Raw genomic sequence first — 243,793 nt, 5'->3', positions numbered from 1 at the left:
CTGAGTACAGACACTGACACCCAAAACTGGTTTTATTTGTGGGCTAATTCACTGTCAGGACCCAGGACACCCCTCTGGTTGTCCTGAGCAGCCCAGACCCCTGCCAGGGGTCTCAGATACCCTGGCACAGAGCTCAGAATTGCCTGTGGTTTTGATTATGACCCATGGAGCAAGTTACCAACCTTACATGAAGATCTGCAAGCCATGACAAATTAAGTAGAATGATACTGAATTTATCACAAGGTGAAAAAGTAGATTTTGGGGTTTTTAGAATGGGGATTTAGGCAACAAAATGAAGGAATCTGGGCACATCCAGCCTTTCTCCTTCTTCTTCTTGGCCTCCATCTTCTGCTGTGATGTTGGCACTTTTAGATTGGTTTAGAGTAGAAGCTCACTGTCAAACATAGGTGATAGGTATTGGAAAGTTATTGTAAATATTGTACAGGTAGTTTTTAGTATAAAGACATAACACTGCCCTGGGGGCAGGCAGAGTGCCTGGAACTGTCCTGCTGGATGGACCTCAGCTGGACAGGAGAAAAAATTTTATAGATAAGGAACCATAAACGACCTTGAGACTGAGAAACGAAGAGCTCTGACTCTTTTTTTCAAAGTGCCAGGCTGGGAAAAGAGACTTTCCAACTTTTCTCGGGGTCACTCTGACCAGCTGGAGATCCCAACAATTCATCAGCCATGGCAGCAGCTCTGGCCATGGCACAGCTCATGTGTGTGGAACCTGCTCCTGCAGGCAGAAGCACCTCGTGCCACCAGAGGCAAGAGCCAGGGGCTCAGACACAACACCTGGAATAATCTCCTGCCCTGCACAGAGCCCCAGTGCAGCCAAGAGATGAAATCACAGGCTCAGGTATTATTCAACGCCGCTATCGCAACCTGAGCCGCGATTGCAGCTTCTGGGAAAGCGCTCCCACTTCTCCCACCCAGCCAACTTCCAGGCACTTGGAGGCACTCTGTCACAGAAGAGAAAATTTTATACTATTTTTATTTTATATTAGTCCTTTGTAGAAACAAAAATCTGGAAGCAGGTGCCAGAACACAGTCCTTTTAATTATAACCAAATTGTTGAGATGTTTTACGTCCTCTGCTGCAAGGCTGGACCTCACTGTGGTGTCCTGGTTCTCCTGGAGTCCACCTCATCAAAACATTCCTTGTGGGCTTTGCCTTAAGCATCTGTTTATGTGTTCTGCTGAGCCCAAGCCCTGCAAGGCAACTGCTCCTTTTCTTGATGATGGTGGCAGTTTCAGTGCTTTTAAAAAGACACTTAAGTGGCCCCATAATTGTTTGAAATTTGAAAATCCCAAATTCACTTCTAACAGAGATGTAGCTGGAAGCACAGGAGGACGGCCCTGATGGCCACCAATTTATCTTAATTCTCCAAATTCAAGCCAACTGCTCTCAGGATTATTCCACTGAGGAGGTGATATTGATGAAACTCAGCCAAATATGAGGGCAAAATCCCTTTTTTCAATTAGATTTTTTTTTTAACATCTCCAAAGCAGAGTTCCACCATGCGACAGCATCTTGAATTAATTGAGCCATGGGCGATCCTGGCTCTTTTTTGTGTACTATGAAATGTAGGAAACACAGATGCTGCCTGTTTAAACTGTCAAACAAGTTTCCTGATGGTAGCTCTCGTGTCTGCTACAGACTTGTTCCTTTAAGAAATGTTGTGGATGCAAAGTCGGAACATGTGTGCAAAATATTCCAAGCTACAAACATCAGAATCATCAGAAACTTGGTGAAGGTTTGTAACCCTAACAGCTTCAGATTTTACCATTTTCTGTTTCAAGCACAACCACACTTAACTGTGAAAAACCTCCTCACCCAAAACTTGCACAGAACTGCAGGCAGCTAAGCAAATGGTTGGCACATAAAAAGCTCTCCATTTTTCTTAGCTCAATTCAACAAAAACAATACTGCAGGTAATTTATGGCCCTCCTTACCTCTACAATCCTTGAAAAACAGGAGGATTAACTCGGTGAGAGCGTTGTGAAATCTCAGGTAATGTATCTAAAGGCCAGATACCATCTCTCCACACACATCTCCATAGGTGGAATTGCTGAGCAGTGTGCCAAGCATGGATCCTGACACACCAAAGGGAGCAGGGCAGGTGTGCAGCAGGAAAAGGGACAAAGCCACAGGTGAAATCCCTCAGAAAAGGGTGAAATCATGAGAGATGTGGTTATTTTACCAAGCCTGTGATGTCAGAGGTAACACAATTAAGACAAACTTTTATTGACCTTATAAATTTATGTTCCCCTCTATTTCAACATTTTTTTGGAGGACAAGTGTTTACAGCTTGGCTATAGGACGTGGCTGTGTCTCGATCCAGAGGATTTTTATTTCCAGTAAAAACAAGATGTATAGACAATTATTAGCTGTATTTTTAGTACCACCAGAAGGTTCAGGAGATTGTAAACCTGATTTTACTTACTATAAAATACAATAATGAACGTTGGTACAGAGAGGTTTGGGAAGAATCCCAGATGTTGGCTGGAAGAGGAGCTGGGGAACCGCTTTCTTCTTATGTCAAACTTCTTATTAAATATCCAACTATTAATGTCAGAATTGAACTTTTTATTAAATACCCAGCTATTTCTACACATCACCAGTGACTGCAGGGCTTCCAATGAGGATGAACTGCTGGCTTTTAAAGCCACAATGTCACTTCTGCTTGATGCAGAGTAATAAAAAATGAACATGCTCAGTGGAGCCCATTCATGAGGAGCCTGGTGAAGGCCAGATCTGGGTGAATTTGGCTTCCCTGACCTCACTTTTGGGAAAAGTGGAGTCACTTCTAAAGGCCTCAACAAATACAGAAGGGGAGGAAACCACTCCCACTCAGCAGCCTGGATTTTAATCTCTTACCTGGCACAGGGTGACACTCGGGGAGAGGGGCTCAGCGATGTTGGGAAGTTCAAAACACTTTGGAGAACCAGCAAATTACAAACCGAGGTGCCCATGGGGAGAGCCATGACACTGAGAAGCTGCAGCTCCGAGGCATTTTTGGATCCATGTACAGAGTGCTGCTCGTGGGGCTCAATCAATCAATCACAGCCCTCCTGCTGCTTGCCTGTGCTTTGTGCCACAATCAATAGATTGTCCCCTGTAAATGTCACCGTGCTCCTGCTCTGCCAGGGCACTCTGCAAGGCAAGGAGCAGCACACAGCCCCGGGCTGAACGTGCTCCTGAGCTCCTGGCACCGAGCAGTGTCTGCCTTCCCAAGGGCTCTGAAGAACTGGGAGATGTGCACAAGAAAAACTGAGGGCACGACAGCAGAGAGGAAACACAAAGGGAGTGTGGATGGAGAAGCAGCTGCTTAAAAGCATCAGAATCTTCAGGCACACAAAGTGCATTCCTCTCTGCATCTGGGAGGTGTATTTTGACAACTCCTTTGGACTGATTTGGTTTTCTAAAGAGAGTTCTGTCTTTTCAGGAATGTCCATTTTTAATTTTAGCAAATCTCATCTTTCTATTTAATTGTTCTAATGTTCTAATTTTTCTATTTAATTGTTCTGCTTTTCCTCCACAGTGTAAACACTAACTATTTTTATTTTACAATACAAGGCAACCAAAGAAAAATATAGATTTAATGTATTAAAATCTGGCCAAAAGAAGATGCAGAAGCCCCAGTACTGCACTGGATTCCTGGAATATCTCCATCCCATTAAACTGGATGAACACAGGATGAAAACTTCATGGACACAGGAGGTTTGAGGGGATCACCTGGGCTGATTTGAGGTGAGGGGTCTCAGGAATGATCCAAGGCCAGGCTGGATTGAGCAGCCTGGTCTCATGGCAGATGTCCTTGCCCAGGAAAAGCAGTTTTACATTCCCTTTAGCACAGGCAGCTCAGGAAGGAGAATGGGACACATCTGGGATTTTATGGACTGCAAAAATGTCAGGGATGAGGACAATCTCAATTTCAGGACACACAGAGCAGCTGCTGCAGCCAGGCCTCCTCCAGGTTTCTGGGTGCTACAATAACGTATTTGGATGAAAAATAATAATTAATTTAAAATTGGGAGCCTTGCTTTTTCAGCTGATGTGTCTTTGCTTTCACCTTGAGCAACAGAGACAAATTTAGTCACAAAACAAATGGATTGCAGTGCCCTTCATGCAATCAGGTGTTGCAGTCTCCTGAGCTCTGATTTCACTATTAGAAATCTTATTTTGACATCACTGAACTCCCTGCAGAGGTGAGAAGGAAATCCTGCTATCAAAATAAGGTTAAGAATGAAAGAGGAATATGGATGGAGCACAAAAATAATGCACATTAGACATTGTGAATGCTCCAGCTGCACATGGTTTGGGTGGAACATGGAAATAAACAGCACCAAAAGCATTTGGGGACAGGTAAATCTGCAATTGACCCCTCTGTAATTGTCCTATGGATCTTGCTTTCAGTAATTTACTGGTAGTAGAACATATCTAACAAATTCAGCATTAAAAATAGAGATTATTTGTCTTGAAACAGCTTTTAATCCCAATTTTTAATATTTTTATGCTTCATTTAACTAAAACAGCACTGAACTTCATCAATCCCACCTGACAATTTTTATTTTTTTCCTGATAGACCTCAATTAAAAGCAGAGTAAAAAACTGAACTCAGAGTGAGATGTTAATAGGAGAGACTCAGAAAATTTGGATACTCAGACAAGAACTTTCATGCTGCAATGACCTGCACAGGCTGGAAATGCCATCTGGTGGTTGCAGGTTCAGAGCAGCTAAGGAGAGAAAAATTCTGTTTGCTGGGACAGTGAGGGCTGTATCTCCACCATATTTTACTGAAGTGTGGTAAATAAACAGCAAAGAGGGATCTGTGTTAAACAGAAAAAAATCAGTCAGAATAGTGATTGTAATTTTGAAAAACTTCAACCTTTATTTGCCAATGTAAAACACTGAAGTAATTATTGTTTCAATTACTGGAGCAGCTGGCACTAGACAAAAAAAGTGGATCAGTGGGACAATATTTAAGAAAGGTCAATAAATTATCTTGAAACCACAAATTTTGGAAAGGTAATTGGGATTTGTTAGCTTAGAGAAAACACAGCAGGGTGAGCTGGCACCGTCCCCAGGAAGGTTTGGTGCTGCTGCAAAGAGGAAACCCCAGGGGTGGCTCTGCAAGGAGAGCACCAACCAGAGCAGGGTCACTGCAACCTAAGGATGAAAATTAGATAGAGGATGTTAAAACCTGCAGCATTTCAGTATTTGCTGCACGGAATCAGTCCCAGGAGCTGTGTGAGAGATGAATGCTCACAGTGAGGGATCCTCTCGGGGTGGTGGATGCATCCTTGCCGTGCTCCAGCCTGCAGCAGACAGGGGAGAAGCAACAAACATTTCCTGCAAGTCCCATCCACCCCCATTCCCTGCTCCTGTTCAGACATGGAGTGAGAACTCCAACAAAATTCATGTGATTTCATCCCTTAACTCAAGCAACAAACACTTCTTGAAAGGCCCATCCAGCCCCATTCCCTGCTCCTGTGCAGACATGGAGTGAGAACTCCAACAAAATTCATGTTGGTGATTTCATCCCTTAACTCAAGCTTGCTGCCACAAATGCAGTGCATTTATTCATTTATTTTCCTGTTCCACAATGCACCATTGATTCTTCCTGGACAATGACAATCAGATGTCACAGACAAAGGGAAATGAATGAAATCTGACACATTTATTTAAGCCTGCAGCGGACTAAATTATAAATAAATCCCGCTTTTTCTGCAGCACAAAGGTTGCAGACTGACTGTCCCTGTGGACCCTGCTCTCTTCTCACTGCTTAACAGACTTTCCAACACTTTCTTTTGTCCTGATAGCAATCTCTCAGCAGGGCTTTTGGCAGACACATGTATTATGTGTCAAAACTGAAGTGGAAATAACTGATGGGAAGTACAAAAATCTGATGGGAATAGTTCTAATAAGGAAATGAATAAACATCAAAACAGTAAAACATAACCAGAAAAAATCCAGCCAGAAAGCTTCTGAGCTGCTACTTGTCTGAGATCAGCAGCAAGGGCATTTTCAGAGTTCAGATTGTTCTGTATTAGTACAGAGAGCATTAATGTATGCTGAACTCAGGCTTACATGTTAATTTAATTCATTTCCATTCTTATTTTAATGCTGTTAGAAAACAAAGCTCTCACTTCGAGATGAACTTTAACTGTACTACAAAATGTATATAGTAGATTAATTTCTAGAACACTTTTAGAAATCCACTGACCACAATTAGCTACATTTAGGATGAGTTACTATTGTACATCTGCTCTTGCTATCCATCATTGTGACTAACTTAAAAAAACTGAAATCATTTGGAAAATGCAAAGGTAATTCAGCATTTTACACTCAGTGTGACTGAAGGTGCAGCTCTATAAATATATTGGTAGAAGATGTGGCTACAAAATGCTTTGGGAAATGTTGGTGATTCCCTGAAAAGTGAAGATTTCTGCCCTGAAAATTGCCTCCACCCTTCCATATGCAGAGAGACATTAAGGCTTGGGTGGAGAGTCTGATCAGGACAGCACAAAATCCTGTCTGGGGGATTATCTGGGAGAACCAGGATGAGAAGGAACTCAGAAACATTGGCTGATCAGGCTGGAGCTTCAGAGTGATCACCTGGCAAAGAAATCCACAGAATCTGGAAAAGGTTGATGGATGTGGAGCCCACAGGAACGATGGAACAGAAAAAGTCCCACCAACATTTCAAGCCAGGCTGGTGCTGGGCTGTGAGAAAAGCCTCCTTCAGGAATCCAGAATTAGCTGGAATTCTGCCTCATGCAGTCACAAATGATGCAATGTTTGTAATATTAATGTTAATGTCTAGTTATCTTTATGCACACAACCCAAATTTCTGTGTTGCTGGTTTGACTCCATAATTCAGGGACAGGTTTTTGTTCAACCAAGCTGAACTCAAATAAATAGCTGGTCCTCTCTAGTCTCCATTTGTGAAAAGTCTATTTTATTTTATTTTATTTTATTCTACTCAGAAAAGAAGCATCAATTATATTTCATGCAATCCCTTCATTAATCTGGCTGGCTGGAACTGAAACTTCATTCCAACACAGGTCATGTGTTTTGGACATGATTTTAAACTTGCAAGTTCTCTCTTCTAAAGGCTGCAACCCTTTGATGGATTCTTTGATTTTGCTGTTCACTGGACACTTGGTCAATCTCCAGGATAATGAAATTCCTACAAACTAATGCAGAAATCACATTCAGAGCTATTATTTCTTATAATAATTCACAGAGACTGGAAATAACTTTATTTTCTACATTTGCAAGTCAAACAGGCCTGCTAAAAAGCAATTACAAACTCAACATGCAGGTTTTGAATTTACTGACACGTGTTGATACTGGACATGTGTAAGCTTCCCATTTCTTTCCAACTAAAACAAAAAATGCCATTTTTTAGCACTGGTCACAATTCTGCATTTTCTTATCACCATTTTATGCTTGTTTATCAACAGATGACAGAACAAGGCAACCTTACACTGGAGATGGACTCTCACAAACCAGCTACAGACAAAAAAAAACTTTTACAAAATATTCTGTGCTAAGTTAAATATCTCTAAATTCAGTAATTGTCAATTACAATATATTAAATAATATTGTAATAGTGGTGAATTTTCAGCTCCACTGAAGTCACAGGCAAAATTTACAGAACTTCATCCTCAGCCTCTGTCTCCCTTCCAAAAACAGGGATAGAGGCATCAGTCCTCAAAAATACTGCCCCAGCTTCCTTCTAAAATAACACTAAAGTGAGTCAGATCTCAGCAAACCACAGGAGATGAACTCAGTTTGGAGTTAATCTCGGTGCTGCCTGGTTTTGCTTTTTAATATGAATCCATATTTGAGTAGAGCAGGAGCCCAGTGTGCCGTGGTGCTGCAGTGCCAGGGGGTCAGAAGGTGACAGCACCATTTCAGACTCACAGAAATGCTCATTTACCCCCAGTGCCCACACCAAGGACAACCTCAAGCTGTGCTCAGGTTTTAGGTTGATACTTCTCTCCCCTTCCTTTAACTGCAGTCCTTACAAGCTCCCCAAGAGAAACAGCATCAGAAAAAAGTCTAATCCAAGGCATATCAGTGACAAATATGGGCACAAAGAGATGGAACCCTCAGTGGGGACACTAAGTCTGCTCCCTTGAAACTGAACAGAAACTTTAACTTCTCCAGGAGCCCATCATTAAATGGCTTTGATAACCTTTAAGATTTTGCAATTCATAGTGAAACTCCTCAGTGCCTGTTAACTGGTTTTGTATCACATAAAAAGGTTTTCTCATTTATTTTGGTTGCAAGCCATATGGGCATCACCACTTTCCAGCACACTGTGTAGGCAGAAAGTGTTACACTGTTTAACAGAGTGGTAAAAGCATTTTCTCCACAGAAAGGAATTCTTCATAATGATCTTCATGAGGATTATTCAGTGCTTCTCCCCATGGCAGGAGGCTGAGGTAAGGCATGGACAAACCAGAAGGAACAGTGCAAAGAAACCTCTCAGTACCAGGCCACAGATAAACACACACCAGATTTGATGCTGACGTGAATGACCATTCTGGAAGCAGATCAATACTGCACAGCCCAATTAATAAAACAGAAAATGACTTTTTAAAGTTGCTATTGAAGCTGGACTATCAATAATATTGCAATATACACTAATTTCATATCAAACAGATATGAAAAACAAAGTTAAACCTGCATTGCACTTGATTCCCCAGTTCTTACATCTGCTCCACATAAAAATTAATGATTAATAATAGTGGCCAAGTGTTTAAAATCAAATCAATGAATCCATGAATGACAGGAGACGTAACCCTCACAGGGTAAAACTGAATTTGTTTCCTTTCTGGGGGAAAACCACCCACACATCCTTGAATAAGAATCTTTGTTCAAAGGCTAACAGGAAACTCCAAGTGGATTCAAGGTAAATACCAGCCCCTGTTATCCAAGAAGATAAGAAGCACAAATGCATTGGTAATGTTACAATGTTGTAATACATTACTGAATTATACAACAGTGTTATTTCCCCAAATTCCTCCAACTTATATGACTTAATGGGGACACAGACAACGCTCATATATGAGATAATAAAGTGCTTTCATAAAGGATCACAACTTCCTGTGTTTCCAACAGAAGTATTTACTAAAATGTTATTAAAAGTGTTAACCCATGAGCTGCTGCACCAGAAACAAAACAGTCAGTAAAAAAGCTGGAATATGGTATTTAATTCCTGTACAATTCTACAGAAAAAAAAGCACCTGCAACAAAACCCAGCAGTGGTACCTTATGTCTTGTTTTTGTTAGCATAGTTCTGAAATGTGCACTGAGAGCTGCAGGATAACCCTCCCGAGCTCTATTTCACATCAGCCACGTGCATTGAAATACCCACTCTTGTTAGACAAAGGATAAGGCTTATACCAAAAACCACTGTGCCACTTGGCTGCATATCTTTGGTATATTTATAGTGCAACTGTTCTGCTTCTTCTCTGAAGGGAAAAGTTTTCCAAAGCACTGCATCCCCTGCCACGAACTCCTACACTCACTGGGACCTCTGACACTGACTTACTGCTTTAAACAAATGAAGAATGTGCAGTGAAAATAATTCCTTCCTGTTTTTTAAACATACTGCTGAAATAAAATGGTATCATGCTGGAAAGTAATAGCACATTTCAGTCCTCTTGCAAGATTTTAGGAGCATACAAATGTGAGCACAAATTTCACAGCAATTTTTAACAACAGATACCCAAGGTGCTATTTGAAAACATCTGTAACTTAATGATTCTTGATCTAGATTTAGTCAACCTTCATCTCTACAAAAAAAACAAAAAAAAAGACACCTGTTTTTCATTTTGCTTAGATACTTAGAATTATTCATAATGCATAGAAAGGCTAGAACTACTTAATTAAAATATACCGCAAGCGTGTTTTTCTAAACTTATATTGCTAAAGCCTTGCTGTAAGATTTACTGGAGCTGGCCTTTACACACAGCACCATGTATTGACACAAGCCTGGCTATATACCTGTGTTTCAGCCTGTCTGAGTGGGCACACCAGCACACGACTATGGTACACATCACCCAGGGGCAGTGCAATGAAATGTGGGGCCATTGAAATGCCATCTCGTGGGGCTTCAGCTCCTGAACAGCAGCATTCTCTCTGAGCAGGTCTGTCCCACCAGGCTGGCATATTGCTGGACACTGGCCTCATCACTGGGCCCCTTCCTCCTCTTCTTGTACACGCTGTAAGGCATCACGGTTCTCTTGTGCAGCACCCTCACCCTGCCCAGCTCCTTCAGGCGACCTTCATCGACTGCAGAGGCAACCAGAACACAAAAAATGTTATTTACAGCACCTTAATTTATGCCCCTAACTTCAATATGCATAATGAGAGCTGCATGAAGGAAGAGAAGTCATCTGCAGATAGATGGAAGCTGAGCTGAGCTGCAGAGAGTTCTTGGATCGTGGCTGGCACCAGACCCAGCCTGCAAAGGAACTGTGGCCGCAGGGTGTGGAGAGGCAAATCCTGCATCACACATTTCTCATGGTGATGGATGGCACTTCTGAAAACACCTCTACTGCTGTATTTAAAAATTCACATTCATTTAGTGCTCCTGGAGCCGAAGTCAAACTCCATCTGGGAAAATCTCAAACAGAACTGACCAGGGGAGACTTGTCATTACAGAACCCACCTGCAAGACCCACCACACCAGCTGGGACAAAGGTACTAAAACCAGCAGGAAACCTCAGGCTGCTTCCTTGGGTAAGCATCAGGCAATAAACCACATTCCCAGGTGAAGCTCCCTGCCCTCCAGCCCCAATCAGCTTTTCCCTCAGTTATACTGGTTGTGAGTTACATTTTAGGGGTTACATGTCCTCACCTAAGTCTGATCCCTGAGCTCTGTGGATCAACAGGGTGAGCAGTGCAAGCACTCCCTGGGTGGGTACAACACAATTCCTCTTCAAAGATACACACACCAAAGTTAAATCTTTTTATTTCCTTCACATACAGACCCCTTGTGCCTTAATTTATGCAGAATCATACACATAAGAGTGTCACTGGACAAGTTAGGCTTCCTTATTTTCATGAATCCCATTGATACTCCTACTGCTGAACAATACTATATAGCTGCTGTGTGTCAGAAAATTTTGCACTACAGTGCTAGAAAACTCTCTTTAAAGAAACTCAGAGAACATGCCACGCATCTAAAGGCCACTGCAGGATAAATTAGTAAAATTATTACAAAATAATAGGAAAAGAAATCTTGGACTTTTCTGAACTTTAGGTTCAAAAAGTCACCAAGAAGAGTCAACCTAGAATTAAAACATCAGTTTGAGAATCAGTTTAAGCATCTCCAGTAATAACAGAGATGCTTACTGGAATGTCAGTATTTTGCAACATGAACTATGCAAAGACTTCCTTTTGGACCTTCTTTCTGCTTTTATGTTTTAAAGGAGGCCATGAAACTCTTTTCTGTGCAAGACACTCTGAAGAACCTGCCCCTGTTCATCCACAGAAATGGTCTGTAAACTTTTTTCCTGCTGATTGCCTGAATTTAGTATGTGAAACTTAATGAAGGCTGCTTTACCAAGTTTGGAATGACTTCATTACTTTTATCTGTGTTTTGATTCCTGACATGAAAGCACAATGTGTTTCTTAAGACTTAACTGGGAAAACATGGTTTGAAGGAAGAAAATCTGAGTAGCACTTGCTAAGATTGTGCTCCCCACTAATTATTGTTGGCAATTGCTTTAGATAAACACCAAGTCAAAAACACTTTATGGCTTTCTCTCCCTCTTTGAAATCCATCAGGTTTTTGATGTGTGGCCAACACCTCCCTGATATCCCAATGGGTTGGTTGGTTGGTTTTACCACCAGCCCTTCTGCCTCTTCTGTTACATCCTCCTTGCTGAGAGTTCACCAAGGAAAAAATATGCAAGTTTAGCTTCTGGAGGTGACACAAGTGTAAAGGTATTTTAACTTCTTCAACTGGAAAGTTTCTATTTACTGCAGCTCTAGACTGACTCCCAGTCTGTGCCCTGGGATGGACTGAGGCCAAGCTGAGCCCTCACAGCTCTGTGCCAAAAGCACTTTAGAGCTGGTCCATACTCACTGATTTCAAATGCTCCCAAAGCCTGATACTGTGGGTGAGTTCATCTCCTGGCTTGCAGTGCTGCTGGCCCCACATTTGATTTCTTTGAGAGACCAAAGCTACTGTACCTTGGTTTTACTTCCTGCCTCAGCTAAACTCTGTTCTTGCTCAGCATTTGTGCCCTTCCTCCACTTTTACTCCTTGCAATGAAAAATAACATTCCAAATTTCTACAATGATTATCTGTTCTTCCATTGACTCCCCTCAAAATCAAAGCTTTAATAACAAAAATAACCTTCTGTAAAAGTACTTAATGTATGTAACTTAAACTCCATCTGTAAAAGAAACCTTTTACTGAGATGTTAAGTAAAATAATCTCAAGTACACAGTTAAGCTTTTAGATATGGCAAATAGGAACTTGTGTCACCATTATAACAAATCTGAAAGTCAGAACTCAGCCACCTTTCAGTTGCTGCTGGAGGCAACATCATGGGAATTCAGGAAACTATTCCCTTTAAACACAATTTAAATATAAGCAGAATAAATTTAAAGTAATTTAATGGAAAATAAAAGCAGATTGGGCTCTGGCACACTTTAACAAAGAAATTACTCTCCCAATAAGAAAAATTAAGTATCTGCTCCTGCTGAGTGGCACATGGTAAAATCTGCTTTCTATTCAAAATTATGCCAATTGAACTCAAGCAGGCCTTCCCTGTGTGGCTGATGCTGGGATACAGCAGCAATTACAACTCAAAATGAGACCAAATGCTTTATTGTAAAAAGCTCCTTGCTGAAAATAAGAAAAAAAACCCCATCCCTTTAAACTTTAGTGAAGAAATTTTATTTAGTGACTTACATTTCCCTGACTGATCAGATAGTGGAACAGTATATTAGAGCAATTTTAGTCATTTCTGTAATTACTGAATACAGTACTGTTACCACTAAAAAGTTTTTTAAAAGTGCTTATTTTTCCTCCTCACACTTTCTCATTTTTCACTCTCTGAGCTGTTGATTTATTATAGTCTACGGAAGAGACACTGTCATTTGACACAAAAAATACACAAGGTTTCATCCCTTAATTCAGTTACATCTATCAGTATGGTCTGGATGCTAGATAAACAAAATACAGAGCAATCAATTATGTAGACTGAAAGTTCCTGTAAATTTAAGGAACTGGGCAACTGCAGCTGCTATCTGAAAATAGAAATATTATCCTGTAAGTCTCAGAGTTAAAAACACAGGTGAATTCTTAGTGAATTAATTACCTGTCACTTCTTTCTTTTCTCCTCTATACTCCTAAAGCAGCAAATTACTTATGCTGCAGTTGCCTATTGAAATTTGAATATAGGAGAGATTTCACTTCTAATTCAACCTTGCCTCTGTGACCCCATAAAGACTGCAGAGAGGTGTTAAAATGTTCTGCTCCCAGCCCCAAACCACTGCTAAATGGAATCCACACATGGAGGATTTCCTCTCTGAGAACACAAAGGGTATCAGGCACCGAATGCCAGCAGAGAACAAAGCAGGGAGCAGGAGTGACCCAGAGCCTCCCGTGCCATGGGGTGTCTGGGCAGGCTCTGGGCTGAGCCCCTGACCCAGCTCACACACCCACCCTCACCTAAAGGTAAAATGGTTAAAAAAATTTGCTTTCTATTCAAGAAGGGAATTTGCTTTCTATTCTAAAGGGCAGCCTCAGCCTGCACTCACCCAAAAAGGCTCCCACACTCCAGGGATGAGGAGGAACATGAGCAGCAGGAAGCCAAACAAACTCCTGTACAGTCCTGTCCTTATTTCTCTGCACAACCCAAATCAACTTCCCCTTAAACTGCAAGCTCCCTCCCAAGCCAAAACATCATTTTCAAATGCTGATAAGCATTCCTGCTGAAACAACCAGCATGAAATAAGGAGGAATGATTTCACCTTTTTTATTCACAGCAATAGAAAGCTGGACAGCAGTGTACTCTTTAAAGAAATCCAGAATTTCATGGTCTTTTCCTTACAGCTCAGGGGTGGATTAGCATTTTTCTAATGTTATTTGGGGAAGCCCACATCCAAATATTTTTATTCTTCACACGCATTAAGCTTTATTATTACTCCCTAATAGAAGCTGAAGTGAAAACCAGCTCCATCTGCTCAGAAATCTGGGTAAGCACGTGCAAAGCTGGACAAGGGAGACTCGGAGTGCAGAGTGAGCTCTGCAGGAGCCTGAGAGCCAACACCACGCTGAAATAAGGGTGATGGCTCAAAGTTTCTGCAGAAATTATTACTAAAACAGCTTTTTGGTGGTGGCTGAGCTGGGCCAAGCTGGTTTTGATCAACAGTGATGTGGAAGGGCAGCCTGAGCTGCAGCATCCTGTGCTGCTCCTCTTTAGAGCCTTCCTCCCCTTGGACAGACTCCTCACAAAAATGACATTGTTTAATTTCTCTGGGGTATCATCTAGAGATGGAAGCAATCTAACTTTCCTTTAAAGTGCTTCTTTTCCACTTACAGGAAACCAAATTAAGAAATAATTAAAAGTAAAGTGACAAATGTATTGACTTTCCCATTTTCTAAATAGGAGAAAGGACAACTGCCAACTTCCAAGCAACCCACATTAGTCAGAGGAAAATATTTCCTATATCTTCTGTACAGAATGGACTCAGAATTAGCAAGAAGCCTAACTGAAGACTGGTAACACAAGAAATGTGGTACTCCTGCTAAACTCTGAAATTATTTTGCTTCTAATTTTAATTTTCTTTAAATGCTCCTTCAACTCCTTAGAATCATGAAAGTATTTGGCCATCATCATTTTGTAATTCTGCATCCATACTACACAGAGAACCTGGATTTTTTTTCCTCCAACACAGCAGGATAAAATAGTTAAAGAAAGAAAGGAAAAGGCAAAAAACCAACCTAATTCAAAAATTAAAATATTAAAATCTGTGTCATTAACTGAAACCGGTGATTCACTTTAAAAGTAGACAATGAAGGCAACTCACACTGTAAATTAAATTTCCATTTTGCTTAAAAATGGAATCTCAAAAGAATTATTTTACCTCTAGGCATGAAATCCACAGAACAAAAAGTCTGAAGATAAACACTTGACGACTGCTGCATTTTCAGCCCATGGATGTGCTGGGGTTTTGATTTTGTTTCATGTTGCTTGTGGTTTTTAATTTTCAATTTTGAAGCACTTAGGATTTGCATAGTTTTTAAAGATGAACATTTTTACAATCAAAGAAAAAAAAAATTAAATTTACAGGGAGATTAAAAGTTCCATGATACTCCAGCTTTCAAACTAGGTGTAAAAATGGCAAAAAGAAGCACCATCCCTTGCTGGTTACACTATGGTGATGTTAATTTATATGAGGAACACTAAAGCCTTGTTGAATTTTTTTTGAAAGAAAAGCTACATCTGGTTTACATGACCTTGTCACAGTTAATGATCAATGATTTTAAAACAAAGAAACTGCAAAAGGAAGAAACACATTAACTTTTCAAATTTTATGACTGAAACATAGGAGATATTAATTACTGGAAATCAAAAATTATTCTACCACAATCAGAAGCCAAATCTTTCTGACCTTTGAATTTAAGCTCAGTTCTTACCCAATTTAAAGCATAATTTCTTTTGTTCAACAGCAAAGTATAGGATGTCATCCTCAAAACCAAAAAGGCCAATCAGCAATACACATTAATAGTCATATTTATATAAAACAGTGAGCTGAAATGTGCTTTTTCTCATATTGCTTCTTTCAAGCTATACTCATACATTAAGGAATATTAAAGACCCCTATGCCTTGGGGTACAAAAATACTAACTCAAACCAAAATAAGAGTACAGTTAAAATGAAGCATAAACAACAACACACAAAAAAAATCCACTGAAAAGAATTCTTAATTAAAACCAGAAAGCACAAGTCACAAAGGAAGTACAGTAAAATGCTCAGGATATTCTCAATCAGCCAAATCTTTGCAGTTATTCTAACAAAAAATAGGAACTTTTGAGAGCACTGATCAAAAAGAACAAGTTTGTAAAGTGTGGCAGGCCCTGGCACAGGTGCCCAGAGCAGCTGTGGCTGCCCCTGGATCCCTGGCAGTGCCCAAGGCCAGGCTGGACATTGGGGTTTGGAGCACCTGGGACAGTGGGAGGTGTCCCTGCCACGGCAGAAGGTGGCACTGGATGGCATTTAATGTCCCTTCCAACCCAGACCATTCCATGACACCATTTTTCTATGAAAAGCCAGTACAAAAGACAAAAGTTAGAGATAATGCTTTAAGGAGTTACAGCTCCAAAATGGGAAGAAAACAGGGAAAAAATCTGAAGGAGCAAGAGACTTAAATACTATTTATTAAAATATCTGAACTGCATAGAAGTGAACGTGGCAGAAAGCAGCCAGAGGATTTTTCAAAAAGAAGGGCGGAGTCCTCATTAACACTGACATGTGAGGAGGAAAAAAACCAGAGACAAGAGTCAAGCTGAGAATTACAAACGCAAACATTGCCATGAAATAGGAAAAATTGAAGCAATTGGCAGTAGCTTATCAGCTAAATAAATCAAATTACAGCAATCAATTTGCTGGCTAAATTAATTAAAACATGGAATCAATTAGGTTCCACGTGAGGAGCTGGGATGATGTCACCAGAGCAGGGAGTGAACGAGGATCCTTCCAGAAGGTCTGACCCTGGCACAGGTTTCCCTGTGGATGCTGGAGTGTGGCTCAGCACATGCCTGCGGTGTCCCTTCCATGGCTGCTCTGTGCCTGAGCCTAATTACAGCTGCTAACTTTTATCACATTTGGAAACCAGTCCCACACGCTCATTGTCCTCAGCACGAAATAAATCTGCACGACTGCTCTGCCTGTCCCGCGTTATTGAACTTTTAATTTCTGCTCTTGTGCTCCTAACACCTTCTGCATATGGAAAATGATTCCTACAGGATTTGGCAGTCCTTGCCCTTCCCCGCATTCTCCTGAATCGTCACCAAAAAAAAAAAATAGTTAAAGCAGAATTATTCTGCTGGAAAATCAAATACCACAATGTTCAAAAGGTGTAAGAGTATCTTGAGCATAAATCCATCTAAGAATCATCTCTTCAACACGAAGAGAAGTGAAGTATGCCAAGATATCTTTATTTTTCAAGGAAAGCCCTCCAAAAAACAAAATAAAAAATCCAAAATACATCCATTTGTTTCACAATCTCTGTGATGGTCATCGTGGATTAACACATTTTTGAGAATTTCGCAGTCCAAGCCAAAGGTTTCATGCACCACACCAGAAGTCAGACAATTGTGCTGCTCAAAGGGCACTGGTTTAGTCTGTACATATATGTTAAAAGCAGATATATTCAAAATATCAATCAATCCAAACTTTTAAATCACAAATATTTATTAAAGTTTGCATTTTCTAACCCACACATCAATTCACGTCATGGCAGCTGCTTAGGACCCACAAATTAAGAGAATAACATTTCCTTTGTATTACAGAAGCACTGCATATGAGGCTAAATCCCCATGCCAGTCACTTCAATTTTATCCAAACACAGTAAAAAGTGAGGGGGAAATGTGTCTGGCTACACCTTATTGGCATTATCTTCATTGTTTAAACATCCAGTACACTCAAGGATCACACTGGATTTAGAAAGATGCATTCTGATGGCTCAAAGTGCTCATGAACTTAATTAGAAACAGAGAGAACCTTTTAATGTCTGTTCTAGGGAAGCTGCTAGAAAGAACTGTCTTTTTTCCTGCAGAATGCAATTTCTTTTTCTTACAGAATTCAAATTTATTACCTATAGCTCTGATAATAGTGGAAAGTTACTTCTTTAGAAGACCTGAGTTCGTGATCCATCAGAGTTTATTTAAACTGTTTCCCAACTCTCTGAAGTACACAACACTATCTTAAAAAAAATAAATTATAAGCAGCAGTTGTTGAAGAGCAAAGCAGCAATTTCTCCCAAATCAGATGATTGCAGAGCTCTGAACAATTGGTTTAATGTTTTCCATCTGTGACAGTTTTTGCGACCACATTTTCATCATGTCGAGAAGTTCAGTGCATTTATCCTTGTAAACATTAATCTGCATCACACCACCCTTATAAACATTAACACATCCTGGCCTTTGCATTAATCCCTCTGCCTACACCCAAATCCCTCTGCCTACATCCATCCTGCAGAGATTCAGCCCTTTGCCAGGGGCCTGAACTCTGAGACGTGACCAAATGGCAACCACAGGACACAAATATGTGATCGTGGCTTTTCTGTTCAAAGCAGGAGGGGAACAACACCACTATCACACCAACATACTAGATTTTTAACATATATTGTAAAATTAAACAGTCTCTGTACTGGACGGGAAAAAAAAATCAATAAAATACTTGTGTTCAAATACACAATAAGTATAAAACCTGTTTGAAATACTCTTTGGTCACAAAGTGCACTAAAAATTGTACAGTAAATGTTTTAAAAACACAACACTAGAAATTATAGTTATTGAAACACTTGTGACAAATTATTTTTCTAGTGGAAGCTTTATGCACAAAAACATACATTTAAAATAAAAAGTTTTGTATAACGGCACATGCCTGTAGATTTCTGGTTTTATTTAAGTTTTATTTACTAGAACTAATAACACTCAGTTGCTTGAAAGAAGCACTAAGATACATAATGCAATCACTACTAAGAGGATCCAGAAGTTGTTAAGTACTGGGATTTTTATTTGTATTTTACTACTGTACTATTTTACTTTTTGCATTTTACTTTGCATTTCACTATTTTGCATTTTACTATGAGCGGGATAGATAAATATACATATAAAGATGTATTTCTAAAAAAACAGCTTTTTCAGCTAAAAGCTTTAAAAATCTGGTAAAAACATGTAATAAATGTTACAAGATTAATACAGAGAAAGACTGGAAATCTGAAGTAATTTTCTTAGTTCAATAACTCAGAAATGAATGATCTGCTATGAACTCAGGAGGTATTACATGGAATGGGCTTTTTATAGTGACCCTTGTGAGTGTGAAGTGAGGATTTTCTGACCTCTCCACAGCTTCGTGTGGTGTTCCAGGACGCAGTGTTGGCTTGGGTTTAAGTTTTGTTTTATTCTCATGGTTAAGGCTTGCATGTGGACACAAGGCAATTTCAAAGGCTTCTGGGATGTCAACATCTGTCCTTTGTGCAGCCCCAGCCTGAGCGCTGGAAAGCACAGAACAGACAAATCCTCTCCTCTGGATCCCACTGCCCATCATCCCTTTGGCTCACACCCGCTGGGCACAGCCTAAAGCCTGAGCTCTGCTAAGGATTTCCACTCTGCTGGAAGCAAAAACGTCCTCAGTGCTGTGAGGAGGTGGCAGATGCAAAGCCTGGTCTGCAGCAAGGAGTGGGAGGTGATTGCTGAATCTTCTGGCTTTGTAATCTCTTTAAACCTCTTTAGATGGTGTATCCAAATAACAGCCTCCCTTCACACCTCTACAAGTATCTAGTAACATGCTCAAGTTTGAACCCTACCGCCACTTATTTCTTGCTCTTGTCAAGCCCTTCTCACTGTTCTACCTGCATGAACCACTGCAAAATTCCTCCCATCCTCTATCCATGTCTCTGCCAGCTCCCACACCCTGATCACACCAGAGATCCTAATTTTCAAAGCTTCCCCCACTCTGCTTCACTCCATCTTCATCCCCAGCACCTGCAGGCAGTAATCCGCCTGCAGTTCCACCTCTGACTACAGGATCCTATTCCAGACAAATTTATGTTTTCAAGGAAACTGCTATGTGTCTCTTAATTTCTTCTACTGCAAAAGATTTCTCCATAAGCTCTGAAAGACAACAAAGAAACTTCCTTAGATCCCTCTCTTAGAAACTTTCCTTCACTGTGATGTTTACAAAAGTTCAGTTCAGTCTAATACTATTTAGTCTATTAATAGACTATAATTAAGTCTACTATAAAACTGACCAGGAAACCCAGAAGTGTCTCTCTCTGCCTTTATCCCACCCTTCTGCATCCATCATGGTTTGTGTTAACCATACCCTCTGCAGCAAAGAGTGTCTTGTCTCCAAGAACACATAAAGGCAGAGGAGCCTGTGTTATGCATTTGTTATGTGCAAAGTTTTTTTTTTTCTAATGTGCTGAAGAAAATACTTTCATTTTAATTAATGTATTCCATTCGGTGCCATTTTGATTTCACTCTATTATTAGACCTGCAGGAAGTTGAACAGATGTGTATTAGCTTAGCCAATTTATCAACTTCAGCAAACAAAATGGTTAAGACAGAACAAGCACTGAAGTCCTTTTGAAGTGCAGCTCTCAAAGCTCTGCTCACAGTGTTTCTGCAGACACAGGAAGGTGGGAAGCAGCTTCCACCACTGGGATTGCTGTGGGCCATGCCTAAAAATTTGGATAAAGCTTTTTCACCTGGGTAACAGCCCCGTGTTCACCCTGGCTTCACCAAGTACAGCCCACATTATGTGACACAGTCATGTAACTATGAAGGCTTCAAGACACCACTCTCAGAGTGAGATTGTATCTGCCCTCATCTGAAGTTGCTTTTTAAACATCTTGACAGTCCAGCACTGATGGGAAAAAAGATTTGAAGTTTCCCACTAATTTAATTACTATCCCAAAAGTAGATATTTTACTCCATGGAGATATTTTTTGCTCCCAGGAGCAACAAACTGAAAATCTCAACAGATATTAGAGAGAGAACATGACACTGAGTTAGTCTAGAAAATGGAAAGGACAAAAATATTGCCGGGATACCAAATAAATGATTTCTAGATCTTTCCACAGAGCTCTTATTTCATGGGCCCAGCTGGTAGGGAAGACACCAATGAGGTAAAACCCTGAGGAGCAGTTTTGGGAGGAACTCAATGGGTGTGGCAGGCAGACCATGGCCAGGAATATTTCAGCAAATGCTATCATGTGAATGACTTCTGCTCATCAGTTTGATTTGTTATCAAAGTCACTGACAGCAGAGCAAGCTTTTAATTAATTCTTCTTTCTTTAGCCTATCTCCATCTGCACTTTGGCTATTAAATGAAGTTCAGCACTATCTCAATTTCCAGATTGCATCAGTATCCAAACCCTCCATTAGTGCACCACCTTACCAACTACTCACTTAGTCCTAAATAAATGCCTGGCTACTGGTTATTAATATCAGAATCTTCATTAATCTCTCTCACTTATAAGATGATGTCAGGTCTTCTAAATTTTTCAAAGTGAATAGAACAAAAATGAAGAATCTGTTCCAAGGCATGAATTATACAAATTGATACTTTCTTATGCTTTAAAATAAAAAGCCACTTTTCATGAGTATCTTTTTATTTTTATTCCAGAAAAGTAAAAGCAGATCTTATTTAGGAAGGAGCTCTGCAATGTGTATGGATACTCAAAAATCCTTTTTATATTACAGAGGCTTGAAAGATCAAAACACGTAAGACACTCTACTGCATGTGCAATTGGTAAATTTATGATGTAAATTGTAATGATTTTTTTTTTAAAGGAGAGAAAACATATTCAAAAATTCATGAAAATGATGAACACATTAATTATGTCTCATACAAATTACTGTGAGACAACATTTCCCAACTTTTCTGCCATTACAGACAGCAAGAGAAGATGGCCATTGCCAGTGACACCTTCACTGCCCCAGGCAGCAATGAAAGTCACACCATTTCTCCCAGTTGTTTACTGGCTCTGGTTATTGCACTGGGTTTCAGGGCTGGAAGTCCCACTCCTGATAAACCATGGCCCACTTAACAAACACAATTACAGCCAGTGCCACAGAAAGCTGATTCAAGGGGAATAAAGCACACGACCATTTGTATTGCTCTTTCTAAAATTCACTGTAACTTCATTAAACTGGTATTAGTGACTGCTGGAGAGAGTAAAGAACGAGGATTTCACTGGTGAGAAATGGCTTCCTCTGAGCAGCAACCCAAACCCCCAAAGCCCACGAGCTCCCAGCAGGCCCAGAGCATCTCAACGTGCTGCTATGTTTTAATTTCCTTAAACCACAGGACACAAGTCCCAGCTCCAGCAGTGTCTGCAGTGAGATATTCTGGGCTGATAATGATGCAGGGCTTTGTTTCCTGTGGTTTCCAAACGCCTGCTATGCCACAGGGATTTCACACCATGCACAAGATGCTGCCCCTCTGCTAGCACAGGGTTATAAACACTTTCACAGGCACCAGTTCAGCACTCTCTCCTTTCTGAACACCAAAAGTGTCCCAAACACCACTGGCCTCCAAAATCATTCCCTTCTTCCACCTAATTTTGTAATTTTTTTTTTCCAATTTCCCCTCACCAATCTAACAATGATGGATTTATTAGAATCCAGCTATTGCAGTTATTATCATCATTATTATTATTATTATTATTACTATTATTATTATTATTATTAATGTTTCCATTGAGCAACCAAGTAACAGGCAGAGGTTGAGGAAAAGCAAGGAACTCAACAGCAATTCCAGAACTTCACAGTCCTGCTTAAGCATTCATTTCAAATTCCTTTAATTTATCTACATTCTGCCTTTTGAGCAGTTAACTGCCATGGGAATCCTACTAAACTACAGTAAAAAGTAAAAGGATCAAACGGTAAAAAAAAAAAGTAAAAAGAGTAAAAACATGTAAAAAAAAGGAAGTAGCTGCTGAAGAATGCTGAGACTCAGGTAAATCTGTGTTTGGTGTCTAGAAACAAACCACAGTGCTTTTAACCTGAATAATGCCACACATCTCTGAAAAATATCACAGCCACACTCAATTGTTACTCATAGGAGAAAGAAAACTTCAAAAAGAGGACATTCAACAAGTTGCAATTAATAACAGAAGGTAAGTTATTCTCTTTCCCCCAAGCACCACACCAAGCATGGTCTAACACAGCTCCCTTGGGGCCTGCCATTGGCCCAGAGATCAGTAACTAAAACAAATTAATGTATTTTTTCTCATTCGATTGCCTTGTTTTCCAGTGGCATCACTGTACTGTGCTCTGGTCAGCAACAATTTCAACCAGTCAGGGCTGGTAAATAATTAAGTACCTGTTTTACACAATGTGTAAAAACTATATCACATTACATCATGATGTTTAAGGTACTTCTGCTGTTTACTGTGTTCTTCATATCCACATTAATTAAACTGAATGTTTAATTGATTGTGAAACTAAATCTGCCACTCTGTTTCTTTACAAAAGCACCTTTAAGCCTCTCCAGTCTTTCCACTTCCCTGTATTGATCCCAATTTAATTCCTTTATGCATTCATGCAACAGGAATGTAAGTGAGGAACAATTATTTTATTGGTTTGTTCATGTCCAGAATAACAAATACAATTTGAAAATAATCTGAAAGGCAGCAATATGTGTTAATTTTGAACTACTTATAGCCTACAGGACAAAATATACTTAAAATGTGCATTGCTTAAAAGATAAATGTTTGCTGCAGGAGCTGTGAATTGCACACTTTTTATCCTTTACAGGTGAGATTCCCATGCTGTTTCAGCAGCAGATGATTCTGATTTATGAGAAGCAGACAGAAAAATCAGAGTTATTTCATTTTTGCAGCCTCACCTGCTTTTCCATCCTGGTTGAAGCGGGAGTACTTGGAGTGCTCGAGCAGGGGCAGGCATTGCTCAATGGGTGTCCACACGTAGGTCTCAGGGCACAGCAGGTCAGAGGGCCTGTACTGACCCTGCCAAGGGGGAAAAAATGGAAAAGAAGAAACCAAAAAGAGAGCAGTCATATCAGCTGCACGAGAACTTTGGCTACAACCCGATTTTCCAAAGAGCAAGAATAGTTTTTAACCTAATCTACAGCAAATGAGTGTTCAGTGAAATCGCAGGCTTTAGTCATTTCAGCACCATCTCAGGAGCACAAACTCAACCTTGGCACGTGATGAAAATGTAAAATTAACAAAACACACTTCCATGATATCCAAGATGAACTAGCAAAGTTTTGGCTTTGCTTACTGGAACTCTGTGTTTAAGTTATTCTCTGGAGCTCTGCTGAGCTGGGGCCAGCATTAAAAATCTCAGCACCTCCACAAGCAGCTCATCTCAAGTGTTGGTAATTCTAGCAAATAATGGAGACCAAAAAGAAAAAAAATCCAATAGAAAAACCCCACTGAACAGTAAGCAGGACTCTGTTTTTATTACATTAGTGATGGAGCATTTATTTCATTGCTGATTAAATAGTAACACTTTAATTCACAGAGCTTTTCCTGGATTAGCTTACAGGTAATGATTAGTGAAATTCGACTATTTTTTAGTTGATTTATTAAGAAGATATTCTTTACAGACATTCCCAGAAACTAAACAGCCTTAATTATTTTCCCTCCAGCTACACAGAAAATCACCACCTCAGCAATAATAACCTCCCCTAATCAGATCTTCATTTGATTTAAAATAAGATTATTCAGTGGCCTATAACTTAAGTCAAAATTCTATCTTTGAGGCATTACTCATGCAATCCAAACACTCTCAACATTCACAGCCATATGGTGGCAACAGAAAATTAATTTTTCACTTGTAAACTCATTACATATCTCAGCTTGAAAAACAGCCATACAGTAAAGAGAATGAAAAGGTTTAAATATATAAATTAAAAATTATAAGACTGGGCATTATCTGAAGTCATTCTGCAGTTGATGCTATTAAGAGTTCTTCATATCAATTACATTAAATGGATAATTAAGATTATAATCTTGAGATGATGTTGATTTAAAAGAAAGCCTTCCATGAAGCTGAGCAAGGTTTGGAAAGGGACAACACAAATTTCCTGTGGCTGCAGCCTGGGGGTGAAGACATTGCTTTAGGGACACTCCTAGGCAGGAACACCCAATTCTGGGGAATCAGAACCGCCAGAAATCCCCAGACCTTTTGATACTCTTACTGCTCAACTCTTCATGATGCTTAAATAAAAATTAACTTTTTAAAAATATTTCCCACCAACAGTAAACCGTTAAGTAGGAAATACAAGAATTATCTGTGATAAAAAGTCTTGCACTGTCTGTGCAAAAAAAGATAAAAATAACCAAGCTTCATGCAGAGCCATGTCAAATACCTGAGGTAGATATCTAAAAAGGTCTGTCTGACTGATTATCTCATTTGCAAAACATCCAGGACTGACTTGTAACTACTACTGTTGGTTTTGTTGGGGTAATTTTTAATTAAAGGCAAATTTTTATATTAAATTAAAACAATATTCCTCCAATTCCATTCAGAAACTTAAACCTCAAGGCCCAGAAAATCCTCTAAAGCCAGAGAATGGAAGTGACATTTTTAAATAAACCACTTTGAAATGTTATGCTCTCTAAACAGAAATAGTTGAAAGCTGTGTGAAGGTAGTGCTTAAAGAACTTTTAATCATCATTACCCAGATGAAACAGTTTAAGAACTTGGGGAAAAAATATGCCTTTTCAGTCATATTTTTAAAAAATTAGAACATAATTACTTGTTGATTTAAAGACATTTTCTCAACTGGCCAAGAAGGCAGAAATAGCCAAGGAACTGTCTTTCAGAGCTGTTGCTTGAACACAGAAAACACAAGTGGCAAATTAATCTTTCCTAGTAGCATGAATTTAACTCATGGCTCTAAGAAAAGACAGCCCAGGCACTCAGTTTCCCTTGAAGATCCTGCTCCCACATCTTCAAATTTATCACATTTGTGAATCCCACACATGAAAGTCACTGTGCAGCCCTGTTCCAAATTTCCCACTTCCTTCTGTAGTATTACAGAATTCTAAAATTAACTGCATTGCAGCATTACTGGTTTGGTTATAATTTTGAAAAACCCTTCTTTAGCACTGAGCAGCACAGTAACAGGAAAAATTGATTATCCAACCTATCATTGTCGATTCAATATTTATTTTGGGCATCAAAACACCATAATTTGCAAAGGGAATAAATAGTTTTGAGGTGACTTCCTTTAGATATTTTCTAACACTAAAATTTAGGAGCTTGTTAATGAAGTTCCCTGGATGCACCGGCGGCTGTGGGGATGACACATCAGTGACCCAGGACACGCAGTGGAACCAGAGGCAAAAGTGAAAGAAGCCCTTGGTTCTCTCTGATATCCTCCCTCCCCAGAAGTGTTTCCAAACACACCAGCAGAAGAAGAGAGCTCTCCTGTAAAGGTGTTTTATTTCCTCTGCTGCTCAAACCCACATCCCATGAGTCACCCCCAGAGGAAGGGGAGCCCAGGACGTGCCCAGGTGAGTTCCCAATGAACAGTGTTTGCTCTGTGTCTGTATTGAGGGAATTAAAAAGGGAACCCACAGGACTTCATTACATCAAATAAAATTATTTCTAAGGGCTTCTGCCTCCCCCCACCCTTTCCACAAGGGCTTACTCTCAATTTACTCTTTTACTAGGAGTATAAGGACTTACTCTCAATTTACTTACTTTCTTCAGAATACTTAAAACCTTGTATTTACTTATATTTAAAACCAATACATTTATTTATTTGAAAATAAACCACTTCACACAAATCCACTTCCTACCTTTTCCTCTCTCCCTTTATTCCTGGACTGCAAAACCACCCAAACCTGAGAACCCACACAGATTCTGCCTCATGTACATGAGCATCTGTACTTCAAGAAAAATGTTCCAATTTCATTACTCATTCTAAAATGATTACATCATCTAAATAATTTGCCTCTGAGCATACTATTCATATTCCTTCTTATTCTTAATATTGATTTGCAGCATACACCCAACATAAATCCAAAATAGAAAGGGGATCTCCTGAAAGGAAGTGCTGCAAAGGGATTTATCACACTAGAACTTAATCACATTTGCAAAACTGATTTTGAAAATCATTTCTCTTTGGCTTCAGATTAAATCAGCATCAATTTCAGAAGTGATTCTCTCTATGGTAAGAGTTCACAACTGAAAACATTTTGCTTTCTTTTATCTCATTATATACAAGCTCATTCACAGCAGAACTGTTTAAGTTGTCCAGACCATCTTGGGAATATTTAACTACAAGACTTTCAACAAGAAGTTTCCTCTTACAGACCATCCCCAAGCACTTGTCTCAGTTTCCAGTTTCTCCAACCCAATACTACCTGCAGATGAAATGAACTCTGTCAATACAAAACAACTGCACATATAATTTCTCTCTCTGCTTCTACATTTTGCCAAGAAATATCCAAGACACAAAATTAGCTTTTTTGAAATATTTTTGGAATTAAAATCCCCTGGTCTAGAGGAAGGTGATGGGAGTGGATGATCTCCAAGGTCCTTTTCAATCCAAACCATTCTGGGCTATCTCCATCAGACTGAAGGGAATTAAATTCTTTACAGCACTATGAGGTGAGGTATTCCATACCTTTAACCATCCTTGTTAACCCGTCCTTTCCCCAGTTTTGCTTTTTTTTTTCCTTTGAAAAAGGGCAAAGAGCCACAGGGGAAAACCTTTTAAATTGAATTGCTCAAGGAGCATAACAACCCAATGTATAACAAAGGTATAAATTAGATTAAAGGTACAAATTAGATTAAAGCCACAAAAAGATTAGGTAAATATACAAAAAGATAAATATCTAACTAATCTATCAAATGGTTTGGCTAAAAAGCAATTCTGAAAATTAGTATGGCTAAGAAATTCCTGAACACACAGTTCCTTCAAGTTAACTCATTCCAACATAAATGAGACTGGTTTTTAGTAAAAAATACCTGCAAGATGTTTTATTGTCACTAGTATTTGTAGCATTTTTCTTCCAATATAATATAGAGAACCTTCAAGGTGCTTTCCCTTATACAATTAGCCATGCTGCATTTTAATTGGAAGCTTCTGGAAATAAATTTTACAGAAAGACTGCCAAGCCTAAATTAATACTTCACACCATGATGGTTTTTGTTTTACAGTTTTCAAATTACAATCAGCCAGAACTTCTCTGAACTTTTGTTCCACAGGAAGGGCAAAGGTTTTAATGAGCCTTTAGTCTGGAGATTACTCCTTAAATATTTTGCAAAATCTGAGGGATTTGGTAAGCAGTTGAGATGAAAAACACCAGCAGAGTTTGTTTTTGTAGTCTAAGTAAAACTTAAAATGTAAAACTACCAAGAAAGACAACAGTCTCAAAAATGAAGGTCAAGCACCAGTAGCACTGAGAAAACAAAACAGGAAGGTTAAACTCACATTTAATTCTTTTACCAGGTACAGTTTACAGCTGTATTCTATTTTTCCACAATAAAGCTATTGATCTTTTATTAAAAGTGAATTAAGACTCCATTTCCAGCCAGCTGCCTAAGAAGAACTGCTCTGGCTACACAAACAAAGCAACCCCAAATGACCAACAGCAACCCTTTAGTGCTGCCCACCATGGGTTATGGAATTCAGCTTTTCCCTGAAAACCAAACCCCATGGCAGAGTGCTGCACAGCCCCCTGCTCCCTGATTTCCTTCCACAACCAGAAATGGAGTTTCTGGATGCCCAGGAGAGCCCTTGGCTGGTAACCTGACCTGCTGTGCTCTCCCAGCCTGGACAAAAGCTGCACATCCCAACCCCTCTGTGCTTCCAGCCTCTCTCACATGGCATCCAGCTGGGTGAGCCCCAAAAGACTTGAGAAAAACAACAAAATCCTCCCCCTTGCCCCAAAACTACCCCCACAAATTCACTCCTCATAATCACCGTTTTAAACATCTTTTTAAAACAAACAAAAACCCCATAAGCAATAGGCACAGAATGAGGCAAGCAGTTCTGTTTATCCAGGAGAGATGGCTGGAGACTTCACCTTTATCATCAAAAAGTATTCAGCCTACAAGAAAATCTACCCCAAAAAGGAGTTACATCATTGGGTAACTGAATTAACAAGTTGGATCTCACCAGGCTGCCTGAAACTGCAGGGCCAGCATCAAACAAGCAGATTTTGTCCAAGCTGCAAACTTTGAAATAATTATGGACTGCACATTTTTAGGATCCCAGAGCTGCATTCCTGAGAGCTTAGCCACCTTTCTGTTTCATTAAAGAATAATGTGTTGTAATCCCTAAAAGATGTTATGAATAATAGCCAGAATTTATTTTGCAGCTCACAGAACTCAAGTGCCAGTCCTTGCTCTTCAGAAAGATGTGTTCATTCTCATTTAGTTACATCATCACAAAATCTGTGTAATGGGAATTTTACCGGCAGCCAGGGAGCTGTAAGGTGCTTCCCAAAGCACCTCAAACATGGAAACTCCATGTTTGAACAAACACCCAACCTTCTCATACATTCTTTGGAATATAAAATTCCAATGTAAACCTCCAAATTCCTGTAAGTGAGATGCAAATAAAATTTGATGTTGTATTTCCAAAAGAAATATGGAATCACAGAATGGTTTGGGCTGGAAAGGACCTTTAAAGCCATCTACTTCAAATATTTATCTAGATCCATTAATTACATCATTATTACTTTTAATTGTCTTTCTATATGTTCCTCAGTGATGTTTAAACTGTCCAAAGCAAATCTGTAAATAATTTGCCAACTTGCACCTCTTTTTTATTTATTTCCCAAGTCCATGTAATGCATTAAGAGTAGTAACTGATGATAAACCCAAAGTGAAAATAATTCTGACATTTGTTTCTACATGTCAAACAAAATAACTTCCTACAATTATTGACTATATATTCATAGTTGGCTGTACTTCACAAAACATTTAAAAAATTAGCTTTTCAGAAGGTTTTCATAGTGTCCCCCAGGTAAACAGAATGTTTCAGGTAAGTGTAAAACAGATTAAGATAATGAGTGAAAGTCAAAAAGGCAGGAAGCCAAGTTTCACATTCAGTATCCTACAATTACCATGTAATTATTTGGCTATTAACTACTTACATGTTCTTAACCCACCACAAAAGTGGAATTAAATTAAGTTTATCTTAAATTTCATTGAGATTGAAGGTAAATCTCAGCACTCTATTTGCCTAAGGTGCTCTGCAAAGAAGTACTTTTAAAGAAATGCTCCCCCTTCCAACAAAACACCTTCAGAAACTTTTAGTGTTTCTTTGTTTTCCCAACATGAACTACTCCTGAGTTGTTTGGATTTTGCTATCTTCACAGCTTAGTGTACACTCCAAATAGCTGCTTTCCCCTTGTCCTTTCCTAGAAATTATCTGAAATATTGAACATTTTAAGCTTGTTTTTTATAGTGGGAAACAGCCAGCAGGTGTCTGAAAAGGCTCATGGGCTGCCAGAGAAAAAACTGCTTTCCGCTGAGGCAAAAAGGGAACACTTGGGAAAGGTTCTGATGTTTTTTTTCCTTTTTCCCCTTTAGTCTCCAAGTCTGTGAAGCTCTTCTTCCTCCTTTTTTATGCCAATATTATCTTTCCCTGCGCTCACTGAGGAGAACAGGTCAAGGGGGCTCCCAGCTACAACCTGCAGCACACCAATATTCAAACACTCCATCCACAGCATCCAAGGAGCCAACAAAGTGCTGCCTGAGATGAACCACAGCCATGCCCACACTCCAGCAGCTCTCCCCTCTAACACCAGTGGATTAATCAATGAGATAATTCTGGTCTCAAGCTGTAAAGTGAGCAGTAATTAGCGTGGTTGAGAGCTTTAGAGGGCTGCTGCATCATCTCTGCCTTATCAGCTTGGGATGCAACTGGCCAGAGCTGGAGATAAGACACAGCTCTGGGCATCCTCTCACAGCCACTTTCCAGCCCTGCTCTCTCCTCCAAGACTTCTTGCTAAGAGTTTGTCCTTTGTCATTGATAAAGAGCAGTAAAGTGAGAGTTTTGTCTTTGTTCTAAGCAACTAAAGCCACTCTCTTAAAAGTCACAGCATCAAAGCCACTGGGTCTGGAATAAATGTAGTGATAAGGCTTGCACTTAAGAGGAAAAAATTCTTTATGTTCAGGAATTACAACATAAAAATTTGATGACTGTATATATTTACATGAATACTTATGAAAATTTAATTTAAAGATTTGTAGTTGTCAATCTTTTATATTCCTGTTCTTTGCACTTAGGGATTTACTCAAACCTGTGGGTGTCCAGAGACAGTGACATTCCTTAACTCAGACACAGGACATTAAATATCTGTGCCTCCTCCCACTCCATTCCTCTTGCTCTCAGTAAGAAAGACGGATAGATATATTCACACAAATTTTACATTTGTGATTCTTAAGACTTCACTAGCAGTCACAATTCAGATTAAACCCATCAGGCTGAATTTGCCCTGGAGATGGTGTTTCACACTGCAGAGCCAACAGTACAAACATCACAAAATGGTCCCTTCAAGACCAATAAAGTGCATTATTTACCAAGGGTTCCTGACCTTTGATGGCAGCAACAGCAAATTTGTGGATTCTGGGTTGCCCTAGGATTACTGTTTATGCAAAGCTGAAATAATAATACCCAAATCACAGATAAGTTTGAAGACAACTCTTGAAAATGAGAAACAAAGATAAATACAAGTATGAAGCTTACATAAAGTTAGGGCCACTTTAAAAGCATATTTTCTAAATTATTGTACATCACCAAACTATGATAAGTCTATTTTGCACTATTTACATTTCCCAAAGTTCCTTTCTTTTTTCCCCGTTTTTATCTCCTAATCTGTGCTGTACACAATGCAATGGCATTTTATTAAAACAGACTATTGAAACAAAGTTGAGTTTTCAATGTTGTTGCATAAACTTTTCTTTTTTTGTGTACATCAAACACAAAAAAAGTTGCATACTTCTGGTACTTACAGAAAAATTCTACTGGATGGAATTCCAGAGACTGCCACCAGAATATTAAGAACATTAGAATATCAAGAATATTATTAAGAATGTGAAAATTTTCCATAACTTTAAATATTGCCATGTTATCTCTCTCATGCATTAATATTTAGTACCAGTGACACTAAACTGGCAGAACAGTAACATCCACATGAGACTGAGATTCCAAGGAATGTTTCTAATTCAAGGTGGATTTGTGCACATTTAGAGATTGAGATTCCCTATGAACTCCAAAGGTTCATAACATTTTACAGGAAAAAATGTGTGCTCAAAACATTTTACAGGAAAAATGACTTTGTGACTGTAAATAAAAGTCATAAATAAAATATATGAAAGCAGTTAACATTTACTGGAAATTGCAATCTAAAATTCACTTGGGAATAAGATAATTAACGACAGTACCACACAGACTGTTCTGGAGCTGGAAGTCAGAATCTGTCTTATCTGTAGAGAGGCTACTCAAGAATGCTAAAAAAAGCAGCACAGTTTGAGAAACTTCAGTGGAAAACAGTAATAAAGAAGAATTAAGCTTGTACATTTGAAGGCTATTAGCTTCCTTGAATTTTAGCCAACTTTTTCAACAACTTGATATTCTTAAAGAATATTACAGAAAAAATGTAATATTAATTGCCTTTTTACTACAAAAAAAAATCAAAGTGTTTGAGGGAATAAAAATCCTATGATTACTGAAATGGACCTTGTTTACTTTGAATCTGGAGCAGACATTCTTAAGGAGACCCTAGCATTAAACTTGGAAAGGGAGATTAAAAAGAACTATGACAAAAAGATAAAATCCAAGTGGGGGCCTCAAGAAGAATGCTTCATTAGAGACACACCAACTCTGTTGACTCAGGTCTATCTCAAAAGGAGTTTATTTTGGCAGCTGGAAGGAGCAAAAGAATAAAAAAAAACCCAAAAAAATAACCAGAAAAAGCAATGATTGCTTCAATCATGTGGATCCCATATCCTTCTCTTGAAGGGCTGCCATAAAGTGACAATATTCCTTGAGTTCATTAAATTAAATGTATGAAATTAAGTGTTAAAGTTTGTTTTCTTATATTTAATATAAGGTGAAATAATCACAGGAAAAATATGCACAACCTAATGTGTCATACCCATGCTTTACCCTTAAAGGCACAGAATTGTCACCCTGATATCAAATAGCTTTAAACATTCATTAATTCATTAAACATTCATCATTAATACCTCACTAGCTGGAGTCACATCTGCAAGAACAGCTTTCATCTGTAGTTTATGGACATTTGCCACAGGAAAACTAAATTAATTCCCTGTCAAAGTGGCTTCTGCTATGTAGTTATCAAAGTAAAAACACCACACGCCACGTTTACTTAATACAAAACATAAATAAACAAAATTAAATTTAGAGAATTTAAATGAAAGTGAGCATGTTTTAATTTTTTTTTTCTGTACAACTATGCATCAGGAAGCAGAAAATGAAAATTCAACAGAATTAGAATACCAGCATGATAGAAATGGGTGCGAGGGGTGCACAATCTTTTATTTTTGTTTGTAGAAACACTGGCTATGGTTATGAGGTGCCAAACAGCGAACCAAGGTAAATTAGTTTCTTATTCTTCTTTGAAAAATGACAAGAAATTATTTTGTGACATAAAACTCACTTCAACCCCAACCTGACTTTCCTCACCCTTTTAAGCAACAATTCTAAAGGACAATACAAGAGGAAAGCAGGTATATTCTATCTATTATAGAATATAGCTATATTATATCTGTTGTTATTATTATCAGCTCTATTATATCTATTATATCTACAATATCTATCTATTATTTTTCAGGTATCTATCAAGTCTCCATTTACTCAATTTACTCATGCACAACTCCTGCATTGCTTTTGCAATTTCATTCCCAGCTCCTGGATAAAACTGTCCAGGACTATGCACCAACAGGGCACATGGAAACCTGCTCTTCCTACCCAGTTTCTCTGCATTTTTGACCTTTTTGACTCTTCTCTGCCTTCATGTCTGCCTCCAGAGATGTTGTGTTCTGTGCTTACTTCCCAGCTCTTTTTCCCCAGCGTCCATCAGTGTGTCCAAGCTTTCCCCATCTTCCCCAGTGTCTCTCCAATGACTCTGCAGGGAGTTTTGCCTTGGAGCCCCAAACCTTCCAAAACTCAACCCTTTATCCCACTCAGAGCCCCTTTTCCAGCTCAGCCCTAGGGATCAGCTCTCCCACACCACTGGGACACCACTCCTGTCCTGGACTTCCCCAAAGTCCTGCTTCAGCCTCCAACAGGGCTTTAAAAGAACCCAGCCAAAAGAGAACTTGCCAAAAATCCATCCAGACTCTGAGGGCAAGCAAATCAGGCCTTCCCAAGGAAGTCTGGGTGAGGGTAGCTTTATACTGAATAAATAATTTCATGCTTCTCAAATGCCCAGCTACCGGCTCAGCCTGTGGAATATTTCAAGACATAATAAATAACAGACTAATTGACAGCTTTGCAAATTGTGAAACACTGATATTCACAAGTTGAAATATACTCCTAATTAAGAATTCAGATGCATGATGTTGGCTTTAGATTAAGATTTGCTATGTGGGGTTTTAAAACTTTACACAATTAGATCATGGTGAAAAACAAGGTCACTTTAAAATTTGTCAGTCTAGTTTTTTTTCATTTCTAGCTGTTTTCATACATCTAAGAACAAAAAATAATATTCTGAAGCCAGTAATTCAGAACAGTATGAGATTTTTAACTTCAAGGTTTTCTACCAATTCATGGTACACTAGACAAGTCTTTTTAAGCCCAGCAATGAAAAATTGAGTAAAAACCAAGTAATTTATCTTTAGTCATTCAACACTGAAATGCACACAGCCTGTCTCTGAAGAAACAACCTCAAAATCAGTGGCATATACAGGAAAATACATACTAACAGTAACTTTAGGATAGGAGAAAAAGAGCAAAATTGTAGGACAAAGGGAGACAACAGCACAGAAAAGTTCATTAGTGAAACTTTCACTTCTGCAGGATCCTGACTAAATAATATTGTGAAATTCATGGTAATATATCCCCAATGCACATACAAACATGTTATTCAGACTAAAAAGCTGAAGGAGGAAAATGGGCAATGATAAATCTGTCTTTCAGTGTCTACAATTTTTATTACAAGGATAGAGTAATGCATCTCTGCCAAAAAATCTAAACCCACTTGTCTCCCTTACATCTGCAGATTAAAAACTGAATAAATAAATACAGAGGCTCACTTTACCAGTGTTCCAAGCATGTGTTAGAACTTAAACCTTAACAGCAACCAAAGCAACAGCTATCTGCACAAAAGATCAATGAGTATCTGCAGAAAAATTCCAGACCATCAAAACACGTGCGCTTTAAAAGAAGTTTCTCCTATTGTCCCTAAAAATGTTTATTTTCATAGTAGGTTTTCATTCATGAAACAAGCACTCTAATTTTAGGTCCGTGTTGTTTGTGGAGGGTTTGTTAAACAAGCCTGCTTTGTTTGCTGGGAGAGGGGAATTTGTAAACAGAGCCTCTGTGTTCTCCCAGAGCCCCTCCTCAGCAGGAGAGCATCCCACCACCTTGGGACCATCCTGGCACGTGCAGCTCCAGCCACAGTGCTCAGCTGAAGCCATCCCTGCACCAGGTCAGAACAAAAACCCTGGGCTGCAACACCATGACAGTTCTGGCACCCCAGAAGGGATGGCTGGTGGTGTCCCAGCCTGGAAAATAGGGAGTGAAGTGGGGCCACATCCACCTCCAGCCCAACCAGCTGTGAGAGGCAACAGCCCCCAAAATCCACACTGCCACCACAGCCCCCACCAGCTGCCATCATCCTGCAGTCACAGAGCCAAGGAATGGCTTGGCTTGGAAGAGACCTCAGAGCTCAGCTCATGCCATCCCACCGCCATGGGCAGGAACACCTTCCACTATCCCAAAACCTTGTCCAACCTGGCCTGGAACACCCAGGGATGGGGCAGCCACAGCTTCTCTGGGCAATCCCACAGTAAAGAATTTCTTCCCAATATCCCATCTCTCCCTGCCATCTGTCAGTGGGAAGCCATTCCCCCTGGTGCTGTCACTCCAGCATCCCTGTCCCAAGTCCCACTTCAGCTCTCCTGGAGCCCCTTCAGGCACTGGAAGAGGCTCTGAGGTGTCCCCAGAGCCCTAGACATATTTGCTTCTTCTTCTCTTTCTCCTTCTCTTTCTCCTTCTTCTTCTCTTCTCTTTCTCCTTCTTCTTCTCTTCTCTTTCTCCTTCTTCTCTTCTCTTTCTCCTTCTTCTTCTCTTCTCTTTCCTCTTCTCTTCTCTCTTCTCTTTCCTCTTCTCTTCTCTCTTCTCTTTCCTCTCTTCTCTTCTCTTCTCTTCTCTTCTCTTCTCTTCTCTTCTCTTCTCTTCTCTTCTCTTCTCTTCTCTTCTCTTCTCTTCTCTTCTCTTCTCTTCTCTTCTCTTCTCTTCTCTTCTCTTCTCTTCTCTTCTCTTCTCTTCTCTTCTCTCTTCTCTCTTCTCTCTTCTCTCTTCTCTCTTCTCTCTTCTCCTCCAAACTGAAAACCAGGCTGTAGCTACATTAATTGTCAGAAAAAATACTGAACTGAGAGAGCTCCAGGGCTTCAATGCATTCGTTCCCTCTGAGATCATGCTAGATATAAGAAGCTGATGAAAGAATCCAAGAATAGGGACACTAAACAAATGGAGGGATAAGACACAAAACATGGCTAGATGGAGATGTACTGAATTTTTGTTAAGCTGTTTTGCAGGAAATAAAAACTGCCTGAGGACATAATACAGTAAAAATAATTGTATCCTTTCAACATGTTCTTTTTGACATGGACTTGTTTTCAAACCCCTCCTTTTGTTATTAAACTCTGTCTCCATAATTATAAACAAAACATAAAACTTGTAATCCTAGAATTCTTGTCAAGTAAGTTCATTTTTATCACACAAGCTGAACAAAATGAAATTATATGGGAGGTTTTGCAGCAGTCACTCCTTGTGCAGCTTTGCATCCATTAAGGTTGTGGCCCTGTAAAAGTGCCCAACACTTCTCTCAGCTGGGCAGAACACGTTCCCCATTATGCCTCCATCTGAATTACTGCCATTTAAGGTACACAAATGTCTCCTTGCATGTTTAGGAAAACAGACTGTTTAACATTATGTATCCCCCAAAGTCTTTGAGCTGAAACATCAACACTTCAGTTTTCTCTTAATTCCAGATGTTTGAAACCTTTGCTTTATAAACACCTGAAAACTTTGCTTTATAAACACCTTCACGTTAAAAAACAAGTTTGGAGGCAAATGGGCTGGAATTAGCAACTATACTATAGGCTGTGTAAGTCCTGATCATTCCAAAACTTGGTAATTCAAGGGTGTATTAAACATCCACCAATACAGGATTAGGGGAGTATTAAGTTAGAACTGTACTTACAGAGGTCCAGCACTTTTTTGCCATTCTACAGTTTACAATCCCTGCTTTTCAGAGTTAAAAATAACTCAGAATTGCCCAGGCAATCACCCTGCTTTATTTTAAAATCAATAAGCTGCACCCTGTACTCACGTGCATGCATATCTGGAAAGAAGAAAGCAGCTTCATGCACTTCCCTGCACTTTTAACACACTTCTAAAATAGACAGCAAAGTGCTATAAACACTCGTATGCTTAGCATACATTAGGCCAATATTTGTTGGCATAATATAAGTTTAAACGATTAAAACTTTAATCAGTTTGAGTCAAGAAAGTTGAATGGAGATCTGCACATCTAAAGGACAGCAGCCAAAAACGGTCCTAAATATTTCTGCCTCAAAACATACTGTAACATCTCTCCACCTTCCTCCCTTTTCCCTGAATGGAAGATAGTTAAAAGCAATGAACAAGCCACACAATGCCAACTGGTAAAGACTAAAATGGAAAGAACATAAGAAAAAAATCAGTGAATAAATCATGGATACACTGCCCATGCTATCACTAAGCACCCCTTGAGAACACTAGCCCTAATAGCTTAAATAAATAAATAGAATCAATAACCAGGGGAACAAAAAGCTCATCTTGTCTTCTGTCCATTCACAGAACAACAGTGCATTTGTGTTGGGACAAAGATGGATTTTGGGTGCTATGTACTTTTGCTCCACAGACCCATTCTTCTTCAATTAATGAACAATGGAGTAATTTTCACAGCCTTTTTTGTCATCCCATCTCAGTGTTATTTGTGAAAACGTTTTCATTCTGAACAAGGCAAGGGGAGGAAGCAAACCGTATCTGTTAAAAAGGATGATCTACTCCCCTGAAACCTTTCTAGTAAGAATCCCCAAATTATCCAACACATCTAACACAGCAAATAATTGCTCTGAACAGTTTCAGCCATTCCTTTCAGAACAGTTCTACTCTTCAGCTGAGAATAACTAGTAATAAATAAAGATTTTGGCAGTGGTTAATTCCCATAGGACAAGCAGAAACCTCGGGGCAGTGTCTGAAAACACCAAGGAGGACTTTGAGGTTGTTGATTTTTGTTTATTTGTTGGGTTTCTTTTTAATTTGCACTGGAAAAGGCAACAACTCGTCAAGCTCCCAGGTCTCCACAATAAGGCAACCTTTGAAAGCCTCTGGGAACTGATTTTATTAGAATGAGAAAAAACTTTAAAGAAGCTGTAACAAAAATATTTCACTTCTCCACTGACCCTCCTGCTTGGGCCCTGCTCTGTGCAGCCTCTTGGAGCCCTCAAGGATTTTTGGGGAAACTCAGAACCACCCAAGAGCCTGCTAAACCAACTCCACAAACTTCACAAACTTCAACTACTGTCTCTAATACCAATTAAAGAAAATGCAAGTTTGTTTTTAAATTATTTGCATCTAAGTAACAGTGGTGGCTACCACAGGATGACATGAAATAATCTGCTCCCCTACCAGGGATATGCTGGTGTTGTGAAAACACAATTAATTACCATCATCTGCAACCCAGTACTATCATAGCCTTTCTCTAGGTTTTAGTCTTCATTTTTTTACTTTGAGCTGTCACTTCAGGTATTTACTGTAATACTATAAATAATAATTTACTACTATAAGGGAGATACAATTCATCCAACAGATCTCCATAAGCAGTGGAAGGAAAAACCATAAAACCCTATATGCCCTGTCAACTCATTTAGTGCAATATTCTCTCCTGAAAGAAACAGTCAAGTTTTAACACAGACTTAGCTAAAGCACAATGGACAGCAGAGAAATTCAACAGCACAAACAGATTTTCTTTCACAGTCACGTAGTCACGAACCCTGACACTAAAAATAACCCAGCCCATATCCCAATTTAGTCCATTCTGAAAACTTTGTATTTGCACAATTCCCTTTTCTTCTCCTCCTTTCCACCTTTTCTCCTTGCCTCCAAAGGTTGCTATCATCCTCAGCACAATGAAGGCAGTAACTCATATTATATAAACAAATGCTACGAGCTGACCTCAGCACCTGAGGGACTAATTTTAGCCACCATTCTCTAGGACAAAAATACATTGGTTGATGAAAATCTTCTAGGCTGCGTAAAAAAATTACAAACAGCTTAAAAAATGAGAGCTGGGGAAGAAATTGAGGGGTATTTTTGGTGGATGGTTGATTGGGATTTTTAGAGAAGACTAGGAAGAGACATGTTGGGAGCCATCAGGTTTAAAACTAAGGGTGTTGCATAAAACCCTGTAAAATTAACTACAAAAACAACAAATAAATAATAATCTTGTTCTTTAGGAAAAAAAGCTTAGGTGAGACATTAAGAAAAAGAATTTCAGTGCGATAACCACTAAAGAACAAGAATAGATTAGAACATGTTATATATTATTATATATGTTTTACGTATTATATATGTTATATATTGTTATATACTCACACCAAGGCAGAGATGTGCAGGAGTGTATCAAGGGAGGCCCTTGGCTCACATCCTACAGGTTTTAAAAGTTAACACAAATATAACTCAACCTGTATTGCAGTAAAGGGATGGACTACACAATCCATGATTCCACTTTTCCCTCCTGCCTCCACATCATTCACCTCTATAGAATTCTGGGACTTCAATTCCCATCCAAGTCCTGATGCTGTACTTTTTACAAACTAGGCTGTGTTTAACATCAGGGTTGAGGATAAATAATAGAACCTCATTAATATACCCTGTTCATTAATTATACTCTTACTTGTAGACTCCATACAGTCAGCAGCTAAACAAACTCAGAGAAAGAAAATAATCATTTATAATAATGAATTGTCATCTAGATTACATGCAACACTTCAGAGGAGTGTACTGTGATACCTCTGTAAAATTAATAAGGTCTTAGTTAAACCAGGCCTCATTAAAGTATCTCCCATTAAACCTTTCCTGGAAAATTGGAGAGAAAACATCTCTTGTGTAGATTAACTGGCTTGTCAGCCAGCTCCTACTGTAAAGGCCACAAGTGAAATATGGCAGAGCCAGGAAAAGCAGGAGCTCCAGGCTTTCAAACCAAATAAATTCCACTTGACAATATTGCCTAATTAGAGCTAAGATAATCAGCAAAACAGCAAAAATAAGAGCAGCTGGATTTGGAGTTAAATGAGAGATCCAACACTCCAAGTGCTGCCATCTTCAATAAATGTGGTGCACAGATAAAATTAACCAGTTTCAAGGACTCATACTTTGGTGGCAGATTGACTTTTCTGTAGGGCACGAGAACTTAAATATTTGGTCCAACATCTGAGCTGGCCTGGCTGTGAACAGCTTTACACAGGGACTGTGTCAGGAAAGTGAAGAGAATTATCTCCATAAATATGTTTTCACCTTTTTCATCACAGCACTGCACAGTGTCCATCACTGAATATTGAAATTACCTCGCTTTTGGGAATTCTCACAAAGAGACAATTACAAAGACAAAATTCAGAATACAGGGTGTTAAATAGTGTTTGAGGACCATCCAAAATTATTAAATCAACAAAACCGAAGCTGATGAAGCAGCACTACATCAATTCATTTGCCTGATAGAAACCTTAAAAATACTCTTAATTCCATGCATTCTTACAGCTACTAGCAAGGACTAATGGGTTTGTAGAATTATAATTGGCAAATTCTGAAATGGGAATGTTGACCTCATTTCTCACATGAAGGAAAAAACAGAAGACATATAAATTGTAAAATATATTATTCTCCTTTAAAAAAAAAAAAAAAAAAAAAAGACCAAAAAACAAAAAACCAAAAGCACAAGAAAGCCACCCAAACAAAACCCCCAGCTCTTTTGTCTCAGCCTTTCACAATTTACAGTTCTCACTTTAGCTGCCAGTGGTTGCTATGGAGTCCCCAAATGAGCCTTCAACTAAGATTTAGTGTAAGTCAGAAATGAGCAGGGAATTTATGACTGTGCTGAGTCATGAATTAGACATGATGAATTTCCACCAGCTACCATCATTCAGAGGATGGTTTGTCTCAGGTTTATTAACGTGATCCTGAATAAATCTTCTTAGCAGCTCCCTTTGACAGAGACAGGGAAGTTACCACTAGTAAATCTGAAAACATCCACAAGCACAGAACTGACCAACAATTTAGCTGTGCCTCTTACTCCTGGGTTTTTAAGGCAGGATTTTAGCTCACTTAAATTTTACACAAATCAGCAAAATCACATTTACTAAGAAAAAAATTATAGTGAAGTTGTCCCAAATTAACAAAATTCCTGTAACAAGTAAAAGGTGTAGAGCACATCCCTGCTGTGCAAATGTAGGTAGTTAATGCCACATAAATCACATTTCTATGTTTATTCTTCACAACATTTGAACTGGGAATCCTGAACATACAGAATATGGTTGGGTTTTTTCTGGACCACATGAAAATAACTTGATCCAAACCAAGTTTATTTTCTCAAGGTGCAATAATGAGAAAGAGACTTGTTGATGTCAGAGGTCAGCTGAGACCTACGGAACAAACATCATCTGCCCTGATAAAGCCTAGAAATAATAGTAAAACACAAATATCCATATTCCTTTCACTTCATTTCTGCTACAAACTTCATCGTAAGCTCCAGAAACAAATAAAAAGAAACATGGATTTCTAACACTAGGAATATAAACATTTCTAAGATTAGAAAAATAAATCCCCAGGGACATGGTCAATTCTCTCCCAAGGGAGTTCAGACTGACAAAAAAAGTAAAAAAATAAAGACAAAAGGCAAGCTGGGGTCTGTGTCTGTTTCTAGAAGAAAAATGGAATTGCAGAAAAATGCCGTGTAAAATTCAGCACAGCCTCAACACCTGGACTGAGGAACAACTGTAATAATTTACCAATTATGCACAGTAAAAAACAACAGCTTAGGAAAAAAAATAAAGAAGCAATTGAATAATTGCATTCATTATCTTTACCTGCTATGAAAACATGGAAATATACACAGACACTGATATTCTGCTTTACATAATTACATTTTCAGTAGAAATCCCCTGTCAGCATTCACTTATGGCTGTTGCTATCCAGAATGGAGAATCTCTTTATTCCTGCTTGCTGATGCTAATAATAATGTGGTTTTCACAACCTCTCTACAAGTGTCTTGAAGAAAAAAACAAACCTCAAACACTTTGTAAGAAGCTGTTAAAAGTAAAGGAGAAAAGATTTTAAATATTCATCACTAGCATGACATCAATAACTAAAGAACTAATAATTTTTCACCCATGGTGTTTTTATTCTGTCCCACATTCTCACAGTTGTTTATTTCAACATGTTAAGTTCCATTTATTTGGTGCAGGCTTTCAGACAAGGAAAGGTGAAAGGAAAATGCTTTTATGGAAGGAAGAAATAAAAAGAAAAATGATTTTAAGGGACTCTGCAATCCTGAAAAGAGCACCTGCCTTCTGACATCCAAAAACCAGACATTCCTCCTAGTCAAACATATGTGATAAAATACAAGTAGAGAGATAAGGACTTTTTGCAGCAGATAAACCTTGAATGAACATTAATGCAGCTTGATTTTCACATTTAACACATGTACATCAAGTCAATCATGCAAAATCCTTCTGGAAGCTCTGGTCACTCTAAAAGACTTTTCTCAAAACCCCTTTGGGTTTTAATGCCCAAACTGCAGCAGAATTCAGGAGTCTCTCTTCAGGCACTGACCCAGCCCATCAGAAGGAGCAGCTGGGTAAGGCCAGAGCTCTGAAGAAATCAATGTTCAGTTTTAGCTGCTGATGTAGAGGAGGATCCCAGGCAAGTCCAGGGAGAAAACAGAAGGAAGAAGGCAGGAGGAGGATAAAAATGATGTTAATAAGACACAAAAGCAGGAATTACCTCCTCACTTGTGCAGCTTATGATTCTCAGCACTTTACTACTGTATCTTTTTGTCTTTATTATTTGCTGTTTGTTTTTAATGATCCTGCCAAAAAAAGCCCAAAACCACTGTGTTGCCAAAACTTTTATTGCTTTCTTAAATAATGGTTTTACAATGCAGGTACTTCACTTCTTTATTATCAAATGGTGCTGCAAGCAACAACTTGGCACTCTATAACAAGCACTGACTCTTCAGCATATGTAGTTGACTCTTTATGACCTGTTTACATAAAAAAGTTGTTTTGTGCTAATTGCAATGCAGATTTATTCCTACAAACTTACAAAATTAATCCTGGAAAAGCCACTAGTTTCAGGGCAACTCCAGTCCTCCAAACTACTCCAAGCTAATAATATTTTTCCCATTTTAAGGTAAATAGTAAGACCAATGAGAAAAGGAGACTAAAAAGAATAAAATAATAAAGAATAAAAAAGAACAATAAAGATGATAATAAGAATAAAAAGATGACACATGAAGGTATGAAAGGACCAACTCTTTTTGTGTGGAACTAATGACATTTAGCAAAGCTTTTTGCTGGTCAGTGGCAGAACCATAACAAGCATGTGCTTACACCCCCCAAAATCCCAGAGGATCACATTAAATCTCCTTCCCTCACAATTTCACTTCACGCAGCAAATCTGAGCTTACTGAAAACATTAACTAAATTTCACAGTGAGACACGGTGAAAGAGTCTGGGCAGGGGAAGATGAGCCAGGCTCCTGTGGATCTCGTGGATGTGGACATGCAGGACACCCCTGGATGCATTTCACTGCTGCACGAGGAGTGATGCTGAAATTCCTGAAAGCAGCCAAAGAAATTGGCTCTCAAGTGCCATAAAATTCCAGGGGCACCACTCACAACCACAATCAGTCTGAGGTATTTAGTTTAAGAATGATTAATCACAGTTGAATCAGCCTTTTGTTTCTTTTCTGACATTTCAGAGCCCTTTCTAGTATTCCATCTATCTGAAGTCTGGCCATGACTTGATACCAAAGGAGACTGTTTGAAATAATTCCATTTACTTTGGCCTGCATACAAGTCTGGATAAAGGTTTCTGTCAAAACACCTCTTCACATCATAGAATGGCCTTAAAATGGCACACAGAAATAACAGAGCACAAAGACATTAAATCTGCTGTGCACTTCCAAGTGCTCTGAGAGTTATTTACCAGCACCAGGGGAAGCACATCCTTGACCCAAACAAGGAATGATCCTTGCTCCAACTTTCTATCTTTATATTTTTCCACATTATTAACAGACAGAAATGGTCAGGTGTAAGTGTTCAGCAAATTGCTATCAATGTTCACTACTCTGAAATTGTATCATCCAAAAGTAATGATATCTTTAAAGAGAAAAGGCACTACATTCACAAGATCTATGCATATCCCAACACTGAGAAAGCCTCACAAAACCCAGAACTAAGGAAACTCACATAGAAAATGCCACCAAATCCTTCCCAGCACAAGAACTTAGAGGAGAAAGGGATTTAAGGTCAACTGAGGCCAAATGGCTAATGCAAGGCAGCAAACACACTTATTATTTATACCAGAAACCTCAAAATCTATCCAATGTCACCCACCATGAGACTCAAAATCAGTGCGAAAGGACTGCAATGGAAAGAACAGAAAGGACCTTAAAGAGTTCAGAAGTGATTGGAAAATGTGAATTTAGTAACATAGAGCCACAGAGTGGCATTTTTTACTTGAAGGATGCAGCATAAAACAGACAGAATATTAATCCAGGAAGAAAAATCCCAGGTCCTCTCAAGCATTTCTCTGACATGGCTGTTTGCTAAAGGTGCTTCTTTTATTTGTGTAATTCCATAAATATGCTTGCAAATTATTGGATTTAACTGAAAACATTAACAACCACACAGACAGGACTTAAACACATGAGAAGCAACCCTGAGACCAACCTCATTTTCAAGTAAAATACTTTATGCTTAAAACTTCATCACACACTCCAAAATGCATTAGGAAAAAGACTTTGCATCTTATGACTCTTGGAAAATTTTCCAGGAGCCTATTTTCCAATGTGAGAACCACCACATCTAACAGAGCCTGAGAAGGTTTCCCACAAGGTTGTGAATTTCTTCAGAGAACCATTTAAATCTTGTATTACCCTAACCTACACAGAAAAAATGGAACAAAGCCATTGCTTAAGGTTTTTCACTGGATTTTTCCATATTAACATAATAGGACTACAGGAATCTTTTTGTCTCAATTTAATGTAGATTTTATTTTACTAGTTTGTAAATATTAACCCATACATGGGAACAAATCAGAGAGGGGCTGGGAACTAAGAGATATCCTAATTTTGCAATGGAATCCCTTCCCCTATCTTAAAAGAAATTTCACAGGGAATCCACTGTTCCAAAATCACATTGCAATCAATGCTGGCTGCTGGGGAACAAAAGGAATGGGAACAGTGAGTCAAAAGGGAGCTTTATTTTAAAAACCTCTGCAATTATGTCTGATCCATGGGTTAGTTGATACTCTAACCATTCATCTTCCTGCCTGAGAATCCAGAATTCTCCAGCTCTGTCTCTGTGCCAGAGGAACCCCAGCTCTGGGATCTGATTCCAGGACTTTCAGGCCGCATATCTTCCACTGGATTACACCAAATTCGTACACCAAATTGTACCAGTTGTGGGAAGAGAACCCTGCAGAGGAAATGGTCACACACTGACCCCAATAATACCCCCCAAATCTTTGCCTTCACTGTAAATATTTTCTGTGATCACGTAAGACACCTCTCATACAGAGAATTGTTCCTGTGGTCAGCCTCCCTTTCTGAAGGTCCCAAAACAAAGAATTTGCAAATAAAATTACAAGAAAAAGGCTAGAAACCCAAGTGGATGGCTTTCCAGCTCCTTCTCTTTACCTGACACCAGTTTCACATCAGTCACCCACAGCCTGTCACTCCTCCACAGCAGCATCATTAAGGGAAGGGAGCCTCTAACTTCTCTATTAAACTGCAATAAAGCCAAGTCTTTAATGTTAAATGCCTCCAAGTCAGCCAGGCATTACTGAAATTACTTAATCTGCAAAGTCAGAACTTCCCCACCCTACCTCACCACTCCCAATCACTTGCAGGAGCAGCAGCATTATCCAGATGCATTTCAGAGCTTAGCCTGATAATTTGGTTCTGGTGTTCTGTTTCAGTGAGGGAAAAGTGGAACTACAGAATTAATGTCAACCTGATTTTCAATTTCATTACTTTTGTCTACTTCTCAAACAAATGCATTCAGGAAAGGAAATATAAACTAGAACAAAGGCCCTTGCAATTCATTTATTGGATTACTGCTGTCCCAGCAGAGAGCATTTTGTGTGTTCTAATCACACAGGTACAGGCTTTTCTTCTTATCCTCCCCAGTCCCTGCTCCAGCTTTAATTACCCAACACATTGACTTGTCTAGGTTTCTGGAAGACTAAAATGTATATTCTACCAAATCACAGTCATATCAAATAGTCATTAATTCTAAGCAGGGGAAGAAAAGGAGCTTTTGTGAAGGAAACAAAAAGTAAAATACTCCCACTACAATTTAATCAATTTCCATTATTTAAGAATGAAATCTAGAAGCATTGTGGGAGTGTTGCATTCTTGACGCAATCATTTTCAAATTGCAGCACAGGCTCCACAAAACGTTGTAATAAATAATACAAATGTAGAGTGGTTCCTTTAATGTAGTGCCTGATGTATGAGCTTCATTTAATCCACATACACAAAGTTCATTTTTTTAGCACAGCATTATAAGCAGCTGAACCCAAAAGTTTCTTAACCATGATATCTTTCAGAAATGGAATTTTTGGGTTTTTTTTGCTATTATTGCCACATTTGTTTTTTAAGTGCCCTGGTAAATAACATCCACTCATTTTACAAGTCTTGTACCATGCAGGTTGTAAAAGAGACAAGGGATGTTAAATTGCAGTTTCTCAACATAAACAAATCACCCCAAACTTCTAAATAACCCCAAAGAGCAGATAAAGTAATCAAAACCTTTGTTTCAAGCTGTGTGACAGCCTTTAAGATTATTCAGATGAGAGAGGGCAGATTTTTCCAACTCACCCATCTTCTTCCATCAAACTTAATATTCTTTTTGTTTGGCCAGCAGATGGACATAAAAATTCAAATTGGCCAAGGGGACACACACACACACAAACACATAATCTACCAAAACAAGAGGGATTTCTTATTTTCAGAAAACAATCCTCATGGTCACCAGTAGTGCAGGCCATAATCAAGCTGAAATTCCTTCAAAACCATCACTTTAATGAGCCCCATAGTTTTTGGCCATTTGAAAACACTGCAGATTTTTAGCATATTTTGAGAGGGGGAAAAAAGGAAATGAAAACACTTTGCCTCTTTCTCTAGATTTTGTGAACTTTTTATCTTTCCAGATTATTAACAGATAAAAATGGTTATGTGTAAGTGTTCAGCAATTGCCATCAATGTTCATTACTCTGAAATTAATATCCAAAAGCAATGATGCATTTAAAGAGAAAAGCTACCACATTCACAAGATCTAAAACCACAAGAGAGACATTCTTAGGCACTGAGATCTGAACAAAGGTGAAGCCACCAGGGGTTACAAGGCAGCCAGAGTGGTTTCTGTAAATGTTCTTGGGTTTTCCTGATCCTCTCCTCAAAATGTGCTCTGCCTCAGAATCTCTGCTCACCAAACTTCTCACTGGTTTCATGGGGAGAGCCTCTAACAAAAAATAAAAAGCAAAACCCAGCCAAGCCCAAGAAAACATCTTATCACTGCCTGGAGTCACTAAGCAACAGGTACAAATATGCCAGCCTCAAAAAGGGAGAATTTTAGTGTATGAAAGGGACACTGTAAACATGAGATAGCCAGGTAACCAAATGACAGACATTATCTGACAGCCTTGAAAACCTCTCTTAAGCCAAGATGTAATAAATAGCACATGCAACTAAATTGGGAAAAAAAATCCCTAAGCCAAGTTAAATAATAACCAGCATTTCAAATTTAACCATATAAAGTCTACATTAAAATGCAAAGTGATAATTACAAAATATTACAATACTATGAACACTGTCAAAAGCTTTGAATAACAGCACACAAAGGAAATAAGTGAAAACACACTTTACCTTGTATCTCATTTTGGGGCATGAATGAATGTAGAAACCCATATAATAAAAACAGAGATCAGGAGCTTTTACACAAAGCTGTCTGGTAAAAGCGATTTCCCTGGGAGGGGAAAGAAAAGACTAATTACATTTGAATACAATTCTTAAAGGCATTTTACCTCTTCATATTGAAATATTTTACAGCTGTCTCTTAATCTAGGACTTATAAAAGTACTAGACTTCTATAAAATTAGCAGCATAAACTCCAAACTAATGTTTCTAAAAATCCCAAACATAATAAACTGAAAATCATTACTTGGAAACCTAACAAACAAATCATCAAAATGCCCAACACCATGTCAGGCTTAAAAATACTTTCATTTTTATGTTTTAGTCAGCCAACTGTCTGATTTGATATCTAAATAGAAATTACTAAGACCCTCTGTTTAATGTTTCCTATCAATATTTGTGTACATTGGAATTCTACAGAAACCTACTGGTATTCTGGAATTCTACTGGTTAACAAGGCTCAGGAAAACATCAGGGTATTTTTGAAAAATAAGCTTCAATAAGTCTCTTGTTTGTTCTATCATTTATGCTCCAGCAATTTGCATGTAAAAACATCCATCTTTATGCAACAAAAGGTATTTTCACCCATCCCATGTTTGTTAGTATGATTTTCTCATTTATCCTGAGAGAAAAATATCACTGTATTCCAAAAAAAGTTTGGTTTTTGTTTTACTGGCACAAGGAAAGCACTGTTACCACAAAGACTCAGCCAGTGCTTCCTCTATAAATGATCATTTTTGCAGCATTTCTATCTGTGCAGATCACTCCTGTAACAAACTGGATAAAAAAAGGATGCTGGTTTTACTTTGTGTCAAAGGGATAAGAAGATGTCCCTGCTCACTGCAGGGGAGCTGGAATAGATGATCTTTAAAAGCTCTCTTCCAACACAAACTATTCTCTGATCCAAGACATGAGTACATTCACATAGGAAGCATCTACAAACACTGGAGGCAATTTATCCCTTAAAATTAAATTACTGTAACTCAGTATTTCGTGGTTTTTTTTCCTGTGGCAAGACTGGCATTTCCAAGCAGTTTCTTCTCCCCTTGCTCTCTACTTACACGCCTACATATTTCCAATGATGCTCAAATCCCATCCTTTCTACAACTCAGCAGCAACAATTCTCAGAGTGCCATGAAGTGGAAGTGACAGCAATGCAGTCCAACCTCCTTGGAGTAAAATTGGCAACAGCTTTGAAGGTATCAGATTCCTTTGCAGCTTCCTAAGTCCTCCCTAACTCAACCTTTTTCTTCCCCTTTTTGAAAGAAGAATGAGGTTGGCTCCCTCCAGGACTGTTGGGAACTCATTTTTATTGCCTTAAATGCTGCAGAATTTACAAGCTGCTTTTTCACAAGCTGAGCCATGCACTCATGGTGCAGCTACAAACCTTTAAATTTATGATGTAAAAAATTTTAAATCATTTAAAGAATTCGTAAGCATGGATTATGTCAGTCTATTATTACATAAAGTAATGTGATATTACAAAGACTAAAAAATAATTCTTAGGAGGACTTAGTATTTTATATGTTCATCTTGCAAGGAAAATATTATTCTAATTTCAAGTATCTGATATTTGTAATGGAATAGTTCTAAAAATCTAAACCATTAAGATAAAAAAGATCAATTCTAAGTTATAGGAGTTCCAATGTTTTTCCACATTTGTTAATTCTGATTAATTCTATAAAATTACCAGATCCTAATCAAAATCTAATCAAATTCAGATTAGACCTTTGAGATATTAAATTGCATGTGGTTTATTAATTATAGAAAAGGTTTATGAACTAATTGTGGTAAGAAGGTTCCTGAAAGTGCTGTTTGTGCTTCACGCAGCTCAAGGTATGCAATTTACCCACCCTGCAGAGTGACCCTGAGCAAGAGAGAGAAGGAGCCCTTGGAGAAAGGGGAAAGCTGGATCTCCCAATTCCAGGGCTCCTTTTGCACCTGACATTGTGCAGTGCACAAATCCCCACAGGTGAAAATATTCATGCTAGAGCTTCTCACACTCAGACTTGTACACAGACATGTCTGGCACGAGGCTCAAACCCAGCTGCTCATGAGAACACCACATTTGTCTGTGGCCAACTTCTTTCATATAAACACAGAAGCAAAAAAGGTAAGGAAAAAATAGAGTTACACAAGTATTTCCACTAATTTAGGGTGGATATTTTTCACTTATAGTAACAATGGAATCATAAAATTGCCCGTGGAAGAAAAGCAGTAACTTGCAATTTCACATACAAGTTTTGTTCACAGTGAAAAGCAATACCCACAATTCCTACTGTTTTACAAGACCATGCTGGATAGTTAATTTAAGGCTTTAAAATTCATAGGATTACTCTCTCCATCAGGCTTTCTGAAGAGAAAGATAATGAGATTAACATACCTGAAAAATATACATAGTGCTAGTACAGCAGGAGAGCACTAATTCAGTAGACAATACTTTTTAGGTACTCTGTTATTTATGATCTCAATGTGCATAAAACTATAAAGGTGATTAATTTCATTTGGTAACTGGGCTTAGAAAAAGGTCAAAGGAAAAAAAAGGGCTTTTCCTGCTGAAACCAAGCAATATTAAATTATTTTCAGTGGCAATAAAAATGAGGCATTTCGTTTCTGTGTGTTTTCTTAACCTGTAAAAGTATTTAGCTAACTAGAAGGATACATCCCTAGTCAAGGATGACAATTAAAAATTTACCTGGAAGGCAACCAACCCCACAACTACTTTGCTAAAGGTAGTGTTACTAGTATATATTCAGACTAAAAATAAAACTCCAAGTTTAGAAACAAGTATTAATTCCATCCAGATAAGGAAAACGCTCTCTTACCGTAATGCAGAGTAGACTCCCAAAGATAAGAAAGAGAAGTCTGGGTCGTAGTACAGATAGACTGAGGACACACAGTAGGGCAGGATATCAATGACACCAACAGCAATGATCTTCCCATCCAGCCAGTACTGCTGGTGGAAGGAGCCATAGCCACACTCTGGTCCGTCTGGGGCATGCTCTGCCTAAGAACAAGAGAGGGACTAACTTAGTATGAAAACAATCCTAAAGAGAATTTCAACACCTAAGTAAATACTGTAAAAACTTTTGCTGGCCACCTGTATTTAGAAAAAAAAAGGCATTTGAAAAGCAGGGAAAGCAATGTTATTAGTGGAACTTTTGTGCCCTTTGCTGTTGTCACAGTGGGTATAACCCATATATAACACATCCCAACATGAATCTGAAATAGCCTCTGCCATCCAGCACTTATGGTACTGACAGGACAAACCAACATGATTTTTCAAGTTATTAATGAATGATTACATGCAAACCTGGTGCTTCCAACATTCCCTGTCACAGCAAGGACCTCCAGGTTCTCTCCTCCATGTCCCCAAGCACTGGAAACACTTTCAGCATAGAAATTTATTTCCTCAGAGCGGCAATTGAATTTATTTCAGATGACCATTTATCAAAAAACCTGAGCAGCCCACTCTTTATGAGATGTTTACTCTCTATAACAAAACACCTTTCATCCAAGAACCTGAAACTGTGTGGGAACAAAATCTGCGGAACCTCTTCTTTGTCAGCCCACATCAGCACAAATCCTGCAGGAGCACCAAGGGATTGCTATTGTTGTGTGCTGTGGTTTTGGATGTGCACTCAAGTTTGACTCTGGATGGGGTAAAGCACCTCGAGCCAGAAACTGATGCTTGAAGTTAAGAAGAAAATGATCTCCCTAATTTAAACTGTATTACACAAGCAACTCTGGCATGCCATTTTCTCCCACGTCGAGTTTACTTTAATCCTGAATTCCACTGTGCTCAACTTAATTATGCATCTAGTCATGTTTTTCACTGCATTGCCAGGTCTTCAGAAAGCTGCTTCTCACTCAATAAATCTGACAATATTGCCTGCTATTTCCAACTGTTTTGCATTACATCAGCAGAAGGTGGGTTTAATCAAGTATTTTGATACAGTAGCCCTGATTGAAGAGATGATAGGCAGGAGAAGTTACTCTAATTGGTACCACATGTGTCAAAAGAAATCAATCACGTGACCAAAAATCATTTCAACTGCTTTACCCAACCAGCAAGCCCCAAAATAAAGGTCATATAACAATATGTTTGAATTTTTATATAGTTATATACCACCAAACTAAGTGTGGAGCTACAACTACTCTAAAAGTGAAATGATGAAAACATTCGAGAGCTCCATCTGCAGTGTGTGAGAACATTAAATCCAGATATAGCACATTAAACTCAGCTTTTCTTGTTCAGGTAAAGCCCACTTATCCAGCAGTTATGGTTTCAGTCAGTAGCATCAGCTTTTCAGCAGAGCCAAATGAAATCACATGGTCAGTGGTAACATTTTCAGGCAAAAGATGTTCTCTAAGGATTTCTCAGCACAGGTTAAGTTCCCTTCTCAGAGTGCAGTCAGTGACAGAAAAATGAAACATCTCAAAGCCACAGGGAGATGTAGCTGGTAATAGAACACAGACTTGCTTAAGTAAGCTTCAGTTAAAACAGATTTTCTTTCTGAGTCAAAAATTCATCATATAGGATTTAATGAATGCTAAAGAAGATAGTCTAAGCCACCATGGAAAAGATTTTCACTAAAGCAAGCTCTTCTGAACTTAAATAAATGTCTGTGTCTGACCTCAAAGCTCCAAAGAGCAGCACATGGATTTGGTCACTGGACCTCTGCAAACTGAGCATTAACATCAGTTAAAACTTTTGCTAAAGCACAATCTGCAGTTATTTCACTAATGCAATTACAGTGAAATGTCAGGAACATAAGAGAGTCTATGTTCTGGAACAAACATAATGAGCACAGCACTGATTTCAGGCAAAACAGACAGGGATCTCTGTTACATTAAGCAAATAACATTTTTAAAAGAGTAAGGTTTCCCTCCACCTTCAAAAATTCTCATACAATGTAATCCTTTGTAATGCTTGTCAGTATTCCATTTGCTCCCATTCCTCAATGAATACTTGGCTCCTTTAACTCGATTTCCTGTGCACTATCCAGGCAATTTGACCTGAACCAGGTCTAGAATAGGAACCATTTTCCTGCAGCAGGCTTCAGGATTTCACACCACTGACATCTCCACTGGGACTGTGTCTGTCGAGGGGGATGGAAAATACACCAGTGACATCAGGGGAGCAAGCCCCACCAGAAAGGGCTTATCTTATCTACCCAAAATTATACACCAGCCCTGGAATCAATCCAGAAGGATCAAAGTATTTAAAATTAACAGTTTATAGTCTTACTTCAATATAATGAATTATCAGAATCTGATGATATTGAAAAAATCCAGGACAAAATGGAAGCCACAATTTTCTCTCCAATGTTTACACTGTCATGCAGAAAAAAATACAACTTATTCCATGTTCATTCTACCTGTCTTCATATCCTGCTAGCTAATGATCCCATGAACACATTTGATTGCTCACATTTTATAACCCATTATTAAAATTTAAATATTTAACAGAACTGTCATTATATATTGCCCAATTAGTACTTCAGTGTAGTAACTGCTCATAATTGAACTTCAATGATGGTGAGAGCACTAGAATTTCCTCAAAGCACATTGGTAATTCTTTTATTTTAATATTAACAGGTATTTTGCTTATTATAATAATTACAAAAATTTCTATATTATAATTACCAAAAATGTGTCCTGCCTGTACAATGCATGATTATTTTTCTCTGGGAGGTTCATGAAATTTCTCAATAAATTAATGAAATTTCTTGTTTTCTACTTTTCCATTTTACCTTCTGCTGTGGGAAGAGGAAGATATTAAATTTATGCTATCAAAGAAAAAAAAAAAAAAAGCCAGGAAACCCTTGAGTTCTCTGCTCCAGTGGAAATTATTTGCCAAATAAGCAAAGTGATTAATTCCAGCAGTTCCTTTCCCAATGGCACACACAGAAACCTGCCATATGGTGGATTTCTATGTCTTGGTTAGCAACACATTTCCTTTCCAGAGCTCTGTCCTACTTCCATTAGGGATTGGTAGGGCACTCCTTACAGAGCCACATTCTGTGCCTGACTAGAAAAGTCTAGAATTTGAGCTACACTGCATCAAATTTGAGTCAAAAATCATTTCATAACAAGATGATCCTGGGAATTACAGGCTTGTAATGCTCCCACTTATTAGTTCTCCTGAAAATTAAAACATATCAATAAACAAAACAATGCAAATCAGAGGCTGATGTGCTTTTTGAAGAGGAAGGACTGAGATTCACAAACATCTTTCAGTTCTTCAGAATCCAAAAGCATCTCAGCATGGTTAATGAGAACAAATGATCATTTGCATAACAGAAACCAGATCACTTTCCATCCTGCTGGATCTATCACATTCTCCAGTGAGGACTGAATGATGCTGCAGCAAACCAAGATGAGGATTTTGAAGTATTCAGGATGGTTAAAAAAGAACTGAATGTAAATAGCTGCAGAAAGATCCTGTAATACTGAGTGATCAAAAAGGCAGAGGAGATACCAAATGTTCATAAACCCATCCATATGCTGGAAAACATATTGCTATAGGCACACCCAAAACAATGGGCATAAATCAGCAGCTTTCTCAAAGAGAAGATTTTGACAACAGTTTTAGAAAATTGTCAGTTTAATGCTTAACATCAGTAAAGATGAAAAATAAAAAATCCAAGCAGCAATTAGAGAATAAAACAAAACTATCCCTGAACTGCCTAACACCATGGTCCATCCAAGGGTTGAGGCTCCTTCCAGCTGCTATTTCAGGACAAGATGGAGCAATTGGGCAGGACAAACACTGAGATGACCATCAGTGATGCTGACACAACTGGTCCCTGACATCCCCCTCGCTCACTGAGCACCAAAATCAAGGTGAATCACCCTGAACAGTCTGGATTTCCCCTGGAACTTTCTCCCAGGAATCCCCCACCTTGGCAATAGCAGAGTCCCAGCCCACTGAGTCCTGCAGGCTGTTCCCCTGTGCTGAACCATGACCACCATTCCACATCTGCCTGTGGGAACTGCTAAAATGCAGTGAAAATGGTTAAATGCAGCCTCCAAAATCAAAGGATAAAGTAAAAAACACCACAAACAGTTCACTTTACATTATGCTGTTTACTGCTAGAAAACTGCCTCGTTTTCTGCTACTTCATACTGTATCTTTTCTTTAAAGCATTCATTTTTTCTGCCAGAGCCTGTAGCCAAAACAGAAACTAAACTGGATAATAAAATGAGGAAATAAAAAAGACAGGAAGAGTTTGGGTGTTCATACTATTTGCAGCTAACGATAACATTAAAAACTCCAAAAATTACAAATTGAAAACATGTAAGGTTTAAATTTTATTTTAAATTATTTTTGTTGAAAAGAGTAAACAGACTACACACTGCTAGATTTGCTTGTGGCAACTGTTTCAGAATAAAGAATTTCAAGAATCCCTTGGCCTCTGATACATAACCCCTTTTATTTAACTTCATCTAATTGAAGACATCTGTAGTGGTGCCACACAAAATTTAATTCAAGCTTGGAAATGTCAATAAAAAGTGTCTGTAAGAAACAATATGGGTATAAAGCTGGCAGGGTAGTGTGCATCAACATGTACGTAGCCATACAAAATTAAGAATATAATGGCAGTCTGGTGCACGAGTTGACGAGGTGATAAAAGCCCTTTTCCTATAAAGTCTAATGAGCTCTATTACTCTTCAGCTTTCAGGAATGCAAAGGCCAGTGGGCTCAGCAGAGAAAAGCAACAAACTCTGCACACATGGATTCACTCAAAGTGCGACAGATCAAATTACCAGTGTAATTACTAGAACCTGACAATTTCATTGCAGTCACGCTGTCCTGAGCTCTTTGAGACTAACAAGAGAGACACTGCAAGAATTCCATGGCAGTTTGCTCACTTGAAATGAAGGAACAGCATCTCTCCTCAACTTCTACCTCAGATTATAGTCAAATACAAGTTTAGCAAGTTATTTAGTAATTCATTCTTTTCTTCTATAGAAATAAATCAAAAACCATGAAAGACACAGCCTTTTGTGCTTCAATTTTTAAATGCAGTGCTGTGAAATTCAGTGGGAGCTTATTACCCAGCAAAGGAGACCTTTGGAAACACAGCAGAACCTTCCTTACCAGACAGGAATTCTGTGCCAGCCACCACCACCACCTCTAACCATGGCAGGCTGTCTGCAGACAACACAGAGGACACTAATACATTCATTAAACAAAATAAATGAAATACATTCATTTCCAAACTCCCATCCTGAGTGAACACATACCTCCAGAGGGGAATCACAGAGGAATCGTGTGAACTGCACCCAGGTGGGTTCAGCAGTGCCCAAGAACATGCAAAGCACAGAAAGAAAGAAAACCATCAGCAATGCATTAGGATACGTTAATATTTAAATATACTCTTTCAAATACATATATTTGAAAAGCATCATCAGACTTTGTTTATGGAAATTTCATTTAAACCCTTAAACTCTCACATTCTGTTTAGAAGTACAAATAGACATAATAATTAACTATGCAAAGTACTTTATTTTCTATAAAACAGGAGATGGTTTTGTCCCCCAGTAATACAGGTCTGTTTCTGTGTCCTTTATTTTAAATTACACATTAATCTCCTCTGGGACTCATTGCAAGAGGGAGTCTTTTCCCACTGTTCCACTGATACCTCCCCTATCACCAAAGCGTGGGGCCCTCATACCTCTCAACAGAAATTAATTAATTTACGCTCAAAATTAAAAGCAAGCTAATTTTAATTTTAAAGAAGAGGAAGGGCAAAGAAAAGAAAGAAAATCAACCTCCTGAAAGTGCAAGCATTTCAAACCTGGATTTTTGCCTCAATACAAAATGATGTGCTGCTGATAATTACCCAAAAAGGCAATGTTTTAATGATCTGGAGCTCGTCCAAGATTCTTAGAGTAATAAAATACAAAACTTAGTCACTTACTATCATTTACTTATTTGATACAAACACTTCCTTATTGGTGGAGTCCACATTAAAGAGGTTACAGAGTTCTGGTATGTATTTAACTCCAAACATTCCCTTGTTAAATAACTGCTTTAATACACAGTTTAATCCCCCATCTTGTAATGGCTGGGTGATTTAATAAATCAGCAGTTCCCACACTGCAAATAATAGTAAATAGGAATTTTTAATTAAGATTTAGATAAAAAGAATACATATGGACACCTTCAAAAACCTGACTTTGTCAAGATTTTGTTGTCAAGAATTCCATTAAGTTCTGAGATTATTGCTGCCTCATCTTGCTGATCTATGGATTGATGGGAAACCTCTGGACACAGAAATTATGGAAGAACACTGAATTTCTATATTGTGATGGTGAAGGCAGGGGACTGTACATTTCCTATTTCAGATCTAGTCACTATCACTCTAAATTACTCAGAGTTTGGAAGAACAAATTACTGTGGTATCTTAATTAAATTGTAGAATTATTTTGGTTTGGTGGATCAGGGGAAAAACACCAATAATATTTAAAGAAAAAAAATATAATTAAATTTTTGAATTATTGAGTTATTTTCCTGAAGTAAAAATACAGTTACAAATTCCTACACTATGAGTGCATCCATCCCTACAGCCAGTGGTTTTAGAAAGTGCAGGTTTCAAAAAAAATAAACCATGTGTAATTAATTTTCATGTCAGAAGACCCCCAATAGTTCTGAAACTGTAACTTTAGCTGTAGAGTGCAAACTAAACCCTGTGGTGAGAAATCTGAGCCCACAACACTTCTCAAATGGTTTTATCAATTCTCCAGGCCCTGCTGCCCAGTCCCTTGGCTCTGAGGGTGAACTTTTGAAGTTTAATAACTTCTGCTGTTACAGCTGCTGGAAAAAAACCTCTGAACTGCACCTGAATTTGTATCACAACATTAAGGGAAAAAAAACCCAAGTCTTGTTATAAATTATTTCACCTGATGATACCTGGTGAAGTTCAGAGGTTAGATAATTTTAATTTTCTTAAATTAATCTAGACATTTATGTAAAAAATAAAACATTAGATTCAGCTTCTAAATTAACAAACTCATCTAACACTGCAAGATTATTATGAACACAATTAAAATTTATTCAATAAAGCATGAAGGAAATACAGCCAAAAGCTGATGTTGTATGTAAAATAACTCAAAGTGTCACACAAACACAATTCAAATTCCTTTCACAAAGCCACCCTTTTCTAATTTTAATTTCCAACTGATTTACATAACTTTTAAAAGCTTTATAATATATAAGAAGTCCACATCATTTTTACTTTGGTGCAAGCTAATTACAGCTGCCAGAAGGAATCAACTCAACAACAGAGAGTAAGTTTAAACATAATTATTAAAACTAAGAAGAAACACATCAGTGAGAATGAAATCAAAGGGAGGAAAAAAAGCAGAAAAACAAAAAGCAGGTTGGGTTCAGCCCAAAGTTTCTTGCTGGAGTAGAGCAGGAGCTTTAAAAAGAGGCAATAAAGCAGAGTGTTAACACCTGCTCCCTTTACACAGGGGGAGGAGATTCAGGAGCTCAACTGGAATGGGTTTCACCTGGCAGCTCAGGATTTCTGCAGGGAAATGCTCCTGATGTCACAGGAGGACAGCACGTCCTCCTCAGGAACCTCCCAGGTGCCAGCAGCAGGAGCTGCACAATCATCTGAGATATTCCACAAAAAGCATTCATTTATCATCCCCCCTTTGACAGAACTAAGGGTTTGCTCATATCTGCAATTCACTGCCAAGGAAAGCTGAGTATTTGCCATTTTTTTGGGATACAGAAGGATAAGCAATGAATACGGGATGTGGGCCTTCCTTCTTTATGTTTTTAAAATCCAATTTCTGAATAGGATTAAAATAAACCAATGTTATTTTTTGGTCACTTTTTTTTTTTGCTTTGTTTTTCACAGAGGTCCAAGGCTCATAAGAAACTAAAAAATAAAGATGGCAAGTCATAAAACCTGCAAATCCAGTGCATCACTTCTGTGCTGCCATATTTTAATTGAAATAAACTTCCTTACCCAAAACAGATCAGAATCAGTCTTAACCATAAAGTTGCGCAGTAAAAAAGTAAAAATAAATCAGTGTTTCAGTAAGGCAAGGAGCAGCTGCTAACAACCCTCTCCCACAGAAAAGAAAACAACAAACCAAACAATAAAAACAAAGTCACTAGGAAAATACAATGAAATTGAGATGAAAAATGAAGTAAATTCTTTAACTTTCTGTAGAAATCAGGAAAATAGGACAAAATGTAGCATTTTCACTGGAAAAGATGGTGCAAACCACCCTTGAACCAGACAATAAATTAGAGTTCAGCAGAGGAATCAAAGACTTTTCCCAGGGCTGGCTCTATTTAGCATTTACAGCACCTGCTTACAAAAATACAGACATGCAGAAACAACCGAGTTTCAGAGATATTCACAGACCTAAAGGTGAAGAAAGAGCCTTCAAAAGTAGCAAGAAGGATTTAAAGTTTACAATGGAATGAGGGATTTAAAGTTTAAATGCATGTCTCAAAAGTAGTTTTCAATGCAAGGATGGGACCAATGAAATATTGTACATTTATTTCAGTTCCAATTCCTTTATGTAGTGATAAAAGTCACTATGGCTTTCTTGCTCAGAAAAAAACCTCCTCTCATATACTGAAGGTTTATCAGAATTATAGTAAAGATTATTTAATTTTATATGGATTCACTGAGAAAACTCATTGGCAAAATGAAGAATATAAACTGAGATGCAGAAAGTATCTGAACTGAAATGATATGACCGTGGACAAGTTATTTAATTGTCTGGATGTCTGAATCATTTTGCTTTTATAGATATTTCATGATAAAATCCATGAATCCACAGCACTGCAGTCACAAGGGCCACACAAATAAAAAGAAGAAATTGGGCTGATATAGAAATACTCATTCAAAGTCCTGAAGTCAGAGCTACCAGGATGTGAAATCCAAGTTCACTGCAGTGAGGTGTTCTGCCATGGCTTCCAGGAGCTGAATAAAAATGTACAGAAGGCTAAAAATAACCACAAAGGCTATTGATTTTTCAGCATTTTCTCACTGGAATATAAGAGAGGAAAGTAGGTTAGGGAGACCTAAAAGTTTCCAACTGGCTGCTGATACCAGGTTGGAGCTGATCAGAACGTGCTCCTTGGCATTTCTCAGTTTTTTCTATTGGTTCAAGTGGATTCCTGGGAAGCAATTTAGAAAAAAAAAATAAAGGGGGAGGGTGAAAGGAAAACCCCACTCTACGTATTTCAGTAATTTTTTGCACCTTTTCAAACAGTGTATCTTTTGTGTGTCCTGAAATTCTTTTCTTCCAAGACAAATATTTAGCTAAGCACAAAGCAAAGAGAGAGTCCAGCTACTTTCACAGAGGGAACAGACAGATACTGTTTTTCTACAAGTTTGTCATTATGAAACCCTTGTGAAAAGTTAAATAAAACGTTTGCTTCAGGAGCAATAGCAATAAACTGTTCACTCCTGCTCTCTCTGGAAACTACTGTAGAATTTTTATGATCTTTTATGGAAATGTTTTCTAGCTTGTGTAGCTGCCACATAAGCTTGTTTCACTTCAGCTGGGTTTCCTAAAGACAAAGACTCTAAAAAGACTTGGGGTCAGAAATGTGATGCCTCTGATGAGATGATACTTCATTAAGAACTGCTAAAGACACCTCTGTTCTATCCAAATTAGCCATTGATTATTGCATTGGGATCAAAAATTTCCTCCTTGGCATGAAAAGACTAAAAAATGTTTTGGCTGTATTGTTTCATGTAAAATCTTTGATCCAGATCTCCACCATTCCACACCTATAATTTCATTTATCACATATCTTCATTTAAAACACAAGAGATTCAGGTGGCAAAATGTTCTGAAATACCTATCTGAAATGACCTAAATGTTCTGAAATACCTATCTGAAATGATCTAAATGTTCAGAAATACCTATCTGAAATGACCTAAATGTTCTGAAATACCTATCTGAAATGATCTAAATGTTCAGAAATACCTATCTGAAATGATCTAAATGTTCTGAAATACCTATCTGAAATGATCTAAATGTTCTGAAATACCTATCTCCAGGTATTTTATAAATCATCCTGAAGCTGGATCACAGCATCTTCCAGGTGATTTGTATTCTGCACGGCCCTCCCTGCATTTCTTACCCAGAAACAGGATTTTTGGTGCTGAGCAAAGTTAAAACATTTGCAGGTAAGGACTGCTCTTAGCACAGCACAGACAAGCCATTACACAGCTTCCATAAATCCAGTGGAATTGGATCACCCAAAGAGCCAAATCTTGGGATTATATAAGACACAAATCCATTTTTCTTATTCTCAGATCATCCTTCCATATATTAATCTACACATTTTCTCGTAGAAATATAACCAAAGGCTATTAAAAGTTTCTCAATTTTAAAAACAGACCCCAAATCCATATTTACCTATTTCTCTGTGCATGGATTATTACAACAAAATTGTATTAGCATTTACTATTTTTCTTATGAACAATGAAAAAAAAAAAAAAGGTGGACAAACCCTCACCCACATAATTTTTTTCCATAATTATTTTACTCTTGATATGCTGATCAGCTCTATAATTTATGCTCCAGCTTATCTTTCACTGATGCCACAGGGTCCCAAGGTTATTTCAATATAAGGATGCTCAGCCTCTCATCTCTCTGCTCATTAGAGGTCTCCATTTCTCAGTTTTTCTAAGCTTTCATGATTTCAATTTCTTTTCCTTACAGCTTGACCCATTTCACAAAATAAATATAACCAGCCAGGAAATAACCCAAACAAATAAATCCTTGCAATTGATTACATTTGTGGGGGGTTTGTATGTTACAGACACAGCTCCTCATGCTAAGCGTGATTGTATCTTCCACTGCTTTAAAAACAACCCAACAAACAAGAAAACAACAAAACAAAACAAAATAAAACAAAACAACAGGACAAAGCCATTGAAAATAAAAAAGAAAAATATAGCTCTGTTATAGTGGGAATGGGACCATCATTTTGAACCTGAGATAAAGAGCCACATCAAGCATTTTCATAAAGGGACAGAAGAAATGCAAAGAATGGGGCAAACACTAATCCAGATTGTTTCAACGGCTTCCAAAAATGAGCAGCTCAGAACCTGGCTAATTCAAGAGCAGCCTTAGATAAACTTCTCCAATAGGCAGGGATTCCTAATTTCCATTATTTTATCTGAACTCCTTCATTGCTATTTATACTTTAACTTCACAATCTGTTCAGGCTCCCCCTAATTCATCTCATTTTCTCCAACAACTATAATAAAAATACATATATTCCTCAAACAGTGGATGCTCATGCATTTACACAGTAGCTGAATAAAGTTTTGTGCTCCCACAGAGGAAAAGTGAAAAATCAATTTTTCCTCAGCCCTTTTTAAGAGCAAGGACTATAAAGAAACCTCCAGTATGAAAATTGCCTGCTATGTTTTTCCTCAGGACACCAATTCCATACAATACAAACATGCTGACAGAAACATTCTTCAGTGCCAACAAGTTTGTGTAACATCAGGAGTTGACTCCACTCCAAAGCACAGACACAGCCAGGTCAGTTTTGAAGCTGAATTCCTGCAGCAAGTGATCAAAAGTTCCTGAGAGGGGTGAGAGGATTTCCAGGGTAAATTCATCTTGTACCAGACCAACTAAGAAGAAAATGGCATAATGAATATTTTAAAAGACTATGCAGAAAATAGTTGTGGCTTCTATGCCAAGATAAAAACCAATTTGAATTTTTTTTTTCTCTTGTAAGCTAAATCGGTTTTAATTCCAGGAGCAAGGGAATATTTTAAACTGCTCCTAGAATATTAACCTATTTGGCAGAGAGACACTCTATTTCTACCTTACCCAATCCTCTCCTTGCCAGTGAAAGAGGAACAGATTTTGGTGATGCTTCCATGAAAGCAAAGTTTCATCACAAGTCTGGAACTTGGGAAAAGTTAATTTCACAAGTTTCCACCTTGCTTTTTATTAGAACAAACAGAAGTCACTGCCTCACTCAGGAATCAGTACTGCATCACCACAGTGTGCTGCAGGATTCTCCCCAGCAAAATCTCCAATTATTTTAATGAACACACTGTAATTAGTGCTGTGCAGTCTTCAGCAGGGAAGCAGAAGAAGGAAAGGAGGAAAAGGCAAAATTTCAAGAGATTCAGCATCATGAAGGGCACCAAAACACCAATTATCACTGGCTCAAACTGGCATTAACCAGAGTGCCCACAAGTTCAATTCCACAATTCCCTGCCCTGACAATCCTCTACTCTCCCTTCTGACTTAAACTCCTGATGGAAAGCTGAATTTACATTACTGAGGTGCAAAAAGGCCTTCTCCACACTCACTGTGCAATAACCACCTTCCTTGTTCAAATATTTTTTGTTACTATTTGTGAACATTTTTATAGTTTTTCCCATTAGTGTTATTCTCAAATAACCACCAAAACTCTAAATTGCTTCTCAGAATTGCTTTTTAATATAATAAGGTTAATATTAAACTAGCCTAGCAACAGATAGTGTATTGTAATGCCAACAATCTAAGAATATATTCCCAAAAGAAGTTGTTAATAATCCCATAACAATCTTTGTATGATTCTGAATTTAAATATAGGCAGGTTTCTAAATATGAAGTGTTAATATAAAACTAAAGACTCTTTCTAAACTAGAAACTTTCCAAACACAAAAGTGTGCAGCACTCTCCCTAACAAAAAACCCCAACAACCTCACAGAGTATTTTGCACAAATTAAAAGTGAAAAAATCCTGGATATTTGCCAGTTTAAAGCACAAAGCAGACTTCTTACTATCCTGATAAAAGGTCCTGTGTATAGGAGAGAATTTTATTCCCTTTGCTTAAAAAACTCCTTGGTTCCATAATGTCTGTAGGATATATTAAAAAGTCTGAAAAAGAGGAAGCAGAAAAAGTTTTGAGGTCTTACAAGCAGCATTTTCTACCCTTCCTCTCAGTAATCTGGATCAGTTTTACCCTACTTGGTACCTTAGAAGTGACTCAGATAACTCTTCCCACACAAATTTAATATTAAAAAAAGGATTCTAAACTACATGAAAACACATTTTTGTGTAAAACATTCTTCAGTTTACTTCCTGCAGAGATCAAATACAAAATGCTGACTGAAGGGAGAGTGTTAATTCCTAACTGTGAATAAAAAAACCTTCTTGGCCAGGCAGTCTCATGGACACAAAATATGATTTACCAAGGCTGAAAAAGAACCTAAATTCAAACCCATCAGCATCAGACCAAGTTTTTACATTCAGCAGATGCTTCAGAGAAGGTTTTTATGTTTCCCTTGGAATTTTCTAAGCCTGCACAAACATGAGGCCAAAGAGAGGAGATAAAAGCAAAGCAGGGAAACCCCTATGGTAAGTAATAAGGAAAAAGAGGATAAAAATCTGTTAAACTATTAGCAGTGAACAGAAATCCATCTCCTTCCAACAGCAGTTCCCAGGACAGCCTTTACACCTTCAGGTGGTGGAAACCTGACAGTCCCTAACACATCTTTCCATGCTGAAATGCTTCCACCATAGCAGAAAATTCAAGTCTCTAATCTGCCCAGGTAATGCTGGGTACAAATCCAGTAAATAGCTCAGTCTCTCTTGGCATGCCTCCAACTTTTACATTTTTATAATTAAACCCACTTAGGCCAGCAATTATAAAAAGGGTAGAGACTACTACTTACTGTTATGAGAGCTATTATTTTACTAAACAAAGTGAAATGGATTTTATGGCTTTTCAGAGCAGCATTACAGACATCTCACAAAAAAATAAAACCCAGCTCTCCTTACACTCTTGAACTAAAGCCAAAAATTATGATGTGGTTTTACAATTCTACCTGGAAAGCAGCCCCAGTTTACAAGGTTTCACTTCTGCAGATAGTTCACTCTCAGGAACAGAAAATCCTGACTAGCTGACCAATAATAAAGCTGCACATCTGCAGTAGATAGAAGAGAGAGATCTGAGGTAGCATTTTCATTAATTCTGCCAATGAGGAGGTTGTGCCACCTGCCAGAGAAATGGAGAACTGCTGCTTGTTCAGAACCCCACGAGTATTTTTAATTATTTTTCAATTATTAGATTAGGATTATCCTCTGTAAAAACCCTTTTAGGAGCAGGGCTTATCCATATGCAACATATTCTCATCAAGCCTCAAATGATCAACTGGTGAGACATTTTTGCACTATTCCTACTGTATAGGTCAGTTCCAGCTGAGCAGTGTGCTTAGCAATGCAATGGAAATAAAACTGAGATTTTTAAAACCTTCACTTGCTAAATTAAGCGAGAACACAAAAAATTAGGAAGAAACATAAAAAAGGTACCAAAGAACTTTAAAGCAGGAGATGATTTTGCCATCAAAAACCCCTCAGGAATGGCAATTTCAATGATTTAATATTTAGACCAGCATTTCCCAGCATCTAGGTGTGCATTTGAAGAAGCTGTTGGCAGAAAGGTGCATGCAGTGAACTGTACCTCGTTCTCCCCACAGTCAGAAGGTGTGTCCTTGTGTACAGACATCTGATACTTGGCAAATAAAGTGGCAGATTGGTTGAAGGATGATTTGAACTGGGGGTCCTCAAAGGAGACAGGTACTAACCTCACCTTCAGAGCAAGGGAAATAGAAGCATTCTGTTTTGAGTGCATGGCATCACATAATCTGCTTCTGAAGGTCAGGCTAGTGAAAGATCTCCTCCTATGCACTTCAAAGCCTCTGAAGTCAGTTTTCTACCTTAAAAATAATAAGACAACTCCCTTATTTTTACTGATATCTAACAATCAACAACAAATTTTAATTTTATTGTACAGTCTCAAGGACTTCTTAAAATGTTTTGTTTTTAATGGCACATCACTCATTGATTGCCCTGGTTCAACAATTACTTGCTCTTGCTACTCAGACTGTTTCTCCAAACTCATGATATATTTTTTTTTTCCTTCTAGAATAGAGATGTAACACATCTGACAGTTCACTTTTATACTCCACCTGTTCATTGCAGGAAGCAGCAACAAATTATAAATTCAGATGGAGTGCACAGGTTACTTTTTAAAGGCTTAAACTGAAACTGAGGAGAATTATTTCACTCTGGTGAACCTTAAACCAACAATTTGTGTGTGTGACAAACTTTTGCTCACATGTTGGCCCTGATCATTGTATCCTTCTTATGGAAACACTCAAACCAAAGCCAAGGAGAGCAGTTACCAGGCTGAGTGTCCAGCTGGATTTAGTTCTTATGGGATTTGTATTTTTAAGGCCCATCTCTATCTCCAAGAGCCTCACCCTCTCCATTTCTTACCCAACAGCATCCAGAACTTCTCTGCCTGCAACTAAAACCAAATATCTGTGGCACTCACAGAGAGGTATCAAGAGTTTGCACTTTCAGGATGTTGATTTTATTGGATACAGTATTTTACAAGCTCCTGGAATATACAATGGATATAAAATCCACATTTGTTTCTCCTAGAAACAGGACACGTGAAATGGAGGGGAAGCTTTGCATAGAATTAAATTTGGTCTCCTGACCTGATTTATGGATGGTTTATCAGGTGGGTCCTTGTGAATGACCATCTGGTAACGTTTATAGACCTGGTAAGACTCCTGAAATGTGGCTTTGAACTGTGAACTTGGTGGAGATGATCTCACCACCCTCACCTTCAGAAGAAGTTAAACACATTTATTATTAAAATATCATGCAATGACTGTACATTTATACATAACATAAACATCACAACAGAGAGAAATTTCACCCTCCTGCACAAGGGCCATCACAAATTAATTACTATTAGCCAAGAGTCTTCTAATTCTCCAGCTCAATTCATGCTACTGAAGGTTTTTAAATTGATAACACAGGTTTTCAAACTGCAAATTAACTAAAATGCCTAGAGAAGAACTACACAATTTTCAGGAAATAATACCAACAAATGGTATGCAGATCATCATTTTAAAGAGATTTTCTGTGCTACTTAAAATATTCTCTCATAGTCTCACACTACACTGAAAAATACCTGAAAGGCTTGGAAGACTCAAATCTCTGCTCTTCACCCAAAATCCATGTTTTTATGGCAATAATCCCAAGGGGATTTCCAGGTACTTTTGAAATTGAAAAAGGAAGATGAAGTAGTGTTTCTATATTCAATTATGAGTTAACCCCAACAAGGAGTTACCAGTCCTCATACCATCACCATTAAACACGCAAAAATAATTTTAAAAATAATCTATAAATTAAACATTCTTCTTAGTAAAAATGATTGCTCCCTAAGCAAAATAATGCTACAACACGGGCAGCAGTGCATGTCTTTTCAAAAATATTTAAGGTCATATTAATTTGCAAAACTATGTAGTTTTCAGAATGGTTCTATTTTCACAAAGAGCAAATGTCTTTTAATACTTCATCTTCTAAAAAGATGCTCAGACAAAGCCATCATGCTTCTGTTAAAGAACTCCTCAGGAAATGTGGAGTTAGGGAGACAAATCAATTTTGTGGCTTCTAGTCAGCAAATATTTTCATCTCCATTAGCATCATTGAAAATGATCAAGAAAACATTCAGTCAGCTTTCCAGCTTATGGAAAAAATAGCAGGAAAAATGGTTTTATAATTAACAAATGTTATAAAGTCCAAAAGTCTTCCAGATTACTGTCTCATAGATGTAGTGACAACCAGTGCATTAAGCAAACTTTTTTATTCTCATTTTTGCAGCTTTCAAAGACATCAGCACACACCAATGATGTGTGTAAAAAGCAACTACCTTGTTATCTGATTAATTTAATGAAGTTACTGCTTTTTGTCAAATTTCATTAGCTTAGGTAGTTTAAGTATTTATATACTGCAGACCTAAATAGTGAATTTCTCTCATTATTTAACACTTGGTTAATACAAAGTTTTTCATTTTCAAATCACTCTGTATGAAATTAATTTGCAAGTTATTTTAATAACTGAACTGCTAGAACATGGTAGTACAAGAGCACCCTCCTGTGGTTAAAAAGAGTGCAGCTGCACCATGAGTGTGTAGTTTATATAAATACATATATATACATACATATATATATATACACACTCCTATGATGCATATCTATCTATATCTATATATAAGTATCTATATATATTTATATATATATCTATCCGTACCTACATCTATATATATCTATATATATATAAATAAATATACATCATTCAGTACCACATATATTTCAAGACTTAAGCCAGAACTACTTCATAAAGCCATAAATACAGACTTAAGCTTTTCAAAAACTCCTTAACTGGACCTTTCCTTCATCCGCCTCCAATAACAGTGAACAAGAGATTACCTCTAATTTGTGTCGTGCATCATCAGGTAGAGGGACAAAAACAAAGTCTTCAATGTTTTTAGGCTGGTTTGTTTTAGATTTAGAGTTTTGCAAGAGGAAAGTTTGATCTCCTTGAAGTTGAGAGCCTTCTGCTGTGCCCATCTGGTTCTGCAGGAGCTTCTGGAGTTTTCTCTCTTTCCTGATGTCCTTTGCTTTCCGACACGGGGGCTTGCTCAGATCAGCCCCTTTCCCTATGAGGGCACAGGCAGAGTTAAACACCACACCTGATAACAAACAGCTCTCACCTCATCAATGGAAGGAAATGGTTAAAATCACCATTTACTGCAGCCTGGGCTCTGAACTCAGCATGGCCTTTCACATTTACAACCACCAACACCTGATGCAACACGAACACAGTGATTCTCCCACAGCTTCTTACTGCAGCACTAATCTGGAGTCACCTTGACCACTTCACCCCAAAGCCAAGGGTGTGCTCAAAAACTTGAAATACAACCACAAAATCACAGAGAATTGGTCTTCTGCATTCAAAGCCCGTGTGATTGTGTGTGTGTGGCTACAGCACAGACTCCTGTGAAGACACACACCCCAAAATAAAGCCCAGAATCCATAGGCAGGGTGTAGAAATGCTGCCAATGCTATTATGGTCATGTAATGGAAAAGGCCACAAATTTGCATATTTGCTTAAAACTATCTTCAGATTGTCTGTTTTAATCGATAAATTCACTTTTTGCACTTTAACAGATGAGTCATTTATAGAATTCAATCTGTGGAGTGGTATTTGCTGAAAGGAGAAGTCAAACCCATGCACTGTTTCCCACCTTGATCCATTTGTTCCTTACTAATACAAGAACTGTGAGTTGTAAAGCAACACAGATCCAAAGGCATGAGGGAATTGCAGACACTGTGTGACCTGTCCTCAGGCAAACAAGTCAGAGGAAGAGTTTATTTAAAACTCCCATGATGTATTTGAAGAATGAGTACTTCATCTGTATCAGGATCTGTTTCATGTCTTGGATCTTCTGTAAGCTGTAACTTAGCAAGAAAAACTTCCTCAAGCAGTGACTGTGCCTACAGAGATATAAGCAAACCTTCTTTTCTATCTGAAACTGTGCAGAAACAGACCATTATTCCTAGAGGACAATGACCTGTTTTGTTTATAAAGGAATAAAAATGCAATTAAACAATCTTATTACAGACTAAGTCTACATTTTCCAAGATGAAAACTAAACATTTTTGAATCTGGAAAATTTTAAACTAAATTTGACCTGTGACACCAGCTAGCATTAAAAAAAAAAAATTAAATAAGCTTCTGATGCACTTACTGTTCACTTGTATCTTCAAAAACACCAGAAAGAAGCACACTCATGAATATTTCTGCTCTGTAAAATTAAACCTTTTTTCCCTGAAATGCACTTCAATGTTATTTATCTGCATTTATTTATTAAAGTTTGATTCAAAGCTCTTCTTAACCTAAGTGAAGACCTTACCTCACCTTTTCCAAAGCACTGGCAGGTTTTTACACTCCTATTCCTTACCCAAGTCTGCCATCTGCTGTCAAAAACCATTTCATTTCTTTTCAATACTAAGTTTACATAGGCTAAAGTTTTTAATTTATTATTTAAAACAAGAGAGCTTTGAAAATTTGCACAATAAAATTGATATGAACAATAAACTATATAAGGGTTGTAAAGGTTTGTATAAGATCAAAATACTAAATACGGTTTTAAAATTTCTGTAGTATTTCTATGCAACTCTGCTGATTCTCTGAGCAAGTATTTCTGAAAATTCTCCTTTTATTCAGATGCAAAAACTGTTTATTAAGCTGATGAAAATCAGATACAATAGGGATGAGTGGTTATTAAGGAAAAAACATTATTTCACTTCAAATCAGCAATGCTACAGAAGAAGACAGAAGTACTTTGTTCTCCTAAATACTGGCACAACATGCAACAGGTGAGTGAAATCAGGAATTATTAGGATGTCCCAACACAGGCACAAACTCTAAAGCCTCAAATTTCCAGTAGGATTTTCCCTACCATATACACCACAATGAAGGAAACTCCCTTTATTTGCTAGAACAGGGTACACAAAATGAGAAACAAGATCTGTAAGACAAGGCTGCCTCACCTGTAGCCTCTGGGCCACAAAGTGTCTGTCAGCAATTCTACCTTAAATAAATTATTCTGGTTTAAATAAATTACCCACCCACCCCTTACCATCTTTCTGCCAGAAATCACCCATGTCCCAAGAGAAGGCAGAATCATAGAATGGTTTGGGCTGAAAGAGACTTTTAAAAGGACACTTTCCACTGTCCCAGGCTGCTCCAAACCCCATCCAACATGGGGATGGGACAGCCCCAGCTGCTCTGGGCACCCCCAGCCTCATCATAAAAAGTTTCTAATCTAAATCTCCCCTCTTTAGCTTCAGATCTTAAAGATTCAGTCTTACTTAAGGTGAGGAAAAGAAGATAAATATAACTTTTTCATGTAACAAAATATAAATTACAGTATTACAAGTAAAATCCAGCACCTCTCAATTTTCATGCTGTGATTCCATAAACTGGGAGGAACGCAGGGAATAAAACAAAACAATAAAATAAAATAATTATTAACTTACTAAGCAAGATAAAAAGAAGGGAGTTCAAGAAGATGTGAAATGATGAGAGGATACTCCAATGACTAGCAGAAATTACCTGGCTTGGGTGGTGCATGAACAGCTTTAGCTGAATGTGATGGTTCTGCAGGGACTGGGGTGTCCTTGTCTGCACAGACCTGAACAGAATCTGATTCCACCTTCTGCACATTGCCCTCTTCTTTTGTTTCTCCTGAGTCCTCATCTTCATTCTCCACCCTCTCAGCCTGATCCACAGCCAAGGGAGTCAGGTCAGACTGACTGACCTGAGATTCACTTTTGTATGCAAAATCACACGTGGCCACATCCTCTATATGGGAATCCATCGGCTCTTCTGTCAAGAATTAAAACCTGCATGAGTGAATTTCTCTCTGTACAACCACAGCTCACATTTTCCACAGCTAAAATTAGTACCAAACTAACTAGTTTCCAATTTTACAAGTGTTTTCCCACAGTATTGCAACAGTCTCAACACAGAGTTTCCTTTATGATCCTGAACTATGAACATCAATTCATTTATGAGAACAGTTTTATTTCCTCCACTAAAACTGAACAGTCAAATATCTCAAACAAATAACAATCAAATAAATAACAAATAAACTATTTCAAACAAATAACAAACAAATCTAGCATACCACACATACAAAAGAGGCAGATTATAATGATTCAGAACCAATACAAGTTTCACCAGCACAAAGAATTGCTGGATTTGGTGCTGTATAAATGGAAGGTAACTGGAAAATCCCTCTCTGTTTGCTCTTCCTTTTTTGTGCCACCAGTTAGTCCTCTCCAGATTATCAGTTTCATGATAAAAGTAAAAACAGCATCTAATTCTCTGCAGCACCCAGCTAGAAAGTGAGGACATGCCCAGGAAAATGAGCTGGCCAATAGAAAAAGTAAGGAAATATTTTCTTCAATAACCCCAGCCCCCTGAACAATTTGGTTTCTGGGCTACTGAAGTGCTCAAGACCCAGCCCAGCCAGGGGTGTACACACAGAATTCAAAGCCCATTTGCCATCTGACCACTCAAGCAGGTATTGAAATCCTCCTTCCACACGTCAGCATTGGTTTTCAAACACTCACTGTTTCTTACCTTCACTCGCTACCTTTGACACATCTCCTTTGGAAATAAATTTCAACATTTTCTTCAGAACTTTCTTGTGGGACTTGGAGGCCTGAAAATGCAAAGCCCGGCACCTAAAAAAGACCAAAAAGAACATTTCTTTTGTGAAAGACTGTTTAAGGAAAAAAAAAAAAAAAAAAAAAAGGTTAAGGAACCACTTACAAAAATTACACTGTAATCTCTATTTATTTCTTAAGTTTCTCTATATTGAGTGGTCAAATGTTTTATCAACACTTTTGAGATAATGAAATTTCATTGTCTTCTATTGAATAATATCAGTCCTTAGGGCATGTTTTTATGTGTATCTCTAGAATTACTAAAATACAAATGTAAGCCTCCCTTATTTGGGCTGCTAAAGCAGTGTTTGTGGGTTACAGACAAGGTTATTTCCTTACAGGAAAATATCCCAGAGCTGCTGAAGTCCCTATGCACAAACCCAAAAGCATACATTTACTGTTCAAAGTATCATTAAAAGTAGATTAACTCCTCAAGTATGATGTATTTCAAGCAGCAAACACATATAGTGGAACATATCTGAAGTGGTCAAATCCCTTACAAAAGTGTACTTTGAGTTTCTTACCTTATTGTGTATTGAGGACAACACGTTTGATTCATGATAGGTTTGTAGACATATTTTCCACTTCTGAAAAGAGTAATAAATATGCATTGATTTTTTTGTTGCTGTTTATACTACAAAATAAATGAAGAAGCTTTTTTATAAAAATCACATCAAAACATGTCATGATGAAATATCAAAGAGCAAGTTCTTCAGTTCTTTGCTGACTGCATTGTCCTTCTAAAATCACAGAATATTTCCCTGTTTGAAAGTCATGTTACAAAAGGTAACAGAGCACTGGACAAATAGTTCAATTACTCATGGATATTTAAGTGTATCTATAGATCTAAATTTAAATGTGGATTCTAAATTTAAATGTGGATTCTAACTGTTATATCAACTGACAACATGGCTTTGTATTTTCTTTTTCAATGTACCTTCGCCATCCTCTGTCTATGAGATCCTGGTAATCTTGAACTGTCATCGAATGTGCCCACATACCTGAAATAAACAACACAGCAGCACACTTGACTGACCGTGGTTTGTCTGTAAAATACAACAAACTCTGCAGAACTGCCTGGAGCCCCTCTGCTCTGGGACAGGCTGGAGAGGAGAAGGCTCCAGGGAGAGCTCAGAACCCTGCCAGGTCCTGAAGGAGCTCCAGAGAGGGACTGGGGACAAGGGATGGAGGAACAGGACACAGGGAATGGCTTCTCACTGCCAGAGGGCAGGGTTAGATGGGATAATAGGAGGAAATTCGTGGCTGTGAGGGTGGAAACGCCCTGGCACAGGTGCCCAGAGCAGCTGTGACTGCCTCTGGATCCCTGGCAGTGCCCAAGGCCAGGTTGAACACGGGGGCTTGGAACAGCCTGGGACACTGGAAGGTGTCCCTGCCCATCGCAGGGGTGGCACTGGGTGGCTTTAAGGTCCCTTCCAATCCAAACAATTCTGTGATTCTGCGGTTATTGCAAATCTGAGTAGCTAATGGCCACTTATGCACAGGAATCTGACATATTCTTAAATATGGTAATTACTGTTTTCAATAACCACATTAAATGTAAAAACCCTAAGCCCAACACAAATCCCGGGATGCAATTAACCATTTCTCTGACCGCACCAGCGCTGAGTTCCCCTGTGCACCTCCCACTCCCCAGAAATATACAAGGAAAACAACACAGAACCGCCGCTCAGTTCTGTCACACTCATTGGGGAGCGCCGGGCCGTAGGAGCCGTTCCGATCTCCCGGCTGGATTGCCGGGAGCTGCTGCCGAGCCGCCGCCTGTCCCGGCCGCCCTCCCCGGCCCCGCAGCCGCCGCTTCCCGGCCAGCCCGGGGCGGCCTCGCTGCCAGCCCGCCCCGCCCGCACCGTGCGAGATGTTGCCGGTGTCGCTCCTGCAGTAGCCGCAGCGGTAGCCATCCTCCCCGCCGAAGAACTCGACGATGCTCGGGGAGCCGCCGCCCGCCGCCATCCCCGCCCGCCTCAGGTCAGAGCCCCGGGCCGCCCGGAAGCGGCGCCCGCCGCCATCTTTGCTGCGGGCGGCGCGCGGGCGGCGCGCACAGGAAGCGGCGCGGCCGCCATGACTCGGGCGGGCAGCGCGGCGGGGCCGGAGGAGCCCCGAGCCCGGCCCGGCCGCCATCCCCAGACCCGCTCACCCGCGGACACCTTGCCCCGCGCCGCGCCGCAGTAACCGCAGCCGTAGCCCTCCTTCCATCCCTTGTACTCCACCACGGCGGCGGGCATGGCGCCGGCGGCCCCGCAGCCCCACAGCGCCCCTGCCCGGCCGCAGCCGCCGCGCCCGGCCCGGCCCAGCCTCCCCCGCGGGCGGATCGCAGAGCGAAGAGCGCTGAGGCTCTGGCGCTCCTCCGCCGTGTCCCCCCTCACCCTCACGGCCTGAGCAGCTCCTCACCCCAAAAACACGCTCCAACAGCCCTTCCGTGGGGATGGAGTCCTGTGTACCCTCTACAGCAGGATGAAAGGGTGGGAGAGATCCTGAGCTCTTCCACAGAGCGGTTTCTGAGAAGGAACAAGACTTCCATACAACTACTTTTAATAAAATAATGTTCTGGCCCTATAGAGCTGGCCTGCCCAATGCCCAAAGTACCAAACAAATACAGGAGGAGTTTGGAATGAAGGAAGGGGGAACTGCTATCTGTAACTGCGACCGGATTTCCAAACTCAAACCTTTATTTCCAGAGTAGCAAGAACAGCAGGGCAGTATCCATTCTCCTGCAGCACCCAAAATCATACAGGATAGCAAGATTATCCCAGCAGGGATGTTTAACCATGTGAATTGCACTTGCTGCTGCTGGGGTGGGACAAGAGAGGGAAGAAGGGACAGTGTTTGCTTTTTACCTTTTTCATGAGTGACAGTAAACTTCATATGAAGTAGCAAACTGAGCCATAATACATCAATAACTCTGTCACAAGTCCAGACTTCCTCAGGTTGCCCAGAGCAGCTGTGGCTGCCCCTGGGTCCCTCAAAGTGTCCAAGGCCAGGCTGGACAGGGCTTGGAGCAGCCTGGGATAGCGGAAGGTGTCCCTGCCATGGCTGGGGTGACACTAAGTGGGATTTAAGGTCCCTTCTGACCCAACCCATTCCATGGTTTAAAACAAAGCAGCTCATATAAAGCATTGAGATGTTCCAGAAAAAAAATATATTTAATTTTACAACATATACATATAAAACAGTTGTTGGAAGAAATGTCCTGAAGTATTTTCTTTAAGGCACCTAAGGGGAAAGAAAAACAAAAAAGAGCAGGCAGTAAGATAATATGCATTAGGATCTGGAATTGACCAAACAACTGTGACAGGACTTCAGTCCAATCACTGGAAGAATTTTATGGAAGCAGAAGGGAAAGACAGCCTGGTTCCCTCTAAGTCCTTCTTCACACTACTTTATTAACAACATCAGCTGTCAGGAAGTTAAGAATCCAAACAGAAAAACTAAGCTATGATTCTTTCCAACACTGCATTCTGAGTATAAAGTTCCAAAAAATAACTCATCACTTAACTGACCATCAAACTCAAAAATAAAGGGTTTTTTCCCCAATTAATCATTGCATACATGGCTAGATGACATTTTGTTTCATGAAGAGGGCAAGAACACAGCAATTCCAGGTGTTACAATCACCCTGCTTACAGTTCTTTTGCATTTGTCACACACAGATTCCCTGAAGTTCTCCCCCGTGCATAAGGAGCTTACTGAGTTGTGCTAAAAGAACTTACTTGAACAGTTACTCTGTCTCCATTTCTTCTTCAGTGCTCTGATAAAGAGGGGTAATCATAGCTTCTGTTATCTGAAATGTTTCTATGATCTCCTGGTTAGAGATGACAGCAGTGTGTTAGTCAGCAGAGATTAACTATTTCAATTTAATTACCACCAAGCAAGTAATAAAGTTTCTGATACTAAAGCACTATTTCAAATTACTACATTTCTGCTGCACATTCTGAGTGAGGGACAAAGGAGAAGTATGTGTGCTCAAAACTACTTTTTGTCTAAGATTTATTACAAACAGTGAGGCAATTGCATGGATAACTTTGCCTCCAGTGACAAGTATTGTACATCAGGGAAGAAACAGATCCCATATTTCCCCAGGCCTTGTATAAAACAGTGAAGCCAGTGCACAGCTTCAAAGCACTTAAACTGACCAGGCTTCAGGAATCAAAGGTGGAATCACAACTCAAATTCTCAGTTTTCCTGCAGCTACAAAAATCCCTTAGATGTGTGATTGTTCTGGCATGCATAAGGTGAAGTGCAGTGTTTCTGCACACAGAACAGCTGCCCTCCCCAGCACAGCTCTCAGAGGCTTAAATAAAAAAGAACTGATCCCAAGGATGAAGTGCTGTCCATGGTACCTTCCATTCTCTCTGGTCCAGACTTATGACCACCTGGTTCCGTGCTGCAGCTGTGCTGTCCTCCTCCCCTCCCTCTCCCTCGCTGGGCTTGACAGGCTCTGATCCAAACACGGCATTTTCAGGATTTACACTTGTCAAGTCAGTTTCCACACAAAAGCTTCACAAAAATCAATCAATCAATCCTACACATTCCACCCAGTTAGTCTCTATCAGCAACCTGTGCCATGTACTGCTTGAGATATTTCCTTCAGTCTCAGATCTTAAAAACTTAGGACTAACTTTTTTCAGGAGGACCTAAATATTTCATTCCTTACAATATCCCACCAAAGTCTTAACCCACTGATATCCTGTGGGAATGAAAGCCAATCTTGTATGAAGAATGGAGAATGAATTCTTCATTCAACCTTCAATGAAGGATTTCCCTTCCAACTGTTTTGAAGCTGCAACACTTCCCAACTCTGAGACAAGAGAGTTCTTACACCCAAAGATGTCTTTGTTCAGCCAAGTGTAATAATGTTCATTTACTTATTAGCAAAAATATAACTGGAAAGGTAATAACCTTTGATTTCTATTAATGGAATTAATTTGTATGATCTTTTAAATATATTAATATTTGAAAAGATTCAATCCTTTCAGTTGCCCATAGATCTCTTCATACCTTCAATTACATCCACTGCATATCCCCAGTTAAAAATATACCTAAAAACTTTGTGAACATGTAACATGTAATGTTGTTACAATTAGAATATTTTAAAGCTGTATTTTACCTATTATTGGCAATTCATCTTCATCCAGCTTTATTTTTGCAAGACCATCCTAAACAACAGTGGGATTTAAAGTTTTATAACTTAAGAGTTTTCCAGTTAGGAGAATGTACTGAAAATTCATATTTTTACTTATTACATAATCATGAACAGGTACATATACTGATAAAGAATACCACATAAGAAAAAACTAGTTTAATACAGCACTTATGCATAAAGAAGGCAGTCCATATAGCAACAATGTGTAACTGCTGGATTATAAAAGTTATGCTTTATTAAAATAATTGTTATTCTCTAAATATACTTGAGCTAACCCTTTATAATAATGTATCTATGTAGTTTTCATTTTTTCCATAATTAATTTTATTTATGAGTCAAACTAAGCACAGTTTTGAAGTGTAAATCCCTGGATTCAAAAAGAATATAAAACCTTGCACTAACATAGTTTTCTACAGCCTCAGTAACTCTTCCATACTCTGTGAGAATTTTTCTACATGTGCAGAAAATGTGAGCCAGAATCTTTTTTGATAAACATATTGACTGCAAAAATATCACTGCTGTTTTGTTGGTAAATTGACTGCAGTGCAAAGAAATAAAGTCAGTCAACTCTGTTTCCTTTTTAATTTGATTACCAAAGTAATCAAAGATTACCAAATTTGATTACCAGTTCACTTGCAGAAAATAAATTCATATTCCTACTATTTAAATCCTAATTCTTCAATATCAAAGCCAGGAAAAAATCCCAGGTCAGTACTTCTAGGTAATTCTAGTATCTAAAGGGATATTTTAAAAAGACAACATGCCTTACCCTGGCAAGGAAGGACACATGAAACACATTTTCCACAGTCCGTGCAAACGAGTTCGGATCAATCACAAAATCAAAGAAGGAAATGGGTGTATTAGCTGGGGATGCAAAAATACCTTTGTTCAAACAACCAAATAAACAAACAGGTGGTGTACACAGAGCTGACACATGTAAATACAAACTTAAGAGAGCCAGTGCACCTTTCAAAAGCTAAAGGGATGTTTTTCAATTTAGTTATAATCCAGAATTCCCAGCTGCCTGCAGTAACAGATGTTCTACAGAGTAGATTATGTAGTGTATTATTTTCTTCCATCATTTCCCCCACACAAATCCATATATTTGACTATTTAACTACCATCTAAAAGTGGCAGAATTTAATCAGGAGAGAGGATTTACATTTACTTTGCAGTCAAACAACAGCTGATTAGTGTTCATAAAAAATACATAGTTGGTATATGTGCTTCACCAAAGATATCTACTTGCAGACTTCATCTCATTTTGTCTCTGTAGTTTTACCACTCCAAATTGTAGAAGACAGAGAACATTAATTTTCCCTAGTTAATGCTTAATTTCATCATACTTACGATCATTTTCAAAATGAGTTTGCAGTATTCTCAAGATCCTCTCTACTTCTTTTTCTGTAGCTTCTTGATGAGACTGCTCCATTTCTTTTAACTGGGAAAAAGAAACAGAGATTCACCTCAAATAACTGTTGTAGAATTACCAGAATATGCAAAGGGCTTCTTTTGAACATGTAACATAAAATTGAATTTTTCTCCCTACATGCAAACATAACAAACACACTTATGCAAACATGAGACAACTTTGAAGAGATTTAGGTTTAATTCCCATCTGACAATGCCAATCTGAAAGGCCATGGCTTGCATGTTTTGAGCCTATGTACAGGTGTATCCTCACTTTTCAATAGCTCTGAGGAGCTGGGTCACACAGTGCTACAGTCTGGCAGTTTAATGAAGATGAGCATTTAGAAGCAACCCACAAAGTCTCCAGCTCCTCTTCTTCCCAGTACAAACTGTAACAAATCCTTTCTAGCACTATTTGGATTGAGCAGGCTGCCTTTTAAAAGGCAGCAATCAACCATTTGCCTCTATATCTTGGCATTATCACAGCCAAGGCTTCCCTGTAACAACACAGATTATATTTGCAGTTTCAGATGTGAGCCTCTTGCAGTATTCCCAGACTTTTGCTTTTCTGCTGATGAATGACACAAAGAATAAGGAAACATAAAAAAGTGGTTATGTGAGCTAATTAGCTGGCTGCCATTAACCACATTTTAGTGCAAATGCCACACCCTGTTAGACACTTCTTAAAGAAAAAAGGACACCACACTAATGTAAAGAAGCTTCTTTTTTGTTTCCTTCCAGGCAACAGAACAAGTAAGCTTATAACTTGAAAATCAGTTGGTAAACCCTACTTCTGAACATGAAATTGGTCTGTAAATCTTGCTTTACTTCCTTCCACTCAATGAAATACTGCAGTCCACACAAAACAAATCAGGAAGCCTAATAATGGAGTGTGAATCCTTTAGTAGAGGCTTAGAAGGAGAGGGGCTGGTGTGTGTGTCTCCAACTCCAGCTGGATGGCTGTGGAGCCAGTGAAGGACTGTTGGCAATAACAGCCAAGGAGCACTGGTAATCACACACTGTGAGAAACAGCAGGATATAGCTGGAGAAGGAGCCATATGAAGGTAGGGCAGCACTTTTCTGGGACAAACATCCTTGTTCTGGCTCCTGGAGATAAGCACAGCACAGCACAACCACTGAGGATCTTGGATGCTCCCCTCCCCTTCAGGGTGGGATGTCACAAATCCACAGTTTATAATTACAAAACCCAAAACAAACAAAGATTTTAAAGTAATTTTTAATAAAGATAACACTTAACAAACCTGAGCAGGCATTGCCCGTTCTGCTTTCCCTCTGCTAGCTTTCTTCTGCCTCTCAATCCGCTGCTTTCGTACAGGAGGCTCAGACTTGAAGGATCCCATCCTAACCAGAACACAAAGAACACATGAAGCGCTCCAGCTGGAGAAATACCGTCCCTCTCGGCCGTCCCGGCGAGCTATCCAGCACCGCTAGCAGTAGGTGGGCACTATCCCGGTCTCCGTGGCTCGGGACAGCGCCCAAGGCAAACGCCCCGTGCTGTGACAGCAGCGCTACCTTGTGGTGGGACGCGCCTGGGCTTACGGCTACAGGCAGCAGAAAGAGAAGAGAGTGCTCTCCAGCTGTGGCCAACGCAGGTTTACTGATCCCAGGGGAAACCGACAGCCAAGAGAAAGAGCGGGAAGTTACAACAGCTTATAAGGAGGGAGGGAAACAAGGGGGGAGTCAGTCCTTGGATGAATAAGGTTTCAGAGGGGAGTGGGATACAAAGATTGACTTAGGGAGAACACTAATGGGGATGACTTGAGGGTGAGGGTGGAGCCCCAGCCCCTGAGCCAATCACTCGATGCTCCAGTTGAAGTTTCTAGAGAGTTCTAGAGAAAAGGGTGGGAGCGCTGAGTGATGGACAGGGCACTGAGGAGGGATTTGAGAAAGAATACATTAATCTCCAAGGCAACTGGGGAGGAGTTGGGATAACTGGAAGCACAAGGGAGGGAAGGAAGAACCCTTTCCTACAGACACAACACAACAAATGCACACATGCAAATCTGGTTTATGCTGCATGCTTAGGAATCTTTATACCGAGCAGTGGATCTCCTCAACAAAATGCAAAGTGATGACTGATACCTAAAGCTTCATCACATTTAGAGATTTCTGCAAAGAACCAGCCCCAAAAGTTGTTCCAGTATGTTGACAGCCTCATACCTTGTCAACACTCTGCTGGGACTTCAGTTTAACTCATTTCAAGCCAGGGCATCAAAGACAAGAATCAGCCAAGGCCATTACCTTGAGCTGCAGTACACACTACTTCCTTGAAGAAACTTACATGTAGTGAAAAGTGGGTGCTCTCCTGAAGTACTTGGGTGCTTCTTCCCCCATTTTCTGCCAGGCATGACTGGGTAAAAAATCACCTGGAACGTCCTCAGAGTCATCAGCTTCTTCCACTTCTGTGCGATTTATACCCATGAAGGTCAGCTGCAAGAGAAAAAAAGCTGCATTAAGAAATTACTTCGAGGTAAAGCAGTAGATACATTCATGGTGACACAATTGTGGTGTTTGCCTGATAAATTAGCATTTGATACCACTGCCTAGGAACTTTGACTTTCCTGAGGACACCATGAAAACAGATAAACACTCAAATTCACCCTTGTGTTTGGCAGCCAATGAAAGCCATAGGTAAACAAAACACATTTTCAGTGATGTATGAAGTAGCAGAACATTACTCATATTGCATTTCAGAGCTCAGATGTCTCACAGTTTTTAAACACCACACACTCACAGGAAGCTCAGCCCCTCAAATATCACAGACCTTATCTGGCCTATCCCTGCATCCACCACTGCACACTAACCCAGGAAAAAATTTTAATTGAACTTTATGTTTTTTATAGACTTAAGCAAACACTCATAATTCCTCGTTGAGCTGCTGTAACATAAGGAAGCATTTTCAAGGAGCAAAGAAGCCAACAGCCTGGTTAAAAGCTGTTCTGATCCAACTCTTCCCCCCAGTACAAAGAGACAAACAGTCTGAAAGCATTCAAGTCTCCCAAAGTCCCATTTCATGTCAGTGACACAGGGCCTCAAGAACTCTATCCAAAAACATAGAAACCAGTGGACATGATAAAAGAAACTACTTAGCTACTGAGAAACTACGGAAGAATGACTGAAAAAAGAGCAGAAGACTAAGAGCACAAACTGACAGAATCATAAAGGAGCAGCAGTGCGATAATGGGGGAGGTGTTTGCATTTAAAGTCAGATTTTCCCCTACTACAAGTGCTTAATAGGTAGTTTAAGACAATTAACAACAGTCATCAGAAAGTTCATCAAAGAAATTGATAGGAAGAGCATTAAATTCCACCAGAACTGCCAAGTACTGCCTGACAATCTGAGGCTTTATAGTTCTGTAACAAACAGGACAAACCTCCAGCAGAAATGTTGGCCAATTCAGAGCCTGGAACTTACCAAGTCTTCTGCAAATGCTGTTGAATCAAATGCTGACATCTCTGAGTGTAACTCATTGGCCTTCTCCTTTCCTATATTGGATGCTATGACAAGGAACTGGGCATCCAGTGCAGCCTCTCGTGCCCTGCAAACTGGCACAGAAAGGATTTTATGGTGATTAATATGAAATTATCACAAATAGAATTATCAGATTCAGCACAGGGACTATCCTGGCTTTACTGCTTTGGAAATCCTTTTATTGCAATGACCTCTAACACACATAATCCTCGTAACAATATTTATATTTATATTTTTATATTTATATTTTAAAAGGGGAAAGAATGACAAACCATGGAAAAGTAACAGATGATCTTGAACAACAAATCCATTTTTATTGACGTTTTCCACCACTGCAAGTGAAAGAACCCCTCTGCACTGCTATTTTGTATGTGTATTACTGATATACACTGTTCCAGCGAATCAAAACAAAGCAAGGAGTTATTTCTAAGAGCAAATAAACTGTAATGACATTTATTTTCTCACATCAACTTACTCAACCAATCTTCAACTTAACATTTCTATTTCAATTATATAAAAATTCTGATTAAGTATTTGGACCTCACTCTTGCCCTCTTTTGTTTGTAAGCCATCATTGCCTCGCACTTGGCCAAACACATCAATGAAAGATCACAGAATTTGTTTTACCTCCATCAAAAAGTCTATTGGCTTCTTCCAAAGCTTCTGTCAGCCTGTTGCTTTTTGAATTGAGCATGGATTCTCGATTTTCTGTGGGAAAAGACACAAAGGAAATCCTGAATTACTTAAACACAGAAGCACTGAGAAACACTGCACTTGTTTGATGCTGACTGGAGGCCAGGTGCCCACCAAAGCTTCATCACTCCTCAACTGGGCCAAGGAGAGAAAAGAGAACAAAAAGCTCATGGGTCTAGATAAGGGAGAGATCACTCAACAATTACCTCACTGGCAAAACAGGCTTGACTTGGGGAAATTAGTGGAATTTCCAAGAAAAAAACTAACCAGTCTCTAAAACTGTATGCTTGGTCACTTCTATAAACAGGCTGATCACCCAAAAACTGCACTGCAGCCTCTTGTAAAACAAGTGAACAAATTTATCAGGTATTTACTAAACAACTAATCCCACATGTTGCTGAACTTGGCAGTGCTACTGACACAACCACGGCCACATTTTTGTAAAGAAAAATGCACAACTCACTCAAATGCACATAGGAGAAGGACTCACATACCTGTCTGGAGAAATGCTAAAAACTACAGAGCATTTTTTGGAAGTCCCAAGAATATCTTTCTGATCCAGGCACATAATGATACCTGCAGTTTCAAACTAAAGCTCAGACATCACGAAAGTGAAATTAAAGGATTTCGCCGCATCTCTAAAGTTCTCCTGCACCAGCGCAGGCACCGCATGTGAGTTAATGCAGTGAATCCCTCGTAACCTCGCTATCCCAGGGGATGCAGGAGAGGGACTTTGCACAGGACAGGGGAGAACGGCCTCACGCTGGAAAACGTTTAGATACAGGGTGTATCCACAGAGTGCCCAGAGCAGGTGTAGCTGCCCCAGGATCCCTGGAAGTGTCCAAGGCCCGGCTGGACAGGGCTTGGAGCGGCCTGGGACAGCGGAAGGCGTCCCTGCCAATGCCTGAACGAGAATACCGGTAAGGTCCCTTCCAGCCAATCCATGATTTGCGATTCCCTGCTTCCTCGAGAGTCAAATTTCGATCTAAGTCCAAACCCAGAGCGTCGTTAGCCCGAGGAAGCGGAGTTGCCAGGAACGCTCCCTCGCCCAGGCGTTTCCCCTCACGCCGAGGAGCGGCCGCCAGCCCCGCAGGTCCCCCCGGCCGCCAGCCCGGACCGCCCAGCCGCAGCCCCGGCGCTGCCCCCGCCGCCTCCTTACGCTGCACGGTGGAGATGAGCTCCCGATACTGGCTGCGAATCATCCTGTTGTGCTCCCTGTCGTCGCCCTCGCCGATGTTGAGCTGCCGGAGCCTCTCGCCTGCCGCCTCCGCCTCCGCCGTGTCCTCCTGCGCGTGCGGCCGGCGCGAGCGGCGGCGGCGCAAGTCCGGCGAGGAGTCGCCGCTGCTGCCGGTGTGCGACATGGCGGCCGCGGAGCTGTCACCGCGAACCGCGGGATGCCGCCGGGGTGACGCCGGCCCGCGTGTCTGCCGGGCTTCACGCACCGAGTCGAGCCTGCGCAATTCGCTTCAGAGGGTCTTGGCGGAGGGGTCTGCGGGCGCCGCCGGTGGTCGCTGAGCCGCTGCGCTCTGATCGCGATCTTCCATCTCGGCGCTGTTTGTCGCCCCGGTTCTGCGCCGCCTGTCCCGCGGCAAACAGAGTTGGGCCTTTCTGACTCGCCGTAGGGGCGGTTACCGATGCCTCAGCGTTCCTTTGCCGTTTACTTCCTTCGCCGGAGTTCCGGTCGCTGCCGGGGGCCGGGCGCTGTGAGCGGCGGCGGGCGGTGCATGAAGCCGGGCGTGGGCGGGGCCGCCGAGGCCGCTCCGCTGCGGGCGCGGCTCCAGCGGCGCCTCGGGAGGGCGCTGCGGGCGCGGAGAACCGCGGGCCGTGAGGAGGGAGGCGGGGACAGCCCGCTCTGAGGGGAGCGGGTGAAAGCGAGAGAGAAAGGAAGCAACTTCTGAGGGGAGCGGGGGAAAGCGAGAGAGGAAGGAAGCAACTTCTGAGGGGAGCGGGGGAAAGGAGCGCTACGATTGTCCCAGCGCCTCTAATACAGGGATGGGTCCATGGAAACGCCTGCGTTAGTCGCCGAGCAGGGATCTGTGCTCAGGCAAATGAAATAAATTATAGGGTCATAGAATGGTTTGGGTTGGAAGGGACTTTAAGGACCATCTGATTAAAATCGTGGAATTATCAGGGTTGGCAGTGACCTTCAAGATTATCCAGTCCAGCTGCCTACCCGGCACTGTCGCTGTAACCCCTAAAGCACATCACCCAGCTCCTCCGGAACACCTGCAGGGATGGGGACTCCACCACCTCCCTGGGAACCTATTCCTAATGCCTGAGCACCTAAACAGTGAAAACAAATTTTTGATATCTAATCAGAATATCCCTGTCTCAGTTTAAAGCCATTTCCTCTGGTTGTCTCACTGCAGGCCCAGCAGAGACTGGTCGCACCTCGCTGCACCCTCCTGCAGGTCAGCGATGAGGACAGCGATGAAGGCCCCCGAGCATCCTTTTATTGAGCCTGAAAACTCCCAGCTGCCTCATCCATTCCTCAGAAGAGCTCTCTGGAAATTCTCCAGCACCTCCATGTCCTTTCTATAGTGAAGGGCCCAACACTGAATGTACCTCTTGAGGTATAATGCTGAGAACAGAGGGATCACCACTTTCCTGCAAATGGTCCCTGCAAAATGGAAATCATAACACTTAGCCCTTCATTGTTGATTAATACTATTATGTTGTTCTAATTATTGTGGCGGAGGTTTTAAGGTATTTTTGGGAGTATTTTTTTAAACATCTTCATAGATCAGCTTGACTCAGTATATAGACATGGATCTACTTCAGTTTGCCCAAACCAGTACTTCAGCTGGACTACAGACTGCAACTATGCACAAGCTACCTTTCAAAATATATGTTTAAAATATGTAATACTTCAGATTAATATTAATAAATTATATTTGAGCTCTTGAACCATTTTCTATTCTTTGTGTGACTTGTAGAACGCTTTCAAATTTGCATTGCAAATTCAATATGAGTAATTTGCTTTCAGATGCTGACACAGAAAGGCTCAAGAGAGGATCCAAAAAAGACCAGGGCCCACTGTACACTGCAGTACATAAACACATGGTAAAAAATATTCAGGATGCAAATACAGGCTTAGCAAATGTGAATTACAATTTTTTACTGTCTTCTCACTATGCTTAATAAGAACTCAACATTCCACAATATTGCAATACATTGCCCTGTGTTTTTGTTTTGAGTTCTGCTTCTCCAGATGAGCAGATGTGTGCTTTCCTAGCTATTACTGTGTATCTATGTCAATTGTTGCTGTCAGCAGTGAAAATAGTAAGTGAAAAAAGTGTCCTACATGCAGCTGACTGCAAGATTTTCCAGTTGCCTTTACACACAACACTATTTTTTGTCTGATGTTCATTCAGTTCTCATTCATGCATATACATAAAACCTTGTTCTCATTGAAGTCAGAAGAGACACGTAGAGGAATCCTAAAATAAACATTTCAGATGTAGCAGGAGAGTTTCATTGTGTGCAGTTTTCATCATTCCCTCTTTTGCTCCTCTCAGGGAGCAGAAATGAATGTAGAGTTTCTGGCATTTAGCAGCAGATCTCCAACCGAATTTCATGTAAAACTGTATAATTTTTATATAACATGATCATACAGATAGTGTATTTCAGCAAGCAAAGGTCAGTTTCCATTGTCACCAAATAGAGAGCAATAATGTGGTTTTTTTATGGTGCTGAGCAGTGAATTACAAGAGGGATTCACAGTGCACCTCAGCTTGGGAACTACCCAGCACAATGGTGCTCTTATCTAGAGCCCCTAAAATGTGGATCCACCACTGTTTCATTTACTATCAAATCTATTCACTTGTGCAGTTCTGGACATTGCCCTCCTGATCCGAGTATCCCTGATTTGCTAGCAGATGTTCCCAGCCATTAATGGAAAAAGATTTGTCTTTAAATGAGACCTTTTAGTCACCCCCAGGAGTGTTGCTTATGATTTTAAAGCATAAACCTTTTTGCATTTCCCTTGAATACCCCAAAATAAATGCTCCTGTTCAGGATGAAGAGATAAAGCAAGAAATTAGTTGTCTAAAAACATGGCAGCACAGGATTGAAAACATCAGAAATAAAACATCTGAGATATTTGGCATTCAGCTGCCAGCTCTGCAAGCAAACACACACAGATGAGGGAAAACTTTTAATGAGTGTAGGTAATTTTAAAAAATTGTTTTAGTAATGCAGAAGTGTGACTTAGTATACTTGGTTCTTGCAGCAGCTTTTATTTCTGTATTTACAGATAATCCTGTGGGAGGTGAAAATCTGGCACCAGATATTCCCTCAGCAGTGTGGATTAGGTTACAGCCCATCACATCACCATATACATTGTGCCAGTCTAAGGAGGTATTTTCAGAGACACATGAAAGAACAATTATTAATAGAACTATGAAAAAATATAGTCCCAGTTTGGTGAGATGTCAAGGAAAAAATCCTGTTAGGATCAAACCCTCATTGGCACCAGGAACCCTTTCTTTTTATGGACTTGGAAGGTTTCATTAAGTGAAAGATTGACACCAGGTCACCGCTACAACATGTGGAAATCATGGTGCTGGAGACCAAAATGCTGAAAACCTTCCACTTTTTCCCTACAATCAAACAGCAATGTAGAAAAATAAAATAAAATAAAATAAAATAAAATAAAATAAAATAAAATAAAATAAAATAAAATAAAATAAAATAAAATAAAATAAAATAAAATAAAATAAAATAAAATAAAATCTTTGCAAGAAGGAGTAGGAAATATATGCATACATCAGTGGTGCCTCAGAGTGGAGAATAGCCAGACTGCTGCAGCCTTGGTGGTCCATCCAGAACATGTTGAATGGGGGAATAAACAAATTAAAAGCAAATGTGGAACAATGTCAGATTTTTGCAAAAGCAGAAAGCCAATAAGTGTTATAAAGATTTGTGCACATATTTTGCATAACTGCACGGCAACTTTTTGGACATAAAAATTTTAATATGCTAATCATTTCTGTATTCACAGAAAATTCATAAATTCATTATTTCTTATAGTAATCTGTAGAAATTATCACCTCTTGGACCTTGCCAATACCATGCAAACAACTGACTTAAGCCTAAGCACTTCTGGGATAGGTTTAATCCTATCCCATCATATCTTGTGCTGGTGTGGACATATTTATATTTATGACTTTAAAGGCCTGTAATTCACAACCTATTAGGAAAGCAATGGGTTTTTCTTTCCTTTCTGGAGCAGTGTATTCCAAGGGAGGATTTATAAAAGTGCCATGTAAGTGAAAACATGCTCTGCCTACAGGACATTGCTGTGATTGGTGTGGGTTTCCCATTGCAGTGCCATTGCTTTGGGGTGTATGGCTGAGGCAGCTCTGTGCTGAGGTGGCAGGGGCTGTTTCCCTGAAAGGCTCTCACATCTCACGCTCCATCTCCAACCACCCTGTGCAAAGCAGTGCTGAGAGCTCCATCTCATCCCACCAGGGAAAGGACAAAGCTGCATTCCCTCTCTCCTGCCCACGCGGGCAAGGGAAAACTGCACACAGGCCAAGGATGAAGGATGCAACGGGGGCAGAAGACTTCTTTTTTCCTTCTCTCCATCCTGCCAGGTAATCTGCTAGCATTGCTAGGCTTTCAGTGTTTATCCTGAGCTCCACAAGGATTCCAAGGAAATAGGCAGAGCAGTGCTGCCTTGCCATGGTTTCCTTAAGGCAGCTGTCACTTTCAGCAGTGCTGTTGTTATTTACATTTGTCACATGCCAGATTGATGAATTTTCCCAACCTTTGCTTGTGAGGTCAGGTGAAAGGGACAGCCTGATACTTGGAAGTGACAGTGCTGGAGTAAAAAGCCAGAGAGTAGAATCCCAGTTACATTGGTTTAACATGGAACTTGTCTCCCTGCATTAAAAAATCCATATCCCAACAACAACAACACAGTGCCAACGTGCTGCACCCAGTGCACAGGACCTGTCCCTTGTCATTCCCATCCAGCAACTGAGAATTCCTGTGCAGAACTGATGTGTCAGAGCCCCACAGCTCCCTGGGTCAGATTCCTTACACTTCATAGCTCTCCAGCATAGTGTTCTCAAACATCAGCCAATTCACATTAATAGAACACTTTCATGTGATCCAGGGAGAAAGGGGATCCACACACCAGCCAGGAGGGAAGGAGTGCAGAAGGTTATAAAAATCAGGGACAGAGTGGTGCATTTTCATTTTTAGTCTAGAGGAAAATTGGGTAAGTAATTTTTCATTAGTTCTTTAAATTTAAAAATGTCTAGACTCAAAACAGTTTACTAATTATGTTTTAGACATTACAAAAAGGCAAAGGGAGTGTCTGACAAGTAAAAGAATTTTTTTTTCTCTCTACCAGAAAAAAAGAGTGTCTCCTTTGAGGTTCTATAGTTTCATGATCTCTTGTATAACTTGTTTTACAATCCCATACCCTATATAGTGTGTCTACAGGATGATGTCTTGTTTAGTCAGTATCTCTCTAAGACCAAGAGACTGATCATTAAATGTGCATGTCCTAAAATAGCTGTTTTAAAAACAAGTTACAACATTACAGACTGTCATAACTATTTGCAAATGCTGGAGCTGTTAAATGTGGCTCCCTTCCACTTGTTCTTCTTTTTTTGCAGAAACAGTTCTGAGGATTTGTGTCAGAAAGGATTGCTTGTTGTTTTGAAATTGCCATGTAACAACAAGAATGTGTGTTTCTCATGCAGAATTTCAGGGCTGAAATGAGCTGGCTGCTCACTAGACAGATTATGCAGATGTTTGATGATGTTCTGAAGTGGGAACTGTCTATGATGTTTTGTCTTTCATGCATAGTAAAGGTTGTTTCAGGCTGTAAAACACAACACTGAGCAGTTGTAGGTACAATATTGCCTTTGGTGACCCAAAACTTAAGAGATTTTCAGGTAGTTGAAGTCAGTTCCAGTCTTACCCACTAAGGAGAACCAATTAAATCAAAATAAGATGAGCAAAAATTTAATTTTTACTGTTTTTAACGTTGATGACATGACATTGAAATCTGTTGTCAGTGTCTAAGTCCATGGCCACTTCAGTTATTTCAGGATTTTATTACTGAACAGCAATAAATTACATTATCATAATGTTTTGGAAAATGTTTTTCAAGCTCAACAAAATGGGGTTATCTTCAGGCAAAACTAACAATCTTATTGGCAGGCAAAGGATGACAATGGCAGGCATGCTTCTATCTGTATTGTAAAGCAGATATTTCCCACAAAATCTCTCAAAATAGAGTGCTTATAGCTTGAATTTTGTCTTCATTATCCAACTATTTAAGATCAAGCTGCTAACAACTTAGGAGCAGACTATTTTCCCTTTACACAGCCCAAAAGGTGAATTAGAAACCTGCAATATACATATAGGAGTTAAAAAAAATCTGTCCCTTCATGCCAAAATGTTTTTCCTATAGATTCAAGTTTTAATTCAATGCTAATACTTAGAACCTATAAATCTTATTTTGTAAGGATTTTGGACAGGAAAAATGCTGGTAGTTGACCAGAAAAGGCAGATGGGCCTATGGATGGATGACCTTAGGCTTAGTTTTAAGTAACCTGACATCTCCATCTGCATCTGCATCACATCCAGTCATTTTCCCATCTCTAAGGCAGAGTCCTGTGACAATGACAGGCCGGGCTGTCCTGGCCTAAGGAGATCAGAGGGCACTTTGCACATGCATGAATTTCCTACGGGGTGTTTTCATCCAGCAATGTAACAATCTGTGGGAGGCAACCCAGTCTGGGCAAAAGCCACTCTGAGCTGACCTGGGTTACATTGTAGTTGGGTTTTATCTGTAAAGTTGGGGTTTTATCAGTAAAGTCCATTACAAGTGTGAAAAGAGTAACATTTTACCCTACTTCTATGGCCTAGGCTTAATGCTAAATGAATGGCTTAAGTGCAGTTAATTGGTTCCACATTTAATTGCAGAAACTAATGGTTTGAAGAGCTGCGCTGCTGACAGCCAGGATAAGAGTTGAGCCATCAGAGATTATAGTTTTTATTTTTCTTGACATAATCCTTTTCTAAGTACCAAAAATCACATAGTGAAACAAAGTTTGATTGAAGTTTTGTATGTTTTCATTAGAAGTTCTTTAATGCAGGATCCTATGAAAATACAGCAGTTGGTCAAGATCCATATAGAGAATATACAAGCCTCAGCAAGCTTGACAAAATACTGAACTATATCTTCTTGCCAAATTAAATTTGTCATTAAATGCTAGTTAGGACTTGACAGACTCATTTACTTCCCTGCTTTCCCAGCAAGCATAAGATCCAGCCAGCCCTCTTTATTCTTGGTCAAACCCAAGCTTCAGCCAGCTCTGAGTACCTGCAAATGGATTCAGATATTTATATTTATTTGCTTCATGTGTAAACAGTAGTGTGCTGCAGGGAGCTTTGTAGGACTTTAATGGGTCTGTGCATAAATAAAAGGTAAGAATGATTTATTTTATTACCTAGATGAAATCTGCTTTTCTGAGTATAAGTAATCAGAAAAGATTTGCAGCTTCATGGCAACCTGACTGGGTAAAAACAGTTTTTTTCTGCTACCAAAACATACTGTGGTTAATATAGTGCTAATGTTTTTGTTTTGATATGAACAGCTGTCATATTTTCTACAGGAATATTTTAGAAGGGAACATGAGCAGTAGAACTGTGAGTAAGAAAGCAGGATGATGAGATAATCTCCCTAGAAACAATGAAATAAACCAGAAAACTTTTTCAGTGAACCAACACTATAGATGTTTCTGCAGAGTAGATCTGAGGAATTGACAAACTGAGACAAAGGAATTCTTTGGTAAATATTATTTCAGAACATTTTGTCCCATCCCAAAATGTGTTTCCTCCAACAGACTTGTAAAAAAATACCTCTTTGGGGGAGATGCAAAAATAGGGAAGGATTTGTTCCTCAGCTCTGTTTTCTGTGATTCTGTGAAGTGTCAGCAGCACCATTTCTGTGCACTGAGGGCTCACTGTCAGATTTTCACAAGCCCTCCAAAAAAGGCAGAGAGGATCCTCCTAGATCTTCTGAAGCACCAACAATTTTTGGTGTTGACAAACTGACATCGTGAGCAACTCCTGGTTGAAGGCAGAAACACAACTGCTGCCGTAAGGGAAGGGGGGGAAAAGTACAAAGAAGCTGTTCATGAGTATCAAAGTCCCAGTTTTCACAGCACAGCTTCATAAACCTGCAGGTTTTGACCTCATCTGCCCATATTTTAATGTGTGTTTTTATTCTCCAGCACTTCAGGGGGATGTGTGTGCTCCATTATGCAAAGCTGTCAGTTCTAACAGCAGTGGGATCTGTTGCCTGTGCTTCTGTGTCTGTGTTTTATATCTACAGCATATTGACACTATTGAAAATACAGTCATTGTTAGAATCTGTTGTGCTCAGTTGCATGCTTTTTACTTTTTCTTTTTGCTGTTACTCACAGTTTCCATGCAACTTACAACTGTAAACTGAAAATTACACTTAACCACTTTCTTGATGAGAAAGACCTGATTTTAGCCACACTTTTGGAGCATTACACATTTTTATTGAACCCATATGAAAATCTCTGCATGATGCAAGGGGCAGGAGGTTTAAATTCATGGCCTAAAGTGGTTTTTTTTCAGTTTCTCTGATAGACTCTTAAATCACACAATGCTCACACCAAGGGGTGAAATGTGTCAGGAGCACTGATCATGGAAATATTCTTGAATTCTAATAAACAAGCCTTAACATTTCTTAATTGTCCTATATGCAATATTTAGTTCCTGCCTGAAGACTCACCAGCCCAAAACAAATATTTCAGTCATGGCACTATTAAACCATTTCTACTGGTAAAAAGATTTCAAGAGTTTCAGGAATTATGCTTGAGCCTTTTGCACTAATATATTGTACTCTCATATTGCATATTACATTATTACATTATAATATTTTACTCTTATATTACATATTATCATTTTGTGGCAAGTTCTATTCTTACATATGAAGTATGAAGAGTTTTTAAGAGCCCAATCTATGGGCTATCACACTTTTCAGAGAAGAATATTACTTCTTTCTAGATGCACAGGAGTTTACCAAGTAATCTTTAAGAGTTTTCTCAAACAAGGGCAAAATACTCACATTTGGGTACCTATGTGAGAAGAAACCTAAATCTTTATTCATATGAACTTTAAACTGGACAAACAATTGTAGGCCTTATTTTGTGCTCATTCCACTGGCTTGAAATATGCTTAATATCCATGTTTAGGTACTGGTGACTGGTACTTGGTTGCCTGCATGCTGTCATGGTTTCCTATTTAAAGCAGAATTTTTATATATTCAAGGTTATAATCCCTGCTTAGAAGTGCCAGTGTAGTGCATAATTATGTATAACAATGATTTTGTGAGCCTGGTCTCCAGGGAACCCTCCCCAAACCAAACCTGAGATTAAGGTACTGTAAAGCCTGCAACTGGCATATTCCTTAGTGATGATGAAATGCCAATGAAAAAATGCACCTGTAAATTAAGAGTCAACTTCTGAAACTGGATATTGTGGAAAACGAGTGGAAAATGAGAGCATGAATATAAATAGTGGAGACTCAGCTGGGAAAGGCAATAAGTTATAAGAGTTTAAATCTGTCATTAGGTGAAGCTGATTAGGTTTAGGTCTGTCAGGAGGATGAAGAGTTGTGCCATCTGTAACAACAGTGAGCAGCTTAGGTAACTTTATCTCCACCAACCATCAGGGATCACCAGGACCCCTTCCCACCAGCACAGCATTAGATCATCTTCTAAAAAAGCCACTGCCACAAAGGCAAACATCAAACCTGGTCTGGAGGGGGATAATGCAGTTCAGGCACCAGGGCATCATAAATACATGGAAGACTGGCTGTAACTGACTCCTCTCAATCTTGTTTTGCAATTCTGCTTAGTTGAATCAAAGGAATCAGGGGGAAAATAGGTTTATAATTTATGGGTTTATAGGAAAATAGGTTTATAATTTATAATTTATATATAATTATGTTTATAGCATAAACATTCATTCATTACATTAGTTTTAACCTGTTAACAGGTATGAAACTATGGTAATGTCTGGAATGAAACATTCTTATTAGTATGCAATTATTATCCTTTGGGAAAAGCACATAAATTTATTTTAGCCTTACTGTTGGGTTGTTGTTTAGTTTGGGTTTTTTTTAATTTATGGATGATGTTACTCTGCACAAAACTGTTCTTGGCTGACATTACAAATAAACCTAGGAAACATTTTGGTCCTGATTAGCCTTGAAATGTGATGGAGTCCTTTTGTGCAGGGTTAGATCATACTTAGAGAAGTCCATAACCCAGGGAATATTCCATGTAAAATAGAAAATCTTCTTTTACAACAGTCATGCCAAATCAAACCAGTAATCATCTTCATTCTGTATCATGGTTCTGAGGGCTGAACACCAGCTGTACTTTCCTGCTTAGTCCAGGATTACATATTAACAGCCTGATCACTCAACTCCCCTGTGCCTCAATTTCTGCTTTTCTCAAATGTCAGCAGCTTTCTCCTGCTTTGTGAATTGGTGAGGAACTTGCACAGTAATCCAACTAAATGCTCAGAGTACACCTAAGTGTTGTGTTTACTAAATCTGACATTTTCAAGGTGCAGAAGACTGAAGAAACTCAACAAATTTAGTTTCAAAGTAAATATTTTTCATCCAAACTCGGGACTCTTTGTAAACAACTTATGAGCACTATCTTGACTGCAATTTCAGAGGTCAGTGACTCAGTTCCCAGAGTTAGTCCTGCAAAAACCTAATACACTTGCTTGGACTAGAATATGAAATCCAACCCCTGTCTGGCCATTAGCAAGTTGTCTTGGTGTGCAGCTCTCCAGAGAGGTTTATTTTCACAGCCTGCTCTCACTACTGACAAAACACAGCATTTCTGCAGTAAGAGTATTGACAACTGCAAAATATTCAATAGCTGGGTTTTTATCTAATTTATTCTCACTCAGTGATCTAACAGCTATCATGAAATTATTAAAAACAGCCTCAGGCTACATGGCCTCTAAATGAGGATGAAGGATATAATCTGCACGAGATATCTGCATTTTTATATACGGAATATTTCATGTGTATAAATGTGTGACTGTGTGGTAGGTGGCTGTGTACCTGTGTTGTGTCAGCAGAAATAAAACCAATAAACACCCTGAGGAGAGTCCCTGAGTGCTGGAGGCTTTCCAGGAGCCCGAGGAGAGTTCTCCTCTGCTGGGATATTTGTGTGGGCACGGAGGGTGTGTGAGCACAAAGCCCAGAGAGCAGCTGCAACCTGCCAAGCCTGACATGTCAACACACACCTCAGGCCAGGAAAGGGGAGATGAAATACTGCTGCCATCCACAGCTAGGAGAGACAGTGCTGGCAGCTGGTTCAGACCCCAGAGCTGAAGCAGAACAAGCAGGAGGGAGCCCCTTCCCCCTGATCTGCCTCTCCCCTGCCTGCCCATCAGCTCTCAGAAAAACCAGTGCCTGTGGCAACTCCGCTCTGCCTTGTATTCCCACTGAGTCTCGTGAAGAAAGGGAGGAGAAAAAAGGGAATGCATGAACAGAAAGAACAGGTAAACTCAGAAGGGAAAGCAAGAAAAATAATTTGAAGGAGGAAGGACCTGAAAAGAGGCAAGACGGGGCTGGGAACACAAACCCTGAGAGGAGCCCCTGAGGGAGCTGGGGGTGCTCAGCCTGGAGAAAAGGAGACTCAGGGCTGCCCCCATCACTCTCACAGCTCCTGAAAGGTGCCTGTGCTCAGCTGGGGCTGGGCTCTGTCTGCAGCAGCACTGACACAGCCAGAGCACACAGCCTCAAGGGAAATACAGGTTGGATAGCAGGGAATAGAGTGATAAAGTTCTGGAATGGCTGCCCAGGGAGGTGGTGCAGTCCCCATCCCTGGGTGTGTTTAACAGAGCCTGGATGTGGCACTGGGGGCCAGGGTTGAGTTGGGCTGTTGGGGCTGGGTTGGACTCAATGATCTTGCAGGTCCCTTCCAACCCAGAAATTCTGTGAATTCTGTGAAAGAAATAATTCATCCTGTGATGCATTCTTCCTACATGTGCCTCTAGACATGTTAAACCAACTGATCTCCACCTTGTTTCTTCCTCTGCCTCACATAATGTGGATTTTGTCTCTCTGAGTCGTGTCCCACCATTCCCAGTGCTGAGACTGGACACCAGAGCAGGCAGACCAGTTTGAGGAGCAGAGATCAGGTTCTAAAAATCCTCCCCTCACATCAGACCTACCACTGCTACTTCCAGAATTTTGCCCCAAGTCACAGGACATGTTCTTCCAGCCTCAGCTGGGAGATTTAGGAACAGAAATTCCTCACTTTGACTGAATGACTGTTTGCATTTAGAGTGTGAAAACACATGTAAAGTTTACATTTATACAGTCATATATGTCTCAAAATACAAGTGTTGAGGAGATACTGTTTAAAAATCATAATAAGCTGTTTATAAAAGGCCAGCAGTAATCATAAGGAAATATCTTGCAGTCCTGCACAATGACAGGCACAGATTGACCAGGTCAGCCATGCAGGTCAGCCTCCCCTATAGCTCCCAAGCCCCATCAGCTGGTGCTGGTGTTCAGAACTTAAACAGGAATCAGTGTCCAGCTCTCCATAGCTGGAATGTGCATGTGGGCATGGAGAGAGAGTGCTCAGAGCTGTGTTTTGTCTGCATCCACGGCCTCCCCACTGACTGGAGTGCTGCATATGGAATCTGCTGAAATACTGCTGGTATAAATGTGGTTTGGAAAGAGAAACGTTCCAATGCTTGGATATTCTTATTTGGATCATATATATTTTATGAAAAACTTTTGGCATCACTTTAAGGACTAAGCCCTATGCAGTTCTTTTGACATCTGCAACCAGAGCAGCAGAAGGGAATGTACGTGACCTGAAAACATTTAACGCTCGATGCAGAAGAGAAAGATTTTTGAGATCCACAGATGTAGGCACTGAACACCATTTTAGGCACCCTGAGGTAGCCATGGCATCCTCATGGGACTAGCAGATAAAACACAAAATTATCTGAAACCCATGTCTTCCAGAGAGGCAGCTAGGGGATAAGCAGACTACAACAGAATCACACTTAAGGTTCCCATAATCACTTTTATTTATTATTGCTTGAAACTATACAGTATTAGGAAAGTTCTGTTAAGAGCTGAAATGATAGACTTTTTTCAGCTGGGTAAATATTACTAGATGGAAAGTAAACCAAAATTATTTAGCACCCCCATGTTTCCTCAGGAAAGGCACCTCCTGATGGAGGTTCCAATAACATTAACTCAAATTCCAGCAGGCTCTGGTAACTGGGGAGCCAGTGCTGACATCCTAGTTCTGCCACTTGGCCAGCTTTTGACCTTGGGCAAATCCATTAATCTCCAAAGAAATATGTGTCATCTTCTGCACTTCTGTGCCATAAAACAGAAACATCTGAAGGATGCAGGAGTGCCCTGAAGTGCCACATGGGGCTGATTAGAAGCAATGGAAGTATGTCACCAACTGGATTTTTCCAGGCCAGGCTGAATCAGATTTCAATCATCCTGACTGAAAATAAGCCAGAAATGGGAAGAATAATTTTTAACTTTCATAACCTGTTTTGGTACTGAGTGGCAGGAACTCAGCATCCCTGCTTCTTTTCTTTCACACTTGTACATGAGTGGGGCACATCAGCCAAGGCTGGGCTGCATCCTCTGCTGTCCTCTGAATCTCAGTCCTGCATGGGCTCAGTGATGTGATCTCCATAGGCAGTGATCTGGTTTTCTTGGGGGAAGGGCACGAAAACACAATTTCACAACTCTCCCAAAAATCCAGTTCAGCTTTCCAAGCGTTGCCAAGCGACATCACAGCTTTACAGCAGCTCCAGCTGCTGATGTTACCAAGCAACCTCCTCCCCATCAAGTTGTGCACTTGAAATCATTACTTGTTCATTAATTCTCATGGTGGGCTATGGTTTCCCCCCCAGATCTTGGTATTTCTCTTCTAGAATTTGTGAGAAAGCAAAAGACAAAGGACTGTCGTAGGTCAGTCGTTCTTGCAGATCTCGGAGATATTGTTGGAATATGCGGAAATTGGGAATGGTTTTGCACTATTACATCAAGATTGGAGAAGAGTAAAATTCTGAACACCTTCCCCTTCTTCTCTTGCCTATGGGAACAGCTGGTGTGTAATGCTCAGTGCTTCAGCAGAACTTTGCAATGTTTCATATGTAGCATCAATCATGTGAAAGTAAGGAACATAAAACATTTTTTTCTTAAATTGGCAGCATTTGTACCATAAAGTAAAATGACCTCAAACCAAATGGTCTTCTAAAAATACCTAAGGTAGCATGTCTTCAATATGCAAGAAACTAACATATCTGTGTAGTATGGTTGGTAAGTGTACCCAATACTGTATATCCTGGGATTAAATTTGATCATTCATGACAAATTATTTGGATATTACTGAAATACCAACTTATTAACCCACTACAAAGCTTACCTTTAAGTCTGAGCTGTATTCTCCCCTAGTTTAAGTCTTCCAGTCCTCCTCGGTTAAATCCTGTTTTGATCAAGAAAAGACAATCTCTCCCTGGATGAGCATGAAGAGTGGATGAGGAACCACAGGGGAAATTCCAGCCAACAACAGTAAAGCAGCTCAATGTGAGTATCCCTCCCCCACCAGTTCCATCATAAAGTCAAAGAGAATAAACAGAGACAACAGAGCACGGGGAATTCTCTCAGAGCTGGTGGTTTACACTTCAGCCTCTGCAGAGGTGGGAACAGCTTGCAGTGAAGAAGGGATAGCTGGGGTAGAAGTGAATTAGTGAATCCTAATTTAGACGTGGGAGTGGGTCAGGAGACTGACCCAAAGCTACAGTGGCAGTGCTGTCAGTCAGGGTTGTTACAGGCTCACAGGTCAGAGCACAGGGTGGCTGTGTTGGTGTCACTGCCCTCCTTCCCAGGGCTCACAGCTCTGTCACCAGCGCAGGAGCTGCCTGTGTGGCTTTGCAAACCTCACACAACTCAGCCAAACGGAGGGATTGTGCTTTGCATGCATGTTGATAAAAGCACACAATCAGAAATCATCATCTACAGATTACTGAAGGTTGTTTTCCCCCAAAGTTTCTGCCAGACAATTGTTTTGGAAGGCAGCTTCTTCACTTTCACTTTGTGGCATTTTCTGGCTTTAGCTTAGACATGGAATGGCCCCAAATGTGAGTTCAGTTTGTTTTGATGAGGAAATAATGCAGCTAGCAGAAGTGAGGATGTATTACCAGGCTTGTGTTTTCCTGAGCTCCCACAGGATCCCTGCTCTTAAATTCATGGCAGAGAGCCTAAACAAGAAAAACATTGCATAATTTGTTGTCTATAAGACAATCAATTGTGCAATGTCCCCTTCTTTGGTTTTAAGGAAGAACACACTAAAATTTTGAATTTATGAACTTCAGATTTACTGGATTCTGATCTGGGCTGGGGAGACCAGAGAATGCTGGATCACCAACTTCAAAAAAAAAAGGAAAGATTTAAAAGGCAGGGCTATTCATTCAGCCCTTCATCTTGCAACTGTGCATTCCAGCTCATAACAGGCTCTATGTTTCCAAGTCAGGAGTTTATAGATTTTATGACACCAATATTTTGTGGAACAAAAGTCAGCAGACAACACACTTGCTGCCCTATGAAGTCCTGCCCTTTAGCCATGCCAGGTATGACTTCTCCATGCTGCATTCAGCAATGCTTCCTCACACTCTTGGAGGTGCAATACACCCACGGTGCCCCATTCCTTTGGTTTGTGGCCCCAAAAAGCACCACTGGTATTTACAGAAACTCATGAATCCCTTGGAGTTGCCACTAATGAGAAGTACTCTGTGTTTGGTTACCAGCTGTGTTTCTGAGCACCCTTTGTGGAAGCATTTCTTGTTTTGTGGAAGCAGTGCTGGAATGGACAATCAGGGTTAATAATAACAATTAGCTCGCCCATAAACCAGTACTTCTTGCAACATCACATTTCAAAGGGTTTTTGTCACGTCTCCACCCTTCAGGATGATTAAATGGGAAATGATTTCACCATAACCTGAACAGGCACATCAACATTTGCTAGCAGGTATTTCTGACAGCTTTCAAGGGTAATATGAGAAAATGAAGGATGAGCTTAAACACATAAACAAACCTGGACACAAAATGCAGAATAAATTATTTTTCTTTTCCCCAATTACTAATTTTCCCTTGAAAACAACACATAACTCCAGTGTGTTATTGACACAGTTCCACTGAACCATTTTCTGCAAGAAGCAGATACCACATGCCAAGAAACGGTAGAAGTGAAATATGTTTGACACAAAATTGATGTTCTCTGGGGCTGCTTTTGTGGAAAAGTGGATTTCTGGCAGGCAGGGAGGCTCAGCAGCCTGGCAAGCAGGGGGAGGCCGGGCTCAGGAGGTGTAACTTGTTTTCCCTCTCGCCTGGGGTGGAGGCAGCTTGGTTGTTGAGCAGGTTATGAAGGTGGGTCCCGGAGAGAAAGCCTGCATTTCATGAGTCTGAGGAGAAGCAGGAGGAAAACCAGGGCAAAACTGGTGAGGTGAAGATGGAAGGAATGGTTTGAAGACAGGCTCTAAAAGCGTCAGTGAAGCCAAAGGTGCCAGATGAATCCTGGAATGTAAGTGCAACGTTCAACATCCTCTTGTTTGCTCCCTCTTGTTCAGCTCAAAAAGCCATGTCAGAAAATGACTTTGGAGTTGTTCTGCTCAAAAGTCTCTGCAGGCTGAACAGACCAATTTGAGCTGTTTCTGAGATATGTAGTGTTCAAATAATTTCAATAATGACATGTAAATTGTGAAAGATACTGCAGAAAGATGATGAATATTATCTTTTGGTTAAGCTATGTTTATTTAATGGATGGATTTTTAGCATGTTTGTAATGTTTATTTGAAAGTCTATACATATGATAAAGCACTTTTAGTTTGCAACCTAAGTAATGCTTGTGCATTGAATGATTTAGAAATAATGTATGTAAAAAGGATTACAGTAACACTGTAATCTAAAAAATGATCTTAGCACTCTGCAATGTAATTCACACTTTAATATTGTTATTGCTTGTTTCATTATTGGAAAGTCTATAATGTCTTTATTTCCTATTTACGACATTTATCTTCATTATTAAGCAGATGGTAATGTGAGAATTGTGTGAAAATTGTGAAATTTCATGCTCTAGGGAAAGAAAAGAGTGGGTAGACAATATGATACGATGTGTTAGCGGAGATTTTTGACAGCTGGCACTTCTGCTGTGCTCTTGTCATTTTCTACTTTGATTCCTGTGCATTTTAATTTAAAAACTGTAAAAAAAGTATTGTTATCTTTCAGCTCAATATTAGAGCTTTGGCCTCTATTAGCAGCTGCTGTCCTTAACAGTCAGTATGGCTGAGCTGGTGCAGAAATATTGACAGTACATTATGCACTGGAGTGAATTTACTCTAAAATAAATACGACAACATTATGACATACATTGGCTAATCTATTGAAGAACTTGAAGAGCAAAATCTGCATTTTGCACAATTGCTATATAAGACCCCACTCCAACTAACTAAAGAATTCCATGGGAATTTGGGAGATTTCATTAATTCCCCAGTTTATGTTATTACTGCAAGTGCTTGTGAGGGCACAGTCTGAATTTTCAGGTGTTTTCACATGATGTCTGTAGGGACAGAAAAAGATCTGGGAAGAGAAAAGCTCAGCAGGTCAGGGGAACAGAAATGCCACAATATTCACTCTTGAAGGATTGTGCTGGCTGTTGAGGGAAGCACATGGCTATAGTGGAGTTATTCTTTCCCTCCTGTGCATTTAAACCTTAGTCAGTGTGAGAATGCTTTATCAATACACACTTAAAATATTATAATCTTAATGTGTTGTCTTGGAACATTTCACTGGGCTGAGCTGGGAAGATTTGTGTGTGTACATTACTCCACGTTGGAGTACTTCACTTCATACTTGGGGAACAGTGATTTTGAAAATGTTATATCCAGCCTTCAGCATAGCTCAGAACTGTTTCAAAACAGTTCTAAAACTGTTTAAAACAGGAGAGGATTTGGCAGCAGTCTCAGCAGATAAAACCTCACGCTGCTAATTAATCACTGGAAGTGCAATCCTGGCCCCAGTGATTCCAACAGGAGCAAGTTCAAGCACTGCTGCATCCCCTGAAGACAATCAAGTTCAAACAGAACACAGCTTAAAACACAGCACCAAACTTCCCTCTCCACAAGCCTCCTGTGGAGAAAAATAATATTTCAAGCTTTAAAAAATGCGTTGTAGTAATAAGTAACAACATTCCTTAAAAGCTTGTATGGTTTCCTTGGGGTTCAAAGTGCAATTTCCCCTTTACAGCCTAACTTTAATGGAGTTTTTATTGACAAACACTGCAGAGCAATCCCAAATTCTTTGGGGAAAAAAACTGAAGGGACTGTAATAATGTGTAATTTTCACCTATTCAGTAATACAATAAATACAATGAATTTCAATGCATGAGCCCCCAAATAGAATGTCTAGGACAGGAATGTAAGTGAATCTCTGGTGTGGACTTTTACTATTGCGTATCCTTTAAAAAAAAATAAATCAACAATGCCTGGGGAGACACTTAACTCTAGAACTGCTCAGAGATTTTTTTGAAATTAAATAATTAGAACTGAACTAGTATAAAACCAATAGTAATTATGGTAGGCAGATCCTCTTAAGTCTAAAGGATGTGTTTAGAACACAACGTTGTAAAAGAACAATGCCTAAGAAAAGCAGGGAACAATGCCAGTGATCAGGAGAAAAAAATCTATTTACTCTTTCTCTGAGTGCTTTGATTGAAAATTCTTTGTTACAGTGATATTCAGGTTTTACACCATGGTTCTGACAATGTGAGCTGGCAGCTTGGTCAGGAATTTAAAAAAATAAAAATGGTTTGAATACAATTAAACCAGTAAGGTTTTCCTATGGGCTGTCCATTCAAAGTGACTTTGGCAAGGAAATGTCTTTCTTTGGCATGTTCAAGTGTCATGGGATAATCCAGAGTAACAAAATTGAATTTCAAGGATTGTCTTTCCAGAAGACAGCAGAGAGACATGAGGAAATAAAAGCATTAAGAGTTCTTTTCCCCCAGTTTATGACTCAGAATCATTGTAAGGCTGAATGTCAGAAAGGGCAGCTGGCTGGGTGGCTGAGCCCTTCACAATTTCCAGGGTTTTTGTTGTTTTATTTTGGTTTGGTTCTTTTTTTTTTTTTTTACAGCACATTAAGAGCTTTTTCTTTTCTTCCAGTGATCTTTCTTTAATTGCTGTGTGATCCTGGACATCAGAGTTGAGATGGGCAACGAGAACAGCAGTGCAGAGAATGAGGTGAGTGTGACTGGGCAATTGTTCCTCCTCCCTCCTAGCCTGGAGCAAACCCTTCAGAAACTGCTTCCACGGGCCACCTACCCCATATTTGTCTTCTGCTCCCCATTACACTCATATTTAAGTGTCATTAATGGTAATTGAAAGCAGCTTGGCGTGGTTTTTTCCTTTGGCAATGACAGCACTCCAAAGCATCAGGGCACGGTTTGGGCAGTGGAGTTGTTACTGACATTTAGGAGTTACTACTGGGAAAATAATCACAGCAAATATTTCCTTATATTGCCTCCCCACTCTGTGACAGTGTTCACAGGGGTCTGAGGATGAGGGAAGAGATGAGGATCTGACTCCATGTTTCAGAAGGCTGATTCATTATTTTATGATATATATTACATTAAAACTATACTAAAAGAATAGAAGAAAGATTTCATCAGAAGGCTGGCGAAGAATAGGAAAAGAAAGAAGAATAACAAAAGCTTGTGACTCGGACAGAGTCTGAGCCAGCTGACTGTGATTGGCCATTAATGAGAAACAACCACATGAGACCAATCCCAGATGCACCTGTTGCATTCTACAGCAGCAGATAATCAATGTTTACATTTTGTTCCTGAGGCCTCCCAGCTTCTTAGGAGAAAAAATCCTAAGGAAAGGATTTTTCAGAAAAGATGTCTGCGACACCACTTCACATTTAGGGAAGCTTTTACTCTCAAAAATCAACATAAAATTCAGGTCTGGGATTCACAACTGGAATCATGAACCCACAAATGACCGCTGCATCTCTTCTCTGTTTCTGTGATCTGATTGCCACCCGATTATCAGCAAATTGAATAGTGTAGGGTTTTTATGGGATGTGGGCGGTACTAAAGGAACACTAATTCTGTTATCAGGGCTGGCTCATGCCAGCACCCCATCCTGGGGCACCCCAGCATCAGGCACATCCCTGAGCACAGGGCAGGGCCCAGGGTGGCATCACAGGGCATGGCAGCCCTGGGGAGGCTGAAATGGGGTGCTGGGCCATGGGCAGGCCCTGGGGAGGCTGAAATGGGTGCTGGGCCATGGGCAGGCCCTGGGGAGGCTGAAATGGGCGCTGGGCCATGGGCAGGCCCTGGGGAGGCTGAAATGGGTGCTGGGCCGTGGGCAGGCCCTGGGGAGGCTGAAATGGGTGCTGGGCCATGGGCAGGCCCTGAGGAGGCTGAAATGGGGTGCTGGGCCATGGGCAGGCCCTGGGGAGGCTGAAATGGGTGCTGGGCCGTGGGCAGGCCCTGAGGAGGCTGAAATGGGTGCTGGGCCATGGGCAGGCCCTGGGGAGGCTGAAATGGGGTGCTGGGCCGTGGGCAGGCCCTGGGGAGGCTGAAATGGGTGCTGGGCCGTGGGCAGGCCCTGGGGAGGCTGAAATGGGTGCTGGGCCGTGGGCAGGCCCTGGGGCTGGGCAGTGCCCGTGGTGCCCTCAGAGCCCTGGCACACAGCAGCTGCTCCTGGCTCAGAAAGGACCTTGCACTGCCTGTGTCCCCATCCAGGGCTTTGCACCCGTGATCCCAGGGCGTGCTGCTAATGCATGGTGGCGTTTGGGGGTTTATTTTTAGATTTTCAGAAGGAAGGCAGTGAAATGCTCTGGCTACTGGTGTACAATTACATTAGAAATTTCCATGCTGATACAAGTTGGAATAAAAGTTGCAATTCATTAATTTCAACAATTAAAACACTGGTATAAATTTTATCCTCTCCTCCTCCTTATGTTGTGGTAGCTGCTAAAATGCATTAGGATTGATTTTGCTTCCACTTCAGGTATCAGCAGATCTGCTGCACCTTCTGCATTGCAAAGTGGAGCCTCTCAAGGCAATCACTATTACAACTATTACAAATCTTTTAATAAATCATTTTTAGAAGAAAAATCTTCCATAGTTCATGGTTATTCTTACCAAGTTTTATTGTTAGCCCAAGATTTGGTCCCAGCTTTCCTCAAGGTTTGGGAAGTGGAGAATATCTTAATTTCTATAACTAAGTAATGAGAATTTCTTCTCCATAGTGTACAGCTTGTACTCAGGAAGCTTTTGGAAGTCAAATAGATTCGTTCAGGAGTCATCCTGAGGCTGAGAAGACTTTATTTAAAAATGACTGAATTTTTCAAGAAATGTAGTAAAAAACCTCTTCTAAAAGGAAAGGAAGCTTCTGGTCTCCTTTTCAGACTGTAAAAACCAAAACAAAAGACAACCCAACCATCCAAAGCAAAACAAAATATGCTAAGAATCCAAATTATTTCAAAAACCACTATTAACAGTGAGATAACAAAAAGTAGCAACAAAACGTAAATATTTTGATTTTGAGTCAGAAATTCCCCAATGTCAATGAAGCCATCCTTATACCACCAAGCCAAGGAGCACAGCAGGCAGTGGATGATGAACCTGGTTTGCATTCAAAATGTTAGCACCATCACCATTTGAAATGGTTTCCATTCAAAATGTTGGCTGCTCCTTTTCTTCTGCATCTGCTTCTGGCTTTTGGGTTTTGTGACACTGGCTGCACATTTGCAAGGCAGATACATTTGAGTTTTCAGCAAGTTGTAAAAAAAAAAAAAAAAAATCTGGTTTCTTTTAACCTTTTTTTCTTTAGTAGCAATCAATGCTTTGGAGAAGCAGCCTGTGCTTGACCCCCTTTGCTGGCTGCCTTTCCTTCCAACCCTAACACCACTGAAATAGCTCAGCTGGGCTTGTTTTTATGCTGAGAACCAGTTGGTCTGAATTGTTTTTTATTTGTGTGTTTATCAGAGAACACCCCTGCACGGCTCATGCTCTCAGTGAGTCATTTGGAAGCCTCACACATGGTTTGCATTAAAGCTGGGAGAGCCTGTGCTAAGTTTAGAACTCATTTAATGAGTGGGAAGATCTGTGGAATAAATGTGCTACTAGGAAGACTGTAGCAGACACTTGGAGAAAAAGTAAATACCCAATCTGGCTTGTAGAGACCAGCTCTGAGGTGAATATCAGCTAAATTTAGTGGCACTGAACAAAGAAAATGCTTGGATAAAACAAGGCTGGGGCCAGCAGTATGTTTAACAGAGTGATTTCACATAAACTGATACTAACCATGCTCTGTAAAGCACAGCAAGTCCAAACTGCTGAGAGATTTTAGCATTGTGCCCTGCCCTATTGCAGTGGCACAGTTATTAGGCTTACGCTGAATTAAATATAAGCTATTTTTACGATGCATTTTCCTTGAATAGTGAAACCCCACATGAAGAGAAAGGTCTTTAAATTGATAAAGAAACATTCTGGAAGAACAGATGCTTTGACCCAGTTTGATGCTTGGGATCCAGCCTTTAGCAAGCAAAATGCAGGTGAAGTAATGGAGGTGTTCTTTAATGGGAAGTGCTGCAGTTTAGGGAACTGTAGGAGGTCTCAGCTGTTGTGCTGCCCCTCAAAAAGATCTTTCTTAACCCACCCAAAAAACCTGGGTGTCATGGAGGAATGACACTGTCTTCTTTTCCTTGACTTTTCTGGACAGCCAAATGTCCAAAAATCATCCACATGGCCTTAATAAAAGGAAAACACTCACTTTGACAGAGGCTGATGTAACTGCACTTTCTCAGCCCTGCACCTCTGGATGGTCTGGACTCAGGTGCCAGCTCATAAAGCCACACTTAGAAATGAGACCAAGCTGAGCAGGACCCACAAATCTGCTCCCTAAAATGCCAGACACAGGCAGGGACATGGTCTGTGGGATGCAGAGTGACCCCAGATGTGTCCCAGCCTCATCCATGCTGCTCCAGGGCTGTGCAGAGAGCTCAGGGACAGCTCCCAAAGTGACTGCACGTTACAGGATTATCATTGACTTCCCTGACTGTATTTGATCTTTATTTTTACTACAATGATGCCATTACCAAGGCAATTTTCCTCTTACTTTAAAGAGGTGGGTGGAGGATGTTAAAAACAGAAAGAGTTCTTTGTAACTGGAGACACGAGCATAAAATTTTGTAAAACTTGAATAGGCTGGATTTTCTAATATGGAATACTTTTAACTCAGGGTTTTAATTCTTGCCACTCAGAGTTCTGAAGAGGAGAACTGTCATATTCCACAGCCTTTCTCACGACTACAGAAAAGTAAAAGTCACCAAGTAATTTTAATGCTCTTTGAAGGTGAAAACTGCTGCTGAATTGAAGTTCCAGTAATGCATCTTCTGCCCCAGAGTTGAAGAGGGAATTTCAAAGTCAGTTAGACATAAGTTATTTCTACATATTTTGCTTTATCCTTTCTTCCTCTTGGTTTTCTGAAATAAGCAAAAAAGCAAACAAAGCTGGTTATTCCTCATCTCTATTACTGTTCATTTCTCTTTAAACATAGATCTTAATGTGTGTTTATCTTTTTGTTCCTGTTTTCTGCTGTGAAATGTGGAAGACAGGCAACACTTGCCAGAGGGGCCACAACTTCTCAGGAGTCTGGAGCTGTCTGGAGTTGTCCTGCTGTGATCCTGCTCAGATTTCTCCACTTATTTCCTAGGAACAAATCTGACTGCTGAGCATCCTGCAGCTCATATTCTGCATTATTACTTTTCCCATCTTTCAGCTGATTTCAGTCCCTCTGAACTGGTGGCTTGTGATGGTGTTCACAAGGTCTTAGGATGAGGGAAGAGATGAAGATCTGACTTCACGTTTCAGAAGGCTTGATTTATTATTTTATGACCTATAATATGTTAAAACTATACTAAAAGAAGAAAGGATTTCATCAGAAGGCTGGCTAAGAATAGCAAAAGAAAGAATGATAACAAAGGTTTGTGTCTCAGACAGAGAGTCTGAGCCAGCAGACTGTGATTGGCCATTAATTAGAAACAACCACATGAGACCAATCCCAGATGCCCCTGTTGCATTCCACAGCAGCAGATAATCAATGTTTGCATTTTGTTTTTGAGGCTTTTAAGCTTCTCAGGAGAAAAAATCCTAAGGAAAGGATTTTTGATAAAATGTGTCTGTGACAGTGGCTCTGGGTAATTGCTGTGATAATGAATCTCCCTTCAGACCCTGGTGCTGCAGGGATCAGCAGGGGATGCTCTGTCCCAGCATCAGCCCCCAATGCCACAGATGGGAGCTGGGCAAACCCCTCTGAGCTCTGGGGCTCCAACTGGGTGTTTACACACCTTTTGAACAGTGCAGTAACATCTGTGTACATCCCATTGTTCATGGTCGGCTGGGAACAAAAACTCATCCCAAATTTTCTGCGCAGAAATTTTGCCTGGAGCATTTTAATGTGATTCTCTGTTACCCTACACAGGCTCTTCTCTGGGTTTGTTGTGTCCACTGGGATTCACAATTTTTACTCCCTGAATTATGATTCTCTTTCATTTTTCCTTCCATTTCACCCAGTGCATATCAGGATGTCTCTGTCAGTTGGCTGCAGTCTGTTCCTGATGCTTACATAGTCCTGACAGACCTCCAGCCACCACTTTAATTAATTAATTCTTACTTCCAGTGGTAATTACTGCTGGTCCAATATTCCATGGTGAATAATGTCAAGTATTTCTTTGAGTTTACTCAAAAAGAACATGTTTTTCCCAGAGAATTATATGTCCTTTCATGCAAATGCAGCAAATTCTGGGACACCTCTCACTGCAATGAATAATTATTATTCACATTATTATTTACATCTTTCCTGTGAGTGAGGGAGAGAGGATGAAAGAAGAAGATTCAAAGTTGTGGCAGAGTTCTTAATTTGAAAGTATAGTGAAAAGGAGGTTGGGAGACTGGTCCTTCTCTTCTGAATTAATGGTTAAAGTTTCCTTCACAAAGCCATCATCATTTCTCATAAGACATGAATTTATGGGTAGAGATGAAAAGGAAAAATACATTATATTTATAAAGTTCCTCTGTAATTATTTACTACATTTCTCCATTTAAAAAATAGTGTGAAAATGTTGGACCTGCATTTTCCACAGCTCTGAAATGACTAGGCAGGCAAACACTGTTGGCCGGGAAGCACAACAGAGTTTGGGACTCAACCTGGAGATTATTTTCCTATAGTGCTTTATTAAATCCAACAGCACCTTCTCAAGTCATTCATTGCCAGGCTGCTGAGGACCACTCAGCAGAAAGCTGAATTAGCTAAAACTATACTGACTGAAAATTGCAAGTTAGGGGATGAAGATTTTCTTCCCAAATTCATCACCTTTATTCTCTCTCTCCCCTGCTGTATCTCATGCACCTGCCATCCTTAAGAAAATAATCCAGGCACTCCCCAAACACCAGGAAAGGGACAAAGGAAAACAACTGTGAAGATCCAAAGCTAACTCTGAATTTTCCTTTGCTTGCTGGCCACAGATCCCATCAGGCAGGTGGGAAGGTGAAATTAAGGAGAGCCACGGAGGAGTTCCACAGCCAGGCATCATTAACTTCCTGCATGTTCCTCCAACACAGCCAGGAGTCTCAGGGCGTTGAGAAGACACCCATGTTGACATTACAGAAATCTAAAGAAAACAATTTGGTGCCCTCAGTGGACTGGAAGAGTCATAAACACAAGCACTGAAGCCTGAAGGTTTGAATTGTTCCTGCTGTGGCTGAGAGGAGATTGTGTGTTCTGAGGAAAAAGCTAAATCAAGGATAAGGTGGTGACTGTGAATATATAAGCATACACACCCACCCCTACACACAGCAGTGTTTATTTTTGTGTTCTCAGCCAGAGTCATTTCAGGAGGTGTTTCTCAGCAGGAAAAACAGCCCTTTATCTCTAAGAGAAGGTCATGGGTGCTTGCAATCAAAAGCTATAAGAATTTTTCAAATACCATTGTTACCATATCACAACTTACTTTGCTTCTTGTGTTTGTGAGAAGCAAATTAAATTAAATGAGAAGCCAATGCCAATTTTTGCATTCCTGCCCCTTTGAGGGTTTTAATTAGAATAGGTATGAACTTAAAATTCTCCTCCCGTGAGAGACAAATAAACCATGCCAGAAGCAACAGCAAATTACACCATTACTGATTAAAGAAAAAATCTACTGTAATTGCAGAATCCTATACAGAGACTCCCTCGAGGATGGAGTCTGCTCTTCCTATCTGATCATGTCATAATTACACCCAACTGATGGAGCAGTCACAGTGTTTGGGGAGAAAAGCAAGAAGGGGTCAGGGCAGGCATTCCCTGCAAGCTGCTGTGCCCCAGCCACTCTCACAAAGGGGCAGCAATGCACCAAGCTGTTTGCTAAAATCACATTTAGCTCCCTTGCAAGGTGATAAAACTGAGTTTTAGTGTAATTCTTGGCTCAATGTGTTAGGTAGTAATTTGTTACTCTTCTGTGATGGCTCACTGGTTTTGCTGACCGGTGTTCACTGGTTTTAATGCAAAGCTACAGCTGTTAAAGCAATATCCACTCACTGTCTATTTATTTATTTTGGTACCACTTCTCCAAACAAGGGGGAGACAATGACTCTCCAAAGAGATGAAGTTTTAAAAAACTCTCAACTTACAGCTTGGCTACTGTTCCTGCAGAACAACAACAAAAGCCTGAAGACTGAAAAGGTGGTTTCAAAAAATCCTTTTCTGTCTTCAAAAGTTTCAAGAACCATTTAAAAACCCTGATTTCCCAAACATGTGAACAACCTCTAGCAGCAGACTTTTTGTAAAAAAAACCTGTTCAAACACCTCCCTCCCCCAACTTGTAATGGAAGACATGGAGGACAAGGAAAGGCAATTTCTGGTTTATTGACTGAGATTTGTAAAGGCTTGCTCCAGCTTCCTCTCCACGAAACCAGAGGGAGTTGGAGGGAATGAAAATTCAATGTAACCCCTCAAAGATCACTCTGAGCTCCTCAGAGCTCTGGCAGGTTCCAGCAGTGCTGGAAAAGGAAGCAATAAAGGCATTTCTTTCTGCTGTGATAACTCCAGTGCAGCAGTGCACATAATCCTTTTGGCTGCAGCGTTAATGGAGTTTTCTTCCTTTTTTTATTTTATTTTTTTTTTATTTTTTTTATTTTCGCATCCTGTTCAAAGTCATTGGGAAAATAAAGTGATCCTGTAGATATACTTTGTGTTCTTGCAGACTCCAATGTTTCTGGAAGGATTTAATGGAAATTACATTGCATATTTCGGGAGAATCACTTGTATTCATTTAAATATTGTGCTGCCAAAAAGGGGGGAAAAAGTCTGAGCTGTTTAGTTTTCCTCCTGTTGTTTGTATGTTTTCTGTGACAAAGCTGGTTGGTTTGTTGTTGGGTTTTTTTAATTAGCCTAGACTTAAAAATGCTGAGAACTTTTGTGTTCTGGTTTTTATTATAATTATTTAAGTCTTCCAGTTAAGTTACTCTTTATAATGAGAATCCTTTTACACTTGAATCAAATATAGAACAAATTTAGCTGCAAGCTTCTGTAGTCAATCACTTCAGAGGATGCATGTATTGAAACTCAAAAGTAATTTATTTAACTGCAGCAGTCTGATGGTACTTGTGAACAAAACACAGTCTTTATAATTGTTTTCACACATGTTAATTAAAAAATTAAAAAGCTTTCTTTGCAAAGCTTGTTCAGCACCTGATTTGCATAACTAGTTTAAATTTTAAAAATTTAATCAAAAAATCGAATTATGTTTTTCTGCTGTCTGGCTTAGATTCACAAAGCCTATTCTTTTGTATGATTACATGAGTACATTAAATGCAGAAAAGCAATCTGTAATGATTTTCTATATCTTGTCATATTAGTAGTTCATTTTGCATGTAAATATCTCCATTAAGATTTATTTTAGATTATGGCTAAAATACTCTTTTGAATTTCTTTTGAACATATGTGTGTGCTTTTACCTTACTAGGTATTAGAGCAGCTTTTTGATCACTCAAACATCCAACAGAAAGAAATAAAGTGTCCACAGTTCAGACTCCTCTGCTCCAACAGGGCCTGTGCTGCTAAAATTGTTTTAATACATGTTAAATTTGGTAATGAACTGCAAGAACAAGAATCAGATTTTTCTGTGGCCAAAGTCAGTCACTTAGGGGATCATTTGGAGATGAACCACAACTTCTTAAACATTAGTTCCCTGAAAGCACAAAGTTATTTAAAAAAAAAAAAAAAAAAAAAAAAAAAGTCAAAACCAATCAACCCAACAAAAAAAAAAAAAAAAACAAAACAAAACAAACACCAGTCCCCTGACCTCAAACAATCTGTGGAAAATGTTAAATGTTAAATTTAGAGAAGGAGACAAAACATGCAGCTCTTCATGTCAGGAGAGACGTGAGGTGTTCCTCCTGCCTGGCACCCAAAGCAGCTGAGAAAATCTGAGGTGGCAGCAGTAGAAAGGAGGAAAAAATGAATAATTAGTTCTCACCGCTCTTGCCAACTGCTGGAGGCATCTGGACAATTTAATAAATTGGACTAATTTCTTGGGGTTCTCTGTGTGGTTCTCCTGACCCTGCCTGCCCTGCTGGGAAAGCAAAGGAGGTCATTTCTGTCTGCAAGGGGCCTGAAAATGACTTTTTAAATTTTTAAATTTGGCTGCTGCTGTGAGGCATTTGTTTGTGGCCCAGCTCTGCATCTGGCCCACCTGTACCTCCCAAGGTGAGACATGATATAGGACTGAGCAGGAGCATGGCACTGTGGCTGCCCCACCTGGCTGGGTGGGAATTTACCCAACCACTGATTGGGGGTTTTTCCTGGTAATTCATTTAATAACACATTTTTTCATTGCTCTTTCTCTCTGCACGCTGAAATAAACTCTCCAAGCAGATTTCTCGTGCAAACAAAATCAAGGCTGCCCAAAACTCTGCGCCAAAATCAGAACAGAGCCCTGCAAGCTCACTAAACTCTATTTTTTTTTCTACCCTGGCTGAAGGAAACAAATTTCCTCATATAATTCTTGATGTTCTAGTATTTTTTTTGCCATATACTCTGGGTTTGCAGCCAACATACATACTTAGATAAATATTCTGAATGCCAGATGTCAGCACATGCTGGGTAAGTGCTTCACGACCATGAAACCAAGAGCCCTTGGTCTCTCCCAGAGGAACACGGAGAGATAAAGGAGAACAAAGCTGTGGTGAAGGGGCTCCTCCAGGGAGAGGCAGAGGATATGAGAGTTAATCAAATTTGTCTTAAGTATAAAGGCAGTATTTTTGTGTTTTCAGCGTGCCCTGACCTTCTCAGTTGCTCCTCACACTGTGCTTGTCCACTGGGTGTCTCGTTGCTGGCCCTGAGCCCCAGCAGCTCTTGGCTGAGTGGGAGCACACCGTGTTCACAGAGAGCAGGGTAATCCTCTCAACAGCAGCTCTCTGCAATTTACTGCCTGCTGCTAGAACAAAACAAGCATAAAAATGAGTGAAGAAAACCCCAAGAGATGAGATGGAATTGTGTACTGTGCTTTCAGTCTCTGGTGCTGCCCTGCAGTGGCTCTGCCATCAGTAAATACACTTATGTGGCTTTAGGTTAAGTGTGCCTTAGGCTTCTCACAGCTAGAATTGAGAATTAAAAACACTGGTTGTTTTTTTTTTTTTTTTTAATTTAAGAATTAAAACCACAGCGACTTTATGTTAAGGGTGATTTGGTGAAGCAGCTTTCCTTCTTTTTAACTCTTGCTTGATGTGCCAGAGGATTTCATAAAGGCCTTCATTCAGACTTTCTTGCTTTTCACTTGTTTCTCTCCATTGCTCCAGTTCTTTTGCTATGCTCAAAGAGCATCCTCAGCTACTGTTCAGGACAGCTTTTCCCAGTTCTTCTTCATGTTCTAAAGATACTTCTTCAAAAAAAATTCAGTAGGAAGGTGCCACTCACTAACTAATGTAAACCTGTGCTTGCCCAGGACTCTCTTCCTCCCTGCAGCAAAACCAATGATTTGCAATAAAAACAAACCAAAAAATCCACTCATGTAAGGCATATCTCCATGGATGGAGATGCCTGGTAATTATTTCCCTGTGAGAAGAGGTGATGCAGCATAGCCATAGTTGTGCAATAGCATTTCTAGCTGTCACTAGAGAAACTGCAGCATTTCCTGGCACTGTTACCAGAGAAGGGCAGCCTGGTGAAGAATCAAACCCTCTGTTTCAATTCAGAGGCATTCTGAGCTTTTGTTGAAGTGGGAGGGAAGGAATCTGGACTTGGATTCAAGTGCCATTGGCTTCATCTCTAACTTAACTCCAAATATGTTGCTGATATTATGAGTGCCCAACTTTATAGCCTTTCTTGTTTCCATTCTTTCTCATTTTAAACTAGCTCAGCAAGGAAGCATTTGCCAGGCTTGGAGGAAGAGAAGATGATACCCTCCTTGGGTCAGTAAAGGCCCTGGCTGCTTCAGAACAATTGCTGCATTCTTCTCTCCCTCTTCTTTTCCTAGTAATTATTTTTGGCCCAACCGTTTCCTTCTGTTTTTCTGCTGTTAAGAAAAAACAGTCTTTAGAACCTGCAAGTTCCATCAAAGTAGGGAAATCCACCACAGAGGTTGTCTGTCTGTGGGCATAACAACATTCCTTTGGTTCATGTATTCCCCAAAACAGCAGCAGCTGTTTAATTTGTTCTCTCTTTTCATTCCAGAACACTCCACAAGACTCAGAACTGGGCCAACCTCCTGGTAATGGCCACGATTTCAAAAGGAGCCCTGAGAAGAAGAGCACAGCAAAGCCTGGAGGTCGGGAGCCCTCAGATGCCCTCACTGCTGCTGTGTCACTGCCCGAGGAGAGCTCATCCCCATCCCCTGCAGCACCTGCAAGGTAAGACATGAAATTTCCTGCTGGGAAAAGCATTGGAGCCTGATGCTGTTGACAGCTGGAGGGGAGATCTGTCATCCTGATGGATGATGGTGATGATGATGATGATGATGCACTCCTCAAAATAACCTCACACCACCAGACTGCTCACTGAGCACCAAACTGATTTTCTTGCCTCACTGCAGAGCTGCAAACCAGGCTCCAGCTGTTGTAGTAACCCTTGACCCAACCTTTCCATGCTTTTTGCTTGCACTAATAAACTCCCATCTGAGACAGAGCAACACTGAAGAGTCTTTGTTGTAACCCTTGGTCAGCTCTGAAGGGCTCAGGCAGTTGGATCATAGTGGGTGACTTCCAATATTCCATTCTATTCTATTCCATTCCATTCTATTCTATTCTATTCTATTCTATTCTATTCTATTCTATTCTATTCTATTCTATTCTATTCCATTCCATTCCATTCCATTCCATTCCATTCTATTCCATTCCATTCCATTCCATTCCATTCCATTCCATTCTATTCTATTCTATTCTATTCTATTCTATTCTATTCTATTCTATTCTATTCTATTCCATTCCATTCCATTCCATTCCATTCTATTCTATTCCATTCCATTCCGTTCTATTCTATGCCATTCCATTCCATTCCATTCCATTCCATTCCATTCCATTCCATTCCATTCCATTCCATTCAATTCCATTCCATTCTATTCCATTCTATCCTATTCCAGTCTGTTTTAAAATTATTGATATTTACAACAGTTTCTGGCAGCTGAAGCCCTAATTTAGGTATTAAATAAGATCATCACTGACCACACTGGGGACATTTCAGGGAAATTCAGACACATGACATAATCTAAAAGGATTTATGGGAAAAAGAGCAGCTTGTTTTCTGGAAGGGACAGTTTGGCTGTGCTGTGGAGCTCTTACACAGGAGGATTTTTGCTATTAATTCTATTTATTTTGACTACCACTAGCACATCTTAATTATCTACTGAAAATAATGGAGTCTGAGCAAGACTTAAGACTGCTAAGTCAATTTACAGTGATAAAGGTATTTAGGCATGAATTTAAAGTGATGAGAGGTTGCACTTCTTTCCTAGAGATGCATGGCTTAATCACTACTGTTGAGCACCAGGTCTACACATTAAACACCTTTTTCTTGGATAAATTTCTCTTGTCTTTGAGTGCCTCTAATGAGAGAAGCCATAGATGTCATTCCCAATAGCTAGGAAAAAATCAAATTTTGGAATAATGATGTAAAATTGGACAGGGTGAGATTTTTAATGTGCATTTTGTTTGTTTGTTATTTCAGTTAACAAATACCACATGTATCCTCTAGTTTTAGCTCCTCTTGATGGTATTGTGCATAATCACTGTATTTTTTGTGAATAACCATGCTGTCCTGCTGAAGAAAACATAATTATTTGATAAATTAGGAAGCTATCTAAAAAAATGATGCATTCTGATTTGTGACAGCAAACCAGCAATTTTCTGCTATTCTGATCAGTATGCAGGTTATGGAAAAGGGGAAAAAGAGAGGAAATGATGAGTGCTGCTAAGTGCTGATACTTACAGTAGATTTATCATAACTAACATTGCTGCAAAGTGGAGTTTGTGGAGCTTCACAATATCAGACAGCATTTGTACCAGAATCCACATAGATTCTGTAAGAGTGGAAATTCTTACCTTGGGCTTGGAATATTTGTGGCTTGCCTGCAGCAAGTGCAGTCTTGCTTTTTATTATTATTATTATTTAATATTAATATAGCAACTTTTTCCTATTCTGCAGCTAATTTGCATTTTAAAAAACGTATTGTTCAAAAATGGCAGAAGGGCAGTTCTGTAGGGGCTCCTTCCCAAAATGTGAGTACCTAGAACACTTAGATTTATATTCAAGCTGGCTGGAGGAGCTTTGCACTGCAGCATGCAAAATTCTGACTCGTGGGAGATGAAATGTTACATGGATGAGTCAGCTTGAAAGGGTTCACAGGATTCTTGTTTCAGGAAATTCACTGGATGGGCGGGAGCTCAGGCAATTACTTGTCCTTCAGCCTTACTCCTGAGAGCGCTGGCACATGCCTCTTCTGGGTGTCTTTTAAGTTACATCCTTGCCAAAATAGAAACAAAGACAATGAACGGAAAGTCTTTGAAGTTGCACATTCCAGCTGTTTATTTTTAACCCGCTCCCCTGTGCTGCTTTGAGCGCATCTTTTCCACCCGGAGCGAACCCTGAGAGCCTGCAGGGCGTGCGAGCATCTCTGCGTGGAAAATTACCACGTTTCCCTTTCCTCTGGGTGCCTTCCTCCTGCCCTCCACAAATCCTCACAAGCTGCTTTTAAATGCTTGTCCTTTGCAGCTCAAAATGTCTCTGGCTCGAACTTTATCATTGTTTCAGCCCCATTTTTTCTTACCTGTTACTCACTGGTGCTGCGTGCTGAAAATAAGATCAGCAATTAATACACAGAATCAGTAATTACTGCACAATTAATCTGTGAACTTTGCACATGGAATAAAAATGGTGGAGAGCCAGGAGAGTTAGGAAGGGTCAGGCTTTGCAGTGGTGTCCATGAGAGGTGTGACCTTGCCCTTCTCCTGGTGCACAGCCTGGGGCATCCCCAGCCCTACCCCAGAGGCACTTTCTTCTTCCAGCAGGTCCAGGAAGAAGCAGATGCATCAATTTAAAAGATAACTCATCCATTTAAAAGATAACACATCAATTCAAAAGGTAACTCATCAGTTCAAAAGATAACTCATCAATTTAAAAGACAACACGTACCCAGAAACAGTTCAGGGGGTGCAGCACTCTTTGAGGATGACCCTGGCTGCCCTCCCAGCCCGAGTGCAGGACACAGATCCTGTGGGACCCACAGAGCCACTGTGGGGTGACAAAGCTGCCACACACCCTGTGGGACACTCTGTCAGTGCCCTGCTTCCTGCTGGAACTCCAGATATCTCAGATGGAGACCAGGAGCCACTCCTGGAACGGAATGGGAGGCTTGGCCCTGCTTGCTTACCTCTTTCATGTTAGAATAATTTCGTTTGGTCATACATAAAATACTGCAGGGCCTGCCTTTTATTCTGTGTATGGAACAAGGAGGTGAAAAGTGACTGGGGGTGGGGGAGAAGGGGAGGATGGCTCCCCAGAGGACTGTACAGATCATTATTCCTGCTTCCTACTTTTTCCTGAAAGCTTAGATGCACAGGGAGGGCGGGGGAGCCTGGCTGCTGTTGGCAGCCCTTCAGCGGTGATGGATTTCTCATGTGCTTGTTTACACTGAAAAGTTCAAAAAGTGAATTGTCCTACCTCTAAAACTGTCACTTGCCTTGCTTTGTTTTGTTTTTGAACGGGAATATGGCAATGAATTCCATGTTCCTCACCGAATTTCAGTACCTCTTAGGGACAGATTAAAATGCAGGATTCCTTAACTCAAGCGCTCCAGCACACTGTGTCCAAACGTAAACTCAAAATGTAGGCACTGATCCCTCATGTGTCGGTGGAAAGAGAACAGGAACATTTGGGAGGCAGCTCTCCGTGCGCTGTGGTTGCAGAGCTGGCTGTGCATTTGTTCCCCTGGGTGCTTTCTGAATTCCTGCTCAGATTCCAGCTGCTGGCAGTGCAGTCCCCCAGCTCACAGTGACACCAGCGTGGATGGGAGCCCTGTGCGACCTCTGGCACCCAGAGCCTTGGGCACTTGATGCTTTTCCCTCACAAGTGGGGCTGGGTTGGGAGCTGCCTGTCCTTTCAATAACTACTGCATGTTTTAGAATGGGAGAAGAGGAATTAGAAATGGAAATTTTGAATTATCTTCAATTTTCTGGTATCTTCATTTCTTGATATCTTCATTTCTTGTTGTTTATCCAGTACATTTATCATATCTGGGCATCTGTAAACCCCCTTTCCACACACACTCTACAATTTTCTGGTGTCTTCATTTCTTGATATCTTCATTTCTTCATTTCTTGTTGTTTATCCAGTACATTTATCATATCTGGGCATCTGTAAACCCCCTTTCCACGCACACTCCCACTCAGATAGTAAATGCTAAATGCCAGAGATTTTGTCTGGCTGCTGCTGGTTTTATCTCCTGGCCCTTTGTCTTTGCTGTGGATGGAGTTGTGACTTCAAGGGTTAATGGTTGATAGACTGGGCGTGGCTCTTAATCTGGAATTATTTATGGGGTGTGCACCAAAAGTAATGGATTTCTTATTATCCTTTATAGCTTCACACCCTAAACACAGAGCAGGCAATGTAGTAACTAGGCTTAGTAACTGGGCAGGACTCCTAATTTTTTCCAGGAAAATTCAGACTTGCCACAATATCTTCTGAGGGTGGAAGAGGTTAACTGCAGCTATAAAAAATTAATTGCTAAATTGGCAATGGGCTTCCAAACAAGCGAATTGTCAATAATTGTTTATGCAAAACAAATGTTTGAGGCATGTAAAGATTTAACTTGTTGTTATTTGATGCTGTAACTGGAAGGAAAATATTCATATGCTCAGTATGTTAGGGCCTTGAAATTGCAAATTCTTAACTTCTAAGCTGAGGGAAAAGTTCCCTTTGGTAACTCTTGAGTGCAGTGGGACACCCACATTTCAAGCTACAGATGCACCTACGTCTTGGCACGACTGCATTTTCTCTTTTTTCCACATCATCCATCACATGCAGCAATTATTCACAGCAAAATGACTTTTTCTGCCCTAAACTCTACACGAACTATGAGGAACTCAAATGTTCTTCCACACTTTGTCATTTGCATGTTTTTTTATAATTGGAATTAATTTTCTCCTTAATAATATTGAGCTAGGTCAGATTACCCACAGAAGAGACCATACTTTATTTTCCTGTGTTTAAAAATACCAACTTTTAGGGCCATAGCTTTATGTTGATTGTATTAAATGGGTTGTCTAAAAATACATGTTCCCTGAAAGTAATTGTTGATTTAATGTAGATTGGGCTTTACTCAGGGGAATTATCCTCAGCATGTGGTGTAATTTCCCAGTAGTGTTATTCCCTTTAAAAAGAGTGGGAGATAATGGGACTAGGTGTGACCTTAAGGGGTCGTCCAGTCCATCCTTCTGCCCTAAAGCAGGATCAGCTGTGCTTAAGGCATTCCCAACAGATGTTTGTCTAACCCCAGCACGCCTCGCAGACAGAAAACAAGATTGCAAATCATGAAAAGGAAGATGTAGGATATGTTCCCTGAATAGTTTTCCTTGTTAGCTCCATCAGAGGGAGAAATATAAACAGGGATGTCCCAGACAGGTCAGCCTGGGCCAATCCTGCTGAATGAAAACTCAGATTTTCAGTTCTGTTGTGTTCTGAATAAAACATTGAGCGAGCTGCAGCCGCAGGATGATGAATCTGTGCTGCTCCACTCTAACAGCGACAGCTCAACTCACTGTCACAGCCTGTGCCAGCACTCTCATTGTAATTCTCTTCAGCATACATTAATTACAAACTCGCCCCAATTCCTTCATCTGCTCCTCAGCAAAATGAACAACCTTTCAGCATTTTGGAACACCAGAAAAATTGTTTTGATTGATTCATAATGCTGAACTTAGTTGGTAGGATTGCCATCTCCCTTGAACCTGCTAAGTCACAAGTTTATTACTATAACTCTTGACAAGGTTGACACCAGTATGGCAGTTCATGGGTTTGGATATTGTCATCAAGAATATTTAACCACTCCAGACGTGTCTGGAACTGTTTCATATTTAATAGCTGCAAACAGAAGTCTAATGTAACAAAGAAGTCGTGTGTAAAAGTCTTAAGAGAAAATTGAGTCAGATGAAATTTGAAAAAAGCAAATATATGATGATGAATGCTCTATATAGTGAACATTACCAAACATTTTCATCCCAGATTTATTACTGTGCATTTACCAGCTCTGTTGACAGATGGGATTAATGATAAGGAAACAATCAGAGATTAAAGATAAATGATAAGGAGCAATTATAACTGTGGATGGTGTTTTCTGCTTCTTCCAGTGCTCAGTTTCACAGAGGGTAGAGTGGCTTTCCCTCCTCAACCCCCACCCAGTTTTATCTTCCTCCTGATCACCAGATCTCTGACAGGAGCTGGCTTCCAGGGTGAAGAACCCTGGGCACAAAACAGCTAATGAGCAATTTAGTCAGTAAGAAGATAGACCTGCAACACAGCAAAAATCCTGAATAACAATTGACTCCCACTTCTCCACCCCCTCCCCAGTTCAGTGTTGTGGTTTCTGTCCCCCCTCTTCTAATTAAGCTTCCCTGAGTGCAAAATTAATGTCAATAATAAAGTGTAGTCCTTGCTTGGGGAAAACCTCCTGGCATCTCCCTGCTATTTGCTCATGCCCTGTCATGCCCCAGCAGACACCAAATATTCTGTTGCCATCTCTGGTATTCCCATAAATTTCATATGGATAAGTGTTTTCAGTGTGCTAGGGAAAGAAATATCCCTCTGAGCAAAACCATTTTTTGAACATTTAAATAAAATGTATTGGTGCTATGAATTAAATGTTCAAATCCATGCCAAGCACTGCTGAAACTTCTTTTAACTATATATGGATTTTAAGTTGTATTTTACCTTAGATTTGAGGCTTAGCCTTAATACAGGTAATTTTCAATGGCTCTTTAAAGACCACTTTGTTTTCCACTGCAATGACTCTGAAGAAGGTTTTTAGGACCTCAGACAGACTCATATTCAGCTTTAGGTCAGCTGTCCCTAAAGAAATGGTTTGTTGGGCAGTTCTCAGAATAAGGAGGGGGCTTGGCCCCAGCTGGAAGTGAATTTTGTGCATGGCAGCACAGCCCAAGGTTCTGTGATTGCATAAACACCAACCTAATCTCTGGTCCCTACCCCAGAGCTGGTCACTGACTCACTTCTCCATCAAAGTATTTTGTGTGTAAAACTTGGGCAGAGAAGCAGAGAGAGGCTTCTCAGATTTCTGGAGATTACTGAAAATCCAGTCTATGCTTGGCTGTACAGGAGGTGTTTTAAGCATCTTTTCTAGCTCCAACCTAAAGGGGACAGGGAATTTCTGAAATGTAACCTGTCACTGCTAAGCTGTGGCAAAGCTCTGAGCCCTGGCACACACCTGGCAGTGTGTTTTCTGCGTCCTGCCCTGCTTGGGATTCATTATTTCATGTCAAGTAAACTCTGCCCCTTGCTCCTCTGTACAATCCCACATCCAGTCTGAAATAGATGTTTCTGTCCATATTCCCATGCCCAGGCATGGAAGGTGAGTGAGAGAACAAGGTTAACCTATTTCATCACCTACAAACCTCAGTGTGGAAAAAACTGACGTCCACACAGTGAAAAATACTTAAAATAACTTCTTCCTTCTTGCAGTTAGTCATCTCTGGTTCTGTTTTTTTTCTATAATATCTTTAATGGGTGGAGAAAGAGATCACACCAAGGGTTATAGCTAGGATGCACTGAAATCAAGCACTGCAATGAAATGAGCTCATCGTTTGGGTGTGGATGGTGGCACAGCAGCATCCCACACTGGGCAGGGTGAGCCTCTGACCTTTTGGTGAGAATCAACTGTGCTGATTAGTTGGAGAAAACATCCAGCAGATGGGCTCTTCTTAATCTTCTGCCACACACTCGAGTACAGCCAGATAACAGCACTTACTGTGTAGCTCTGCCAAAGCAGTCTCTTGGAAGCAGAAACAAAAAGCCTTTCTTTGAGGTGCTGTGGGTTTTCCCAGTGTTATTTTTTTTTTTTTCCTGTTTTTCCCCTGTTGCTCCTTTAGTCTGTCAGATGTGTGTCCCCTCTCCCCACACTTACCTGAGATTCTGGAGTGGTTAAAATGCATGACATGAGCACGGTGGCTCTCAGGTAACACTGGGAACCTACTTCACTGAGTAATGAGCATTTAAATCACTGTTCATCTGCTGGTTTAACTGCTGAAAGCAGATTATCAGCTCCCCAGTGCATGCACTGCATGGCTTTGAAACATCAGCGCCACAAAACGGTTTTCATTCTTTGCTTCTTATTTCTTTGCTTCTTTATTGACATGAAACAAATAAACGTTTCCATTGTTGGCAGCATCAGTAGCCACAGTGCTGAAGAGCTCTCCAGCCCAAATTCCAGCCCAAATTCCAGCCTGGGGTCTCCAGAGGGGACGGGACAGAGCACTGCCTTGCAAGAGCAAGGAGGACAAACAGACTCTGATTTCCTAAAGCACTCTGCTGCAGCAAGGGACAGCATCCTGCCTGCCACAGACTGTGCCAAAGGACCTGTCACAGGCAGCAGTGACAAACCACACACCTCATCAGGCTGCCACAGAGCACAGCCACCACCAGGCCCAGGGGAGGACAAAGAAGAGGGATCAGCACATGTGGACAATATTGCTGCCTCCTGCACCAAAACCAGCCAGAACGAGCCCAGAACGCCCCAGGAGCCCAGCCCTGCACTCCCAGCAGTGGGTTTGGGTGAATCAGGATCACCCCAGCAGGATGAGCAGCTGGGTGGCAGGAGGCAGCCACATGGCAGCACGTTTCCCTGGGGTGAAGCAGCAGGAGATTGTTTTACTGCTCAGGAGCAGCAGCAGAGAGGAGTTTGGGAAGTAGGTCAGCTGCAGGCAGCAATGCAGCAAGGTAGACAGAACACAGATGGTGGAGAGGGTCTGCTAATGGAAAAGGAAACCTTAATCCCAAATTATCCAGCAACAGGAGGCCCAGACGGTGAAAAATTTGGAGCAATTGTGAACGCCCAGGGCTTCAGTGAGATCTGTAATCTACAGATGGGGGCTGAAACAACAGCTAGAGGGAATGAGGCAAATCCAGCTCTATCTGGGAGCGAAAGGGAGCAATCAGAACCCTGTGCTTTAATGTCAGAGTTGCCTTCTAGCCCTCCCAATCTCTTCCTGGCACCAAAGCCTGAAGAGCCTTCGAGGGAATATGTGCCTGGAAATGGCTCTCAAGCTCCAGTGAGGAGTGAAGCAGTGAAAACAGCCTCTGAGAAAAACAAACCCCTTTTTCAAAGAGAGCTTCAAAAGGAGGATGAGCTTGTTAGTGCTGAGCAGTTCAGTGTGCCTTTATCATTTGAGAGACAGGAAGAAGAAAAATCAGCTGTCACAACTGAAAGCCCAAAAGAAGCCAATAGCAATGAAATTATAAAAGCTGATGATGTGTCTAGAGAAAGCACCACACTTTCTGAAACAGAAAGCATTATCAGTCCCACCAAGGAAAATTCAGTGGTAGATAAAAGATTATTACTGGAAGAATATGCATTAAGTACTTCTTTGAGCAGATCCACAGAGCTGTATCAAAAAGAAACGGGGGTGGATGTAACAGGAAGAAAAAATGGAATCAGAACAGAGGATGCACAAGTGTCAGAAATCAGTGAATTACCTGAGGGCTCAAGTGGGGCAGGAAAACAACTATTGAGCTCTGTTAGTAGCCACCACCAGGACATGGAAAATACCCACTTGGAACACAATCCTGAAAAATTCAATCTTTGTGAAAACATTTCAACAGGTGATCTGTGGGAAGAAGGTGGGGGAAAGCCTCTGAATTTGGACAGTAACTTTAAATTGCCCAAAGAGGATTCCCAGCCTCGTGAACCTGAACAACAAATGAGCAAGGAGAAAACAGCTGCCCCAGATGGCCTGGAGGACAAACTCGTGGCTTCCCCACAGCTGGCAAGGGAGGAATGCCCAGGGGGTTTTGATTGCCTTAACACTGAGGCAGAAGGCAAACCCTGGGAGCAGTCAGGCTGTGACAGGACTGAAAAGGTTTGTTTAGATGGTGCACACAGTTCACTGCTCCTACACCCTGGGAACAATCATATCAAGCAGAGTAAGCAGGATGAGTCCTGGGAAAAGGCTTTTGCTGGAGAAGCTGCGCTGGAATCTGAGCACAAAGCTGAGAGTCAAGAACAGCCCGAGAGCTCCAGCAAGTCAGGAGAAAGTGCAAAAATTCCTGAATTAAAACTCGATCTCCAGGCCTTAAATGAGTTGGCAGAGACCATGGGACAAACCAAGGAGGCCTCACAGGAAACCAAAGAACAGAACAGTCCCATCACCACGGCACCTCACAGAGATCCAGAGCAGGAACCTGCAGCTGCACACAGCAGTGATGGGGATGGAAACCAAAATGAGGGTGTTCAACAAGGGAAGCGCCAAACTGCAGGGAAAAGTTCTGTGGAGGATGAAGATTTGGCTCAGAAAAGTAAATGTAAATCGGATGTGCAAGCTCAGCTGGCTGCAGAAAGTCACAGAAATACACAGATGGCTGGTTCAGAGACCCCCAAAACTGCAGTCAGCACTTCAGGACTTACTGATCACCACGTTCACATGGAGGAAAGGGGTGACAGCCATGTCACTGCAAACAGCTGCCCCTCTGAGAGGGACACGAGCAGCTGTTCCAAGGTGCTGGAGAGCAGTGTCCCAGAGGGGCAGGAAAATGAAGGTTCTCCAGCAACTCCTCCCCAAGCAGAGCACGCAGAGCAGTCACTGTCTGCTGCTGGTGACAGAGGCTGGGGTTCAAACACAGAACTGGAGCAGCAGGAGCAGCAGGGCAGGGTGAGAGCTGCCAGCAGAGCAGGTGATCAGCAGCACAAGGGAAGGACACCACAACCCGGGCAGCCGGACCCAGACAATCACAGCAACACGCCACAAATACCTCCGGACATTTCAACCAGCCCTGAGAAACCATCTCCCGTGCCAGGCCCAGCACTGCCCCAGAGCAGCTCTGACAGCCCAAAAGAGCAGGACAAGGATGACAGCAGAGCTGAGGACGTGAGCAAACACGGGCACGACGCTGCTGGTGTGACCGCGCTTAATTTGCGAGATCGCACGGAGCAAAACAAAACCCATCTGCAGGCAGGAGAGAAGTGCTGCAGTAAGCACAACTCCAGCAAGCCCGAGCAGGGTGATAATTCTTTGATCTCAGCGAGGCAGCATGAAGCAGCATGTCAGAGAGACACGCTTTGTGAAGGACTTGAAAAGAATGAGCAGCCAGGCAGCGTGTGCAGGAGAGAGGATAATGCTGCTGAAAACTCTCTTGCAGGGACACAGGATTCAGCAAGTGCCACTAACACATCACAGGCTTTGCCAAGAGATACAGAAATAGCACATACTTCTGATAATTCTGAGAAAAATGATCCCCAAATGTCTCGTCCAGAAATGCAAAGGAAAATGCCATTAATGGCAAAAAACTTAGAAAATATTCTGACTGCTGATGGGGAAATCATCCAGAAAGATGGAAACATGGGGATGAGTTGTGAGGACAGTGCTTCTGTCCCAGAAACAAGCAATATAAAGCCTGATGCCAGTCCAGGGGCAGGTGAAGGATCTCCTTCACCATTACAGGCACACAGGGAGGACAGTCCCACTGATAACTCACATAAATCCAGCTGCATTCAAAATGCAGCAGAGCAGCCTGGTTACTGTCAAGCAGACTTTACAATTTCTGCACTCAGCCATCCCAGCCAGCAACCTGGAAATAACAAGGACAAGGGTACTGGGGTGGGATCAGTAAATAATGAGCTGAAAGTTGCAGCATCCCAAAACACCTCAGGAGGTAACTCTGATTTGCAGGGTCCCCCAGGTCCTCAGGTGTCAGCACCCTTAGGTACCTCACCCAGGGTAAGCACAGGTAAAGCAGCAAACTCAGAAAACAGCTCTGCAGGGAATATGTGTGTGAGTGAAAAAGAGTGTCCAGACCAAAGTTTTCAGGGTGATGGAGACAAAATATTTGCCCTGTCAGAGACTTTGAATGTAGGGCAGAGAACTGGAAACTTATCACACTTCAATTCTGAGCAGCTGAAGAGAGAGATCTCTGCAATTAAATCCAAAACAACAAAAAGTGAGCTAAACTTCAAAGAACAGCAAAGTGACAGTTCAGTAGAGTCTCTGTTAGCACTCCCTACTACAGAGGGGAAGCTGCTGAGCCTTTCATCATCACGAGGAGGCTGTAATGAGGAAATTGCAACCAATATCTGCGTGGATGACAAGTACGGTAAGATCTTAGAGCAACCTGGGAATTCAGAAAAAATGGAAGAGCTTTCAAAAGAGAATAATAACATAACCGGGGCAGACATCAGTGTTTCTGAGCAGTCTGCTCAGAACTCTGGAAGGGAGCATGAGGCTCTGACTTGCAGCTCTCTGGACATTGGCTCCAGCATCCCAGACTTCAGGGAGCACATCAGCCAGATTTTTAAGAAAACTGTCCACAGCACACTGAGTGCTGAATTACCCCAGCTTTTGACTGAAAACCATGCAGACTTCAAGCAGAGCCCAGTGGCCAAGGGCACAGCAGAACTCTGTGGTGCTGAGAACTTTCCAGAACCAAACAAGGCGGGTGAAGGAGCTCCCGAGGGCACCTCAGAAGCAGAGGGGCAAGAGTTGCCTTTAGCTACTGAGATTTCCTGCAAAGCTGCCCAGGGCAAATCTCTGCAACAAGAAAACACAGGGGCAGAGCTGCCACCAGCAAGTCTCCAGGACCCTAAGGAAAGCAGGCAGCCCTCTGGCTGTTCAGAAGTGGTCCCTGGCTTGGATGGCGCTCCATCTGCCGAGCGAGCCGCGGAAAATCTGCGGAAGCCAGGCAAACCCACCGAGAGCAGTGAGATGGAAAGAGAGGAGGGCGTGTGTGCTGGTGGCGTTGATCCTGAATCACTAATAAGCTTAGAGATAAAGAAGCAAGGACCAGCTTCATTTGATGGGGCAGCAGCAGCAGCAGCTGAGAACTTCCCTGCGTGTTCCGAGAGCCAGCAGCAACCCAGCGGCGCTGTTATCTCTGCAGGCGATGGGCAGGGCAGGGACGTAGAAGATGCTGCTGCCACAGAGGGAAATAACTTAATTACAGAGTGCAAGGCACAACCAGCTCCCTCTGAAGAGGATATAAGTCTTCCTGCTGCACAGTGCCAGGATCCTGAGCCAAATGAACAGGGGGAAAGTGAGTACAGTGATGCAGAGGTTGCCAAGAGCAGCTCTGACATGGCAGCTCCAACGCTCGTCCCGGGAGGATCTTACAGCCATGAAGAATTGCCAGACAGTCTCAGGGTGTCACCTGAGGAAAATCAGGAGGCAAACATTCACAGCAGTTCTGTGCATGACATTAGGTCTCAGAGTGACATGCAGTTGATACAGGATGAAGCAGTAAATAGGAAATGCTTGGAAACATCGGGAAATTCTCAAGATGCGCAGCAAGAAAAGAACGTGACCATGCACGGGTTAATAGATTACTTAAAAACTGAAGTAAGCCAGGATGATTGCTTGCAATCTGACTGTAAACTTAAGTCTGGCAGCATGACTGAGGGAGAGGTGAAAGAGAACAGTGACACAGTGTTAAGCTCAGCAAGGACAGGTAATGAAAAAAGTGGAGACATCCCTGAAACTGGTACTGCAAGGATGTTAGTCACTGCTGAGGGAAACCTAGCTATAAACACCAGCACTGAGGAGCAGGAGGCACACCTGTACAGAAATCACTCTCCAGCCCTCCCTGTGATGGAGCAGGGTGAGCATTCTGCATGTGCAGGTGATGTTGTTGCTGAAAATCAGCCAAGCAAGATGAATTCCGAGCACGAAATCTCCCTCGAGGATGCCAAAGGAAAGCTATCACCACTGGCATTAACTGAGCCTAAGAGCCTTGACCTCAGTGAACCTCAAGATATGGCTGTGGCAGGATTACCCACTGAAAGGTATTTACTTTGAATTACTACGTGAAATGCTTGGCAGGAGCCCAGGGCTGGAGAGGGCTGCAATTTTCCAGGCAGGTGCCCGTTGTCTGGGCACTTTGGGAGGGCATGTCACTCACTCTGTTCTTTACTTTATCTTAAATATATGTTGCTTCTAAATGTGGACTATGTGTGTGTGTGTGGGGGGGAAAATACCTATTTGTAAGGACAGAGAGGTCCTGAAAGCTGAGGAGCAGAGATCTGAGCTGTTCCATCTGCTGGGCCAGATTCCTGTCCTTACCTGCGTGGGTTTGCTTCCCAGTGTTCTCACCTCATCACCTGAAGTTAGGCATACAAATTGCACTTCCTAGCCTTAAGTTAGGAGAGTTTTGCCTCAGTTTTGGTGACCCAGTTAAATGAGACCTGCAGCATTCACATGGTGTAGTGCAGTGTTTAAAAACAAGCCTAAGGAGTAACCCAATTACTCACAGTTAGTTGTCTGGGCCTCCCTCTTATCCTCCTGTACAGAGTAATTGCACTGACAGTGCCTTTGATCACCGTGTTATTCAGTGTTTCTAATGACATGGAGTTGTTTCAGATGTGAATTCTTCTGAGCTGGGACTTGTTGAGCCTCGCTTTTTTGGTTTTATTTATTTTTATTTTTATTTTAAACCTAGCAGTAACTGCTTTATTAAAGTTAAGACTTTTTTTTTTTTCTTTTTTAACGAGCTTCTACCTTGCTGTTTGAATTCCTAGTTTGATGTGCAGTTAATTTAGGATAATTAGGATTTTAGAACAGGTGATTTCCCTTTATCTGAGGTTCCCTTTATCTGAGGTTCTGAGGTTCCTCTGTAACCTCAGAACTTCCTTGCACACTGTCCCTCTCTTTTCTGTATCTGAGGAAGCAGGGATGGCTGAGACAGCAGCAGAGCACAGGGAAAAGCTAAACTATATCAGACAATGCCAATGGATGGTCTGCAGAGGTGGAAACTTTCTAAGTAATCCCGAAAACATAGATGGCACTAACTGACCAATGAGAGAAAATGTCCCAGTGCCACATTCCTTCAAAGCTGAGGTGATAAAACCAGATTGTAAGTGAAAATTCCTGAAGAGGTTCAGTTGTGGTGAGAATGTGGGGGAGTTCTGCCTACTGGGATGGAGGCTGGATTTATCTAATTGTGTGAGCAGAATGTCTATTAGAAAAATATTACAAGTGTTGGAAACCAGGACAGCTACATGACTTTCTCTTGAAGGATCTGTCTATAAAATGACAAGGAAATTAGACCCTGCTCTTTCTCCCGAGGTCCTTCCTTTCCTGTTTGCTTCCCTTCACAGTGGGTAGCTTTGAAATTCCCAAACAAATTGCAGGCAGGGGCTGGCTCAGGAGCCATAAGGGACTCAGGGCAGTGCATAAGTCTGTGCATGTGTTTCATATCAGGGTGGGTACCATGCTTTAAATAAATACCTGTGGCAGGCAGGGCAGGGCTCTTGAAACAGCTGCTGACAGTTCATGGAGTAGTTGCTTAATGCTTGCATATGCTTCAGGAATTCATTATCACCTGTTTTTCCAGCGTGAGGGTTTGCATCAACAGGCAGCTGCTCGTTCTGGCCTGTGGCTGTCCAAAAGGCTGAAACACTGGGGACTCTCAGGGGGCCAGAGGAGCCTCTGCTCTGCTCAGGATCTTGTTTAGAGCAATATGCATTTATAACACAAAAAAAAAAAAAAAAGAAAAAAGAAAAAAGAAGCAGACAGCATTAGCTGAGCTGGCAGGTCTGTCTTCACCAGGTCCAACACACTGACCAATCCAGTTTTCCTCTGAGATTAGAACTGGGTTTGTTTGTATCATGAAATTTCAAGGTGTATTCCATATGCTGTGTATGTCAGCCACAAAGCCTTGAGTGCTTTGCAGTGGTTTATTGCCCTGTCATCCTCACAGAGGATAAACTACTACAGCCATGCAAAATGAGGTGCACCTTCCTAAGAGCTGGCTGTGAGGATAAGGACCTGATGTAAAGAACTCCAGGGAGAAAGATTCCTCCCCAGCTCTCAAAATAAATATCAGTAATATATATATATAAATATTATTATTTATAATAAATATAATACTTATTATTATTTATATAATAATAAATAATAATAAATATAAATAAGATATTTATTGCAGTGGTTTATTGCCCTAATAAACCACTGCAAAATAAATATTATTAATTACAAAATTATTTATTGCAACATAAACATAAATAAGATATCTATATAATAAATAATAAGATTATTATTTATAATTACAAATAAATAATAATATTATTTATATAATAACAAATAATACATACCAATAAGATATTTATTGCAGTGGTTTATTGCCCTGTTCATCCTCACAGAGGATAAACTACTACAGCCATGCAAAATGAGGTGCACCTTTCTAAGAGCTGGCTGTGAGGATAAGGACCTGATATAAAGAACTCCAGGGAGAAAGATTCCTCCCCAGCTCTCAAAATAAATATCAGTAAGAAGTAAATTATGTTTAGGAGCAGGAAATGGTTTTGAGAACCATTTAGAACCTTCTTAATGAGAAGGAGAAGGTACAGCTATGCCAGCAGCAGAAGCAGGGAAGAGTTGGATTTTGGCAAACCTGTCTATCAGCACAGAAAAAGACTAAAAACACCCAAACCTAACTTGTTTTGTTGTTTTTAACTCTCTTTACCAAGTCAATAACAGAAAACCTGTATTCCTAATGGCCACAATTTGGCATCAAAATGCCAGTACTTCTACTTATTGGGCATCCATTTGCTTCACTTTTCTGTCTGAGGTTTACTTGTTAAAGAAGATCAAGATTTGGGTTGTTTTTTGTTTTGGATTGGTTTGGTTTGGTTGGTTGGTTGGTTTTTGTTGTTGTTTTTTTCTCCTTTTGCAATTGATACTACATATGTGTAATGTAACCTACATTTGTGTAGTGTAACCCACACATCTTTCTCTTATGGAGGGAGGATGGAGGGAGTCCTTAAGTCCCTGAAATGCTCCTGTTTGCACCATGGGCTGTGACAGACGTTGGGCAGAGCACGGAATAAAATGGAAAATGATGGCAAAATTGCAGGGGTGTTTAGAGGTGGGATGGATTTTTGATAAGCTGTTGTAATTGAAGTGGCTGGCACAGGCAGGCTGCCACTGTCTGTTGGAAAAATCAGAGGGAGATTTTAGAGGGGAGGCTGTGAATCCATCCATTCCCAGATGGGCAGGTGCAGAGAGCACATTGCATGTGGGGGCTGATGTGCTGGTTTGGCAGAACTCTGGGTTTGTTCACAAGCCCCTGGGTGCTCCAGGCTCCAGAGATGCTCAGGGGCTCAGCTGGGCTGGGAGTGCAGTCAGGAAGGGCACAGGGAGCTGTGAGCACACTGCAAGCAGTGGCACCCATGCTCTGAGAGAATGCAGAGTTGTGCTGCACTGACTCCCATCAATTACCAATCAAAACAATATTTTTGTATGGGAAGGACATGGCAGTTGGAGTCAGCAAAAACATTCCTTACGTCCTCTGCATAGGTCAGACAGGATCTCTAAATTTGGTCCAGAAATACTTTTGGATTTGCTTCATTCTTTGTTCTTGCCATCAAAAATTGGCAGGTTCAGTAACTCCAAAAAGAATGTTCGCTCCTTAGTAAATATGACTTGGTCTTTTTTTTGTCTGCATGACAAATACAGTATTAAATATTTTAACAGTCGTGCTGGATGAGGTGGGGAATGTAGAACTGCTTTTCAGATCAGGCAAGTGGGTTTTGAGCACTAAGGCTTTGCTTTGTTAGCCTCTGAAAACAAGAGTTTGGAGTTAAAAGGAATCTTGTCAAAACACTGATTGTGCAGCTCTTTATTTCCTTATTTTTTAACTTCAAAATCGATTCAGGTGTGTAGCATCTCAGGCTCACAAACAAAGGAAAAAGTAGCTGGAGGGGATTGTGTAAATGAAATGCACAAAATTAACCAGGTTATTTATCTCTCCTTCTTCCTTTGTATCTAAATTCTTTCTTTTTATTTTCCTCCCTTCTTACTGTCATTGTCATCCTTAGCAGGTGCAGCTGTCAGTACAGTTGTGCCTTTGGAGATGCCTGCAGTCCTGAACTGAATTAACAGGATGGGCAGTTCTGTGGGAATTTCATCTGTGTGAAGTTTGAGACATTTAAGTTTGGTATTTTTCTATTCACAGAAGAGTAAAAATTAAGATAACTTTGCTCCTACCCAACAGACATCTCCCATTGCTTTCTAGGAAGTGAAAAATTACTTTGATTACTTTTTTCCCTCCTAATTAGATTTCCCCAGATGTATTTTTCAACCTTGCTTCTTCCAAGTAATCTGCCTATTTTCTCAAAATCATTTCTGCATCTTACAGATCCCCTGTTCTCTCTGTTCCAACACAATATCTTCTGGCTTCTTGGGAAATTGGATATATCATGGGGCTTCTTCCATGGTCCCTGTGTCTAATAGAATATGCAAAATAGGATTAGACCGAGCTTTGAACCCCGTGGAGGACATCTCTGAAAACAGAATTATAGACACAGGGATGAAGAGCTAGAACTCCATAGTTTTTGCATTAGCCTTTTCTTTCTATTTTTCCCCTCCTGTCTTTTATGTTGAGTCTTTGGTGCCTATCTTATACCGGTCCAGGTGTGTGGAAATCCACAGATGCATTGCTAAAAACAAGAGGGGATTTTTTAGTTGTTGCAATTCCTTAACATCTGGGTAACTTGGAAAAATTTCAGAAATAACTGCAGAAATGTTAACTGCTGCATTCAAAGTGGGGTTGCTCTGGATTCTAAGGTCCCTGTGAAATGCTGATTGCCACCATCCTGTGCTGTGGTGAAGGACCAGCCCCAAAATGTGAGGGCAACCTCCTTGTCCTCCTGGCTGAAATATGCTGGCACCTCCTCTTTGTTCAACTCTTCCCTTCCCCTGTTTGGTATCCACCATCCTCAGTGAAATAACCAGCTGTCCAAAAGTGCCCCAGGACTGCACAGGGTTGTTTCCAATTTAATTTCACTAATTGACTTGCTTTCCCTCCTGGTACATTCCTTTCCAGACAGCTGTGGGAGAGGCTGCAGCCTGCCCTTCAAGGGGGTAAATGCTGGCCCAAAATCTCTGCTCCACTGGAGTGATCCCAGCACAGGACTTGGCCCTGAGCCTCTGGCAGCTCAACCAGGGACAATTCTGCCCTTATATTTATATATATATGTATAAAATTCTGCCATATATTTATATAAATATGTGGTTGGGTGTGTATATAGTGCTTGTATATAATATACATAATATATAATATACAATATACATAATATACTATATACAATATAGTATATATAACATATAATATACAATGTATAATATAATATATAATATATAATATATAATATATAATATATAATATATAATATATAATATATAATATATAATATATAATATATAATATATAATGTATAATGTATAATGTATAATGTATAGTATATAGTATATATTATATAATATATAATATATATTATATAATATATAATATATATTATATAATATATAATATATATCAATATATACATAAATATACAACCACAGTTGTCCTGCTCTGCTTGAACAAGAGGGGTGTCTAGTTGTTTCCAACAGATAAAAAAATCCAATTAGGAAGACAGGCTGTGTGTAGGCAAGTAAGATTTAAGTGATTCATTGGCCTGGTGTTTCCCAGCCTCCAGCTTGTCCCTCTTGGCTTCTCTTTGTCCATGGTGCTCTGAAAAACACAGAGCATGTGCTCCATGAAACTCATCAAAATGCCTTTTAAAAATTCTTCTCCAGACTGTTTTCCCTAGCTGCTTTGGCTATTGAAACACAAACAGTGTAATCAATAAAGCCTTTTTTACTTTTTTTAAGGCACTCAAGAGCTTATGTAAAATCTTTGGAATTTGTAACCATGATAACATTGTTATGCTCTCCTAGCTGATAGAAATATCAAAGCCAGCTAAGAATAACTCTGCAGCAGACAGAGAAGATTGGATTTGTTTCCTGGAATGGAAGCAAAAGCATGAATACATTGCTCAGTTACTAACAACTATGGAAAAAAATAAATAGACACTTAAAAATTCCATTTCCCCTTCCTAACAATGTCATTAAACACTCAAAAGATAGTTTTGCTGTATATTTAAAAGTCTCCACAATTTTCCACATCTTCCGTTTGGTTTTTTTTTGAATGTTGAGATGGTACATGAAACTTATATTACATCTACCATTTTCCAAATCTTCTGGTAGAAACTCAAAAAAAAAAACTTGATTTCCTAGAGAAATTATCATGGGAATTTGTGAGGTTTTGAGTCTAGCCCAGGATTTTCTAAAAACCAGCCTTACTTAATTGGAAATTTGCAGAATGGCAGTTTCCCATCACTTTCATCCTCCAAGATGAAATGGGTTAATACTGAACTTTCCTTTAGATTAAGGTGAAAATCTGGGAACTTAAAGAGACAGCCATCCTAAAGCCTCTCTAGTACAAATTGCTGGGAAATGCACAACCTAATTTTCAGCCACCACAAATGATGGTTGTGGGCAATTTGTGTGTGGAAAGGAGTGGGAATATAAAGTTCAGGTGTTTGTTACAGACCTGGCTTGGTGTCTTTCAGTTAATTGAGTCTGTGGTTTTGCAGACTGTGAACCTCTGGTCAGGAAATGCAAACAAGCAACTCCAGAATAGTTCAGAATAAAACTTCAGTTTTATTCTAAAACTGAAGCACATTTATATGGATTTGTTGCAGAAGAGTCTCAAAACAGGCACCAAGTTTTCACAAAGAGCAATTTAAAATCACGCCTACATTTTTTTGCAAGGCCATGTAGTGATAGGCCAAGGGAGAATGGCTTTAAAATCAAAGAGGGCAAGGCTAGATTGGCTATAGGGAAGAAATTCTTCCCTGAAAGGGTGGTGAGACCCTGGAACAGATTTTCCAGAGCAGCTGTGGCTGCCCCTGGATCCCTGGCAGTGCCCAAGGCCAGGCTGGACAGGGCTGGGAGCACCTGGGACAGTGGAAGGTGTCCCTGCCATGGCAGGGGTGGCTCCTGTAAATGTCCCTTCCAGCCAAACCCATTCTGCGATTCCACAATTTACATTTTGTAAGTGTCCCCCCTGGTGTGACCCATCCTGATGCTTTCTGGACTTTTCCTTGTGGTTCCCTGTGAGCCAGGGAAGGGTTTAGACTTTGGCACAGCTGGGATGTCTCCTGCTCCCAGTCCCTCTCATCTGGTGTAGCTCTGGCCTCCAGAGAAACCTTTGCAAGGCTTTCCTTGGCAGCTCTTTGGTCTGCCCCAGCCACCCTTGCTCTGTCCTTGTCTGCTGGGAGCTTTTGTCTCTTATTTCCCTGTGATTTTCAGCTGGTTCCCTCTGTACTCCCCAGGTTCAGGTAGCCCAGGCACACCTGGGCATGCTGTTCTGGAGTTTCAGCCTTTCAGGCTCCCACCTTTAAATAGCAGAGGGCACTGGGAGACAATTGCAAATGTTTCTGTGACAAAGGTGCCTTGAAATTGCATCACTGTAGGTCAAAGGGTTTTGGCATGGCAAAAGGCTAAGGAATAAACAGGTAGAGGCATGCTGTTTGAGAAAAATGAGCATTTATTCCAAAAAGGCTGGGTTTGGTTCTGTTAGCAGGAACATGGCTTGTCTGTGGCCGTGGCTTTGTGCCAGACTGTTGCTTGCAGAGAAAATAAAAATTTATTTTAATGAATCGTCCTCTTTCCAGGCTTTCCCTCCCCCCACCAAAGGCAGTTATACCTGCAGCAGCTATTTGTGAAATGGCTTCCAGATGGCAAAAAAAAGGTTAATTTCCCCCAAAATGAGAGAGGGCCTGGATCCTTGTACCTGTATCAAAAATCACTGTAAATTTTTCCATGGCTGGTTTCCTTCTGCTTGGGAAGCAGGATATGATAGAGATGCTCTCCCCAGAAAGTTTTAACTCTGAGGCTCATCTTAATTCTTGCTGTCAGAGTGGGTGATGCTGGCTCCAATTCCTGCAGCCAAGTGAGCTCTCCCCACACCATGGGGAGTTTTCGTGGGTGTTTGTCCCATGAAAAGCCATGTCCTGCAGCCCAGATGGTGCTGGCTCTCTACGTGTCCTTCAGCATTTTAACCCTGATTTGGTGTCTGGGGATCATCTGGTATTGTCTTCTATTTCCTGTTCGGGTATCTGAATTGTTAAAAGCAGCAATGAGCATGTGGAGGGGAAATCTCTGTATTCTCCTTACTAGATGGAAAGTTCTCCTCTAACACACAATTGACCTGAACAAAAATCTGCTGCCTCTTTTTGCTTATAAAAGATCAGACAAGGGCTAGAAATAGAAACAGTTGAACTCTTTAACAAAAGAGTTAAAAATTAAAAATGGAATAATACATTTTCCCCCCAGCAGCCCAGTTCTGAATGATGCTTTGAGAATTCCACAAGGACTTATCATTACTGTGCCTTAACATTAAAAAGAGATGCACAGTCCTGCTAGAGGCTGGACTGAGCTCTGAGAAGGAAGTTTTAGTTTTGTCATCCAAGATGTGGCTGGCACCACAGCTGAGGAGTTTGGAGACATGGAGCCAGCTAGGAAACTAACTCAGCTGAACTGACTCTCTGTAACCCCAGGTTTTATCCAGTATATCTCTATTGCTTGCCAAATACCCAGTATACCAACTCTCTTGCTGTGGGAGAGATAGCATAAAGCTTATGTGTTATAAACATGATAATAATCTCTCTGGGGAGAGACAATTAATTCCTTGGGTGCTGGCAGCTCGTATATGCAATTTGGTGTATCCCTATGTAGACTTAATTACCTGTAAAGTCCTTCTTTTGTGTTGTAGTAAACCCATAGGAAAACCAAGAAATTAATAAGGGCGGGTAAATAATTAAAACTGCTCAATTTTCTTCTGGGTAAAGAAAGCTGTAAGAAAATAGGTAAAAACCTATGGAAAGAAAGAGAAATTTACAAGAAAGCAGGTAAAGGAAGTTATAAGAAGGCAGGTAAAGAAATCCATGAGAAAGAAGATACAGAAAAAGGAGATTAACCTATAAAGAAGGCAGGTAGAAAAAACTAGGAGAAAACCTGGGTGACTTTAGGAGCTGGAATCTCCTAAAATAACCCAACAATTAAGTCAGGATTAAAAATTGTTTGGTTTAGATTTTTTAAAAATGTTACTTGTTCAGCTATAAACATATAATGCTTCAGTGAAAGTTGTTAAAAGTTCTACGTCTGCATCCTGAAAACATTTTTAAAAGTTATACTTAAAGTTGGGCAAAACAACTGAAAGTTAAAAAAAAAAAAAATGCTGAACACCATCAATCAAACCAGGCTCTCCTTAAGCGACTTTTAAAGCCTTGGGAGAGAATCTAACCCAACAATTAAACCAGGATTAAAAATGGTTTGGTTTGGATTTTTAAAAATGTTACTTGCTTAGCTATAAACACATAATGCTTCAGTGAAAGTTGTTAAGAACTTTACATCTTCATCCTGAAAACATTTTTGAAAGTTCTAAAGTTGGGCAAAACTGAAACTGAAAAAAAAAAAAAATTGCCAAACACCATGAATTAAACCAGGCTCTTCTTAAGCGACTTTTAAAGCCTTAAAGCGAGCTGTGTGTGTGCGCTTTAAGCGTTACCCACACCGTAATTTAATCTCCCCACATCCCCTCCTCTCCAGCGGATGGAAACTCCGAAATTCCACCGTAAAACCGAGGAGAGAGGGGAAAAAACCCTCAATAAAAAAGAAGACAGCGCAGGTGTGAGGTGTTTAGCCGGGCTAGTCGGTGTTTGCGGCCGCTTTGTCCCGGAGCTCCGCGGCCCGGGCGGGCTGCGCGGCAGCGGGGGAGGATCCGGGACCCGGGCGCGGCAGCGCGGCCGCTCCGGCCTTTCCTCGGGGAGCCTCATGGGAGGAGCCTGCCAGCAGCTCCAGCGGCAGCTCCGGGCTCGCAGTGCTCGGCCTTTGTGGGCTCCGGGAGCAGCGCGGGCAGCGGGGCTCGGCGGTGCCCGGCCGCGATGAGGGCAGCGCGGGGCGGCGGTGGCCGTGTGAGGGGCTGCGCCGGGGGGCTGCGCTCACGGCGAGGATGACCGCGGGCAGGAGCGCTGCTGCTGGTTTCCTGGCGTTGGTAAGTACACACTTGTGAGTGGGAAAGTTACTCTTCCCTCCTCTTTTTTTTTTTTTTTTTTTTTTTTTTTTTTTTTTTTGAGGGCTTTTTTGATTTTTTTTTTTTTGCACGCTGTTTCTCCCGCGCCCACAGCGCTGCCTCCAGCTCTGGGTCAGGATTAACTCTCCTTCCCCCTCCCCAAAAAAAGCAAACCTCAGTGGTTTTGTGGCTCCTGCCCTGGTTTATGGCCGGGTTTGGGCTTTCTGCTGGAGTGAGGAGGAGACTCTGTGCGTGTTGTTTGAACTGAGGAACTTCTGCTTCAGGTTTGCTGGCTGGGAACTTTGGGGATTTGAGAACTCTGCTCCACTGACATCAGGATGTGACCGAGAGCCCTTCCCGAGCCCTTCCGAGCTCTAAAAGCTGCTCGTGGTGACGTGATGGGCTTTTTTTAATGGTTGACAGTTATTACAGCAAATATGCTTATTCATCCTGTGCAGGCGTGATTTATACTTCTGACACTTTTATGTGGCTTTCTGCTGTCCCTCTCTTACTTTGCAAAGGAAGTAGTGCTGTAACACATGTTTCAGTGCCTTTAAGTATTTGGATCTAATGTAGTTGTGTTTGTTTAATGTAGTAACTCACCCTGAGTTTTAGTGCGACTATAGTAGCGTAGAACACTAAAAAAAAAATTTGTTTTGTGGTTATAGCTAATCAAATCAGTAATCAATCTGGGTGCGCATGTTACAGAAATTAGGGTGTTTCTAAGCAAGGAGGGCTGGGTGAGGGAGGAAGTGCAGACCCCCAGGTAATGTGTGACTAAACCCCATCCCCTGCCAAGATAACTCCTCTATCTTGTCAGGGTTTCCACAAGGAGTGCCAGAAGAATGCACTTTTTGGCAGTGCCTGTGCAGGGTCCCTGACAGCTCCAGCAGAACACTGCAGTTACCTGCAGGCGCTGCCAGCTGCTGCACAGCTGGGCTGCTTTCATTCCGCAGGTGGGGATTGCCTTCAGCAAGCCTTGGGAAAATCATTTCTCCGGAACCAGCTCCTGTTTGCCTCTCTGGTGCTGTTGGGGTGGGATTGTGCTGGAAGGGAAGGGACTCTCCCGTCGCTGTGTGCGGAGCTGGGCAGCCGCGTGTCCTGTGTCCCCAGCCTGGGCGGTGGCACGTCCCTCCCTTGGGGACAGGTGTGACTCGGGGGCTGCCCCACCCTCCCTGCGAGCCCCAGGCACCGGCACCCAGACCTGTTCTGTGGATTCCTCGAGTCCTGCTCAGAGGGACACCGTGGAAATGTGGAATCGTTCCCCCAGGAGCCAGCTCTGGTCTCTCAGTGACAGTGTCTTTTTTCCCAAGTGTAGTTCTGCTGCCATGCACTGGGCATCAAACTCGTGTTCCCCCCCATGTGACAGGGGTTTTATTTGCTTTTAATTAACACATGCCAGTTCATTTCTTGGATACCTTCATTACTGTGTTTGCACAGCTCCAGCTCAGCCTGGCCCAGGCTGAGCCTAAATACAAAGTGCTGGTGTGAGTCTCTTAAAGCATAGTTTCTACTTCAGAGTATGGAATTTGAGAGATTTTTCCAAAATCTCATACTTAAATGCATAAGTAGGTCTTTTGTTGGGTTTACAAAAGGCAGTGTATTGCCCAAAACTTGAACTTTTGACTGTGAGTGCGTTTTTAGCTGGCAAAAGTAAAACCTTGGCTAAACCTATACACAGTGACCAGCAAAAGTGACCCCCAGTCTGAGCTTTTAAGCTGCTGCTGGTGCATGGACTCATTCTGTGAGGATGGATGTTCCCTTAGTTCCTTGGGAAGTAAAGCCACACTTTCCATTTTAATCTTACAGTCTCATATTTTCCCTGAAATGCTGTTGATATTTAAATGGGTTTTAAATAAGTTCATAAGTAGTAGTGGACGAGGGGAAAAAAGAGGGGTTTGTTTGTTTTTAATGCTTTGTTTGTATCTTATGCAGCAGGTCTGAGCTGTTTCCTAAACAAGTTTAGTTTTACTTAGTGATATCTGTAATGTTGTTTTCTTACATGAGAAATAACTTCTTACCTCCTTCTCTGCTGAATCATTGAAAGGAGTCCCAGTAATCATGGAAATACTTTTAAACAACAGAAACACCAAAAGGACAGAGTCACTGTAACAGGTTATTGTTGGATTTTCTAGACACCAGGGTAATTTCAGTGAATATGGTTAATGTAAGAGATAAGCTGCAAACTGAACTGTGAGAAGGTTAATATTATGAAGGAGTTAATTAAATGGATCAAGTTTTGTGTTTTAATGAATTAATTTGAAACTGATGTAGGTGCTGCTAGATCTTTTTCCTTTCCAAAGAATTGCAGTATAAGAACTTAACAGAAATAGCAAATTCTCTCAGTATTTTTCTGGGATTGATTAATACTTTTTCCTATGTATGGGTAAACTGAGGCTTAAAAATTTGACTCTTTGGCCCAAAGTATTAGAAAGCCAAGTATGAAATATGAAGGATTTTGTTTGTCAGCCTTGCTGTACCCAGTGAGAACATCTTGTGTCCTGAAGAAAACAAAACATTGGGTGATGAGAGCGCTGAGAGCTCAGTCCTGCCTCGTGGTTGTTGGTGCCATTTTCCAGAGATGTCTGGAGTAAGAGCAGGATCCACAAATCTTGCTCTTATCTCATTAAAAGCAGCCAAATGTTTGGGGCTGGGAGATAGCAGAGTTTGAAATGCTGATTGGCTTCCCTTGGAGTAAACTTGGAGCTATTGTTGAGTGTTCAAAGGGAGCCTCATCCAGCTCTCCTGATTGGAAAAACATGGACTGGGAGTAAATGCCAAGCCCTGGAGCTGCCTTCTGTCTCCAGCACCAGTATCAGAGTGTTTTATAACTCTGAAATTAGGGGTTTGAGGCTTGCATCTCAGGGGTGCCAGGAGGAGAGCAGCAAACAGACCCAGCAGAGCACCCAGCACTCACTGTCTCTGTGTCCACATGGGCCAAGTTGTGTCCCTGTGGGTATCTTAAATTTCTGCCTTGGTCTGAAGCCTTCTCACACAGAGTCAGACCTGCTGTGCTTAAGAAGAAATTAGACAGGTTTATGAAGTTATTTCTCATTCATTCATTGATATGTAATGAATACTGTGGGTCCAGCTTTGCCTGAAACTTGTTATTTGCATACCTGCCTTCTAACAGTGACTTGGAAAATCTCTTTTCAAGGCTAAGTAGAGGCCTTAAAAGTGAAATTGTGAAACTCAAGAGCCTGAGGACACTTGATGGGCAGTGTCTTTCTCTTGTGACACACTAATAACAGACTGAGCCCCGTGGTCTTGGGGCTGAATTTAGTGTGCTTGCTGCAGCTGTTGGTGAGCAACTGCTTGTTAAACTCTGAGGTATTTTCCTCTGCACACTATTTCAGTCATGCCTGTCATAAGCAGAATTTGGAGGCAGTTTTATGTCGATCCTTTTCCAGGCTGGATCCAGAACAGGAGGCAGCAGAATGCAAAACGCTCGTGGCCTTTTTATGGAGCTCAGTTCTTGCAGCGAGCTGGCCTTAGAGGCTGGTGGCTGCAGAGGGCTGGTGGCAGCCCCTGGAGAGCCAAGGGCAGTCGAGATTCCCGGGAATGTCACTTGTGGAACTCGTCTGAGCAGCTCATGGATGGCTCCATTGTTTGTGCAGCACAGAGCAGGGTGGCTTGGCAAGGAGCAGCTTCTCCATCACCTCCCCAGGCCTGAGTTTCAGGTTACTTTGTCCATGCACTATGAAAATCCCTGTCCAGGAGTTGGTTGTGCAGGAAACGTGAGTGGTGAGGAGCAAACACCTCTCCACCAGGCTGGGGCACAGCAGTTCCAGCTGCAGTTTGGGGTTGTGCTGTGTTTTTTAGGTGTTTACAGGAACAGCCTTAGAGCTCTGTGACAGCAAGAAGAAAACCTGCCCGTCTCCTCACTTCACTCATTATGTACATAAGAATAAATTGTGAGGTGCTGTTGTCAAAATTGACTTTTTGAACACTCATTTTAAGGCAAAACAGAGGGAACACCCCAGCTGCAGCTCAGCAATGAATGGAAACCTGTCCCTTTATGATAATAAGCCAGAGGACTTTAGAACCTGGAAACACCTTGGCTCAAAGGTCCCTAGAACAGGCAGAGCCCTCAGGTGTGGTTCAGAGAACCTGTGGGCAGTCAATTGCTCAGAGTTGCAATTGTTTTTCCCACATGAGCATGGTACAGAATCCTTTAGATAAAATATGGGAAGCGTGAGTACATTCAGGTGTACCTTCAGTCATTACCATAATAGCACTGACATTGTTACAGTAAAATTAACTGTTTATGTTTTTTTTTATTCAAAATTAAATTATAGTAGGAAATCATCCAGGATCTCTGGATTTGAAGTTAGGTAAGGTTGTAATCACTTAGAGTCAAAGCTGAGTTCTCTGATTTAGAGCTTTTTATTATGAGCTGGAATTGCAAATGCTGAGGGACAGTTTTGAGTTTATGCCCCTCAAATCCATCTGTGTGTGGGGTGCCATCCCTGTGTGTTCAGTGCTGTATTCACTAGGTAGTACAGGAAACAGCCTGGGCAGAAGGGGTCCAGGGCAGTGTGAAATTCCATCAGCAGTTTAAGGTCACACTTTATGGTTTACAAATAGCTTGAGAATTTTGGTGAATTTCAGGGAAAACTGATGTTTCAAGGGTTCTGGTCTCTGGGTGGTCACATGGCTGTCAGGTTGAAGTAGCAACAAAAACATTGTTTTCAGGGGGTTCCCATGGTTTGGTGTCTTGTAAAAATAAATAAAGTCTCTTTTCAGCACAGCTCCTTTCCTCTTGCTTCAGCAGTGTTTCCAGATGGGTTTGTTCAGGCCTGAGCTGCTGGTACCCCGTGGCACTCTGCTTTTCCCAGGAGTGGGACAAGGCTGGATGTCTCCCTGTGGGTGTTCCCCACAGCACCTGGACACCTTTGACTCTGTGCCCCCACCAATGAGCCCCCCTGGCTCAGGTGGGAACCAGCATTGAGCTCCTTGTATTTTATGTGGTTTCTGAGAGAGGGAATCTTGTCATTTCCCTTGTTCAAGCTGCAGCTCCATCACTCATTTGCTGTTCATAATCAGGAGCACAATGGGGTTCATTTGCTGTTGGGCTGTACTGTCTCATTGCTTCTGCAGTTGTAAGTCAGACAAAAACCCAGAAACTTCAGTCCTGTGGGAACAAAAGCAACTCAGATTAAAAATGCCAACTTCCTCTGTGTTCCCTAACACACAAGTTAGCTCATTCATGCTCAAGTCCAGGGATTCAGAGGGATAAACAGAGTAATTCTGCAATAACTCAGACATTAAAGGCTGCCTTTCTCTCTGTCTTTTCTCTCCACAGCCCTGCTGGGCCAGGTGATGATAATCAGTTGGCTTCTCCCCTGGATCCCTGTGAGCATCCCTCAGCTGTGTGTGCAGCCTCTGGCAATGCTGTCCCCGTGGGAGCTGCTGAGCTGACTGCAGCCAGGTACTGCCAGGGCTGGGCCTGGGCCAGGCAGGGGCTGCTCAGTGATAACCACATTTCTGAGGATGCACCTTTGCCCGTGGGCCCTGGTGATGGTGTGGAGCTCCCTGCTGCAGGGGACTGGAGCACCAGGAGCTCAGCACTGGCTGAGGAGCTGCTGCCACCCTCCTTGCATGGATAAAGGTCTGCTGGAGCCATTGCTGATGGGTTTGCTTGGTCTGCCTCTATCCATCAGCAGAGATCTGTACCAGAGTTTAAATCCCCTCTTGTCTAAGCCTTCCAATGAAAATTCTGTTTACCCTTCCCTGAGATTCTGTCACTTCAGCACATGGTGTCTGAAGGTGCAATATATTTCCTATATTATTTTAGGTGCTTATACTTTTTATTATTATCATTAGTACAGGGTAAATAATCCTTGGAGCATTTTCTTTGAGAAGTTCTTAAACAGCACAACATTGATTATAAAGCATTCAGATATCTCTCTTGGACTCTGGCCTTTTGGTCTGCCTTTGCTTGCCCTGAGAAGGGAAATTGTTCCTTTCTTTGTGCTGCTGGTGGTGGGGTTGTCAGGATCTTGGGGCATATAAATTTATCTGAACAATAGAGGAAGCCTTGTAGGGTGTGTGTGCCCTTCAATCACCAGGAGCTCAGTGGAGTGTAAACACACACAGTATATTTAAGCTAGCATTACATTTGTTAGTTGAAGTCACAATAACACACCATCAGAGGCTGGAGGGACCTTGTGTGGTTTGCTCAATCCACCTTAAAAGCTGGGTGACTTTGCTGTTTAGCCCATCCTGCTCTGCCACCAGTCCCCAAGCTGGTTAGTCACCAGTGCTGGCTGGGAGAGACTGTGAGAAACAAACTTTTTCCTACAGTCAGAGTAAGATGATCTAGAGAAGCTTTCAGTGGGAAGCTAATGATCTGGATTTCTTTCAGTTCTTGTAAGTTTTTACTCAAAAAAGTTGTGTTTCTTTTGTTTTTAACCAATGTAATTGGGTTACTGGTGGTTTTTTTTTGTGGATTCTGCTTTTCTTGCTAATGGGTTGTTGGCTGTAGTAGTGAGGCAGTTAGAAAAGAGTGAGCATTAATTGAGGTGGAGCTGTGAACTACTTTCTGAATGTGGAAGCATGAAAAAGGCACCAAGAGTGCCAGAAAGATTTGTATATGGTCTTTGGACTACAGTCTGGAACAGAAGATTGTGTGCTCTTGGGGTGATAATTTGCTGTTTGCAGGGAAAAAGGCACACAAGCTGTCTGTGATTAAACATTTAGGGAGAGCAGTCTCAGAGTGCTTTAATTCACTGTTTCTTGTAAATCTCATGAGTTCCCTCTCTTTGCATTCTCACACCAATCTGGAATTTCGCATTAATCATATCATACCTTTCCTTTTGATCTCCTCCACAGCTTGTGCCTTTGAATGTGCTGTTGTCAGTGTCTGAGGGTGTCTCCTTGCTCCGTGCTGGTGCTGGGCTGTGCTTGCCCCATCCAGGGTGGCTGAGCCCAGTAGGGGTGAGGGCACAGGGGCTGTGCAGCAACCACAGCATCTGCTGGTTTCCAAATCCTGGCCCTGAGGGAGCTGCAAGGGTTTTTGCAAGGGTTCAGCACTAAAAAGGGGCAAACCAGGGGTATTTCACGTTGGATGTAGGATGTAGTTTTCCAATTCCTGCAACAGAGGAAACTGACAGAGAAATACGCTTTGGTCAACTGGAGTGAAGCTGGCTGTGAGTGCTTCTTCTGTTTGTTGCTTTTAACTCTTTGTTTGTTTTCTAAGTGCTGCACAAGTTAACTCTTGTCAGTGTCGTTTGTTTTCCTTACTCCCTTATTTTGCATCCGTGTGCAGCTTTAGATATAAAAGCCTGTCCATTCTCCTCCACCTGCCTTTCCTGTCCAGGCTGTTGCCACTTGCCAGTTTCTGTGTGAGCCTTGCAGAGGGGTTCTCTGCTGTCCCAGCAGTAGAAAACCCAGAGGCTGCCACTGTGCCCACCCCCAGGTGGCAGCAGGCTGGCAGAGGAGGGGTTAATCAGTGCGGCTGCAGCCCTGCTTTAATGAACTCCTGTGTGCTCAGTCCTGGTGCAGCTCCTCCTGCAGCAGCAGCTCTGCTGGCTTCCCTGGGCTCTGCCAACAATATAAAGTTGGTAGCAAATGGAAGTGTCAGAACACTGGGATTATGCTCACATAGCAGGACTGGGCTTCTCTCACCCAAGGGAGGAGCCTCAGTGATGTTTGTTCTTCCAAGCCTTATCTGTCATCAGCAATTCACCTTCATGGAGCAGATTATTGCTGATATAAGTAAAATAATCTTATTAAAGCCTCTGCTTTTGTGGCATTTTATGTAGAAGCACTGCACCAGTGCATTTCAGTGTGAGTGGATACAATTCCTTAATGCACAATGTGATGTCTCTGTGCTGTCTCTGGGTACCTCTGTGAAATGGAAATGTTACAGGGGCTCTGAATGCCATGGTGTTATTCCAGTCTGTCTGCAGTAAGGTGCAGTCATAAAGTGTGTGTTTTCCCCCAAAATATTTAGTCATTTGCTAAATTTGCTTTTGTTTCTGTGTATTTCCCCATCAGGAATGGGGAGTGTCACATAATGCAGATGGTGGGCACTTTGAAGGGAAAAATCATGGTGCATGGGTGGTGGGGGTCAGTTTGTGCTAAATGGCTTCCAGATGGCAGGGCAGAGTCAGAGATCAGGTTGTCCCTCCATCTGTCCAGTCAGAAACTCTATCTTTGTTTGGCTTCTTGAGGGAGACTGACTGATACCATATTGATCAGGACAACATGCTAGCATCTGCTCGGTGAGATTTTATTTCTCTACAGAGAAAGAATTAGGTAAAAAGTTCACTGGTGGTTCTGCCAAGCATTTTTGTTCAGCAATGAAAGGCCAAGTTCACTCTGATTTGCCAGTACACGTTGCTCTAGGAGAAGTTTTGGCCAGGCACAGCTTTCTGTTTGCTCTGCAGGTGCAGAGCTCTGCAACAGGATTGGTGTGTTGTAGGAGGAATGTTTGCCTTGGAAAGGTAGAGAAGGCAAATAAAGCCCTGTCTTACAAGGCCACAGCTTAGCTGGGCTCCAGGTTAGGGGTGTGAAACACTTCTGAGCAGTGTCTGTCTGTTCCCTGCAACTTCCTTCCTGGCTTGTGGGCAAAAAAACCCCAAACCTGCAAATGCCCAGGAAAAAATGACAGCTTAGAAGGCACTTGCTGCATGTATTTATGGTGTACTTCTCAGTGTTGGCAGCACAAACAGGGAGTACCCACGCTTGTCTGTGTACACAGATAGTCAGAAAATTATTTTTGAGGTTTTCTTATAAGAGATAGTGCTTGAAAATTCTTGTTTTCTAAGCAGCTCACCTCCACAGGATAAATACTGGTCAATGTATATAGTGCACTGAGAAAGCTTGGGCCTTTTGGTAGTATTCTTCTTGCAAGCATTAAAATATCACCAGTTGAGAAAAAAGTTTAAAGGAAAATCTTGGTTTAATAAGAGCTGTGGAGAGGTTTTGATGTAGCCATTTCATGTCTGAGGTGATGAAAGTCCCAGATGGACCCCAGTTGATGCAGGGTGAGGCTGGAGAGCTCAGAGTGGACAGAAAGTCTTTGTTTTGGACAGGGTTTCTGTTCTGTGCTCCCTGCCTCAATTTTGCAGTGTGTCAGAACAGGAGGAGGAGTGGACACAGGGCTTTGGGAAGGATGGGGAGCAGAGCTTTTCCAGAAATGCTGGTGTGTTGATGGTAGGTTTTGCTTTACTGTTGGGAATGACACTCATTAGTCAGAATATCTCTGAAAATGGTTTCATTTGGTGTGGAAAGGCTTGGAGGGGAAGCTGAAGGGCTGCAGATGATCTTTAGGACCTGTGTGAAGAGTGTGGATAACACAGGTGCTTCTGTAAGACTGGGGCAGCTTTGTGTGTCCATAACACCAGGGCCATAATTTGTGTGCCTTTGGTGCTGGTTTGGCTGGGCCCTCTTGTGAATTGTTTGGGTTTTGCAGCTCTTTGTTTGCTCTCCAGACAGATGTTCAGCATTCACTTATTTTTAGCAGTTCACTTTTTTCTGCTTTAAAAATCTTACTTTCACTGCTCTCCCTGTGCCCCTATATAGTCACAGCCTTGCTATGGAGAGGATGCTGTTACTATATTAGTACAGAGACATTTTTAGCCAAGGACAAAGGCCTTTGCATGAAAAAGGAAACAGCCTGCTTCTTAATCATTATTTATTTATTTGTATTCACTTGATGGGGCTGAAAATTTCGAGGGTCTGTCAGCATCAGGGCAGTTTGGGAAAACAGAAGGAAGGAAAGGAGGGAAGGAGTGAGGAAAGCAGAGCAAATTTCTTGGAAGAGATAGCTGGGTAGTTGCCCCATATGGCACAAAGCAGCTTTGTGGATATAAGCTAATCAAGGTAAACTACACTCACAAAGAGCTTTGGAGATCACAGTGCCTGAGTGGACAAGCACTTGGGGAGGTGGCTGCTCTCGTGCTCCTGTGTGTTGTGACTGAAGTCAGGGATGTGGTTTAGGCTTGTGCTGTTTGTGCACCAGAGAAGGGAACAGCCTGTCCCTGGACCTCACTAACTCTCCATCAGTAACACAATTCCATCTGCTGCCTGCAATTCCAGTGTAATTGCTGGGGGAAGAGGAGAGAAAAATCGGAAAGGAATGACTAAGATAGCTGTTTATATTTAATTCAGGAAACCTGTAAGAACCTTCTCAGTCACATCCTGTTTCCATCAACATTTCCATCGGCATTGGTGTCTGTATCTCTGGCAGCAGCAGCAGGAGAGGCTGCTGTGTGTGGCTGCCACCCCAGGGTATTTGTGTCCCTCTGTCCTGGAAGGGCCAGTGTGGCATGACAAGACCTTGAACTGCTCCTGCTTTTGAGACATGAAGTCATTGGTTCTTATTTCCTTTTCTGTCAATGAGTGTGGCTGAGAGCAGGGGGAGTTTGTGGTCACTGCCCTGCTCCTGAGCACGGGGCTTTGCTGAGCAGAGGGAGCTCACATCCATGGGATGAGTTCTGGGATTACTCTGTTCAGCTTTGCAGCCTGGGGAGAGCTTTTAAAGTAGGAGATTGTTTTAGTCCCAGATTTTAGGGTTTTTTGCAAAAACACAAATTGCTTAATCAAATGTTTATATTGTACAGTGAGGAGAAAGGGCTGTGTGGGAGCAGCAAAGCAGTCATTAGTGATTTATTTATTTATTATACTGATTTCATGTACAGTTAAAGTCTCTAGCACTTAATGTTATGGTCTATAGAGGCTGATGATGTGGTCAGCCCAGAAGTGAAGTGAAATAATGTTGGGAGCAAGAAGTAATTTTTGGGAAGTGGGAGAGAGAGGGAATTTGGGAGGGCATGATGTGCTCCTTACAGCTCCTTGTAGATCCAGCCAAAGTTCATCCTATAAAGAGACTATTAAAGCTTCATGGGCATTTCTGAAATGTGTCAGCATATTTTTAATACCTATTTTGCAGCACTTCCAATCCTGATAGCTGCGAGGGAGTTGATAACCACGTTTCTGAGGATGCACCTTTGGCTGTGGCCCCTGGTGATGGTGTAGAGCTGGCTGCTGAAGAAACCAAAGGTTTCACAAGGGAAAAGAAAAGGTATTGTGTGATTTCAGTTGTTACAAGACTTTGCCATGTCTTTACATGTTTTGCTTAAGAAATGTTTCTGGTGTGAAAGAGGCTGACTAAGTTTGACAGGTGTTTTGTCTGAGTTATATGAACATTTTGCTGCTGGATTTTGAATCCAAATGTTAGACTTATCAACACCTGGCTAATCCAGTGTATCTACTCCAAAATACCAGAAGAGGGAGCTTAGGCTACACTGGTTATTACTATGCTGATCTTTCCTTCTGTTTTTAAACTATTATTTTTTTATGTTTTTTTCCCCCAATATTTTCCTTTATTGAATTAAATTTTGCTGTTTTTTTTTTGTTGTTGTTGTTGTTGTTTCTGGGTGTGAAACTGTGCAAGATCAGGTCCTGTTTAAGAGGACTGTTCTGCTCATTCCCCTTCAGATGCTGCCAGCAACTTCCCCACCCCACACCTGATTTGCATTGCCACTGTCAGTAGTGAAGGAAGAAATTTTTCAGCTGGTTTCACTCTTGCTGAATAAATATTCCCTTGATTTCAAAGTTAAATGTTTCACTCCCTCAGATTTACACTGACTGTTGCCATAGTATTTCACAGGTGCTCCAGCATGTTTTTGCTTTGAAAACCCCTAAATTGAGTTGGACTCACAGAATTATTTGGGTTGGAAGGAACCATAAAGATCATGTCCCAACCATCCCATCTCAAATATAGACGAGACATGTGCTTGGATATTCCTGTCTGTGGTGATTAACCAGTCTGCTCTTGGGGCTCAGCAATCAAGGCCTGCCCTTATTGTGACATCTGTTAATGGAAAAGGTCACAGCACAGCTGAGAAGATGAAATGGGCACTCCCTGGAGAGCAGCATTCTCCACCCCACCAATACCCATGGCAGCTTGTGACAAGTGGGATGCACGACAGGAGACACCACAGGAAATGCAGTTATGCCACTAAAGCTCTGCTCAGAAATGCCAAAAGATGCTGCTGTCAGCAGGAGGGTACTCTGAATTATGAATTAAAATGTGCACAATAGATGTGTTCTGCTGTGAACAGTGCACAAAGAGCTATTAGCAAATGCTGGTGAAAAGCTATTGACTTTAATATCTAGGAAATGTTGATTAATTATTTCTTCTTAACTCCTGATTGTTTTGATCAGAAAAATGGTGTCTTCACCTTTAGTGTGTGTGCTGCTGAGGCACAGTTAGCCCAGGTCTTTGTAGTTTTCCTCCATGACACTGCAGTGCACAAACCTGTGTATCACTGATTTCAAGTGATCAGGTGTTTTGCACCAGTATGCAATTTCTGTCATCTGGAGAGGATTGAAGTTGGAGAAAAATGGGCATATGAGATTTTAAGTTGGAAAATGCTCACCCCAAGATGTTGGCTCTTTCCAGAGAATCGTCCAGAATTGTTTGAGCTTCACAGATAGCCTGGATTTCACATTCTGGGAGTGCTGTAGTGCAGTCACAAATGACTGTTGTTTACAAATCCAAATTGTAACCACTAAAACATGGGGATTTCCTTTTCACTACAATTCAGCTTCAACAACAGGAGAAGTAACTTCAGATCTCTGCAGGCGAGCAGAGCTGCTGTGCTTACATATTTAGATTGGCTTGTGCCTCTGAAGTTTGTTTTGTTTTGATATTGATGTATGTTTAATAATGTAAATGTGTGTGTGTGTGTGCATAAGAAACTCTTGGCCTTGGACACTTCCAGAGGTGGGAAGTCCACAGCCTCTTTGGGCAACATGTTGTTGCCAAAAGAGGCAAAATGTTCAGGCAAAAAGTAAAAAAATGTTGTGTTAGTAGAACTCCTTAATGCTCAATCAAAATCCAGCCCAGGATGTCACCAGCCCAAATGTGCACTCCCAGCATCCTCATTATGTGTTTGGAGCCTGCTTTTGTAGCTTTCTAGAAATCTTTTAACCTTTACTATTTCCCACATCATTATGCCTTGAGAATAGCAATCCTGTCACCCACAGCTTCTTTCTCCAAAATTGAACTGGTGCGTTTGTATCTTCATGGAAATTAAGATGCACATAGAGGTGAGAATTAGAGTTGTTTGTTGGACAAAAGATCATTCTTGCACCCTCTTGAAAATAAAAAATATTTCTGTCCAAATAGCTGTCTGCTGTTGTAATCAGCCCCTTATGTGAATGCTTCTGAGACTACCTTGTATTTTTATGTGGTTCCTGTGTATTGAGTCAAATCAACCATGGAAAATAATAGCCTGCAAATTGGGTTCCGTTTCACTTTGTCACATTGATGAGAAATGTCTGGCAAGGTGCTGAACTTGTGCAGCTGCTGGACCACTCTCTGATTTTCTGTAAAATGGATCCTTGAGGCATTGCAGTCTCCTCTATGATTATGATGATCACATTATGAACTGTGTCACAGACACTTCATAATTGGAGAGAAGTGCTGGAATATTGCTGGAGAATAGCTGGTTCTTTATGGAAGCCTATGGACAGAGCTGGAAAGTCTCTGGGGAGCTGCTCCATCTCTTTGTGCTGTGGGGAACAGAGATGGACATGATTTGTTCTGGAGAACAAAAACCAAGTGCTGGTTTTGAGCTTGTCCTCTGCTGCAGTCTCGCTTAAAAATTGCACCTGTGATGTTCTGTGTGGCTGATGGGCATGCAGAGCTGGGCCCTCCCTGTTGTCAGATACCAGGTCAGTTTTCTTCCAAAAGCTACAGCAGACTGGAGTCTGAACATTTTGAGAGACTTTGGATGGACAGGCAATGTCTGTTGATCTCTGAAATCAAATACACATTTCTGTCTTACCTAATTTTCCTGAAATGAGCCTGGAACCAATTGGGAGCATGGCAACAAATCTCTCTGAAAGCAGAAAGTCACAACAGTGTTTACACAAAGCTCTACTTTCTGTGCTGTTGGTTTCCAAAATGTTTCATAATGCTTCCCTGGGAGGAAGCAAAGCTGAAGAATTGGTGTCAGGCAGAAAAACAGGATAAGCTTTATGACTTCTGGGTTTTATTTGCTTGATTGTGTGTTGAAAACAAGTTTTCTCCTTTTGCCCACCTTCAGAGAGGCTTGGTTTGAAACTGAGGAAATAAAATTCAATGTATTGCCTTCATTTTGGACCAACATTGATAATCCTAGACTGAGTTGATTTTAATGATATATTCAAAACCAAGAAGGAATTAAATGGGTTTCAGAAACCAGTTTTTTTCTCTTGACTGAATTTAACCCTTTTGAAAGGAATGTGTTACAACATTTAAGTTTACAAGTGCATTGAGCAAGGAAGAGATGAGAATTGAGGGATACAAATGCCTCTTTCCTTCCAAAATGTGGGAATTTGCAGGGGTTTTTTTGGGTTTGGGGTCTTGTGGGGCAGAAGGAATGTGTAGTTTTTGTGGGTTTTATGTTTCTCATGTGAACTGGATAGTAGGTGTTTGTCTGGACTGTCTGGTGCACAAGTGAAGTGATGCCTTTTTCAGGATAGCAACAGACAGAAGGCATTGAAATAAAGTTGTTTAATTCTTATAAACTAAACCCAGGGATTTTTGTTGAGGCTTTGTGGCTGACACCATGAAAAACAGCACAAAAAAATAGATCCCCTACACATAACCAGCCAGCCTGTAAAAAATGGACAGGAATGAGCCACAGTGCTGCTCTTCATCCCTTTCCACCATTCCAGGTTTTTACAGGAGATTGTCTCCCGAGTCCTGTGTTTAGTGCTGCTCAGCCCCAGTCAGGAGGATGCTTTGTGTAGACATTTTCAATTTATTACTAACAACATTAAACTCTGGGGTGTCTGTTGTGTTTCAAGCCCAAAATGTGGTGGATTTTCTTGTAGCTGGGTGTGGGACTGGCGTGGTGGGGTTATCTGGGTGAAGCCAGGATGTGGGGGACGGTCAACAAATAGCTGCCAGCAGCTCCATTTTTAAAAGGCAAAGCATTAATGGCTGCTTGACACAAGTGGGAAATGTCACCTGTTTTCTGAGCACTTGCTGGTTGGGAATTTGGGCTCGCTGGGGTGCTCTGCCTGCAGGTTTGCTCAAAGAGAGCAATTGTTTGTGTGTCTGGTAAAGCTGCTCTCAGTCTGAGGGCATGGACAAAAGGGTGATGGTAGCCCTCTGTCTGCCTGTTATTCCTGCGTATTTTACAGGTTCCCTCAGGCAATTTATGGTAATTTCCTTGCTGCTAGAACAGGTTCAGCAGCATGAAAATGAAAATGTCGTTACGCTAATTAATCCATCCACAAGGAGTCTGAGAACAGCACTGATCATTCTGCATCCTACAAAAACCATGGCAGTAAATATTCAGAAATTAGACTCTAGGCTTGGAGTGCTGTTCCTTGGCACTGTGGCACACACAGGGACAGCTCCTGACACTGCCAGGAGGGTGGAGGATTTGTATGGGATCACCTCTTGTCCTAGAGCAGGTAATAAATAAGCTAAAACTGTTGTCAGGTGTGTTTTGTATTTCTCAGTACAAAATACTTTATGCTAAAATATGGCATGGGCTTTTGGGGTGCTCTAATGCTAAATCTTCTGAAAGCAAAAGCTTAAAGAAGCCATTGAAACACACCAGACATACTTCAGAGCAATTTTGTGTTAACTCTCATGAAATCAAATTGAAGCTGCACGCTGACTTCTTTAAGGCAGTCATTTGACCACCCATCCTCAGCAGCCAGAGCAGAGCATTGCACCAGGGGGGATGCTGTTCTTGTCTGCTTTCTTCATCCTGCATTTTCATCATCTAATTCTTTACTTGGGCCCTGAGGCCAGCAGGCCTTTGGATTCTGCTTGCTGTAATCTCCTGCAACAAGGTGCTCCCAGAGAGCATTTTCAGCACTGATCTTGTCAGCTCAGGGCAGGTGCATAAAATCCTTAAAAATGTCAGTCCCCTCCTGGCATGAGGCAGCTCCTTCCCCCACGAGCCTGGCTCCAGCTGCCCTAGGGATCTTACACCTCAGGATGTTCAGAGACTTAAAAAGAAGCGTGGAAGCAGGATGATATCCTGTCGTCTGTGATGGTGTTTTTGCAACTCTGTTGTTTGGAAATGCCAACAGAATTTGGGTATTTGGCTCATGGACATGGTCTGCAGAGGCATGTTCAGCAGGAAAACAACATCCCTCCTTTGGTGTGGTGATGCTTGTGGTCCCAGTCTGAAGGCCAGGACAGAAATTTGGTAAATAGGAGTTTAAAGTTTTGTTTGTGATCCGAGGAATTCTGGCCTGGCTCTTACAGCAGTAGCATGACAGAGCCCAAAATCCAAACCAGAAATGTCTGTGCCTTGGCAGGAGGGAAAGCAAAGCAGCAAACAGCAGAGCAGAGGCTGCAGAGGGAGGTGTGGGGGTTTGGCTGCCCTGACCCCAAACTCTGCCCCCTCTGAGGGTCTGTGTGGGGCAGAGCCCCGCTCCTGCAGGGCAGCACCCACAGCCCGGGCTGAGCTCAGCTCCTGGGAGCCTCCTGCCCCTCTTGGTGGGGCTCCTCGGTTCCAGGGGAGGCTTTGGAGCGTGGAATCCCGCGGGGTGCGCGGTTCTCACGTCGCTGGTGGCGATTCACTGCCGGCCCTGAGAGCCCCCCAGCAGCACCGAGCAGGGCCCCTTTTGTTGTCCTCCCCTGCCTTTCCCGTGCTGGACGTTTCAATAACTAAGCAGGCATCTTGGTTATTCATAACTCTTAATGCCATTAATCTCACTTGCAATTTAGATTAAGCAGTGACCTTAGCAACCAAGCAGGGATCAGTGGGGAGGGGTGCAATTATTTATGTTTTGTCTTGGTTTTATTTTTATTGGAAACACACACTAATGTTTGTTTCTTGTCAGCTTCAGTGTCCATCCTGGCTGCATCATCACAGGTCTCTCCTGTTTTCTTGGAATTAGCAGATGTCAGTGGGCTCAGGCTTAAAACTCTGGGACATTGTGTGTTTTCATGAGGAGTGTATCAATGCAAATAAAGCACTCACTCTGTGTTAATCTAGATAAGTGGTGGAGCAGACAATGTGTCTATTTAAGTATTTGATCTGTAAGAACAAGTTAAGTCTGTTAAGCTTTACACCCAGCATCTCCTGGTGTTGTTTGGTGGTGGATAATTTTGTGCCACGGTGACATGGATAGGGCTGAGTTGTGCCAGGTGATGCACAGAGGCAATTGAACAAATTGCTTCTGTTTTCCTTGAAAGCTGTATTGAAAAATATCCCACTGATTTAACACTCTGCAATTATTTTACTGCTCAGATTTCATTTACACTCTCCAGTTGTGAATCAGTGCCCCACTCTTAGACCATTAAAAGATAAATGCTGAGCAAAAACTAATCCAAAACCTGCAGCTAACAAAAAAACCCACCAAACCAACGAACCCATGGTTTCAATCTGAAGGTCTGTCACTCTGTGTAGGAATTTCTGATTTATCTATACTGGAATGAAATTAAGCTAAGGATAACTGGATTTTAGAAGGATGGCAATAAATGCATCTTTAAATGGCTAATTATAGACTATAATAATAACTACACCATGGCCATAAACTGCAGTACATATCTATTTATTAGGCACTGCTAAAGCACAGATGTTCCAATTTGTGTTAACCTTTCACTGGTTTTTGCCAGTATACCAAAATGGGATACATTTGTCACATGTTTCAGCTAACTTTTGTATTTGTTCTTTTATTTGTGGCACAAAGGTGCTCATAAAAGTAAGGGAGAGAAAGAAATTTGCTTTTTTTTTTCATTGCTCTCAGTATCTGATAGCAGCAAGAGGTCATAGCTTGGCCCTCCAGGGTTGATTTGGGTTATCATCTTTCAAAATAATAAAGATTTTTAATTTTAAACTATGGTCTGCTCACATGCAGTTCTGTGCTGTCCTGGTTTTGGCTGGAATATAGTTAATTTTCTTCTATTCCCTGGAACAAAAAAGAAAAAAAAAATTAATCACATGGTTTGGTTGGGTTTCTGTGCTTAGCTGTGGCTTTCTGAAGGAGGTTTCTGTGACAGCAGCAGTGCTAAATGTTGTTCCTGTCCCACAGCAGTGCAGGTGGTGAGCTGGAGCATGGAGGGACCTGGCTGGAATAAAAAAGTACATGATAAATGTGGTCTCACAGAGATCCCTTGTGGCACATCTCAGGGCATGACATAGTGTTGGAGTCAACAAGAATATATATGGGAAGAACCAAAGGAAGGGTAGTAAATGCCTTGTGGTGTTCCAGCAGCAGCTTCAGCTCCTTGGGAAGGAATTTTAAATTACTGTCCTCTAGGGAGGGTGGAAATTATAAGATACTTCCTCTGATATTGTGGACAGCCTTGCCATGAACCCTTTGATTCCAGGCAACCTACAAATAAGAGAGGCTTTGGGGTGAAAGCTTCTTCCCAAGCTGCCTTCAAGGCTTTGGGGCCCAAAACCAGTATCATTTAAATAAATAATTAATTAAATATTTATATGCATATATATCTTGAAAAATATATATATATATATTTAAATAAATATATGTATACATATATATACATAAAAATTATTGAGGGTTAGAATTATGTTTAAACAATAATCTGTTTTGTAAAACATTTCCCCACCCTTTGTTTGATTGGATTTTTTTATTTTTTATAGGAAGTACTGTTCCTTAGAGTTCTGGCAGCAGCATTCAGATACCAGAGGAAACCCCTTTTTGCTTGGGATGTTTGGTTTTGCTCTTTCTTTGCGTTTTCTTTCATGTGGTGCTTGTTTGTGCACAGTACCTCAATAATGCATTGCAGCTAGGAGGTACAGCTTAATATTCAGCCCTGCTTCCCTGGGGAATAGATGTGTGAGGAAGGCTTTTCTTCCAGCAGGCTCTTTGATGTCCTCTGTGAGCGTGTGTGTATGTGTGGTCATGTTTATAACTTGTGTAAATGCCTGGCACGATGGACACTGAAGCCAAGAGCAAAGAAACAGAACATAAATTTCACTATCTCAAACCTTATCGTGTCCTGCTCAGTATTGTTTTTTTGATGGAAGCCAAAATTTTCAAATTGGGTGCAAGTGACCAAAGTTTGAATTGATATATAAACACAAAATGGAATAAGACCAAATATTTAGGAGTCTGTAGAGTGTTTTAAGCAACTAATCAGTGGACATCCAGTTTCAATAAAACATTAATTTAGTAGAGGCCAAAATATGGCTCTTGCTTAAATGGGTGAAAGAGGCAGAAAGAGAAAATGATTAATTTTCAAGGATGGTACTGAATACTTTAATAGGATTTTCAGCAGTGGGATCACAATAAGTTGTTACATGGATTTTAAACCCTAGGCTGAAGTGCCTGGGGCATTTTAAAATCCTTTGAAGCTACAATGAGATTTTTTTTCTTTCTGAGCTACATCTGTGTGTTTTTAAGGTTCCAGAGAAGTTCTTACCAAATGTACTCGGAGTGTCAACACGGTTCTTGTATTTTTAAAAGCCCACACTAAATTTAGTGCTAAGTTGATGCTTCTTGGCAGGCCCGAAGGGTGAGCTGGGGCCAGGCAGGAGAGGTGGAGCTCCTCTCATCTGAGGTATTTCTTACCAGTCAGGATGGGCTGCAGCTTTGTAGTGTAGCAGATTTCATGGCCAAATCAGGAGTAAATCTGCATTTTGGCTTCTTGCACGTGTTGGCCAGAAACATCAGTTTAGTGTTTGTTATTGCATCCCATAGGCAACCAAGTCCCTCCAGTCCAAGGCTCAGTTGCAGCACAGCTTTTTGTGAAAGACCATGGCCAGCAGGAGTTCACAGTGCTGCAGCTGAGCTGCTCGGGTGGTTGTTTCTCACAGGGAAGAGAGAAATCCTGTGCTCCTCATGAGCAGGAGAAGCTCAGAGGCGCTGAGCTGTGCTCTGGTGAATCTCTGAGCTGTGCACAGGAACTGGGGTGGGATGGAGGGGAGGAGGAGGCACTGCCTTGCCTGTGACACCCCTCACCATAACCCTGAGCCCCCTCTAACCCAGACAGGGTGAGCAGGGCCACAGCTGGGCTCCAAAGGCTGAATGAAGCCCTTCCTCCTGTCCTGCAGGTTTGCCAAGACCTGCAGTTCTATTTCAGTTTGAATGTTTGTTGCATAGAAACGTTGGAGAATGGAAAAAAAGCAAACCTGCACTGTACAGCTCCTGAAAGGACCACGCTGACTCAGAGTAGGATTCAATCCCAGCTTTCTTTTATTAGGTTTTTGTTTATTTAATAAATGTACAAGTGAAACTTGAAGGAGTTGACACAGGCATTTTAAGTGTACTCTTTGCACTTGTTAGGAGCATCCCTGTTTCCCTCAGTGCCAGGACAAACAGTGCCTGTGTTCTCCCTCTTGGCTTCCAGGTACCTGGTAGGGCTTTGCTTAATTTGGTGTTTGCCTTTCTAGGGATTTTTCTTCTTTCTGTAAGAAATGAAATCCAGCAGGGAGCCATTATGATATTCAAAGACCAGGTAGAGCTACCACACACCAACTTGAGGGACTCTGGGTACAGAGATGGAATTTTAGTGTGTTGGCCAATACCATTGATTTCCCATACTGGATGGGAATCCTGGAGTTATTAACTATTTCAAATCTGCTGCCAGAGAGTATATAGGACATTTTCATACACTTTATGCACTTTCTGTGTGTTCAGTGCTGCAGGGTTTGGGGGTCACTTGTGGCTCAGGCACCAGCCCTGCTCCAGAAGTTCTGGAGCTCAGTCCCTGAGAGAGGCACTGCTGCTGCTTCTCTGATGGACTTGGGATGAGTCTTGAGCAATGAGATGCTAGAAATGAGGGTTTGGCTTTTGTCAGAAACTAAACAACCCCAAAATTATAACTTGCTCGGAAGCTTGTGGCAGAACAAAGTGCTGGCTCACAGGCTTTCCCCTATAGTTTAAAAAAAGTAAGGAAAAGAATATCATTTATCTTCGTACTGTTCATAAAACAGAATTAAATTTTAGGCAGCCTCTGGAAATGAAAATTTCTTAATCTTCTCTAAACATTCTTGTTTCCTCTTATCTCAATAACAATTTATTGTGGGTGCACCCAGAGAATCAGAACATTACACATGTATTCAGTAGTCATTCTTCTGTCAAGCAAGAAAACCCAACTGGATTTATGCAAGCAGAGAAAAAAATCCCAAAATTGTTGAAAGCATGAGCCTAATGAGGCCTCCACTAGAGCATAAAAGCTGTGCACTGATAGGGGCATGGAAGTCAGCACGTTCTAATATTTTTGTTAAATTTATCTGATCCTTTTGACCCCTCCGCCCTGTGATGTATCCAGAATTGTTACATAGCTTCAAGCCATTTGTATCCCTAGAGTTTCATCCCTGATACAGGCAGCAGTGCAGCTGATTTTTTTGTTTGTTTGTTTTTGCTCCTTTAATGATGTGAAACACGTCCTGTATGTGAATCATCTGTTACTTGCCAACGACAGGGATGTGGAGAGCGATGGTGCCCATCCTTTTCAGCATCTCAGAATTCCCAGTGCCCCGGTACCTCCTCGATGGCAAAAGGACGAGCTGATTTGCAGGATTTGGAAATCTGTGGTCCTAAAGATCCTCCCCATCTTTATTAAGCATCCCTGTCCAGCAAGGGGGTCTGTGCAGGCAGGAGCAGAATGGTTAAAGCGCCCCAGTGTCGGATGGAGCTGCTCCCGCTTTGGCTTGTTTACCTTGGCTGCTCATGATATTCTCGCTACGTTCCTCACGGAAGATTCCATTTTTTCCCCCGCAAGAGGGATGAGCTGGTGTGTGAAAGGAGCAGAAATCAGCCGTTCTGCTCGTTACTGCTCCGCGCCAGGGTCCCGATGAGCGCGGCTGCTCGGGCTGGGGGGAGATGTGTGCGCGGCGCCCGGCGCGCACGGGCATTTGCATTTCAAATCGGCTGAGCCAACACAATGTAATGGTCCTGCCTGCAGGTCCTTAGAGAGCCACAGTAGCTGACAATGTGTGCTTAAAGGGAGGGTCTGCTTCTCTTCGTCTTCTTTTTTTTTTTTTTTTTATTTTTTAATTTTTTTTAAGCCGGTTTCCATAGCCAATAGTACCGTTCCAGGCGCCTGCACCGGAGCTCTTTAGCAGATGATTACCCCGTCACGGCGGCCGCGATTTTGTTTTATTTTATAAACACCGTTCATCTGGACAGGAAAAAAAAAAAAAACCCAAAAAACCAAAACAAGCCCTAAAACCGAACAACAACCCACCGCCAAAACTGGCAACGCTTCAGAGAGGAGAAGCTGCCGAAGTGTTCGTGCCTGTGCTGCCACTGATGCGAGCAGCTGTTCCCATCTGCAGTGCAGCACCGCAGCCTCCACAGAGCCGGAGCTGCCGGGGCTGCTCGCCGGGGGGATTCCGCAGGAAGCCGGCCTTGCTGTCGCCTAGCCCCGAGCCCAGGGCACGCTGAGGATGGGAGGCTCGCAGTCGCTGCAGCAGGCACAGACAGGTGGCCTGGTCCGGGAGCCGTCTGAGGCCATGTAAGTGCGGGTGCCGTGCGGCGCCCGGGCTGGGCGCTGCCGTGGGGGTGTCTGAGGCCTTTGTTCGCCGGGGTGCGGGAGAGCTCCGTGCCGCTGCCGGGGCACCCCGCTCCGTGTGTGCCTGCCTGCTGTGCGTTCTGTCTGTCCGTGTTTCGGGTGCCTGCTCCGTCAAGCACAATGAGCATGGCCAGCGAACAAAACCCCGGCCCCTTGCCCGTTCCCGAGCCCACCGCCACCTCGGTGTTGTCGGTTTAAAACGCCCAGCGTGGGGCTCCGTTTCACGGGGCTTTTTTCAGGGCTTCTCTCTGCACGGATGCCGTGTTTTCAGCATCAGCCTTGTCACATCCATCCCTGCCGTGCTGTTAGATCCTCTGTGGAGCATAAGCAAGGTGTCCTTAGGTCTCTCCTCGCTGAAGGCCGGCTCGGAAAGATTTGCTGCGGGAGGGAGGAAAAAGGAGGCAATTTGTGCTTGTTCAGAGCGAGTTAGCACTGTTCTGGGTGGCTAAATCACATATAAAAGTGCAGAAATGTGCATGTAGGAGTAGCAGCATCGTTTCCCATTTGTAAATAGGATTTTGTAGTTTATTGGTAGAGGATTTGGCAGTTTACTTAGCCAACAGTCTTTTCTCCTTAACCCTGCACCCCGGGCTGGTAAGCTGGAATGCTAGAGCATGGACCTTACCATGGGTTTTAGAATGGACTGCCTTGCCTCCTTTTGTCATTACAGTTATATAAATCACATTTATCTTAACATGCCTGACTACTGTGTTCATTACTGAATATGTATTTTGGTAAGTTTTAGGTATTTATCCATTAGGGCTAGTCTACAAACGAGCCTCATATAGGTCTCTTTACATTTTTTTTTTCAATTTAATGTGTGCTTGTTAAGGTAGCTCTGATTATGGTTGAAACATCATTTGTGTGTTTGAGATAAGTGCCTCGGAGCCATTGGGGAATGATAGAGCAGTAACTGATAGTTTTGCCTCTGTAATAGGCCTTACAAGTGGGTATCTGCTCCCTATTGTCATATTCCAGGATATCAGCAGATAGCTTTGCTTGACAGTGTCTTGTTATATTTGTAAGATACAGGCCTAACAGCATTTCTGCATCCTTTGTTCTTTTGATACGTAGCTTCAGCAATTAATATTTTTTCCCCTATAGTTCCATCTGACATTCCTATAAAAAGCATCTATTTTAATAATATGGTGGAATAAAAGGATGCCTCATTGTCTTTAAAGCACCATAAATGACATTTTCATCTGCACACACTGTTGTTGATTATTAACAGAGGTCCAAGGACTGGGCAATAAAAGACATGTTGCTAAAACAGTGTTCAGGCTTTTTGTCTTCAATTTTCACAGCCTTTTAAGAATGCATTCTGTTGGATGAACAAGCTCAAGGTGTATATATATATATATATTTATATATATATTGATGAAGGTGTATATATATATACACACACACACATTTGAGGGGCACTTGAGTACGTTATATTGTCATCTCTCTCAATGATTCCTTTTATATACAAACCTACTCATGTTTTGCATTAAGTCATTCCTGTGGGGTTTCAAGATGATCTTTTAAGGGCTGACATAATCAACAGATGCACTTTTAGCACAGGCATCATTCAGCAACTGTTGATGTCATTGGGAAGAGTTTGTGGACGGTATTACTAATCTTGTACTAAATAAATCACCAAGAGATTGTGCTGCTTTCTTCAACTAAATACTCTTCAAAATGAGATAAGAATGGAGGTGTTTCTCTATCATGGGCCTGTTTCATGAAACAAGAACATCCTTGTAGCATGTCATGGTCATCACTTCTGGGGGGGGGGGTGTGAGGCTTTAACTTTCTACCCTTATCACTGTAACTTTTACCAGTGCTTTTTAAATGAGGTTGCATTTGGCTTGATGTGCACACATAAGCAAATTCCTTAATGGCAGTGATGGCTCAGAGGCAGAAACATCTGGCCATGTCCCAGGCAAGTTGGGCAGCTGCCCACGCAGCTCCAGCATCCCTGAAGCCATCGTTGCTGCCATCAGCATTGACCTGAGGAGAGCTGCTCCACAAAGGGACAGCAGGGTTGGCTTTGCCTGCCCTGAGTTCATTAGAGTAGGAGGGTGTCAGTCAGGAGTCATTATTGGAGTAGAACAGCATCAAAAAAACTTCAGAGGCAAATTCCTTACATAGCTGCTGCTTTAGGAGTTCCTCCAAAGCATCCAGCGTCCATCCTATGATGGACTTCTTGATGAAATATTAGGGAAAGTTGTAGAAATAAATTGGTGTTAGAATCCATGCTGAAAAGGGGTCTAGGTTAAGATTTTATCTATGATTAAATATGCTCTTTTTGCATGCATACGCCAAATTCCCAATTTTAATGTAAATTTGTTTCAGGCAGGATAAAAGTATTTGCAATAAACTCGCTATTGCTACTGACAGCCCGGGGTGTTCTGTCGCTCATTGTGGATTGTTAGCACTCGCTGGCAGCAGACAATTGCCCTTTTATTTAAAGAAAAAAGAAAAGTCAATTTGGAATGATAAAAAAGGGAGAGCCCAAGGGAAGCCCCTGACAATAAAAGTTAACTGCAGATGAAAGTGGGGTGGCTCGGGCCTCGCTGCTGACGTGATGAGCTCTGTCGTGAGCTTTGCAAATCGCAGCAGGCACCCTGGTGGCCACAGACCGAGCTCAATCGGGGGCACGTTTCCATCAGATAATAGGAGTGAGCTCTGCTGAAATCAGAGCCAGTGACAGTGAGATGATGCTCAGTGTGCACGGATCTGTTGGGTGCACACCCGGCTGGAGATGGCATCCTTGTGTGCTCTGTCTGACATGGCACTGCTGCCCTGCTCAGGGTGTGAGCACAAACCGGCTTGCCAAGCGCTGCCACCTTCATCTTCAGTGCTTCGATTTGTAAGAGCACTGTATTTCCCACCTTCATCTTCAGTGCTTCGATTTGTAAGAGCACTGTATTTCCCACCTTCATCTTCAGTGCTTCGATTTGTAAGAGCACTATATTTCTATCTCCTGGCAACGTTTTTTAAGTATTAGCAAACTGGAAACGTTGCTAGGGTTTTAAAAGCTGGGAGCTCTTAGGCATTTTGTCATCCCTGAATCATTTGGGGTTTTTTTAAGGGGAAAGGGTTTCTTTCTCCTGAGCACGAACCACACCTTGCTTTTCTGGTTGCATTATGGTTGCTGTCCTTGCAGCAACTGGCAGGATTTACGTTCAGTGCCCATTTCTTGATCAGCCAAAGGGGTGCTGATGTGTTATTTCCTCCCATCAGGAGCTTCACGTGCTGCGTCTCGAACGTTTGCATCCCTTGCCAATCCAAGAGGAAAATGACTGAAGCCTGAGCCAGCTCCCACTGAAGTTGGTAGTGAAATGCCCACTGACTTCAGTGGGAGCTGGAGCAGGCTCCAAGAAAGAAATTGAATGTCACTGATCACTGGTAGCAGGCCAGGCTGCTGGTGTCCCAGTGAGTTGTTTTTCAATATTTCTTCTGCTGTGTGGTCTTTTCTTTTGTTTGTTGGTTACAGGAGAGACTCAGAAAAATATAAACTGGATAGTCTCAGCCTTCTGCACAGGAGATGTGAGCAGTTTTCTTTGTGTAAGGGTCTGTAAACACATGTATTTATGAAAGTTATGGCTCCTTATGTGTAAAAAAACAGCCCTTGGTTGTCTGTCTTTCAAACCTGGAAGAATCCATTGTGCGGTTCTTAAAAGTTTGAAAGAAAATCAGTCTGGTGAAATATTTGCACAGTATTATATGCTCATACATAGGAAAATGGTCCAAATAAATATATATACATGGAAGAGTGGGGTGTATATATATATATATATATATATATATATATATATATATAAAATTTAAACATATTGAAAGAATTTGAGTCTTGGGAGGAGGGGAAGCTGATGTTAGTGAAATGATATTTAGTCTGAGTTAATCCCTTGATAGACAGTTCTGCCTATTGTCAGCTTATTATGTAGAAACATAAATTTGTTTTCTTCTTCCTCTTACTGACAGCCTTCAGTGAGCATCCCCCATCAGTAATTAGAGGATGCTCTATCTGCTGGGCTTGTCTGCTAAACAGGGTGAATTGCTGGAAGCCATGGGGATGTTTTGCTTAAGATGTACCAGGAGTAACGAGGAGATTCTTCTGTCAGGCTTCCCTGTCTTTCATTCCAGCCTCCCTTATTTGAGCCCAAAGGATCTCATCTCTGAAGTCAATGACAGCGCTCCCTTTGATAGGAGAGGTGGTTACATCAACCCCTTCTTCTGTCACTGGAAGTAGGCAGGTCACGTTTAGCCTTGAAAATAAAATGAAAAGCCCCCAGCCCTGTGTTAACAAGGCACAGCACACGTCTGGCAAACCCATGTGTGCTCTAAAGCTCTCCATACGGAGTGGGGTGCCCTATGCCACCTGTAATGGAGCTGCTGTCATCTATTATGGATTATGACATGCAGGCAAATTGGAAAATAAAAACTGATGTGAGGTGGTAGAAACATGAATGAAAAGGCATTTCCTGCACATGCATTGTGGCTGTCATTTACCAGCAGAGCTGCTTCCCTGGCTGCGTTTGCTTTTTTGCTTTTTGCTTGCCTTGACCCAGCAGTCAGAGGAACTGATTGTTAGATTTAAATCAAAGATGATCTTCAGCGCTCTGTGTTTCAAGAGATAATAGTCTGGGTGCTTTGAATGTTTCTCTAACATGATTACAGCACACAGAAAAGCAGTTCTGTCTCTTACAAGCACATTTCCTTTGTTTTAAGACCATGCACTTATCATTTTTGTATTTGCTTATGTCTTATGGACACAGTATCCTTATCCACCTCTGATGCTTTGTAAGGATTTAGCTGTGTACCAAGCTTCTTATGTAGTGCAGGTAAACAGGCTTTTGAGTGGCAAGAGGCAGAGTTGTAATTACACTAGAAATTCAATGCAGTTTGCATTTTCTTGGAGAAAGTGGGCGGGTTTGCTGTTAAAAGCAAACAAGCAAATGTGTTTTTACTTTGGAAAAAGCAAAGAAAGGAAAAGTGTCATTTCTCTTCAGATCCTTAAATGCTCTTAAGGAACCATCTGAATTTAGTAGCAGGCTATGGATATCATGTTTTGTATTCCCATTAGAAGCAGCTTAATGGGGAAAAAAATTGAATTAGTTTCCTATTTCCGCTACAGTCTTAAATTTTTTTGTAAGGCAGGTGTTGGCCTGAGAGCCTTCATTGATGGTGACACTGGATAAGATAGTGAGATCCTTCCCTGGCTCTGGACCCCAAATTGGAGTTTGCACATGAACTGAATTTTGGTTGAAGCCACTGTGGATGTGTCTGAGACAGACCCTGGGACAGCTGTAGAGCTCTGTTTCTTGTTTGCCCTGCAGTATTGTTTGCTACAGCTCCTCTCCCTCTGCTGCAGGGAGTGATTCAGGGGATGAATGGATGCTTGGGAAACCTCTGAGAGGAAGAACTGGGGCTGTTGGTTCTGTTGGGGCAAATATGTAAACTTTGAGACAATCTGTGTCTTTCCATTTTAAGCTTATTTGATTTTTGATTAATCAGAATCCTCAGAGTTATGTCCAAATTTACATGGTACAGTTTTCCTAAACAAAAGCAGCTTTTTCTGTAGAGCTTAATGTAAACCAGGTTGTATCTGACACAGGGTACAATTACAATCACATAAGCTCCTGCTCCTTTGGAGCTTTGATTTCCTTCAGCATAAAAACCTGCACTTATTGCTCTTGTTAATAACAGCCCATTGCTCTCCTTAGAAATGAGTCCAGCATTGTGCTGGGAAAAGGGTTTGGTGATAAAGGAGAGGAAAGATGGGCAAGGAATTCAGATCCCTTTGTTTATGTTCCCAAGTGCAGGACCAAAGTGGGAGCTTGGGAAGGGAAGGTTCAGGCTGCTCCTCACCTGGCTGAGCTGGGCAGTCCAGCTGGGGAAATAAATGCCGCTGGAAATCAAGGATTTGCTCTTTCCATCACTCTGTGGTGCTGAGTTGGTGCTTCCTGAGCCAGGGAAGGGAAGGGAAGGGAAGGGAAGGGAAGGGAAGGGAAGGGAAGGGAAGGGAAGGGAAGGGAAGGGAAGGGAAGGGAAGGGAAGGGAAGGGAAGGGAAGGGAAGGGAAGGGAAGGGAAGGGAAGGGAAGGGAAGGGAAGGGAAGGGAAGGGAAGGGAAGGGAAGGGAAGGGAAGGGAAGGGAAGGGAAGGGAAGGGAAGGGAAGGGAAGGGAAGGGAAGGGAAGGGAAGGTTTCCCTGAGAGTTGCAGCAGCACCATGTGCCCATGGAAGAGGTGAATGAAGGCAGTGGGAAACCCTGCAGAGCTGCACCGAGCTGGAGCAGCAGCTGGATCTCACCCACCCGAGGCAGGAGATGGAATGAGTACAGCCCAAGCAGAGATTTTGTTGTTGTTAAGAGGTCAAGATAGATATTTTTTGTTCTTTTTTCCTACTGCTTGCTGGCCACGTGTCTGTGCACGCAGCTGCTTTAGGTGTTGAAATAGAGGAGTAAGGGTTAGAGAGGATCTTGCAAAGTCCTGTAGGGAGGCTGTGCAGGGGCCCACAAGGCAGAATATGGGGCAGGTTGGAGGCAGAGGGTCTCTCCTCCTCTGTTTCCTTCTCAGTGAAGGTTCTCCCCGCCTCTCTTCTCCACCCCCGTGTAATCCTTGTCTCCTTTCTGGAAGGAAGGGCCATGCACAGGCACTGCAGGAGCAACACCCCTTCCACATTCTGGTACTTTCAGCATCTCCGTGCTCCCAGGATTGGCCAGTGCCCAGGAAGGGTGGCTGTCACACGTCCCCCCGCGCTGCTCTGTCCCCAGCCCTGCTTTGGAGCTGCGTGGCAGAGCTGAGGGGAGGCTCTGCAAAGGCACATGGTTGCATTTAAAGGGTGGCTGCAGTAAACAAAGCAATTCCCAACCTGTGGCTCTGCTCCTGATGAATTATTGATCCGTTCCCCATCGGTGATGCTGTGTAGCTGGAGCACAGGATGATTCTTCATGGGGCACAGTTCGCACAGTGATGATTCCTGGATTAAAATTTGAGACCTTGGGACTAAAAGAAGAGGAAAGATACCTACCAGGGGTATTAAATATTTCAGCATCAACCACTGATTCAAACCCCAACCCCTAACCCACTAGGGTGAGCAAAATGCATCACTGCCTGTGATTATTGTCTATTAACTGGTTATATTTGTTTTAGGCATTTCCCACCTTTGACATTGGGGTAGTCTGCATCTTTCTTAAAAGATTTCTGTGGTTGAATATTCAGCAGCCTCTGGTGATTTAGGGACACATTAGTATATTTGCAGTTGTGATGTCTGAAGAAGAGTGCCTTTAATTAAATTGCTTTTTCCTGTCGTACCTCAGGGAATAAAGCATCTCCCTGAGAAGAGCGTAGGGATTTAAAAACAATTTCAATTCTGAGTCCCATTTCTGTGGCATAGATATTTTCATTATTCAGGCTGAAGCCAGTAAAAGAGAAAGCAGGCTGGCCAGAAAGGATGGAGGATTGTTTTATTATTCATTTATATCAGTGGTGTTGAAAAACATACCCTGCCAGATCTCAGGAAAAGCAATAAAAAGGAAAAATGTAACATGATTTAAAGCAATATGGGGAACTTCTTGCTAATCAGTTAGAAAAATGATTTAAGTAGATTGAAGTGCTGCTGTAAGTGTGCCATGTTATATCCCGCAGTCTTTTTTCCTTCAGATGTGGTTTCCCACAGCTTGAGACATTTCTATAGCATTGCTGTGTGAAAGCAGGAAATGGCTTTTGTTGGGGGAGTGGGAATTTGGCTTCTGCACAAAATGTGCTCAAAATTGCTGAATAAACAAGGAGAAAAAGCAGGAAAAAATAATTCCTTCTTCCCATTTCAGTTATGGTAGGAAGACTGCTTATAAGACAATAGGCTAAAACCCAAAATTCAACATTATTTTAAGATGATTATGCCCTTTTAGTTCTCCTCCACTGCAGTTCTAATCCTGTTCTCTAAATATAACCATCCTGTGAGGAAAAACGAGCCTTTTTATAGCAAGTGATTAATGTTTAAGGTATTCATAGTTTTCTTTTTGCAATCTATTATAGCAGACACATTTCCAAACCCATCTCTGTGGCTTGGATAACACACAAGGTCTTCCTTTCCATTGCTGAAGTCCCACATAACGATCTGAAAGGGGAAGCCATAGCATTTTATTTCTGTTATCTCACCTGTGTTAAAAGAGAAAATGCAGATTCTCATGTCTGAACTCAGACACTGAGTTATCCCAGCACTTCAGCTTGGAACCCCCATTGCTGGAAGAGCTGGGAAGTGACTCAGTGCCATCAGAGCAGCAGTGTGTGACCATGTTCACCCCTTCACAGCAAATCCACCCCGGTGCCCATCAATGACACCTCAGCTGAGGTGCTCTGGGGCAGCTTCAGAGGGTTTGGCTGAGGGTGAGGGGAGGCACAGAACTGCTCAGGGCAGGGCATGGCTCTGGCTGCAGGGTCACCCTCCTCCTTGTGTCCCCAAAATTCAGCCCTGTGCCTCACCTGGCTGCAGGGTCACCTTTCTCCTTGTGTCCCAAAATTCAGCCCTGTGCCTCACCTGGCTGCAGGGTCACCTTTATCCTTGTGTCCCAAAATTCAGCCCTGTGCCTCACCTGGCTGCAGGGTCACCTTTCTCCTTGTGTCCCAAAATTCAGCCCTGTGCCTCACCTGGCTGCAGGGTCACCTTTCTCCTTGTGTCCCAAAATTCAGCCCTGTGCCTCACCTGGCTTCAGGGTCACCTTTCTCCTTGTGTCCCAAAATTCAGCCCTGTGCCTCACCTGGCTGCAGGGTCACCTTTCTCCTTGTGTCCCCAAAATTCAGCCCTGTGCCTCACCTGGCTTCAGGGTCACCCTCCTCCTTGTGCCCCAAAATTCAGCCTTGCATCTCTCACCTGGCTCTGGCTGCAGGATCCTCCTCCTTGTGTCCCAAAATTCAGGCTTGCCCCTCTCACCTGCCTCTATTTGCAGGATCACCCTCCTCCTTGGGTCCGAGAATTCAGCCTTGCCCCTCTCACCTGGCTGCAGGATCACCCTTCTCCTTGTGTCCCAAAATTCAGCTTTATGCCTCTCACCACACATCCTTGTGGGCTGGCAAGGGCCATCTTTGTTGTAATAGTGGTTATCTTACTGGGGAGCTGTGTTTTCTGTAGGAGTGTTTAAGCTGAAATAATATTAAAATCTTCCTCTGGAGAGGAGCAGCTGCCCTGCTTTCTGCACACATCCCTGTCAATATGAGCTCTTGTGCAATTGTGGTTTCGGTGGAATGGGATTTATTTGACATTTGAAGTGAGAATTGGATTCTCATTTTAAGTGAGAATTGCAAAGGGTGCTTCTCTCTGCTCCATAGCTCAGGCCATAAAATGAACACGTGATGTTATCCTGCTCTTGGGTTGAGCAGAAAGGCTCTGCTGAGAAAGAAACTGCAGAGGATTTTGTGGAATATTACTCTGAATGCAAAACATGATTTCTGTTTAATCAGCGTTGATTGTGTTCTTTTACAAAAACATTTTTTTTAAATGGCCCTCATTCTGTCTGTCCTCCAGTATTGTTTTTAATTGTTGCTTTAATGCATCAGAAAAACAGCAGAATAAATAATGAAGATACCAAAGAAATTAACCTCAACCCAGTTCATAGATTTCTTCTATAAAATTATTTGAAATTGCTGTGGTAAAAGGAGCTGGAGTTGTACTTTTCATTGAGCCATATCCAGTTTTAAAGTAAAAATAAAAGAGATATGGTAACTCAGCAGTGGTGACTGTTATAAAATGAAAATGAAAAATTTAACATGATTTAAAGCAATATGGGGAGCTTCTTGCTATAAAGTAGGACTTAAATATAGGATCTATGTAAAGTAGGACTAGACTTATTTTCCAGCTTTATTGTTTAAGCTGAAATAATCCTGTGATGAAATTGTGGCTTTGTTTTGATGGTCAGACTTTGCAAGGCAGGAGGGAACCTGCAGAATGTGGCAGGAGTGTTGCAGGTGAGTAGCCCAAAGTGTGATTGCCTTTTCTGTGCACACATTATATATATGATATATAGGATATATATTCTCTGTGTGTGCCCCACACAGCAGCCAGCAGACTGAGGGATTCCCCTGTAAGGTGATGCACTTTTCAGTGCAGACTCAGCACTAGAAATCTGAATTCCCACTGGCTTCTGCTCAGAGGTCTGGGGCATTGTGCACATGACTGGAGCAGACCCTCAGAGACCAGTACCCTGTGGTTTTCCTGTGTCCACCTTGCAGGTACCAAACATCATTTTATTACATTCTCCAGGCTTTATTCTCATCCTGTCTGTGCACACCAATAATAATGTTCCTGTGGGACCATGGTATCGTGCCTGTGTGAGCTGAAGGAAAGCTTGGTGAACTGTTTCCTTCCCAACATCATCTTCTCTTGTGGTTGGTCTCCTCACAGTATGGGTTTGTTGTGAATTTATTCAATCCTAGGATGGGTGATCTTGTCACTTTTCCCTGGAGTAGTGTGAGAGAGGCCCATTAATAGTTAATGGCCAGAAATGTGTCCCTGAAGGAGCTGTCTTGTAAATGGAGTGTGGTGACACCAAGTGACTTGTTGGTACCTCCCCCAGCTCCTGATTTAATTTAAGCATCAGATCCAGCACTGAGAGCATTCCCAGGGGGCAGAGGCAGCAGGACAGATGGCTTTCCATGGTCCCTGAAGTGTCACCCATCTTCCAGCCCCAGCAGGCTGGGCTGAGGTTGCAGGCTGTGCGCTGCTCTGGGCTAAAGGTTTCCACAGAATCAGAGGGGTTGGAGTTGGAATGGACCTCTGGAGATCATCTGCTCCAAACCCCAGAGGGGCACTGAATTCTTTTGAGACACCCTATAATTCCAAAGGTATGTTTTATTAGAGAAAGGGAAAATGGTTTGTGAGGTTTATGTCACTCACACATATATTTGCATTGTTTTCTAAAACCATGTATTCAGCAGATCTGTGGGTGCTGGGTTTGATAGGGAGATTAATTCCAATTTGGTAGATGCCAAAAATTAATACCTAAAATAACCAGATAACTCCACCATTCTATCTCTGTTTTCTGTGGGTTGCTGTACAAATTTAATATCAAAATTAAAAATCAGTAGGGATATTTCATATTCAAAGCATGTAATAGCTAACATGATGTAAAAAGAAGCTAATTATTGGGGAATGTCATGTTAGCTGGAAGTCACTGGGTAGGCAAATATTATGTAAAAATCACAGCATAGAAAGTTGGCACATCTCTGATGTTATCCTAACCTAGTGCTGGGGTTAAGAAAATGACCTTTTCTTGTAGCTGTAGAACATTCTTGGTCCTCTTGAGTAGGCCCTTGGGTCAGCTAATGGCTGCTGACCTGAAGTGGTAACTTGATCTCCAGGAGAGGAATTACCATTTGGGCTCTCCTGATGTTCTTGAATTGTGATGCAGAGCTGTGTTTGTAAGAGTCTGAAGAAAAAAAAAAGAAGAGTAAAGACTGTATATGTCTCTGTATTAGATTTGTGTAACTGAACCACAAGTGATGCCACAAGATGAATTATGAGAGATTGTCAGTTATTTAATTTTATATAAACAAAAGGGAAAAGCCCTCAAATGTAAAATGTCATGAGCAGTCATTTGCCCCCTCTGGACTCTGCATACATTTACTACAAGAAGCTGTCCTTGCTGTTTAAAGGTCCCAGCCTGGGTGGGTAAGGCAAATTTGAACTGAACTCACCAAGAGCACTGAACATGATGAATTTCAAAGGTCCCTTCCAATCCAAACTTGTTTTATGATTCTGTGTATGTGCAGCAGTTCAGAGGCAAAGCTGAGAGCAGGATTGATCTTCATCTGGAGAGATGTATTGCTGGAACATCGTGCCTCAGTGTTCTTTTTGTGTTGTAGCTTACTTGGGTTTGGGGGATTTTTAGGAGAAGATCATTTTAACCACTGAAAATGACACCTGGAAATCTGAAAGGTTTATTTATCAGATTTTTACAGTGAATGAGCTTTGACTGAAATTAATGCATCTCTCTGAGTGCCTTGTCTCTCTGGCTTTAGAAACTCTGGAGTTACTGAGTGTCTTTCCAGATCTGTCAGCCTGTGTGGGCCTTGCCACTGCAGTGAAGGTGCCTGCTTAAGTAACACACAGCCAGATTGACCTCAGAAGGATGCAGCCACTCCTGTTATCTTGGGTCTGGGCTCATCAGTAAACCACACCTGAATTATTCATGCTGGCTTTATGAGGATCATCTCTGAAAATGATCGATGGAGGTGAAACTACAGAACTCATTCCTCCTTTTTATTTCCAGCTCATCTCCCAGTGGGAGATACCCAGAATGAAAGCCAAAATTAATCTTCAATACTAAACTGAACAATCTAAAAAGTTGGTTGGGTTTCTTTTTTCTCCTTTTCTCTCTGATTGAGTTTCCTCTCATGGTGCATGATAAATTGTTCAGTAAATACTCATGTGAAATTTATACCTTAAATTTATGATATAACAGCTGCAAATGCTTTGCAGGGCCAGGCCTGATGGAATCTGTTTCCTTTAGCTCTTGCCACAGATGGTGCTTTTGCATGAGCACTGCAGTGTTTGCTCATCTGGGTCCTTCATGCCATGGCCTTGGACTCTGTTTGCCTCAGGTCCCTGCCAGTACCTGGTGCAGGAGCTGAGGTGATCCCATGGTGCCAAATTCCTTGTTTGAGTCCTGAGGCTCAGGGACAGGTCTGCAGAGAGCTTTAATGAGGGTTTACATTTCCTGGAGGGATGGATGTACTTGGACAGACATTTTTCCCCTTGAGCTGCAGCTCTAGCCAGTTGTAAAGAACATGGGGATCTAAAGATGAGATGGAGAAAAAAAAGACAAAATGTCCATTTCTATCTCCTCTCCCTCAGGGAGTCCAGCTGTACCTCAGGAAAAGACTGCAGGGGTTATTGCCAGTTAAAACTGGTCAGGGAGGGAGGGATTGCTCATCTTCAGAGTCTCAGTCTCTCTGTACACCTCCAAATGTCACTCGCACTACAATGAGAGGGCAATCTGCAAACATCCACATAAACCTTTGCAGTCCTTGCTTTCATTGCATCTCCCTCCGAGCACTCTTGGGTGGCAGTGAAGCACAGTTTGGTTTCGGTGTTGTGTGTGTGTTGTAAGATTGCCTGGTTTATTTCCTCCCAATGTGTCCTATTTCTAAACACACCATGAGGATGAAATTGTCATGTCAATAAAATATAGGGGAAAAACAATTGGTGAACAGAGTTTTTTGGGTAACAGGGAGAAGGTTGAGTTTACGGAGTGCTGGCAGGGCTTCAGTGTTGCTGACCGGTAGGAGAGACCTCAATTAGTCCAGGACACGTTCTGCTAATTAGGGAGATAAACCATACATTTTCCTAATTACAAAGTTTGGAAGAAAATGTACAAATTGAAATAGAATCTGTTCACCTTTGTTTTTGTGGTGCAGATCCCCCTGAAGCCAGTCTTGTTGTTAGATGTGAATCCACAACCCTGGCTGATGGAGAGCAGCTCCTTTGGCTCCATCTCTCTCTCCTCACTCCTAGCACAGGCAGCACTTCTCAGTAATGCAGCTCCAGCTCCTGGCTTCAAAAATTCATAATATCAGCCCCTATTTCCTCTTCAGATTGTTCATGTTGCACATCAGTAGATCAGTACTCCATAAAGCAGTCAGGCTTGTTTGTTTATCTTGTTTCCTGAAGCAGGCTATGCACTAAAGAGAAATTCTATATAGATTTAGCATTAAATGAAGTAACCCCACAAAAGCCCATGGAGCTCCCTTGGCACATCCCACTTCCAGTTTTGCTCCCTTGAGCACCTCCATGGGAGGTGGTGCTGCTGAGCTCAGTCCTCCTGTCAAAGTCCTGCTTTTAATTTTATTTTAAATTCTCTTTCCCTGCTATGGAATGAGAGCAGGGAGCAGGGTGGCACTGGCTGTGCTGCTGCAGTGTCAATATTGGAGGAACCCAAGGCAGATGGCAGCATTCCCACCACAGCCCAAGGCCACAGCTCTGTTGAAAGGCACTTTTTAATGAATTGAGTTTTCTGGTGGCAACCGGGGTGACCTCACTCCAGAGCTGTGTCTGCCTGGCAAGGGCAGGCAGGGAGGAGAGGCAGGGGAATGAAGAAATCTCATTCTTGCTTTCCATCTACACTGACAAAAAGGCAAATTTTCCTTCTGAAATCGGGGAGGATTTAAATTGTGAGAACCTGTGGTTTATAAAAAAAGGTACTGTAACTTATGAGGCTGGGTTTCCACATGGCCAGAGGTGAGGAAGAGAGGTCAGCCCTGGTTCTGCCTTCAGTATTTCCTCCAGGCATTTATGTAACAGGCTGGGCAAGAGCTCAGACTTCCCAGGTGAGAGTGGGAGTGCTCAGGCTCCACACGTTGATGTGGAGTTGCCAGATTTGGTTGGTCTGGTCTGATTCTTGGATTTCCCTGTTCTCCCCTACTGTGGGACCCCATCTGTATGTGCTAGATTTACTGTTCACTGGTGTCTTTCAAGAAGGGACACGAAAGAGACAGACCGAAAGAATGTTTTGATACTTCTGTGATCTGTATTTTTTCACCTGTTATGTACATAATCCAAAGGATACAGGTGGAATGATATGTATGACATGTTCTGAAGGTAAGCTCCCACTAATTTCCAGGCTCCTTCCTGTAGTTCCCACTTCATCACTGCCCCACAGACAAGTCCTGCAGGCTCAAACTCTGCTGCATCCTTGGCTGGAGCTTCAGGATCATATTCTAGAAGGTACAAGACTCTTCCTTTGCTGAGAGCCTGCCCACAGCTGGACCTGTGGTGGCTGCTCCTTGTGCAGCTTTGAGTTGGTGCCAACTCTCAGGGTATATCACAATTTGGCAATCTTGCTTTGCACCAAGAACTGTACAGCAGCAGCATTATTTCTTTCTGTTCCATGTATTCCCTGAGTTTCTCAGAGAAAAGGCATTGTGAATTGAACTGGCTGAAATACATAATTTCCTTTTCACAGAAAATCCTGTTGTTCTGGGAAAATCTTTTCTTACCATTTGAACGTAGGACTGTGGTCTTGAAAAAATACCTCATGTAAGACAGATCATCTGTATTTTCACTAAGGAAAACTGAACACAATATTTAATATTTCCAGGATGCATGTTGACTTTGGAGCACAGTACTGGAATGTGCTTCCAGGCTTTATGCCCTTGCCCAGATCCCAGGCCATGATAAAGAAGGTTTTTCTGGTATTAAGCTTCCCTTCATGTTTCTTTGTTAAATAGAATTTTCTTTGTGAGCACAACTGCTTCTCATAACAAGGATTTGAGTTATGGTTAGGACTGTTCTTAACTTGATTGTACTAGCTGAAAATCAGGAGTGTTGCATCAGAATCTTTTGGGAATTATTAAATATTGGCAAAACAAAGCCATTTTCTGGAGCTCAGGCATCTCAACTGTCTGTCCACAGACTCAAGAGGTTTTCCAGAGTGGAAACTCAAGCAGGGAACAAAAAAAAGAGCAAATATTTCTGTTTACTTCAAATGGTTATGCCCAGTTCATCCAAGGAAGAGACCAAGTAAACAAAGGGACCTCCTTTAAAAGGTAGATAAACAGGCACCAATTCTTTACATAATTTAAGTAAGGAGGACACAGAACTCCTCACTCAGGGCAGTTTAACAAATCCTCCTTTGAGCAGGATATGAAAATAGAGGTTTTTCCATTCCAGTTTCTGTATATGTTACAAGGCTGTACAGACAGTTTGGGGAAAAGGAGTCTAAACATTATTGTTTGAGTGTTACAGAGCTAGACTTGGAGTTCAAATTGTAAAGGGTGAAACATTAATTAAATGCAGCACAATGAAAAACTACGTGAAAGCCTGAGAGATATGAATTACTTCTCGTTTTGTTGGTTTAGATGATAACTTCCTGGGTTTATTTTTATGACACTGGGAAAATATCACACAACTCTCTTTCTCTTTGATTCTTCAACTTTAAAGTTTCCTGAACCAGCTCCATGGAGGGAGGAGAAAGCTTATTTGTTGTTGTTGTTGAATACGTATTGTAAAGCTTTATTTATAGAAGCCCTTTGTTTGCAGCTGTTCTTTAGGCTTGAAATATGTAGAACATAAAACATGGTGCATCTTTGGGGGATATGGTTTGAAATGATGCAGTGTGCCTGTTCCAGTTTGACTCTTCTGTGGCCTGAGGAATGAGGATGGTTAAAGAAGTGGCACAAAGGGATTTTGAGGAGCAGATATAATGGAAAGCCAGACACAGTGGTTTTGAGCTGTGTAAGTTTGGGGAGGAAATAAAGAAATCTCCAAACGCCCAAAGTTATAACCTAGTAGAGCTCTTTTTGTTTCAGGAGTAGGGGTGATGAGCCAGGATTTGGTTGGTGCAGGGTCATGATGTGCATCCTGATGGGATGGGAGCTCTCTCTGGGATTCTGCAGAGAAGAGAGAGAGGGAAAATTGGGACCACTGTGCTCCTTGAGGTGTCAGGAGTGACACTGGGGTCTCTTCTTCCCCAACTCTCCTAAGGCTTTATACTGTGATAGAATTAGGCAAATGAATGTAAATCCTGTATTTGTACTTCTGACATGGAGCTACTTAAAATAATCATGGGTCTAGGAAACCAAACAAGAGTCTGGCAGCTCTGAGTTACCTTCTAACTCAAGCAAAATGAGAGGAGTCCTTAATTTGGGCTGGGTTGTGGTGTGCTCCTGGGGGATGAAATGGCTTCTCATTTTATGGCAACACAGAACTACTGGGAAGAGGCAAATCTGTCCTGTCCTTCAGCAAACTGCTGTGTTCAATTTACTTCATTACAGACCAACAGTCCAAAACTGCATCTGACTAACAGAAATGCTTATTGAATGTGTACTGAGCATATGTTCAGTGCATATTGAACATGACACCGTTGTTACTGCATTCCTTGCTCCCAAACAAAGGATGAAATGTTTATCATTTGGGCTCAGTTTAAGTATGATCTATAGTTTCCAGACCTAGGACACTTTCTTATGGCTGTATACCTCCAAGAGCATGTGATGTGTCCTTGAATGGTTTAGATCTTCACTTAATCTTTATGTTACTCATCATTTTGTAGAGTTGCTCCCTTTCAAGCTTGTGTTTCACCTGAATGACTCCATTTTGGGTGCTGCTGACACATTCCTGAGCTGGCACCAACCCGTGGTGGTCTCTGTGTTTTTGTGTCCCTGTGAGCACATGGTGCCACAAAAGGATTATTGGTAATACCAGGATTCCATGCATTTTACAGGCTGTCTTCCCTTGTGTCACAAGGTCTGTTTGAAAAGGGCTCTGGTAAAATTCTGCTGGAAATAGGATGCAGTATTTCCACGGGAGGAGGATGCACAGGAGTTGGCTGCACCTCAGATACCTTCATGTCTGCTCTCTCACCCTTGAGGGCACACAAAGAAACTTGCTGCTGTTTTATATGTTTGGAAATTCTCATCATAACAGTCTTTTTATTTGTATTTTTTAGTTTATTTAGGTGTGCTTGTGGAAAGGAGTAGCACAGGGATGTGCACAGAGAGGGCTGGGCCTCCCTCACACAGTGAAGCAGGATTTCCAGGATGGATTAATTTCCAAGTGTGTGTTCACTTCTGTAACACAAATGACATAAATCCTTGTTTAGGGAGAAAACCACAGCCATGACATCCTGCTCTGGAAGCCATCCTGGAATGTCAGCTCTCCTTTGGGAAACACAGGGGTAGCCTGAGAGCTGAGGTCTGTGCCACCAGCTCAGCAATCCCAGTGCTGCCAAGCCTGACCTGCAAACACGAGCCCTCCCTGTGCTCACCAGTCTCTGCTTTGATTTTTTCCCCAGGAGCTCTGATTCTGAAGAAGCATTTGAGACCCCAGAGTCCACTACACCTGTCAAGGCACCACCTTCACCTCCACAGCCTCCCCCTGGAGCAGCAGCAGCAGCAGCAGAAGTTGTTGCAGACGTAGCAGAGCAAGAAATAAAACCTCAGCTGCCCGTGGAAGATACAGGTAAAGAGTGGTACACGTCACTGGGGGAGGTGAATATGCAGGGAGCTGTTTCTCTGAGCACTGACAAGGAATTATGCTAATAAATTGGCTTCTGGAATATTAATTGATTACCCATGCAGAGAGGAAAAAACCCTGTTGCCTCCTGGAATAAAGTAATGGAGAATCTGTCCATAACATTTCAAAAATATTAAAGAAAAGAGGAGCTCTCTAGAAAAAAGTTTCTTCCTTTTGTACCAAGCTTCTTTTTCTAGGATCTTTACAGAGTCAGTTGAGTAGAAAAAAGAGATGTGGGTTGCAGATGCAGGTACCTGTGTGAGCACTGTTAGCTATGACAAGTAACAAAATGCCATTTTCAAATGTGTTACTGGAACAGGAGGTATTCAGAAAACAGAATTACTGATTTTATAGGAGAGGAACGTGGAGCTGCATATGAATGTATGTATGGTATACATATGTGAAAATTGGTACATACTGGGAAACTAAAATCTTTGAAAAGGTAGAAATGTCTTTAAAACCCAAAGAAATTCTTTCCCCCTAAAAGTGTTCTTTGTTCTCCAGATTGAGTAATGGATTATGAGGGAGTAGAAAGCATGCTATTAGCCCAAAATAGCTTTGTTTGGGCTGTCAGATGACAGCTCAACAGCTTGAGACTGAATTCCCCATTATGCTGTCGTTTTACCATCTGAAAGTCAAGTCATCTTGATCACCTGGCTAAATTGTGTGCAGATAATATTTCTCCCAGCAGTCTAAAGCTGCTAAACACTTGTGTTTGGGAAGAGTTGTAGCATCCCACCAAAGGGAGTTACTCATTAAGCAATGCTGTTTAGGATCTTGATTTATGATAGGTTTTTAAGAACCTTCAAAGATTTTCTACAAACTGATTCCACAAAATAAAAACTAAATACTGAGGCACCCTGATGCTTTTTCCTTTCTGCTGTTAGAGTTCCCTCTTCATTGTAGCAAAAGTTACTCATTTTGCATCTTTTTCCCTTTTTTTAAATCTTTAGCAATCCAATGATTACAAAATAAGTGCTCAGAGAACAAAAGGAACACACATGCTGAACAGGGCTGGAGTGTGCTTTTAATTACTGCAGTAGATTATCTTCAAGCCCCTGGTTACACATGTGCTTCCCTGGCACATTCTTGTCTTGTCTTCTTGTGATTCTTGTCTTCTTCCATCCCAGTTCTCCCCCTCCTTTTCTTTTCAGATCTTTCTGAAGAAAAGTGGGAAACTGAATTTAGCTATTCACAGCCAGTGTGAACTTTATTGGAGGCCATTGGATGGCAGAGGGAAATCAGTTCATTTGCAAATCAGATTGTCCATGGGAGGCAAGTTACAGCAAAACGACAGAGATCTGTTCAGTGATCCAAAATGACACAGTAATACAACAGGGGAATTTATTGGAGGGGAAGAAGATGCGTAATGCAGAAAAAATCCAAATGTAGGAGGGCAGCACAAAGCATTCATTTGTTTTGGAAATCTTTAGAAGAAATAAATAATACTAAGACTATAGTTTAGGTGTTTAGAAATGAGAAAAGTTAAACATTTTGTACTGTATAAACCACTTGAGTGTCTCGTAGTTTATTTATTTCATAAGTTATGCATGTGGCTGCTCACAAAGAGAATTGTAGTCCCTTCCTCAGGGGCATTGAAGCAGAGTTCCTGGATGGCACCATACAGCTAAAAACCAGGATTCACTGGAGGAGGAGTGAGGAATATGGGCAGCTGCAGAGCCTGGCACAGGCACAGGGAGAGGAGCAGTGTCCTGCTGGGCTCCTGGTTCAGCAGCCACATGGCTTTGTCTGCACAAGGGATGGGTGGAAGGGCATGTTTGGGTGGAAGGAGGGGGCACAGTAAGTGTTTAAAGGATTCTTTCATCTCTAGCTGACAATAATTACTTATGCAGGTGGCTGCAGTTGTGTTGCATGGTATCATTAGCACAGCAGCTGGACCCCACTGCTGGAAAGGCAAGAGGAGAGGTTTTAATTAGGTTGACTTCAGTGGTCCTTTAGTGAATATGATGAAAGTGAGCGAAGCTGGACTGGTGCTGGGTTTGTGCCAGCTCCTGGTGGGGTGAAACCTGCTGCGTGGCTCTGGTCCATCAGAGCAGAGCAGAGGAGGGAGTCAGTCTGAGGGCAAGTCTGGAGGGGAAGAGGAGCAGCAGAGCAAGTATGGGAACTCCCCCTGAGCCCCAGGAATTGCCTCCAGTGAGCCCTTCCATTCCTCCCTGAATAATTCTGGGAAACACGGGTTATAATCTCATATTGGAGTGTTTGAAGTTGCAATTATTATTGTCATTTTTTTAAATTATTGTTACTTGTCTCCTCAGCTGCCCATAGCAGTGTCCTCTTGTCCCTTGTTTCATCCATCTGAGCACCAGAATGTCCCCCAAGCCCATTCTCCCAAATACTCTGGTCTTGGCCAGGAATTCCTGCTTAGGAACTTTCTGTCACTCCCACTGCCTTCCCCAGATGATTACTGAATTCAGATTGTATTCACAGGGGGAAAAGTGAGAGCTGGAGTCCCCTGTGTGCATTACAGCCCAACAATCAGGATATGGGGCAGATCCTATTTTTGAGTCCTTCTGGTGCCAGGCAAATTTAATGTCAAGCTTTCCAATAGAGACATTATGGTCCAGACAAAAATAAATTAAATTTTTGGTATGGGCAGCATTCTTCTTCAGAGTTTTTCCTCTTGAAGCCTGATATGGAAAATTTGAAAAGAAACTTTTATATAAAATGTTAGAATACATCTTAGAATAAATGACCAAAGTATTTTTACAGAACTTCAAACAAGTGGTACTAATTGATTTTCTCACATCAAAGGGTTTCCATAACAAGAAGGGACTTGAAATAAACCGTATTTCAAAATTTCTGGTGTAAGGCAATTCCAGTTCCTCTATGCTTTTGGCATTTTTTCCTCATAACATAGTAACTGGGTGCGTGTTGTATGTATTTTCCAGAGGTTTGCCTTTGTTTGCTTTTTCTCTAGAAAACAGAACTGATATTCAATTTCTTCTATATTTGCTTATTACATCTGTTAAAATGTTATTTCTAAGCCTGTTAGAAGAGTGTTTCATTTTGTTTCCAGCTCAGCAGTCTTGAGGCCTATTTCCAGTTTATTTCTGCTTTAGAGATGCTTCAGCAAAGTAGCCCCTTGCCTTGGCTACTTCTGTAAAAAAGCAGCAGAAATTTGTTTTGTTTATTAATACACACAGTGTTACAATATTTTATTCATGTTCTCAGGCACAGGGTGGGATTCTTGGGTTTGTCCTGTGCAGGGCCAGGAGCTGGACTTCAGTGATCTTTGTGGGTTCCTTCCAACTCAGGATATTTTGTGATTCTGTGACTTTCTATCAGCTTCTGGTTCTTCCCTAGCAGGTGCCAGGTGAAAATGCCAAGTGTTAAATATGCCAGGTAACTCTGATATTTAGGTCTCATCACCTGGATACAAGAAGTCTGAGGTTTATGTTGTTGAGTTTGGGTTTGGGAATTTTTTATAGTTGATCCAGTGAAAATGTGGTTGGAATCAGAGGAATTTCCCAGTGGAAGGAGCAGAACTTGGACCTTCTTTTTTAATTAATGAAATTGGGGGTTTGAGGAGCTTGCCTGGCTTTTTTATTGCAGTGTAAGTTCCCCAGCTATGCTCCACGTTCTTGGAGAGCTTTATAAAATTTAATACCTTCTTGTGGGCAGCTCTTACCAGTATAAACTGTGGGTGACTCAAGTACCAGTAGAAGGCATAAACCTGATTTAAAATGTTGTGCTGGTCTCTCTCTAGGGCAGGTAAATCCCGCCTTAAATCCCAAAGGAGCATCCTGTAGTATGTTCCTTTGTGCTCAAACTGCATTTTAATAAACTACTGTAGTGCTACTGATTGGCTTGATTTTGTGTTGTAAAAGGACAAATGTCCCTGCTCTCTGAACAGGCTGTTAATGTCAGGAAAGTGTGGTCTTCATGGCTTTGTGGCAATAAAGCCTTGAGTACCATTTATGCCTCCTGCCCCAGCAATTCTGCTGCTGCCAGGAGTGAGCCAGGCCTGTTGTAAAGCCAGAAGAGGCTGACAGCAGCATTTCTCTTCTGCCAAGAGCTGTTTGCTGAGACAGTTTCACATCTTGTTTCATAAAGAAACAATGAAAATATCGAGCCGCGCTCTGCAGAAATCCGTACTCTTGAGTAAAAGGGATTTGATGAGGAGGAAGTCATGAAATAAGCAGTTAAAGAAGATGAAAGCCTTGCACTGTGTGGAGCACACAGAATTGAAATGCTGCTTTGTTGGGAGTAGCTGCAAAGCCTTGCACGTTCCCTTTGCATGATGCATCCCAAACCTCAGCCTCCTATTTACAGTCCAAGTCCTGCAAGGCAGTGGTTTATTTTATTATATTTTACTTTGTTTTAATGCATGTTTATAACTACTTGGAACAAGGGCCTCGAAGCTGTTGAGGGTTTTGACGTAGGCAGGAATGAAAACAGGGCATAACTGCAGATGACTCCTCGTTCAGATCCCACTTTGATTTCTTGCTGACCTACATTTGTACTCCAGTGGCATCCCAATGTTTATTGTGATGTATTCCCCTGAAGTGCCTCCCAGTCTCCTCTCAGGGTGGAAGGGACAGATGAGGCTGATGCTGGAGGTCTGTGTCACTCTCTGAGTGCCCTTTACAGGAGTCCCATCAGTGTCACCAAGTGATGTGTCTGTGAAGTGAGCACCAGCCTAATTAATGACCCCTCAGCCAGGCTGAAACCAACCCAAACCAGTGGGGATTAGGGGAAAATAAACTGTTCTGAAGTACTGCTACACCATTAGCATTCATTTAGCAGAAAAAACACATTAGAATATTATTTTAATTGATGTATCCTAGTGAACTTCCACAGTCTTAAAAGAAAAGCTGCGTGGCTGTCATCCCTTTGACAGTCTCTGGAAGTACATGGTGCCCCTTTGGGAAATGTGTCCAATTCCCTTAAATCCTTTCCTGTGCTCTACACCCATAAATCATAATCCTTGCCGACACACAATTTCTTCTGAAACTAAGGAAATATTTTTTTCCATTTTCTTAATCCCTTCATAGCTTCTCACTAACATAATAATTGATTGTCTGTATTGCTTTTGTGAGCAGTGTTAATGAATGTAGCAGGGCCAAATGAGAGTTATTCTGCAAAACATGTCAGGATTGGAATGAAAAGGATGAGCAGAAATGTCTCTGAAATCGTTTAGGGTTGAGCAAAACACTCTTTTTGTTTGACTGTTTTTCTTTATAATTGCATAATTTAAAAAAGATGACAGTGTGAAGAAGGCTGTGTTGCTTCAGCAGGAACCATGGGGGATTTTGCTCCTCTGTGAGAGCTGAGAGCAGCTGGCTGAGCCCAGCCTGAGCTGGGAGCTGGAGAGAGCTGTCCCAGGCTTGGGGGACACACAGAGACACACAGGGACAGAGGTGGCCCTGGGTCATTCAGGTCAGAGTAGTGCAGACACAGCAGGAGCAAAACATACGCAGGATTTGTAAAACATTTGCATAATCAACTTAATGAGCTACAAGGCAGCAAGGACCATCACCTTCATGCTTTTCTACCTCTCTGTTTGCTAATTTTTTTGTTAAGCACTGTTTCCCTACTTTGTCCAACAGTTGTTTTATCCCAAGTGAAGAGACTTCTATAAATCATTTTAGGATTCTATTCAATAAGAAAACCTTTAATTGCAGTGGAAAGCTGCTTGGATTAAGAGTCTTGACATAAATCTCTCTACAAAATTTTCTTTTCATCAACAAGTTAGAACTACACTTGGAAAAACATGGTTTAAATAACCAGTAGGGGCTTCCAGCTTTTTAAAGGAAGAATTTTCAACTGAAAATATTTGTGGAGTTCTCTAAATGACCTTTTTTTCTTTTACCTTTACCATAATTTATTTCATATCAAGTTCTCAATTATTCATGTCTTATTATAAACTTGTAATTATTGACTGCTTGGGGCAGACAGAGGAGCAGCATTGATGGGTTGTGGAGAGGAAGCCATTTTCCTCTGGGTAAATTGGTAAAAATAGCACATGGAGAACAAAACTTAAGGTCAGCATGTAGTTACTGAAGCACCAGTCAATTTACAGGAGATTTACTTCATAAGAGCTCTGACACAATTGTGTGACCTCTTTATAGTAGTAGAAAATGGGAGTAAAAAAGTGCTTTATGTGCAGTTTTTCTGGTATTGGCACTATTTAGTGTATTATGATAATATCCATCTCTACAAGTGGTAGTTTAGAGGGGGTGCTTTAGAGGCTATTGCAAATACATATTTTGGTTTTTTGTGAAACTTGCCTTGAATCCTGTTCCGGGGAGAACAGATCTATTTTTTCCCTAATCTGGTTCATATATTGGAAAATCACTTTGGTTTGCTAATTTGTATGATTTTTAATGCCTTTTGCTTGTAGTAATATTAGATTGCAATGAAACCTCCTAAGCCCCAGTTGTGATGAGGTGTTTGAAGTGCCCTGATTTTTCTGTTTGCCCCCACAGGGCTGTGTGCTGAAGCTGAGCCCGTAACCGATGTGTCACACAGCGAGCCAGTTCAGGAGAGCCCCTTCCGTCCCCCCTGCCACTCCTTCTCCACTGTCTTCGACGAGGACAAGCCCATAGCCAGCAGTGGAACCTACAACTTGGATTTTGATAACATTGAGCTGGTTGATTCTCTCCATGCCTTAGGACCGAGCTCTGCAGAGCCCAAGAATCGTGACCCCAAAGCAAATGTCCGGAGAAAATCCACGGATTCGGTCCCAGTGTCCAAATCCACGTTGTCTCGATCCCTCAGCCTGCAGGCCAGCGATTTTGATGGAGCATCTTACCTTGGCAACAGTGAGACATTAGCACCCTCAGCAGATGCCTACGGTACTGGCTCCAGCAGCGCTTCCAGTACCCTCAAGAGAACAAAAAAACCCAGACCAGCTTCCTTAAAAAAGAAGCAGTCGGCCAAAAAACCTCTGGATGCTCCACTGGTGAAGGAAACCCCACAAGAACCGCCCGAGCTTGGCCAAGCAGCTTGTGAGGACAAAGCACCTGAGGTGAAGGCTGACTCAGCAAAGCCTGAATGTACTGAACCTTCCAAAATCTCTGCTGAGAAAGAGGAGGCCCCGTCTGTGCCTGAAGGGTCCGAGCCCTCGGATCTGGACCGTTTGGAAGGGGTTGGTGCGTTCGGCTCCGGAGGCAGCAAGGTGCAGAACTCCCCCCCTGGCAGCAGGAAAACGCTGCCTCTAACCACGGCCCCCGAGGCTGTGGAGGTGACTCCGCCAGACACCGGGGGACAGGAGGACCCTCCCATCAAAGCAGTGAGGCTGGAGTTTGACTATTCCGAGGAGAAAGGGGGGAGTGAAGAGCAGCAGGAGAGCGCTCCTCCTCCTAAAAAAGCAGGGAAAAAGCCTGGTGCTAAAATGCCGCTCCGGAGGCCAAAGACTAAAAAGGCGGTGGAGAAGCTTGACAATGCTCCCACCACCCCGACCAAGTCGCCCACTGATCCAAACGAAATCCCCATCACTAAAGGCTCTTACACTTTTGATATCGACAAGTGGGACGATCCCAATTTTAACCCCTTCTCGTCCAGTTCAAAAATGCAGGAGTCTCCCAAACTGCCTCAACAAACGTACAGCTTCGAGCCGGACGTGTGTGAGGACTCCATTGATCCTTTCAAGACTTCTTCTAAGATTGCCAGCTCGCCTTCCAAATCTCCAGCTTCCTTTGAGATACCAGCCAGTGCCAACGAAACAAATGGGACAGAAGGAGACAGCCTGAACAAACCTGCCAAGAAGAAGAAGACGCCATTAAAAACGTAAGTTAAAGGGCAAAGATGTTTCTAGAATAGAAGCAGCGCATCCCTTAGCAAAGTTACACAGGATTTATAGCTGAATAGAGAGAGGGAGGTCACTTTGGGTGTTGGTGGCCACAACTGGAGCCATGCTGAGCTCTTCCTGCGCTCAACCTGCTTCCTCAATAATTTGGTATTTCCAGAACTGCCAAGCCACATTAGGCAACTGCATTTTTCAAGTCTTTGGGCTCAGCATAGTTCTGAACCTGGTTAAATTTTATCAGTTATATACCCAATTTTATTGGTTATGTACCCAATTTTATCAGTTATATACCCAATTTTGTTGGTTATGTACCCAATTTTATCAGTTCTGTACCCAATTTTCTGTGACCTCGTTCTGGGAAGTTGATGCTGTTTAAGATGATCAAAGTAATCACACCAGCACAACTATTTTATGAATCATTGTTTTTGAGCGTGGGATGTGAAATAGTGACAGTGAAAGGCAGTGTCAATCTCGTACTGCAAGCAGCAGGAAGATGGTTTCATCTAGTGACTTATGGTATTTAAAAGAAAATTGCATGGAGCAGAAGAGTGGAGTATGGAAATAAATACATTTTTTAAAAATATGTACACTACTAAGAGATGTGAAAAAATTCCTTTTTATGAAAAAGCTCACAATTGTGCAGAGTTTAAAATGTCCAAAACTACTATATGTTAGGGAAATATCCAGCTTTTAGACATGGGTGACAAATTCCAGGATAAATATTCTATGTTGCTGTTAGATATTTGGTTAAAAACCCCTATGGCTGGTTGCTGATTTGCATGTTGCTTTATCTACACAGATATGGTTATTTTGAGTTGGTGACCACTGAGTTTAAGTGTCCCATATATCTGAAATTTATCTCCTGCGTATATCTGTAAGAAAGTATCTCAGTTCGTGTTCCTTTATGGTTTAAATGTCTCAGCTGACTAACAAACATGGGAGCAAATTTTTTAAATGCCAATTTAAGATAAGAAGATAACGTGGTTAATGTAAAGCAGTACAAAAGCTGATCTCCTGTACAGGGTGAGATGGAGATTATTCAGATTTTTCTGAATAGCCTCCTGCCTTCTAAGCTTGTAATTCAAGTCCCCTGTCAGATTTGAGGAAGCTTGTGCCTTTATTTTATTTTGTTTCTAGGGGTGTTTCTGACTTATTGATAGTTTAGTTTTGTAGTTGAGTTGTTTTCTTTGGGAGAGGAGCCTGGTTTTTCTGGTGTTGCTACATTTTGAGGTTTACCTGAAATTTAGTGGTAAATGCCATTTCTCCATGCCTGCAGTCCAAACTGATTTGGTCCAAACCAAGAAGATTTAAAAGTCTGACGGCAAGGGAGGAACAATTTGAATGTTACTGGGGATGTGCAGAGGGAAATTTTAATATCACCAGATCTTTAAGATTTTGCAGCCAGCCAGAGTGTCCTTGTGTCTTCCAGTAGCTGGAGCTGACAGACCCCCAGAGTGGCCTCTTGGGTTCTCCCATCTGCTTTGAATACTGGAAAGAATTCCAAAGTTATTAATTTAGGGGGAAAATGAGTTTACAGAGAGTTTACTAAGCCACTTTACTAAGTCCTTGAGAAAATCCATCACAGGAGAATTCTGTCTTGGAATCACAAAGTTCAGTGCTGGTGTTTATCAGGGTGGGGAGGTGAAGCTCCCCCAGCTCAGGGCTCACAAGTTCTTGGGTCAGGAGGGCTGCAGCAATTCCCAGCCCGTGCTTGGCTCTGCTTTCACTGGTTGTGTTGTGTATTTCTCACTGCAGCCCTGTAACCTACTTTTGCAAATGATTTTTTTTTTTTTTTTACAAAGATGAAGCTGAATATTAATAACCCATTGCAGCCTGCAGCTGTGGTACTTTCTAGAAGAAAATTACCTTCAGGGTTGAGAGGGGATGCCAGGGTAGGCAGTGGCAGGAGGTTTTATTAGCCCTGTTGAGGGGTGTAGAAAAATCAAACCTTGTTTGGAAGCAAGTTCCTCATGTGGAAAGGCAGTGAGTTCTAGATTAGAGTGAAGAAGCCAGGCATGAGTTCAAGCCTTTGCTGAGCTTGTACTGCCTTGAATCTGAGCCATGTGCTCTGTCTAACATGTGCTAAATCAGTAAAAATAATCAATTTTTGTTCTTGAATGAAACTGCAAGAATTTAAGCGCTGACCTCCCTATGAAAAATGAGGATTTTACAAGGGATGTGAGCTCGACACAAACTGCTCTCATCTCCCCGAGTGCTGAGCTGCTTGGAGACAATCTCACTGCTCAGGTGATGCTGAGCAGGAGCAGCTGATGCCTCCCCAGAGCCAGCTCACAGTGATGAGTAAAAATAAGTGGTTTGTAGAGATATTGCTTGTGCAGGCATTGCTCTGGCAGCCCTTGGATGGCTGGAGGCTGTTTGGAAATGGAAGGTGCCAGCTGTCATGAGCATTGCACATGAGGAGAGATGAGCAGAAGCTGCCAAGCTTATAAGTAAATGAAAACTTCTCTTAGTTTAAGATGTTTGGCAAGGTTTGGTTCTGCTTTGGGGGTAACTAATTTGCTGTGTTAGAACACCAGGTTAGGTTTTGGAGAGAACCAAACCAGCTGAGATTTAAAGAAATGTCATTTTCTATCCTGACCTGGGTCAGTGGCTTGAAATGGTCAAGTGGCTTTTTCTGTGCTGTCACAACACATCAGCCAACATGACAGAACCTGGTATAACTGTGCCCTCTCCTTAGGCTTAGCTGCCATTCAAGAACAGTTTTGCATCTCATATAATAACAAATACTGTGCTCTGAAAAGCAAGCAGGTGGCCTCCATCAGGGCAGGCAAGGACAGTTAGTGTGTTGAGAGGAATTAACTTCAGGTGTCAGCTTTGAAAAATGTGTTTTGTGAGATGAAAACGTTTTAAAAGTATAACATTGAACTAGAAAACATTGAAGGACTTGATGAATATTTTTATTTTCTCCTTGTGTATTTCAAAATAAAAAGTAGGGGTTAAGATTATACAGGTAGAAAATCTGCATGATCAGATTGCCTTAACACATTAACAGTATTTGTAGGTTAATCTTTTTTGTCAGTTCCTTCTGTCTGTCTCTCTTTTCTTTGTCTTCTTTGTCTTAGGATGGTAGAAGATGTGATGTCTGTATGTTCTCTGTTGTAAGTAATTCTAAGCTAACAATTCAAATTTCCTCTTTGATTTATGGGCTTTTTAATTTTACTTATTTATTTTGCAGCATGATCAGTTATTATTCAGCATGCAGCTTTTATGTTAATGATTTCACTTCACTTGCACATATGAAAGCTATTTTAAGTAAGATGCCTGACTGTGATTGAGTTTGCCTCATTATCTGTTGCCTATCAAAGAAGATCCTCATTTAAAACCTATAGAAATTTTGTATCCTTGAGCTAAAATGTGGAAGTTTTATTTCTACCACTGAACAACATTGTGCAATCAATTCCTTGTAAATACTACATAAAACGCTTATCTTTCTTGAAGGAAAAAGTTATCCTAATTAATTCTGTCATCATAACTGGATAATTAATGGCATTGAACACACCAATATTCAGCTGCCCAATTTATTTTCCTCTCTAGATGTGGCATTGATTTACCCTCTGCCCATGGAAAGCCACCATTAGAATTTCTGGTGTCAGCCTTGCCGTCATTGATCAGGGACGAGCTGGTGGGCTCAGTAATTTTTGCCACTGCATCTCAGTTCAAACATAAAGTCTTTATCAGTGAGTTTGCTAGAGTATTTTTCTCCCTTTTGTAGCTAGTAACATCAATAGTTTTGAATAACTCCAGCAATGTGCATCAAGAAAATAGACAAATAATTAGTTTATTCTTGGTTAGAAAATATTTTTAGCCAATTATGAGTAAAGGCAACATTAATAATTATATACCATCATGACATAATTTATATTCTTCATTCATTTTGCTTGACTGAAACCTGTGGGGTTTTGGAGGGCTACAATGTCTGTGCTCCTTCTGCACTGTGAGGTGTCAGGGGAACTGGAAGCAGAATTGCCATATTTCTTGGTTTATTTGTTTTTAAAAAGGCCTGTTCTGCCCATTTGTAATGACACAGCTCATTCTTGCATCTGGGGAGCAGCATCTGCCTCAGATGGTTTTATATAGTTCATCTAAAGCAAACCAGGTTTTTTCTTCCTGGTTTTTGGGGTCATTGGAGCCCAAGTTTATCCCAGTTTGAATTCTCAGGTGAAGGTGTGGGTTAGACCTAATTTTGGGATGTGAAACTGAAGCAGACAGAAGCTGAATCATTTCCACAGGGCCCTGGAGGGAGCCTGTGGTGGAGCAGGGATTTGAATTGCAGCTGAATTTGAAATGCAGCCTGCTCTGTGAATGTGTCAGGAGCTAGCATGAAAAATATGGCAATCCTGCTGCTCTCAGCTTTGGAGGGATGGAGGCCTGTTCCAAATGCATGACAAAATATGTACCCATGGCATGGTTCTCTGTGGTGCTGCTTCCAAATGGATGGGATTTTAATGCAGAAGGGCTTACAGAGGTTGCATTGTCTGTGGCTGTCTCTTGCTAAGTGTGAAATGACCTGATTCTTGCTGCTGTTACCATATTAACAGTTTGAACTTTATTTTCAGTGATACATTTAGGGTGAAAAAATCACCAAAAAGATCTCCACTATCTGATCCTCCTTCTCAGGTAAATTGCTGCCTTATTTTGATGCATGTAATTTGTGTCCTTGAAGGGATTAAAAGAAGGAAATTTTATTAATTTAATTAGAATTGTATGTTTAATAACAGAAGGTATTTTTGTTGTAGACCTGTAGTTTCAGTAATAGAGGAGATTTTTGTAAAAAATGTGCATAAGTCCCAAGTATAGGACATTAGGCTATTACCATAAAGGCTATTACCATTTGTCCTCTAAATACAATATATAGTAGATCTAGTATTTTCTCTGGGAATTCCAGCTAGAGTATTAGCTAATGTACTTTGGGAAGTCCTCTGTTAAGATGGAGCAAGGATATGAGTAAATATCTTCAGTCTGAAAAACAAGACCATCACTATCCACCGTGGAATTTTTAGATTAGGAAGTAAGAAACTAAATGCATCAAATTGGTGGGTTGGAAGGGAAATAGAAATAAACCAAGTGGGCTGATCTCCCAGGAGCATGTGCTTGGATAGCTTGATTCCATGTTGTAAAATGCTGGCAGGTGGTTTTCTTGGAAGAGAAGTTGACAAAAGCTGCTCTTGCACAGAGGCCTGACTGCTTTGATGTGGCACACAGCTCCTTCCATGCTGCTGCTCCTCTTCCTGCTCTCCATCCTGCCCTTTTGTTTGTGCTGCTTGGCAGTGTAGAAGTGAAGAGAGGGGAAAGGGTTCGTGACCTCGTGGCCCTGCAAGGGTTTGCTCCTATGAAGGAAGCCTGAAAAGTCAGTTTTGATAGTCAGGGATTTCAGTGGTGGGTGATGTGTGCCACTTGTGTCAAGTGCATAACAGATTTTAACAGCTCTGGATCTTCTTTCCTCCCTGTTATCAAAGCAGCTTTGCAATGCAAGTGTTTATCATCAAAGAGCTGAGTTATACTGGGAAAACTTGCTGCTGGTAGAGTCAGTATTTTCCATTAAGTATTTTATACAGCACTGCAGCAGAGATTATGGAATTAAAGAGATGGCTCTGGTGGTGCAGGGGAATTCAGAGATGGAGCTGTTCCATGTGTTAGTGAAAGATAATGGAATTAACTGGCTCTTGTTTGCTGCAGGATCCCACTCCACTGCCAACTCCAGAAACACCTCCTGTCATCTCCACGGTGGTTCACGCCACGGATGAGGAGAAGCTGGCATCCTCTGTGACGGGGCAGAAATGGACCTGCATGACTGTGGACCTGAACACGGACAAGCAGGACTACCCTCAGCCCTCTGACCTGTCCACCTTTGTCAATGAGACCAAGTTCAGCTCTCCCACAGAGGGTACTGCTCCAGCCAGGGGGGTTTGCTGAGAGACAGGGCTTGCTTTGGCCAGGGATGTTCTCTGCTGAATGCAGACTCTTACTAGGGAACCCTAAAAATGGTGCTGTGCTCTCTGGGCCATTCTGGGGAGCATGGCAATTATGGGGAGCTGAATGTAAAACCCCAACAGTCCAGCCTTGAGTTTTCAGGGAAGAAAAGATACTTAAAGGGAAATGAGAGGGCCTTCAGAGAAAGGTTTTGTTTCCTTGTGTTTGTTTGTTTCCTTTGTGATTGATTGTTCTTCTCTGTGAGCAGTGTGTTCTCTCTACTGGAGAATGGGGAGTGATACTGCTCCAGAGTCACTGAACTACTGATTCTGCCTGAGCCTGTTCCTTAACCTGCATGGGGAAAGGTCCCATGTTAAAATTCTGCTCAAATCTTCTGTATTGCAGTAATACCCATACCATGCTATCTCTCTTCCAGCTTCCCGGGCTCCAAGTATCTTCATGCATAAAAGTGTCCAGGATATCCCCTCTATAAGATAGTTGCCATTCATATTTCCAGATAAAATTCCCTACTAGGTCAACTATAAAAGTTTTTTCCTTCCATACTTTCCTATAAGCAGCTGGGAGCTAAAGCTGGAAGTTTCTGTTTAGAGAACTGTCATTCCAGGTCTGTGAAATTTGGAAGGGACAGAATTAAGAAAATTTGTGTGTGGCCTTCCTTGGGGCTACCAGAGGGAATTCTGCTTTGCAACATCTGCTCCAAAGGCAGATGTTCAGCTTTGTGGGTGGGAAACATGTTTGAGTTTAACTTGGCTTAAACTTTTTCTTCTTGATTAGAATTCATTTTTTCCCCCCAGCCTTTCAGTCCCTGTCTCAATCTACTATTAAATCTACTTTCTGCCATTTTAGGCTGGGTCTAAATTTGTGCCTGATTAAAAACTTTTAGGTCAAGGTGTTTGACATCAAAAAGCAACAACAGTCACAGTGCTTTTGTTGATATGCACATGCTTGCATGCCCTGGGCTTTTCTGAAATCTCTTGAGTATTCTAAACAGATAAGTATTGCAGTCTGGATGAATTCATTTGTCTTTATTGTCAAATCATAAATTTTAGACATTGACTTCCCTGTATTTGAATTTTAAAAAATAACTTAAAAAACACTTTTTATAAAATAATCTCCCCTAAATCTGGGAAGATGAAAACTATATGAAAGAAAATGGAACAAAAGACTAGTGAAAGACACTCTGAAACAATCATTTTAGCTTTCAAAGTGGGTAGAAGAAAGTGAGCAAAGCTCCTAATTAAATGGTAATTGTCTTGTCTCATGTGTGCTGCATGGTACAGTCAGGGTTTCAGATTACACACTCATTATAGTCAACAATGCTTCTGCTTTTCATATCTCTTAAAAATAATAATTTTTTCTCTTTGACAGTCTTGCTCCTGCAGCTTTGAGAAATTTCTGAGTAATTTGAGGGCTGTTTCTCAGTGTAGATATTTTTACCTCTCCCAGACACCTGTGTGTTACCCTGTAACCTAACACTGCTTCTGTACAGATACAGCCCAGCTCCTGAGCCAGCCAGGGCATCCAGCCCTTATCTGTGTCAGGCACTGCCTGTAGCTGCTGCCATTTTCCTGTTGCACAGACCTGAAATAAGCTCTAATTATTAGCAGAAAATTCTGATGTAATCTTGCAGCTATTTGTAGGAGGAGTTGGAGGACATCACTTAGTAAGTCTGTTGTACGTGTTTATAAAAGATAATTATCTTGCTTAGTGGGATATCCTGGGCTTGTCTGATTTTGAATATACAGAGATAACTAGAGCCTAAGATTTTGGAGGGGAGGTGATGTCTGAGAGGAGAGAGAGAGAGGGATTGTGCTGGAGACTCCTGAGAGCAGTGAGACGAAACAAACTGCGTTTAGCCAGCCGCGTTATTCCTTTTGTTTCTACTTGGGCTGTTTCCATCTGTGTCCTGCCTGGTTTTTGGTTGGTTTTTTTTTTGTCAGCAGTGAAGTTAAATGTGCGTTGTCCCAGCAGTCAGTTTGGATTGGGATTGCAGGGCTGCTGGCAGTGCTGCAGGCAGGTGGAGGATCCCTGTGGCTGTGCCAGCAGAGGACAGTGCCGGAGCGTCTGCTGCCCCTGAGGCTGCCTGGACACTCAGGGCTGCTCTCTCTGGAGCATAAAGCTGCTCCATGAATGCTCCTGAAGCACCTCAGTGGGCTGTCTGTGCATAAATGGGGTACAGAGAGGCAGTTTCTAAACACTTGCTGCTCTTACCTGGGATTTCAGGCTTTCTCCTGCAGTTCAGCTCCTCGCAGAGGGTTTGAATTCATCCTTCCAGTTTGGGTTTTGCTTTCGCTGGGAAAAGAAGTGAATGAGAAAGGCTGTTGCTGGTATCTGACACCAGGAGGTTGTCCATCTTGCCTGGCTCCTTATTACCATTAAAAACATGTGGTGCTAGGAATTTCAACGTGAGGAGCCTGCTATTACAGCTTTTCTCTTCACTTACAGATTTTACTGTGAACATTCCCAACCAGCACTGAGGGCTTGTGGCTCCTCCTCTTCAGTGGTCGTTTGACAAAATGTGTAGTTTGTGGAATTAAAGTCCTTGTGCAGTGTTTTTTATTACTAAAAAAGCAAATCAAGCATTGTAACATGACATTGAACCCTCTAAAACTTTCTTCATCAACAAATCAGGCTAGAGATTCTCTTCAGGATTGTTTGTTTTTAAAAATCAAACATTTTAATGGTGGTTATCATCTTCTTAATGCAAGCTCTATTTTTCGAAAGCTGCCCAAATCCAGAAGGATTTTAGCACATGATTTTATGATAATGCAAATGCTAGTGTGCATTTCCTTAGCATTTATTTGGAGTGGGAATCAAATTATGCAAGGGGTTTATTGGATTAAATCATGGAAACAGAACAAAGCACAGCATTTGGACAAATTAATTATGCATTTAATTTTAAATTAAGTTGTCATTGTAGGAAGTTTGCTTTTATTTGAGTGCAGGAGGATATGATCTCTTTTCCTGTGTTAGATTTGTCTGCTTCTGTATCAACTACTGCGTGACCACAGACTGGGGAGAAATGCTGGTTATCCCCCCCAGTGTAACTGGGAGATTAGAAGCAGAGAAGCAGTAAAGATTTGCATTTTTATTAAATTTTAGACTTAGGGTTCTTTATAAATCTTCTTGCCTTAGACTCTTTCTCTGAAAACAAAATGTGAGAACAGCCCCATAAGCTGGGCTGGTGCCTCACTCCTGGTTCATAAGCACTCAGGTATTTTAGGTTCCTTTTTCTTCAGTGATAGCCCAGTAGTTGTTCTGAATTAAGAGCGTGGTAAACATGAAAAAATAGAAATTTTTTTTTCTCAACAGCTGTTAAAATATGTTTAAAAGAAATTGGCATCAGCATTGCCATTTATTGAAAAAATGTGTTTTCTGTGATAACATGATAGGGGAAAGTTGCCTGTACTCTGAAATTACTCTGAAACCTTCTCAATATTCTGGTCCCTGGGGCAAATTAAAAAGCTGATTTTTTTTCTGGCAAACTGATTTTGCTGAAATGTGTCAGGTTCATTGTTGAAAATGAGTGAATATTAACACCTTTTACTTTCTCTCTGTATAATCTATTTTTAATATGTCATTGGAAAGTATTGAGCAGAGTGGGAGTGGCCCCTGTCAATGAGAAGATCTCTCATTTACTTCTGAAAAAAAATCATGTCATGGCATGTATTAACACCTCTTTTTTTGTTTCTGTTGCAGAATTGGAATATGGCAACTCATATGAAATAGAATATATGGAGAAAATAGGCTCCTCTGTGCCTGTAAGTTCTCACCTCTATTTCCATTCATTTGCATTCCCCTGTCAGAATATACTACCCTGGTAATGCCCTCAGCCTCACCACCCTTTAAATTAATCATAATGTGCCTGCAGCAGATTTGCAAAGCCAGTTCCTTGAAATTGGCATAACTGGGGTAAATTGCCTGTGCTTTGTTGTCCTGTGTCCTGTAGAGCTTGTTCCATTTCATGTTTTTATTTCTAAGCTAGCATCATAGTAGTTTTCTCTGGAGATTCAAAGCCAATCAGTATTTCCAGCAGTTCAGAGTGCAGAGCTGTCTACACCAACTGCTGAACTCTTTAAGAAATGGGGAGTAAAAGTTTGAAGAAGCTGGAGGGAATCAGGAGAGAAACAGAATTAGTGTGAGGTCTGGAATGCTGCACTGTACATTATCACTTTTTTCACCTTTTTAATAATGGATTTCATAACCTGACTGGATCCAATGAGGGGATATCCCCTGGGGACATTAGGAAAATCACTCAGGTGGTGCTTAAAGCAATGGGAATATTCAGTGGATGTTTTAGTAACACCCTCAGCCAAGGGGTGCCTCCTGCCTGACAGAACCAGAGATCTGATTAACCCCAAACTGGGAGAAGAAGAGCCACTACAAAGAGTGAACAGTTTAGGTTTTGTCCTTCGATGGTTTCTTCCTGGGAGCATCCATCTCAGTATCAGCATTACAACCCTGTATTATTAGTTTTCTGTCAACTCATTTGCTCACTAAAGGCTTCAGTGACCTGAATTATCTTTAATGGAGAATGGTTGAATTGCTTAATGAGTTTCTCTTTCCCTGTGGCCAGCAGGATGACAGCACCCAGAAGAAGCAGTCCTTGTACCTGATGTTTGATGCCCAGCAGGAGAGCCCAGTGAAATCACCTCCCATCAGATTGTCTGATTCCACAACTCCCTGCTCAGGGTAGGTGACAGTGAGCAGTGCAGAGCTGTCAGGGGACTGGGTTCCCCTCAGAGCACACACACAGGAACTTCTTCCTCTCTCTGCCTCTGTGCTGCCAAGTTATTTGTTTAAAAATAGATCCCCATCTGTGTACACATATGATAGAGAACAGAGGGCAAAGAGACACAAGTTTCATGGTGGAATAAGGGCATGGATTTCTCCTTCACATTCTGACTAAATAATCACGGTGGCAACTGTTTTACTGAGTGGTGGCCTCCTACTTAAAGCTTTTTCCTCAGATACTGAGGTAATTTCCACATTAATCTAGAAATCTGTTAATTGCAGTTTTTCACTTGGTTTTCCCTGGATACATTTTCTGAACAAGGGCTCTTGTTCATAAGACCAGGATGTGGGAATTGTGTTTACTTCCAATAATTTTGCTTGTCATGGACATCTGTTCTTGTGAGTAAGAGTTGTGTTTTGGGACAGAGGTAGGTCACAGTGAGAAAGGGGTAAAAAGGCAAGTGAGAAATACTGAAGAAAAGTGACCTTTCTGATAGAACTGGTTTTATTTTGATGTCTCCAGTGCATTGTTTTGAAAGGATATTTCAAAGTGTTACGAGATATAATGATATAAATTTGAGCTGAAACAATGTGTGTATAAATATATTTTTGCATATACACATACACATGAAAGTGATGAAGAGGACTTGCCCAGCTGCTACCAGAAGCAGAATCGTGAAGCTGAAAACATGTGCACAATCTTTTTCCAGGTCGAGTTTTGAAGACCCCGAAGCGCAGCAGTCCTCGGGCATGAAAATCCCACACCCAGCGTCCCGAGTCCTCGCTGCCAGCCAGGAGGCACACCTGCAGTCCCCTGACAAGGCCAAGCAGAAGGACCTGGAGCCCATGACTCTGGGAACAACTCCAGAGGCCATTGAAATCGTGAGTCCTGTATGATAATGGTTTGGGAATCTCTTCCTCCAGAAATTCTGCGTTTTGCTTTTGGCCCGAACAAACTCGGGCGAAGTCTCTCTTGCTTATTCAGCCTCCTCTTTACCTTTAAGGCTTCTCCTGAAGACTCCTTTGTCTCTGCTGATGCTCTTCTCAATAGGATATCTAAGAAAGCCTCAATATGTGATCAGCCTGAATACCTAGATCCTGACCTAGCAGAAAAGAACCCCCCAGTATTTGCTCAGAAACTTCAGGTTTGTAGCAGAAATATAAATGTCCTTTTGTTTCTCATTGTCCATACACAGGCAAAGGAATGCTTTGCCTCATCTAAAAGGGGTCAAGGGAGGTTTGGAGGGCATGTGGAAAAGAATTAAAATAATTATTTAATTCTTTCCAAAGTAACTCTCCCCTTTCAAAGACTTGAGGAACAAAGATATTTTCATTTAACTCATGTAATTCATATAACACATAACCTTAAATTTCATCAACACCTATCCTATGTACCTCTAATGTATGTATTTTCCAGAAGTCTTTTCAAAGCAAATTATTTTAAGCTTGAGCACAGGACTTGATGTGTGGAGAGTTGTCTTGTCACCTGGCCTTAGTAAGTCTGTATGTATAGATTCATTTTTTGAGATTCAGGACCTAATTCTGCTGAAATGAAAATCAGGCTTTGTTTTTCTTGTAATTTCTCTAATGCAGAATTTGGCATGGTTTCTTCTAGGAAAAGCAAATGGATCTGCAGAGCAGTTCTGTATGTCAGGACATATTTTCTGGAATATTTACAGTGAAATTTTTAAAAAAGCAAAGGTTGAACTAAGATTGACATGTGGCATAAATTCACATAAAATGGAAATGAAAGGGAGAGGAGTCTGTGATAAAACAGCTTTAACTTCAAAAAACATTTCTTTTACATGAAGTATTGTTCATACTGATTACCTAATACAAACTATTTTTCTGCACAGCTACCTCAAAACTAACCAAGCCCTGGAGTTTTGCATCACAGTCCTCACCATGAGAGGAATTTGGGGTGTTTGTCACCCAGGAATTGTCTGAGTTACACGTTAAAAGTTAACAACCCATTTTTGAGTGTGTCAGACTTTTCTTACCATGTTCTCACCACATTTTTTTCCCTGTGGGGGACTCCCCCACCAAACCCCGTGACAGGAGGAGCTAGAGTTTGCTGCCATGAGGATAGAAGCTCTGAAGTTAGCCAGGCAGATTGCCCTGTCCTCCCTGCGCTCCAAGGTACCTGCTTTGTGCCTGCCCTGTGTGTGTGAGTGTGCACAGCCCGAGTGCTGCTTGTCCTGGGGGGACACCAGGAGCATGCTGGCAGCAGAGCTGACACAGAAGTGCTGTCACCCCACTCACACCCCAATTAACAACAGGCAAGAAGCAGCAGCGTTCCTGCAGCAGGAGATGGATTCTGCAGCCCAGGTAGTGGTTGTCATTTCTCTGAAGCAAGATTTGTCCTGAATTGTTTGATGGTGAGGAGTACCAAGGCTGGTTTGGCCATAAGGACATTCTGTCTTCTGATAGTGTTTTCAGCTTGAAGTCAGACACCTTTGACCCTCAATGTTTGGAAGGGAAGAAATCAGTCAACCTTGCCCTCAGGCATCTGAAGAAAGAGGCTGCAGCAGGGTTGGAAGGGCTACAGAGCTCCCAAGGAAAAAAAGCCTTACATCACAATGTGTCTTTATTCATAAAGATCTAAATCTTATTTTTTTTTTCATTGATACTTGCAGGTCCTGCTGGTTAATTGTGCCTCACAGTGATGCTTTGCTCTTCTGTAGGGAGGCACGTGGAGCTCACTGTGTTTGGAAAGCCAAAAAAGTCATTCCATAAATGTTGGTGGCTGTCTTGGGAAAGGGTATCAGCTGAATGGATGGCAGTGTCCTGCTGCAGTGAGACATCTCATTCCAAATGAGGAGAATGTGCTTCTGACATGCCCTTCTCCAGTAACCTTCCTCTTGTACTGTCCATTAATAGGTCAGCCCAAAGTCTTTGCCCAATCCTATATTGTCTGGAGTTCATTGCATCACAACAGCATTTGGGCTGGTTTCAGGGTAGAATTTCTTTGTGCTTTAAAGATCAGCTACATCACAAAAGTAAAGATTTTTTTAAGGCTACCTGTACTCCTCTGGAAAAACAATGATCATATTTGATTTATCTCACACACCTTAAAGTCCATAAGTCACCTTGTTTCTCCTGTGCACATATATTTACTAAGGTAAACACATTCCTCATGGATTTAAGAGTATTTTAGAGTATGTGGTTATAATCTTTTGTTTAATTAAGAAAAACATGGTGTTGTCTTCATTAGAAGGACTAACCAAGCTGAAACCTGTAATGAGGAACATAAAGAGCAAAGGAGGAAAAACAAAAATAATTTTCCTTTGTGTGACTGTGTCCCCTTGCTCTGCTGCCCTGAGTTTTAGGTGTTGGAAGACAATAAGGTGAGATGCTCTCTACCTCCTTTTTCTCTCTCAAATTCCTTGTCCTCCCAACACTTTGCTGTAACATGAAGGATTCAGGACCTCCAGCATCAGGAAACACCTGAGATGAAACACATAATATTGCATAGATGTTGTTCTGTTTAACATCTGCATTTTTGCAACCAGCCAGCTGTTCAGAAACTCACAAGTTGCACTCTTTTAGACTGAAGAGAATGCATTTGTGTGTTTGTGAGTACTTGTGAGTTACCTATGGGAGACTGAGAGCTGCAGAACTTTTACAGAAAGTGGGGTTACATTTTAAAGATGTTGTTCAGCATCATCACAGCACCTTGTTTTGTTGGAACAAGTTTTGAACTACTTAGAAATATGGAACGGATTTCACGTGACTTTTTAGAAAATGTCAGTAATATGTGTAATAAAGATAACAAAATGATAAGCAGAGGTGAGGAGAGAAAAACAGGCAGAACTCCCCCCTCTGACAGAGAACTGGCAGCAGTTATTGATGGTGACAGTGCCCCATGTTGGTCCAAGCACAGCAATGCTTGAAGGCCAGCACCATGGGTGTCATGTTAGGCTGGGAAGGACTTTTGTCCTTGCATGGCTTTGCTATTTCAGTGTTAAATTAGCCTGTGATGACACCCCTTGTGACCTACAGTGACTGATGGCCTGGATTAAGTAGAACAGAAACCAGCAGATGACTGCTGTGACTTAAATTTGGATGCTGCTGGCAGAATTCCCTTCTGGATGGCTGGCCTCTGTTATTTTCTGAATGCTATATAATTACATTTAACATTTGCTAAATGATGACTGAGTGGGTAACAAGAATAGGATGATAAATAAAGACAGAAGCACTTGTTATGATTAGATCACCTAAAATGAAGATTAAATATAAGCACTTTGTGCTAGCACTAGGAGTGAGAATAAGGATGTGCAGTTTGTTGTTCTCAGGCAGAGAGGAGTTATTTGACCACTCCCAAATTTCTTGTCACAGACTTAAACAACAGCAGTCCCAGTCACCTACTTTTACATTGCCAATTATTTCTGTCTTCCAGTGTTGAGATGAATGAACTATTTTCTGTTGAACAGTCTCCATTTGGATGTTGTGAGCTAATTTTTTGTGTCCAGCACCTGTGGGTGCTGAGATAGGATCCAAGGAAAATAAAAACTGGAAGAAAAGGCATGGGCAAAAATGAGATTTGTGCATTACAGCTCTGTGGGCCTCTCATGGCAGGAGGAGAATTATTTCCTACAAACAGCAATGCCATTGATTTTAGCAAAACTTTACAGGCAGAAAACTTCTGCTTGGGTTTTCCTTGCCTTTCCATGTATTTGCAAGCACGAGTAGGTCTCACTTTGCCTGCATTGACCTGTCTGGTCACATATCCATCAGAAGAATCCATCATTCCATGCACACCCAGGCAGCATTTCAGGGGTTTGGAAAGGGCAGCCTCATTTCCAGCAGGGCTAAACACACATTCCTCTAACTGCTGGGATAAAAACTACTTTTCATTTTCCTTCCATTTCTCTATTTTCTCCCTCTCTGACCTCCTGGAAGTGAGATAGCTGCAGCTGGTTAATAGATGTGCATTTGTTTCCCTTCTGGTCAGATACCTGGTTTCTGTGAAAGGTGCTGGGAAGAGAAGCATGTTGGGCTCTCAAATATTTACAGTAAGATTGCAGTGACCTACATTTTGTAGTAATTCCCCTGAAGACTCTAATCTTTCTGTGCGAGGTTTAGTGACTTACAAATCCCTGTGATGATTATTACCCCAATTAACTGCTTACCTTCTTAGCAATTAAGTGTTAAAGCATTATTATTGGGTTATTTTGGGTAACACCATCATCCTGTTGGTCAGGTGCTGTTATTTTCTCAGGGCAGGAATATTTTGCAGGCAGCAAATAACAGTTACTGAGTCATATGCATCAGTTAGGAGCTGTGTAAAATTGGCTTTTGAAGTAAAACCATGATGACTTTTACTGGTTACTCCTGCCAGAGAGCCCAGCTGTGACTTGTGCAGGGTGTTTGCAGAGCTAGGGCAACACTGCTTGGACCACTGCTACAAGCATTTCTGCTCAGTGGTTAAATTCCAAGAGTTTTTATGGTCATTTTTTTGAAATTTCAAGCTGTTCTGCATGTCATTATTGCTGTTGTTTTGTACAATTTCCTCAAATGCAAAGAGAGCTAGAGAAAACATAATTGTATTAATGATCTGTTCTGCACTATATAAAAATACCTCTAAGTACATATTAAATGCTCTAAACATCTTTTTCTTTAAAAATTGTCATCCTCCCAGCAGTTACTTTGACTTGTTTTTATATGAGCTTGAAAAACGTTTGTGTTTCTTCTTGGCACAATGAATATTTTCCAGCAATCTCTTTATGAGATCCAGCAAATTAAGCTGCAGGAGGCTTTTGAAATGTGGCAGATGCAGTTCAACAGATCGATCTGAGGGGTGGCCTTTCTTTGGAGGACAGCTTTGATGATCTAATGGCTTTCTTTTATCTCTCATTTATTTCTACTTTGTGATTAAGGAGGGAGTAAAGAACCTTTTTTTTTTTTTTTAATTTATGCATTTACAGAGGTGTCTGAGCTTGTGTCCCAGGTGGTTTTTTTTCCTATGTAGTTATTTTACATTGGGAGATACTTTTAAGAGCACAGGCTATGCAGTTTTGACAGATCTTGGAACAGTTTTTCTTCTGCTAGGAAAATCCACCAAGTTTGAGCTTGCACCTCCTAATTCTGCTGGAATTGATCATTATTTTAGGTGTTCATGTTAAAGGTAGCAAAAACAGAGAAGGGATAGCCTGCTCCATAAATCCTAGGAGAGTCAATTGACTCCTAGGTGTAAAAACAAAAAATACCAGTAAATTAGTGAGAGTCTCCTGTAAATGAAGATGCAGTGAGGTGTTCTGTAAGTACTGTTTAGGTTATTCTTGTTCTAATTCAGTTTTCTTGCCTAGTCTTTTAATGTTGTTAGTGTTTCTTTGTGTTCTTTACAGATGTGATATCCAGAACATCTGGTCCTGGGTGCATTGTGTACAGTTTTAAATGCAGCTTCTTCACTCAGGTGTGATACAAGAACTCACAAGGGCTTACAACAAAATTAGCAGTGGGTTTGGATGCTTTCTGTGATGCTGGGCAGTGTGAGAAGAACTGTGAGGAGGTGAATGTTTTATGGAATAGCATCTGGCAAAGTTTCCTTTACCAGTGCTGAGACAAGAATATGTGATGTTGAAATTGATGAGGACTGAACCTTGATCCAGACATTATCTACTCCTTTCACATCCCTGTGCTTCAGTCACTAGAGCATGATTCTGCTATTTTCTTTTAAAAATACAAACAAAACAACTAAAACAAAACCACACCACCCTCTTTTACAAGAAAATACAAGAAAATAATTATTTTCTCTTTTATGTAAAAAAATATTTGAAATACTCTTGATTACTACTCTTAATTATTGCAGATAAAGCCTAAAGACTTAGGAACAGCATTAGTGAACCTGAATGAACAGAATACATTGTTTTAATGTACAAAGTTAACAGGTAAACTGGGAAAATACATTATCCCCTTTTCAGCAGCAAGGAAAACAGGATTTGAATATCCATTTCCATCAGTGGATGGAAAAAGGCATTGATCAGTCTGACTTTCCTCCCCACTCATGGTCCAGCCCTTGTGGTGGGGGCTTGGCAGTGCCCAGAGCAGCTGTGGCTGCCCCTGGATCCCTGGCAGTGCCCAAGGCCAGGCTGGGCAGGTCTGGGAGCACCTGGGACAGTGGGAGGTGTCCCTGCCATGGCAGGAGTGGCACTGGATGGGATTTAAGGTCTCTTCCGTCCCAAACCGTTCTATGGACTATCCTTTGGAATCTCCTCAGTTTTCATGTGCTGTAGCTTGGGTTGTTTGCATCAAGAGTTGTTTGTGAGACATCTCCTGCATCTCAGTGTCACATTCCTGCTCTTTGCTCTCCTCATTTCACATGCTGCTCTCCCTTATTTAATCTGGGCTGCTAACATGAGCAGAATTGACAGCTGCAAAAAAAGCCTCATTTAACTGACTAATCGCATGCTGGACACCAGTGGGGCAGCAGTGCCACCTGCATAGTCACACTTTTTCTGTTATTCTTTATGATAGATGCCATGTATTGACAGGCCAGACCTAAGAAAGTGAGCTGTCCTCTTGCTTCTGGTTTCTTGATTTATTTTTATGGAAGCAGAATTCCCCTTAACAAGCTTTCTGCCTTCAAATCTGATTCTTCCTGCTGACGTGCATTTCTTGTGGATGTTGTGGTGAAAAACAGTATATTTTCTAAAATAAGACTTTAAAATATTGATAGCAAAGTGCTGTCTTTGTTTCCTCTCTGTAAAGGTAATATGACTCATGGTGCTTCTTATGGATCTTCAATGTATATTTTATGATTGCTGAATTCAGAGCTCCTTGTTTGTGTTGTAATTTAGACTAGAAGTCCTAGTACCACACCCAGAAAACCCATGAGCTAAACACCTATTTAATGTTTTATTTCTTTGTATTTAAAAAAACAAACCCACAGAGAGAACCTGCTGTCCCAGCAGATGTTTCCATCTCCAAAAGTGCTCTGTACTCCCGCATCGGCGCCTCAGATGCAGAAAGCACCACGGCTCTGCTCTACCCCCAGCAGGACCTGGACTCTGCACTGCGGCTGGCCAGGGCAGAGGTAACTGTCTGCACAATTTGGGAAAGGAAGAACCTGCCCCTTGTTATTCCTTTCTTGCCTGTTTTCTGCCAAAAGTGATCACTTGTTCTGTTCTTGGAGCCGTCCTCAGCCACACTAAAGCAAAAGGTGCCACACTGCAAGTTTTACTTGTTTTACAGATGTGAAAAGCAGATATGATGTAAACACAAATCCTTACGGTTTTAAACCTCAGGTGTGCACTGTGCATCTTGACGTTGCTATATAATTATATAAAAATATATGCTGCTTGAAATAGGAATAAAATGATGTATTTTACAAAGCTATGTCTCATATTAGTGTGGCTAGCAATAGCAATGAAAAAATGGATATAATCCAGGGGGGTTTATTCCCTTTGTTTTCTGTTTCAGATTGTGGCCAAGGACAGGGAAGTATCTGAGTGGAAAGAGAAATATGAAGAAAGCAGAAGGGAAGTGATGGAAATGAGGTGGGTTATTAACTTGATCAGTCTGTCAGAGATGAGGCTTCATCTCAGCCTGACAACAGAGTACCAGGCTCATACAGTTGTTTTGCTTAGCTGAATTTGCTTCATTATTTTTAACTTAAGGCTTTGCACTGATCCTGAACTGATACTTTGTCTTTTTACTTTGTATGGGGTGCACCACTGTTCAGGGTAATCACTGAAAACTCCTGTGTTGCTGATCTCATTCACACCCTCAGAATACGGAGATAAGGAAGGTTTTACTCTAGGTTAATGCCAGGGAAGGAGTTCCTCTGGTTTGTGTGTGAATTCTCACTAGGATTGCATGGTGAGGTTCCTGTTGCAGACTGGATGAGTTGCTGCAGAGCTGGCAGGAGGGTGCACATTAAATGCACATTAAATTCACTTCTAGTTCTACTTGGAAAGAAGAAGGAATGTAGGGAAGAACATGCAGGTTTGCAGTAGTACAGGCTGCCTCCAGGACATCATTGTAAAGTCGTTCAACAATAGAAATCAAACCAGTGTCAGTAGAAAAGCATTTCCTGTACAGGAAGCATTCTGAACTATCCATGTTGGCTTTTAGGGAGATTCTACACCCTTTTCTTTGAACTAAGATGATTTTTTAATTGCTGCACACACTAAGGTTGATTTTAGCAAAGCAATAGTTCTCTTGGCTTTTGCTCTCTTGTTCCCTTTGAGAGCTGACAGAAGGACCTGGAGCTTTTTAGTTTGTTCTGGTTGTATCTGTTCTATTTCTGTGCCAGCCTGCCTCTGTTACATTAAATATCTGTACACTGGGACATGGTTTGATCCTCCTCTCTAGCCCAGGTCCTACCACGTGCAAGGATGACAGCAAAATCCCTGTAGTGGATGATGTGAGCAGTGCTGCTCAAAGAAACTGATGCCTTCTATTCAGTCAGTTAAAAAACTTTCAAGCTTTCAGCTTTGCTTTTTTTTTTTTTTTCAGTTGGTAGGACCATAAGGAGGACAAAACAATGAGCTTGACTTGCTCATTGATCTGAATCTGAGAAAGCCATCAATTGCAGAAGAGAGTGTATAAAATACTTCATGGAGTCTTTAAAGCTTATTATTTTCTACCTTCCAAAACCAGAAAAAATGGTCCCCCCTCTTAAGTAACAAAAAAAAAAAGGACACTGTCACATTATTTTAGCATCCCTCCTTTAATACAAATCACTTCTGAGACTGTATTTTCTTCAAAATCCCTTCTGTAATAGCACCAGCTTCTTCCAAAAATGCGGAGTTTCAGAGATTTAAAGCTAAACTCTGTATCTAGTGATGACCTACATAATCAATCACTTATATCCAGGAAAACTGTGCTTAGGGAGGGAGAGTAGAAGGGAGCTGCAGTGCAGAGCTCCACAAACACTTGCATGGATGCCAGGAATTGCACATGGCAGATTGGAATAGCAGCAGCACGGGGCTCTGAGCCAAGGCATCTTAAGAGAAGCATCTGCAAAAGGCAAGGGCAGCCTCTTTATTTCTTTTTTGCCACCTCCCAGTGCCCAGCTGAGTTCTCTCACCTCCCTTGTGCTCTGCTGGGATGGGGAACAAAGCCCTGGCATAGCCCTGAAATGCTTAATGAGGAGCAACAGAACGGAGTGGCTGTGAGCAGTCAGACCCAGGGAGCCAAACAGGGAGGGAACAGAAGGAGGGGTTGTGAGGAATGTCTCAGTGTGCAGCTCACACTCGAGTGTGGTGCTTGGTCTGCTCTGTGTCGGGGTGCACGTGGCTGCTGGCTGCCAGTGGGCACTGCCAGCCTTTTCCCTCATGGAAGCAGAGCCAGGGGTGGCACAGAGCAGCTGCACCTTCATCTTCCACACAGTAATTTGCTTGTGTGTGTCTCCACCCTCAATAAAGTCTGATTTGAAAAAAAAAAAAAAAAAAGCCCACAATAACCAAGCCAGATTTCCCACAGGCACATGCCTGGAACGTGTGGATGAAAGGAAAAAAAATCTGGCTAATATTGTCACAAAATGATAAATACACATATGTGCACCAAGATAAGATTTCTCTTGGAAGTTGAAATGTTCAAGCAGTCCATGTGTGGTAAATTAGAGATGCAGCAATGAGATATGACATAATGATAAGCAGGGAGTGAAGGGATTATTTAGAGCTGCAGGCACAAAAGCATCACTTCCCAGAGAAGGAGAAGCAATGCTCCTGTACCCATGTACTGCATAGTGTAGCTGGAACATCCTGAATTCATCTGAATTACCAGGAAAAGATCACTTGGAGGAAATTCCACTCCAGAGAACAGAAGGCAGAATGAGAGGTTTAATAATGCAGTAGCTATCAAAGAGCTGAACCACAGTGGCTGTACCATAATCCAGGAGTCTAACCAGAGGCAGGCAAGAAATACTTAATTATAGTTATTTGGAGGTCTGATTGATCATGACTCTGTAAGGGGAGTCAGGCAGATGACCTCTGAGGCCCTTTGTAGCCTTAGATTCTGGTGGTTTTATGCCTTACAAATGTGCAGTCAGTGAATGGACTGAGTGTCTGAAACAGCAACATTTGGGCCTGTGTAATGTGTCAGCCTGGGGTTAAGATGTGCCCTCCCAAAGAGGGATGATGTGGCAGCATCCTTTGGTTCCCCAGCTGTAATGACCATTATTTAGGCTGCTGGACTGAAAGGGTCCTTTGACATGAATCTGGAGCAAATCCTTCCCTGGGAAGTGCTGCAGTGTTGTAATGTTGTGTTCCTTACCCTGAGTACCCTGAGTCCTTGGCTTCCTCTTCTTGGATGATAAAACTTCCCAAAGGTGCCTTGTGTCTCAAGGACATGACAGAGCTTTAAAATCCTCATTGCTTACAGCAGGCTTTTGAGGTAATCTGCTTTGGACATGAAACCAAACCCTTCCTTTTAGGGCAAAATCCTTGCTGTTATCTTTGCTCTTCAAAGCGTCATTTATGGTTGAAAGGAAAAATCCCAGTGCTGGGGTTAGAGCCCTGCTCTCTGAGTGCTCTGCAGGACCAGGGCAGGGGAGATGCTGCTGACTTTAGGGCCAGGTGACCTTCTCAGGCCTCTGGGCTCTGTCTGTGATTCAGATTTGAGGCACTTCTGGAGTTGCTATCGTTGATTTTTGGGAGCTCTGCAAGTTTCTTCTTTCCCTACTGACTTTTATTCCCATATCCTTTCTGTAATCTTACCAACTGCAGCAGAGCTTTGAAAATGGAGCAAGTGAAAGTGAGTTTCAAAAGAGGTGTATTCCAACTCCAGTGAGCTGTTTGGAATATCCACTTCTGATGAAGTGTGGGGTAATTTTGTTTTTTGTAGACGGTCCTGCGTGGCTCATGAATCAAAGCACAGATCAAGCTAGTCTCATTTCATTAGCTTTATTTGGCTCTGGGAAGGGATGGATCATCTTTCTAAATCACATTTAATCTGCTTATTTTGGCTATCCTCTTTTCAAGAAGGAAATTCAAAGCCTACTGTGAGTATATGAAATAAAATGGTCTTTAAAGTAAAATTTTGCCACCTCTGCTTCAAAAACAGATTTGGGAAATGGGACATGATGGATTTTGTGCTACATAGTTGAGTATTTTGATCTTGTTCTTTTAAGTGGTAGTGAATCATTTAATCATGAGAAGATTAATTTAGAAGATGAGATACATTTTGGATGATAGCCAACACTACTGTTAGGTTTACTTGCTGCCAATTATAAGTTTACTTGAAGTTTATATTAAAAAGAAACCAACACAGATTTGGAGAAGAGGGGAGAAAGTAATGGAAACATCAGGCTTTTTGTAATACTTGAGTTAGGGCAGTGTTTATAATCATGATGGGTGATGTTTCAAAAAGCAGAATCTGTTTCAAAGCAATCTCTTCTTGCTCCCCTCACCTTTATGGATTCCTATGGAGAGTTAAAAATCAGGTGCAGTGTTAAAATTCTGTTTTATTTGTTATTTGGGCAATAAAGAACATATAAAAGTGTGATGGGATTCTGTATCTCTTTAAAGCACCACAGTTCAGTTTCTGATAGTGTCATTTGCTAAGTAAGCATGAGTAATGATGTTGTTTGCCAAAAGTTTTTTTTTTGTTTTCCCCTCTTACAGAAAAATAGTTTCGGAATATGAGAAGACGATTGCTCAGATGATAGGTAGGTGTTCCTGCTGTGAAAGGTGCTCCCTGGTTGAAGTCTGTGGGCTTCATTTTGATGCTGGCTGCATCTGCTGATGCTGCAGGGAATTGTGAATGCATCTGAGGACACCAGGAAAGGAAAAGTCAGGGCCTCGTCTCAGAGCCAGCAGCCCCCGGGCAGTTCAGGTAACACAGAGAGCTCAGGGCTTTCCCTAGGAAACAGGTTCAAATTCATGGGTTTCTCCAGGAGAGACTTTCAGTGACCTAAAAACCCCTTAGGCATCAGCTCACAGCTGTTTAAAGGCAGATACCAAAGTTAGCTCTTCACAGCAACTGGGATTATCTGTGCTAAGTGCATTGATCAGACCAAAACCAAGATTAACTCCAATCCCAGCTGGGACTTTACAAGTGCCCAGTCCACCCCCCCAGTTAACTTACTGACACAGGGGTCTCCTTTCAAGTCTAAATTGTGACAAGCTTTGCCTCTCAGTAATTAAAAACCCTTTGCTAACAGCATGTCTCACAGATAAAAACCTCTACCCTCAGTAGCACTCCAAACCCAAAGGTTGCAGGGCTCGTGTGGTTCCTGAGCACGTAAGGTCTGGCCCCTGGGATGTGATTTTAAAGCCTCCTCTAAGATTTCTAAAGCTCTTTTTATTAGTCTGGCTATAGCAGGCACAAGCACCAGTGGCTTGTGCTGCCTTGTACTGCTTCAGCTCCAGCTGTTTCCCAGAAAGGCAAATGGCTGAGGGGAATTTTGGGGTCTCCAAGGCCAGAGGTGCTTAGAAGAGCACCAGTGTCTGGTGCTTTTGCTGCCTTCCTGGATTTCTTGGCCATTGGAAGGCATCCCAGTCTCATTTCAAGTGAAGGGTAAAATGCACCTGCAAAGTTTTATGGCAATGACAACTATAACTAATAAATTAATGAAATACATACAATAATGATAATAATATGCCAGGCTTCATTCTCTCTGGTATTATGCCTCCATTGCCTTTTGTATGCGCAGCTGAGCCAATGTGCTGCCTTCTGACATGGTGTGTGTCATTGTCATCATGCAAATGTTCAAGCAGGAGTGACCAGAGTGTGCAAAGAACTTATTTCATTTTGGTTTACATACCCTGGTGTGGCTTCCACCGTGAACCTGACCAGTACTACAGACACACAAAAGACTTGTCCTTTTTTCCCCAAGCTATGCGTGCAGTTAACAAGAGATAAATTAGAATTCTATTTTTGAGAAACAGATTTAAAAAAAAAAATGAGATTTTGAGACTGCAGTGCAACAGTAAGATACAGAATAGGAATCCTGAGGCAGAGGCCTTGGTGTACATGGTGCATTCCACCATTGCCACTTCCTCTTGTTGCAAAGAAATGAAGGTTCAGTAAGTATTGGGCCACTGACTGTAATATAATAGTTCTTTAAACTTCAGATTCAGAGTATCAGGGCCTCTCAGATGCTCTGTGGTGAGTATTTAAGGGCTGTGGCTATAAGTAATTTAATTTGCTGTCTGTTTGCAAAGGAACTGAACCAACAACAGCTACACAGAAAACATCCTTTCTGTGTTAATTAGAGCAGTATGCAAATCCTACAGCATGGTAAAACGTTAAATGTGAGGCTTCTCCCTGCATTTAATGTAAATTTTTGATCTAATTGTCCCACTTTGTCATGCCATTTCTTGTAAATTGCTGTCCCTTCCGATAAAGGAATTCGCTCATCCGAATGCCACATGTGGAGGAAAATGTGTGTTTGTTATTTGCATGTACTTCAGTGACCTGTTAGTGATGCCTCAATGCTGAAGCAGAATATGCATCTTAACAAAAGAAATGCCTGTGCTGTTTCTGTTCATCATTTAACCCTTCTGAACTATTTATACAGCCCTGTTAGAAGGGCACTGCACATAAACCAATTTCACCAATCCCTTTGATGAATATTCAGTGAGGTTGATAGGTCCTGCTGAGCTTTTTGCAGGCTGGTGTGTGCATAATGAATACTGAAAATGTCCCATATTGACAATATATGACTGCCCATGTTTGCTTCTAAAGGCACTGAAAAATGTGCATTGCAAACAATTGCCTTTGATTCCAAGGGCTGTGGAAGGTTCAGTATTTGCTGTCTCACATATATGGAACCCAAAATTACCCAGCTTAGCTGCTGTGATTACTTCATGCCACACTGTGCAGGCTGCCAGTGTGTAGATCCCTGTTTAGTGTCACTTGGTGTATTTCTTTTTACTTGTGCTTTTATCCTTTTTTCCCTTTTTTTTCCTTACACTTGCCTCTAACACATTTTAGTTTACTCTGAGGAGTGGGGAGAGGACAGAGCAGGCTTTCGGGCTGTGCTGCTGCTTTGTGCTTGGTGCTGTTTGCTCTGACAGCCAGGGAGCAGAGCCTGGGTGACCCCAGTGTTCCTGCACCCTCCACACACCTTGCTCACAGCCAAAATCCCCACCCCAATTCCTTTTCACTGACAAGTTTCTAATGTTGGTTTGTTGGTCTTTTTTTCCCTGTTAAAAATGTATCCTTTTTTTTTACATATGAATACATGATGAGATTTACGAGATTTTACATTATGAGATTTACATTATGAGGATTTTTTTATTACTTTACATTTGAATAGATAATGAGATTCTCCTTGTGAAAAACAAACAGATGTTATGCTTTGTGCATTACAGGTTGTTGCATTACTTATTTGCTGCTTTCCTAACAATTCCCGATTTTTCTATTTTGCTTCCGTTTTCGTTGCTTCTTGCTATTTGCTTGCAAAAACAAAACAGGCAAGCCTGGTAAGTAAAGCTTTTCACCAACTTTCACACCAGCATTTTGCATCTTTAGTTTCTTTTGCTTTTGTTCTCTGTTTGCTGCATTCCCATGAAGTCGTGTGAGTAGTAGTGAGCTGAGCCTGAAAGCGGATCTGCCGTGGTGCTGCTCTGATTCTGTCAATTTGGATAGTGCTCGTCCTGAGCATACTGCTGTGATTGTTGGTGAGCCCTGGGCAGGCTGTGTTGCAGATGTGGAAGTCATTTAATTCAAATATTTTGATCACATGACCTCATAAACATATTTAGAATTAAGGATGTGTGGCTGCTTATCTAAGATTTGACTTAGCACATTTTATTGAAACTAAATCATAGTCTTAGAAAATAGAAGGTCCTTTCCAACCCAAACCATTCTGTGATTTTATGAAAGTATCACATAAAATTCTAGTTTCCCTCCAGCCAAATTTCTGCCTTTTGTTGTATTTAACCACTTTGGTTTGGGAGCATCACTTGGATGGGCTTGGATCAGCCTAGTGCAGTGGGAAGTGTCTCCCTGCCCATGGCAGGGGGGTGGAATTAAATGAGCTTTAAAGGATCTTCCAACCCAAACCATTCTGGGATTCTGTAGCATTTGCTCATTTCCCATGAGTTTAAATGGTTTAAATGTTGCTTGGCGTTGAGTGTTGGAGGAGCTGATCCAGCTGAGGAGAGAGGAGGGCCCACAATGTGCTGGGAGGAAGAGGAGGAGCTCAGTAGTTGTGAGGGAGTGTGACATGAATTTTATTAACTTCCTGATCGCCCTGGAAACAAGTAAGGAAGTGGCTAAAATACCTCAGACAGCAGTCTCACAAAAAGTAGGGATGCGATATTAAATACATTAAAATATTTTGGATGAGGATGCACATGGATCTCTTGCCCATGGAGTTGCAGTGACAGAAGTGTTGCCAGAGAGCAGGATCCTGCCAGGAAAGGGTTTGGAATTATCTAGGCAGGGTGTAATCTCCAGCATGATTAAACAGATTTAGTGCTGGAACACAAGGAGACAGCCTCTGAGCTTTAGAAAAATAAACAAAAGACAACAAATTTTTTTTGTTTTAATTGAGAACACAATAATTTTGACATTAGAGAGGAATACAGGGTGTCTCTGAGAAAGCAAAATAGAAAAGAATGTTTCTTTTTAATAAAGTGTTAAATGTATCCAAGTTATGTTGTTGGGTTTCTCTGCCATGTCAAAGGTGTTTGTTCACCAGTAAAATAAAGGTGTTACAAGCAGGTCCTGAGAGCTTCTCTGGTTCTTTTCATCTTCTGTATCATACAGAGCAAAATAAGGTCAGGCTCTGCCCCAGCCAGGTGCTGTCAGGGGTGAGCAGAGGAGCCCAGGAGCTGATGCATAGTGTGGCATCATCTCTGCTCTAGCCTTGGTCAGGCCAACAAAAATTGCATTTTTTGGACGGAATATGCAAAAGGAAGAGATGAATCTCGGGGATTGACAGTATCAGCTTTGGCATTTTGGAGCTGAGCGGCACTGTAAATAATTCAGATGAAATCTTCTATTCAAATAAAATCAACAAATTTGTTGAGTTCTTTATGTTTCCAGATATAAAGGCCCAAATGAAAAGTTGTACACTTTGAAATGCCCCACGCTTTTTCCACGGGAGAACTTTTGACCTTATTTTAGTTTCTATCATAAACCAAAGAAAATGGTAATATAAAACTGTTGTGTTTTGTGGCTGGGTTTTCCTTTCAGTATCATGCAAAGTACCCCTTAAAACATGGGCACAAGAATCATAGTTTAGGATGTGAAGGAAAAAATGCCGCATTTTGGAAGACAATGCCAGACCTTTTCTTCCAGTGTTATGTGAATATTCCAACTTATTATGAGGTCAAATCCCTTGAAAATTCCTCCTCCATATGGATTTGTATTCCTGTTATGCTCTTCCCACCACCCCTGGCTCAAATTTAGCTATAAACAGGAGGAGCTTGGCAGATGTTTTTTGCAGTGTTTTTACACTTAGGAAGTCTGTCTGATGTTAGATTTCCTTTCTGCCACTTGCTCCAGCAATCCTGAGAGCTGGTAAAACGTTGCTTTTCCAAGGGAAGAATTGAATTGCACTGAACAAAGTGCCTTGTTTGTGCAGGACTAGAAGGTGCCAGGAGATGACAGGCATTTATCAACAGTGGCAGATAGCTTGTGGCCAGTGCTTGGAATGTGCATAAATGTCCTTTCTTTAAGTTAATGCATCTTCAGGGGAAATCCAGCACCTGCCTTTTCGAGTTCAGAGTGAGGAAATCATCAGTACAGAGATACATTCACATTTTCCCCCAACATCAAAATATTTAAATATCACTGTATTTAGCAACTGTTTTCCAAACCAGGCTTGTGTCTTTATATAAATCTGACTTTTCTGGATCCTGTAAGCTTGCTAATACACAAATAGGGCAGAGTATAGTAGAAACTGTAGATGATAGTGAACTCAGTGGGCTTACTCCTGTTACCCTTCTGAAAACCTCTCTTTTGTCTACTCCTCTCTTCTTTCAGAGGATGAACAGAGAGAGAAATCTGTCTCCCACCACACTGTTCAGCAGCTCATAGTGGAGAAGGAGCAAGCTCTGGCCGATCTGAACTCAGTGGAGAAATCCCTGGCAGATCTTTTCAGGAGATACGAGAAGATGAAGGAAGTCCTGGAGGGGTTTCGGAAGGTGAGTCACCTTAACATCTCCTTTAAAGAGCAGAGCTGAGCAGATTCTGTGGACCAGAATGTGCTGTGCTGCTGGACAGAAGGCAGGACTTTTGTTTCCAGCTGATTCTGATGTTCTGCATGCCAAACCATAATCTTCAGGTGAAGGATTGCAGCCAGCTATCAAATGCAAACAGAAAAATTGTAAAACTCTTCGCATTGTGAAATATTCTCTTTCAGGGGGTGTCAGTGTTGGACTGCAGCCCTTCAAACAGCTGTGTATGTGACTCCCTGTCCTGCATTTTAACCTCTTGGTTTAAATTTGATGTCATCTTCTCTTTTAAGAATGAAGAAGTGTTGAAGAAATGTGCGCAGGAATATTTGTCACGAGTGAAGAAGGAGGAGCAGAGGTACCAGGCACTCAAAATTCATGCTGAGGAAAAACTGGACAGGTAATTGAGTCATGGATTCACAGAATGCTTTGGGTTGGAAGAGATCCTAAAACCATCTTGTTCCACCCCCTGCCATGGGCAGGGACCTTCCACTGGTCCAGGTTGCTCCAAGCCCTGTCCAGCCTGGGCTTGGACACTTCCAGGGCTGGTGCATGGACTGTACACATTTTTTTCAGGAGTTCATGCTGCAGAAGGATTCCCATGGCTGGACCTCACATCCCAAACTGATCCTGCAATATGCAAAGCACAGGCTGCTCTGGGATAGAGGTGGAAAGAAATGTAATAATGCGAATTTCTGCAATGTGCTGGTGTTTCTTCCAGCTCCTGACCATACAGAACACCTTAAATTTCTATGTTTAGCTAATGTCTTTATATTTGTTAATGTATTATCATGGGAGGATCAAGAAAGAAGCCATTAGCCAGTTCCTTTTTTCTAGATCTCCACATAATGACCACTTAAGCCTTTCTAGGGATCATGTTCAGGGCTCATAGTACAGTGCCCTGAGCTGGAGAGCAGGTTTGGAAACTGCCATAAAACACTTCTACCTGAGTCATATTTGTGAACCCAGCAGAGATATCTGAGAGAAGCACAAAGGGAGCAACACAGACAGTAAGAAAAGGCTCTGCTGAGCAAGAGAGGGAGTTGTGGAAAGTGTTCAGGGACAAGTCTCACAACGTACCCAGGATGTGCAGAAGGCAGCCCTGCCCTCTCCCCCCATTTGTTAAGGTGCTGTCCACCCTTGGGCACCCTCTGCCCTTTCCTGTGGAGACCCTGCTGTGACCAAGCCCTGTGTTTTTTGCAGAGCCAATGCTGAAATTGCACAAGTGAGAGGCAAGGCCCAGCAGGAGCAGGCAGCGTACCAGGCCAGCCTTCGCAAGGAGCAGCTCAAAGTGGATGCCTTGGAGAGAACACTGGAACAAAAGGTAAATAAACCAGGAGCCAAGCCCTGCCTGAGGATTGTCCTGCAGCTTTGGGGACAGCAGCACTCCCCAAATTTTAAGGCAAAACCCCCTGTGTGCACCAGCTGGAGCCAGGTTTGATGTGAGCCCAAGTGTTTGGGGCTGGCTCAGCCTTGGGCAGAGCTCAGGGTGCAGCCCAGGCCTTGGCTTGCTTCAATTCTCAGGTTTTTCTCTCAGGTTCTGTTTCCCTTTTTAGTGCTAGCTGTAATTCCAATGCTAATTCCAAAGTGTCTGTAGGAAATGCCTATTTATATCTCTAGCTCAGCCAAGGGAGCTTGCTTTGGCATAGAACAGCTCGTCCTTGCTTGCAGCTCTGCAAGGCAGGGTGAAAATAATGAAAAAAAAAAAAAAATAGAAAAGTGCAGCCCAGAAACAAATTTCCACTCTGTATTATTGTGGAGTGCTGGGAATGAGTGCTGTGAGGCTGTCTGCTTTGGTGCTAAATTTGATTTATTAAAACTGGAGGAGCTGAATTTGGAAAAAAGGAAGCATTTGTTTGAATGCATGTAGCTGTACTATGAATATGAACACTCAGTTGTACTATATCTGCACATATATCTGTATGTATAAATCTCCTGATCTCAGCATTGGAGAAAAGTTAATTTTCCCACACCTTTCCCACTGGTTAGATAACATTAAAATTAGAAAAACCCCTCATCTTAATGCAACAATCCTTTTCATAATACTTCATATTTTATTTTCCAGAATAAAGAGATAGAAGAATTAACAAAGATTTGTGATGAACTGATTGCCAAAATGGGGAAAAGCTAACTTTTAACCAAATTTCTGGACTTCGATACTGAGTGCAATATGACCATTGGCACACTGATGTCCATACATTTATGTGGACAGGTTATATTTTCACTTTTTCGTATGCACTACTGTATTTTCTTTCTAAATAAAGTTGATTTAATTGTATGCAGTACTAAGATGACTATCAGAATTTCTTGCTATTGTTTGCATTTTCATAGTATAATTCATAGCAAGTTGATCTCAAAGTTCCTGTATCAGGGAGATTGTCAAGTTCTCTAAGAAAATACAAATTGCTGATCCTAGCCTTCCCTTTGTACATGAGTTCCCATGTTGGATGTCTTTTGGATTTAATATAAACATGTATTACTTGCATGGGGACTCTTGCCTTAAGGAATGTAAACTTTATCTGCATTTGCTGATTTGTAAAATAAAATCAAAAAAGAAAAAAAAAAAGGAAGGAAAATGCATGTCACAAATGAAATTCTCTATTGTAAATAAATTTTTTCGTTGAAAGTTGAAGATAAGTATGTCTCTCTTTTGTGTCCTTCACTTGCTTATTTCAGCACCAGATGCTCTTGGGAATTAATTCCTCCACAGAAAGCACTTCATGGGTCACTGCTTGGAACACTTTGTGGGTCACAAGAGTCTGCTGCTTATGTGCACATATCTAGGTCTATATCTTAATGTCTCTCTAAATATACATATATATGTGTCTATGTGTTGGATTTGGACCACTCAAGTCTCAAGCATAGGCTTAATCCTCCAAAATATTTAATGCTCTGACCCTGATCCAGCAAATCCCATGGGGAAATGTAATGAGGCTGTTGGAGGAGTCAGGGGCTGTGCCATGTGGTGACAGGATGGTTTTTAAGCATGTCTGGCACTGAAAGGTGAATAATTTCCTGCTCCTGGCAGAATTTGCCTGCAGGGCTGGTGGAGCTGGGGTTGGTGTGATCAGAGGTGCAGCCAGAATAAGCTCTCCATAAGTAGCACTCTTGAACACCTCTTTATCCTGTAAGTTATCCTCTGCACAGGATTAGGGATGGAGGAGAAGCATTAAGGCTCTAATAGCAAACAAACTGCTTTCTTTGCCTAATGGTGCATCTCTTGGATCTCCATGATGTGGACAGTCTTCAGCCTGGTTCTTGTCAGCTCCCTTTTTGTCCTCAAAAGTAAGTCAGCTCCTTTTTCTTTCCTTTTTTTACTTCATTTGCATTCCCTGCCCCAGGCATGGCTGAGCCTCTTTGCTGTTCTGGGCTCCTCTCCTGGGCTGGGTGCTCTCAGGTTATTTTGTGTGTGTGGTTGGCAGCACAGAACTGCACCTCTGTAAAGATAAATGTGTGTGCTAACAGATCCAAATGTCCCCACTGATGGCAGGGGTGGGATTTCTGCTCTGCAACCTTCAAATGTGGTGTTTGAAATCTTCATAACTCATGCTTGCCTTCCTTTGAAAATGCCATGTAGTTTGAGGCAAGGAAAAGAAAGAGGATTGAGGTGTGGTTGTGGTGTTTAAACAAGAGCAAAACTCAAGATACGTTGCTGTGCTTTCCAGCTGAATTGGTACTTCAGGAGAAGAGGAAAATTGGATCATTGTAAGATTTTATGTGTATACAATGTGCTTTCTCATGGTACTGTGGACCAAAGATCATGATGGGGGGGGAAAAAACCAATTTGTGGGCTCTGCTCTGAAAACATTACAAGAAGATACGGATGCAATTACAGAATATCAAATGTTTCTTGTGTTACTTTAAATGCAGATTATAACAACTAAGTAATCTGTGGCTGATGTTTTTTATTATTATCTTTTTATCAATATTTGACCCATTTCTAAAAAAATAAACATTGATAAGATTAACAGACTCTTTGGATTTTCCAAAGCTTTTTTTGCATTTTTTTAATGTGTGCATGAAACCTTACTAGAAAGATTGATACTTTTAAATACTTCTTGTAAATTCTAAATGGTCTCTTCTCCCTCCACCCAGGTGAAGCGCTGCAGTGTTACACCTGTGTAGGTTCTAGTGATGATGACTGCAACAGACAAGGAAGTCAGCAGTGCCCAGGCCATGCAGATGCCTGTGCAGTCATTAGAGGACAAGCAAGTAAGTGTCACAAATGTGTCAGACCTGTTACATTTGTCACAAAAGAAATAAATTATCAGTGTTGGAAAGAGAAGACTGCATAGTAAGTTAAGGGACAAACCAAAATTAAATGTCTCCTCTTAAAATAAACCCCATTAAGGAATCTCTGTCCTGGTTTTGTTGTCACAAAATCCCACTGGGAACGATTTGTCGGTGCGCCACAATGAGCTGCACCCACTCTGTGGGAAAGCTGGGAAGAAATATTTTAAGTATTGCCCACTTTTTCCTTAAGTGACTTAGCTGGAAATTAGGATGGAAGAGAAGCTAATGAGCACTTGGGCACATCCAGAGGTATTTAAGCTGCACCAGTTGCCTCTAAGGTAAATCAGAGTTATTTAAGGGGGAGCTGTTGGTGCGCTGCCTTGTTGTGGCCGTGTTCGTTTTCCTGTGAGGAGCAGCCCAACCCGAGGCTGCTGCCCCGTGCTGGGTGCTCAGGCTGGTGCTGGGGGTGCAGAGGCCATTTGCAGCCCCTGTGGGCTCACCGTGGCTCTGTTGCAGGTGGCATCATGAAGTCCTGCTCGTTCAGGTCCTTCTGCGAGCGGGCGAGGCGCGACGGATCGAGGGCGCCCGGCGTGAGCGTCCACTGCTGCTACTCCAACAACTGCAACGCCAGGAGCCTGGCTCCCAGGGTCACCAGCTCCTGCAGCCTCCCCCTCCTCATCCTCACTCTGCTCTGGCTCCCCTTGCTGAAGCTGACATGAGGGGGGAAAGGAAAAAAAGAGCATCCTGAAGCAACAACTCTGCCTTCTTAGCAAGGGGTGATAATATTTGCTAATCACGTTGCTCCATGTACCATTTTATCTCACTAGGCAAAAAGCTGTAGGAAGACCTGACAGATGTTTAGATTAAAAAATTGTTTCATCTGCTAAATAGGTCTTGATCTCTGTGTAAGGAATGCTGCCCTGCTGCTTATTTTCCTGCAATTTGGATAAGGAGAAATCTTGGCTGCAGGTAACCTGGTAGTAAGGTCAAGGGCAAATGGCTGCCAAATGCTTTTTGCAGTTGGCAGATATTCAAAAGCAAACTAAAATTTTCAAGCACAAAGTGACTGAAAATTCTAGCAAGCAAGTTAATCTTCCAGAGCATATTGGCGTGCTGGACAAAAGGAAACTTGAAATACAGATGATTTAGTATTAATACAAACTGGTAAGAGAAGGTCATTAAGAGAATAATGCATGGAGGTATATTCTGTTGTATATGATATGTTCCTGGCAGGGAGGCTGGATGATCTTTAAGATCCTTTCCAACCCAAACCATTCAATGGTTCTATGCTTGTGTCTGTATTTCCCTGGAAGAAAACACCTTCCAGTCTTCTCTTTCCTGATCCCTTGAGAATTTTACCACAGCATCAGAAGAGGAAGTAAAAAGAAGAGTTTGGAAGTTGTTTTTGAACTGGTACTCCATCCAAAGATTGGCTCGACCTCTCTCCTGCTGGTTTTAAAAACAAGTGATTAATCCCTTTCTTGTAGGCAAATGATAACTTGAGTTTATAATTCTTGAGGTTTCAGTTATGTAAATAATTCTAAACTGCAGCCTTTGAGAGTAAGAGTGTATATATCTATACAGGCCTCCCCCTTCAGTGATGTGATGGAGTTGAGGTGGTTTATGATCTTTTCATTTTGCAAAGTGAATGAAATTACTTGGAGGTCTTTAGAGGCATAAAGAGGGACTAAATCAATATTTTTAATAAACCCATTCATGGCAGTTTTACCAAGTAAATGATCCAGAAGGGGTCACTCAGTAGAAGGCATTGTGCATCACTACCTCCTTTGATCCAAAACTCAGAGCTCCAGGCAAGCAGATGAGTGAAATTTGTAGATTTTAATGTCCAGCTGTGATGATCTGCTCCAACCCCTGGCACACAACATGCACAGGACTGGCTGAAAGTCCAGCTGGTGTAGCTGAGGTAGAGGTGGTCTTTCCAGTTCTAGTTTTAGTTGCCTAGTGGGAAAAAGGTTAGGTCATCAAATTTATGGAACTCACAAAATAAGTGGCAAAGTAGTTTTTCCTCTAGCTTTGTGTTGTGACTTTTTTTCAGTACAATTCTTTGAAAAATCAGTTCTGGGCAGTGTGTAGTAGATTTTTTCACACTGACCAAAATTTTATTCAGGTTGCAAACTCTAGAGCTGCTGCAAGTCAATGAGTGAGCCCTCCCTGCAGAGTGTAACCCTGCCTGCCTTGTAGCTGTCACAGGGGCTGAGCTGTCTCCTTGTTCTGCTGTGCCCTTTCCCCAGCAAGGATCCTTCCATCATCTCATGTGGGCTGTGGCTTCAGACTGCCTGGATTCTCCTGGGTTTGTTCAGGTGGGCTCAGACAAGGCAGTTTGGTCTATTTTAAGTCTCTAGGCACCACTCTGATAAAGCTGTTAAATATAAAGATTGCAACAATGCAGCAGATCTTGGCTGAGAATGTTGATTTGGATTCAAGTGTCTCATCTGTATAAAAAATCATTTAAATTGGTGTAAGTATTTTTCATTTCATTCTCAGCTTGAAGCAGTTCCTTCAATCTCTTCTGCTACAGGAAGCAGGTATTGATTGTATCTTTATCTTCCTATGGTTCTGTAATGATAAATCTGTATTGAATGTAATCTCTGTATGTGCTCAGTGCATTTCCTTAATGAGAAAATAAATTACATGCAATGGCAGACATTGTCTCTTGGTAAACACAACTGCTTCTTTTAATTGGGATTTCCAGCTGCATCTGGTGCTCTGTTTTCCTGCAGGAATCCTGTTGGTCTTTGTTGTTTTGTTTTGGTTTTTTCTTTTAATGTGGGATATATTTCTTAAATCTGTTGGATAAAATAGTGGATGTTGGTAGTGTTCTTGCTGCTGTATTTCCATGGTGAAATAAGAAGGTAAATCTCTATCCTCTTGACAAACACCATCTGTCATTCCTGACGGCAGCCAGGGCTGGGATCTTCAGGCAGCTCCCACCGCCTCCATCCACTCCTGCCTCCCAGCTCCTCACAGGCCCTGCTTTGCTTTTTACAGCAAAAAAATACATTTTCCCTGCCCAAGTACGACCCTGAAGTGTGCCTGCATGTGGATATCTAGGAAGGGTGAGCCACGTTTGTGGATTGGTGTTTTCAGAGCGGTTTTGTGATGGTTTTTGGCATAAGCGTTGACAGGAAGACAAGCACAAAGAAACAAAAACAAAATAGGATGAATATTTTTTAAACTCCATTAAATTGCAGAAAACATTTTAATGGTTTTGTTGCCATGTCTGTGCAGAGCTATTCCCTGTCACAGGTGTAATAGAAAGTTGGTTGTTCTGAGGTGAATTCCTGCTGCAGCCACAGGCTCCTTCTCCCTTCCTTAATGTCAGCAGCAGAGAATCTGATGCTGAAATGCTTTCTGCTGCAATTTAGAATGACAGGACTTCTTTTTCATCTCTTGTATCAGCTGGATTTATGTAATGGCTCAGCTGGGTAAGTGTATTTGAGTGTAACTCTGCTCTCTCACCTCCAGGAAGGATGTCCAAAAAGATTCATTTCTAAGTGAGAGAAAATCTCAGTTGTACCTACAGCCCCAAATCATAACTTCCACTATTTCTTTCTATCCTCTTGTTTTTGGCTCTACAAACAGCATTCCTTTATTTTCCTGGTCTTGTCAAGGGCAGCCAGAGCCTCTTGGTCTTCTCAGGAGGGCACAGCTGAGCAGAGAGCCTTGAGCTCTCTGTAAACAGAGTGAGAATTTGCCATTTAATTTGTGTCAGTGTTCCTCCACACCTGGCTTTTCCACAGTGAGCACAAGGTACCAAGTTGTCCCTTGTTCTTGGTGAGGAATAAGCAATTCTTGTGGTCTTGAATATCTAGATAAGCTCAATACTGGCTGTGCAATTTGATGGAAGTTTCAAGTACATCTTGCTGTCACAAGCCACAGTTTATTTTTTAAACCTTTTTTTTCCTCATGTGAAATTTCAGTCATGCATTTCTGTGCAGTAGGGATTAAACAAGAACCATCCTTGCAGCCTGTGTTACCCTGTCTTTGTGTGCAAAGAAAGCCCAGCTGTGGCAGATTTCATTGTGAGCATCACTCCAAAGGGTCTCAACCTTTCTGGACGTGCAGATGTTGAGGGCACTGCTGGCTGTGGTTGGTAACATGCCCTTGGGGAGGATTTCATGCCTCTGAAATCAGAATTCCTGAGTGCAATTTCTGGAGCCCAGGATACTCACACACTCCCTCTTATCACCCACAGCCAGCAGTGCAAGGGGTGTTTTTAACTGGAAAATTTGTGGTGTACTCAGAGGTGGCATATTTACTCACAACAGAGTGGGGAAAATGATAACAATGTTAATCCCATAAAAAGTGTAGCAAGAAATTCACAGTGTTGGTGGTGTAGGTGCAGGTGAACTTTCTTAGCATCTGATAAAAATACCCCACAAGTGAAAAGCCAGTGTGGGACTGAGTTTGGAAAAAGCACAGAAGCAGCTCGTGCTTGGCAGGGTGGCTCCATGGAAAGTAGGTCTTGTCAAAAACATCTCATGTGGGGTTTAGGGCTTTTTGCTGATGAAGGCAAATACATGGGGTTTTTTGCAACACATTTCATATAAAATCACAGTTGTGATACACAGACTGAGAGTTCAAGAGCCAGGGGAGTGAAAGACTGCGGAAAACAAGTTCTCAGTGGAAAATCTTCCAAGTGGTGTCTTGAGAGAGGCGAGCTCCCGTCATCTCCCGGCAGCCTCGGGACGGTGCCATGACGAGTGTGACAGAGAAGGGGCTGCCAAAGCTGTGCCGTGCCTGCATGGAGACATTCCTGCATGTTGCCATAGGGATGGGTTTCCAAGGGAGACAGGTGATGATGCACTTTTCTGGAGCAAAACTAAAGAGAGAAATGAGGGTGGGAGGATGGGGCTGAGCATTTTAGCACAGAATCACAGAAGGGTTTGGGCAGGAAGGGACCTGAAATCCCTCCCAGAGCCACCCCAGCCATGGCAGGGACACCTCCCACTGTCCCAGGTGCTCCAAGACCAATGTCCAGCCTGGCCTTGGGCACTGCAGGGATCCAGGGGCAGCCACAGCTGTGCCAGGGAGGAATTCCTTCCCAAATTCCCACCTAACCCTGCCCTCCTTTTCAGCCACCCAACCCTCCTTTCTTTCATGTTTAGCACTAGTAATCCCTTAAGGAGTGCACTTTTCCTTAAATTCCTTACAACTTGTATAGCAGCCTGACTTAGCTCCACGGGCCCTCCTAAAACCCTTTTAGCTGCAAGCCCAAAAGATTTGCAAGTGTGAGGTAATGCTTGACAGGTGAAGAGGAATTTCTCTCTTGAAGCTATTTCCCTTCTCTGAGAACTTCCTGCCTTTCATCCTCACCAAAATAGTTTTAATTTTTTCCTTTAAACACTCAAGGGGAGAAGGTATTGGAACACTGGCAGAGACTCAGCCAAAAAAGTAAGACTGGTGTCCAAATCACTGATTGCTGCTGCCTTCACTGGAGACATTCAATGTCATGTTTTAATGTCAGTCATTCTCAATTTCTAATTTTCAGTGAAAAAACCCCAGTGTCAGTTGATCTGGAGCTCAGAGGGACTGGCTGCTCTCTCTTCAGGTCAGAGCCTGATTTTCCCTAAAGAAACTTTTGATTTGTGGATTTGCTTGTGTGCTCTCTCAACCTAAAGAGAACTTTTGCAACATATCCTTGAGATCCTGAGGATGTTCATCTCCTTTTAGCAACTTTTCTTTAACCCTTTTACAATGTTTTGAGGGCTTTCCAATGCAAGCAAAATCTCCATAAGTGTGCAGTTATTAAATTCAAATTCTCATCCTTATGTGTCACTGGAATGACAGTTCTAATAGGAGGATAACCTCTGAATTTCCTCCTCACACTCTGCTCATTACCAGCCTTAATCAGCAAGGTAAGTTGTGCTCTAATTTTGCTTTATGTGAGCATTTGAAGTCCCAATGGTCAGGACACACCTGTGGAGAAATCTGCAGCCACAGAAGGGAAATGAGCACCCTGCAGTGTCCAGTGGTGTTTGGAGCCTCACTTGTGATGCCCTGCATCCCTGAGAGCTGGGTGAGTGTAGCCATGATATTTTCTGAAAAAATCCTTTCCTTAGGATTTTTCCTCCTGAGAAGCTGAGAGGCCTCAGTAACAAAATGTAAACAATGATTATCTGCTGCTGTGGGATGCAACAGGTGCATCTGGGATTGGTCTCATGGGGTTGTTTCTAATTAATGGCCAATCACAGCCCAGCTGGCTCAGACTCTCTGTCCGAGCCACAAGCCTTTGTTATTCATTCTTTCCTATTCTATTATTAGCCAGCCTTCTGATGAAATCCTTTCTTCTATTCTTTTAGCATAGTTTTAATATAATATATATCATAAAATAATGAATCAGCCTTTTGAAACACAGAGTCAGATCCTCATCTCTTCCCTCATCCCGAGACTCTTGCAAACACCACCACAGGTGTGTGAGGAGCAGCAAGGAACAAGCTCTGCCCTCCTCTCCTTTGCTCCTTAAGGGTTAAGTTTCACTTTTTGGAGCTGTCTGTTTGCACTGTACCATGATCAGTGCTCATGAGCACTTGGCAGTCTCCATCTCTTGTTTCCACATTCTCCCAGCCAGCTCTGACTCCTCATGTTGGATAAACACGTCTGGTTTTGTTAAATATTCTGTTGCAGTGATCGGGGCTCTGCAAAGAGCAGATCAGCAACTGAGATGAAGCAAATCCAGGAGTGGGGGCAGTGAGCTGGGCCAGGAAAAAATGTTCCTTGGGAAATCATCCGAGCTGGGCTGTGCCTGGGGGCACTGGCAGAGGTTTATCAGCATTCCTGGGATCAGGGCTGTGAGCAGGACAGATCCACCAGGCTCCTCTGCTGTGCTTTGTGCAGCAGCTGAAAAGGAGAGGTTTGTCCCTGGGTTGCTTTGGTTCGCTCACCCCAAAGCTTAGGACAGGAGGAGCTGTGGGATCTCAGCGCCTCAGGACTGATGTGCAGAGTGACCGAGACCACCCTTGGGGGGCTTGGAGGTCCTGGGATGTTGCCAGAAGTGTCTGGTGGCTGGACTTTGATCCTGCACGGGAGACGACACCTGTATGAGGATGGGAGGATTTCATTGGGTGAACGGTGAAGGGATAAGTTAATTAGAGTGTGAAACACAGGGTTTAGGATTTCTGTACAGGGGGGTTTAGAGAAGTAAGATGGAGGAATTGGGGCGTGTCCTGTCCTCCTTCTTCTTCTTGGCCTCCATCTTCTGTGGTGATGGTGGCACTTTGGGATTGGTTATTACTAAAAGTGCACTGGTCAATAAGGGTAAAAGGTATTGGGGAAAAATGATAAATATTGTATACGTAATTTCGAGTATAAAGATAGGTGACCGCCCCGGGGGCTCTCAGTGTGCTCATGGCTGGCTGCTGTGCAGACCTCTGTCGGGCCAAGAGAAAATCTTTTAGATAAACAATTAATGAACACCGAGACCGAGAAAAGATGTGAAGCCTCTTCTCGTCCTTTGAAGCGCCGGGCTGTCCAAGGCCACCCCGGGCCTTTCCAGGTCACTTAAACAGCCGAGAAACTGACAAGGAGCTTCTCCTAAAGCACCTTCCCACCCATTTTTTCCCTGATTTAGGAGATTTTTCTCCTGAATGGCAGCATAGGGATGTCTGGTGCTCTTTAAATGAGGAGGGGCTTGCAGAGTTTCATCAGTTGCTGGCAATTTCATAAATAATAAAATAGGGATAAATGAGGGACTGTGCCAGCCAGGAAGTTTTCCAGAGTTGGCCTCGATGGGACTCTTCTGAGGATGATGATAAGCAGGGGGGGAAAAAGCCCTGCATTGATTTGACAGCTCCTGTTACCATCACACAGAAGCAGTCCCTGGAAAACCCATCTCCTCAAAGTCAGGCTCCCTTGTGGAAACTGAGAACAATACTTTGCTCATGTATGATCAGGAGTGGAGTGATCTCATCTGACCTTTGCTTTAATGTGGCTTATCCAAAGCTTTTTATGCTTATCCAAGCCTTGGCTCCGGGCTGCGCTGTGAGCCCAGGCTATTCGGGGCAAATCCTGCTGACCCCTCCTTCAGCTGCTTCCTCAGGAGGATGAAGAGGGGATTACTGCCCATGGATGGGCGTCCTGAGCCAGCAAATAAACACTGCTGCCTGTCCTGGGGCTGATTTCTGAGCCCTGGGGTGCTCAGTGTGTGTGCCCAGTCTCACACAGCAGCTCTCCAACAGGAGACAGATGGCCTGTGGGCTGCACTGGTCCCAAGAAATTCAGTCACTCAATGCCTTAAAATAGCTCTCTTTTTATATTTATTTTTCTTGTCTCGACCACTTTTGCTCTAGATTTGCCCAGCTCCTACAGAAGCTTTTTCATTGCTGTTGTTTCCATACCTGAGATCGAGGGGGCCGCGAGCCCCAGTCAGGCAGAGGAGCTGGGATGGGGCCAGTGGCTGCAAGTGGGACAATGCTCAGTGATGCTGGTGGCCCTGGAAGGTGCCCTGGCTGGGGTGAGGTGCCTGCAGACAGACAGACACACACACAGACACACACACACAGACACACAGACACACCAGACAGACAGACAGACACTGACCCTCAGGTGTCCCAGCCTGTCCCAGCCCCAGGTCCCCTCTCAGGGCTGCCTGTCTGGATGGCAGCTCTGTCCCACTCCCCTGCTGTTGCTGCTGGGAATTTTTGGATGCATTTAAAATCAGATTAGGCTCCCCTGGTTCTGCATGAAAAGCCTGAAGAGGCTGCAGAGCCAAATCAGGGCTCATTTGAGGTGTTTTCATTGAGCATCAGTGCTCTTGTTCTTTATTGCTTCTGCAGAGAAATCACCTTCCTTTCTTTGCTGGTGATTTCACCTTCCACCCTCCCAGGCTGCTCCCAGCCCTGCCCAGCCTGGCCTTGGGCACTGCCAGGGATCCAGGGGCAGCCACAGCTGCTCTGGGCACCTGTGCCAGGGCCTCACACCTTCACAGGGAACAATTCTCAGTTCCCAATCTCCCATCCATGCCTGCCCTCTGGCACTGGGAGCCATTCCCTGTGTCCTGTCCCTCCATCCCTGTCCCCAGTCCCTCTCCAGCCCCTCCAACTGAAATACAGCCAGGAGGCTGCAAACTGGTCACTATCACACTCATGACCCTCTGTATCCTTTTCCTTTTTCCTTTCCTTTCCTTTCCTTTCCTTTCCTTTCCTTTCCTTTCCTTTCCTTTCCTTTCCTTTCCTTTCCTTTCCTTTCCTTTCCTTTCCTTTCCTTTCCTTTCCTTTCCTTTCCTTTCCTTTCCTTTCCTTTCCTTTCCTTTCCTTTCCTTTCCTTTCCTTTCCTTTCCTTTCCTTTCCTTTCCTTTCCTTTCCTTTCCTTTCCTTTCCTTTCCTTTCCTTTCCTTTCCTTCCCTTCCCTTCCCTTCCCTTCCCTTCCCTTCCCTTCCCTTCCCTTCCCTTCCCTTCCCTTCCCTTCCCTTCCCTTCCCTTCCCTTCCCCAACAGCATCTCCAGAGTGAGAACAGCAAAAAACTATTATCTTTCTGCAAATATTAAAAATAAATAATATAAAAGTATAAATATATATTATATATATTATATAAATAATATTAAATTCCTCTTGGTTGGCAACTTAAACTGAAGCAATGCAGAAATATTTAAACTTTTTAGTTTTTCTTGAATTCTCTGAGCACAGAAACCTCTTGGCATGCAGCAACCAAACTTCTCTTACAGACAGGAATACACACCTGTGTTTGTGTACAATTTATTCATCTTTTGTGTTTAAAAAACTTGGTTTTGCACATCCAAAGTAATGACAGTGATTGACAGGAATGCTGAAAATGAAGATTCAAAGCCACTACGATTTCATCTGCAGCCCCTTCTGTTAATATTTAAGTGTCCTTAAATCGCATTTAATTTGTTCCTGTGGTGGAGCAAGATCTCAAACAGCAATGGAGAACTGACTGATCAGGGGGATCAGAGTCACTTTTTTGGCTCAATAATTTCCTCCACAGCTGCCTGATGTTCTCCAAACCGATTCCACCCAACAGGCCTGGAGCGTGCTGATAAAAATGAAATTGAGGGAATCGCTACTGATGATACCAAAATCAATTTGTTTTTTAGAGACAAGGTTGTACAAAACTGAAAATCCTTTCCCTCTGAGGGTGTGGAATCCATCCAGAGTCTCTCCCAGCTCAGAGCTCCCGTTTTCCCAGGATTGTGGAGGGCAGGAGCAGCTGTCCTGCCCTGGAGCTCTGCAGCCCTTCCCTCTCCACAGCTCCTCCTTGCTATCCCTGCTCGCTCTGCTCTCCCCACAATCACTAAAACATATTTTCCCCCCGTTTTTACCCCCTCCATATACTAAAATAATCGTTTATTCATGTTTCCTCACCCCAACTCTACTTCAAGCTCCTTCTGAGAGCTCCTTTTTCCTTGGGAATTTTTTTCTTTCTCCAGCCTGGCAGCAGTTCCTGGGCACTTCTGCTCTGTTCCCCAGCTGCTGCCCGTGCTTGGCTCCCACGCAGGGCACCGAGATTCCCAGGCCGTTCTTACAATAATAGGAAACTTAACACCCATTCTGGGGACTGCTAATGTGAAAAGACCTTTTGAGCTTTCCTCAAAGAAAATGCCAGAGAATGTTCTGTTGGCAAACAGCTGTCAGCAACCAGAGTCCTCCCCCCACTCCAGCTTAACCTCTAAAATGGCCTTTTAGACTCACTTCATTTGACTTTTGGTCACAAAATCGAGATATTTCTTTCTATGTGCTTAAAAATATTATATTTATAAATGTAATTTTTTTTTCTCTGCGTCACAGGTTTCGACAAATCTGGAGTTTGCCAAGCTGCATCTGTAGCTGCTGGCCAGACGTGGGACATTCACTGGGGTAGGAGGTCTCAAAGTGACTGAGCTGATCTGGTTCAGGAACTTCCAAACTGCTGGGGGACACCCCAGAGCTGTGGGGAAAAACATCTGCAGGCACTGAGCTGAGTAAAGCATCTCTGCACATGGCTTTTATTGTGTTAGGTGATAAAAACTGGGCTTGGAATCGGTGAAATCTGTCACCTGCACGAAATTGAGATGCTGATTAATTTGCCCATTCATTGAGGTCAATTTATGAGCTCATAGAATGGTTTGGGCTGGAAGGGACCTGACACTCATCTCATTCCAGCCCCAGGGACGCCTCCCACTGTCCCAGGCTGCTCCAAGCCCTCTGCAAACCTGGCCTTGGGCACCGCCAGGGATCCAGGGGCAGCCACAGCCGCTCTGGGCACCTGTGCCAGGGCCTGCCACCCTCACAGGGAACAATTCCTGCCCAAAATCCCATCTAACTTTGTCCTCTGACACTTTAAAGCCTTTCTTCTTGTCCTGTCACGCCATGCCCTTGCAAAAAGTCCTCCAGCTCTCTTGTAGAAGTTTTCAGACAATAAATTTGCTCTCTGTGGGGTTTGAATTGTATGGCATGAATGATGTGCTGAACCCAGCCTGTTTGTTAATCCTAACCAGGATTCTGTTTGTGGGCAATGCCCTGAGTGAGACCCGGGTGATGCTGCCAGCCCTGCTCCATCTCAGAGGCTCTGAGGATGCTCCTGGACCCAAACACTTCCCCAGCCACAGATGATGCTCCCATCCTTGTCCCTGTTCATTCCTAGTCCCTGTTCCATCCCTCTGCTTGTTCCATCCCTGTCCCTGCTCCATCCCTGTCCCTTTTCCATCCCTGTCCCTGTTCCATCCCTGTCCCTGCTCCATCTCTTCCCCTGCTCCATCCCTGTCCCCTCTCCATCCCTGTCCCTGCCCCATCCCTGTCCCCTCTCCATCCCTGTCCCTGTCCCCTCTCCATCCCTGTCCCTTTTCCCATCCCTGTCCCTGTCCCTGTCCCTGTCCCCGCTCCATCCCGCACTGCTCCCGCTGGCCAGCAGATGGTACCCGGCATTTAGGAACAGCTCCGCTCTGCGCTCCAGCAGCAAACAGCCCCTTCCAAAGGCGGCTCCATCCCACCCGTGTCCCTCAGAACCCCCCGTGCCCAGGTGGGACAGGATGGCAGGTCCCTTTCTTTGGCTGTGACATTATTTTGGCGTCCTCCCAAAAGCGCTTCCCTCTGCATCCACCAGCTCCGTCCCTGGAGTGCTGCAGAAGGAGCTGGGGATGAGGAATCACCGCAGCCACTGCCAGCCCCAGGGAGCCGGGCACGGGAAAAAAAATCTCTAATTCAAACCAGGGCTGAATGAGGGAGATAGAGCCTTTGTAGGTGTTCATGTTCTTTAGGAGGAAGGTGATAACACTAGCAATGAAAATAATGTCACAAAGCAGCCAAATTTGTGCTGTCCTTGGGTCAGCTTACCCGTAAAGCACCCCTGTGAAAGTTAAATCGAAAATGTGTCTCCCAAGCCATGTGCATGAAGGTTTGGTTTTATTCATAGAATCAGAGAATGATTTGGGCTGGAAGGGACATTAAAGGTTGTCTTTTCCCAGCCCCCTGACAAGGGCGGGGACACCTCCACTGTCCCAGGCTGCTCCAAGCCAAACCTGGCCTTGGGCACTGCCAGGGATCCAGGGGCAGCCACAGCTGCTCTGGGCACCTGTGCCAGGGCTCAGCACCCTCACAGGGAACAATTCCTTCCCAACATCCAACATAAACCTCTTCCTTTCTGGTTTAAAATGATCCCCCCTTGTCCTGTCAGGGTCTGCAGAGGTAGAAGCTGCTCCCTTGCCATCTGTCCCTGTGTGCCAACCCTGGATCTGCCACTCCCTGCCCCAGGACAGGCAGGACAGAGTGTCCCTGGGATGCACTCGGGAGCAGCTCTGTGAGCACACACCAGCCTTTCCTGGGGGATGAGTCCAGACTTGTGAGCTTTGTCCTGCTCCCTTTTGGAATTTCTGCTTCCTGCAGAGACACCAGGCTGGTGTCTGGACTAGTTGTGCTTTAGCTTTTCACTCACAAAGAATGATTGCATCTTTATGCCAATGCAGAAAGCAGAACCAGGCAAATACACTGAGAAATGGCCAAAAAAAAAAAAAAAAAATCAACATGTAAGACTGGTGTAATGCATTGTGCTCTAAGTAAGAACTCTGAACACAAATTTTAATAAAATCCCTTTAAAAAAAGAATATTGAAACCTCTTTTTGTTTAGCTGTTTTGTCCAGATCTATCTCAAACTACTGCAAATATTCTATGTGATATTGGCATCGTTGAGAGTTTACTTGTTATGAAGGCTCTGAAGTTCATGATGGTGTCTTCCAGCTAGAGGGACAACCATAAAATATAATTCCAGATCTTGCTTGTAAATCTGACCACAGTGACCCAGAGCAGAGGGAAGGCTGATGGGACCAGGCTCTGAACTGAACATCAGTCTTTGACACCCAGATACATAAATAGCTTATTTTTAAAAGATAGCTAAATGTTTCCCCACAGATATATAAACATTCTTCCATGTCTGGAAACGCTGTGTTGTAACCCAGCATACCATGGCCACCAGTGGAGTGGAGCATTTTAAAACAAACAAACAGCAAAGAAATGACGATGGGCACGAAAACATGAAAGCAGATTTTCTGGAAGGTTTGTTGTTGCTGCCCTTTTAAAATGAAACAGTCTGGGCATTTGTCAGAAGGTTCAAAATATTGACAGTCTCACCTCCCTGCTTTTGTTCCTAAGCTCTGCCACCTTCAATTTTTTTTTTATATTAAGCATAGTTTCTCTCCAATCCCATCCAGTTAATTATGTTTTAATAAGAAAGAAACCTCAAATTTAATGAAAGTTAGAAATAATTAGAGAGCACCATAGCCTACACAACACAAACACTGACTGAGTAGAAATGTGATGAAGGGCTTTTCCCCTGCAGGTTCCTGGTTTTAATATCTAATGAGGATCTGAGAGTCAGTAAAATGAGAATAGTCCTGATAGACAAACAAAGTCCATGCTTTGCTAAACAAGAGCCACCCCCTAATCCATGCAATATTCTCATTACTGTTAATTAACTCGAAATGAAAGAGTAGCCTGCAAAGCTTTAACTGTGGTGGAGCTGCTCATTGATCTCCCAGAGGTGCCTCAGTGAGGGCTGATGCTGAGGCAGAGTTGGCTCCTGCACTCATCCATCTCTCCTTGCTGTTGTTCTGCTGTTTTTGGGGGTGTGGGTGTCCCACCACCCCCTGCAGTGCTGGAGGCACCGAGTGTGGGCTGCTGGAACCACAGACAAACCCAGAACAGATGTTTAATTCAGCCGGACACATCCGCACCATCACCCTCGGCCTGCTGGGCACCTCCTGATCCCCTCTGCAGGGGCTCCCCTTTCTCTCAACTCCTGAGCTGTTGATTACCACTGACACCGAGTGTCTTGTCCTTCCCAAACCAAGTTTCCAATTTCCATGTCAAGTGTTGAGTGGAGACCTCAGCTGTTCCTGCTGGGCTTTCCCAGCTCCTGAGGCCGCCTGACGTCGCCTTTTCCACTGGAAAACCTGGAGCTTTTCCTTCCCCCCAGCTGTCATCACAAACACCCCTGGCAGTGGATCCCTGCACATTTGATCGCCTTCAGAGCAGCCTCCTCCACACCCACCTTGTCCCTGGCAGGGTTTTTCCCCATGGACAGCCAGGGACAATTTCCACTCTCTGGCCTGGAGAACCTGCTGGGGTTCAGGTGGGATCCTGGGCAGGGAGGGCTGGGTGTGGAGCACAGGGCTCCTGGTGTTCCATCTCCTGCAGCCTGAGCTTGTTTCAGAACCTCTGCTCTGCAATTTCCTCCATCCTCCCCATGCCAAAATGGGGGAGCCATGGCCTGCACTCATCCTCCAGCTGCTGGAGGTCCCAAAATCCTCACAGCCCATGGGAAGTCATGGTGTGGGTATCCCTACTCCAGCTGTTTCATCATTTGCAGGACACAAATCACAGGCAATTGCAAAGAGTTGGATCCTCTTTTAAGGAAAACTTTATCACTGAGTTCCTATCTGTCTAGATTTCTAAATAAAACTGATTTCTGAAATTCCCACATGCTTCATGGGATGTGTTCCGTTCTTTTACTCATTGTTTCCCTTCCAATGAGTAAACAACGTGCCATTTCTCTCCCTGTAATCAGGCAGATCTGTACAACAGAGAAATCATTTCTCATGTTGAAAGAAAACACAAAAAGTGAGGGAGGTTGGTGTGTTTCCAGTTAGGAGGGCACAGCATGGATTTATGGCATTTATCCCTTTGATAAGGACATTTGATAAGCAGCCTGCTGGACTCAACCCCAGCATTCCAGCAAGCTGTAATGCCGCACAGAGAGGGGCAGTGTGAGCTGCTGGGGCACCAAGGGCTGGCACAGGTGACGCAGCTGCAGTGCCCCCTGAAGTGACAGCTTTGTCATCCTGCTCCTCCTGGGCCATCACCACCCAAACCCAAACAAAACCAGGACAGCCCAGAGCCAGGGAAAGCGCTTGGCTCTCACCTGTGGTGTGTCAGAAGCTGCTCAGGGCCTGGTGTAGCTCAGATGTCCCAGCCCTGGGCAGGCAGAGGGAAATCTCAGCCCTTTGATGTCCATCCCACCCCAGCAGCAAAGGTCACTCCGGATTTACAGTCTCATTATCCCCAAATGTTTGTGGAAGCTCTGACTCCCCACCCAGAGCTTCCCAACCTGCTGTGGTTGGAAACTGTCACAGGGCCCAGCTCTGCCTGGCCTGCTAACAGGGAATAAATAATTGATGCCAATCTGTTGTTAACAAGTCTTTTCTTCCTGCAGATTATTTACACTCTGAATTTCACCTTCTGGAAACAACTCCTAGGGATGAATCCAGCTCCTGAAACAGTTCTACCATATTTTAGCAGGTGAGGAAGTGAATTTGAGTGGAAAGAAGTTAATTCAATTCTAAGCTTTTATTTTAAATAGAAACTTTAATTTTTTACTGCATTTTCCTACACTGTCAAGAATTGACTCTTAAATAATTCTTCCAAAAGGCACGTTTCTATTTCATATTTTAAGTGTTCATGGAAAATCAGAGAAATCTGGTTTATTTCTTAGAGCAATCACTGTACATAAATGTCAGGCCATTTGCTGCAGCATCCCTATGAAGGAAAGGTGCTGAAGAGGAAATTTGCCTCAGGCCTCAAATTATATCGTGCTGGAACCTGAATGACATTTTTTTGAAAGCTCCTAAAATGCGTGGGAGAGGGTAATGATCTGTACTGAGATAACACAAATAATTTTCTCAGTCTTCACAGACTGAAATTAATTGGTCCTGAGCATGGCTTTAAATATGTGACATTAAAGCAGCACATGGTTACCCCACAGGGACGAGCTACCCTACATTTTAATGTTGCCTCCTTATCTTGTTTTGTGCTCCTGGCCATGTGATATTGACTCTGGAACAGCAGGCAAGATGTTTTAATTGCACATAAATAATTATGTAAATGTAGATAGCAATGCTTGTTGAAATTAATCATTCATTATCACCGTGGAAAAAAAAAAAGGAATGGCAATGAGATGAGATATTGCTGCTGAAAGCTGAGCTGAAATTCTGTTCCATTTCTCAATCAGCCTTCATGAAATGGGCTTGATGAATATCAATTCACCCCACTGGATAAATCTGCCTGGGGGAGGAGACACTTCCCAGGGAGGGGAAGGAATATTTGTAATAATTAAAGGCCCATCAAGAGATCACAAAGCAATTAATGGAGGAGGTTAAAGTGCTTTTATTCACATTTGTGAAAAAGGAAAGAGGGACAAACAAAAGAGCTGCTGGAGGTCCCAAAATCCTTAAGTAGAGTTAATAACTCTAAATATTAAGTAGAGTTACTAAAGAGGGATTGAACATTGAGAACATTAAATCCCCCTCCCAGAAAATAGAGGTGGCTGGCTCTGCATCATTCTCCCAGCAGAGACCCAGGGCAGGATCAGCTCCCAGGGCTTCACACCCGGAGCAGGGCTGGGAAGGAAACTCCTGTCCCAGTGCCTGGTGTGAAACGAGTTCCCAGTCCTGGTTTGGATGGGATTTGGGGCTCTGAACCCAGAGATGGGGCTGGGCTCAGCCTGGCCTGGGCTGCCCCTGCCTTGGGGACAAACCTGGCATTGCAGGGCTCTGAGAGGATCACAGGAGCATCACAGAAACAGCTGAGGGCTTTTTCTGACCTTTTGCCCTTCACTTGATTGCCTGTTTCTTTAAAGAAAGTTTACTTTTTTTTCCTTGTTCTTTGGTTTTTTCTCCTGCTATCCCCATGAGGCATTCTTTCCTCTGAGTCATCCACACCATAAAGAAATTACTGTTTGGCTCACAGCTCTGCTCCCATGCCTGGAATCAACATTTTTGCAGTGAGAGATAGGAAATGAGCTGAATTTGTGGGTGATTCACTATTTACTATTTTGACCTGAGATGTGTTTTTACCACTAACTTTTAGAGAAAAGAAAATCCTGCAATAAAATACCTGAAAGGCCAAAACTACACAGGACAGGAGGCATTTAATTGTTTCTTCACATCCTGTACAGTAATAATCCCTTACATCTCTGGACGCTGATCCTACATTTTAATAGAATTATTAATGTGACTAATTTCATTCCAGAATAGCATCTTAAATATTTAAAATACCCCTAAAGAGCAAATTTTCTCGTGCAGCTCTGAAATGCGGCATTGTTTATGCATTTATATTTTTTAATGTGTGTATGATACGACATAATAAAGCTTTTTTTCTTCAGCATCTATTTAGCCTGGATGCAAAAATCTTATACATATATATATATATGATTTTTGCATTTTTATATATATATTTTTAATATATATATATATATATAAAACTCAGAGGAGTCCTGTGCACTAAAGCCCAGTTAAAGACTGAGGCAGGATCTGGACCATAAAACAGCTGAAGTTTTTCTGTTAAACAGCCACATTTGCCCATTTTAGTCCAGTGCTGTCAGGTGGGGAATTGAAACAGATCCTCTCTGCCTCCAGAGCCATCTCTTTGTGTGTCCAACCCTTTGTGGAACAGCACAAACAGCACTGATGGGCTCCTCTGGACAAGTTGGGGACTGTGCTGGGCTTAGAATCCCTCCAGGGATCCCAAAATCACAAACCCCATGGGCCAGCTCTTCACTTCAAGCAGTGGAAATAAAACTCTGAAAGCCTTGCTTGAACCTGCTGCAAGTCACTTTCTAAAGTTAGATTTAGACATTTAAGTCATTATAAGGCAGATGCTGCCACCAAATTTGTTTGGATGTAGCCTCAGTGCAGCACTTCTGCCAGTAGAAACAAATTAGAAAATACTGGCTACCTCCTCAAGTCCTTCTGATTGATTTGCTTCTAACCAAAGCAGTTGCAGAAAGTTCTTAAGCAGTGCATCTCCATCCCTGGCAGGTATTTATGAAGAAGGCAATGATTTCAATTTCAGGAAATGGAACACATCTGGGATCAAGAAATGTCTTTCATGGTGTCCATCACTTCAGGTGAAAGGGAAGGAGGAGGAAGATGAGATGAGGAAATTAATTTCCCAGAAAAAACCCCACAATATATATTTAAAATATACATATAAACTAAAATATGGTTCAGAATGTTTTCTTTTGGTTGAGATGAACATTATGTTCTCCCAGGGTAGCTCCTGGAAGTGACGAAGGGTTTTGCAGTGCAGTGTTTCCAATTTCACTGATATTCTTAGAGCCATGAAGAGATGAAGCTGCCTCTCCGTGCTCCATTCAAGCACACAGGGGAAAGGAGAAGCTACCAATGATTTCCTGTCCCATAAAAGCCACACAATACATGCCCAGTGTTGCTAAACCGCAATTTTTTATTTTTTTTTCACAAATCAATGACTTTTAGCTGGGAGGAAGAATGGATTTGAAAGCCCCACACCCTGGAAGCAGCTGGATCATCATATACCACCCGAAAAAAACCTCAAATGGCACAAAGCCAGTGTCAAACAACCAGAGCCCCTAAACCTTCACTTACAAGCAACAACATTTGAAGGCATCCATCATTTCTGGAGTCTGATTAATGAGTGTGAGTGGCAATGAGTACAACCAGCACCTAAAACAGCTCTAACATTTTCCACTCTGCTTGGCTGTGACTACTTTAAACAATTACTTCAGCGGGTTTGAAGCCCAGCTGGGCATCATGTGGTGCTGCTGGTGGCCAGGGCCCTGCTGACCATCACTGGACAGGTCAGGGATGGTCTCTGGATGCCCAGACACACTGGGGCTGCTCTGGAGGCTGAGATGTCGCTGGGGCTTCACTCCCACTCCTCACCGGGGGGAGATGAGGGTGTCGAAGACATCTTTTTATCAAAATTCCTTTCCTTAGGATTTTTCCTCCTGAGAAGTTGAGAGGCCTCAGGAACAAAATGTAAACAATGATTATCTGCTGCTGTGGGATGCAACAGGTGCATCTGGGATTGGTCTCATGTGGTTGTTTCTAATTAATGGCCAATCACAGCCAGCTGGCTCAGAGAGCCTGAGCCACAAACCTTTGTTATCATTCCTTTCTATTCTTAGCTTAGCTGGCTTTCTGAGATGAAACCTTTTCTTCTATTCTTTTAGTATAGTTTTAATGTAATACATATCATAAAATAATGAATCAGCCTTCTGAAACATGGAGTCAGATCCTCGCCTCTTCCCTCATCCTCAGACCCCTGTGAACACGGTCACATGAGGGGATCTCTGCTCCCTACTCACAGGGACTGTCCCCAGCTCAGAATGTTAAACTGATTAAAAGCAGACCCTTTCTTAGCCCTTTTCACCCTGGGTGAGTGATTTCAGGAGGATGCAGCAGCTCCTACAAACCACGGCCCAGCTCTTAGCCCAGCTCTCGCCAGCCCCGCACAGGAAATGAGACCTCAATGGCATTTCTGTCTCATTTCTGGAGGAGCCCAGCCCCGTTCCTCTTCCTTTTCAGAGCACGAACAATGTGCAGAACAGTGGATGTACACTGCTCCTGCGAGCTGGGGGTTTGTCCATTGTTAGAGCAGTGAAAAAGACAGACTTTTCACACAGTTTTCTTTGTAAAGCCAGCGGTTGCCCAAAAGCGAGCGCCGAGGCAGGTCCACAAAAACAATGAAATGACACGATTAAAACTTGCAATTCATCTTAATCCAGGGTCCTCTGGCATGAGCATTATAATAAAGCCTTAAATAAATAGTTATAAGAACCACTTCTGTCATCACAAGGCTGATGCAGAGTGGAAAACCCTGCAAAAATGAGGTGTCTGCATGTTCTGTCTTCTTGTTGGCAATTGCACCCTGCAATGTGCTGTTGAAAACAGCTTTTCAAAGTTGTGATACTAAATGTCACCATCAGGTTTGCCATGATTCTCATCTCACTCTCACCCGGTGAGCATAAATTATTAATAATCTGATTTTATATGAATTGGAGGTGTGAAGATTCAGCTCCTCTGAATTACCCCCATGGGGAAGAAGGACAGAGGGAAATGAACATCAAAAGTTCCAAAATGCTCCCCAGTTCTCCTCAGATGCTGCTCCACTTGGGGTTCTTTCAGCATTTTGTTTATTTGACACGCAAATAAATGGTCAGAATGAGTTATTGACAGCTCTGGAGCTCTGAATCAGAAGTTTCCAGAAAGCAGCCCATTAATAGCTGGTGCCTGTGTGAGGAATTGATCATCTCAAACCATCCAAGTGTCACAGGCAGCCCAGCCTCATTCCCTAATCAGCCTGGGTCATGCCCAGACAAGCTCCATCCTCTGCAGGGAGGGAAACCAGCAGGTTTCACATATGAAAAAAATAAAAAATATGGGAAAGATTCCCCCCAAAGCACGGCTGGGATACAGAATTTCATGCTGAGGAGACAGAAAAGGTTCGTGTTTGGACACGAGACCCAGAGGGAAATTTTGCAGTAGGGTTTGGTTCACAACAAAAGAGGATCTGGGGCTTTTCCAGTGGCACCCGTGCTGTTGGGATGATTTAAAAGGTCACAGTGAAAAATCCATTCGCTGGATCCTCATCTGGCTTTCCACCCTGACCCACAGGATGAGGGAGCCCACAGAACACAATTAATTGGTGCCTTGGAACCCAGGTCTGCTCAGGAGATGGAATTTCAGAGCATTTCAGAGCATTTCTCACTTGTTTTCCTTAGGCTGAGATTTTCCAGCGTGGGTGCTCCTCTCAGGTGTGGCACATTATTTGGGTGAGAGCTGAGGTGGGATGCAGCAAAAACCAGCCAAGCCAGGGGCAGGGTGCACCTGAAAGAGAGAAGGTGCTAGGAAGGACTCGTGCTTATTTACCATGGAAAAAAGCAATTCAAACAACATGTTTTCCTCCAGATTTAAGGCAAACCTGCTGCTTAACTCCTTTAATACCAAAGGCTGCTGAATTCCCAGGCAATGGCACGGCTGAGACAAATCACCATTTCCTCTTCAGAAAATGGAAATGGTGTACAATTGTTCTTTTCTTTCTTTTTCTTTTTTATTTCTGGTGGGAAAAACAACTTCTGAACTCCTTCCCCACTTTCTGAGGGGAGCTACAATGGAGCTCAGCCAACTGTGACCTTTCACAGCAAGGGGGAGGAGATGTGATGGAGTTGGAGCTCATTTCTCATTTGCAATGAGCCCTTTGCAAAACAGTACCAGGGCCCACAAATGCACAGCTACTTGAAAAAGCAAATAATTAGTTTTTCTCTCCCATTTCATACAGAAGCCCTGGCAGTGGCTCTCTTCAGCCAACCCATAAATATGTATATACATTTTATATATATATATATATATATATATATATACAGAATATATATATTTAAAAATATGTATATGTATATGCATATGTCTATATATGTATATATTTTTCTGTTCGTTATTATTTATGTTATTACTGTGCCTCTTTAATATATGTGTACTCTTTGCAATCAGAGCATTTACATCACTTTTAAATGCATCACCAAAGGCAGTTTATGGAAAATGCTGATTGAAAACATGGGAAGTTGCATCAGGAACAGATTTTTTTTTTTTCCTGCCTTCTATTGGTGGTGATTTGCTCCACTCTCAACTATTCAGGGAAATAGCAGGGAAAATACATTTCCTTTTCTGCTGAGTGCCAAGTAAACCCCACGGATGGCCAACTTCAGTGTTATGGTGATCCCTACCACCTTCTGCCAGCAAAGAGTCTCCTTTATCTCAAATGCTGTGTTTCCTATTAATAATTACTCAACAAAAGCTTAGTTATGTATTATTCATTATTCATAGGTTTTTTTTTTAAAGGCATTGACACCACCTGCACTGAGCTCTGCAAACCAGCCCTGAATCAGCTTTCCCAGGTCTCTGACAGAGCTGAGTGTCACCAGATGAAAAATACAACCCTTACTGCAAAACTATTTTTTTTCTTTTTTCTTCCTAAAAGTTTCTTTCATGCTAGTAAGCAACTTTTTGTTCTTCCTCTGCCTGTAATTGTGTTTATTTGTTAACGCCAGAGACAGAAGGAGAAACTGCTGCTGAAAGAGTGGAAACAATCTTAAATCATCTTCAGCCCTGGCTTGCATCTGGCACAGTCTCATTTGTCCCACAGAGGCTAAATGGCTTTGTAAATCCCACAAAAAACGTCAAAGTGAATCAACCATGGACTTAGGAAAGAGTGTTAATGATTACAGAAGGCTAAATTATGTGTGTAAGACAGCTTTCTTTTCATTTACATCCAGTTCATTACTGTGAGTGGTAAAATCTCAAATGCACCTTTTAGTTCATGGCGAAAATAAGGGTCCAGTTTAACGCAGTTTAATTTTATTTTCTGCTCACAAACAAGGAAAATAAAAAGGAAAATAAAAAAACCACAGACCTGCCAGGAGCAAGATGCCCCTTCCCAGTGCTGTGCCAGGTGCTGCTGCTTCCAGCACAGCAGGAAAACATGGCTGCAGCCTCTGCCCCTGCATTTATGAGCACAAAAAGGTTTTTTATGTCATTTCAAGCGTTCAGATTCTGCCCTGTAGCAAAACAGGGACCATGAATGCCAGGCTAGAAAACCAACCAGCCCCAGGAGCTCTGCATGCACAGGGCAGAGGCTGGGCAGGGGCTGGAACAGGGATTCTGGTGGGTCTGGGGGGATGTGGTGCAGGGAAGTGTCCTGAAATCACCTTTTCCAGCCAGCCTGCCAGTGCATTTGCCATTCCCTTTCAATCATTTCACTTTGATGGGATCAAAGACACTGTCTGCTCAAACATTAACTTCAAGCACTACTTTAATAAAGGTGTTGCTGCTTTTTATTTGTACAAGTTCTTGTGTGTGTTTTTTTTTTAATTCACTTGCTTAAAAATGATTTTTTCCCCTTCCTCTTCTTCCTCCAGCATTTCAGGATTGATGTGAGCAGCAGACACTTCTTAGTCATTAGTCAGGTTTTTGTGACAGTTTGGTAACCCGGTATCTCCATACCCTGGAAAGATTGTCAACACAAAGAAGATGCAATTCTTAGTTAGGTAAGAGAAGCACCTTGTCCAGGTCTCCAGCTTCCCCAAACACGCAGCAGAAACACTTGCTGCCAGTTTCAGAGAGTTTCTAAATGTATTTGTTGTCCTTTTATGCTCCTTCCACAATTTCTACACCTCAAGCTGACAGCAGTGCAAATAATTGCAGGCCCTGAAATGAAAGGTTTTAGCAAGGCAAAGACAGACAGAGTGAATAAAGTTTCAGAAACTTTCCAAGTCGTTTGTCAGATGGTTTTTTCTCTGTAGCAGGAGGCTGGCAGCAGTGACCTGTGCTGGGAAATGCTCAGTGCACCAGCCTGGCCTTGGTATTTGTAGGCTAATTTTTGTTTTGAGTATAACCCTTGACTCATGGAAAAATAATCTAAGTGTTTTGGGCTGGTCCCTGACTTGATCTTCCTTC

The 243,793-nt window shown here is 41.8% G+C and overlaps 4 protein-coding genes across 27 annotated transcripts; 2 read left to right on the top strand and 2 right to left on the bottom strand.

Moving 5' to 3' along the window:
* Positions 1-5,575: 5,575 nt before the first annotated feature.
* ATE1 (arginyltransferase 1) lies at positions 5,576-74,560 on the bottom strand. Of its 5 annotated transcripts, none has more exons than XM_063163083.1 (12): positions 74,478-74,560; positions 73,263-73,326; positions 72,850-72,912; positions 72,240-72,343; positions 71,208-71,480; positions 68,516-68,745; positions 65,689-65,817; positions 56,466-56,498; positions 51,038-51,219; positions 48,165-48,264; positions 23,631-23,751; positions 5,576-10,317 (listed from the first exon to the last, which is right to left on the bottom strand). In XM_063163083.1, the coding sequence occupies exons 2-12, from the start codon at positions 73,322-73,324 to the stop codon at positions 10,139-10,141; spliced, it is 1,476 nt and encodes a 491-aa protein (XP_063019153.1). In that variant the 5' UTR covers positions 73,325-73,326; positions 74,478-74,560; the 3' UTR covers positions 5,576-10,138. The 5 variants fall into 5 exon arrangements, with proteins under 5 accessions (XP_063019153.1, XP_063019151.1, XP_063019149.1 ...); XM_063163081.1 differs by lacking the exon at positions 65,689-65,817 and adding an exon at positions 66,734-66,862 and having other exon boundaries at positions 74,478-74,559; XM_063163079.1 differs by lacking the exons at positions 65,689-65,817; positions 74,478-74,560 and adding exons at positions 66,734-66,862; positions 74,191-74,317.
* A 900-nt stretch (positions 74,561-75,460) lies between these two features.
* NSMCE4A (NSE4 homolog A, SMC5-SMC6 complex component) lies at positions 75,461-84,756 on the bottom strand. Its single transcript, XM_063163077.1, has 11 exons — positions 84,239-84,756; positions 83,014-83,094; positions 82,330-82,460; positions 81,196-81,344; positions 80,156-80,255; positions 78,834-78,924; positions 78,253-78,347; positions 77,448-77,496; positions 76,681-76,778; positions 76,051-76,142; positions 75,461-75,553 (listed from the first exon to the last, which is right to left on the bottom strand). The coding sequence occupies exons 1-10, from the start codon at positions 84,438-84,440 to the stop codon at positions 76,059-76,061; spliced, it is 1,080 nt and encodes a 359-aa protein (XP_063019147.1). The 5' UTR covers positions 84,441-84,756; the 3' UTR covers positions 75,461-75,553; positions 76,051-76,058.
* Positions 84,757-89,167: 4,411 nt separating this feature from the next.
* Positions 89,168-218,479, top strand: TACC2 (transforming acidic coiled-coil containing protein 2). 20 transcript variants are annotated; one of them, XM_063163055.1, is made up of 25 exons: positions 89,168-89,305; positions 98,611-98,742; positions 100,557-100,735; positions 103,374-103,451; positions 114,936-115,111; positions 123,148-128,745; positions 144,166-144,291; positions 149,761-149,892; positions 179,093-179,259; positions 185,763-187,065; positions 190,168-190,203; positions 191,662-191,722; positions 192,782-192,989; positions 196,736-196,797; positions 197,613-197,728; positions 198,481-198,652; positions 198,775-198,915; positions 199,829-199,909; positions 205,662-205,805; positions 206,192-206,268; positions 210,340-210,383; positions 215,657-215,817; positions 216,141-216,247; positions 217,051-217,171; positions 217,913-218,479. In XM_063163055.1, exons 4-25 carry the CDS (start codon positions 103,419-103,421, stop codon positions 217,976-217,978), a joined length of 9,132 nt encoding a protein of 3,043 aa, XP_063019125.1. In that variant the 5' UTR covers positions 89,168-89,305; positions 98,611-98,742; positions 100,557-100,735; positions 103,374-103,418; the 3' UTR covers positions 217,979-218,479. The 20 variants fall into 20 exon arrangements, with proteins under 20 accessions (XP_063019125.1, XP_063019127.1, XP_063019124.1 ...); XM_063163057.1 differs by lacking the exon at positions 100,557-100,735 and having other exon boundaries at positions 123,154-128,745; XM_063163054.1 differs by lacking the exon at positions 100,557-100,735.
* Positions 218,480-218,625: 146 nt separating this feature from the next.
* Positions 218,626-222,736, top strand: LOC134421787 (CD59 glycoprotein-like). The gene is made up of 3 exons (XM_063163076.1): positions 218,626-219,132; positions 219,943-220,059; positions 220,597-222,736. Exons 1-3 carry the CDS (start codon positions 219,078-219,080, stop codon positions 220,797-220,799), a joined length of 375 nt encoding a protein of 124 aa, XP_063019146.1. The 5' UTR covers positions 218,626-219,077; the 3' UTR covers positions 220,800-222,736.
* The last annotated feature ends 21,057 nt before the right edge of the window (positions 222,737-243,793 follow it).

This window comes from Melospiza melodia, chromosome 9 (genome assembly GCF_035770615.1).
Source record: "Melospiza melodia melodia isolate bMelMel2 chromosome 9, bMelMel2.pri, whole genome shotgun sequence".
NCBI lineage: Eukaryota > Metazoa > Chordata > Aves > Passeriformes > Passerellidae > Melospiza > Melospiza melodia.
This window is presented reverse-complemented; position numbering and strand designations above follow the sequence as displayed.

Bases quoted from the DNA above. Each gene is read 5' to 3' on its own strand.
- ATE1 (XM_063163079.1), bottom strand. From the start codon at position 74,293: ATGGCGGCGGGCGGCGGCTCCCCGAGCATCGTCGAGTTCTTCGGCGGG. The intron at 51,220-56,465 runs GTATGTGTTCAC...TCTTGTTCTTAG, and splicing joins TCTGTGATTCCCCTCTGGAG to GCAGAGCATGCCCCAGACGG. The intron at 23,752-48,164 runs GTAAAGTGTGTT...CCCCCTTGGCAG, and splicing joins GCCCCAAAATGAGATACAAG to GGTCAGTACAGGCCCTCTGA.
- NSMCE4A (XM_063163077.1), bottom strand. From the start codon at position 84,440: ATGTCGCACACCGGCAGCAGCGGCGACTCCTCGCCGGACTTGCGCCGC. The intron at 83,095-84,238 runs GTAAGGAGGCGG...CTTTTCCCACAG, and splicing joins GCTCATCTCCACCGTGCAGC to AAAATCGAGAATCCATGCTC. The intron at 76,143-76,680 runs GTACCATGGACA...ATCTCTAACCAG, and splicing joins TGGACCAGAGAGAATGGAAG to GAGATCATAGAAACATTTCA.
- TACC2 (XM_063163054.1), top strand. From the start codon at position 103,419: ATGGGCAACGAGAACAGCAGTGCAGAGAATGAG. The intron at 198,653-198,774 runs GTGAGTCCTGTA...TTTACCTTTAAG, and splicing joins CTCCAGAGGCCATTGAAATC to GCTTCTCCTGAAGACTCCTT. The intron at 205,806-206,191 runs GTAACTGTCTGC...TTTCTGTTTCAG, and splicing joins TGCGGCTGGCCAGGGCAGAG to ATTGTGGCCAAGGACAGGGA.
- LOC134421787 (XM_063163076.1), top strand. From the start codon at position 219,078: ATGATGTGGACAGTCTTCAGCCTGGTTCTTGTCAGCTCCCTTTTTGTC. The intron at 219,133-219,942 runs GTAAGTCAGCTC...CCCTCCACCCAG, and splicing joins CTCCCTTTTTGTCCTCAAAA to GTGAAGCGCTGCAGTGTTAC. The intron at 220,060-220,596 runs GTAAGTGTCACA...GCTCTGTTGCAG, and splicing joins AGTCATTAGAGGACAAGCAA to GTGGCATCATGAAGTCCTGC.